The sequence below is a fragment of the Gobio gobio genome (genome assembly GCF_949357685.1).
Source record: "Gobio gobio genome assembly, chromosome: 14".
Classification (NCBI taxonomy): Eukaryota; Metazoa; Chordata; class Actinopteri; order Cypriniformes; family Gobionidae; genus Gobio; species Gobio gobio.
This window is the reverse complement of record NC_137107.1, coordinates 18,330,935-18,619,292: the sequence shown is the minus strand read 5'-3', so window position 1 is coordinate 18,619,292 and position 288,358 is coordinate 18,330,935. Positions and strand designations below refer to the sequence as shown.

General features: G+C 39.1%; 2 protein-coding genes across 4 annotated transcripts in view; both read right to left on the bottom strand.

Annotated features, from left to right (window-relative positions):
• alg13 (ALG13 UDP-N-acetylglucosaminyltransferase subunit) overlaps positions 1 to 16,519 on the bottom strand; it is a gene marked incomplete at both ends in the record, with an annotated part of 19,524 nt that extends 3,005 nt beyond the window's left edge. The window contains 23 exons of the mRNA XM_079834527.1: positions 1,602 to 1,642; positions 1,727 to 1,822; positions 1,928 to 2,111; positions 2,196 to 2,267; positions 2,564 to 2,622; positions 2,727 to 2,762; positions 5,605 to 5,749; positions 6,115 to 6,259; positions 7,375 to 7,488; positions 8,639 to 8,735; positions 8,838 to 8,882; positions 9,706 to 9,821; positions 9,899 to 9,999; positions 10,157 to 10,221; positions 10,791 to 10,899; positions 10,975 to 11,044; positions 12,763 to 12,925; positions 13,069 to 13,150; positions 14,715 to 14,787; positions 15,754 to 15,800; positions 15,956 to 16,006; positions 16,108 to 16,191; positions 16,400 to 16,519. Coding sequence (XP_079690653.1) covers positions 1,602 to 1,642; positions 1,727 to 1,822; positions 1,928 to 2,111; positions 2,196 to 2,267; positions 2,564 to 2,622; positions 2,727 to 2,762; positions 5,605 to 5,749; positions 6,115 to 6,259; positions 7,375 to 7,488; positions 8,639 to 8,735; positions 8,838 to 8,882; positions 9,706 to 9,821; positions 9,899 to 9,999; positions 10,157 to 10,221; positions 10,791 to 10,899; positions 10,975 to 11,044; positions 12,763 to 12,925; positions 13,069 to 13,150; positions 14,715 to 14,787; positions 15,754 to 15,800; positions 15,956 to 16,006; positions 16,108 to 16,191; positions 16,400 to 16,519 — 2,115 coding nt within the window. The remainder of the gene's footprint in view (positions 1 to 1,601; positions 1,643 to 1,726; positions 1,823 to 1,927; positions 2,112 to 2,195; positions 2,268 to 2,563; positions 2,623 to 2,726; positions 2,763 to 5,604; positions 5,750 to 6,114; positions 6,260 to 7,374; positions 7,489 to 8,638; positions 8,736 to 8,837; positions 8,883 to 9,705; positions 9,822 to 9,898; positions 10,000 to 10,156; positions 10,222 to 10,790; positions 10,900 to 10,974; positions 11,045 to 12,762; positions 12,926 to 13,068; positions 13,151 to 14,714; positions 14,788 to 15,753; positions 15,801 to 15,955; positions 16,007 to 16,107; positions 16,192 to 16,399) is intronic.
• A 43,487-nt stretch (positions 16,520 to 60,006) lies between these two features.
• On the bottom strand, positions 60,007 to 267,381 carry dacha (dachshund a). 3 transcript variants are annotated; one of them, XM_079835375.1, is made up of 12 exons: positions 266,737 to 267,381; positions 168,833 to 168,948; positions 126,930 to 127,061; positions 98,606 to 98,755; positions 97,010 to 97,182; positions 95,786 to 95,921; positions 95,453 to 95,527; positions 77,397 to 77,542; positions 76,796 to 76,943; positions 73,442 to 73,588; positions 70,224 to 70,289; positions 60,007 to 60,407 (listed from the first exon to the last, which is right to left on the bottom strand). In XM_079835375.1, the coding sequence occupies exons 1-12, from the start codon at positions 267,225 to 267,227 to the stop codon at positions 60,370 to 60,372; spliced, it is 1,818 nt and encodes a 605-aa protein (XP_079691501.1). In that variant the 5' UTR covers positions 267,228 to 267,381; the 3' UTR covers positions 60,007 to 60,369. The 3 variants fall into 3 exon arrangements, with proteins under 3 accessions (XP_079691501.1, XP_079691500.1, XP_079691502.1); XM_079835374.1 differs by having other exon boundaries at positions 60,230 to 60,407; positions 76,796 to 76,953; positions 77,398 to 77,542; XM_079835376.1 differs by having other exon boundaries at positions 60,230 to 60,407; positions 76,796 to 76,953; positions 77,398 to 77,542; positions 126,969 to 127,061; positions 266,737 to 267,374.
• Positions 267,382 to 288,358: the final 20,977 nt, after the last annotated feature.

Below are 288,358 nucleotides of genomic sequence, written 5' to 3'. Positions count from 1 at the left end.
TGTTGGACGAGAAGGCTCGCAGTCTCCGCTCCAATTCATCCCAGAGGTGTTCTATCGGGTTGAGGTCAGGACTCTGGTGTAGAGGAACTTGACTGGCCTGCACAATCTCGCTCATCCATGTCTTTATGGACCTTGCTTGGAACAGGAAGGGGCCATTACCAAACTGCACGGCATGCTTTACACCACTGGATCCGACACTTTGTGATGTAAAGCTTGGTACATACTCCTCAAGAACAAAGAAATTTGTTCGTTTTCTCAAGGTGGCAAGAACAAAGTTCGTTCTGGCCAGGACATTCCATACTTTACGAGAAATGCCGAACATTTCCGTTTCTCCGCATTAACCCAGCCCACTTTAAGATTCTGACTAATCACACAATAGTTCTCGGAGACCCACAAGAAAAAAGTTCTGCTCAGACGATGTGTCGAGAACAAGCTGCGAGAACTCACAAACCAGGGCTCAGAGAACAAAATGACGTAATTTTGTTCTTGTAGCCCTGGGAGCGAAAACTTTTTTCCCTGTTCTCACGGAGTATGTAGTGGCCTTAAGGCTTGGATGCAGCTGCTCGGCCATGGAAACCCATTCCATGAAGCTATCTACACACTGTTCTTGAGCTAATCTAAAGAGGTCTGTAGCCATTGACTCTGCAGAAAGTTGGCGACTTCTGCACACCGTGTGCCTCAGCATGCGCTGACCCGCTCTGTGATTTTACGTGGCCTACCACTTCGTGGCCGAGTTGCTGTTGTTCCTAATTGCTTCCACTTTGTTATAATACCACTAACAGTTGACTGTAGAATATTTAGTAGTGAGAGTTTTCACGAATGGACTTATTGCACAGGTGGCAACCTATCATGGTACCACGCTTGAATTCACGGAGCTCCTGAGAGCGACCCATTCCTTCACAAATGTTTGTAGAAGCGTCTGCATGCCTCGGTGCTTGATTTTATACACCTGTGGCCATCGAAGTGATTGAAACACCTGAATTCAATGATTTGGAGGGGTGTCCCAATACTTTTGGCAATAAGTGTATGAGCGGTGCGCTTTCCTCTTACGATCACAAAAAAAAACAACAACTTGAAAAGCAGTTAAGAAAGCTTCTGAAAATAGAGCTGTGGATAGGTTTGCATGAGCTATGCAATTTGGCACTCCAGTCAAGTCATGTTTATTTACATAGCACTTTTGCTACATGACTTGACTGGAGTGCAATTTGGCATGTTTATTTATATAGCACTTTATACAATAGATTGCTTTAAAGCATGTAACTTTACAGTTTTAAACATGAAACAAATCTTTCAATTCGAATTTCAACTAAAATTTCAAACTATAAAAAGGAGCTCTCCAGTGTATTCACATTTTCACTTGCATCTGACCTCGATGCACTGAACCAGTTTTCGTTTTTGTGTGAACTTTGCCTTTAAAGCTCATAAGAATTAACTGCATTTAATAGTTACTAAATGGAAGCCTTTCATCCCTAGCCTTTTATCATGCTGCTTTTGTTTTATAATTAAGCATAGCATCCTAAAACCTTGCCTTATTTATAGTGCGGTATATTACATAAGCTATGCATCTCTAGAGGTGACAATGTGGAGATTAAAAACCTTACCTGAACCCCTAGATTGTAGTAGTATTGAAGCACTTTGTAATCTAAGGAGGGAAAAAAGAAAAAGGTAAATACAAAAAAAAAAAATATGCAGGATATAATTACATAAGGAAGTGGTTCCCTCTGACCTCTTGGAAGATCACTACCATTGGGGTCATAAGAGTAGGGTGGAGGAGGTGCCAGGGCGACCGGCTCTCCCAGCTCATTCACAAACCACGGAACTGCTTGGTTGGTCATCATGGAAAAATACAGAGGATGAGTGTATTAATTTATCATCTTTGCTAACTTTATTCCGCTGTTATAAAATAAAGAAAATCCGAACTGTATACCAGGCCTGCCCAGAACATTCTGGGGTGGCGGCTGTCCCGGGGTTAAGATGCTGTTGGGCTGCAGCGGGTTTGGAGGGGTCTGAGAGCTCCCGGTGGATGAAGAGGAAGAGTTTGAAGTGAAGATTGCAGCCGGGGCAGAATTGATTTGTTGAGAAGAGGAAAGGACAGATGACTTCACTACCACCTGAAAAGATTCAGCACATGTCCCATCCGAAGAGGATGAACACAATTGTGTACCAATTTTATGAGAACCATGAACAAAGCATGCCTGTTGTGAGTAACTGTAGGTGGCGACACCCTCTTGTGGTGACCCGGCACGAGAACTTCCTTCTTGAATGGTCTGCAAAATACATTAAAACTCAAAATGAGAGCGTTTTAAATAGAAATTTTATGTTAATCAGTTTAAGTATTATAATAGACTGCATTTTATATTATATTTTTGCACAGAAGCAATCTAATGACCAAGTCCCATTTTGAATATTCTCAAAGGAAGGGGAAAAAAGTTGGATTAGGAGAGATTGTGAAGAGCTGTGAGAGCACATCTACTCCATGTTCTCCCACTGGAACTCATGTCATATACAGTATTAGCATTTTGGTGGACATCTTTGACAAATGAAGAAATCTAGAAGACAGTACCAGGTTGGCGGTAGCCTCTGCCGCTGCTGCATACACAGATGGATTCTGATATCCTGCCTCTGCAATACAGAAACATGTTTTTTTTTTTTATATCAATGCACACAGGATACTGACAAGAGCATAATGCTGAAATTACTAACATTGGAGCAGTTAATGAACTAACCTGCGGCAGAGTAGAGGTACTCCTCAGAGTATTCACCTAGTCAAGAAAAACAGTTAAAATTAACCACCAATTCATCATAACACATATGGGCTATGATAAAGCCTAGTGAGCTGCTAATCAAGACAGCACTTTCGGGATCATATGAATAATTCCAAAGCAAAGGCTGTTTCAAACTGTAGCTAGTAAAACAACTCTTTTGTGCGCGCTTGAGTTTAGATTTCCCATCTATGAGAGTCACCTGAACAATGTGCATGTTTTATTCATGGACTTAAGGTGCAGTGTGTAATTTTTAGCACCATCAGGCAGTGAGGTTGCAAATTGCAACCACCCACCGCTCTTCCCACACTTTCAAAGCAGAGAGATGCTACGGTGGCCGACAGGACAAAGATGTCAGAGTAAAGTCCTTTGCACACTGAGTCCGAAATTTTCGCATGCGTTTTTTCGTATTCGTGATCCGAAAAATTTGGCACGCACAGAGACCTTGCACATTGAGTCTGATGCGTATGAATGAATGCGTTACGAAAAAAAACGCAAAACACAAAATGCCGTCTTCCACCTTATCAAGGAGCTGCGGATTATCCAGACCGATTTAAAGTTGAATGTCAGTGGCTCCGTTTGATGCTTTGCTAGCGATACTGGAGCCACATATTAAAAAGAAGACCACCAATTTCCAATCCTGAACAGAGACTGGCAGTGTCTAGGCGCAAACACACACACACGGTTTACAGAGAGTTAGTGTGCTATAATTATAGCTGTGATATTGTAGTATTTTTGATACAATAATATTTGTATATATATTTGTAGGTATCTGAGGAGCACTGGCGATTCATTCACCACCATTGCCAGCAGTTTTAGGTTGGGCATCAGCACTGTAGATGGCTAAAACGGATGCGAAAAACGCAGAAAATCGAACCTGTTCCAATTTTTTTTTTTGACGGACGAAAGTTTCGGAGGCAGTGTGCAAGCGTGATTGACATAACGTGAGGTCGAATTTATTTTTTGACGTGCGAAAATTTCACATGCGAATTTCGGATGCAGTGTGCAAAGGCCTTAAGCAGAGAGTAGCTAGCACTGTGTAGAGCAGTTTGTCCGTTTAGGGCTACTGTAGAAACATGTCGGCACAAAATGGCGACTTTACTGTAAGGGGACCAGCGGTGTATGTAGATAAAAATGGCTCATTCTAAGGTAATAAAAACATAACGGTACATTATGTAAGGTCTTTATACAACACTGAAAACATAGTTATGTATTTTATATTGCATTTCTGTCAATAGATCCTCATAAATACTACACACTGCAGCTTTAACTGAAGTGGCAAATAGAGAACTAATTCTCAGTACATGTTGTACACTAAAATGGAAGATGACACTGGGTAAAATAACTTCTTTCGGTATTCTTGTCAATGGAACTTACAATTATTAGAGACAGATTTGACAACATGGACAAGTGATGAAAGTCTATTATAGTAATAGTTCCTTCCAGCAACAAATGTATTGTAGCACAAATATTGATGACTAGAAGTGTCGCAATTTGCCAGAAGCGCCGATAGATGATAAATATCATGTTAATACTATACATATGATAATATCGTAAATAATAGGGGTGTGTCGAGATCTCGTGATATTAAAACGTCGAGATGAAAAGCTGCCTTGCAATATCAGCATGACCGAGTTGAGTTTGTGGCAAAGACTTTTACAGTGCTTGCATTATATTGTTCGGTCTTTTACTGCATATGATCATTCATAGTCAGAAAGCTGAACTGATGTGACATTCATAAGATGATTAGTGTAGGGCTGTCATGATTCCTTGATTAAATACCGGGTTAAATTCAATACTGAAGTGGTGCATTACATGGACAAGAATCCATGAACCACATTTATTAGATTGTTTTCTAAGGCTGCACAGTTTAACATACTAAAACAATTTAAAAATCATAAAATAGCATAGTGCTATCATTTACAAACCTACACTAACACGGGACAATACATCAGTATGTTTCTAAACATTCAAACTGTTCATCGTGATTTGAAAATGAACGTTTAAACCGACGCTCTGAGTTTGCATGTTTTCATGTCTACTTTTGATGGGTTTGATGTTCTCGTTTAAGAAATTACAGTGGCTGTAGCATTTATATTGTAAAGAAGTGGCCACATATTAAAGATTAAGTGGACACATGATTTAAATGTTGCTTGGCCAATATTATACAAGGATTTGATCATGCTGTAAAGTGCAACAACATTATATTTTTTTGTGGTAATAAAATAGACCTATTACTCAATTGTCAAAATAATCGACCAATTACTTGATTAACAAAATAATTGTTAGAGACAAACCTAAATTAGTTAAATGATAAGTTAAATGCATTGTTTTGCATTTTGTGACATTTAGTAGAATAATAAACTACTTATCCAGTCATATTTTTCACTCTAGTCATCTTGTGAGCTAAGTGTATCGTCATACCCCTAGTAAATAATCCAGTGACTGTACTGATTGACACTCCAATCTAGTAGGTGGCTGGTTGTCACTCATCATATGAAATAGCAGTGTGTAGCTACTACTGCCACAAAATCTGATGTCAAAGACAAATGAAAGTGAGACCAACACACCCGAAAAAAGTTAACTCCCCAGTGCGTTGGATTTTATAAAAAAAAAGACAGGGTGTTACAAACTCTCACTCTGCCTCCCTACACTCTTATTTTGAATGTACTGCAAGCTCCTAAAATGACATGGTGATGGGAAAAAAAAAGATGGTAGGAAAACCTGACCAGGTTGTCAGCGAGTCAGCTCATTTGGTTTTGACACAGAGCCATGATGAGACATTCAGAAGCAAACAACATGCATATGCAGCGACTCCACACTTGCAAGGTTTTGGCTGTACCTTGGTCCCCAGCAGTACTCCTCTCATCAGGGTCCTCCTCTGATGATGTCATTGGCTGTTTGCCTGAGGGAGGGATTGGACTGGGAACTCTTGGTACCCAGTAAGCAGTGGCCCCTGGAACCATGGGGCTGGAGACTGCTTGACCCTTCAGATAAACAGCGAGATGGACAGAATAGTGATCTTAGCATAAAAGCCTGTTCACACCAAGGACATAAACTATAAAGTTTTAATGATCATTCTAATTCTACAATAGTGAAATCCACACCACAACTATAACGATACATGACACAGGAACTATATCATTGGATTCCTTTTCAGAATGATTCCCCAGCTGATGAATGATAAAAACACAATCACTTGACTTTAAGAAGCTCAAGCATTTAAAGCAGCAGAGTGCACTTCTAGTAAACAGAATGTAACAGTACACTGGTGTGAACGCTAATATATCGTTATAGGTGTGAAAGATCTTAAAACCCCCAAGTGTTAATGAAGTAGAATTGGGTCTCTCACTTGTATTGGTGAGAAGGCACTCTCATCAGTCTCCTCAATCTCATAGAAGGTGATACTTCCCTCCATGTCTTGGGTTTCCTCTCCTGGCTCAGGAACACAACTCAGGCACTCTTTATTCAGAGAGTGCATCTGCCGTCGACTCCTTCTATACATACACAATTTTAACTCGCTTTGCTAGCAGTTTAATTAAAGGATGTTCTCGGAGTAAAAAAAAAAATGCAACTGAAAGATCTTGCGAGATCTTATAAAAATTATTATACTGAGTAAAGTGTACTGAAAAGTAGGGGTGTCGTGATATACTGGTATTGACGATAATCTCGATATTCAAAACATCGATAATAATAACCGTGATATTCAAAACATCGATATCGTGTTAATTAATGGTGTCAAAAATATTAAGGACTCATCTTACACACATTGGAATATATAAATTTGTCCAATAAAACCCTCAGTTCTTCAACGGTCTCTGAAACCTGAAAAATGCTGCCATCACAGGCAGAATCTGAAGGTAGGATGATTACGTCACATCCTCTCCACTGAGATACCTTCATCGAATCAATTTTTGAAGGCAGCATAGCATATCCTTAGCTGCCTATGAATCTCCCACTATCCTGTGCGTGCGGGTCCATGACAGTTGAGCTGAAGAAAAAATATGCTGTCTGAAAGATGCATCTGGCAGTTAGTTTGTGTATAAATGCGTGTTTTGCCAAATTTATTCTTAAAGAATTTAGTATTGGGGTAATTAAATGTTTGCTTGGTTATGACTAATGCCCTTTCCGTTTTGTTTTAGAATGTAGATCATTAGACCGTTATGCTTTAGAAGCAGTACAAAATCAGTTTTGGGGGTCCCTTGGAACACAAATGCTACCTGAGAAGTCATTGGTTTATTGGGTTGCGGGGCCACATTCTTGTGGAGCTAAACTCTGCTGGATATTGGCCCTCCAGAAGATTACACCCCTACATTGCTTTTCCCAGAAATCAATTGATTTGAAAAGGAAGAAGCTGGAAGTAAATAATTTAGAAAATGACTTCATTGCTGTTTTCTATGCAACAAGCTGTCAAATGGAAGGTTGTGAGGCAAACTAAAAAGGCTAATGAAAATTCCCATTTCAACAGGAAATGCATGCACATTATCCTAACTTTCAGAACCATGCAGTTACACAATAGACGAACATTTTATATTGAAGAGAAATTATAGTTTGTCTCATTTATAGCATTATCTATTTTTTTATTTACATGTTAAAGTGAATGCTTTCCTACCGTGACCTGAAAGAGTAGTTATCAAAACTCTGGTAGCAGCGCTTGCTAGGGCTGGGATAATAGGCCATGTCTGGTCCAATAAGATGGTGTCTGTTCAGGAATCGGGCCGGACTTCTGACAAAAACAGATATGTGGCAAAAGAACCACAAAAAAAAAAAAAGATTCATGCAATGAGTAAGGAAAGGACTTATGATAACTACTGTATGACAGTGGGTGCCCAATCCCATTCTTGGAGATCTACCTTCCTGCAAAGTTCAGCTCCAGTCCTGATCAAAAATAACTGAACCAGCCAAATAAGATTTTCAGGAAAACTTAAAGGGGGGGGGGGGGGGGGGGGGGATATGTTCTAATGCCATTTCATGCATTGTGACTTATTTACACTGTTAAAGAGTTGGATTCTCATGCTAAACATGGCCAAAATGTAAAAAAAAACCGAGTTAGACGTATGACAGTATTTCTGTGCCAAATACACTCCTTCAGAATTTAAATACATCTCGGAACGTTTTTTTTCGAGTATGGCCCTGTAGGATATCATAAAGGGCGGAATTCCTAGTATGGGCACTTCTTCCGGATGACCGCGTTCGCACAAACCAGAGCGAGAGCAAGATCATGGCCATCAACGAGTGTCGTTTGGGTTACGGAAGCCGTCGGCAACACTGTCATTTTGATTTTAGACCACAAAATCAACAATGTCACTAAAGAAGTGTGTTTCTGGCTGTGAGGGAAAGATAACCTAGTTCAGCTTCCCAAATAACCCAGCGTTAAGGAAACAGTGGATGCGGTTTGTTTTTCCGAAGCAGCAACGGAGTTCTGCAAGTGCTTGTTCCCGGTCATGAGTCGAAACTGCAACAAATGTCTGTTTTGTTGGTAATCGGCGCGTAAGTGCATATAAATGTAAACAACACGAACATATAGTGAATCGAAAGTTATCCATGGATAATGCCACATGCGTGTGTGCGCGCTCTCGTGCACGCCTCCACAAGCTCGACTGTTTTCAGAAAGAATCTGTACAGTGTATCTGTCTTTTATAAATATGATAAAACTAAAGATTATTCGGAGATCTGAAGGATGCAATACTACTCTATAGGTACTCAAGATTAACATGAGATTGGCAGAAACTGTGCGTGTTATGTACCCATTAATTACAGACAGGTGTGTTTGATCAGGGTTGGATCAGAACCCTGCAGGTAGGTAGATCTCCAGGAACAGGACTGGGTTAGAAGATAAAACAACAAATAATGGACCATAAATAATTGTGTCTAACCTGGGTGGGCCGTACCCACGCGGTGGTCTAGGCGGAGGGTGGGGTCGGTAGTGTTCATAGGCCAGGCCTGCAGGAGGTGGAGCGGGACCGTGCACCCCTGGAGAACGGACAGGATAAATGTTTCCTGGCCCAGGCTGCAGACGGGGAGGTAAGCCAGGCTGAGGACGACTGAAAGACACTGCCATCAACATCTCCTTACCACGTGGCTTCTTGAAGAACCGTCGGCGTCCGCGCATCTCTGGGTCTTTAAAGAGGAAAACTTTCATAACCTGATTGTTGTCATTACAACAAAACCTCAATTCTCAAATCACCAGATAAATTAATAATTAACCAAATATGCAACTAGTATAAGTACATCCAACTTTACACGGGTGCATACAGTACACTTACATTAATCGGTATGTACTGTAGCATCTGCTTGCCCAGCGATATATTAAAAGTTGTAAACACCCAACTTTACATGCATACATACTGTACTCATGCGAAGAATTACACACAATATAGAAAATCTCAGCTGATTTTTTTTGTCTGATTGATCAAAGAAATAATCTGCCAACTATTTAATAATCAAAATAATCGTTAGTTGCAGGCTATTTGTCACAAAATGTATATTAAATCGCACAGCTCTAATCTGCTAAATGAGACTATAAATCATGAAGACATTAAGATATTATAAACATGAACACAATTCAGTAAAGCTGCTTTGAAAATTGTGAAAAGCGCTCTATAAATATATATGACTTAGCTTGCTCTATTCATGCGTCTTACTGATAAGTCAGTAATAGATCTATATAAACCGTGTACCAAGCCAATATTTGGCCATTTTGTCTATTATACTATTTGAAATGACACTTATTTTATTTATAAAGTATTTAATTATTATATGCAGTTCATTAAGATTACACCATCATTGCATATTCACATAAATAATAGGAAAAATCTGTAAATGGACAATTTTATATACATACACATTTAATAAGATCAAATGCTCAAAATAAGAAATCAACTAAATGATAAAACTCAAGGACTGTATATCCCAACACAAATGAAGTTGGAAAGAGTCAGACCTAGTTCTCCACTGTACTGCTCTGGATGGTTGTAGGAGTTTCCCTTTCTGCTCGGTGTGATGTTCCAGGCTGGCACAGGGTTCACTGGCTTCAGATTGCTCAAGGAAACCAGGTGCCTAGAGGAGTTAAAGATGATGTTTAGAGATTCTCAGGGACATTTGCCTGTGAGAAAGCACAGATGGACATAGCTTACTTTTCTGCGAGCTCCTCAATGAACACGGTTACTGCAGTGGTGTGACTTCCTACTTCTTGAATGAAAGCATTGTAGTACTTCCCTTTTGGATCCAAGCGGACCTGGGGGAAGAAAAACACGAGTCTGATGGGGGCTGTGGGGAAATTAATTCTTATTGAAAAATACATAACTGGTTTGTATTATCAAATGAGGTGCGACAATGGCACTCCAATTTGCAATAATGTTAACACTTAAACCTGATGAAAGGTTTTGTCCCACCTGACACTTATCTCCTAAAAAGTACTGTCTGCCAGCAAACACCATGTAATCAGTCTTCTGTAGCTCTATAACACAGGATCATCACAAAGCACATCACAATAATAATATTATGCACATATAAAAAAAAAAGGAAGATCTCTCTGAACATACTGCACGTTAGAGATAGCATCAATTGGCTTAGTAAAACCAACTGGTCTGCTCATAAGTTGCATGTGGTCATATTCTCAAGGATATTTGGGGTAAATCATAAAACATGGATATCCAGGTCATTTAACAAATATAGTTAATTATAAATTTTTATGATGCCTATTCAGCACAATCCACAATCCAATAGTAGCATGCGTTACATTCAGTAAAACATTACTATGATGTTTAAATACTTCACAAGAGTATCAATTTGCATTTATTTATTTTACATCAGCAGCACTTTCTACTGAATGATGGTTCAACATGGGAATCAGTACTAATTTAGTATAACAATAAGTTTCATTTATATAGCGCTTTTCTGGGTCCTCAAGGCATTTTACATTTAGAAGAGGGGAATCTCCTCAACCACCACCAATGTGCAGTACCACCTGAATAGTATAAGAGTCATTAATGCTCTTAAAATGTAACTGAAGTAAAGCAAACCGACCTTTGCGGCTGTCTTGCCACACGTCAAACTCTACGTTGCGGTACAGCTCAGGCTCTAAGGCCTTTAGTACCTTGTACGGCAGAACCAGTTTTCCTGACCCTTCTGTGGCCTGGAGCAGAGAGTGTATGTCAAATGCTGATGAATACAAATACATCTTAATCTTTTAAATTACGGTCTTAGCCACCTTCTGGTCCTCGGCTCCAGCTCTGGTTTTGTCTTCTGAGCGGCAGTGACCACTCGACTCCCATTCTTCTCTGAAACAAGTAATAAAAAGCACAAACGGACATTTTCACACTATAACAATCCCCTTTCTTTCTTTTTCCTTTTTTTTTTGGAACTTTTCCGAAGTAGTTACAAGAAGAGTCAACCGAATTTTCATGTTTTAAAACTCTCATGGATTTCTTGTGTGGAAGACTAAAGAATGTTAAAGAACGTTTTCACATAACTTTTTAATGTTTTAAATGTAATATTTCTGTGATGACAAAGGATTCAGGATTCTTTGCCAAATATAAAGTTTAAAAGAACAAAATAGCTTTTTTGCAATATGCAAACAAGCCTTTGTTAACTGACACTTTTATTCAGGAAATATGCATTAAATTGAAGTATTAAGCCGAAAGTATACTTTTTTTTTTACGTGTGCGCGAGCGTATGTGGACAGTAGAACACACAGCCTTGCAAAGCACAGTTTTGAGCAAGCTCTCGCCACGAGTTACAACCCATTTAAAAATCTTTGTATTCTTTTCATGCTAGACTTGTAAAAAGTAAGGTACTTTCTAACCTCCATTGTCGCTGAACCTTACATGCGTTCCGGTCTGTTCTATGCAGTTTTCTTTGACTACCTTGTGAATCGATGCCCCCACAGTACGGTTGCACGGATAAACTAAATTACAGCAAATAAAATGTAATGCACATGTGCGACATGCGCGTACAAGCATGCACGGTTACAAAAATCCAGCGGGACAGTACGTGCATACTCTTCTGATGATGAAATTAGCGTCATGCACACTACACTGACAAGTACATGTTAAGTTTCCATAAATCAATTCACATGCCTTAGAAATATATGTGTTGTATGGACTATTTCTGTGGTTTTCTTTTTGTGGCATTTTTTGAGCTAGTCATCCCCAGTCTCCGTTCACTTTCATTGTATAGTAAAGAGCAGCTCAGACATTCTACTAAACATCTCCTTTTTGTGTTTCACATGGGTCTGAACATCTTATGGATAAATTACAGAATACAATTGTTTTGGGTGTGCAATTTCTTTACAATATATACTCAAGAAGTGTGAGCAGTAAACTTTTTTTTTTTTCCATGATGAAACACTTATTTAAGAGATAATCAGAAGGAAACTATAGGCTCGAAATCACCCCCTATACCCTCACTTTTCCCTACATTAGTCCATTTGAAGAAGTGAATGAAAATGAGTGAATTAATTCAGACACTGAGTGCACCAGAAGGGCTGCAGCTTTTGCATAGTTTATGCTTGCAGTTTAATAATAATTTGAAAGTTAGCAAACTGGCAGCTCCAGTCAGTAGTAATGAAAAGATTTAGTCATGAAAACTATGCATAATTAAACAATTTAATAATGATTCAAAAAGGAATTTATATCTGTAAGATATTACGCTGTACCTATATTGGACCAGCGGTTTGGAAAACTGATGGATGATTCAGCTGCAGGACCATCTTCTGGTCAGATGCGTGAATTCATTCGGCGCAACTCAGTGCATTATGGGTGTTCTCTATCTGTTGAGTGTACATCGGTTGTACACTTATTGCGGTGCATTATGGAATTGAATGAGTGCACTTGATAATGTCCACTATGTTTTCGGACACCACTAAAAATGGCTGTTCCCTCAAATAGTGCTCTATTTAAGGGTATAGACAGGGGTGATTTCAAAGACAGAGAAAGATGAAGGAAGACAGAGACATCCTTAAAGTGTGCTACGAAAAAGTCAGGCAACAAGAGAAAACCTCTGAGGGCGGTCTTCTGGGGTATCATAGCCAGCGTCCTCACTGCACATAGAGTGGCTGTTTCTGTATCGTCGTCCTCCTCCTTTGAAACCCTCCAGCGCCACCTGCAGTTCTTCTTCCTCAACTCCCAGAACACGAGAGTATAACAGTTCATACAACAAGGCTGAAAAAAATGAAAATGCCACATATACAACATTCCACTACTGTGGTAAAATTACAATCCAATCCAGAACAAAATGTTCACCATTTGCGCTTGTTCATGATGTATTACACATGGGATATTGTCTTGATGAACTGTTAACTCACCCTGACATACTGCAGCATCCATTGGATAGTTCTTGGGGTAAACAACATCATAGTGGCCGTTGTTTGAGCAACACAGCAAAATCTGTGGGGTGGAATTCAAGATGATAAATGTGCTGGGAACCTAAATGAATGCTGCAGAAATTACGCAGTACTTTATCAACAAAACAATGCTTAAAGAAAAAAAGGAAAAAAAAAAAAAAACCTTAAAATGTATCATCTTATTTCTTATCTTATGTCATCTACATTACAAAGGAATACCATCTGGTGGATGGAAGCAGAACAGAAGAATCTGTGTGAATACTGCCATCCAAAATTTGATCTCAGCCTCAAACATCCCACCCTTTGATACATATTCCCCTGGTTTCACAGACAAGGCTTAAATCTAGTCCCAGACTAAAACGCATGTTTGAGCTGTTTTAACTGAAATCAACTTGCACTAGCATCTCTTAAAATACGTCAATGCCATTGTTTTGTCTCATGATGCACAACAGTAATGTTGTTTTTCTAAGGCATGTTTATAAAAGATACTGAAATGCCCTTATTGAACTAAGGCCTAATCCTGGCTTAATCTAAACCTCGTCTGTGAAACCAGGCCGTTATATCCTAAAATAACTTGTACTGATGGATTCCACCAGATCCTCTGTCATTGGAAGGTCACTATGTAACTTCTGGAGTCAGGGGTCCAGCTTCCCAGACGGCTACAATGACAGCTTTAATGGAAGAACTTGTCGCTTAGGTTCATGACATCAAGGCCCTGTTTTACAGACAGGGTTAGTTTAATTAGGACATTTAAGTAGCTTTTATAAACGTGCCTTAGAAAAAAAGAAGAAAAAAAAAAAAAAAAAAAAAACACATTACTGGTGTGCATCTTGAGACAAAACAAAATGGCACTGACATATTTTAAGAGATGCCAGTGTAAGTTGCTTTCCGTTAAAACAGCGCAAACATGCATTTTAGTCTGGGACTAGCTTAAGCCTTGTCTGTGAAACGGGGGGCAAATCTTTCAGAAATATTCAGCTATCAGTAAGCAAGAAAGATATCCCCAAACTTAAAGGGTTAGTTCACCCAAAAATTTAAATTCTGTCATTAATTACTGATGTTGTTCCCAACCTGAAAGACCTTCGTTCATCTTCTGAACACATTAAGATATTTTTGTGAAATCTGAGAGCTCTCTGACCCCCTCCATAGAATTGAACTACCACTTTCAAGGCCCAGAACCTTAATTTTATGAAGCGGCAGAACGGCAGCTGACCATTGGCTAGCTCCTGCGTCTGCATCACACGCATGCAACAACCAATGCCAAGTCGGTGTTCTGATGTAGAAATTGTAAACGCAGCACTATATATTAGATTATATATTAAAAAAACAATTCACACAAAAAATAATTCTTATCACTTCATAACATTAAGGTTGAACCACTGGAGTCACATGGATTATTTTAACAGTGTCTTTACTACCTTTCTGGGCCTTGAAAGTGTTAATTAAATTGCTGTCTATGGAGGGGTCAGAGAGCTCTTGGATTTCATCAAAATATCTTAATTTGTGATCTGAAGATGAACGAAGGTCTTACGGGTTTGGAACAACATGAAAAATGAAATTGAATTAGAACTCTGAATGTGAACAGAGAGAGTTTACACATTCCTCACCTTAGGCAAATTGTCTTCCTCTGCAATCTCAGTTGGCGGCTTACCTGGATACCTGTAAATGACAAAGCACCGCCTGTGCCGAAGACCACTCACATGAGAATTTGGGCCCAAAAAACACACATTTTAAATGAAATTATATTTAAACAGGTATAGTTCAGATGCATTACAAAATATAAAAGGAATAGTTTACCTCATTTTATTCTAGGGCCATTTTATGGGTTTTCTTCCATGGAGCACAAAAAGTGAATTTAAGAACACCCTCTTTTCAATATAAAGAGAGTGTCTGAATGCAAAAATCACCCCCTAAACTCTCGATCACTATTCCCTACGTTAGTCCACTAATACAGAGCACACGGAGTGAATTAAAACGAGTGAGCGAATACGGACAACCGTAGAGTGTACATCAGCTGTATACTCATTATTGCGGTGCAATGTGTGATAGAATGAGTACACTCGATTACGTCCACTATGATTTCGGACACCACTACAATGGGCTGTCCCCTCAAACAATGCCCTATTTGATGGAATAGGGGGGCGATTACAGATTCAGCCAGTGAATGAGGACTAGGACTGTAAGGCTCCAAAATACATCTCTTAAAAGCGGTCCACACAACTTGAGCACTTTATTCCACATTTTCTGAAGTCATATGATAACTGTGTGAGGAACAAACCAAAAACACATAATTCACTAAAAATATTCATTGTAGTGCCACTGACTTGGGTAATGATGCACCTTTAGTCCATTGTAGGTCTTTGGTGGATAGGAAGATTAACAGTTTAACAATTGTGGTCTGTTCATCACACAAAACTATCACATGAATTATGGACTACTTGTGTGTCATTTTGGGGCCTCTTAACATATCGAAGAGTGCCGCTAGATTATCCTTTTATCTTTATGTTCCACAGAAGAAAAAGACTGGGTTTGAAACGACATGAAGGAGTAGATTAATCTTTTTGGGTGAACTATTTAAAAAAACAAACAAACAATCAAAGAGAATAAAGAAAGTAGTGTTTAAGAAAAAGTAGATGCAAAGCATACCTGTACACTAAAGATAGTGCTTTTATTTCCACTTGTCCTGTGGTTTCCTATGAATTTTAGGATATTACAAGACAGTAAATTACATTTATATGGCAGTTATTATTACACAGTAAACAACTGCCCAATCATTAAACTACAACAAATAAACACATAATATGCAAATGTTAATATTTTGTGAAGATGAAAAACCCTAATGGCCAACCGTGGGATCTTCCAAGCGTTCCAAATACTTCTCAAAAGATCCTTGAACGAACTGAAGCACATGGTAAAACAAGACAACAACATGTTATAAATGTTTAAAATTCAATGACTGTTTGTACAAAGGTTTTGTTGATGTAGTCTGAATTCACTCACAGGTTCAAAGTTACATCTGTTTGCCCTCATGAAGTTGACACACTGTTTTCTTATTCTTTGATGGTAATTCTGGGAGTAGTAAAGCTTATAACAAAATAAAAACATCAGTTCAGCAGCATATTGTCAAAAAACCTGGACAGGTGAGGTAAAATCATAAAAATGCCATTCAGCTACTTGTTTTAACTATGCTACAGCATACACGGTTTTCAAGAATTTATACTTTCACAGCTTTTGAATGTGACACAATAATGTACAGTTTGAGCTTATTTTAAGGTATATTTACTCAAATTACCTGCTCAGAAACAGCTCGAAACAGACAGGACGCGTCTCTCGCCATCATTTTTCGGTAGAGCCCGATGCTGGCCAAATACTCGTCCATGTTTACAAAATATTTCTTCAAGGGTTTCTGCATCTTCAAGAAATCATAAATAAAAAACAATACATATACAGAGCTTCACGGCTTTCCGACTAAAAACGAAAAAACAGCGAAGGTCGAAAGTTTCCTTTCGGCTTGAGAATGAAACAGGTGCTGCAAATGAAGCCTGATTGCAGCGCATCACTGTTGTTTGGCGCGAGATTTTAAGAACTTTGATGGTAGCTATATTCAGAAGTAATGGTTTCTATGACAACAGTACCGCTGAGGTTTTAGCTAACGTTAAAGGTTAAAATAGCATTGTTGCACAGGCCAGGGGATGTCTGTTAACCCTCGCTAGGCCCCAAAATAATGATTCATGCAGGATTTCATTTCAGTGGAGTTTGGTGTCACTCCCTCAGCATTCAACAGGTGGGTGCTCGACTCATCATCGGTTTCAATTCAATTCAAAGGGGCGTTGGACTTTACAACACTAAATATAATTCAAACGAATGAAAATGGTTTTATAAACGTAAGCTATTGTATTATGTCTTAACAGAAAATGGTGGTCTTGTTGTGTTTAAAGGTAATGTTACAAGGATACAGTGCATGACAATTGCAAATTATCTGCACTTTGCATTGAAATAGTAGCCTAGCCTATCTTCTCAAAAATAACCGACCCAAATTTTGATTAAACGAGACTTTTCTGCTAACAAGCGTAGCCTAGCGTTACTTTATTCATCAGTATGGAAGCTTTCTGACACCGAATAAAAAATGAAATAGGTAGACAATTCTGAGGGGAAAGGTCAGAAAGTGCGAGTTATATCTCTTAAGTATGACCTGTTTCCTCAGAATTGTGAGATATAAACTTGCAATTGCGAGTTATAAAGTTGCAAGATAAAAAGTTCGAATGACCTGTTTATTTATTTGCCTATCTATGGCGGAAACAAACTTCCATACATTTGCGATGGGGGGGGGGGGGGGAGGGATTATGTTAATACATAATTTTTTATGAAAATACAAATTAACTACATTAAATCACATATTTTTCTATGATTAACCGCCATTAAAAACACTTCATTTTTTAAAAATATATTTTATAATGTAATAATTTGACAGTTATTCTCTAGTTTAATGTAGAAACAACATACAGAAATAATATTTTAAATACTTGTTTAATGTCATCTTTTTATGAATTAAGGCCAGTATCAATGATACTTATATACTGATGTCTCTATGAAATAACATTTCATTGACACTTCAATAAATAAACACATTAACATGTATTAGGCCTCAAAAAAATATAACTGTTTTTAATTCACTTACATTAAAAGTTATCATCACATAAATCCATAATAAATTGCATATGTAGGCTACCTGTGCCCTTCCTACCTCTATAAGTAGGAACTATACAGAAATTGAAAAGTTGACAAACAGTTTGCACTGCATAAATTATAATAAATAAAAAATAATAATAAATAAATATAGATAAATACTTATTAAAGCTACAAAAGTTCTTTAGTCAAGAGCAGTGAGTAATTTATTACTTTTGTTCTTTGCATTAATGTCATCGTAAAGGGTCACTGTCACTTTAAGGCCTTCCGATGTCGCACATGAAGCGGATCTCACGTGCATCTCATTTCCTCACGACTCTTTACGTTCATTTAAACGTTATTTAACTCATTTAAGACTGCTCTTAAGAGGATACTCAACAAAACTGACATGTTGGCATAATTGTGAGTGTTATTGTTAGTTAAAGCGCGAAAGAGAACTTGATACTGGCACATCATGGCACAGACTGCACGTTCTCTTTGCCTTGTCGCTTTTGAAATGGTTTAAAAGCATTTGCATAAATAAGAGCTTGATCATGTAATGTAACACTAGCCAAAGGATGACAGAAAAAAACCTGTGCTGCTTTATTTACCACCTGACTCTTCTCCTCCCATTTCTACCATTGATAGATCCCGCGCCCTGCAGAGATCAACAGCGCTATGGGTGGTTGTAGGTTGACAGGTCGAGGTCAATGGGTTGATATCAGTCTATGGATGTGTTGATCGTATGAGTAGGCGTTTCATACAATATCTGGCAACTGAACAACCTTGGAATAATATATTGATGTGATTATTCATATAATGAGGTTGGGGCCATACAAATTACGGGAGATTTCCGGGAGAAATAAGGAGAGACTCCCGGCAAAAACGGGAGTGTTGACAGGTATGACTAGAGGTGTTACCGGTTACCGGTTAGACGATAAAATCGCTTAATATTTTAATCATCATTAAGACCGTATTTGATTAACGCAATTTAAATAATAATGTAGCCTACTGCCGCAAATTTAGCAAGTTTAGTCTCACTTAGGCGTTTTGTTGTGTGGAAACAAGGAAGAGATGTTTTACAACGGAGTAGCCTGAGGAAATGATCTTAGTAAATGTGTGGACGAATTAATTATATGAATTTATTTTTAAAGAGAACGACTCTTTTTATCCTACGGTCCTAACCTCAGTTTAATGAGGTAAAATAAACTAGCTAATAAACTAGTGTACAGCCGTTGCCAGGGAAACCGCATTTCTGCTTTTCTGCCACTTACTGCCAGAGAGTGGATTTACATTATTTATTTTTTTAATTCAGCCTGTCTACCGCTTTTGTTCAGGCCAGTGAGAAAATCTGACTTTTTTTTATTCATTATTGTAAACTAACCATGTTAATGAAAAATAGGCCTAAGCTTGCATGCTATAAAAATCTAAACAATTTGGATAACAAAGTATCTTGAATTATTCATGGAGCAATTCGACTATACTCTAATAATGTATAATTTTGACTCATCCCCTTTCTTAAAAAGGGTTGAAATGTGAGGTTTATTATTTTATAAAACTTTTGTCAAAAAACTTTGTCATAAAGCCTTTTTCAAGATTTATGTATTTCATTTAGTAAAATTCCATCAAATTGAATTGAATAATCCTTACATAGGCTATTTTTCATATTACGAATAAAAAAAATTACACGAGTAAAATAAAACTAGAGCGTAAAACATTTTAAACATTTTGTCAATCTTAAACTTAAATGTAAATGTTTTCATTTAAACTTTATGAATACAAATCACATAAACTAAACTTTGTTCCATTAAAATTTATACAACATTTTTTCATTGTATGAATAATAAGGATTCTTCGATTCAATTTGATGAAATTTTGCTATTAATTGAAGTAAATCTTGAAAAAAAGGCTTAATTTGAGTGTTGTTATAGATAATGTTATGTCATAAGTCTCAACCAACCAACATTTTCTTTGTTATTTATTTATGTAAAGTCTGGCCATCGTAGTTAGACTAATATTGTCATTTTAATGTTTATGGAAACAAAAAATTGCTCAGTGCTGCTAATTTTATTTGTTGTTTGTTGATTTTCGATATAGCCTAAACTTGGTTAAATAGTTTAGTGTGTGTAATAGTCCAGGCCAGCTTTATAACCGTTAACCGTGATTATTTTCACTAGTGTCACTATAATTATAATAATATAGAGATTAATCATAATAATATGAAATGTTCATGTTTCTAACACAGATCTTGTGACTTAAAGCTACCCTGTAAAAACTGAAAGTAATTTAAACAGAAAAGACGATATTTCAAGGTATTTTACTAGTTAACTTGCCACACTTTAATAAATTCTATTGAATTTTAAAAGATGTCATTTTACTGTAAAACTATTGTAATAGGGTATGTTTTGGAAAAATGTTTTGGTCTATTTATAAGACACTTATTGTACCTTTGTGGTAAAAAAGTACAACCAGCTTTTATTTGTAAACAAATGGCATAAAAAGATGGTTCTTTAAAAGTTTCTTTACACATTTAGAGGCTACGAGATATTATAAGACCTGGCAGAGAGGGGTAAAGAAAACAATATTAATAAATAATTTATACAAATAACATTTATAACACTAACATTCATAATATAACGTTGCTAATATTAATGAAAATAAACCATTATTAAAAAAGGTTGTTTATAACAGCCCTTTAAACGCTTCTACGGACCGAGTTTAGGCTTATATTAAATGGTTTGAGATGAAAGGTGAGTTTAATAGTCTTTTAAAGGGTGTGAGAATGAGCGTGAAATGTTCTCCCACTCCTATGAGGTAAAAGTCTTTTAAAGATTTAATTTAGATACAGGCGTGTAGCCTACTACTTTTTTTCTGGTTCGAACTGAAAGATTAAGTGTACAATAATTAGTCTTCATAGCGGTCCCAATAATGTATTGAATTTCACACGTAGGCTAAATTAACTTTTAAATTGCACGTGGACCTCATTTTAAAGTGCTGGTCTTCAGAGCATCCACACGGTGGCGCCAAAGCTCGCGATGAGAGGCGAGATCTCAGTCACGTAAAAAAAATGTTATCAGTATAATAACGCATGCAGTTTTTGTTAATATTACGTCTTTATGCGTCTCATCTATCTGTAATATAATGCCTCTATACCCAAAAAAAACAGTGATTAAAGGCTTGACAGGATTATTTGTTTAAGTATTTGTCTGAATCACTTAATACTTTGTGGTTACTGTACTGCACCATCCTGTCCAGAGGTATACAAATTAATTATTTTAATTCGTTTTCAAATAAATTATTTGAACTAATAATAACTAATTAATTTAACTATTTAAAAACACAATATAGCTCCTTTTTAAAATGTCTGAAATGGACATGTACACTAAATATATTTGGCCTATAGTTTAAATGGATTTGTCTGTAAATGGATCATTTGATAAACCAAAAATGATGTAAATCATTCTTAAATAGTATATACACAACAGCTCATATAAAGTTACCATTTTTGACAGACGTTTGACGGATTTTATTTTCTCAATTCTGAAGAATAGCCTATGCGATTAAACAAGATTAAAATACTTTCATACAATGTATTAATTAATTTCTCACCATTTATTTATGGTGTAGATTTTCAATTGCGTGAAACGTGTATAAAAACTTGACCTGAACTCCCCAGTCTGGTGACATACTTCAATTACAAAAATGTAAAATAAATTTTTATTTTAATATTTATCATGAAGAATTATAATAATGTTCTTTAGCAGTATTATTGATTTTGATTCTCTTTGCATCTGTAGTCTTCTGTATTCTCTCTCTTCACTGAGGACATGGAGTGAGATGCTGCATATTTGCCTAAAAGGCCTTTGACACCAGAATCATTGTAGTATCTGGTGTCGTCCCTTCCCCCTTCAACTAATGGATGGTCAAACACTCCGGGACTCAATCCTTATAATGAAAATACTGCATTAATTTTATTTTGTGATGTGTCATTGTAATTCAAGAGATGTTTTTAATCTTCAGATTGCTCCGGCACAAGCCATTTCAAAAATATTTGGCAGTGGCCCATCTCGCCCCACACGAGCGTATGCTCCTTTTATTGAATGCCGTTTGTCAGAGGTGGACATTAAAAGCTCCCCTTTATTTGAATAAACTATTCAAGTTTAAAAAAAAAAAAAAGCCACTGTAAAAATATGTAAATTGATCCAGGGAAGAACGCTTGGCTCACACGTAGTCTTTCATATCTCAATGTTGTCCATTACAAAGTGCATCTCCTTTCCACTTTTTCATGTCATTTTGTCTTTATTGGCAGGTTGTGTACTGCTCTCTGATGATGAGATCGTGCCGGCCCATCCTGTGCTTACCAGCTGAGATCCAGAAGAGGATGTGATGGACCACAAAAGGTAAGGCGATTCTTCAAGTGATCAGCATACAACGATGCCATTTTCAGTATTACTGCAATTCTTTAAGCTTTGACGTCAAATACTGCAAATGCATCTGAGCTGAAACCACCATGTGCCACAATATTCAGATCAGAATGGGTTCTTCAATAACAAATAATAAACTTGTACATTTGATTGCGGTCAAAAATACAAATGACCACGACTGTACCTTTTTTTTATTTATTTTTTTAACAAAACGGCTAGTATTTGAAAACTTGTCTGCTGAATCAAAGTCATGTGAAAGAAAAACACAAAACAGGAAATTATATTGATGAATCTGACCTGTCATGGTTTTTATTTCACCTTTTTATGAAAAGGCAAGGTTAGTCAAGGTTGTAAAATGTCATGTGATGTTACTCTCTAAAACCTTTGCTATTAATGAAATAATTATTATTATATTTATAATTGTAAAACTAAAATATTTTTTTAATTTACCTTGAAAAATACAATTAAATATAATAAAATTACAAATATGTACATTTTGAAAAAGATATGTACACTTAGATGTACACAAGGCATAAGGCACACAAACATTTTTATTTTGAGTCATTAAATTGAACATTTTCTTAATGTTTCTGCAGGTTAGAGCTGGGCAATAATATAGTTACATTTTGCAACAATACAAGCAATCAAGCAGTTGAGATTTGCATAGATATCGCTTTATGTGAGCGTATTTTATGTACAGTCAAACCAAAATGTATTCAGACACCTGCAACATTTTCTCACATTATCACAGTTTATTCGCTATAGTTTAGAAAATGGTAATAAAATATGACAAGAACTCAGAGTTAAATTGTGTCTGAACAAATTCATCTTAATGTCAGATGACTTTGATAGAAAGATATGTAATGTATTACAACCAACCAATCAGCTTTCAGCTGTTAAATTTAAGTACACAATTAGATAATGCCAATTTAGGTCAATCAGTTACCAAGCAATGCTTCATTTTGTTCAGTCTGTGGTGTAAAAGGTTGCATTAGCAATTAAAGAAGCAAAACATGGTTAGGTCAAAATGTCAGAATAATTTTGGCACCAATTTTTTTTATCAATTTCATACCCTGTATGAAGAATTTTCGGGTATAATATGTCACAGTTTACTTTATTTTGCTATCCCCACTCACATAAATTAACTATACTGTCCTGCACCCACTAGTAAAAAAATATATCTGGTGTCTGAATAATTTTTGGTTTGACTGTATGCGGATAAAGTTGAATGATGTATATCCAACTTTATATAGAGCAAGTTTATATTACGTTTTTCCAAACCATATGAATTCAACGTAGATATGCTTACACGTCATTGACCCTTCTCTGTAATCTTGTTTGCTTTCTTGCTCTGGAAAAGTGTCATATTCACACAGTAAGTGCAGATATCCTTAACCAAGTTAGTCTTATGTGTTCCATCACAAACTTTTATTGCTTTCAGAAGCAGTGGATTGGACAATGATTGTTTTATTGAGATCAAAATTAGGCCACAGACATTACAGCTTTCCTCCATTATAACCTTGCTTGCTTATAGTTTTATGGTTTAAACCCCTGGTGGTGAGCTATTCTTGTTATTTATTCTGTAAAACATTACAAATTTTCTCTGAGGGAGTTTTAAACGTATTTATCAATGGGTATTTAGTAAAACATGCAGATTTTCTAAAAAGCAGTTAAGCTAGTTTCCCTACGGTACCATTGAGCGTTTGACATTGCTGCACATCTTTGTTTAGTGTTCCTCTTTTATCTAAGTTGCCTCACTTATAACACTCTAATACTGCAATAAAATCCCTACCGAGTGCGCGCTTGGTCACCTTGACATGCTGTTAAATTGCGTTCGTGCTCCAGAAACGACGGATGTATCTTTTCCCCCCATTAGGTGCTCATGGGATTGCTTTTAATGACACTTTGCTGATTTGCTTTCACTGTAATAACAGACAGTCTTTGTGACATCCACTGGCTTCTGCAAACACCATGCTAATCTGACCACAGAACGTGTAGCACAGCACCAGCGTAATTCGATTCGCAGCACATTGTGCTTACACGCTCCAAATCTGCCTTATGCCTGTGATATTGAAACACCTCTGCGTTTGCTGGAGCCTCACCAAATGAGCGCGGGAAAGAGAAAAAAAAGGCAAGAGATGCACTCCTGAACCAGACGATAGCCAGTGGGGGCCAAATGAAAGCTCTCAGAATCACTGTACATACCCATCGGTCAAACAATCCATTTCTGCCCTGACATCACTGCAGTCTGTCCGTCTCTGCATGGCACAGGAGGACGGTGGAATAAGCTGCATAAACAAATATATTTCATATCCTGTGCAAATCTCAACTTCCCCTGAAAGTCTCCAGGTGTCCTACATTTTAAAAAAAAATGCATAAACGATGTATAAACTAAATTGCTTTATTTAGATTTGCACTGTTATAATTATGAGACACATGTAAGAAGTTAACTTTTTTTATTTTATTTAAAGGGGCGATAATTGCCCCCAAAACGAGGACATATTTTCTTTCAATCGTGAATCAGAAAATTAGGTCACATTTTATATACCATCTTACCATTTGATACAATATGCTTATTCAATTGTACATTTATGGTTTGCACGATGACGATGTACTAAAAATGGAAATGTTTTTACTTTGCATTTTTCGCGTACAGACGACAAAAGTTGTCAAAACGATACCGTTCACACGGATCCACTAAAATGCCTAAAAACGCTGTATTCTGCTGCCAGGGGATGTTATTTTGTAAATATTTAACATCTATATAACATCTGATATGAACATATTATGCATATGCATGATGTTACCGTTTTCACAAATTCGTGCAAAATAGTTTACACGGAGACGATAAAGGTATTGTTTTCGATTTTGTTTTACCTGTTTTCAAAAGTTTGCATTTTCAGTCCCCTAAAACGTTATTGTTGTGTAAACGATCGGCCAAAATGCATAACGTTTTCTGAGTTAAAAATGGTGTTGCGTAAACAGCCTATTAAAATATTTGCATTTAATTAACATTTGTTGTTACACACTAACATTTGATCGGCCCAATCATTTTAACCCCTATAGTCCTAGCCATACCTCAAATTCATTTGCAATAAATGCAGGATTTTTCCAGAATAATATGTATACAGTTAATACACAGACTTGTGTAATGTTAGTATATAGTAGTAAAGGCCACCTATAAAGTGTGCCTGAAAATGATGAACAATTATTGCCTATAAAATATAAAAGTATCTGTAAATAATGTACAAGTTAATCTTATCATGTTTACTACTACATTAGATTAATGGCTTCCACATTTATTATTGTCTTATTTTAAGTCTCTTTGGATAAAAGCATTAAATAAATAAATAAATAAATAAATAAATAAATAAATAAATAAATAAATAAATAAATAAATAAATAAATAAATAAATAAATAGATAAATAAGGATTTTATTTTTTGCCCCATACGGCTCGTTTCTGACTCTGGACACAAACTTTCAAAAATCTTTCAAATTTGTTGCATGTGGGATAAATTATATGTTATATTTTCAAATTAGTAATTTTAAAAAATATGATTTGAGATTTTATAAGTTGTTAATTATTCACAGCACACACACTTAGCATTTTAGTAACAGATAGAGGGGCATGTTCTCACTTGGCCTACTTTCCTACTTATTGCCCATTTTGCAAAAATGTTTTCTCATACTCCATTTCTCTCACTCTCACATATATTCACTTCATCCATTTACTGTTTTTCCCCCCTTGCAATATTGCAGTATAAAAAGATGTTTGTCCATTTATGGATGCAGGTCACTTTGCCATTTCTTTTCTGTCACTGTGTAAATAAGTTATTTAAAGCAAATTCATGATTGGCGTTTGGATTCAGTCGGCCCCTCCTCTGAGTGCTGCTCTGACACGTGTTTATACGGCTTTTATCCTGTCCCCAACTCTTTGCTGAACAGACACTTTTGTCGTGCTGGCTGGTGAATTTTTTAACAGATCTCATGGCCACTTTCGCCTTTACGATTGCCAGGTTCACCAATTTACTGTAATGGACTGAAGTAGAGAGACTGTGGGTATTACAAATGATTTTGAGAGTGAAAGGAGAAAGTGAATGGAAAAATAAACAAGCAGATATAAAACTCTTTATTTGGAAGAGACAGAGATTAATATTTCATAAGGACAGAGTATGTATAAAGTCCCTTTTTCACAGGCTGTAAAATAAGTTTTGTGCTGTAGTTTGTGTCATAGGCTATTACTGCAGCATGTAACACATTCAGATCATATTAGTGACTCGTTTTTAGGGATGGGAATCCTAAAGAATTGAATGATTCTGGTTCCATTTCAAAGAACTGGTACTTGATATTAAATGGCAATACTAAACAAACAGAATTTAGTAACATTCATTAATAAAATATAAATGTGTGTCTTTAGCTACACATCATATGAATAATAGCTAAATGTCATATTAACAACCAAGGCAAGTAATGGCAACATAGTTAACAATGAAAGTAACATAGCTGATGCAAGTAATAGTTGACTGGTCTCATTGTTACAACGACAGCCAAGTCATTTATATGTGAAGATCTCAGTCACACAGTAGGATCTTAACAAACTTTTATTCGAGAGTTGGCTCTACAGGGTAATTTAGTTGACCGGTAACATAGTTGACAATTTCACCATTTTGCCTCATAATTTCAATGGCAGGTCCTGTCTGGCCGAACAAAAGTTAATTCCTTGATCAGGTTAACCTCACATTTTATATAACATTGCAAACCATAACAATGTACCCAACATAGTTGATGAGCAATTAATACACTCCTTGACAATAAGTCATGGTGATCAAATATAGAAACAAATTAAGAGGACATTAACGATAATGTGTTCAAAATATCCGCCACAGAAAAAAATGACATCACATGATGCTGTTCATAGGTTTTTGGGATGAAACCTTTTTTTTTTTTCAGGGGGGTGTTTGGGTAGTAACTTTATTTTTTAAATATTTTTTTAAGCTCCTATGATGTGGATTTTTAAAATTATTTTATAATGTTTCCTGAGGTGTACTTGTATTGTTAGTATGATTTTTACATCATAAAATGTCATAATTTCGAAATAAAGGGCATTTTTCTGTCCTGATTTTAGCCCTCTGGCTTGAATGCTCTGTTTGAAGGGGCGTGTCTGCTGTGAGACTTCAGTGAAAACGCCCACTGTTGTGATTGGCTGACATCTTTGCATTGCGTATTACATGTGGAACCCCTCTCGAATACTTTTATTACGTTTTTTTTTTTTTACTTTTACAGCTGTCGAGATTAACGAATCGTGAAAGTGTTGATTATAGCATTATTTTTAGATCTTTTCCCATCACATGAAAGGCTGCAGTGATGAGCATTGAGTAGACAGTCTGTTTATCGCGTGAATGCAGTGATCTAGTCATTGCAATGAGTTTTCTCTCACAAAATGCTTTGACCACAACTAACAGCAAACACAATATGGATATGAATACAGTAATGGCTTCGTTGTGCAGCATAAAAGCATCATTCATTATAACGGGCAGTTTGGGCAAGTGTGCAGATAAACTCGCGATGTGTGATTTGACAGCTCTGAACATTATAAAGAGTGTTCTTTGATCGCGCTCTGTGGTCTAATCACCATTTAAATAACAGATTTGTTTCATGCTACTAAGAGAAACGATGTGAAGTTGATCGTTTAGTCACTGGCTTGATTCACAGATGTATTCAAAGAGTATTAAATGATTTAGAAAGAAAGTCTGCGTGAACTTGAATAATTAGCTACACATCAGAAATCACTGATCACAGATCAGGCATTAATGAATACTGTTACTCACTGTTTGTGGCGGTGCTGTCAAATCCATATCGTAAAAGTCTGTTTGTAAAGCCTGTGCTGACTGCGACTGAATTAAATGTAAAAAATAAACTGAATCCATTTTCTCCAAATTCTCTGGGTGGGCAAAGCAGAGAAAGGGGAGGTAACCTTTCCCTGTATGACGACATATAGGGAAGATTCCAGATCGGCCCTTCTGAGCTTTCATTTTCTCAAAGGTAGAGCAGGATACCCAGGGCTTGGTTTACACCTATCGTCATTTCTAGCCACTGGGGGACCATAGGCAGGCTAGGGGAACTCATATTAATGTTAAAAAACCTCATGTCATGGGACCTTTAAGATTTATTTTTGCCATTTTTGCCTTTTATTATGACGGGACAGTTAGTTGACAGTTAGTTGTCGGCGCTGCCCACGAGGCTATCGGTGCCGACAGTTAGTAATATAGTTAACAGAATGTTTATGGACATGAATAAAATGAAATATTTTCTTATTTGAAAGAAAATTTGATTTAAACTCAATCCATTTCCTAACAGGGTGCATCAAATATTGATGTGAGATTATAGTATCTATGCATTCTCTTAATGAACATGAAATGTACCCTAAATTATATTTTAAAAACAGAGAAAAAAAAGTAAACATATGAGTCTACCGGTTCAGTGTGATGACGTTTAATGATTTTAAGACTTTAAGATTTTAATCGCAAAAGGGTATGTATTTTATGTTGTCGAATAAAATGTGAAAATATCTTGAGCTTATGTTAACCACAATCTTATTTAGGTTTATTATCAGGCATTTAATCAAAAACCCATTTAAAAAAAACTCACTGACTTTGGGACGATGGAACTGGAAGTGATAAAATGCTACAAAAATATGTAATATCTTACAGCCCAGAGTTGACATATCACAGCCCAAAATAGACTTGAAATTTAAAGCAAACGACTATTCCATTTGCTTTTTTGATGGTAGTTTATTTCTCTTAAAATTTGAATTCCATTTCTGTGAACCTCCTACAAAGACGTGACCCCAAATGCAAAGTCAGTTTGCATACATAAACCTTTTTTATGCAGTTTATCATGAGAATTGATTGTGGGACTGTTAGTATCTGTGACATCACAGTTGGCTGTGTATCACTATAAATGAGTGCTTCTGAACGCAAAGGTTGCGCAGACGGCACAAGTTCCCGTTGGATAATTAGCGGCAATGACAAAGGAGCAGGGCGCTGAGCCGTGGTCTAATGCGTCGCTGGTGCCGGGACAGGCATGTGCCCCCAAAGCTCCAGTGCTGCCCCATTATTAATGAATGACCTTTGCTGATGTTAAAGGGTTTGGGAGCAAAATTAACGTCTACGCTCATTTGTTGCTGTCACATTCCTTCTTTAACTTTCTTCATGGTGTGCGAGAGATTGCTTTTTTTGTGGGGGTGGGGAATTGCTATTAACTTATTCACTTAAAAGCACGATGAGTCGAGTTAGATTGATGTAAGGATCTGTGGTGTTTACGTGCCGGTACTTTCCACATGCTGCGATGTGCACTGTTGTATTTGGGGCCATTAAATCTTCTGTTCTGCTTTCCATGGTGACGGTTTGTGATTGTTTTGGTCATTATTGTTACTTTTGTTTACAGCGAGTGAGTATTCAGGAAGTGTAAACATAGGCACACATCCTCTTCTACCCAGAAGCCCCTCTACGGCCAGCCAGCCAGAGCTCACTTCTACCTTACTTCAAAGAAAAAGGAAAAAAGTTAAACTCTGCACAGTTTCCTACCGAGTCTTGTTAAAACTGTGTGTAAAAAAAAAGAGGCACTTCAAAGGGCCGGTGCTGCTGACTGTCTCGAAAGCAAAGAAAGGGTTTTTACTGGCCTGTTCTAGGTTATTAATCTCCACTGCACCTCACTAAATCTTAATTAGTCTGATGATAAAGAAAGTCAACTCAAAAAAACAACATAAGATCTTACGGCTAATCTTAATCTAAAGTTATGATAATTAAGTTGTGATTGTTGCCGTTTGTTTGGTCATATTTGCGAATTAATAGAGAATTAGAGATGAGAAATAAGTCATAAACATGCATATATTCACCAGCAACCCTTGTTGAACGTGTATGAACTGTGAACGTAGTGTCCTGTCTTTCCTTGTAGTCAGAAAGGATTCAAGCTCTCACTTTGTGATGAAGTCATGATTTATTCTGTGTTAATGTCGTCTGGCACAGTATATTGGAAAATACGGTGTGTGGTGTGTATGTATGTTACACTGAAAAGTTAAATAAGAAATAAAATTATACATAAAGTAAGGTTTATTGTTAAAGTAAAGCATCAATTGGTTGAATTTGTTTTTGAGGACAAAGAAAATACTATTATGTAAATATTTCTACTTTAATTCAATGTGAAACAATTTTCCTAATAACAAATTTCACTTATTATAAAGTAGCTATGGAAATAGAAATGTCGCTGTAGAAATGTGAAATTGTTGCGTAGGAAAAAAGCCCCAAAATGTTGATGACTCATCCTGCTCTGCACAGATTATTGGGCAATCGGATGCTCTTTAGAATAAGAATGTCCCGCCCCCCTAATCTTACCTGCCAGTAACTACCAGTAGCTAGCCTGGATGCTAGCCGAACGTAGCCCCGCCCACAACATTTGAGGTCGGGAAGTTCAGTCTGGACTTGATCCGTTGTCGAGCACAGAGCTGTTCAGACCAATCAAATTGTCAGGGCGGGCTTTATACGATGATGGACAGATGATAAACAGTAACGTAACCATCCACGTCACCGAAGAGCGCTTGGGTTGAATTTGTTCTAATCCTAAACGGAGAACTTGTTCGTATATGCATTCACCTTTACTATTTCTCTCAAAAATGATGATCGTGTTGTAGGGCTGTAACGATTTTACCAAAAATAAAAACCTCGATTAATTGAACATTTTACCTCGATTACGATTAATGAACGATTATTTAGTTTTTTTTTTTTTGCTTTCCATTTTTTGCCCTCATAAGGTTTTTGAGTAAGTTCCTGATACGGTTTTACTGTAAATATTTTCTACTATTAAAGGTGGAATTTTTTTTTTATGAAAAAGTGCATTACTTTGTGATTTTAAAATATTTGAAGGAAACAGTTCACTTTCAGCAGTTATTGTCTATGGGGTAGATTTCTGCTTGTTGTACATCAGATACAGATAAATTAACACAGTAGGCCTACATTACGTTTATTTGAATGCATTAATGAGAGAGTGATTGTGTGTGTGAATTACTCATCCCGTCTCTATTCATTATGAAGCTGTGGTTTGTACTTCAAAGGTGACTTTACTTTAGTCACAGGACAGCGTTGACAATGCGTTTCTGAGCTGCTCTCTGCACGCTATCTTCACGTGATGTGCGAGCTTCTGTCTGAGTGTTCGTTTGTCACAATTTCGGTTTCGATTATTTTTCGATTAATCGTACAGCCCTATGATAAGTACTCTGTGTATCCTTAAATTCTTTTGTACAATCCTTGCAAAGATCATTTACACTCATCTTCTTCTTCTACTTCCAGCGTGCGTGCAGTTGAGCTCTCTTGACAACTGCGCGTCGCTCCGTTGCTCTGATTGGTTGCAGGTCTATCCAATTGAGTGCAGAGGCGTTTTCTTTCCTGGTTCGGTTGAAACACGCCTCATAATCACAGCCCAATGGAGCAGTATCAGACTCATATTCTGACTAGAATCTGAGTATGAAGACGTCAGGCTAACCAATAGCAAGCAACCCTTTTATATGTCTTTCCCCAGCTTTCTGTTTCAAAGTCTTTAAAGATAAATTAAATCTAAAAATAACAGATATGTCAATGGAAGAAAGCAAAATTGTATTATTATTGATTATCAACTGATGTGGCCCCATAAACTGTAACTTGCAGTTTGAGTTGATCTAAAAATAAAGTTTTTATGAAAACAAAAAAGCTAATTTTCCCTCCAGTGTGAACGTAGCTGTAGCAGGTAAATTTATCTTGTTTAAATGTGTTCTATTGGAAACAAGACACTGATTAATGTAGGCTTTTTTTGCTCCTGGTTTGCCCCCTCTTTCACCTCAGCAGGGTCATTGTGACATATTAACTGAACTAGGGTTGGCGTGTACTTTCTTCTCTTGCTGTTTTTATTGCGCTCACATATTAATATAAACATTTAGTGACTATCATATTTATATATCTATGCCTGAGATGGCTGCTTATGAGATCATTTCTTTTGCCTTGGGGGAGGAAGTGTTTTTTGTAGTGAATAAAAAGCACTTCCTTCTCCCTCACAGGCCCGGATTTTATGTTTATCCATGTCGTGAGAAAGCTACCACGTTGTAATGCCTTTTCCATAATTAGGCTGATGGCAGGAAACTCAAACTAAATAAATTGGTGTATAAATGGTGGAATGTGGTAAGAAAAAAAGCACAAGACATACTGCAAAAAAAGGAGGTAATTTGCAACGGAAAGCTGTCGTACATTTCCGAAGACCAACTTTTGGCTTAAAAGGACAACGTTAGCATTGTTTGTTTGTTATCTTCATCTATGTTGCTCTGTTACAGTCCTTCATTTTCTGAGCTCAGTTGAAGTTGTAATTGTTTCCGTACCGCAACACTGTTCTCTTTGACTGGCTCGTTTCCCCTGTGTAATCAGGCAGATCTATTGAACACTGATCACTAAGGTTTTGTCAGGATTTAAAGTGCACTTGAGTGGTTCTTCCTTGTCTGGTTCGTGTAAACTGGGCTCTCTAATAATCACAAACTTGCATTGATCAGTGTTGCATGTTTATTTCTTATCTTGTCATCACAGTGATTGATTGACACATTCTGTCTCATATTAATATGTTCCTAAAGAGAAAAATCCTCTCTCATTTGCCCTCATGAATCCACCCAATCCAGACTCATTGGAAAAATGTGTCTGTGCATGGCAACAATTCTACAAAATATTATGTTGCTTCTTGCACATTTTGCGACACTTTCAAAGTGAAATGTCTAGTGAGTGGCACAAAAAGGCTGTTTTGTTTTATCTGGAACAGATGAATGGGAATCTGGCAAAGTTTTATCTTGTACATTGTTAGGAAATGAAACATCCGGTGAGTGTCACTCAAAGCTTAAAGGAACACTCCACTATTTTTGAAAATAGGCTCATTTTCCAACTTCCCTAGAGTTAAACTTTCGAGTTTTAATGTTTTTGAATCCATTCAGCCGATCTCCGGGTCGGGCGGTGGCACTTTTAGCATAGCTTAGTATAGATCATTTAATCTGATTAGACCGCTACAGCCAGACCAGAGATCGGCTGAATGGATTGGAAAATGGTAAAACTCAAATGTTTAACTCTAGGGGAGTTGGAAAATAAGCCTATTTCCAAAAATAGTTGAGTGTTCCTTTAATGCTATTGCGTTTGAAAATAATGTCCCACCTACACTAAACTCTACCCTAAACCTAGCCAACAGCGACAAACAAAAACAACTGTGAGATAAAAATATGTGCATGGAAAAATAATTTATAATAAACATTCCATAAAGAAATAAAAACTGTCCATTTTGATTTCATGGTGACTTTAAATAGGACTTGGCTTACCAAGAGATTCTTTCAGACCAGGACAAACTTTACCTCTCCTATAACCCCTCTGCTGCCAATCAATATTGATAAAAACTAATTTAAGAGGAGAATCGTAAATAAATTCTTCTCATAGCTGTAATCCAGATGACCAGATAAAAGCTACGTATCTGTATTAGAACCACATTTATAAGCATCCCAAGTTGAATGCTAAAAATCCAATATCATATGCGTTTCTGCTATTTACATGCAAGCAACAAGATCTGTGTGATGATCTCTGCCAGGTATCAGTGAAAAAATTCAGTATTGTTTTACAGCCTTTGATTAACCCTGAACCCAGAAATGGGTCAGATGTTGCCTCAAATGTTTGTGCCAAGTTTCATGCTAAATGAAAACTCTACCACTATACACTCGAAAAAATGTTGCTATAAAGAATTAAAAGTGGTTCTTTGGCTCGTAATCATAGGGGAACCACTTTAAGTGCTGTATAGCACCAAATCTTGGTGCTTCAGTGGTTATTCAGCGGTTCTTTGGGATGGATGAGGTGCTATATAGAACAGCTACAGAACCTATTAAGCCCCTGTATGGTTCTTCAGCGGTTTTTCAGTGGTTCTTTGGGGTGGTTAAGGTGCTATATAGCACCACTGCTGTACAAAGAACCTTTTAAGCCCCTTTAAAGGTTCTTTACAAGCCAAAGAACTGTTTAGTAGCTGTTTAGCACCATTTTTGATGAAGAAATAAAATGCGATATGGCACCTCGTATGGGTTCTACATAGCACCATTTGACAAAGGTGCTGTAGTAGAGCACCTTTAAAGATATGGTGCTAAATAGCACCAAAAGTGGTTCCCCTATAATTACGAGCCAAGAACCACTTTTAGTGCCATATAGTACCTTTTTTTTTTTTTTTAGAGTGGCTTAAGGCATTTCATTTTGTTTAATTATTCGGACCTACTTTATATTAGGTGGCCTTAACTACTATGTACTAACATTTAAATGAATCATTTGATACAATGCATTTATTGTGTACAAACATGTTTTTACATCGTATTTACATTTAAAAAAACAAATCCCTGCATGTAATTACATCTATAATTAATTTCTGTAGTTCTCTTACACCTAACCCTACCCTTAAACTTACCCATACCCCCACACCTGTCCCTAACTTTACCCGTATCCCACCTCAATATCAGCAAAAGTGTACAGCAATACAATATGAACACAATAAGTACTTTGTACTTATTTTTTGATGTAAGTACATAGTAGTTCACCCAAAAATGAAAATTACCCCATGCTTTACTCACCCTCAAGTCATCCTAGGTGTATATGACATTCTTCTTTCAGACGAATATAATCAGAGTTATATTAAAAAAGTCCAGGCTAATCCAAGCATTATAATAGCAGTAATAGTTGCTCTGTTTTTGAAGTCCATAAAAAATGCATCTGTCCATCGAATAACAAGCTCCACGCGGCTCTGGGGTGTTAATAAAGGCCTTCTGAAGTGAATCGATGCGTTTGTGTAAGAAAAATATCCATATTTAAAACTTTATCAAGTAAAGTTCCAGCCGATCGCCTTCCTTGGAAAAGTGTTGAATGTTGAAAGTGAAACTCAAGAAGATGCGTACGTGACGTCATGACGAGCCTACCTGGTCGCGTTAGTCTTTCGATCGGCAGAGGACCTTTCAACACTTTTTCCAAAAAAAAAAAATTGAACACAGAAGGTGGTCGGCCGAAACTTTACTTTATAAAGGTTTAAATATGGATATTTTTCTTACACAAAGGCATCGATTTGCTTCAGAAGGCCTTTATTAACATCCCGGAGCAGCGTGGAGCACGTTATTTGACGGACAGATGCATTTTACTGTTTTACATCAACTATTACTGTTATTATAATGCTTGGATTAGCCTGGACTTTTGTAATATTAAGGCCTGTTCACACCGGGACGATTTTCGCACGCGTTTATCGCCGACGTTTAACGCCTCGGGACTAAACAATGGGCGCCAATGTGAGTGTTCACACCGACGCGCAAAACGCCAGGCGTAAAAGCGTCATTTTTTAAAAAAACGCCTCGGGTTCGTTTTTTTATTTTGACGCGGCGCGTAAAAAACTGTCCGACCAATGAGATCGGCACTTTTGTTCACGTGCCTGGAGCTGCTGAAGTGACAGTAAAACACGACTTGGTGGCGCTCAAGCACAAAACGGTATTGCCGAGCACACATTGATACGACGAAGAAGTAGTAAGTAGACAAAGAAGAAGATGAACTGCTAATGCTGCTTGCCAGTTAGCAAAAAGTGTGTGAATGGTTTTGTCCATATACATAATATGTCTATGGTTTTGGCAAGCACGTAAATACTGTCTCTCTTCTCCTTCTGTGTGACAAGCGAGTGTCAGAGGCTTAAAGTGCCGCAGCACCACCTTGTGTACCGCGAGCGCATCGACTGAATGTGCACGTTCACTCGGCGCAGCGCCAGTGAAAATCGCTTGGGTGTGAACACTCAAGACGCGCCGAAAAACGGCACGAAAAACGCTGGTGATAAGCGCGCGCGATATTCGTCCCGGTGTGTACAGGCCTTAACTCTGCCAGTTGCATAAACTAAGCCATTATGTTAAGACAGTGTCTTAAGATCTAGTATGAGCCACTAGCAGTTAGGCAAGTGGCATTCAGTCTTACTTTTCGTATCAAATTAGGCCAGTCTATGTTTTTATGTAACTGAAAAATTATGAACAGTCTTAAAGAAAAAAAATGTATATGTCTAACTTGTAAGACTAGTCTTAACGGTTTATGCAACCGGCCCCAGATTTTATTCGTCTGAAAGTTGAATGTCATATACACCTAGGATGACTTGAGGGTGAGTAAATCATGGGCTAACTTTCATTTTTGGGTGAACTAACCCTTTAAGGCCACCTAATATAAAGTGGGACCAACAATTCTTTATTATATTTTATTTATTATTTAGCATTTGTGTGTATTGTTTTCCATCTTCTGTAAAAATGGGGCTATAATGCTTAGACATTTAGAAAAAACCTAGTGTGGTACCTTGGTTGGTACATGAAAAGCATGGAGTGTACTCCTTTCTTCTAGTATCCCATGTATCTGTGGTCTGTGTGGCCATCAGTAGGTGTGTGGTTTGGGTGTGGCAGTGTCTCTGTGTCCTCTTCCTCTGCAGGGACAGACGGAAGCGACGCACACGTTAACACTGCTCTCAAACGCTTTCTGACAGCTTTGGCATATGCCACCCGCTAATTACAGTGCCAGTCCTCCCCCGCTGCTGTTTACTCACCCTTCACTGCTTTATCTGGATTAGCCTGACGAGCCACTGCACACTTGTTCTCACACTCATACACACATACGCACGCACACGCACACACACACACACACACACACACTTATTCAGCTGATGGTGAAGGGATCGATTCCTCTCATCTTCGGTTCTGAAATCTCTCATTCTTACACATTAAGCAGTATGTCTCCCACAAACAACCACACATGCACATTTCATATGTATGGGAGTGGGACCCACCTTTCATAGTTGTATACTATTGTTCAGATGATGCATGTGTCCATAATAGTTCTCTTCAAGGAGGACAAGCCGACAAACGGTAATGTCGAGCCCTGATAAGTTGTTTAACCTTTTCTTCTTTCTGGTATACTTAAGTATATTGCACAATTAATCGTTTCTTGGGTTTTCAGCTTTAAATGACAGACTTTATATTGGCTTTACACAAACAATCAATTGATTATAACTAGGGCTGCATGATATGATATGTAATAACTCATTAAATAATGCAAAATTTAGGTGTGTAAAATAAATGTTAATTATATTAAAATATATTTAAAAACTGAAAATGATATAACCAACATATTACACATTCTATTTTTTTTAAGAGAAGAAAGCATCCCTATAACTTTTGAAAGTGATCAGCAGGGTTTTACTGTAGCATTACATATGAACTGTCATTTTTACGTCAGTGTAAACCAGGGGGGTTTAGGGTTTCAGGTAGACCTACATTAGGGTTTTTTGAACAACAGGAATTGAAAAAGCAAATGTAAAAATTAAACACTGCTTAGTCTTCACTGTATGAATATAAGATGACATAACGTGAATTTACGTGAATACTCCCCAATGGGCATTTTGCCATATTTTTGTGTGTATTTGGCCATAAAAGCTGCGGAAGAGAACTGAATTCGGGATTACATGCTGTCCGAGAGGCAGCTTTCTGTGCGCGTGAGTACTTCGCTTATTGCATTTAATAACCTTAAGCTTGTCACATGTATGTAACAATCATATGTCCAGTCTACTCTCTGCTGTCTGTGTCAACCTAAAACGTTTTGTAGTCTTTGGAGTATTAAAATCATGCAGTTATCGCAAGCCGCTGCGATTATGCATAACACGGTGTGTAAATTTGCGACATGCATACCGCAGTATGCAGGCTATTTGCAATGTATCATACAGCCCTGGTTATAACTTTGGTTCCCTTTCGAAGTGGAACTCAACACTGCATCTTGGATTTATGATATGGGAAATGTCATCAGCATGACCGGTGTCTGAAGCTTGTATGTAAACACAACAATTTTATTGGACGATGACAGTCCATGATGTCATTACCGGAGTGCCCGTGAATATAAGGGGTCTTCAGGAGTGATTTGCGATGAGGAAACGCAGTTCACGATTGACTTCATTCTCGAGAAGAGAGGGTGTCTGAGAGTGTCTGCACATCGTGGCTCTGGCTCTGCTGTAGCCGAGGCACAGTGGAGGTAGGAGTTGCGAGCATCGCAGGTCGAGCTTGCTGAAGAATTCAAAAAAGTTATGGCTTTTTCATGTTCTTCTGTAACCGGTTTGTGCGATCTGTTGGATCGGGATGTGCTGTCTCTTGAGCCATCTGATACAGCAGATAACATGCTGCTGGCACCATCAGGCCAGAAAGAGGCAGTCACAGTTGAAGAGGGCAAGTATATCGCTTGTATTGAGCCCTCTCAGCCTGCCAGCCCTGCATACAAGGAGTTGTTGGAATTTATGGCCCATGCCACAACTAGATTGGATCTGGGGTAGGGGCGCGATAGACAGGTCACTCGTGGCAAATTAGACGAGCAATTCCTGGCAATCCATAATCGTCCTTCTCCTATGACCCTTCAGTTTCTTCCCGACCTCCACATAGAGGTGGGAAAGTCATGGAGGAAACTTTATTAAGCTCATATCTATCCTTTCCAATATTCTAAGTTATTCGATTGCATGAGGGAAGATATTTGTGGAAGCCTCCTGATAAAGATACGCTTGTGGGCTATATTTCACAGATGATCCGCACCACGGATCTGGCCCTCTGAGCAACCAAATAAAAAGCAGCTGCCTGTGGTCGGTAACGATGGCAGCAATGGGGGTGACAGAGAGGCATTTGTGGTTGAACCTGGCAGATACCAGCAAAAAAGATAAACTTTTTTCCTTGATGCATCGGTCTCACCCCCTGAACTTTATGGTACGTCTGTTAGACTGTGGTTTGGGAATTTTAGAGAGATGAGGGTATTCAGGAAGTACACCCTGCGCAGATCCAAATTTCCGGCAAAAACCTCTGGTGGTTTGGGTCCGTCACAGTAAATATTTAACTATATTACTTTCTTTTCAATTCTGTTGCGTTATTTTCTTGTTACCATTGTGAAACTGCTTTGAAACAATCTGCATCGTAAAAAGCGCTATATAAATAAAGGTGACTTGACTTGACAGTTGTCACAGACACGTCAGGTTCCACCCTCCACCAATCACAGCGCACTCCTTCCCCGGAGTACTGATCACCATCACCTGCACCTCATCACCACACTCATCACCAGCACTACAAGACTCACAACCACACAGCACTCCACGTCCGGTCTCGTTCGCATATACTTCAGGCTATGCTTACCTCAAGGACTCTACTACTGATACTTACCTGTCTCCAGCGTGTCTCCTTCCTTCCGTGTTCCTTGTCTGCTGTGTGGGTGTGTTCCTGTCCGTCCCTCTGTACTCCAGCGATCTACAGTCTCCAACGATCTCCAGTCTCCAGCGACCTCCAGGCTCCAGCGTCCTTCCATCTACAAAACAAAAGACAGTAACTCTCTCTCTCTCTCGTATCACCTTCTAATCTACCAACAACCGGTTTACTCACCTGCTCCTCAACACCTGCTCTACTGTGGTCTAATAAACTACCCTTACCTGTTAACATCTGTGTCTGCCTCCTGTGTACTTGTAACAACAGTATAATCACTGGAGGCAGGGCCAAAGGGAGAGTGTGCACCTCTTCCGCAGAGTGGAGCACAGAGGATGTGAGACACTGGAATAACAAGAGAATAAGTTAATAAAAGCAGTTTTGAATCATAGTAGTAGTATTCCTGCATCATTCCTGAATCGGCGTCGGCGTCAGAGAGAGAGAACTCTGATTGGCTGTTCAGCTTAGCGAACGATTCAGTGCTGGAGAATAAAAGTGAAAGTGATGCAAAGAAGTCAAGATGGTAGAGACATAAAGCTGTTGTAATTTTATGTCATCTTACCTGAGCATTCAGATGCATGAATATTTTCATAATAACATGAGCCAACTGGAATGAATAAAGCAATCAACGTGATTGATATTCAAAATGGTAAGCAAGCGCTGCTTTGTTTACGGTTTGTATATCTGAAGTCCTAGTTTCGGTTTGCATTTTTGAATGATGAAAATAGACTATTGATACCTGCTTATATAGAAGGAAATTTTCTTTCAAGCAGCCACAGAATGCACATGCTAGTTGACAGTCGCCTTTAGTCCGTTTGGTGTGTTCAAGCGCAGTTTTTTGGCAGAGACGCAGCCACAGAGGGGACAACACGGTCAGCTTGCATTGTCACTAGTAGTTCCTTGAAGTTGACTTGGTGTGTCCCGGGCTTTAGAACCTAACAAGTAGCTAGAGGTAATTTGCCTTATAGTATCCCTTCTTGTTATCTAACCTGTTACCTTTTGCAGATGCTGGGAGTCTTGGGATCCTATTTAATTATTCTATATGTCACCTGTATAGATCTGCTATGAGGGTTAAATCATGTATGTTACGTGCAGCAGCAGCAGCATGTCTTGCATGTTCACAGCAATGATTGTGAATGCAATTGACCTATTGGTAAGCCCCTCCCCTCGAATGCAGATGAGCCAATTGCAGCTGAGTATCAGTTGCACGGGGACCGGAACTCGGACATCTTTAGGCTTCAGCGCCATAGAGAAACGTTGGAACATCCGAAGCTCTCATCGGTTTGATGGTGTTTGTGCTACAAAAATGGTAAAACTATGTGTCTGAGGTACTGTAACACTGATTCCAGGTATCCTGAGAGGATTTTCTGGTTGTCATACTCTCATTCAGTTACGATTTAAAGGTCCCTGCTAACATACAAACCGAAATAACTGTTCTCACGTCATGTAACATTTACAGTGTAGATCAAAAACACATAAACAAAGGTCTAAATTTCAGTGCATCTCTCCATATTAAACTGGTTAAATGTAAATGTATTTAATCTTACCCTGCGGTACATGAACAGTGTTGATCCTTGATGTTGTCATCTGCGATCGTGATGACCGCAACGTGAGGCTTCTCCCGTTTGCATTGTGATCTGTAAAACCTAGCTTCCAAATTAATCTCCCACCATATTTATTTTAAAATCTTTTATATATCCCTCCATGGCATATTTAAGTCCCACTTGAATGCTCCCTGACGAGAGGTGGTCCTTCTGTGTCACAGACTTTATTGTGATTTATCTTCTAATTAGTTTTTGTTTACATGTTTGATATTTCTGTGAGTTTAGATATATTTAAGGTCTGCATTATCTGTCTTACTAAGGATGGACTTCTATTTTGATGGGTATTATGGTCTACGGAGCGATACAGGTAACATTAGTGAAAGGGAGCTCGCAGTTTATCTTGTGAGCTTGAGTTGTTTTCAGATACAAAGTTTACAGTTTATTAGCACCCCCGAAAAGGCATAAGGCCTGTATATGTTTGTTTACTCTTAGTGTAAACATGTTCTTCAGTTACCGTATGATTGTTTTTGTGTAATTTGCTGTGAATGTTAATGATAATGCAACAGAGAGAGTTTGTGAATGAGACGTTAATGTGCACTTCTTATGCTGTGTTTGTTCAGCTCTTATGGTGATTTTTTTTAGAGTGAAAAAGGACACAATAAACTTCTTAAACCATCAGTAAAGTTTGGCCATCAATCGGACGGGGTCTGCTACATTCTGTGTCCAAAAACATTTTGGGATAAGGGTTTCAAACTGACAGCTGTCCTTGTAAGACAGTTAGCAACTCTGTTTGTTTGTCTGAGTTAGCAACAGTAACTAAGGGGGGTGGGGCTTACCGATAGGTAAATTGCAGTAGCAAGTCTCGTTACTTGCTCTGCAGCAGCATAGCAGATCTATTCCGCCAAGACCAAATACATTAACATTGCCATATCCATTTCCATGCCAATCTCTATTACCATACCAATCTCCCGAGAGTTGTCATGATTGGGACTACAATGAGCTTCTCGTGGGTTAGTGACATCACTAACCCTAAAAATTACATAAACTCTGCCCCCGTAAACACGCAATAAAGGCCATGTTGAGAAGAGGAGAGTTAGTTGTTTTGTTGCAATAGATGTAATATAAGTTTTAGGTGTCCCCAGAGTGTGTCTGTGAAGTTTCAGATCAAAATTCCTAACAGATCATTTAATATACCATTTTGAAGATGCCAATTTTTGGGTTTGAGAAAAATTAGCTGTTTTGTGTGTCTCTCCTTTAAATGCAAATGAGCTGCTGCTCCCCACCCCAGAGGGCGGAGCCTTCACAGCTCGTGAACACCGTGAATGAAAACTGAAATATGATGCATCTGTTTGGCTTTGATTATCATCTCTATCGCGGACACGCTCGCGTGACATTGCAGTTCTTCCTCATCATGAAATATTATCATCTGTATGCGTTTTAAAGCCGAATCACTCTCAACCTTGCAGTCTATGCTTTCAACTTGAGCACACACAACCGACGCATGCGCACAGAGAGCGGGATGTTGGTGCGTCCGTGAGTAGGCTATTAAACTAATCAAGTTCTCTTTCATGTGTGTATATTAGATCTGTGTACTAAAGTGAAAGCAGTGTAATATATTAAAGCACTGAAACGGCACATACAATCCCTGTCAGCGCCATTCAAACACTGTCCTACACACATCTTCAAACATGTAATACAGCCAAAACATAAAGATGTAATTAAGTAAATTCTGCTGTTTTACTCACACCGTTAATCGCCCAAGACTCCGCCTACACCGCTAACTACATGTCAAGAAAGAGCAGCAGAACTTCTGGGTCATAAGGACGATAACGTCAGTGTGTGTTTAGGCTGCAGGAAACTGAAGTGCGTCCTCTATGGGAAGAAGCGCTTATTACACACACAAGCTGCGTCCGAAATCGAAATAAAAACGAAATAAACTAAAACTAATAAATAAAAACGACGGCCTGGTGTCACAGACAGGGTTTAGATTAAGCCAGGATTAGGCCTTAGTTTAATCAAGGCATTTAAGTAGCTTTTATAAACGTGCCTTGGGGGGAAAAAAAACAATACTGGTGTGAATCTCGAGACAAAACAGACATATTTTAAGCATTCAGTTAAAACAGCTCAAACATGCATTTTAGTAATGTTGTTTGTGTGTCTTATGCTTATGATTTATGGGGATTAAAAAAAGAGTGGGTGGATTTTTACCATTATAGGGTGGTTGTGTACACACAGTGCCAACACACATTTATGTTCAAACACCATGTAAAAGTGAATTTTGATAATAGGTGCCCTTTAATGAATCTTTAAACTGCTCCTGATGAATAGAATGAACATCATACCTGCATGCCTTCCCAGCAGTTACGTGATTTATTGGTACTTTAATTTTATTTCATGACTTACGAATTGACAATGTTACGTTGCACCTAGTTTCTTTTGTGCATTATGAAGTGATATACAGCGTGCGCCGCCACATTTGCGCGTTCAATTGAACTATGTGCACTTCGAGCACAGTATAACGGCTGACATGACAGGAAAGTGGTTTTCTGAGGGTAGAGAGATTTTTTTTTAACAATTTTCTTACAAGCTCAAAAATTACGATGTTGCTGCGACTGCTGGGCATAAGGTGGAGTGAGAGCTGGGGCGGAGCATGTTCGGTTCGACATGAGAGTATCGTGATTCGTACCGTGGGTGGTGTATCACGGTTTTTCGGTTCGGTTTGAATATTGTTACACCACTAGTAAACAAAGGCTCTGGCTCTGCTAGCCAGTTACCCAAATTGCTAATTAAAATGTATCCGACAAACACCTACAAACTTCTTTTTAATCCCACTAGTAAACTTTGAATGTTGGTGTTGGCGTTTAATTGATCAGTGTAAATGCAGGCACGCTAAACATTGTTCTGTGTTTGATATGGCCACTGTAATAAATCCATGATTAGTCTTCTTAATGGTCTCATCGTTCTGGCAACAGATATACTCGTATAAAGACAAAACTAACGGTGCTATACAGTCAGTAGCGATCACTATAGATCCAGTCTGTAATCAAATAATCCCTTCGAGAACTGTAGTATCATTTGTTAGAACGATTATATGAAAAAAAAAAAAGGCTACAAGGCAATCATGTATTCTGCTGTACTAAAGCTTTAATAAGGCTAAAACCGTATATCAAAAGCTAACATAAACAGTATATAACAGCGTATATACAAAGTATGAGACAACTACAAATAAAAAAACATACCGTTTTGAAACGTCCTGTAACAGCTGTTCTTCAGCTCGGTCACAGCTCAATCCTCTTCACTTATTCTCTGGGTCTGATTCAAGCTCAAATTGATGAGGCAATATTGACGTCATTGTTTATTAAAGTACACCTGAGCATATGCAACTAACCATAATGGTAAGGGGCGTGACGTTTCCGGACAACGTGCACTTGCACAAATAGCAATAATTTTTTTTTTAAACAAAGCATGAACCCATGTTCCAGTGCACCCCATAAACACAATCAAGCCTTCGAAAAAAGCTGATCAACCACCCCTTTAAAAATATTAACCCACACCTTTGAACAGTAGCGTATAATCTTAAATTCTTGTGGCTGCACATTCAAAACTGTCTATTTTTATCCCTTTGGATTAGAAGTATTGTCTTTATTATGCAATATCACTGACTTTGGTCAAAGACGTTCTTCAGGCATCATGTGTATTCCTGTGCTGTCCTTTCCTGATAGACACAAGCTGCAAGCATGTAACTGTTCTTTTGCTTGTTTTTACATACGAGTCAAAATCATTTTCTTTGGTAATTGATAGATCTTGTATTGAGCCGACTACATTTATTTATTATCCAGCATGCAGGAGATTTACTTGTGTCAGCATGATTTTAGATGACACGTAAAGGTTTCATCTACATGTAAAGAGAGACAAGAAGCCAGAAAGGTCTGTTTTACGACTCATCCGCAGGACTGAAAAGATGGCTGATGTCAGTTTCAGCTTTGATGGCATATGAAGCACGGGGCAAATGTGCTCATAAACACTCTCTAACTGAGGAAACGGTGTGTATGTGTGTATATGTTTTTGAGAGGTGCATCAATAATAGATGAGCCCTGTATGGACCTGTCTGCCAGACACGCAGCATTAGCAGATGGTCCTGAGAACTGAGCCTCTGTCGCCACGGCGACACGAGCAGATGCCACTCACGCGCACCCACACACAGACTGCAGTCTGTGTACCACGGAAAAACTGATTTACCATGATCACTTTTTTCAATGCATATACTTTACTGATCTACTACTTTTTGAGAGAAATTTACCAGCAGTATTGTAAATAAGTAGGCACATTCCATGAAGAGTTTTGTACATTTTCAACATGCGATATTGGACCTTTTTATGTGGACAGTATTGATGGTGAAGGTGCTATAATTTAAAAAATAACAATGAAATTCAGACACAGAAATTCACTGCTTTTGTGGAAAAGAATATTTACATTTAGCGACAGTTTGACCAAATCCGATAAGGGGTGATTCAAACCTTTTCTAATCCATGCGATATGACATGTAAACACTTGATCATATTGAAAACCGAAACTGGAAAGTTCTGCACATGCTCAATGACGTAAAACTGGCGTGATGACGTATGATGCACAGAGCGAGCTGTTGTTGTTGTTATATATATTGTCCTTCCACTCATAAAATTGTCCTTCCACTCATTGTCTGTGAAATGCTGTGGGGGAATGTCATCCCAGCAGCCCTTGCTTCGGACTTTCCTCCACAGACACCTTGTTTTGCGAAAGTAAATATAAGCAGCATGGCACAAAGCTTCATGTGCCATGATGCTTATATTCTAGGACCTGATTTTGACCTTATTCGCCGGAAGTGATGGCGCGGGGATGGCTGATGCAGAGCCATAGAAAAAAATTGGGTAGGGTTAGGGGTAGGTGTAGGGAGGGCTTTTATTGACCCATTAAGGTGGCATCGATTTAATAATTCTAATAAATATAATCATTTACACTGTTATTTCTGCATCCTGTTAATGTACAACAATACTGAGGTGCGAATAGTATGTATCTGTCAAAATAAAGTATACATTGCATGTAATTACTATTTACACGTATTGCAAAGAACTGCTACTTAGTGCAAATAGCCGCTGCCAATAATCAAAAATGCCGTATTAATATCACTCATTGGTAAGTTTGATTCAGTCAAATGAGTCTGTCTGTTCGAAAGGTTTAGTGTAAGGAATTTTCAATAAACAGATTTACTGATTGGTTTGTATCATCATTCAGTTCTTGAAACATTTGTAGTAAAAGATTAAGATAAATACAACTACACTATTTTTTTTTTCTTTTCACTTACATAAAATGTGTTTTTAGGGTGTTTAATCTGATTATTTATATAATTTAAAAAGATATTGCCTAAGTACTTCATTGTAGTTTTTTTTAGTGCAGCTTACTATTTTTCTTAAAGTATTGCTTGACACGTTGAACTACTAGCGAAGTAGCTTTTCTTAACACTGGACACCACCAAATGTTGTCTGTCCATGTGAGGGGTTTTCTCCATTTAACCACTAGATGTGTTTGTAGAAGTGTGAACTCTCACTCTCTCTGTGTCTGTGTTTTTGTAGCAAAGAACAACATGTTTTCCACCAGTTCTGCTCCACTTACAAGGAAAACTAAAACAATCCATCAGTTGTCAGGATCACTGGACCAACTGTGGGAGAACTAAATGGATCCTGGGTCTGCGAGTCTTCCCTCATGTTTCAGTGTGTCTTCCTGAGTCTGCACTTGTGCTCTCATATATACTTTGAAGTGGAACTCGTGGAAGCGATCCATCTTATATGAAAATGCATCCTGCTTCACAATTCTTCAGTTTTCACTATAGGAAATGATTACATTTCAGTTGTTTATAAACATTACATGGAAGATTTTTCCCCTTCATAAACAGACCCTGATACAATAATCTCATGTCTCTTCTTTAATTTTAGAAGAAATTTAAATGTCCCAAACTGTTCTCAGATTTCCCAGGATGCCAAAGCCTCCAATTAAAAGTGAGAGATTTTAATATACAGTAAACTTGCATCACGTGGCCAAAATAATCTGATGAGAAACGTTTTAGCTATTATTTCAAGTTTATGGCTGTATATTCTTATTGTATGTCAAATTTGTCTAATTTTAAAGAACATTAGGAGTAGCTAACACTTAAATAAAAGACAACTGTTTCCTGAGCTCTGAAAGAGCAATTTTAGGGCATTATGTATGATATTTTGTACTTTTTATATATCTTAATAGTCCACAGTTTACAATAGAAAATACAAGTTCAAAACAATTTAATTACTGCCTTTTTTATTGCAAAACATAAAAGGGGTTCTTTATTCAAGAACCTCTCCTGCTTGAAGACCTTCTGAAACTCGTCTACAAAACACACAACTGCTCGCAGCACTAAATAATGAAACACACATCCAGCGAGAAACGGCAGCAGTGGACAGAACACGGAGAGCTGCTGACCAGCATTATCGCCCGCAGACATCTGAGGCTGCCCTGCTTTAAAACATTCCTATTTACGGCACGGCGGCACAGAAATAAATAAATGTGTTAATATGTTGGGAAGGCTGGTTGGAGGGACCGCTGGTGCTGTTTGGTTTTTCTGTGATGATGCCATTTATCACGCGCTGACAGCCCGTTTGTGAAGTGCTGCGCTACGCGGTCCACTTCAACTCACCGTCCCGCCGTCTCAGCTCTTTGGGAGAATGCATAAACGAGACGTCACGATGCAGAACGACTAGCGTACCTTGCCCGTGGGACTTCCAGGGTGAAAAACACTGGAGATTCTCCACAGTCAGACGTATGCACAAGTTGATGACAGTTTTTTTTATTTAATGTTTTTCTCAAAGAACACGCTATCTGCCTGCTTTCTGTGTTGTCTCGGCGAAACGTGAGAGGGACCTAGGACAGACCCTTGGGGTACTCCATATCATCAGGTGTGAGAAAGGGAAAATGGAGGTTCAAATGCATTATGAGGATGTTCCAGGAGTTTTTCCACGTAGAGGTGAACTATGGAAAGAGGGCACATTCCTGTGACCTTCAATTTTTTTTTACATGGATGTGTGTGTGCAGGTTCAAGCAAATAGTACAGGTGGTGATTTATGATTTTCAGTGCAGCAAGATGCGACTTGACATTTTCCTGCTGTGGCGTAGCCCAGTTCTGGCTCCATGCTTCATTACGTGAGCCTCCCAACGCGATTCCCGACCCAGTAAAAATAAGCCTGCTCACCTCAGCTATGAGTGAATGAGCATGTGTGGATCTGTCTCTGGGGTGGGCGGCTTCATTGTGCTTTGCTATTCTCACCTTCCCCAAAATTTCCATATGGCCATGATGCCACTGCTCCAGTCAACCCTTAAATACACACACACGGCTGACGGCAAAAGTCTTACCTGGTAAGATAAAGGAAGCTGATAAATAAGTAAACAATCACATCTGTGAGCAAAAATGGTTGACATTTGGCATGATGCAGATCATTTCTTATTTATGGGTGTTTTCATGTCCCTCGATCCACTTGCACAGGTCATATGACTAATGCCTAAAATTAGGTGATGCATATCTGTGTTTTTCAATTCTTCATTTTTTTTCTACTACTATTATTAAAAGAAATGGAAGTTAATTTACAGTATTTTCTGCATATTATTGATCTTACTGTGAACCATTCATCTATACATATATTTTAATTTAATAAACTATAACCGAATCTTCCAGTGAAGCAACAGACTTCTGTCCGCTGATATTTGCCGGACTTCTTCAATCATTTAATCCGCTTAAACCCCGCCATTTTCTTACAACCGACTGCAATCTCACATTCAGATCTGCCTCCATCCACAACATTTTTTTATCTTCTTTTTTTGATAATCCGCTACACATCAATATGCGTCACATTATGGGGAAAAAATCTGTTATTTCCATTACATTACTACTTGTTCTTGAGATACCACTTGAATTGATTCACTTGTTGTCAGACCCAACTGTCATATAATAAATTAAATGAATAGCACAGTTAAATTGTGGGGAGAAAGCCGCTCAAACACGTCATGTGGCAAACAATTCATTATCAATGAGTCTGCCACAAACCACCATTTCTTCAACAATGCTTTCATACTTTTAGTTCTAATATTACATGAGTCATGACTAACAACGTTCTGTGCAGAGTTGGTCATATAGTGACTGTAAAGTGTTTTTTTCTGAATTTAAACAGACAGACTATGTAGTCAAAAATGACATGAACATATACTCCTCAATGCCTCAAAGGGAAAAATTTAACGCAATCTTTCTGACAACTTAAAAACGAATTGGTAATTTAACACCGACTGGCAAGTATTCCAAATCATTGGTTGCGGCTGTGATGTAGCAGAATGCTATATTTTAAAAAGTCTCTCTTCCGAAGTTCTTGATTCAGTAGGAAATGAGTGAACACAGGAAAGAAAACTGCACTTGTCAAGTGATATCACCGGCTCTTTAAATTGCCATGAGCCTTATAATTTCGGAAAAGTACAGTAGAGGCATAAGTAGGCAGTCTTTAGCGTACAGTATTACCTTTGCAAAACTACAGTCTCTGCAGAAATTCATTATTCTTAATTAGCGTTTCTGTAAACAGCATTAACCCCCATCATTTGCCATAGAGGAAAATCTCTGCGGTGCATTTCCACTAACAGTCGCAAACGCAGCAATTTGTTGCAGTTGTTTCTAGTTATTACTTCAGTTGTTCAGAGAGAGAGGAGGGGAAAATAGACTAGAACATTCCTAGACACTGTTTTGTCTTCACAAACCCACATCCAGACACCTATTATTCACTATTATCTTTTAACAATGAAATTTACTGCTGTTTGAATTGTGTTTAATGCAGCCTGTAGGTAATATCCCATGATTCCCCAGCAGACAGCCACTTTAGTGAGCTCTTTAACTCCCTTTCAACTGCCTTTACTTATCTATTCATTCATTTTACAATAACATACTCCGACTTTAACAGCCAACACCAACCTGTGTTTGGGTTTTATTTAGTCTGTAGTGCTGGTGTGTTTGTGTGTGTGAGACGATTTTGCTTGTAACATTGTGTATGTACACTCAAGGTGTGGGATGCCAAGTGTTGGCTTCCTTGTAAAAAGAAATCACTATTTTGGATCAAAAGGAAAAGCAACAAACAGGAAGACTATTAGGACATACAATTTCAAGGAATTTGTTTTGCTGTTTCTACTACGGAGATCCTACATACTATTTAACGCATTGTTTTTATAATCGAATTATTATATTGATAAATATTTAGTTTTACTATGATAACTATATAATATGCTTTGTATATTAATAAAAATATACAAATTGAACAGATTTGAAGCAATTTCAACAAACATGAATATTTGTTCTAAAATATTAGCCAAGCAGTTCATATATACAAGTCAAAATCTGCTAAGGGGCAATTAAAGAATTAGTTCACTTCAAAATTAAAACTTCCTGATATTTTACTCACCCCCATCTCATCCAAGATGTTCATGTCTTTCTTTCTTCAGTCGAAAAGAAATTCAGTTTTTTGAGGAAAACATTCCAGGATTTTTCTTCACGTCATAGACTTCAATGGCAACCAAAATGTTGAAGGTTCAAATCAATGCAGTTTCAAAGTGCTTTGTATGGCTCTGTGTGATCCCAGATGAGGAATAGGGTCTTATCTAGCGAACAGTCTGCCATTTAAAAAAAAAATTACAATTAATATACTTTTTAACCTAAATTGCTCACCTTGCGCTGCTCTGCGGCGCGCCAGTGATTACATAATCACTTCGGAAAGGTCACGCTAGACGTAGGCGGAAGTACCGCCCCCGTGTTTACAAAGTGCGAAGACTAATACAAACGTCCTTTAGAAAAAAACAAAGGTGAAACAGCGATGTCGGAAGATTTTGAAGTTGAAGATGGAGTATTTTTTGGTAAAGGCCATTAGTCCTCGCACGCTCGCTTGCGTCTTCCCCTAAATCAAACGTGAGATGTGACCTTTCAGACGTGATTGCGCAATCCGTGGCGAGCCCCAGAGCAGCGCAAGATGAGCAATTTAGGTTAAAATGTATATTCTTCTTTTTTTATTTTTATGACAGATGGTTTCACTAGATAAGACCAAATTCCTCATCTGGGATCGCGCAGAGCCTCTGAAGCCCTTCAAAGCCCTTTGAAACTGCATTGATTTGGACCTTCAACATTTTGGTTGCCATTGAAATCTATGATGGGGAGAAAAATCCTGGAATGTTTTCCACAAAAAACGACATCTTGTTGGATGAGATGGGGGTGAGTAAAATATCAGAATTTTCATTTATTTTGAAGTGAATTAATCCTTTAAATGTAACAAATAATGTAACAACTGATCATGTTTTATTGGGAAATTAGCTAAATTTGATAATTGCCTTAATCTTTGAGAATATTTTTCTTTGAGAAGAATCTTTTAAGATGCATTTTTATAAAAATCACCTGTGTCAAATTTATAATATATATTACAGAAACTTGCGTGTAGAGTCAAATCGGACGACTCAAGATCACTCATTTAACAGTTCATCTATTGACAAAATGAAACGTCAGAATCAGAATTCTAATCCGAATACTAACCCGGCAAAGTTTTTCAGTTGGACTGGCATTTATTCTCTTTAGCATGAAGTGTTAAGTATTAAGCAAATTTATATTCGCAAGCGTTTATTTTTGTAATGTGCGTATTACATACGTTACCATCTCTGACAGACGGCATGTTGAAGCCACTCAGGCCACCATTTTCATGGAAAGCGATGTAGTTCCTGGGTTTTCCACGAAACGAATGACTCGTTGGATCTCTACTGTGTATTGTGCGCGTTACTTTTTGACAGACATCGATGTTGTGGTATTCAAATGATGTGGATTTGAAAACCGATGGATTGTAAGATAATAATTATTTCTTTCTTAGCAGGCAATTATTCAGTGAAGTGATTGATGCCAATGAGTGTGCCGATGATTTTTAGATCTAATGTACCAACCGTCAGGCAGCCTACGTTTTTGATGGACGTGATAACGTGCATAAGTGGTGAACTGTTTGATTTTTGGGTAATTATAAAACGTGCTGGAGACTTTCAAAAATGCTTTTTGCAGAGTTCATTATACTTATTTTACAGAATGAAGTTTATTTTGTGGCATAAATTACATGTTACAGACTGATGCTTGTCAAAAATATTACGTTCAGCTGTCGCAAATTTGTTGACTTTTGAAAAGGAGTGGTTTTGAGGAGTTGTTTTTGTTGTCTCTTACAACAAAGGTCTTTTATTTAAACTAGCGCTGTCAAACTCATGAAAATCACTTTTTAAAACACTTGTTCCGCTATCACCTTAGCAGATTGGGACTCGTATAGTGTGTGTGTGTGTGTATATAGCTGAAGTATATTTCGGCACCTCTCTAAGTGGGAGAGACATCCTGCAGTGTTGCAATGTTTCCATGGCAGTCAATCGTTCATGGCCACGGTGGCATAATCTGTCCAAACAGCTCCATTCCAAAGAGGTTGAGAGTTATCGATCCCAGCCATGTGTCATATTTCAACTCCAAGAACGATGTTTTTAATTGACATGGATCTTCTCTTATGGATTATAGGCTAGAGAAAGAAACTGTGGAGGTGCACACCTGGCTCTGATGTCAAGCTTGTATTCTTCTTCTTGTTAGCCTTAATCATATTCAATGTTTGTAATGGAACATATGCAAATGATTCTGTTTTTATCTTATTTCCACTGATCAAATAGTCCACCGCAGAGATTGTGTTTCAAACACTCACCTCAATCCCACCCCTAAAAACATCACTAATCATAAATGAAGTACTTTGACTGCTTTACATAAAGCCAGTTAGGGAGGAGAGGGGCTAATCAAGAGTAGATCAAACGACTCGTCTTTAATTGAAGTGCAAAAACGGACCCTCTTTCTTTTTTCGTTACCTAGGGCTAATTCAGGCAGCGGCTCTCAGGGCTCAATCGAGAGGCCTGCTTCTCTTCCGACTCCCAGAAGTCCACGCAGCTACGGACAACAGATGAAGTGCAGTGGTCGCTGTGGGAAATGTAGTCTGTTACTCGGCGGCTTGCGGTGCTTGACAGTACGTGACTAATTAGGTCAGTTCCTCTGGCAGCTGCAGGTGAGAGGTGCTTGCTCGTGTTTGCTGCGTGTTGAACACCTCCGGGACGATGAAGCTTCAGTGCCGTAGGTTTTTATGGATTGCTGGGGTGAAATGAGTTTCAGGCTTTTAAAGAGCATGGCCCATGTGTACGTTTAGGAAAACTCCGCTTCAAAGAATAAGTTAAACCCGACGTCAATCAGGGAACAATATCATGAAAGTCATTATTATAAAGAACTAGTCCTAAAGGTCAACTAATGTCCGTACCATTCAAACTACAGGTCGACCGATATGGTTTTGCGATATCTGACAGAGTACAGAGTATTTCTGTGCCAAATACACACTTCAGGATTCAAATACGTTTTGGATAGTTTTTTTCCGAGTGTGGCCCTGTGTGATATCTTAAAAGGCGGAATTCCTTGTATGGGCCATTCTCCCGGATGAGCGCATGTGCACATCAACCAGAGCGAGAGCAAGAGCACGGCCATCAATGAGCTTCGTTCGGTTTACGGGAGCCGTCGGCAACACTGTCATTTTGATTTTAGACCATGAAATCAACAATGTCACCAAAGAAGTGTGTTTCTGGTTGCGAGGGAACCTTGTTCAGCTTCCCAAATAACCCAGCGTTAAAGAAACGGTGGATGCGGTTTGTTTTTTCAGAGCTGCAATGGAGTTCTGCAAGTGTGTTTGTTCCCGGTTATGAGTCGAAACCGCAGGCGGTGAGTGAAACTGCAACAAATGTCTGTGTTTTGTTGGCAATCGGTGCTTAAGTGCACGAACATATAGTGAATCGAAAGTTATCCACGGATAATGCCAAGATGTATTGTGTGTGTGTGTGTGTGTTCTCTTTAGCTCTGCCCACTCCACGCCTTCACGAGTTCAGCTGTTTTCGGAAAGTCGGTACAGCATATCTGTCTCAAGATTAACATGAGATTGGCAGAAACTGTGTGTTATGTACCCTTTAATTATTTAAAATTCAAATAAATGCTGCTCTTTTAAACAGAATCATGGGGAGAAAAATTATCAAGCGTTCCACAAAAAAGATATTATGCTGCACAATAATAAGAAGGACTGTTTCTTGAGCACCAAATCAGCATTTTAGAATGATTTCTGAAGATTCACTTGAAACTGAAGACTGGAGAAATGTAAATATATTCAAATAGAAAAGGTATTTTAATTGTACAAATATTTCACAATATCAAACAAATGCAGCCTTGGTGAGCTTAAGAGATTTCTTTCAGTCTCCCTGTAGTCAATCATTTTATCCCTTAAAACTCATCTTTGATCAACAAAATTACATTTTAAACAGTTTTTGGCCCCACTTTATATTAGGTGGCCTTAACTACTATGTACTTACATAAAAAAATAAGTACAATGTACTGTGTGTTCAAATTGTATTGCAAAACACCTTTGCTGATATTGAGGTGGGATACGGGTAGAGTTAGGGACAGGTGTGGTGGTATGGGTAAGTTTAAGGGTAGGGTTAGGTGTAAGGGAAGTGTCAACTGTGTAATTAACAATGTAACTACAGAAATTAATTACAGATGTAATTACATGGAGGTATTTTTTTGAATGTAAGTACAATGTATAAACATGTATGTACACAATATGTGCATTGTATCAAATGATTAATTAAAATGTTACGAAATAGTTAAGGCCACCTAATATAAAGTGGGCCCCAGTTTTTTTTTCCTGTGAATTTTTTGTATTTATGCCTTAAAATAGCTTGAATGTAAATCTACACCCTTGCTTCATTTATTATATACGGAGCCATGGATATTCAAATGAGCCCCGCCTCCATTCTCTCACACCAGCTCAGAGATCCACTCACTCAACTTTACTCGAGTTACTGTAGTAAAAGCTGCACAATCACTCTTTACAACGTCAGACACATCAATGGTAATTCATGATTTGCCTTTTTGCTTGACGTTATCAAACAGCTAATAGTGTTTTGCTAATGTTACACAAACCATGTTCCCGTTCGCCATCTCAGTTTTCTAAAAAGGCAAAAATGAAAATTAGCCCATTATTTACTCACCCTCAAGTCATCCTAGGTGTATATGACATTCTTCTTTCAGACGAACACAATTGGAGTTATATAAAAAATGTCCTGGCTCTTCCAAGCTGCTTTCTAATGGCAGCCCAAAATTTGAAGCCCAAAAAAGTGCATCCATCCATTATAAAAGTACCCCACACGGCTCCAGGAGGTTAACAATGCATTCTGAAGCACATCGATGGGTTTTTGTAAGAAAAATATCCACATTTAACACGTTATAAAGTAAAATATCTAGCTTCGCCAGACAGATTATAATTAGATGCGATTTGTTTTTTTATATATACAGTGAGGAAAATAAGTATTTGAACACCCTGCTATTTTGCAAGTTCTCCCACTTAGAAATCATGGATCATGGAGGGGTCTGAAATTGTCATCGTAGATGCATGTCCACTGTGAGAGACATAATCTAAAAAAAAAAATATCCAGAAATCACAATGTATGATTTTTTTTAACTATTCAAATAAGTAAGCTGCAAATAAGTATTTGCTAGAATTCTGACCCTCAAAGACCTGTTAGTCTGCCTTTTAAAATGTTCACCTCTACTCCATTTATTATCCTAAATTAGATGCACCTGTTTGAGGTCGTTAGCTGCATAAAGACACCTGTCCACCCCATGCAATCAGTAAGAATCCAACTACTAACATGGCCAAGACCAAAGAGCTGTCCAAAGACACTAGAGACAAAATTGTACACCTCCACAAGGCTGGAAAGGGCTACAGGGAAATTGCCAAGCAGCTTGGTGAAAAAAGGTCCACTGTTGGAGCAATCATTAGAAAAATGGAAGAAGCTAAACATGACTGTCAATCTCCCTCGGACTGGGGCTCCATGCAAGATTTCACCTCGTGGGGTCTCAATGATCCTAAGAAAGGTGAGAAATCAGCCCAGAACTACACAGGAGGAGCTGGTCAATGACCTGAAAAGAGCTGGGACCACCGTTTCCAAGGTTACTGTTGGTAATACACTAAGACGTCATGGTTTGAAATCATGCATGGCACGGAAGGTTCCCCTGCTTAAACCAGCACATGTCCAGGCCCGTCTTAAGTTTGCCAATGACCATTTGGATGATCCAGAGGAGTCATGGGAGAAAGTCATGTGGTCAGATGAGACCAAAATAGAACTTTTTGGTCATAATTCCACTAAACGTGTTTGGAGGAAGAAGAATGATGAGTACCATCCCAAGAACACCATCCCTACTGTGAAGCATGGGGGTGGTAGCATCATGCTTTGGGGGTGTTTTTCTGCACATGGGACAGGGCGACTGCACTGTATTAAGGAGAGGATGACCGGGGCCATGTATTGCGAGATTTTAGGGAACAACCTCCTTCCCTCAGTTAGAGCATTGAAGATGGGTCGAGGCTGGGTCTTCCAACATGACAATGACCCGAAGCACACAGCCAGGAGAACCAAGGAGTGGCTCTGTAAGAAGCATATCAAGGTCCTGGAGTGGCCCAGCCAGTCTCCAGACCTAAACCCAATAGAGAATATTTGGAGGGAGCTAAAACTCCGTGTTCTCAGCGACAGGCCAGAAACCTGACTGATCTAGAGAAGATCTGTGTGGAGGAGTGGGCCAAAATCCCTCCTGCAGTGTGTGCAAACCTGGTGAAAAACTACAGGAAACGTTTGACCTCTGTAAATGCAAACAAAGGCTACTGTACCAAATATTAAAGGTCCCATGGCATGGCATTTTTCTATTATTTTATAATGTTTCCTGAGGTGTACTTATATTGTTAGTATGACTTTTACATCATAAAATATCATAATTTAGAAATAAAAGGCATTTTTTCTATACTGATGTTTGCCCTGTGGCTGAATGCCCTGTTTCAAGGGGCGTGTCTGCTGCGAGACTTCAGTAAAAACGCCCACTGTTGTGACTGGCTGACATCTTTGCATTTTAAATGAGCGGAGGGGGCGTGGTTTAACGAGGTCTACGAGGCACGAGCAGGCACGAGCTGCTGCCAGAGAGACGGATGGACCGGAGTTCACTGCACATCAGTTCTCAGCATGTCTGAACTGTTGTAGTTACAGCATATACTTCAGGTTATTAGTCTATTTCTAGTCGGAGGGACTGTCACTCATGTCAGAAAGTTTGTAACTTTAGTAAATTATGGATCAGCGCTGACTGGAGACGCGAACCGTTTAGAACTATTCAGTCCGATTTGGTGAACTGATTCGGTTCACTAAAAAGAACTGGTTCAAAAGAAAGATCGTTCGCGAACCGGACATCACTAATGTACCAGAGACGGAGCTCAGCGATTGCTAACAAAGTTATTTATAGTAACTACTGAGTTATGAGAGCGCTGTCAGTCAGCGCGAGTTTATTGTGTTTGTATTTGAGAGTTCTGAGTCCCAGTCACACCGAGTCCGTCTTCATCATTATTACCAACTTTGTAACACATGCAAAGTACCATTACAGCTGTCGAGATGAACGAGTTAAAAGTAAGTGTTGATAATAGCATTATTTTTAAAATAAAATAAAAGTGTCAGTGACGCGTGTTGAGTACACAGTGCAAACAAAGACACAACAGCAGTAATCGAATGTAATTCAGTTTATTGTGGGGCTAGGCTGGCTAGCCCGGATATGCTCACGCTTACCCCCCTTCTGCTTAATCTCACGCCGCGTTTGGTGCCTCCGCTGTGGGCCAGATGCAGTACTGGGGGTCGGGGATGTTGAAGGCCAACGGCCAGTGCAGCCCGAGCTTCGGCGTGTGTGAGGCCGATGTTGAGCAGAAACTCATGACTGTATGCACATTTTAGAACCGATAGACGCGACGAGGACGTACAAAAACACTGACTCACAAGATAGAAAACACGAAAACACCGTTCTGTCTGGAGAGAGAGAAGCCGCATTGTGTGCACGAATAATAAATAATTAGCTACACATCAGAAATCACTGATCACAGATCAGAAGGAACTGAAAAAAGACTTCTGTTTTCATTTGTACATCCAAACACTGAGAAACTGCCAGCATTCACTCGTTCACAACCCATGATCTCTCGAGCGTTTGCATGGGCGTGCCAGATTCTCTGGGCGGAGGAAAGGGAGGTAACCGTTCCTGCTTGGACGTCAAACCAGGAGACTTCAGGATTGGCTCGTCTGGCTTGTCATTTTCTCAAAGGCAGAGAAAGACAGCCAGAACTCGAGTTTACACCGATCAACATTTCTATCCACTTGGGGACAATATTCAGGCTAGGGGAACTCATATTAATGTTGAAAAACCTCATAAAATGAAAATTTCATGCCATGGGACCTTTAACTTTGATTTTCTCAGGTGTTCAAATACTTATTTGCAGCTGTATCATACAAATAAATATTTAAAAAATCATAATATTGTGATTTCTGGATTTTTTTTTTAGATTATGTCTCTCACAGTGGACATGCACCTACGACAATTTCAGACCCCTCCATAATTTCTAAGTGGGAGAACTTGCAAAATAGCAGGGTGTTCAAATACTTATTTTCCACTGTATATATCGCCGATTGTATTCATCTGAAAGAAAAATGTCATATACACCTAGGATGGCTTGAGGGTGAGTAAATTATGGGATAATTTTCATTTTTGGGAAAACTATCCCTTTTTTAGCATATTAAAAACCCCACATAGACATATAAACATTAAAAACTTGATTTTCACCACAGGGGGTCTTTAAAAATCTGATTCACGCATGTTGCACAAGAAGTCAAAAACAGCTCTGAAAATAACTGAGGCAAACCAGGCAAATGTTTCCATCTTAATTTTATTACTCAAAGAAAAGAAAAAAAACCTACCAAGATGTCCATAGGGGTGTTTTATTCATTGTGGCATGTGCAAGGCTGTGATAAGTGTCTGTTGCCATTTTAAAACAAGATTCAACATCATTGATAGCTGCCGATTTGTGATTGCGTTACCTATGGAGTCGCTAGAAATGTTTAAAAATAGATTTGAAGAGGCAGCGTTTTATTTTCAATCGATACGTGTCATTTTTCATCGTTGTATTTACAAGCATGCTCGCTCTGGATGTGCATAAGGTACTTCTCATCTCTTTTGTGTCACTAAAAATGTATCCACGTAATAACAACGTCAGGATAGCAAACGCTAAAGCATTTACAAGTCTTTATAAACAGGTAAAAACAGAAGGGGGAGTACTGTAATACTGTGTTTATAGCAACATCAAATGAACACTTTTTTTTTTTTTTACTTTTTAAGTTAAGTTGCAATAGAGAAAACATTGTCGCGGGGCAAAGTAAGACGGCAAAGACATACAAAGAATGTTTCAAGATCACTTAAGCATCCTTTTGAAATGCTGATTAAAATACAATGGAAAACAACAAACCAGATAATAAAATAAACACCAGAATAATAAACTTAAGGCAGGGACACGACAACATGAGGAAAATATTTCTACACTTTCTAAAAAAAATACAGCAAATTAGAAAGAAAAATGTTGATATAGAATCCCTTTCTTGAAAGGCAAAACAACAATTGTAGACAATGTTTATTAAAGAAGCACACGTGTCTTATTTGGAGTCTGTCAGCGTAATATTTGTCTCATTTGTCCCTTCATGTAGAGGTGCTGTGGACAAAGTTCTCTACAGACTCGTCAAGACGGTTGTGCTGTTCAGAATCACTGGTGCACTGAATCATGGGGGATCAGCAGATAACACTCAACAATAATAATAATAATAATAATAATAATAATAATAATAATAATAATAATAATAATCTGGAGATTATCTGGAGGTTTAGGAGGGGGTGATGTTGTGTGCTTCACATAAAGAAGGGTAATTCATCAGGTAATGAAATTTTACTCCAGAAAAAAAACTTTCTTTTTAATCTCAAAAAAGTGTGGGATGTAGAAGTAGTCAAAACAAGAAAGACATTTTTTTTTACAAGTCGGTGTGTGTGTGGTGATGAAAGGTCAGCAACAAGCAGTGCTCCAGAAACACACACGTGTCTCATGAGGATCCAAACGCACTGCACCTCCACACACACACATACATACATACATGTACATACACACTCAAGTCCTGTACACGGGTTTCAGGTGACTGGTCACCCACCCACACCACTTTTCCACTGGGAAAAAGCCCCACGAACCCCTCTCTGCATCGCCCCAGCCATCTCTGGGCGGAGACGTCTGTCGTGGTTGTGGGACTAAAGATGCAAGGCTTCAGTACATGATGGGAGGTTTGGAGTAGGGTCTGTTTTCTGTAACGAAGAAAAAAAAAAAGTGAATTACAGTGATTTTATATATACGTTTCAGTCATGGCAACAACAGAGCGAGTATGGACTTGCTACTGCCATTAGATACACAGACACGCCTCCGTGCGCATGGAAGACATGCTGCTGCATGAATAAACATGCATAAATCACAGCAGATCTAGACAGGTGGAGCTGGGGAGGTGGAAGGTTTCAGAGGAATTCCGATCATTCCTAGTCAGACTATTTTAATGTTGAGCACGCAATCTCATTGGGTGCAGAATCAGCAACGGCCAATCAGCTAGTTCCATGTAGTGGTAGCTTGCAGATAGCATATAAAGGACCTATCATCTATAGTTTTATGACTGATCTATATTACTAGGTCCAATCAGATTTTAGAGCTCTATCTATTATTTTAATAATATGACAATGAGGCATAATAATATAGTTTTGACCTGAAAACCAATAACATAAACACTCAATTTTAGCACAACAGTGTTAAAATTAATATCCCACCACCCCCCAAGAGAATCAAAAGACTTCATAATTCAAGAATCATAATTAAAAAAAGAAGAAAAACAAAGACATTAATGTCTTTCAAAGCAAGATTTAGCAAGTTTTCAGGATGAATCATGTTTGCGGTGGCCGTAAAGCACTAGATCAGAGAGAAACAGCTGGTGGTTGAGGGGCAGGAGTGCTGCAGATGCATGTTAATCGGAGAGCTCGCAGCGCACCGTCACACAGGAAGCAGTTCATTAGGACTCGAGTGCTTTTACATGTTCAACATGCCCGTTTCTGCAAACACCAACAGATGAGCTAATATGTATGCAGGAAGTAAACAAAACGGCACAGTTGTCAAGCTACATGGACGACGAGCAACGTCGGGAAAGGGAGAGCAGGATGTTAACCCCCCCCCCCCCCCCCCACAATCAACAGACCACCCCAAATCTGTCCACTTTATACTAGACATGGAAAAAATATTCACAAAAATTTGTACAGAGGTTATGTGATTGGTGACACTTTACACAAATTGGGGTTTCCACAAGTCTTGACATTCTTGACAGTATTCAACAATTTTGATATAATATGGTATATATTTTGTTGGATTAAAAATTTAATTTATTGAAATGTATTATTCTATTCATTTAATTGCAAACTTTAAATCCCAAAAATGTTTGTATCTCTGTTAGTCAAATTTTGTTAGTGCATGATGTTACTCCATTAGAGATATAAATAAAAAAGTTGCACTCTTTGAATTGGGACACACTGGGTGAGTGACCTCATTTGGGCCCTTTCTACACCTTGACGGGAATTTCACACAAATTATTGCATCCACTGCATTTGTCAAGCTAAAATAGTCAGCACTCTTCCTTACCAGAGTTATTGCAAGTAAATTATCAATAACTTTATCGATAAATCCAGACTAACAATTTGAAATGAAACTAGATATCCTTCACTGAATGTTAGCTTAATTTAGACTCAATTTGTAAACATATTATCAAGTCTTTTTTTACAATAAATAAATTGAATTATACATTTAATCTTTATTTATGTTAATTTTAAACTGTAATGTCCCACATTTTGGTAATGGTTGCAGCCATAAAACAGCTAATGTATCAATGCAGACATTAGCCCTATTCGGACAGTAATTGTTTCTTGTGGGGTCGTAAGGTACTATTTTCATCATTGAGAGGGGCTAGTCTGTGATTTTATTGCTGTCTGAATCCAGAATGTCAGTGTTTTTCTCCCTCCACCCGCGTAAAAATCCCCGGCCGAATTACCTACTGTTTTTAGACAAACACCATGGATGTGTGCTGATTTAATTGCCGTCCGAATCCACATCTCTGAGTTTTCAAAAGAGATTGCTTCAAAATGCACTGTATATCCTTTTTGACCACTGCGGAGCACCGTATTGTTGCGTTTCGCTGTAATTTGGATGCATTTGAAAGATCTAGCCTATACTTGTATTACTGAAATGCTGGAAAGTATTTACAAGAATAATTTTTTTATTACCACTCAAAAGAAAAACACATTAACATTTGAAATGGGCCGTTATTACAGCAGTGATGAACATTTATACGTTAAATTAGCAGCATTATGTTTTCTTCATGTAAATAAGAGTCTGTATTATCTTCTTTCTGCTCATTTCCACATTTTTAAAATTACATCCTATCTTCCTAACTTGCTATTTTTTAAACAGGAGATTTAAAGGGGTGGTAAACCACGATTTCACTATTCTAACTTTAGCTAGCGTGTAATGTTGCTGCTTGAGCATAAACAACATCTGCAAAGTTACAAAGTTTAAAGCAAAGGGAGATATTTGCTTTTAAAGAAATCCATTTCTAAGAACTACAGCAAACGGCCAGTAGGCGACTACAGACATTCCTCCAGGATTGGTGACATCACCAGTCCCAATATTTACATAAACCCCTCCTCCGAGAATATGGCGCGGGGCGGAGGCGCCATTTTGTATCGCGGCGCTGTTGTGGTATAGTTAGGCTGGAGTGTTGTTGCCGCGATGCCGAGGAAACGCTGTTATATTCATCCGGATTGCAGGTCTGGGGTACTTGCTTTGTTCAGCCTTCCTTGGGACAGGGGTGCGTTGCAGAGCGTTTAACATACAACATGTTATATGCACGTGTGTATGAGACCGAAGGGAACAGGCGCGTGCGGGGCTCCCTCCCGTAGCACATTTCACGGAGGAAAACTTCCACAATGTTCGCGAGTTCAATGCAGGATATGCACAACGGCTTGTCCTGAAAGCTGGATTTACAAACAGAAGCTGTTTACGGGCCACAACCTGTAAGTCTGATTTATTTTTCATCGATGTGTTTTCCTGTAATAGGTTGTAGCAAGGAAGTAAACAGATGACAACACTGTTCTGCAAACCAGTCTGTTAAATGCTCATTCATACTTAACGTTATCCGACAAACACCTAACGTTATAAACACTAACGTTAAAATCTCAACAGCGAACTTGGCATTAGTGTAAATGATTCTTTGATTAGAGCTTTTATGTATTATTTATCTACAGGCATGCTAAACATGGTTCTGTGTGTGATTTGGCTAACTTACTAGTAAAGCCAGTGTTTAGTGTTTGTTTTGGGTTAATAGTTCTTGCGACAGATATTTGGCTATAATCGTTCTAAAAATACAAAAGTAACAGTGCCATTCAGTAGCGATCACTATAGATCCGCAGTCTTTACTCTTGAGGAATGAACAGGTTCTGCTAGATCATCTTCACTAAAATGTTCTGGGTCTGATTCGGGCTCAGATTGGTGGGGTTTTATTGACGCCATTGTTTCTAATACTGACCAAAGCACAGTCTACCGGTAAAGGTAAGGGGCGTGACGTTTCCGACAAACGTGCACTGCGGTTAGCGAATCACAACACACTGGGCCAGCTAACCAATCTGAGCCCATTGCGTATTTTTGAGGGACTGGCTTCATAGAACCCGGAAAGCATCAGACCGTTTTACAAGGAGGGACAGAGCAGTGTAGAATAAAGGTCAAATATATGAAAAATAATGATTTTTTTTTTTTAAACGAAGCATGAACACATGTTACAGTGCACCCCACAAACACAATCAAGCCTTCAAAACAATGTGTTTTACCACCCCTTTAAATAATGAAATAATTTCCTTTTATTAAATTAAATATTAATTTATTCGTATTATTCCAAGCCGACATTTTATTTACAGCTGACAATCATTCGACTGACCACGTGAGCAACGCATTCCCAGGTTCGTATAATAAACTCGCTGCTCCACCATGTGAATAAATCGTCGTCGGAATGCATGTCATTTTATCAAAGAGGTTGCTTGAAAATTTATTTTTATGGACTTCCATATGAGAAACAATTACCGTCTGAATAGGGCTTTAGTGACCATTACATTTTTTTTATTTTTTGAACAGACAAACAGTTATTCTCAACATGGCCAACTATCAGTCAATTTGGGGGGAAAAAGTTTCTCAAGTTTAAGCATTGATTTTCACTGATTGTTTGTTGAAAAATTATTCCAGGCCCTGTTTTTCAAGTGTCAAGTGTAAACTGTGAATTGAAGCGCTTTCTCATGTTTGTTTTTAAGCATACATGGAGCATGAATACTAAATGTGCCATATAAACGCATTACATATGACATTCATATTATATATGAACCATTTTGCAATGTATGAATGCCACATTGAGGCCTGCTGGTGCTGAAGGGAGGAAGAGATAAATAGAAGGCGTGTATTTCACTTGCTCTGAAATATGAGTTACGAGTAATATCCTGAAGTGCAATTAATTGAGTCCTATGGCTGACAGCAGACTAAATCTGCCATGATGAAGCTGTACCCAGGAGACACCGGAGCAAATAGTTCATACACTTAATACAGAGACCTGACAAGGCAGGACACTATCTGTTTTGTTAAGCGGGAGGTGGGCCAAAATACCAGTATTCAATGCTTCAAGAATATTTATTTCTCTTTTGTGAATGTTGAGTGCTTTCACTGCGTCACAAGCTAAATTTCATCTAAAAGTATTTTTCCCCACCATTGACAAGTTATCTCGTCTATTATGAGAGTGCTTTCCCGCCAAATACGAGTTTTTACAGCTTTCCGTGTTTTCACTATTATATGGCGCTATTACGCATCTTCTGAAAGAGTACTGAATCTCCTGATCAAAACACAGGTGAAGATGCAGAAACAAGCGATATCATATGTAATCATATTCATATGTAAAACATCAACATGAAACGGCATATAAATCAAAACGGCCTAACGTTCCGAATGAAATGTCGACCCAGGACGAGCTATAGGACTGTGTAAGAATTTGGGGTGTTGATGGAGTCGATCTACTCCATCTGTGAATCTGATCAGGATGTAGTCTTTGACAAAAACATGATTTTTCTCAGCTTTTTGCTCAATGTTGCTTTTTAATGAAACTTTTCCCACATTCAATGATGATTAAAAAAAGAATGCATGAAGCTTTTTTTTTTCTTTTAAAGCAGAGGGTTTGTTCATTCTTCTAATATATTACATGTTCAGATATTCAAACAACAAAATATTCTGGGGCCATGACATTTTTGTGAAAATGATCAAAAATGCTGGTGGGGAAAGAGTTAATCTGCACTTTTTTATTTATTTTTATGACCCCATATAAATTGTAAAAATATTTGTAAATTTTTGTAATGAACTTGAGTGAAAAATGTTGTTTAGTTTAGTTTGTTCAATTCATCTTCTAAAGAAGGCACATTTCATATCCAGCATTGAAAAGATGTGCTCTTCAATTTGCAAACCATTTTGCATTTTCATATTCACATTTTTGTATTTTACTTCATTGATTTTTATATATTAGTTGTTGTAGACCTAACATAAAACATCCACATATTGAAGTTGTATTCAAGGCAGCCGTTTAAACAATACATTCTCCTCCTTATTTCAGTAAATGAGTAACTGTTGCCAGCGATGAGGTCAACCCTATGTATCTTTGACTCTTTTGCCCCACATGTAGAATACTGTAAATAGATGGATGGGGAGGTGAGGGTGGTCCTCCTCTGGGACCTCCTCCTCACCAACACGCTCCATATTTAACACTACTCCCCTCCCTATAGCCACGGTCTCATTTATTCTCGAAATACAAACCACTGCCTCATCCTAGATTATTCACACCTGTTAAATCGCTGCATGATACCAATTAGTGCGTTGAAGAAAATCTACCACTGGATATGATTGGTATATTGAAGTACAGTGTGTTCAGATAGACCCATACGCGCTTTCCACCCTGATTGTTGGAACACGTGCGGGAATTCTCTGAAATGACGCCCATTGTGTTTGACTGCAATGTTTTGAGTTCGGTTTACTCCTTAATCACATTTTCACCTCACCTCCCTTCTCCACTCCCCTTCTCCCTCCACCTCTCCACACTTCTCTTAATCGGCTTGTAAAATGATGTCACCTTCCTTTGTGTTCAGCAGTTTTCTGTTAGCGCCACTTGTCTTGATTAATCAGAAAAGGCACGGGTCATCGTAATGGCCCAACACAGAGGTGGAACCTGAGAAAGCGCAAAAAGCTTTTAGCCCGACGAGTGGGATCTCGGCAAGGACAATCAAACCTAATGAAATCAGCTGTCACTGCTAAGCTTGCAAAACTGTGAAGTCCGACTTGGGAGAGAAGCACGGGCTAATTAGATTTTTGCCGGCTGTAATGGATAAATGTGGTGAGGTTCGGGAGCTCGGGGAGGGGTGGAGCGGACAACAGACTTCATACACAAACTCCCCAGGTGGGGCGGCTGCCAGACTTTGTAAGCTGATTGCACAGACACCTTTCCTCTTTCAGCTTGATGGAACTTCTAGATAAAGAAGTGCAGAGATAAAGTGATGATCTGTGCATCCGAGAGAGTACGGGATCATTATGATCTTTTTTTCTTCCTGGACACAACAAAACATTCCTTAACCAGCTGATCGGATACACTCTTCTATAGTTTGTTGTTAACACTGAATAAGGAATCTACAGCCATTGCATTTTATTGTTAAATATTTCACTTCACATTGCAAAATTAGTAGTTTTAAATAAGAATTTGGATCAATAGTTCAAAGCTCACTCAAAAGAAGCAGTCGTCGTTACTGATATATTATTTTTACAGCCCTAAACTGAATTATATCAACCATATTGATGTTTTTTTCCCTTTAAGGTAAGATATTAAAGTGTAATGCAAGGTTGCTTTTTTGTCGTGGTGTGCTGTTCACTACTCATGAAGTGCAGAACAGCCAAAAAAATGTGTCATAGCGATTACGGCCCCATCGCAGAGAGCCTAATTTGCACCTCGTATTAGCCTCTGCATTATGGGGGAAAGGTCTGATCTTCCCGTTTCCTGGTTCTGCTCATTGCTCTAAAGGTCAGGGGCGTTGTGACGGAGCTCTAACACTAATCCCTGCTGTAACGCTCACATTAGTGACGCCTCAACTCAAGTCACAGGCTGGTAAAGCAGACTATATGGAATTCTCCACACTGCAACTAAAATGGTCGCAAATGCTTATCACGTTTCAGTTCCCATTTGTCTCATTTAAAATGAACTGGGAACTTTTATTTGTTATTAAAGATACATTTCATTAACAGAGTTTTGTTGTGTTAAATGGTATTCAGAAAATGAAAATCAAACATTCCACAAAAATATTATTTGTCATTGTTTAACATGGTGAGATCTGACCACTGATCTATATAAATGAATGGGTTGCTCATGACGTCATAAAAAGTGAAGCCACCATGCTGCCATATTGGTTTTAATGAGAAAACATTACCTAACGAGCCATTTAAATGGTTATTTGTTTAAAGTCAGGAATTTCCCCTGCTTATAAAAGTTCTGTTTATCTTTATTACAGTAGCGAATATCAGATCAGCAGATGGACTAGACACCTCAACATTTATATTACAAATGTCAAAATGGTTCTTCTGAAGTCTGAATACAGATTTATGCTTTGTAAGACATGCGAATAAAATTCGCCATGTACAGTTATTCACTATGATTATGTAATTATATTGTGTTATATACGGCTAATACTGTTTTTATCCATACGGTAACTGTAAATGATTCAACAGTGTTTTTATTAACAGCAACGGGCCCTATCATACACCCGGCACAATGCGACGGCAGTGTTTTTTGCTAGTTTCAGCCCGACGCAGTTTTCATTTTCACGTCCAGTGCCACGTTGTTTAAATAGCAAATGCACTCGCACACATCTGTTCGCCCATTGTCGTGCTGGTCTGAAAACGAGGTGTGTTCAGGCGCATTGTTGGCGCGTTGCTATTTTGAGGAACTGAAAACGACTGCGCCATTGACCAACAAAAACCTGGTCTAAAGTCAATAGCTCAGTATTTTTTGTTATTTAAAGGGCGTTTTAGTAATATGCGCCTAGGTCCACAACGTGCGTACACTCTGCTTATTACACACAGGTACGCACTGCAGCACACAAACATTTTTTACATATTAAAAATAAAAGGATTCCTCTCTGGAGAAGCGTTCCGTCTTTCCGCTTGAAAATTCTGCCATGTAAATAGTGAATTCGCCATGGTGCAAGCGCAACTGGCTTTTAAAAGGAATGGGAGATGAGACTCTGGTTGGTTTAATGCACGTTACGCCCAAAACACACCTCATTAAGAGACTAGATACAACCCTTTTGAAGCAGCAAAGATAACGACTTAAAAGTTGGCTAAAAGAATAATTAACTCAACAATATATACACAAATAACACATATGAAAACTAAACGCAATGAGCAATCCAGTCATTTATACAGATTAGTGGGTCTGACTAAATAAATATACACCAGTATTTCACTGCTTTTTTGTTTTCTCTCAAAAGTTTTGCATTTCCTGAAAAAAGGAATTTTTGCACTCCCTGAGAAGATTTTTTTTTTTTTTTTTCAGGGGAATGCAAACATTTTGTGAGCAAATTCAAAACATGGATATTTTTTTCTCCCATCTTATTTTTTTCATCACCATGTCTATTTAGGGACTCCATAATGTTGAATTCATTGCAAGGAACCCCCCCCCCCCCCCAAAACCACCAGAAATATTCGTACAAAAAATTATATTGGCTCACTTAGTCAATGTTTAGGCCTGAATGAAAGGGTTTGAAAGTGCAGCAAAAAGGATCTCTGAATGATTTCAAGATCAGTGCTTCAATTGGTGGGTCATGGCCCAAAATTGTTTGGGATTGTTACTTTTGTACGCTAAATAAATACGGTTTTGTGTGATCTTAAAACGTAATGGTCGAAAACAACTGATCTAGTTTCAAGCCAACTCAAGAGCACTAAATTTTTCTCCAGTCACGAGTTACTTGATGTCTCACAAGATTTGACAACAGCATGCTCTATTCTGTCTCCAGATGTCGGCCTACAAAATAAGAATTGATGTATTTCTCAGTCTAGTCTAAGGCTGTGTGTGTCTTTGATCTGCAGGTTTTGTAGATCTGACCTGGAGTTGAAAGTTACAGACTTTGAAACATGAGATGGGCCACAGATTTAGGGTGAAGTAGTGTCTGATTCAACCCGAGAAACCTACAATCACCCGGCGATGACCCCTTTACACTGTGAATGAACCCTTGTGCCGCCCCAAAGAAGGAAAAAAAAACAAAAAACGATATCTACTCTGCAAACGCTTCAGCAGTGCTCCGTTACAGCGCCGCTGTCAAAGCCAGAAGAAAAATTGAAGTCTCTTTATTTTCAGACTGTGAAATTGGCTATATAGGGGGAAAACATTTTGCTCATTTTCAGCGGAGCACTTTGCAGCCCATTTCCACTGCATCTTCTGTAAACATATGTATTTATTCACCTTCCCCCAGCCCCACATTTCAATAAGATGTACGGCAGCGGGTCTTTAATTCGCCGTCAGACGTGTTGATAATAGGTCCCATTTATCAAACACAACTTTTGGCCAGATTTGGGAGGCTAGCTTGGAGGGAAAGACAGATGGAACAGGGATAAGAATGAAACTGTATGAGTGTGTGCAGAAAGGCTGTAAAGCGCAAATAGATCTCGGGGAACGGAAGCGTGAAAGGCACATGAAAACATCAGTTTGTAATCTCACTCCTGAAAGAGTTGGACATCTTCAAAGGGACCCAATGAGATGTAAGGCAAGTTCAGGGATTTACTCTGGTAGTTTTGCTGGGATTCGGCCCCAGGAGAGAGGGGGGCCTCTGGACCATATGTACAGCACATGGCTGGTTGCATCTTCTCAACTGTGGCCGTTTTTACTTTTCAGTCAAATACTGAATGACTCGTGTCAGGTCTTTTATTTCGAGTTTTGTAGTTATACATGCAGTTTAAACGCAGTATGTGTAACTTCTTACCTTGTACAGCTGAGTTCTCCTGCTGGTTGCCATTATGTTCAGACTTCACCTCTGGTATCACTGCCTCTAAAACCAAATACATCACATAATTAGAGCTCTCGCTACATGTCATTTATCAGTAAAACATGCTATTGTCTCGAATAACTATATTTACAAAAATTATATAATTTTTGATGGAGTTGCACCATGACTATTTTGAGTGAAACCAGATATTCAGCAAGAACAAAATTGAGGGTGATTTTTATCCATTATGAATTGATTAGATGGTGAGAAAAATTCAGAGGTAGAGAAAGATAAATATTAAAAATGCACTAGTATTCAAGTTCGGGTGACAGAATTTGTATGAATACAAATTAATACTTTTATTCAGCAATGTTGCATTGAATTGATCAAAAGTGACAGTAAAGACATTTTATAATGTCAAAGAATCCTGAAAAAAACCCCCCATTTAATCATGTTTTTACAAAAATACTAAGCAGCACAAATGTTTTCAAAATTGATAATAATAAGAAATATTTCTTGAGCAGCAAATCATCATATTAGAATGATTTCTGAAGGATCATGTGACACTGAAGACTGGAGTAAGATACTGAAAATACAGCTTTACTATCATCACAGGAATAAACTATATTACATTTAAAATAGACTTTTATTATAGATATTACTGTATTTTTGGATCAAATAAATGCAGTCTTGGAGAGCAGAAGAGACTTCTTTCAAAAACTTTAAAAAAATCTTTAATTAATACATATATTAAAGTAAATGTATATTTTTTATTGTCTACCCTAGTTGAACTACATTTTGCATTCTTGGTCTCTACAACAAAGGCAGTGTCGCACGGATAAACAAACGAGGAAGTAGCGTTATCTGAGGAGAGATGTGACGTACAGCAGACGTTCACAATAGGGATCTTTTTCTAGCATTGCCCGCAGATGAAAGGCAAAAACAAAAGGCATTTCTCCTAATGAATTCACGTCTAATCAGCCTTGGCCTAATAATTGCCCCAGCACTCATGAAAATACTTGCAGATGTCTTGAAAATGTTTTTTTTTTCTTCCTCCATTAAAATTGTGCTTCTGTTAAGATATTCACAATTAAACAAGTGTAATCAAAACAACAGCGGGCGATTAGGAAAATGGTTTGGCCTTGATAAGTGTGCGCATTTAAAACGTTTATGATAAACATCAGACTCCATTTCCTCAGCTGAGATTATGACGCTAATGCATCGCTAATAGTTATGACTGAGACGGAAATACCAATATCAGCACCAATTAACAAAATATGAGAAAGAACACAAGGTTGAACGCAATATTGATGGACAAACAGATGAAAGCTCTGAATAGGCAGATCTTTAAAGATAGTGTGAGAGAGTATCCCAGGACAGACTGTAAAGAGAAATCATACGTCTGTGTATGTTGTCCAAACAAGCTGTGACGCAACATGTTTCCAGCATTAAGTCAATATTCTGTTGTCAATGAAAGCAACATAATCACAGCTAATCAAGCTATCAGCTATCTCCTCAAATAACCGTTGTAAGCAGGGTCTACCAATAGCAGGTGACTTGAGAAAATGTATCGGGCATAAATATTTTTTACTGGCCATGAAACAGGCAGAACACCAAAATACCAGTGAGAAAACACAATTCTCTATTCCAATTTCGATACCACAACTAAAACTACTAGCTTAACTGATATAAATTAAAAACATTAAAGACATGTAACGGTAGTTTTCAAGTAGAGACATTGTATAAAGTAATCAAATCACACTTAGTCTTCACTGTATAAATAAACATTGTTTAATCCTTAGTGAAGTTACAAAAGTTATTCAGTCAAGAGCAGTGAGTGATTCTTTTTCTTTGTTTTTTGTTTGATTAACATTAAAAACAGACAGCAGAAGGTTTATTAGGCTACTGTCACTTTAAAGACTAATGCACAGATCCAATATACTGATGCACATGAGTAGTTTTTCTCAACTATTTACATTCACTTAAGCCATAATTGACTGTTTACTAGGATACTCACAAAGACAGGCATTTTTTGACAAATTTGAATTTGTCCATTCAAGCGCAAGACGATGTGCGCAGCTTTCTTGACGCGCTTTAGATGTACACACAGAACTTTCCACACAGGGCGTGAGTAACAAATTTTGCGTCTTCTTGTGCTTGAAAACTGTCTCGAGTGTCATTCACATTTGTTCATGTTCTCACAACATTGCATTTTTAGAATTCATAAAATTGTTACCGGCCAAATGGGGATTGACAACGTTACATGTACTCATCAATGCTCGCATTTGGAGCTTGGCGAGTGTGAATTTTAGGCCCTGGTTATAAGCCTTAAACCAAACCGAAAAGCATATTAGGAAATATGAAAACGAGAAAACCTAAATTCTTATATGTTAGATAGCTACTCAATACATAAAGCATTGAGAACTGAATCACAACAACTGTACAATATAATCCACTGAATTCAAGTTATTTATTAACTCTTTCCCTGCCAGTGTTTTTGTTCATTTTCACAAAAATGTAATGGTCTTCAGAATATTTTGTTATATGAATATATGAACATGCAATATATCAAGAAAGAACAGACCCTCTGCTTTAAAAAAAAAAAAAACTGTTTTATTCTAGCATCATGCATTCTTTTTTATCAACAATGAATGTGTGTAAGTTTCATTAAAAAAAGCAATATTGAGCAAAAAGCTGAGAAAGTTTTTGTCAAAGACTACATCCAGATCGGATTCAAAACCATGACCAAAACACAGATGGAGTAGATTGAGTTCATCAACACCCCTAATGCTTGCACAGTCCTATAGCTTGTCCTGGGTTGACATTCCATTCAGTAACACAACGTTTTGATTTGTATGCTGTTGATGATCATGTTATTTTACACATGCATATGATTACATATGATATCACTCTTTTGGCATAATTCTCATTTCCATGATAACAGTGACTTCTTTCTTTAATTGGTGGACCTTTCTTTCAAGGTTACGTGTAGTAAGTTTTTTTTTTAAGTATTTACCTGAACAAACAAGTATTTTAGCAAATATCATTGATTTACAATCTCTGAGCTCATGGTAGAAAAACTTGAGACTTCAACTTCAGGAATGTTCTCAACCTGTTGATCTCATAACTATATGGAGCAGGTTTTTGGACCAATGAGGTTTCACTGCGGGCGTGTCATTTATTGCGTCAAATCAAATCAAAAAGCAGAAGCCCACCGTTGAGACTCATGCGGAGACTCTCAGGAGATGTGGCCTGTTTGAGAGCCTGTTCCACCTGCTCTCTCCTCTTGGACTCAAACTCCAGAGCCTCCTGCAGTTTCCTCTTTGCCTTCTTTTCCTTCTTCAGACGCTTCTGAATAGTGGCTGAGGGAGACAAGAAAGAGGTTTGAACAAACATTCAAACGTAAAACACTTCGCTCTTTCAGCATGGTGTCTGAAAACACACGCAGACGCCAGCGCAGACTCACGTTCACACATTAGAGACTTGAAAGTGCTCATTAGCACTAGCAAAACAAAAACATATGGTGCGCTACGTGCAACAGCCTTCAGAAAGGATATGTAAAATTGCAAGGTTTTTAGACGTTCAAAGTAATAAACTAATGGAAATATGGCCTAGTTAGTGGTGTTTGCTATAGGGCATCACTATTAGTATTACTCATATTCACTGGCCCTACACTCTTAAATATAAAGGTTTCAAAAGGGGTTTTCATAGCGCTGCAATAGAAGAACCTTTTTTGTCTTGGTGTGAAGAACATTTTAATAATCTGAAGAACTGGTTTTCACTGTAAAAACCTTTTGTGCAATGTTAAAAGTTCTCCATGGAACCATTGATGCCAATAGAGAACCTTTATAAGTACCTTTTAAGTACGAGTAATCTTAATATCAAGTTAAACCTACCAATTCACATTTATGGGACAACACAACAGCTGTACACACACCTTACGCCAACACATTCACACAGCACAATGTTTTCACACAACACAATCTCTGAATATGTGCAAAGACTGCAAACATAATCAACTTTGTGTATATGTGGATTCACAGCAATTAACAGCCTTTTGAAACACTCAGAGTCTGGCAGAAGACCTTAAAACAAGCTCCTGGCGCGTTCGCTCGCTGACAGCGTTAAATGTATGTCCCTTCCTCCTCGCACCTCTAATTACTTGCCTTTGATTGGCCGAATCATCCACCGTATAACAGTGCACATTAAAATAACATGAAATGCTGTAACAGCCATGGCTAATAAATTATTGAGGTGTTTGTACATATTGTCAGAGTTGTTATCCAGCTGAATAATTGGCTTAATTTCTTGGCGCAAACGGCAGGAGTTGAATTGGCAGTAAATCCACTAGTGACACGGTTTGGTTGCGATGTAAGGAGAGAATTGGCGGCACACACTCTGAGTTTTTTTTCTGAGTGTTCGTCATGCGTTAATGTGTTTACCACAAGAAAATGATGATGATGTTCGTAACACCAATGAATTTCCATGACTTTCATTAAATGTATTTTATAAAATCATTTTAAAGATAGCATACACTATTTTTAAATGTGTTATAATGTATTATTATTATTATTATTATTATTATTATAATTACATAAATAATATTATAAATATAAGATATTTATTTTAAAAAAGTCATATAGAAATTAAATTAAATGTTTTATTATTATTATCATTACTATTATTATTGTTATATATATTTTTTTCCTTTAAGATTTCTATGACTGTGGGAACTCTGGGCCTAAAATATAACTATTATATCAAGCATTATGTAAAGGTTTTTAATAGAGGTTGACCAATAGTGGATTTTACCGATACCGATAACAATGTTGGACCGCACTTGCCGATAACCGATTAATCGACCGATAGTTTTAAAAATGGATACTGGATAAAAAAACAAACAAATAAAAAAACATAACACTCTCTAAGTAAAACAGTGCTGAACTTTATTACAAGAAATAAAATAAAAACAGTACTGAACCATGAAAATTTGCCAAATTACATATGTAAATATGAATATATTAAAAGGAGAAGTTCTAATATAATTTTTTTTTACAGAAATCAATTTAAACTAAAATTATATTATAAATAAATGTTTCTTTAGCTTTAACCTAGAAACATGTATGTAAATGTCATAGGTAACAGACTGCACATCCCATTTGTTAACAAGGATGTATTTGCTTATTTAGCTAGCTTACATGAACTAAATGCCTTATGCAATATACATTTTACAGGATGTATTCATATTCAAGCAATACAATTGTACCTTGATCATTCATGTTAGTTTGTAGAGCATTAACTAAGGTTAACAGATAAAACTAGCAATGAATAATACCTCTACAGCATTTATTAACCTTACTTAATGTTATAAATGGAATATTATTGTAAAGTGTTATTACATATAAATCCAAACAGTCTGCTTTTTTAGAACACTTGATGATAATCTAATCAAAATAACAAAATATGTATTGAAATTGCATGCGTTTCTGATTTGTTTATGTTTCTGTCGGCTGCATGACGATACAGTTTGCTTTCTCACATCACTAGTTGTTACATTGTTTTAACTGCTTGAGGTACTGCTAATGTTAGCGTCCTCTCAGTCTCGATGACAAAGTATATACACACTGCTGTTCTTTCACTGCTAATGCAGCATCTAGTCGACAATTAATTACTTTTTAATGATTTGGAAACCAGTACTGTAGTGTTCTGTATTCTTTCGCTGTTTCGCTGTCGTGTTATAAACGCACATCTGATGTGTCAGCGCTCTCCGTGCCGCGCGCAGCCTCACGTGTTAATATAAACAACAAGGCGTCAGTGAGTTTTTATTTGGCCTCTAGAGGCCGCTCTTGTGCTATATAATGCCAGCAGACCTTCTCAACGCTCTCGTACTGTGTAACGACAGCACACCCGTCTCAGCCGCTCCAGCAACGGACGCAATCCAGAAAAACTATCGGTGTGTAGTTTTGTCAATAATCGATTGTTTCACCAATGAATTATTGGTGCCGATTAATCGGCAAAACCGATGAATCGGTCGACCTCTAGTTTTTTATTAAATAAAGATTATTGTAGTGTTATTAAAATAATAATAATAATAATAATAATAATTTGTTACATTTATGTAGCGCTTTTCTAAGTATTCAAAGCGCTTTACATGTAGAAGGGGGGATTCTCCTCAACCACCACCAGTGTGCAGCATCCACCTGGATGATGCGACGGCAGCCATATCGCGCCAGAGCGCCCACCACACATCAGCTATATATATATATATATATGGGGATGATTAGGAGGCCATGATGGACAGGGGCCAATGGGCAAATTTGGCCAGGATGCCGGGGTTACACCCCTACTCTTTATCGAAGAATATCCTGGGATTTTTAATGACTACAGAGAGTCAGGACCTCGGTTTAACGTCTCATCTGAAAATCCTTTCTACTTTAGAATGTTATGTTTAATTCAATGTCTTGCTGTCTTTTTGTAATTAATTGTGAAATGTATTACAAATTTAAAAGAGAAAATGATTTCTACACCAAATTTTTTCAGCGATTGATTATGATAGTTAAATGACGTACCTCGGCTGTGCAGTTCAGAGGTGAGTTGTCTCTCCAGACTCTCTCTCATCTCTCTTTCTCTGTACAGCTCCATCTTTAACTCCTTGCGTTCCTGTTGCACGTGTTTCTCCTGCACACGGGCATTATCCACAGCCACCTTCAGGAGACCCTGAGCCGCCAACAGAACACAAAACATAGTCGATTTTAATACACAGATAAACATCCACAGTTACCTTATGCAACATGAAGACTGTATATACTTTTAAAGCAGTGGTTCTCAACCAAGGGACCGGGACCCTCTAGGGTCCTCCGCAAACAATCATTCAATATGTAAACTGAAATCATATTAATTTTTTTCCCTCAGCATTTTTATTGAAGAAACTTCAATCTACCCATATCGAATAAGATTTTATACGATTTTTTTTTTACAATGAGTTTGTGTGAGGAACACACTGAAATTTAAATCATTTTTCATATTTAAGGCAATCTTGGGTCAGACATGGGTCAGTATGAACTGGTAACAACAGCATATGGGTTTGGAGCATCAGTAGATTAAGACTTTTGATTTTGGACTGAACTATTCCATACAAACATACACAAACAAAACACACACTGATTGTACCTGGATGTTAGTGAGCAATGTCTCCACGGAAGAGAGGCCATCTGCAAACAGGAAGGGGGCGGGGAAGCCTGGAGGAAGAGTCTGAGTTCCCAAAGGAAGCTTCTCGAACCCTGCCTTCTGCATGGGCAAAGATAACTGAGCCTCATCTGGAAAAACAGAACATAATATATGTGGTGAATATTCACACCAGTGATTTTATGACTGTCGACATTAACATGTTAACACATGTACCTAATAAAATGTTATAGTTAATGTGTTTTAATCATTTACAATTTACATTTATTATTCAGTATGGCATCATAACGGTTTTGGTCTGTGTAAAATAGTGGTTAACTGACATTTATTGTAATAATTTCTTTTTTTGATGGCCAGTGCCGAATTCTTAGAGAGCAGGTGAATAAAAGCTGAGATATATGATATCACAGTACTTAATTTGAAGCTAGTAAACAACAAACCCTGCTATTTAAATTAACACTTATTTATTTTACATAATATTTACTAAATTAGAAATAAATTATTTGAAAATTAATCACGGAAAAATAATTGGAACGTGACGGAAAAATAGAAGAAAATAGATTTACTCTTTGAATAGCAACTTATTGATTCTGTAATCTTATTATTTTTCACAAATAAAGGACTTGTTAAAAGTAAAGGAAGTAAACACAGTAACCAACAGTAATCTGGCAAGTCTTTGCGCAATGAGAATAGACCAGTTAAAATGACAAATGTTATAAAACATCTATGTATATCACTTATTTATATACTGATATGTGCACATTTTATTGACATATATCAATTTTTTACTACACTGTAAAATTATTGATTAATTATAAGATTATTGAAGTACGTTTTACAAGAAAATACAATTAAAGTGTTTCTTCAAAATTTCATATTTAATTCAGTGTGTTACTTGCCACATGTCTTTGTAATTGTTTGTGAAGCAATTTCTTAGTGTGAATTACTGAATTACTGAAACTCATACATTTTGAAAGTAAATTGTGTCATTTCTGTCACCAAGCAGAATTAAAACGATTGTATACTAACAGGTTTCTCTTCCCTCTCTACATTCAGTGGCGGAGTCAGAGGGGTGTCCAGGGTAACACTGACATCTGACTGGCCACCCAGCGTGCCACCCCAAAATTTAGATCGCTACTTTCATTTTGCCTCTTATTAAAAAAAGAATTTATTTTGACGTGCGGCGGCGCAGCACATTGTTCACATATTAACGTTGAATATTAAGAGAATTGTAACGTTAGTTGCCAAACAGATGATTACTAATAAAGGGGCTCGATCGCTCATAAGTGCAGAGTTGTTCAAAATCACATCGCGCCATTCACAATGTTTTCCATTAAACAACACAATTTGTCTCAAAACGTTGTTAATGTATAATGACTTCTCCCTAGGCTGGATGAGTGTGTATAGACATTTCTCAGCATTTTTCTTTCTGTGTAAAGTCTGTGCTTATGGAATATAATATAGGTTGCCCTTTCTGTTTCAGTTGTGCTGTTCTTACAGCAAAACACATCAACGCCACTTTTTTCATTCTTGAAATGAACGTTTTTGCCTATAAGGTGATTTAGATGTTTTGCATTGCCTCCTTGAACATGAGAACACGATGCATTTGGTGATCAGCATATGGAGCTTCATCAATAGCGTGAACACAATACGCATAAAGGTATGCCAAAAATAGCAACTATCACAGTAAACACAGTCGGCTATTGGATTCAATATTGTGCATTTGGTCTTAAGTGACCGCAGCCTAGCCTACCTTCTGCTGTCTGTCATTTAAAGTTAATCAAAGAACAAAAATCACCCACTGATCTTGACTGAATAACTTTTGTAGCTAGTTTTAACATGCATTAATCTATATTTAATTTATACAGTGAAGATTATGCAATGTTATTTTACGTTTGATTCAGTTTCTGTACCTGAATTACCTGAAACTTAATTCTTAGCACGGCTCTTACTTTATTGCTGACTGTTCACTTGTATTCAATAATGTTTTAAATTTATATTATCGGGCTTATATAAGTAGTTTTTGCTGTGGAAGATCAGTTGGAATCGAGAATTGTACAATGTCACTGGTATCTACAATTTTGGTAGCTTATTTATTAGAATACAATGTTACACCGGTCAAAACGATGAAAAGAAATAAGTGTTACACATAATATTCCTTCACGGTCAATGGACCCCCGAAAGTAGCCTTGGCCAACCCCCGGCCACCCCACGTATAAAATTCTAGTTCCGCCACTGCTACCATTAGTCAAACAAACAGATAGTCCCACCCCCAAACTCACCCCATTGGTCGAGTTGTTCAAACCAACAGAGCAATCTTTTAATGCTGCCTCAGTTATTAAATCAACCTAACAAATGCCCACTTATAGTCTCTGCATAACAAACAGGGATAGAAGAAAGCATTTTAATCTCCAAAAATGATACTTCACCTTGAAGTGAGTTTCATACAGCCTACAAATTTGTTTCAAAGAGGATCAAAGCGAGACTCGACCGTACACTCAGAAACAGTAAACGCGAATATCACTCAGCGGGGAGAATATAAACCGAGCGAGCACTTCACCGTGTATTTCTGATGAAACAGAAAGCTGCTGTGTCCAAACCTCCATATAGTAGTTAATCTCTTTATTTTCACACACACACAATCCATATTTTATCCACAAGCCCTATAGGCAACCCCTCCCACCCACAGTGCCAGGCCACAAACTATAGCCCCACTGCACCAGCAATAACAGATAGAACTGGGGCTGAATAAGAAAGAGCGCGAGCAGTCATGATTCACCCCGGCTAATCTGGCCAGGGCCTCTCTCAGCGCACGTTGACACGGCCCGTCCAGGGCTCCCTACGCAAGACAAATAGGACGGCTGGGGTGGGAATTGTGATGACAGTGTATCACGGGTCACATCGATTTCCCCGCCGCATGCTCTCCCGCGCCCCACCAGATAACCCTGCACTGCTTTCTGCCCATTGTTCATACCCCACCTGTCCCACCAGCTATAAATTTTCCCCCTTCTTTCCTCGCCACTGCAAAGGGCATTAAAGAAGAGGGGAGCCGAGAGAAAGGGGAAGAATTCGCCCTCCTCCTCCTCTCCTTACAGGTTGACAGTGTGTGATTAAGTTTTTGGTGCCGGCTGAAAGTGGCGAGCAGATGAAGGTCACGCAGATAGAGTGTGAAGAGGAAAGCGCGCGAGAGGAAGAAGGATAGGGTGAGAAAAGGGGTGAGCGGAAGGGGACGCTGGAGAGAGAGGTGTGAGGTGAACTGTGAGATAAAGCTGGAGGTGAAGACCGCAGAAATGTTTAAAAGCGCAAGAGGGTGTGTGTTTATCGGTCCCGGCCGTGCGTCTGTTCCAGTTACAGACCATGTAGGCTTTAAAGTCAACATGAACATTTTGATTGTACGTTTCTTGACTTATTGTGTACGATTCATCACTGCACATTACTCCTAAGAAAAAATATGTCTTCATAATCATTCATTAAAACTGAAATGGCTTTTTGTTTCGAAACTTGTTTCATTACATTGGCTTATTTGTTCCTGAACGAATCTGTAATTTCATACAAGTGAGAAAGGAGCTGGATGAATGATTAATGTGTAAACATGTCTGATATATTAATTATATATCTGATCATTAAAATTACGTTCAGATGTTTTTGAAGCCTGCTTTACCCACTTTGTATACTTTGTTGGATATATAGTACATCCTACTTTAGGCTGAGCGATTGTTTATATCATTGCAAAATGTAAACTGTATTATCGCACAGCTCTATATATTAACTTTATTCACACACATACAGTACACTCACAAAAAGCAATAGATACTATGTAGCAAATCTCAACTGCCAGGTTTATATTTCATCACAAAATAGCTGTTTATATAAATTTGCATTCAAGTAAAGTCCAACTTCATCTTTATGAATACAGTACACTTACGTAGAGCGATTATACACTATTTAGCAAATCTCAACTGCTTGATTACTTGTATCGTTGCAAAATACTAACTATATTAACGCACAGCTTTAATCTGCTAAATGCGAATATATGGCATGAAGATATTAAGATACTATAAACATTAACATCAGGATTTTTCTGTAAAGCTGCTTTAATACAATTACAATTGACTTGGCTTTGCTTTACTTGTCAGTAAAACTTTCAGTAGACAATTTTTTTTTAAACAAATCTGTGCATCTACGTCCTCGCGCAGGTTAAATGAATGATTCAGTGACTCATTCATAATACACAAAAAACAGTGACTTGTCGCCACCTACTGGCGTAATGATGTGACTTGCAAAAAAAGGATCACTGAACGAATCAGGAAACAATTCTTGAATTGATTGAAAAGATTTGTCACTTAAGTTGATCAAAATCTCATCCTACACTCAGGATTTTTTTTACTGAGTAAAATGGGCTTTCATGAATGCGTTAAAAATCAACCTCTTTGTAGTTCTTTTTGGTGAATAGATGACTGAAATTGAAACTTGGGGAGCTGAAAACTACACATCCCAGGTCAATGCGGCAGTAGAAAGGAGGTTAATGGCAGCAGGCTCTTGAAAGCCCTGCCCTCCTGCTGGCCCCTGCACACCTAATTGCAAGTCCCTTTTAAACGACAGATTTATCTTGCTGCGGCTGCTGATAGTGTTCACTTCAATTCATTTTATTCCATCCAGCAAAGAGGGTGGAAGAGCCCTCGGCCCATGACATTTACAAAGTGCCCCCGTTCTGTCTCCCCTCACTGTAATGTGCACGAGTAATGATACTGTGTGTGTGTGCGTGTGTGCGTGTGTGTGTGTTAGGCCGAGCACAATGGGATCTGCTTGTTTGTACATAGTATGTTTGTTGGATAAAAATGTCTCTTTGGCTCCCACAATACTGAATCATTTTTTGCAAATGTAAATATTTTTAAAAGACACAAGTAACTCAAAAAATACCTGTCCCACCGAACAAAACACATCCATCCAGTCAACCCTACGAAACACTGTCAGGCGAGAGTACAAAGTGAACAAACAGATAAATAAATAAACTAACAAAAAGAAGGGAAGTGCTTTTTTCTTTTAACTGACCATTGCAATCAATAATTCATCTATAAGACCTTTTATTTTCTGTCCACTAAAAATAAAGACAATATGAAGTTTCTAGAAAAAGCTTTCTTACCGGTCAAAAACAAAGAAACTCAAGTACCACCATGGCCACCAGAGAGGAAAAGAAAGAAAAGAAACAGAGGGGAAAGCTTTGCTTTGAGATTTACACCAATTGGAAAGCTTGAATTAAATGCTTACAAAGATTTATTTCAAATGTTTTTATATAGGATTATTAGGAACACCTGTTCAATTTCTCATTAATGCAATTATCTAATCAACCAATCACATGGCAGTTGCTTCAATGCATTTAGGGGTGTGGTCCTGGTTAACTCCAAACTGAATGTCAGAATGGGAAAGAAAGGTGATTTAAGCAATTTTGAGCGTGGCATGGTTGTTGGTGCCAGACGGGCCGGTCTGAGTATTTCACAATCTGCTCAGTTACTGGGATTTTCACGCACAACCATTTCTAGGGTTTACAAAGAATGGTGTGAAAAGGGAAAAACATCCAGTATGCGGCAGTCCTGTGGGCGAAAATGCCTTGTTGATGCTAGAGGTCAGAGGAGAATGGGCCGACTGATTCAAGCTGATAGAAGAGCAACTTTGACTGAAATAACCACTCGTTACAACCGAGGTATGCAGCAAAGCATTTGTGAAGCCACAACACGCACAACCTTGATGCGGATGGGCTACAACAGTAGAAGACCCCACCGGGTACCACTCATCTCCACTACAAATAGGAAAAAGAGGCTACAATTTGCACAAGCTCACCAAAATTGGACAGTTGAAGACTGGAAAAATTTTGCCTGGCCTCGATTTCTGTTGAGACATTCAGATGGTAGAGTCAGAATTTGGCGTAAACAGAATGAAAACATGGATCCATCATGCCTTGTTACCACTGTGCAGGCTGGTGGTGGTGGTGTAATGGTGTGGGGCACACCATTTTTTTTTCTTGGCACACTTTAGGCCCCTTAGTGTCAATTGGGCATTGTTTAAATGCCACGGCCTACCTGAGCATTGTTTCTGACCATGTCCATCCCTTTATGACCACCATGTACCCATCCTCTGATGGCTACTTCCAGCAGAATAATGCACCATGTCACACAGCTCGAATCATTTCAAATTGGTTTCTTGAACATGACAATGAGTTCACTGTACTAAAATGGCCCCACAGTCACCAGATCTCAACCCAATAGAGCATCTTTGGGATGTGGTGGAACGGGAACTTCGTGCCCTGGATGTGCATCCCACAAATCTCCATCAACGAATGCTTTCAGCACCTTGTTGAATCAATGCCACGTAGAATTAAGGCAGTTCTGAAGGCGAAAGGGGGTCAAACACAGTATTATGGTAAATGGACTGCATTTATATAGCGCTTTTAACAGACCTACGGCCATCCAAAGCGCTTTACATTTTTGCCTCACATTCACCCATTCATACACCGCCGGCGGTGTCAGCAATGCAAGGCGCCATCCAGCTCGTCGGGAGCAGCTGGGGTTAGGTGTCTTGCTCATGGACACCTCGACACTTGGTCAGGTGGAACCGGGGATTGAACCACCAACCTTCCAGTTTGTAGACAACCTACATGAACCACTGAGCCACTGCCACCCAAGTATTAGTATGGTGTTCCTAATAATCCTTTAGGTTATGTCCAGTAACCCAGTAACCAATCAGAAATAATTGTTATCATTCATTTAATTTGATTATATAATTTATTTTTTTACTATAAATTGTGTGTGTGTGTGTGTGTGTGTGTATATATGTGTGTGTATATATATATATATATATATATATATATATATATATATATATATATATATATATATATATATATATATATATATATATATATATATATATATATATATATATATATATATATATATATATATATATATATATATATATATATATATATATATATATATATATATATATATATATATACACACACATATATACACACACACACACACACACACACACACACAATTTATAGTAAAAAAATAAATTATATAATCAAATTAAATGAATGATAACAATTATTTCTGATTGGTTACTGGGTTACTGGACATTGTTATTCTGTTAACATTTATTTAGTGCGTTGACGAGCCATCATCCATGTAAAGTGTTCTCGAATGTACTAGAACCTCATCAAATCTGAAAACGCTTTCTCCTCATGTCTCTTCCCCGAACTTTACTTCTAAAGATGGTTTTCTCTCAGCGAGTTGCTTGACATAATGTCAGCCTTCCCAGAGACGGTGGATTCTGCCCCCCGTTCCATATGGATGAACAGATGCCGGGGATAGGAACGAGAGAAAGAAGGCTATCTCCCTCAGCGCCTTTAACCCCAATGTGCTTTTCTTGCCCCCATATATTTGTTAGTTTTTATTTTGTACATGTGTCGGAGGGGGACATCTCCTGAATATTCAAAGGGATCCAATTAGGGGGTAATTTAGTGCGCATCTACGGCACAGTGTTTTTGTCAGGTACGTGTACATGATCGCACCCGCGCGCACACACTAATATAGGTTTGTTTACACAAAGATTTACATATGAAGATCAAGGCACACAGCTAATCACCATAATTGCCATAGTAAATGTTAAAAGATGGGCAACAGCTAATTATTTGAGGTTGTTTTGAACTGTGAGGTCCTTTTTAGCACTATATTAATAATGTCAGGAGAGAGGAAATTAGTGACAAGTGTGTATAATGGTGCAGTCTGAGCCAAAAGTTGTAGCTGCTGACTTTACTATTCGTTTTGCCTTGTTTTTAGGATGAGGGCTGGTCAGGTGTCTTATATTTTACCCTACTTCAAAAATAAACAGAAGCCTTTTAGTACCATTTAAGACTGTGTAGTAATGTTACTAAATTATTTTTATTGTAATTTGTCTGGATGTTTTACTATTATTACTATTATTATTATTATGTAAATCCCACTATTCTCAAAGTTGATTCTCATGAGATTAAAATAATTAGGTATACATAAAATATAAAGTTAAAAATAATGTAATTTGTAATACAATGATTTTCTTTTACATTTAAATGAACATAAATACTAATGTGATGTATAAATATTTTAACATTTGAATGTCTATTATTATTATTAATAATATTTGCATTTTAACATTTAATTAACTTTTGTCTTTTTAATTTGGAACCATAGTAATAAAAATTACACTTCGACTTCTTTTTTTTTGCATTACTACGATGTAAGAATATCTTAATGGTCCTAAAATAAGCTTCATTGTCTTTGTTTCTGTTAGTTTTTGGTTTAAATATGACATCTTTGATGACCTGTGAACCGGTTTTGTGTAATTGACTCATTCTCAGTCAGTCTCATTTGTCGATCACGTAAGGTTGAGTGAGCACACAACACTTGTCCTGAACAGTTTGTGCCTCTGGGGAAATGACTGGACGGCAATGGTTAGAGGAGTTTGCCTTAGTGGTTAAGAGAAATCAGGAAGAAAAAGGAAAACGCAGGAGAAGTAAAACAAGACCATGTAAACACTGAGAAGCGAAATATGAGATTTAGAGAATAGGAGAGGAGATCAGACCTTCTTGCCGAAGCTGATGGCACACAGACTCTGATGGAGCGTTAGCCCGCTAGAGAAAAAAGCTTGAGAGAGACAGATCGCCCCTCTGCCAGTTAGACATTTATTCCCAACAAGATGGCAGTGTTTGACAGGAGGCGCCAGGGGAGCCCTAAAGCATGGGGATCCAAACGCCTGGGTGGTATTTATAGCTGTGAGACACAGTCCAATCAGACCCAACTCACAGAGGAGTAACATGACGGAAGAAACTCCTAGATGAACAACCTCACCGATTCACAAACATACAGAGATGTGTGTTACTGGACAGTCCTCGATCTACACGACAACCTGCAACTTACATAAAATAGGTGTGATAGTGTGCAGTAAAGCTCTGGTCACATTTACCATTGTTTGGCAAAATGTGCATGATCGAGAGTTTTGCATGAGGACTTGAAAAAGTTCCCCATGTAGCTTTTGCTAGTTTTCAAGTTGTTCATGCGAATTCACAGTGCTGACCAATAGACAGCTGCTTGGTTTGAAAGTGATTTATGTGTGAGCAGTGCTTCATACATCTCTACACGTGGGCAAAATATGCTCACTGTTCACAAGTAACCACCTACAACCACACAACAATGCATTTAAAACCATTCACAGCAGTCTAGCTTTATGGTGGCCCATTTCCTTCATAAATGCATCTAATTGAACGTACTAATCTGAAAGATCCTCTGGTTTGTTGACTTCAACAATTCAATAATTCAACAAAGCACAGAAACTTCCTACCACCAAACCGCAAGCTATTTTACCGGCACAGTAAATGAAAGTCAATGAAAACGAAACGGTGCACGAGTCACTCCCCATCACCTCTTAATTTCATTCTTCGACTTCAAATAATTCTCAGGGGTTACACTTCCAAAACTTGAGGTCTACAGGGCCCCTGATTCACTAGAGTGCAGAATAACAAGCTACATTAAAACCAGGCCCCCAAAAGGAAATGCACAAAGCACTTAATGAGCTCAAGCAAAGCAAAGGACCAATGTTCGTTAGTTAACCCCCACGATACATACGTATACACAAAAAAAGATGAAAGCAGGACAATAAAAAGCCCTAGCAGTAATAGGTTGAAGGAGGAAGTGAATGAGGGGGTATTAGTGTATATTACATTTTAACAACCATATGAAGGCTGGACCGCAGAACACGTCTGGGCTGTTCTGGAAGATAGAGGATGGTGGGAATGCAAAATTAAAGAATAGTTAAGTCTAAATGGTGCAATGAGAGCTATAAAAGTGGCACTGCATTGACTTACTGTATCAGCATAATAGCTAACTAGAAATCAACAGTTCCGTGAACTAGAAAGCTAAACTAAATCCGCTTTTTCTGTTTTTCTGACATTTTTCCACTTTCAGGTATAAGAGAATGTAGACAGGAAGTTATGTGGGAATGGGATAAGGAAATAAAATTAACTGGACTCAAACCTCTGTTTCTCAAGCAAGCACCAAGGCTCAATGAGTCATGGCTTTTAAGGCTTTTCAATGAGGCCATGGCTTTTAAGGATTTTAGTATCAACAACTATTCAAACTTTCACCAAGTATAAAACTCCTTTTAAAACAACGACATAGACTAAAAACAAACAGAACTAATTTGGGCTACAAGAGACTGCCTGAAAGGGCAATTTAAATGAACAAATACACCTGCAAATAAACAGGAAAGTAAACAAACTAGAAAAGAGGCCAGGCTGCATTTTCCTGACACTCCAGCCCTGTGCCTAATGAATATGTGTACATGAAATGAGCCTTAATGAGCATTTCCTTCTCCCCCAATTAACATGTAAAGAGCAGTAGGTGGAATATTAAATGAGAGGAATACTAGGTCAACAAAGCAGCCCTTAACCTGCGAGCAGGAGGAATGGACCTGCGAGATGAACGCGTCTCAAGGGACACAGAAAAGAACCCGAGACGCTAGCGATAAAGTTTTCCTCATTCCGTGCAATATTCTTTCCTTTTCTTTATTTGGAAAAGTGAACTCTCTTTTTATAGCATATCGTGATTGAAAGATCAGAATACAGTTTGAATTGAGTCTAATCTATATGACAAAACCAACCTTTATACAGATAGACAAATAACATTTAAAGTCTTTAAGTTCTGCCACCCAAAATCTGTTTTCAGGGCGTATACAAATTTGCGTGGTAAAATGTACTCTACAATGAGAACATCCTCTCACTCTGATACCACCTGGGTAGAACTAGCATTAGAAAGAAGAAATATTAACCGGAAGCAAATTGTACTTTTGCCCTGCATCTGAATTTGCAAGAATGTGCATCTGAAGAGTTGTCATTTTCAAATCCTCTATTAAAAACCCATCAAAATGATGTACAAAAGTGACTGAGCTACTGTTTGAAGTTAATTTTGAGAAAAATCAAGTTACATTTTCTGAAGGTTCCAAACAAAAATCCCTTAGCAATCACCTACCTTAAAATCCCTGGTAAAATCACCAAATTTGACACACCAAATCAAAACCAATATATATATATATAATTAATAATTTTTTCCCACAATTTGAGTAACATTAATGAAATGGACAGCCTATATATTAAGACCTACTGTACCGCACGGATCTAATATAATGTAACACATCAGGTGTTTTCTCCCAACAGTTAACCGAACGCTCATTTAAGACAAAACAGATAATGTTTGCGTGAATACTCGCCAAGACAGACATTTTGAAGTACAGTAATTCTGTGTATGTGTGTATTTAATTCTGGTTGGTGTATTGTTTTCTGTTATCGGTGCGAGTATCTCTGCTCGCCTTGGGGCAGCTTTCCTTCAGATGTGATAGTGACACCGCACAGGAGACTGCGCAAGCCTGAGAGACAAAACCTGTTCCAACTCTTCCCTCAGAACCAGAGCAGAACACAAGCACCTGTCCTCACCCTTCTCCTCCTCTCTGCCTTCATCTGTGTGTGTGTGTGTGTGTGTGTGTGTGTGAGAGAGAGAGAGAGAGAGAGAGAGGAGATAGAGCCCACATCATTTATCACTTGTGTTCTCGTCCAAAAATGTCGCTTTTGTGGGGTGACTTTCATCCGTGCTAACCTTGCCCCAAATTGCTAACTGTTTACTTTTTCTTTTCCAACATGTCATTGATTTTCCTCACCAAATATCTGTTCCTCATCGTTAACACAAAGAGAAACACTGTGTGCAGCGAGCAGACCCCCTAACCCTCCAGCCGGAGAGCTCTCGAGGGCCGCTGGGGCCCCGCAAAGGGTCTTGGTTTAATTAAACCATCACAAACGCGCTTAGAACAGCAATCAACCTAATGATCAAAAAGGGTCTTCAAAGCCCATGGATGGTCCCCTTTGCACATATCTGAAGGAGGGGCTTGTGAGTAAACAAACAAAAATGAAGATTAAAAATACAAGGCTCGAAAAGCCAAGCGTTTGCTGTTTGAGGACCGATCCCTGACTTGGAACGAAGTAAAGCGATGGCTTCGGTTTCCTTTTGCGTTTGTTGTGACTTATTTACCAGCACGCTTATCTCAAAGGGCGAAACAATGGCGCACATTTCTATCAGAAATCATTACAGGCCATTTCAAATCATTTCCGCGCAGCTAATTTCATAATAGCGGAGGGAAACATTGATTGTAACCAGATGCTACATATCTACTCTGTGGAAAACTGGACAGAGCAATTACGCAGCACAAGTCTCGGCCTACCCCGTGCTCCCTCTCGCACACACAAATGTACACTAAGTGCTTCTATGGCCAAAGTGCTTCACATCAGCTTAAGCCAAATACATTAGCACATTATCATACAACACATATAGACTCGGGACTAGATTTTAAGTGTACAATGAAGTGATTTCTGAGAAACACAAATCAAAGAAAAACACGGTGGCACCTGCATAGCAGGTTGTCAGGTCTATGTTATGCACGTTGAACACTTGTCAATTGATTTAGTCCAATTTAGATCAAACATCCATGTTAGGGACCTATATTTCATCCTAATCGAGATGTAAATGAATGATCATAGGGCTGTGGCTATGTTTTAAGTCAACGTGAAGTCAAATGAACCTTTATTGGGTCAATCTTGAACTATTTATCCCCTCCACCAACCTGAGATCACTTTTCACTATCCAATCAATTGTTGATGAACAAAGTGAAGTCCTGCCCTGCACTTCTCATTTTTACTTTGAAATATTGGTCTTTCTGGGAAGTTCGTATACGTTTTGGGAAGTCGTAATCACAACATCTGTTGCATTCAAATCACTTTGGATGTAGCAATTAAATTTAACAAATTTAATTCGATACATATGCTACATTCATTGCAACCGCCATCCTTTCCCAATGACACACCTCAAAATCTCGGTGCTCGAAGAATTTCAAAGATTTTCCTACTCGTAATTACAACTTTGTGTGCCGTTCATGGTGTTTGACTCATACATTTGATCTTTTTGACATGACTTGAATGCTCCAGTAGTCACATGAAAATGGGCTGTAAATATGATTGCCTTCTACGTTAGCTTAGCACATTAGCATTAATACCATGGTAATAATACAATTCTGTATAGATCAAACATTTACAGTTTTTTGGTTCTGTCCGCTCCAAATAAAGGTGTAATTTTATGCTCATGTGGCTCTAAATTGTCCTCCTAAACAATATGCCTCTCAGCTCTGGAAAACACCTATACATTTAAGTAAAGTTGGTCGCTTGGTTTTCGCTCATAAATGTTGTTCAATGGTTTGGGATTCAATGAAAAACAATAATAGGCCAAAGTGTTCCGTTTGCTGTTTACCAAGAAGAAATCCTTCTTGCACGTGCAGCATGGCTTCGTTACACTTTTTCTCAAAGGCCTGCAAGAATCAGTGGCCTGATTGTAAGATTAATGTTAGTGTGTGCTAAATGGTTTGCATATGAACCAAAACCACACATAATATCAGAATTTCCTTTTGCTCTTTAATGGAAGAAATGAGAGACCCTGCCTGCAGTGAGAGCAGCTCCTGTTGGCATTCAACCAGCCCTGAGTGAAGGAGAGGAAGAGAGGTAAAGAGAACGAGTGATTTATGGAGAGCTAGAGAGGGGGTTCACTCACTAAAGTCCCATTGAAACACAGTGCTCCTGGCCCCGGGCTTCACCATTCATCACCACGTACCACCACGTCACTTTGTTTATCATCACCGACACACACACACACACACACACACACACACACACACACACACACACACACACACACACACACACACACACACACACACACACACACACACACACACACACACACACACACACACACACACACACACACACACACACACACACACACACACACACACACACACACACACACACACACACACACACACACACAGAGGCCAAACAGTGCTTAAAATTCAATGGCCCTTTCGTGAGGATTCGGGAAAACTGGCCCCGAGTAATCTATAGCCCCGTTTCCACAGCAAGAACTTTCCCCAGGAACTAGAGACTTTGGGGTGATACTTGGTGCGTTTCGACCGCAGGAACGGGGGTCTAAATTAAGTTCCAGGTAAAAATGTCCCCCTCAAAGTGGCCCTGCTTGCGAGGTAGTACTTTTTCAAAGTTCAGGAACTATTGGGGGTGGGACGTGGGCGCTGAACATGCTGATTGGTTGAGTTCATGCAGCATTTTATTTTAATCTAAAAGTCTGTTGCGATGCGTGCAGTGAGAGTTGTTTGCTATTCGAATCAACAATGGAGTTTAAAAAATACGACCGATGGACCAACGACTAGGTTCAGGCTTTATTAAGCTTATATGCGGAGGACGAAATCCAAAGGGAACTGGAAAGTTGTGCGAAGTCCTACGTCACAGGGCTAATCTTCGCCGTACTTTAGACCGCAATGGAAATTCAGACAGCAGCAGGTCTGGGGGAAAAAGAGTTCCAGGGACAAATTTTTTCAGGTAATTTTGGTGGAAACGGGGCTTATGTTTGTGAGACTTTAGATTTGTTGCTTAGAGGTTGAGGTGCAGTGACATTTACCTTTGTTCAGCAAATTTTCATTGGCAAAATCCAGTCATTTCAATAGGAATCATGAATTACGTTTGAGGACGAAAGATTTCCCCTCAAAGATTTTGCAACGGATTCAAGTTGGTCAAGTGAATTTGCCATGTGGACCAACAGAAAACTGCTTGGTTTGAAAATTACTTCTTTGTGAGCTGTGTATCATATATCACTACAATATTATTAAGGGATGTTAAAATAACAATTACATTTTAGGTATTAAACTTCAGCATATATATATATAATTTTATTCCACACCATGTGTGCTACAAATATAAAGTATACCTCAAATTAAGCTGCTTTTTGAGGACATAAGTGATCTTTATGATTTTCACTAAAGACTAAAAAGTCCCATAGACCATGCAGGGGCCAGAATATCACAGAATTAGGCTGCATCCGAAATCGCATATTTCCCTACTATCTAGTACTATACAGATTCCCTACTATACAGATTCCCTACGAAAACAGTATGCGACGAGAGTAGTATGACCGTATACTCATAAAAGAGTAGGCAAAAAGTTCCCCGGATGACCTACTGGCGAGATTCTGAAGTGTGCATACGATGGACACTTTACTATCCCATGAGGCCACAGGAGACGATTTGTGAATTTGTCCAGATTACATTCATACTACATACATTCATACAATATCAAATTTTTTTTTTTTAGCGGCCATTAATTATTTACTACAAATATGTACCTACTCAAGAGAGTATGTGATTTTGGATGCATAGGGAAGGCTTTTTTGAATTAGGCCAATAAGCAACATCCTAGCAGCTGCACAGCAACATCCTGGCAACCATCCAGAACACCCTAGTATTGTGGTGGCGGGTTTTGCACAGGCAAACACGACTCACATTTTCAGCAGAAAATATCTACTCTTCTGATATGAGATTTAAAAATCCGTCGCAGGTCATATAAGTGTTTTTGCATGTTTACTGTTTTATGTATTAGAACCCTAACCCTATTTTTTTACAGTCTATGATTAGAACCAAAGATAAATAGGTTAAAAAGAAAGAGGATATTAAGTAAAGCGGGGTGTGAATTACTGAAGGTCAATAAATAGACACACTAATATGAACAGAAGAGAATTCATAACACCATGTAACACACTTGGACAGCACATCGTAGAAGTAAACTAGAGCAGACATGAGATATAATCATGGCCGATCTTTACTAAGTCAATCCTCTCAGGTGTTCAAGAGGGACTTGCTGCTGTGTGTGTGTGGGGATTGGTAAAATGGTAGTGCAGAAGTCTACTGATACATGTTTGAAGATATAAAGTCTGTGTGACGGTGAGTTTGGAATCTGCTGGAATGATCAGGAGAGAAAAAAAAAGTAGTCATCGGGTGTGAGTATGTGGCCAGTGACCTAAATTTCCTGCATTCTTTTCTCAACCCTGCAGTAAATGCGGCATGCTGCACTTTTAAAAACAAGAGCGGTTTGTGGTATTCACGCATTTGTGTGTGTGAGTGTGTTTGGGGTAGATTCTTTTCCAGACACATTAATAAAATATGGTCGGAGGCCAGGTGCACACTGAATCTCTTTAAGAGAGCCTCAGGGCATCTTTGCATTGTCTCCTCCCAGCAGTCCTGTGTGTGATGTGCGTTAGGGGACGCCACCTGCTGTACCAACACACACTCGCGCGCAAGTTACGCTCCAGAAACGGTGCCCACACACACCACGACATCCGAGATTCTCTCACACACACACCTGCATATCTTTGAGTCATAGAAAAATAAAAAACACTTTCTTATAATGATAAATGATGCACTTAGCTGCTCTAACAGCTCTCTTACACTCATCTACACACACAGGCCATAAATATGAACTTCATACATGTTCAGTTAAGCTTCTAATTAAGTCATTAATTAAAAGAGAAGTGTTGTGACGCTGATATACTGCCAGTCTAAACCAACGGGCGTAAATTTAACTAACGAGCAATGTTGTGCGTGATGTCAATACACTCGGCAGCGTTAAACTGACATCATCTAGGAGTCAGCTGCAATTTACTACATTGTTCCTGAGACGATGTTTAAAATTTGATCTACGTCTCACACGTGAGCGGTATGTTTTCCACTGAGTTTCTCACATGTGAGTGGTATGTTTTTATATTGTTACTACAGTACATTCACTAATAATTGTGTGGATTGTTTGCATTTAAATGCACAGGAATTAGTTCCTAATCTCATTCTAATTATAATCAGACATGTTATAGACCTTATGCGCCAGAGAAACAAGCCATCTTTAGAATTTTGTCTTCGACTTTCCGTTTCTGCGGTAGCTCTGTATATTGTATATATACTGTATATAGAGTAATTAGCTGGCGGATTTACTTATTGTAGTTAAGTAAGAGATAATGTACATCCAAAATATTTTATAAGCTCTTTAAATGCAAAGCTTCCCCAAAGAGAGCAGTTGCTTATGCGGCAAGTTCAAACTGGACATTTAAGGGATACGGTACAGTCATACCACATACCACCGGTATTTCCCCACATAAATAATTATGTGGATATGAGGTATTGATTTATGATGAAGCTCTTTTAAAATTGTACCTGTTTGTTATTTTATAATAAAATACAGTGAGTGTACAAAACAATCTTATCAAAATGGCAGCAGCTGCAGAAGAAAACCTGGATGACATGTATAAATTATTTTACACAAAATATTGATTTGAGTTTTAATATTTTATTAGCTTGCCAAACACAAAACTTCCACGAAGAAAACACAGTTCAGTTACCCCGATGAGCCTGTGTTATCAGTTTTTATAGGTTGTTATCAGGGGATAACAAACTGCTGGATGGTGTGATTGACCAAACGCAATCAAGTATTCCAGAGTCGTGTAATAACCAAAGTTATCGTGAGCATTGTAATGTTTGAAGTGGATGTCATAACAAATGTCAGACTAGGCCGTGAAAATTGTAAAACAAGCGGTTCATTCATAAATCCGTAAGAACTTTCCTTCATTCTGTGGAAATACAAACCGGAAGACAGAAGGAAACGAGCACAGTGCTGAAAATGGGCGGGGCTACATAAGGCAACATGTGTTTTCTTGTAATTTTGTATAAAAAGTATAACATTTCATCTTAACACTTTTATAAGGCCACCCTTATATACCCCTATTTGTGCATATGCACATTCGTGACTTTAAGGAACGGTTATATTTAGAGATGTGTACATTTCAATCTGCGTGATTGGGAATTTCTCCTGACAGAATTAGCATTGGGTTCAAGTTTTTCACACAAATATGTTGCGTGACCAACAGAAAGGTGTTTGGTTTGAAAGCGAGAGACTCCTGTGTAAGTGGTACTTCACGCACTGCTACACTATTAACAATGTGACCGTATTCCCACAGAATTTTGTGTTGTACTTTAACACCATGTGTGCGCTGCAAGCGGGTGTTTTAGTGTGATACCTTTCTCTTTAAGGATTTTCTTCATATTGATGCCGGTGTCTCGTTCTTGCAGTTCTCCATCGGTCTGGTTCAAAACTGCACACATAAAGAGAAAACATGTATGTGTCATCAAGGTTGTCCCCAGGATTGATACAATTCTGACAAAACCTCCCATTGGGAGCATGTGGGAACGTTGTCATTTGTAAAAAAATATTTGCATATGAAATACATTTTTTATTCATTTTTTTTAATTTAATTAAAGTTAGTCTGTAGTCATTATAATTAGCTTTATAGAAAACATTCAGTCTATGGTTTGTCCACATTTAAACTAATTGTATGTGTGTCTGTACTGACCCAGGCGTTCGGGACTCTGTGTGTGTGGGTTTGGTGAGCTGGACACACTACTGCTGGGGTGGGAAGACGGCTGTGATCCGGGACGAGGGGCTTCTTCCAGAGATGGAGCAGGAGACGGACTGTCCTGTACACACTCCTGATAAACACACATACAGATTCAGTTCACATATTCTTTACAAAGGACTCAAACAGGCCTGCCATTTTAACTGAACAAAACTGGGTTTCATAGTATGATCAGGCAACTATAATAGTACATCAGTTATACTGCTATAATAAGTGATTGGTTTTTTCAATCAACAATATCTGATAAAAAAAAAAATCTCTTTAATATCTCAACTGTTTCTTTTAGACAGCAATGAGGTTACACGACTTTTGCTCAAGTCTCCTGCTTGTTGATGTTTCTCCTGAGGAAAAGACCTCAGAAGTGTTTCAGAGATCTCAACAAAATCTCAAAATGTGATCAGATTTGCTAGTCAGATATTTAAAGATATTAACTAAATTGTCACATTCATTTCTATAGCTCTGTACTTATTTGTGTCTCTTATTTTTCCAAAGGAATTTTAGGAAAAACATCTGGGACAAAGTTGATTTTTAAGTGAAACAACTGAGATGTCCATTCCTCCAGAGGAATGAAAAATCAACCAACATTTTCTTTTTTCACAGTAAAATCTTCTGTTGCGGTACCCAGACAGAAGCTATTGCTATTTAGTGTGTGGTAGTGAATATCTATGTAAAAGTGTGCATGCGTGCGTGTGTGTGTGTACTGTACGCCTCGGGCCACTTCTGCATCTCAGAGAAACACACAAGTGTCCTCCTCCAACTGTAAATTGACTCACACACTCTCCTCTCAGGGGGAACATGGCAGTAAGATAACAGATAGTGTTTGTCTTAAAAGCCTGCATCTAATATTCCCTAACACACGCTCCACACGGACCCGACAGAACATTTATCCTGTTATTCCTCCTCCGAGTATTTGGAATCAAACTCTCTCTTGTAGAAATTAAGACGGTTTGGTATACAGCTCTCTCCCAGGTGTTAAATGGCTCATAGAGCGAGACAGGCTCGTATCTAACGTGTCACTGGAGCAAGACACCGATCCGAAGGGATCTGCAGCTGATGTGCTGTGCACGCGGTGAAAATGAGCTGACTCTAGCTGAGAGTCCTAATGAATGACTTTTCTGCGCCTGGCCACTGAAGTCTCAACTTTGTGGCTGCGTGTGTTACCTTGATGACGGACGCTCCTGCTCTGGACAGGGGGCTGTGCATCTGAGCAGCTGCGGCCATGTTGGCGATGGTGTTCAGGTGGTTCATCTGGTTCATCGCCATGGCAACGGAGGCAGGCGGCAGACTGACGGGCAGCAGGGGGTGGGGCATCATCATAAACGGCAGGTCCAGCCCTGAGAGAGGACGACACAGAGAGAGGGGCGGACTGTTTTAACACGAGGCAGCAATCACTTCGGTTGAACTCACGCAACACGCCCAACTGGAGAGCAAAACTAAGACAATGACAGTATACACCTTAGTCTATCCTGATGTAATATGGAAACTCAAAGTTACAGTAGTCTATTTTTAATGCTGAAGGTCTATGAGAGGATGGAAAATGATCATGAGATGTTTTTATTATAACTTTTAAAATTATACATATTTTTTTTAATATTCTTTGATGAATAGAAAGATCAAAAGAACGGCATTTATTTTAAATGGAAATGTGTCGCAAAGAATACACCTTATTGATGCTGTATTTGTATGTATCAAGAAGATTCCCATCGAAAACTATTATAAGAAAATGCTTAATGTGTTTAATGCATTTTCATTTTTTTTTTTATAAAACAGACAAAGATGAACCCAGAATATCAGTTTCATGTAAACATATTCCCGTATAAAACCATTATTTACAAAAACACTAAACGTGCAATTTAGTTCATATCACATCACGCCTGTATATAGTATGCTTCATCATTAAAATGTATATTGAATTTGATCTTTTAATATGACTGTCTTTAGTGCACAAGGTGTCTTTCACATTAAGCATTTTTTATGTCCCATTGTTTTAGTGACTAAAATGCTGTGGCAGGTGCTATATATCTTGTAATTTGTTTGTTTTTCTTCTTTTGAGATAGATGTTTTACCTGCAATACCTGAATCAATACTTTTTTCTTTTTAAAGGTGATGTTAGAATACTCTCTTTGACCGGGGTGACACAGCGACCCTGGCTCAACCAATGGCATATAATCTTGGTGCGGGACTATCAGTTTGTCTGACCAATGTTAGATGGGGGGTATTCAGGAAACGTGTTTGAAAGCACTCATTATTTTACAATTCCACACTTTTAACCACACTTTAATATTCCTGTTCTTACTGGGCATAATTCATCTGCAGATTGATTCGTCAGTGCAGACCGATTAAGCAGTGCAGATTTGTTATGCTAAAGAAATAAATGTAACACTATTTAATTGTTTGAAATGACTTCTCTTTTATGTAACCAAGATTGTGTAAGCCAATAATATCATAGCAATGAATAGAATCAAGCTCAATGTTTCACTCAAAGTACATCCCTTTAATGGAGTACAATGTTCTTCAAATACTGTTCATGTTGTCTTTAAACAAAACAAAAAAAAGTGGTACAAGAAAACATGAAAATGATTTGATAGTCATGAATACAAAACCTTATTTTTAACGTAAGAGCGAACCAAATGAATGAACCACTGAACCAAAGAATGATAACTAACACGACGTGTAGCTCAATCGGACCGAGAGGAATCAATGCACCTGGAGCTGGCGATCAAGTGAATGAGTGGAGGTGATGAATGAATGACTCACGGTTAGCCAGGAGATGACTCTGCTGTAGGGAAGAGAGATGAGACCCTGACAGGCCGTGCTGAGCGGAGAGGCCCACGTGAGCCAGGGCATGCTGGGCTCCGGAGGGGGGGGACTGGAGTTTCTCTTTATCCCAGGACGACTCACTGCCGCCTGGAGACAGCAGAGGGATAGAGAGGGAGGGTTGAGTGAGCGTCTGGATCCCTATATAGAGCCAGATCTCCACATGTAATCACAGAGACAAGACTGGAGAATATGGATACAAACCATTAAAAGCTTTTCCTTGCTCTTTTGATTCGTACTATGCGAAAATACTGTAAGAGCTCAAACACTTTAGTCCATCCAGATATAATATAGAAACTCATTTGCACATGCTCTTTTAAAATTAAAGGTTCCAAAGGGGGGGTTTCACAAAGATGCCAAAGCAGAACCATTTTTGGTTCCACAAAGAACCTTTCAGTGAACATAAAAAAACATTTTTTCTTAGTGTGAAGAACATTTTAATAATCTAAAGAACCTTTTTCAACTATGAAGAATCTTAATTGTTCCATGGACGTTAAAGGTTCTTTATGGAATGACACCAATATAGAACCTTTGAATCTAAAAGTTACAGTAGTCTGTTTAATGCTCAACGTCATTGAGAGGATGGAACATGAGAAAACGCTGAACTTTCAGCATCATTACTGCAGTCTTCAGTGTCACATGATCCTTCAGAAACCATTCTAATATGATGATTTGGTGCCCAATAAACATTTCTTATCATTATCAATTTTGAAAACAGTTTTTGAAATCTTTATGGAAGCTGTGATGCATTTTTTATTCCAAGGTTCTTTGATGAATAGAAAGTTGTTGCAATGTTTTATGTTCAAGTTTAATTTACATTATTCTCAATTGTAATTCTCATTACTGTAATGCAAAATTTTACAACATTACAGAAAAGATGACTTTATTAGAATATGTTTATTACAATCAACAGGATTTAAGGCAGAACAATCACAATACATGTATAAATAACACTTAAAATTAATTTTGTATTTTTTTAAATGCCCAAAATCCTAAAATAGGCTGAAGAGAACATTTGTAAGAGAACACTTATATTGGGGTGTTTTAAAATGATTTTACAGTAAAAGAAGGACAGAAAATGAAAGTGTGGTGGGGATTTGGATGTGATGCAGGCCTGATTCGACCCTGTGTTCTTGTGAGCACCTCATTGGTTCTTGCAGAAGCTCAAACATACTGCGTAACACGAGAATGAACCTCATTGGTTCTTGAGGAAGCTCAAACGTGCTGCGTAACACGAGAATGAACCTCATTGGTTCTTGAGGAAGCTCAAACGTGCTGCGTAACACGAGAATGAACCTCATTTGTTCTTGCGGAAGCTCAAACGTGCTGCGTAACACGAGAATGAACCTCATTGGTTCTTGCGGAAGCTCAAACGTGCTGCATAACACGAGAATGAACCTCATTGGTTCTCGCAGAAGCTCAAACGTGCTGCATAACACGAGAATGAACCTCATTGGTTCTCGCAGAAGCTCAAACGTGCTGCGTAACACGAGAATGAACCTCATTGGTTCTCGCAGAAGCTCAAACGTGCTGCGTAACACGAGAATGAACCTCATTGGTTCTCGCAGAAGCTCAAACGTGCTGCGTAACACGAGAATGAACCTCATTGGTTCTCGCAGAAGCTCAAACGTGCTGCGTAACACGAGAATGAACCTCATTGGTTCTCGCAGAAGCTCAAACGTGTTGCGTAACACGAGAATGAACAACTGATTGCGTAGCTGTCTATGGAGGGGCAGAAAGCTCTCAGATGTAATCAACAAGATCTTTATTCATGTTCCGAAGAGGAATGAAAGTCGTACAGGTTTGGTAAGACATGAGGGTGAGTAATTAATGAAAGAATTTTCATTTTTGGGTGAACTATCCCTTTAAGTCTCGAGTCTGGCCGCCTCCACAACTTCAGACCCAACTACTGCACAAAATCCCATCTCTTCCCAGGCTGTTAAAGAGTTAACCCCTCTGCCAATCACTCTGAGCTCATCCCAGAACAGATGACATCTGGGAATTAATCACTGGAATGAAATGCAGCAGAAAAGCTAGCTGCAAAGTGTCATAAAACAACTTAAGTTGAATTAGTTGAGAGAAGAGGGAGAAAGAATGCAAAGCAGAGGAGAGGAAATCATTGTCTAATTCTGCCTAATAAGCAACGGAGGTCCTACGAGTGATCTAGCAGATGGTGTTTTTGCAACAGATTGCAGTGAGTGATTCTTTTAATAATAATAGGAATTAAAATCTCTCTCTGTAGAACGCGGGGGCGCCGTTCATCAGGGAGCCGTTTGAATGAGCAGGAAAAAACAGCCTGATAAAGTAATGGCTGTGCCCAAACACCTGAGGCCGAAGCGGAGTGTGTGCGTACACGCGTGTTGGTGTGCGAGATGAGTGGGGCGGACGGCTGATGAAACACAAAACGATGAGGGAGGAACCGTGCATTCACGACACTTGATATCAATACACAATCCATAAGCAATACGTGTCCTGTGTAATGAAGCCGTAATAGGATGTAAACTGCGTTAGAATGAATTCTGAAGCCATTTGTGAGGCCCATCAGTGCGTAATGATGCATAGATATCACTGTAATCAGTTTTACTATCCCTTCAACAAGATGTAAATATTGAACGTTACAAAGGAAAACCAAAACGTTGTCCACAATGTATTTTCTTAAATTGCTTTGTAATCTCCTTCTAGAATGGGATTCATGTTTTATAAATATTCTGTAGATTTTCATTGACAGATTTACAAGTTATATTTCGAGAAAATAACACCCAAGGAAAAGAGGTTTTCTGAAGGGGAAAAAAAATGTCATGATGATGAGCAGATGATGACAGAATCTTTATTTTTGAGTGAACTATCCCTTTAAGAGAGACATAGATGAAGAGGGACAGAGAGCAAAAGTGTTTGCATTGCAGATTCCACATGACCTATATTTGCTCTTGTCTAATATAATTAATTTCTGAACATACAAGCAGAGCTCAGAGGTCCCGCAGTATAGGTGCTAAATAGCCAATGGGTGTTTCTTCAACTATGGCCGTTTTTAGCCCTGTGGACTTCAGAAAATCAACTCTTTTAAAACACTTTTTACACTCTTACTAGTTTGTTTGATGTGCCTAACATCCAACAGTATATACACATGTAACATTGGAGAAATGTGTCATTTCCATCACATCTTAAATGACGTGTTTAAAAGGATTCTAAAAATGTTTGGAATGAAATGTCTGACTTTATCTTGCTAAGGTTTTATATCTAGCATTTCATTGTCAGTCATATGCTTTTACGGATAGTACATACAAACATATCATTGATTAATTAAAAATATATATATTAAAATTGTTTGTGGACATCAAATGAGAGAAGTAATACATGTAAAAAAATATTTTTATATACACTGTTATTCAAAAGATGGAGTCAGTAAGTTTTTTAAAAACTTTTATTCAGCAATGACACATTCAATTTATCAAAAGTGACAGTAAATTTACAGTACATTTTACAAAAGATTTATATTTCAAATCAGGGCTGTTCTTTTGAACTTTATAATGATCAAATAATGCTGAAATAAATGATGTTTTCCACAAAACATATCAAGCAGCACAACAGTTTTCAACATTGATAATACAAAATGTTTCTTGAGCAGCAGATCATGTGACACTGAAGACTGGAGTAATGATGCTGAAAATAAAGGAATAAATTACATTTTAAAATGTATTTTTTTCACAATATTAATGTTTTTACTGTATTCTTGATCAAATAACTGCAGCCATGGTGAGCATAAGAGACTTCTTTCAAAAACATGAAAGTCCAATTGATATTTATTTTTGTCTTAATTCATTTGACCACAATTCAATATTTTTATAGTGGATATTATTATTTAAAGTCTCTGTCTGAGAGGGTTAAACGCTAAAATCTGAAAAGTAACAAAAAATAAACAACGAAGGCATGATAAAAAGTTTCAAAGACCATTTTAAAGTCACCCTCATTTTAAGAAAAAAAGTTTGGGTTACAAAATTCAACCCGTGGGACATAAAAGTGCCTTCAGTTAAAGAAACGCATGTGCATGTATGCGTGAGTTTGTCTCACCCTGTTCCCCTACATCATTAAACAGGGCTTCATAATGATCACACAGCGAAAACATGAGCACATCTCCACACTTCTAAAGCGCCATGTCTCTGTTTTATTATATATATCCCATAACTCAGCGCTGTGACCTCTGTAACAGGCTAACTGCAGTCTGTGTGCGTGTGTGTGTGAGACAGAGAGCATGCAGTATATCAGAGCGAGTGTGGAGTTGAACTATCCACAGCTCTGGTGCTGATGGCCCATTTGGGTTCAGTCCAGGAGCTCCTCCAGTGTTGGCTGCTAAAGTAATTAGCCTAAAAGTGATGCCAGCCAGTAGAGATAGAGGAAGAGTAAGCAAGCAAGAGAGATGGAGAGGGTCTATGTTTCGGCATCCCGTCCAGCCGTCATTCATGCTTTGAGGATGTGTCCATCACCGTGATGCTCCTTAACCACACGCTGACAGAGCTGGTTAACTGCATCCCTTTTTAAAAAGTCTGCCGTAATTGCGACACGCATCTATGGGCACGTGCAAAGATACATTATTCCCCAATAGCCGATTTGAGACTCAGCGTATTGAGGTTTCCGTTATTGGTGTCAACCAAAATCAAGCATCTTTGTCATGATGATCAAACTCACTCCGAAAACAATTTTACATTTGACTCGCACTCGCAGTCACACACTCTGCCATTATTTACAGTTCACTCAAGGTATTTGATCACTATGTGTGGAACAGTTATTTTTATTTGCTCGGACGTGCTGTTTTTAACATCATGAGTAGGCAAATGCTCATGAATATTAATTAAGTTGTGCACAAATAATTCAGAATGATTCCTTGCTGTTTTGATAAATAGTCAATGTGGTGTGTTGATCCAGAAATCAGGTCTGCAGTAAAGCATTTGCTCCTTTCCAAGTTACAAATGAACTTATTTTTCAATATTAAAATAGAAACTTTAAATAGAAAGAGTTAATTTAGGCGGTCAAATGAACTTGTGACACACTGTATTTGATCAATTCATTCCTAAATCTGCCACTGTCAGTTCTGGGTTTTTGCAGGTCAGTGGAAAAACACATGAATCAGTAATTGAATCCCAAACCAGTCCAGTGCAGAGTCAGAAATGAATGGGCGCTTAGGGCAAAAATGCCCTCAAAATGCACAAAAATGCCCCTCCAATTCAAAATACGGGGGCAAAAAAAAATGCTCCTAACTAAATCTATCACAGCTGTCGTGATTAAAGTAAAATGTGAAGATGAATTGAAAAGCATCAGATTTCTTTTTACGCATTTTTAAAAAAAAAATCTATTGCATTTCATTCACATTTAATAAGTATAAAAATGCCCTTGCAAAGGTAAAAATGGCCCTGGAAATCAATTCCAGCTAGAAAATATTGCCGTTTGATGGAAAAGTACATTTCTGACCCTGGTCCAGTGGCAACTTTGAGTATGAGGGGTTCAGGTCGGGGTTCTGATTTGTTTCAAACAACATAATTATCTAGTAAACCAAAATTGGAGCTGCGCGTCAGTGGATGTACAGGGAGTGCAGAATTATTAGGCACATTGATTTTCTGATCATATTTTTTTTTCAGGCACATTTGACCAATTCCAAACCACAGTAATCCTAATAACTACTATTGATTTAGTATTTAATAATGTATAAGTTATATATAATTGTTCATGAAGGCTGGAAATGAAAAACACCTTATATTCAGGTGTGCAGAATTATTAGGCATGTTTTCTTTTACAGATAAATTGAGCCAAAAAAGAGATTTAACTCAGACTGAAAAGTCAAAAAGTATTAAATGCCCATGAGAAGGATGCAATACTAATGCAATACTAGACATTGCAGTTAAGGCATGACCATTGGACAGTGAAATGCTCGTTGGGTCAGCAGGATCTGACAAAAACATGTGGTGAAGAAAAGACACCTGTTAACTGCAAAAGAATGAAGAATTAAGGTGAAGAATTAAGGGTGAAACCATCAGGAACCCTTTAGTCTCCAGCGCCACCATTTTCCAGAGCTGCAACCTACCTGGAGTCTCCAGAAGTGCAAGGTGTCAGGATCTCAGAGACTTCAGTTAGGTAAAGAATCCTAAAAAATGACCCCCACTAGATAAGAATCACAAGCTGAAGTGTTGTAAAATACATGAAGCCTGCTTTTTTACAGGCTTTATAGGTTGAGAATGACTCTTGAAGGACCAGCACCACATCCTCTAGTACCACTGTTTGAAGAATTCATCTTCCAGAATCTGGCAGTACGTTTTGGGAGTTCATTTTAGTCCATCCTGAAGTTCGTTTTGCAGAGATGGACTAAAAATGAACTCCCAAAACGTACTGCCAGATTCTGGAAGATGAATTCTTCAAACAGTGGAGCTAGAGGATGTGGTGCTGGTCCTTCTAGAGTCACTCTCAACCTATCTGTCCATAAAGCCTATAAAAAAACCTTCTTCATGTATTTTACAACACTTCAGCTTATGATTCTTATTTAGTGGGGGTCATTTTTTAGGATTCTTTACCTAACTGAAGTCTCTGAGATCCTGACACCTTGCACTTCTGGAGACTCCAGGTAGGTTGCAGCTTTGGAAAATGGTGGCGCTGGAGACTAAAGGGTTCCTGATGGTTTCACCCTTAATTCTTCACCTTAATTCTTAATTCTTTTGCAGTTAACAGGTGTCTTTTCTTCACCACATGTTTTTGTCTGAACCTGCTGACCCAACGAGCATTTCACTGTCCAATGTTCATGCCTTAACTGCAATGTCTAGTATTGCATTAGTATTGCATCCTTCTCATGGGCATTTAATACTTTTTGACTTTTCAGTCTGAGTTAAATCTCTTTTTTGGCTCAATTTATCTGTAAAAGAAAACATGCCTAATAATTCTGCACACCTGAATATAAGGTGATTTTAATTTCCAGCCTTCATGAACAATTATATATCACTTATACATTATTAAATACTAAATCAATAGTAGTTATTAGGATTACTGTGGTTTGGAATTGGTCAAATGTGCCTGGAAAAAAAATATGATCAGAAAATCAACATGCCTAATACTTCTGCACTCCCTGTATATCAGAAGTAGGAACACATTTGTTTGCATTGTGTGGCTTCACTTCCATGGAATGGCGTGCAAGCTGTGAGATTTCCATGACTGTTAAAAAAGCTTTAAATATAGCTAAAAAAAGCTTATAACAACTCTTAAATATAATGCTTCTTAATTAGCATTGATTGTTCCATGAAGAACTTTTAACAGCCATGGAACCTTTTCAATGCACAAAAACTTTTAAACTGTAAATATCTTTATATAAAATAATGTTTGCTGAAAGGTTATTTGGCTAATCATGTGGTAAGTAATTCAATGGCGCTTCTTTGTAATTGTTTGTGATATTTACTAGCAATTTTGTCAGAGTGTTTTTGCCTTTTTTACTACTAATAACAAAAGCTATAATACGCTATAATACTTCTCCACATTTGCTTTCTAAGTTTGCTTTTATGTTTACAATGCTTCACGTTTGTAGCCCCTTTCACACAGAGATGCCGGAAAATACACTGATAATGATAATGTGTGCCAGGATTTGTCCCGGGATCGTTTGATTTTGGTTCATTCACACTGCCAGTGATTTTCTGGAATCGGTGCGTGTTCACACACGTCCCGTAAAGAGATGTGACATCAGGATGTCATCATTTCTTCTTTTCTTCGTTAATGTGCAACGTGAACGCTGATCTGCATTTAAAACCCCCGGTCAAAGTGTTGCAAGATAACTACGTCATCATTACGACACACCCCTTGCGGCATTGGTCCAATGATGCCTTTTGTTCACACAGGGCGCATTTCAGGACTGATCCCAGCAATGTTACTAGGTCCCCATCCCGGGATCGATCCCGGAACGTGTTTGTGTTCACACAGAAGGCACTCTAGCAATTCTACGGCAATTTTCTGGGATCAACGCTCTGTGTGAAAGGGGCTTCTGTCTAATAAATCATTAGACTGAACTGTTAAGTGATGTCAAAACAGTAGTCTCACTTACGACATTTATCATCCAAGTAGGACAGCCAATACCTATTGTAAAAAAAGCCAAATACCAGCCAAAATATCTTGTCTTGGCTATATAACAATCAACCACTAGTCCTAACCCTTTATGTGTGGGAGAAAATGTACATTTCCTCTTCCTTTAAACCACTGAAGTGGAGTGTTTGTTGGCCAGTCAGACTCACCATCTGGCACCTAAGCCTGCCTTCACCTACGGAGTCCCACCGTTCACTGCCTGGAGACTCAAGTACATGCGTGTGTGTGAATAATATAACACCGGGCAGTGCATTAGCACTGAGGTCAAAAGTATGGTGTCTTAAAAGGCTCAAGGCATTAGCAAGCACAAAATATGGTTCAGAAAACGACACAGATCAAAACAAGAGCGAGCAGGCTTTGATCAGAGAAATATACAAATATTCTAGTGTTTTATTGGGCCGGGTCATTACTTTTTTGTGGCCTGTGAATCATCTTCTCGCTCCGAGTTGTTTGGGCCTGTGATGGGTTTAGGGTCTTCAGGCCCCCATTTGAGCGGTCGCATGTGTTGATGTTGCCTCTGTCAGTGTGTGGGACTGTAAACAGTGTGTGTATGTTTATGCCTTTGGTCAGTGAAAAATCAGGAAGTGTGTGCGTGTGTTTAATCCATCCCAAACATCCCGGGATAAACGTCTCACTCAAGTACAGAGAGGATTCTGGTACCTCTGTCACAACGTGACCCAGACAAGTGTGACAATCATTTTGAAAATGCTAAATTATTGACTAGGTCTCTGAAACCCTACCCATATTTGTCACTGCTTGGATACAAAGGACATCCCAGCCCAAACTTCAATTGGCTTGCTATGTAAGCCTGATCGACTCATTTCAACAAATCAGTTGTTTTGAACAATCTTGTTTCAATGTTGTCCAAAACACTGCATCACAATCACACAAGTTTCCATTTAATTGTTACACTTGGTACTGATATGTGTAAGGTCTCATCACAAGTAAAAGGCAATATTAGCGCTGAATGTATCCTGTGTGTATTGCATGTCAGCACACACTGTCAAGAGTCAATGGTAAACATACAAACCACAAACCTCTGAAGTCATACGTGTTCGCCATGTATAGCAGCAAAACTCACAGTGTTGCTTTGGTTCCGCCGTCTATTTAAAGCTAAACATACTGTGCGACACACGCACGCATTCATTAATATCGTTATGCCGGCAAACCTTACAGTCTCGTACACACAAACACACACACAAACTGTCCGGGAGCGCATTAACAGCTTGTAGCGGGTACGGGCAGAGGACGGCACGCTGGCACTCTGTTTGTCATATTTCTTGTGGGCCTCGCCATCTGCCGGGGTGGCATTTTCATGGCTGTTTACCCTGACTCCCGCCAAGGAATCATCTGCCACCGCATAATGCAGCCCGCAAAAAAAGGGGGGATTAAGTTGGTAATGCAACTGAGACTATTGCTAATTTGGTGTAATTGGGAAGAAATGAAGATAAATGAGGGCGAGAGAAGGAGAGGCAATCAGTACGGCAGGCAGTACAGCTGTGCTTTTGGCCAAACTCAAGCCCCCCGCCCTCACCCCTTTCCAAGCATCACCCCCCCACCACCACCACCACGTCACCCCGTGCTCAACAAGGTGCATGCAAATTCAAGCTAATGACAAATATGCTGGGCTGACACCCACAGCACAGTTTTACCGCTCATCTCGCTGGTGTGGTTTTCAGCTTATGGGTGTAAACAGATGACCTTCACACAAGAAAAATGTAAATTCTGTCATTAATTATTCCCCCTCATATTGTTCCAAACCCGTAAGAATTTTGTTCATTTTCGGAACCCAAATGAGGTTCATTTTCGTGTTTTACGCAGCACGTTTGAGCTTCTGCTAGAACCAATGAGGTTCACTCGTGTGTTACGCAGCACATTTGAGCTTCTGCGAGAACCAATGAGGTTAATTCGTGAGTTACGCAGCACATTTGAGCTTCTGCGAGAACCAATGAGGTTCATTCGTGTGTTACGTAGCACGTTTGAGCTTCTGCAAGAACCAATGAGGTTCATTCTCATGTGTTACACAGCACGTTTGAGCTTCCGCAAGAACCGATGAGGTTCATTCTTGTGTGTTACGCAACACGTTTGAGCTTCATTGAGAACAAATAAGGTTCATTCTTGTGTTACGCAGCACATTTGAGCTTCTGCGAGAAAACCATTGAGGTTCATTCTTGTGTTACGCAGCACATTTGAGCTTCTGCGAGAAAACCATTGAGGTTCATTCTTGTGTTACGCAGCACGTTTGAGCTTCTGCGGAGAACCAATGAGCTTCATTCTTGTGTGTTACGCAGCACGTTTGAGCTTCTGCGAGAACCAATAAGGTTCACTCATGTGTTATGCAGCACATTTGAGCTTCTGCGAGAACCAATGAGGTTCACTCGTGTGTTACGCAGCACGTTTGAGCTTCTGCGAGAACCAATAAGGTTCATTCTTGTGTTATGCAGCACGTTTGAGCTTCTGCGAGAACCAATAAGGTTCATTCTTGTGTTATGCAGCACGTTTGAGCTTCTGCAAGAACCAATGAGGTTCATTCTTGTGTTACGCAGCACATTTGAGCTTCTGCGAGAACCAATAAGGTTCATTCTTGTGTTATGCAGCACGTTTGAGCTTCTGCAAGAACCAATGAGGTTCATTCTTGTGTTACGCAGCACATTTGAGCTTCTGCGAGAAAACCATTGAGGTTCATTCTTGTGTTACGCAGCACATTTGAGCTTCTGCGAGAAAACCATTGAGGTTCATTCTTGTGTTACGCAGCACGTTTGAGCTTCTGCGGAGAACCAATGAGCTTCATTCTTGTGTGTTACGCAGCACGTTTGAGCTTCTGCGAGAACCAATAAGGTTCACTCATGTGTTATGCAGCACATTTGAGCTTCTGCGAGAACCAATGAGGTTCACTCGTGTGTTACGCAGCACGTTTGAGCTTCTGCGAGAACCAATAAGGTTCATTCTTGTGTTATGCAGCACGTTTGAGCTTCTGCGAGAACCAATAAGGTTCATTCTTGTGTTAAGCAGCACATTTGAGCTTCTGCGAGAACCATTGAGGTTCATTCTCATGTGTTACGCAGCACATTTGAGCTTCTGCGAGAACCAATGAGGTTAATTCGTGAGTTACGCAGCACATTTGAGCTTCTGCGAGAACCAATGAGGTTCACTCGTGTGTTACGCAGCACATTTGAGCTTCTGCGAGAACCAATGATGTTCACTCGTGTTACGCAGCACGTTTGAGCTTCTGCGAGAACCAATGAGGTTCATTCGTGTGTTACGCAGCACGTTTGAGCTTCTGCAAGAACCAATGAGGTTCATTCTCATGTGTTACGCAGCACGTTTGAGCTTCTGCGAGAACCAATGAGGTTCATTCGTGTGTTACGCAGCACGTTTAAGCTTCCGCAAGAACCGATGAGGTTCATTCTTGTGTGTTACGCAACACGTTTGAGCTTCATTGAGAACAAATAAGGTTCATTCTTGTGTTACGCAGCACATTTGAGCTTCTGCGAGAAAACCATTGAGGTTCATTCTTGTGTGTTACGCAGCACGTTTGAGCTTCTGCGAGAACCAATGCGGTTCACTCGTGTGTTACGCAGCACATTTGAGCTTCTGCAAGAACCAATAAGGTTCATTCTTGTGTGTTACACAGCACGTTTGAGCTTCTGCGAGAACCAATGAGGTTCACTCGTTTGTTATGCAGCACGTTTGAGCTTCTGCGAGAACCAATAAGGTTCATTCTTGTGTGTTACGCAGCACGTTTGAGCTTCTGCGAGAACCAATGAGGTTCACTCGTTTGTTATGCAGCACGTTTGAGCTTCTGCGATAACCAATAAGGTTCATTCTTGTGTGTTGCGCAGCACGTTTGAGCTTCTGCGAGAACCAATGGGGTTCACTCGTTTGTTATGCAGCACGTTTGAGCTTCTGCGAGAACCAATGGGGTTCACTCGTTTGTTATGCAGCACGTTTGAGCTTCTGCAAGAACCAATGAGGTTCATTCTCATTTGTTACGCAGCACGTTTGAGCTTCTACAAGAACCAATGAGGTTCATTCTCATGTGGTATGCAGCACATTTGAGCTTCTGCGAGAACCAATGAGATTCATTCTCGTGTGTTACGCAGCACATTTGAGCTTCTGCGAGAACCAATGAGGTTAATTCGTGTTACGCAGCACGTTTGAGCTTCTGCAAGAACCAATGAGGTTCATTCTTGTGTTACGCAGCACATTTGAGCTTCTGCAAGAACCAATGAGGTTCATTCTCATGTGTTATGCAGCACATTTGAGCTTCTGCGAGAACCAATGAGGTTCATTCTCATGTGTTACGCAGCACGTTTGAGCTTCTGCGAGAACCAATGAGGTTAATTCGTGTTACGCAGCACGTTTGAGCTTCTGCAAGAACCAATGAGGTTCATTCTTGTGTTACGCAGCACATTTGAGCTTCTGCAAGAACCAATGAGGTTCATTCTCATGTGTTACGCAGCACATTTGAGCTTCTGCGAGAACCAATGAGATTCATTCTCGTGTGTTACGCAGCACATTTGAGCTTCTGCGAGAACCAATGAGGTTCATTCTCATGTGTTACGCAGCACATTTGAGCTTCTGCGAGAACCAATGAGGTTCATTCTCATGTGTTACGCAGCATGTTTGAGCTTCTGCAGGAACCATTGAGGTTCATTCTCGTGTTATGCAGCACATTTAAGCTTCTGCGAGAACCAATGAGGTTCATTCTTGTTACGCAGCACGTTTGAGCTTCCTCAAGAACCAATGAGGTTCATTCTCATGTGTTACGCAGCGCGTTTGAGCTTCTGCGAGAACCAATGAGGTTCATTCTCATGTGTTACGCAGCACATTTGAGCTTCTGCGAGAACCAATGAGGTTCATTCTCATGTTACATAGCACGTTTGAGCTTCAGCAAGAACCAATGAGGTTTCGAGATTTATCAGGGTCTGCCAACGTTTTGGTGCATCCCAAAAACTGACAAAAATCAAGATTTAAGATTTAAATAATTTGATAATTGAAATGAATGGCTATTATATAAATGAAATATTTCATTAGAATAAATACATTAAAAAGTTCCTGTTTCATGTTGCACCTGGCTTTAACCCCAGTAGAGATTTTATTTGAAATATTTTGCAGTACATCAGCTGACATAACTGTCCTCTTTGAAGTCTGGAAGGATATCTTGTCTATGTGTAACATCCTGGTTCAGACACGGTTTACAGTGTTAAGAGTGACATCTGTGTCTAGCTTACATGTTTTAAGGTTTGGAGGCTGATGCGTACATGCGATTGAGTGGCAGCATGTTTTCAATGCTTTGTGGGGCCCGCTGAGCTCTCTATATCCATCTACACTGTGCCAGACACCCCTCTGGCTGCCCTCCCCGCAGAATCCACCCTGCTCCGCACAGATGTCCCCACACACACCCTGACACACCTCACACACTACAGCCCCCTGAGGAGGACAACCTTCACTGCTATACATCAGTCTCAGCCGCCATGGTGATGCGACATCTGCATGGATCTCCGTTCAGTCCCACTTGTATGTGAATGATCTGCGCTGTGCGATATGATGCAAGCAGGCAACAACACACATACACAAAACCTGCCCTGGAATAGAGGACACAAGACAGTTGGAGAGAGTGGGGGTAAGCTGTGCCACTTTCAAATCGTCCTCTATGCAAAGACAAATTATGTAAAACTAATATACTTATTTATTTTTCAGGATGTCTCCGACCAACTTTAGCCCATAAAATATGACCTCTTTATAATACGTCCAGTGACACAAGTTGAATAATTGGGGGAAATATGAAAGGAAATTAGTTTTACATTAAAATATGAACATGTGTACAAAAACAATTTACTAATGGACAATTCCATTGCAAGTCTTATTTTGAAGATACTTTTTTCTTACATTGGTTCATAAACCAATAATATTCAGAATATATGAATGTAGGGAAATCATTTTCAATATTTTGTAAGATCGTATTACTATTATTATTTTACTATAACTAATTCACCCTTTGCCGCGAGTTTGATTGACAGGCGATCTGACCAATCATACTGCCAAATCTGCCGTTTTGTCCGACAAAGCAGTCAGGGGAGTTAGTAGATTAACTTCAGTGGACTTGAACGGTGTGTACTGATGTCTTTCCGCGGTTGAAACAACATTTCTTTTAATGTTCATTCATGTTTATTTGATGCTTATCAATGAACTAGAAGGAAGAGATGATCGTTTCAAGAGCAGCTTTAACTGAGACGCTACAGCGATCACAACACATTAAAGAGCCACAAAACAATATTTGTTGTTTAAATTTCTTTTTATTTTTTAATTTAATTGTCAAATTTAATTTTAAAGTTGAGACTTTGTTTCATATTGAAAGTAACTCGCTCTGTCCTGTCTGTTGGCGTGTTCGTGTTGTCAGTGTCGTCTTTGCTCCGTGATGTATTTTCTCTACGTGAGAACGTGTGGTGTGAGTTGCTATGTCCATGGCTTGTCGGACATAGCAACAGTAACTAAAGGGGGCGGGTCTTTGCGAACGGTCAATTAAGCCACTGGCACAGTTTACCCCCAAAATATCTGGCCCCCATAGCTACCAATTTGGGGTAAAGGTTTAACTTAATTCATGGCTAAATTGTAGCCAAATAAGTGACAATTCCCCAACATGTTATATCAACATGATATATTTTGTTAGACCTGGATAAATTTGCTTTGACACAAATTTCGTTTTACCATTCGTGTAGAAAATGTACTTTGATCAGAAGATTTTTGTTCACATTTTTTCCTCAAATTGTAGATAGGTGTATATGATGTATTGTCACATGGCCAAAATAATGCACAGTTTACTAAATTATTGGGACCGGCACATCTTAGCCCACTGAGTACAGTTATGTGAAAATGTTAGGACACCCTATTGAATTCCATGGTTTTCTGTATCAGGAGGACATCATAAAAAAAAATCATCTAGTCTTTGGCAGGTCTTAATTTGGAAAATATAACCTCAGATGAACAACAGCACGTGACATATCACACTGTGTCATTATTTATTTAGCAAAAATAAAGCCAAAATGGTGACAAAGTTAGGACACGCTTACTGTTAACAAAGGAATTAAGAGGGTAAGTAACGGTCTAATTACTTACACTGCTAATCAAATGCCTTCGATTAACTAATCACCAGCAAGTGTGATCACCTCTATAAAAGCAGATTTGGCAGTTTGCTGGTCTGGAGCATTCAGGTGTGTGTTAACACAATGCCAAGGAGGAAAGACATCAGCAATGCCATCAATCAACCCTGTGAAGGGTTACAAGGCTATTTCCAAACCATTTGAAGTCCATCATTCTACAGTGAGGAAGATTATTCACAAGCGGAAGACATTCAAAACAGACACTAATCTTCCCATGAGTGGATGTTCCAGCAAATTCACCCCAAGATCAGACTGTATAATGCTCAGAAAAATTTCAGACAACCCAAGAACTACACTTCACACTCTACATGCCTCAGTTAACATGTTAAATGTTAAAGTTCATGACAGTACAATTAGAAAAAGATGGGTCAAGTATGGCATTTTTGGAAGGGTTGCCATTAGAAAGCCTCTTCTCTCTAAAAAAAATGGCAGCATGGCTTAGGTTTGCAAAGTTGCATCTGAAGAAACCTAGAACAATGTCTTTTGGACAGACAAGACCAAAGTGGAGATGTTTGGCCATAATGCACAGCAATACGTTTGGTGAAAACCAAAAGAGCATATCAGCTTAAACACCTCATACAAAAAGTCAAGCATGCTGGCAGAGGGGTGGTGATTTTGGGCTTGTTTTGTAGCTACAGGACCTGGGCACCTCACAGTCATTGAGTCGACCATGAACTCCTCTGTATACCAAAGTATTCTAGAGTCAAATGTGAGACCATCTGTTCGAAAGCTAAAGGTTTGGTAAAATTGCAACCGAACAATGATCCGAAGATCACCAGCAAATCTACAACAGAATGTAGATTTGGCTGAAAAATAAAAGAATGAAGGTTCTGCAATGGCCCAGTCGAAGCCTAGACCTCATCCTGACTGAAATGCTGTGACAAGAGCTGTGTCTAATCAACAAATGCCCACATACTGAAGCAGTGTTGTAAAGAGTGGACCAAAATTCCTCCAGAATGATGTGAGAGACTGATAAATCATGCAGAAAATTCTTACTTCAAGTCATTGCTGCTAAAAGTGGATCTACAGGCAATTTAATGATAGGGTCACCTAACTTTGTCACCCATGGTTTTTCCATATTGACTTTATATTTGCTAAATAAATAATGACACAGTGTAATATGTCATGTGTTTTATTTTCCAAAGTTTAAGACCTGCCAAGCACTTAATGTTTTTTTATTATTATTATTATGTCCTGATACAGAAAAATATGGAATTCAATAGGGTGTCCTAACATTTTCACATGACTGTATATGACTAACTACTGAGCATTCACTTTCATGCCAACTACCTTGAATTCCATTACGACACATTTCCTATTGTACTCAAGCATACTATGCTGCTAGAAAGCACTTTGACAAGTCAACCCCAAACATGCTCCTGTTTCATGTTGCACCTAATGCAATACGCTGCATCTAATCGTTAACATCCATCCCAGGTCAGTTGGATAGATTCAACATAGAGCAACGGTAAATCTCATTAAGTAGAGCGACTCACTCGCAAACAGCTCTGTAGAAGAGATGTTATGACTTGGAGGACACAAAAGCATGGATGTCTTTACAAGTTTATGAAAACACCTCCGCTCAAAGCCCCATAGGAGGGTATGGTGCTTTGAGTTTGGGGTGCAAAAAATCTATTTGCACGGAATAACAAAGAAGTAATAATGAAGAAGAGCGATCAAGGGGGAAAAACATATAAATTTTAAGTCATTAATTCCCTCCCTGAACAATGAGAGAGCAATCCACAAGAGGCCCAACGTAAAAGTGTTTGAATTGAAAGTGAAAATGATTAAAGAGCTCTTTTAATGAAGTGTTAATTGCTGTGAGAAGGTTGGAGGAGATGCACTGCTTTGACAGGAGCGAAAGATACAGCAAAAGCACAATTCTACACTGATATAAAACTAAACGATGAAAACAGTGAAGTGAATTTGGTAGAAGAGTCTTATTCACTAATAACGGTGAAATTTTTTTATCATGGCTTTATTTGGTTCTAAATCTTAGACTTAATTTAGAATTTGTGTGAGAACATCTGCACTCACGTTTTACAAGAGCCCCGTTCATTTTACTGAACAAGGAAAAGTTAGAGTGGACTAAGGACAGAACCCTGGTGAACACCAAGTGATAAAAAAAAGTTTGAAAATGGGAACAAAGATGCGTCCTAAAAACCCAGGAGAGCTTCTGGATCTCACTGCTTTGGTAAATAAGTTACTATTCTTGCCGAGGACTCTCAACAATGAATGTCATATTTATACCTCCACCTACAGCTGAATATTCAACATCTCATCAGCCTCGCTAACAGAGTCCTATATTGTGTTTCTCACGGGCCTTTTGTGCTGCATAAGATGGCACAGTCTTTCACTTACCCTTATCACAGACACACATTAATGGCCATCAGAGAACTCTGTTCTCTTTGAACGGTTTACGGCGACTATCCTTTGATCATAAGTAGTGCTCGCTTCACAGAAAGCCTGAAAAGATGTCTCTTTGATATCGCCCTGCGTTTACATATCAATGAGCGCCACCGAAGATGGGGGCCCAGGCGACACTCGTGCACCACACTTTTGGGAAATGTGGCTTAGAGGATACGTGTTGACCAGTTAATGCATACATTTGTCAGACAATTTCGTAGATTCGTAGGTTGAGTAGCCACCTTCATCCGGAAGCAAGGACTCATCAAGTGTTTATCCTCGATAGACCGTGGCTCATTTGACTGTTTTGGAGTGGAGAGCCCCACGTCTTTATGGGCTTTCATTAGACGTCATTTTGAGGCTCATTTGAAATCAATCCCCCCTCGGACCTTCACGCCAGCCCCGGTGTCGGCCGGATGAAAAATGAGGCGGGGCATTGGGGCTTCGGGCGGCCCCCCGTCCGTCCTGCTTGGCCCAGTCCGTTAATACAGCATCATCTGGTCGAACGGACGGGCAATTCCCACATCTCATTACCGACAGGAACTGTGGGTCATTACGCGGGATGGATTCCCATTAGCTGAACCGAGGGTTTGAGACTAAATACAGAAGCTTTGGACATAAGCGCGTACTCACAAGCACTTTGTTACATACTCCTCAGCCACTCTCAACTTGTTCACACGCTTCTGGATGAGAGGAAGGTGAGAATTACTTGAGAGAATTTATCTACTTTGAGCACTTCAGATATACTGTAGACAGCAGTATTTTGGACAATTGAAAAAAGCATGCACTTAGAGGAATAGTTCACCGAGAAATGAAGATTGTGTTGTTATTTACTTACCTCATGTCGTTTCAAAGCCGTACTCTGCTATTTTTTTTCTGTGGAATGCAAAAGTAGGAATTTTTTGAAAATAGTCATGCAGCTTGTGCCGTACTTGACGGTTCATAGTGACCAGGGGCTGTGTGAACTATTCATTTAAGTCTGTCCAACTCGATGAAAGCAATTTAGGGGCGCGTTTTCCCCAAATGAAATATATACAACATATCTCTCTTCTCCCTGAAGAGGAGTTCATTCTCGATGACGCATTAATTCAGGATGACTGCACGGTCATCCGGAAATCAAGGTAACGGAGAGGCAGTCAAGAGCAGGTTTAACCTGCAGGAGTGCGAGGAATATGTGGCACGGGCCGGTGAGTGAGGATAATGCAGGTCCTTCATATGGTCCTTTGCTGTATGAGCCATCTGTTTATCTGACAGACTGTGTCCTGATGGACAGGGTGGGTAATCAATGCAGCTCTGCTCCACAGGTTTGTGTATGAACGTATAGTGTTCAGCTGTTCAGCTTCATGCGCGCTTGAGTGTGTGTGGTTGCTAATACTTCCATTTTAAAATGGGGTATACCTGACATGTTATGTATGCGAGTATGCCTCCTCGTATAGTGTAAATGTGTGAGCGGAAATACAGTATGTGTGTCTCCGGCAATGGTCAGCAAGCAGCTCCTGTCCCTGTGGGGATGATGATTTATGGAACATTAATTTTGGATGGCTGGATCCCGGCAAATATTTCTGTCAGAGGACACATATTGGGGGAGATTTCTGATAAGTCAGCACGACAAACTAAAGAGACTAATGTGATAACAGCAGACAATCTCCAATGTGCAGCTCACATAAAAAGCTAATGTATGAATAATTATATTTAATCAATATTTTAAAATAACGCTTAAATACGTTTTGCTACACATTGGGAATTATCTGAACCATTTATTTTCTGCGTTAAACAGTATTGACACCTTCTGTTCCTGATTTTAATATTCTGGCCACATGGGGCAATGTGGACCTCTGACTTCTGAATGTCACCTTGCGTAGAAGATGTTGTACAAGATAATAGTTGATTAATGACCTACTCTGACCTGTCTGAACTTATTACACGGCAAAATGTGTCTACAAGTGAAAAAGGAATATATTTTGATTGATTATTTTTGTGTATCAAAGGTCAAACTATAACTTAGCCTTTAGAATATGCAAAAATAAAGTTTCTCCAAGATTAACAGGACTTTTAGAGCAGACTAAAGTGGCAGAGAAAAAAAAGCTAATTGAAAGACTAAAATAGGTTCTTCACTTAATTAATTACGTACGTGCCCCTTATATTTAAAGCACTACATGTGTTTAGGCAGAAGAGTAGTAAGTAATTTATGTTTTCAAAGTCACCGCACAAAGGTCACCAATTAACACAATTTTCATTTTACATACTATTATTGTGACCATTATAACCAATTTCCAAAAACTTGGTAATAACCAAGCTACATTGAGTTAGAGGAACTTAATTTGTAGCATAAACACAAATTTTTAAATTGATTACTCAAAAAAATTAAGTTGCACTAACTAGTAGCCCTGGAACCAATTAATCGTATCTATTTCAGTTCAAACCAACAGCTATCGTAGCACATGCTAACATAACTTAATTAATATGTATATTTAATGAACAAGTAAGATATTATTTGTCACTGGCATTCGCACAGTCATTACTTATAGAGTCAATGTATTGTTTACCTTCAGCGTAATGGTAACCAGAAACTCTTTTAAATATCAAACATAGCAGCATTAAACACTAACAGGTCTTTCCCTTCACTAAAAACACATAAATTAACACTTCATTTCAACATTATTCTCCTTATCCAGTCCTATGCAAAGCATGCTGGGAACTAGAAATCCACTGCCTAATTTCGGCAGTTATCCAGAAAATGTCATTGTTACTTCAACTTAATTTTATACAAAATGCAGAAATTTTAATTACAGACGATATTACGTTAATGTAATGATCAATAATGTTTGCAACTTAAAAAGTTGAATTAAAACAATTTTTAACTTGCAACTATGCATTTATTTAAGTTGTTGTGACAGGTCCATGAATTACTTTTTAGAGTGCATAGTCAGTTTCTGTTTCCGTTTTGAAAGAGAATGTGAAATCTCATCTATACCCAGGTATCATGCAAACCTCCATTCCCTCCAAATTCTCTCTTTTTTCAAACACATCTCTGACCCTGAACCCAAGTTCATAAGGTGAGCCCAACTCTCACAGAGCTGCTCCGCTGGAGTGATACAGGAAACTGATACTCCCCCACTTTGGCCACAAGATCAACACTGATCCCTCTTGCTCTCGACATGCTCAATATTTTACATAAAACAAAGCAGAGATCAAATGATGCCGTTTATGTGAGCTGAGAGGAGGGAGAAGTGTCTCCGGTTACAATGGGATTATTCTGTAGGTAGGGACAGGGAAGTCTGTCTTAGGGCGAATCTCACATAAAAACTGTCAAGAAATATCAAGGACATATTTCCAATTTCAAATATTACACTTGTTCGGGACATGTCGGAAAGAATAGTGAATTTAGCTAGGGCTACATGAGTACGAGTGAGAAAAAGAGATGAGCGAGTGAGACGGTCCTCAGTGGCAACACTGGGACAATCCAATCTGATTTAATAAGAGTGACAGTTGCTCTCTGATGACAGAAAAGCTCTTGAAAGTGTGATGGCAAAATGAAAGGATAGGTGAGAGACAAAGAAAAGAAGAAATAAAAGTGCTGACCGCTTTGGTAGTTAGGGATTTGCAACATACACAACTCTGAGTCCCGCAATCTCTGCATGCGCTCGCTCACTCACACTCACACTCACTCTCTCTCTCTCTCTCTCTCTCTCTCTCCTTCTCTCTCTCTCTCTCTCTCTCTCTCTCCGAGCACACACCTGGTTTTTGCTAACGCGGCAAATCACATGGCTGACAGATTCCCGAGCCCGTTTAAATAATGCATGGGATTTCTCTTTTAACTTGTCAGTCGCTCCACAAAAAAATATATCAGTTCTTTTCTGATGTCATTTGTGACAGTGATTCACCCTGACAGTTCTCCATTAGACCAATGAGTCCCTTTTTATTCGCCAATTCTTCTACCGCCATTCCGACAAGAAACACATGTTACTCTTTTTCCTTTTTTCCCCCTCTCTCGCCCTCTTTCTTCTTGTTAACAGGGGTTTTCGGAGCTGTATTTATATTTAAAGACACAATTTCACAGGAGCCCCCATTAACTGACTTCACCTTCTAGAGCTGCTGCAACCGTATTAGCGCAAACATCGTTCTCTGCCTAACACACTCTGCAACTGAAACCGCGCGCCGGCTCAGAGTCGCTGAACGAACTCCGGTATGCTTTGTGCTACCGGATAAACTCATTTGGGGGTGAGGCAGACTGTGTTTTTCCATGCCAAATACTTCATCAAATCTCTTTGGCCCCCGTCAAACACGTCGCTGTTGCAAGTCGTTTCGCTTTTTGATTCCGTGCTCTTTTTTCGCGCGGTCTGGCAGCGAGGGTGGGTTAACATTTGAGCGGACAGAGTGAGGAGGGAGATTGAAATCAAGCCTATCTGTACTGACTGCCTGCTGCAGATAGCTCAGGCTTTTTGTGGCACGATGCACACAGTGGAGGAAAAGCACAGATTAGCCGTTTCCCCTTTGAAGTTCTCCTTCAAGAAAAGAAAAAGGCTCACCACCGAGATCGAGAGGGGAGGGGACCAAAAACACATCTTGCGGGAATGTAAAAAACAAAAAAGGAACAGGAAAAAGCGCCATAGGGACTTTGTAGCTGTACCCGAGCAAGCGGTGTCTTGGCGGCGCACAAGAGAGAGTGAGGCGCAGAGAGAGAGGTTAGAGTTGTCGGACGACTTCAGAGGGTGTTTGTTTAACTTCAGGGATTCAAGGAAGCTAGATCTGATTCCAAGACACCCCCCTTCACCACCTCTCAACTCCAAACAATGCACACCAATGACCAATCCAGTGTAACTTGGGTGGTATGGCTTGCTTTTGAAGACTTTAAAAGTCTGGTCCAAAACTCAAATGTCTCTCTGGTTCCGCAAAGTTCCTAAGAGCTCCACAGCTTTGGCTTGGAGAATCCAATTAAAAAATAACGTTAAGCAGCGCCACATGGAATCTGCCCCCTCGTTCGTTCAAACGCCTGTCATCCACAATGTTTTGTGGCTTTTAATTCATCTATGTGAGCTTGGAGGTCACATTTATGCTAGTACTGTATAAAGTTGACAAAATGAACGTTCAGCTGTTGGAATTGGTAGCCTCATAGCATTGGTTACGCTTCAGTCCCGTGCTCGTGGTCCTTTCCAATTCTGTCCCCCGTTTCTCGAACTCATTGCTTCCTTTCCACTCTATAATGTATTTAAATAAAGGTGAAAAATGTCAAAAGTCAAACTAAGCCACCTTTCCATTTTAGGGCTAATCAATATAAATAATTGTGCAATAATTCTAAAAGAACAATTTCAGACATAATTATTCATAACTGCCCAATTTACAGAAATATTGTTTAAAGAATAACGCTTAGTGCAAAAATATTGGTTATTCTTGCGTCACATTCATTTTGATAAATATATATCACATCAGGTCAGGCGATTGCGTGCGGTCAAGCCATGAAAGCTGTGAAAAGTCCACATACGCATATGATCATAACTCCACGCAGCTCACATAAAACTCTCCATTAGAAATGAATGATTTCCAGTCTGTCATGTTGTCTGTTGGAGAAATGGTGACTTTAGATAATGCTAACTGACGGTTAAATAGTCTACTTTTTTTCTTGCCGACTAACTTGTTTCGTTGACATTATGACATTATGAAAATAAAATGGTTGCCAATGGTAATTCACCCTGATTTGAAATTCAAAAAGCCATCAGAAAGAGATAATCTAGCCCTGAAGTGTCAACCTTATCAGATCTGACACCACACAAACAAACGCCTATAGTGCTGGGTCTGTGCTTACTGTGTTTCACGGCCTGGGACTGTTGTTCACTCAGCACGCTGACATCCGCAAACACGAGTGAAATTTGACTCTGTGTGATTCTCAGCTTCCATTGATGCAGTTCTCTCTATCTCTCTCATCATCAACATTAGCTCTATCGGCAGCCAGAGTACATTAGAGGATGTGTGATTGAGTGCGAGACAGACGTGTTCTCTCCACCCCTGGCACTGGTTCTTCCTCCTCTCTCCTGCTCTCTATTCTCGCGCCATCATCTTTCTGTCACTACACACACTCTGCTTCTCTCCACACGCTGCTGTACGCATGGACCGAATTCAAAGGTGATTTGTATTCACAGTCTCAAGTGCTGATCTACAGTAAAAAAAACTGCCTTTTGGTAAGCCATAGTTTAGTCATTGTTTCCGACTGGATGAGCCACATCTGAAGCCAATGTAAAAAAGCCAATGGCGCTAACACTTGTGATTGCACATCATTTGATATTTACATTATTTAAACTACATTAAAACTCTATAAAATATGTTACTGGTTGCTTGCACTGGATAGTCCCGACGCCCACAGTAAATACTAATTGGTCCAAATCTTAACTGCTTATTACAAAGTGTTCTGATTGGCTGTGATTTTTAATGAGGACTGAACGATTACTTAAACTTGAAACTTGATACCACAACCAAAACACAATATAACACATCTGGACAGGAGTGAGAAATGAATATAATCTTTTCAATTTAGGCCCTGTCCACACGAACATGGGTATTTTCAAAACCGCAGCTTTTTCTATGCGGTTTGGCTGTTCGTCCACACGCAAACGCAGTATCCGGTTACTGAAACCGGACTTTTTTGAAAACTCCGGCCAGGGTGAAGTTTTTTAGAAACTCCGGTTACAGCGTTATCGTGTGGATGGTGAAACCGGAGATTTAGGCTTGTTAAGTCAAAATGTGCGCCGTTCTCTCCTTTGTTTGACGTCAGTTTGTGCGCCGTTATCGCTTTTGTTTAACGTTACATGAGTCGAGTCTATGCAATGGCGGACGTAGCTTTTAATAACTCTGCTATTAGCGCTTATCACATGTAGCCTATACAGATACATGCGCAGTTATCTCATTGTATTGCAGAACAGAGGCGCCAGAATGCAATAATACAACATAGTAAGGCAAGTGTGTGAAGCTTCAGTCCACTAGGGCCTGTCCATGTGTACAGTTACCTGTCACTGAGTCCAAAGTAAACTTGTAGAAAGGTTTCACTGAGCCCATAGCATCCCTCCGTGGATGGGACCCATGTGGAAATAAGACAGGCAGCCAATCATAGCGCGGTTTTGCGTTTGTGGACGGAGATTGTTTTTTTAAACAGAGGAGGAAAAACTCCGGTTATAAAAATACCCGTGTACGTGTGGACTAGGCCTTAGTGACTATTATGTACCATAATGTTTCCCTGTCAATGAAAATGTACCGATAAATATTTTTTACCAGCCAGGAAAATGTTTTTGCAAAAACAGGCAGATTTTATTAAAATCAGGCAGAGCTTATTAAAGCTGCTGTCCGTAACTTTTTTGTGTTCAAGATTTACAAAAATTATATAATGAGAATGTACAACATGAATCCATTTTCCAAACCGTGTTTTTGTCTTACCCTGAATCATTATGGTACACTTATAATAAGTGTTTATATTGGGACTATTTCAGACCGGTCTGGTAGGAACCGCTGCAGAGGAGCACAGTCCCTGACTCGCCATAGGCATAAACAGAAGTAGCTCCGGCTGCAATGTTCTTCCGCAAGACGTATGCAGTTCTGTTTATTAACCGCTAGAGCGCAAAAACTTACGTACTGCAGCTTTAAAGTTGAAAAAAAGTGGTTCAGACAAGAGCAGTGACAAGAATGATTTTCTCTCTGTCTTTTGTAGTTTGATTAACATTAATGACAGACAGCAGCAGGATTATTAGGCTGGTGTCACTTTAAGAGCAGCACGGATCCAATATGGGCTACTGATACTCTACACATGTTCTCTTTCTCAACTGTTTATGTTCACTTAAAGGTGCATTGTGTACATTTTAGTGGCATCTAACGGTGAGGTTGCGAATTGCATACTGTACATAGAGAAGCTACGTTGGCCGACAGGACAAAGATGTCATTGTCTGAGACAGCAGAGAGTAGCTAGCGCTCTGTAGAGCAGTTTGCCCGTTTAGGGCTACTGTAGAAACATGGCGCAAAATGGCGACTTCACTGTAAGGGGACCAGCGGTGTATGTAGATAAAAATGGCTCATTCTAAGGTAATAAAAACATAACGGTTCATTATGTAAGGTCTTTATACTCCACTGAAAACATAGTCATGTATATTAAATTGCATTTCTGTTTACTAGGATACTTTGTGTGAATTTGTTCTTTCAAGTGCAAGATGTGAAAGAGAGCTCAATTCAGTATTCACGCACTGTCTGTGACAGATTTCTGGGCACGTGCTTTGGATATTTGTGCGCAGAAAACGTCCCACAAATTTTGAGTTCCCTTACGTGTCTTCTTGCGCTTTAATGTTTAAATAGGCATGGCTTAAACTTTCGTGATGATGCAGCACTGGCCCGTCAACTGTCCTGAGCTTTGTTCACATTTGTGCTCATTCACGTTCTCAAAACGTGTTGTTAGAATTCATAAAAATGTTACCAACCAACTGGCGATTGACACCGTTTCATATACTCGCCAGCGCTGATTTTTACCCGTGTTTGACGCTTGGCGAATGTTAATTTTAGGCCCTTTGTTAAACATCAGAAGAGTTTAAATGTCAAGAATATGTGTAATATTCACACTTATATGTCTGTTTTTTTCTGTTGTTTTCCCCCCTTTGTTTCATGTTTGAACAATTTTAAAACCTTTGCAAACTGATATGATGCTAGTATTCCTCTACATATTTACACACATGCACTGTGTTTCTGTTCACGTGTGTGTGTGTGTGTGTTTGTGTGTGTATATAAGCGTTATTGGTCTTGGCAATAACAACGGCTGGCATTTGTGTCTATGCTCGCAGTTGTTGACTGTGATAATAAAGAATGACATTTTACTCAGTGTGTGTGTGCGCGGTGATGGTAACATCACAATCTAAATGCACAGTCAGGTGGGGAACATTAAAGACGTCATTAGCCTCAATAAAGCTCAGCAGAAAGGAGAGGGCTGCGTGGGCAAGAACCCATTACCTCAGGTCACGTGCCTGTGTGCGCGCGTGTGTGTTGAGGTGATTAGATTGTTGAACGCTTCCTAACAGTGCTCTTTATTTTCATATTGTGAATATCTATGGCCTGCGCTGGTAAGTGATTCAAAGCTAGTGAGTCATAAACTGGTCAAAGCTAATGGCTGTGTAGCCCTGCACATCAGAAATGTGTTCTGCTGTTGCAATGGATTTGATGTGTTTGATTACCAGGCTCAATAGTGATTCTACTGAACTATGGCAGGTGTAATAACTCAAGCGCCTTGCGTTTGTGAGAACACAGCAAATCTAGTGAAATTGAGAAGCTTCAAAGTGTCAAACGCGCATTTGATGACACTATTATTGAAGTTTTGCTTGTTTTGTAATAACATACATGGGCATGGGGAATGGGAATCGTAATGCATTTGACTCCATGATTCAGATTTTTCTTAATGATTCTTGTTCTATAACAATTCCATTAAAGGATTAGTGGAAATGAAAATTTCCTGATATTTTACTCACCCCCATCTCATCCAAGATGTTCATGTCTTTCTTTCTTCGGTCGAAAAGAAATTACGTTTTTTGAGGAAAACATTCCAGGATTTTTCTCCACACAATGGTCTTCAATGGCAACCAAAATGTTGAAGGTCCAAATCAAAGCAGTTTCGAAGTGCTTCGAAGGGCTTCAGAGGCTCTGCACGATCCCAGACGAGGAATAGGGTCTTATCTAGCGAAACGATCTGTCTTTTTTTAAGAAAAAATAACAATGTATATACTTTTTAACCACGAATGCTCGACTTCAGTGTTGTGATTCTTCACGTAATTTTTTTTCTTGAAAATGACAGATCGTTTCACTAGATAAGACCCTATTCCTCAGCTGGGATAGTGCAGAGCCTCTGAAGCCCTTCAAATGGCTTTGAAACTGCATTGATTTGAACCTTCAACCGTTGGTTGCCATTGAAGTCCATTATATGGAGGAAAATCCTGGAATGTTTTCCTCAAACTTAATTTCTTTTCGACTGAAGAAAAAAAAGACACGATCTTGGATGAGATGGGGGTGAGTAAATTATCAGGAAATGTTCATTTTGAAGTGAACTAATAATCCTTTAACAACTCTATCAGTACTTTTTTTTTAAGAAAAAATATTTTATTTCGTTTTTTTTTTTTTTATCCAGTCAAATTAGCAATCATAAATAATTAATAATACATTTCACTTTTGGTTTATATATAATTTTTGTACAAACACTTTTTATGCGTTTGGCTGCATTTGTTTGAAAAAGGTTTCTATTTGAATATATTTTAAAATGTAATTCATTCCTGTGATGCAAAGCTGAATTTTTAGCATCATTACTCCAGTCTTCAGTGTCACATGATCCTTTGCTGCTCAAGAAACATTTCTTTGTTATTATATTTCAATGTTGAAAACAGTTGCGTTGCTTAATGTTTTTTGAGGAAACAGTGACATTTTTTGTTCAGGACTGTTTGATGAATAGAAAGATGGAAAAAAACAAACAGTATTTATTTGAATTAGATACATGTAAATGCATAAATGCCTTTACTGTCACTTTTGATCAATTGAATGTGTCCTTAATGAATAAAAGTTTTATGATTTTGTACACTGACTCTGACCTGCACTGGAGTTGAGCTCCTCGTTCTCAGACTCTGTACCGTTCTGGCTTCCTGCTCCGTGAATGTTGTTCATGGCCATCAGTTTCATTTTCTGGAGTTTCATTGCTTCAGCCATTGCTGCCGCTGTCAATCCTGTTGAGCACACAAAGACACACACACAGAGGTAAGTGTACCTGATAACACACTTTACACCTGGTACTAACATCCGTCTCGGGAGATTCAATCTCAAATCGCTGTTCACCTGGTATTTACATGCGTCTCAAATGCATCTCATGTGATCAGATTTCATCAAAGACTCCATTTACTTCCTCAGTGTGTTAATAAACGTTGATAAAGCACATAAGTTGGGAACCCTTCCATATTGAAAACCCGTCGTTTTGCACATCCCTAATCAGTACTGGCCGTGACTGCCGCCCACAGGCAGAATGTGGCCCTCTGGAAGAGGAGGGAGGGCTCTACTCCCAGAAGGCCTTCTGCTCGTGGTCCTGTGCAAGTGTGAGAGAGTGTGTGTGCGTCCCACGAGGATTTCCCAGTGTTACTCACTGTCTCACACACACTTCCAGAACTCTACCCTCCGCTCATCAAGGGCTCCTCAGCCCTGGAAGCCATCATCACTCAGCCCAATTAGGCCCCTAATTAATTCAATTAAACAACGGAGGGACACATTAAGTAATTCATTAAGTGACGATGTGATGCCTTCTCGCACTCCGCTCTCGAAAATTTCCCCACAAATCAGGTTGGGAGGAAGTGATGGCCCACGTCCTGTGTCTTTTTCCCCAGGTTCAGACAATGGATGTCACCTTGATCTAATTCATTAAAAATTTAGCCTCCAACGGAATACGTGAACTAGCACAGAAAAGAAGGCCGAAGAAAATTCCTTTATCCTCTGTTTCACACGCTCTGCATGGATTTGGAAGCACAGGGCACTTCTGCTCCCCAGAGGGCCGTGTGCTCCCCTGAGGAGCTCTTACGGGTGAAAATGAACAACGCCACGACTGGCTTTGCTTTCTGCGACAGCCGGCAAGCCAAATAAACTGGAAAATTATTCATACTTCGAAAAATACAAGTTGTGGATATGCTGGATGTGAGTGGGGTGTGGGGTGAGATAAATGAGATAAAAAATAGAACACAAGCATCTGAGGATTTTTACGCAGCCAGCCTGTCTATAATAAGGTAAAGCAAAAACAAAAAACATTTTAAAAAATCTGAATGATTGATTCAACTTTTATGAATTCCTTTTTGTTGCCTACTTTAAGTGACAGTTGTGTGGATTTAAACAATTCTGTCAGTTCATTTTTGAAGAAGAAATATGAATTAATTATTATTATAATAATAATATTATATATAGAAAATAGAATCATCTTGCGGGAATGTAAAAAAACAAAAAAGGAACAGGAAAAAACGCCATATGGACTTTGTAGCTGTACCCGAGCAAGCAGTGAAAGATTAGGTTTTTGTGAATTTTTTGAATGATAGATCAAAAGGATAAACAATGCAGATTTATTTTTACAGCCATCTTTGATCATATTTACCAGGGGTGCTAACACTTTTGGCCATGACTGTGTATATATATATATATATATATATATATATATATATATATATATATATATATATATATATATATATATATATATATATATATATATATATATATACAGTGGGGAGAACAAGTATTTGATACACTGCCGATTTTGCAGGTTTGTCCACTTACAAAGCATGTAGAAGTCTGTAATTTTTATCATAGGTACTTTTCAACTGTGAATAAAAATCCAGAAAATCACATTGTATGATTTTTAAGTAATTAATTAGCATTTTATTGCATGACATAAGTATTTGATACATCAGAAAAGCAGAACTTAATATTTGGTACAGAAACCTTTGTTTGCAATTACAGCGATCATACATTTCCTGTAGTTTTTGACCAGGTTTGCACTGCAGCAGGGATTTTGGTCCACTCCTCCATACAGACCTTCTCCAGATCCTTCAGGTTTCGGGGCTGTCGCTGGGCAATACAGACTTTCAGCTCCCTCCAAAGATTTTCAATTGGGGTCAGGTCTGGAGACTGGCTAGGCCACTCCAGGACCTTGAGATGCTTTTTACGGAGCCACTCCTTAGTTGCCCTGGCTGTGTGTTTGGGGTCGTTGTCATGCTGGAAGACCCAGCCACGACCCATCTTCAATGCTCTTACTGAGGGAAGGAGGTTGTTGGCCAAGATCTTGCGATACATGGCCTCATCCATCCTCCCCTCAATACGGTGCAGTCGTCCTGTCCCCTTTGCAGAAAAGCATCCCCAAAGAATGATGTTTCCACCTCCATGCTTCACGGTTGGGATGGTGTTCTTGGGGTTGTACTCATCCTTCTTCTTCCTCCAAACACGGCGAGTGGAGTTTATACCAAAAAGCTCTATTTTTGTCTCATCAGACCACATGACCTTCTCCCATTCCTCCTCTGGATCATCCAGATGGTCATTGGCAAACTTAAGACGGGCCTGGACATGCGCTGGCTTGAGCAGGGGGACCTTGCGTGCGCTGCAGGATTTTAATCCATGATGGCGTAGTGTGTTACTAATGGTTTTCTTTGAGACCAGGTCCTGCCGTGTAGTTCTGGGCTGATCCCTCACCATGATCATTGATGGCCCACGAGGTGAGATATTGCATGGTGCCCCAGACCGAGGGAGATTGACGTCATCTTGAACTTCTTCCATTTTCTAATAATTGCATCAACAGTTGTTGCCTTCTCATCAAGCTGCTTGCCTATTGTCCTGTAGCCCATCCCAGCCTTGTGCAGGTCTACAATTTTATCCCTGATGTCCTTACACAGCTCTCTGGTCTTGACCATTGTGGAGAGGTTGGAGTCTGTTTGATTGAGTGTGTGGACAGGTGTCTTTTATACAGGTAACGAGTTCAAAAAGGTGCAGTTAATACAGGTAATGAGTGGAGAACAGGAGGGCTTCTTAAAGAAAAACTAACAGGTCTTTGAGAGCCGGAATTCTTACTGGTTGGTAGGTGATCAAATACTTATGTCATGCAATAAAATGCTAATTAATTATTTAAAAATAATACAATGTGATTGTTTTAGATTCCGTCTCTCACAGTTGAAGAGTGCCTATGATTAAAATTACAGACTTCTACATACTTTGTAAGTAGGAAAACCTGCAAAATCGGCAGTGTATCAAATACTTGTTCTCCCCACTATATATATATATATATATATATACACACACACACACACACACACACACACACACACACACACACACACACACACACACACACACACACATAGTTCATTTAAACAGTTAAATATTTAACACTTAAATACATTATAATATTATTTATTGTATTTTAATAATATTATGATGATATAATTTATAATATTGCCCTTTTTTAAATTATAATACATTATAAATGATGATATTTTATAATAAAACTATATTATAATTAGTGGTGGGCATAGATACATTTTTTTAATCTAGATTAATCTAGATTAATTCCAAGATTAATCTAGATTAAAATGGCTCATTTGAATTCTGCCGAAGGCATTCAGAATATGTGTGCTCGTAAGTGATCGTTTGTCTTTTTGTAGTTTGAATAATAAATAACTTCTGTCCCTTTAAGACCTGACGCACGAATGGATCCCAAACACTATTCCTGTGAGCTGGTTATGACTGTGTTTACGCTAAAACTCACCAAGATGGGCATTGAGATATTTTTGAGTGTATTTGAGCATTAATAAGATGGAAAAAGGAGCTAATGTTTGCACTTGTATGTCAGAGGCGGCTTTATTACGATATGTGTGTGTGCGCTTCAGATGCGAGCGCGAAATCTGCGGGAATTAGTAGAATTAACGTTATGTGCAACCCCGCGCGAAATTCAGACCGGTCACACCAATACTAACAAAAGTCCAGCAGAACACCCATTCGCCATGTTCAGAGGGTTAACTGGACTGAATGAGAGGAGGCGGGTGCGTGTCAACTCGCTGTCGGAGAGGAGAGGAGAGCGCAGCTGATATCGATACTGAAGAAAATGAGTATTGTATCGTTTCAGATTTTTCAGTATCGATACATAGCGAAATATGGATATTTTTGACAACACTAGTAGGCATACACACAGGTTCGAAGACTCGTTCTCTAGCCCCCTACAGTGCAATTCGGCTAGGTATACATCCGCGCTAAAATATCAAGGTGAAAGTCATCATAGCTTGCGTAGTATAGACCCAGCTCCCAACCCAACTTTGAGAATAGATTAACGGTAATATTTTTTTTATCGCCCGATAAGAGTCTCACGTTAACGCAGCACATTAACGCCGATAACGGCCCACCACTAATTATAATATATAATATTTTAAATTATTATGGGTAACTGTCAGCATAATAAAATTAGCCAAAAAATAATGAATGTGTAGACGTTTTAGAATGACAGTATTCTAAATATCTCATAGCATAGCGCTACATGTAAGGACAGATTAAAGATGAATAGAGCAAACATTTTGTAGAAGGGCCCTTTAGAGTTTTTTTCTGTCCTGAAGTTGTGGAGAGGCATCAGATAATTTCCTGTGAGGTCCAAATAAATTGTACAAACTAAACACGCACGTTTATACAGAATACAAAGAGTAGAAAAATAAAGAAAGGGGGAAAAAGCACTCACAATTGGTGCATTGTCTTAGCACACACACTATAAGGCCGCCTCCCGATACTATGTCAAGGAGAAGCCCCGAGATCAAACGGCGTACGTAACAGTAATTGATGTTTGAGGAAAGTCGCGACCCGCGGAAATGGGAGCCGGTGGATGAAAGGCGAGTGCCGTTTTGCAGGGGTGGACAAACAGATTGCTTATTGTTTGCCTTTCATATGGCCCTTCAGATCTACAAGTCTCTCTGCTTCAAACTCCCGCTTTGAACACTCAAGGTATCACCCCCCCCGCCGCATGAATGGAGGGCGCTCGGGCACGTCCTGAGGAGGGGAGAACACATCTATCCTCCTTTCCTCGCCCAATACTCCCTCGTTCTCAAGATCTGACAGGTCCATCTCGGTCGCTAATGGTTCACCTGGTTTGGAAGTGAGGAGGTGAGCCGATGGGCTGGACGGGGGGCTTTTTGTAGTCTTGAGGGGGGTCAGGTACGGGCCAGTCTGGATTCCTCTGCGATGACGTGCCTGAATTGGCCCTTTTTCATACCTAGACAACAATGTCCCATTTAATTAAAGAGTGGTATGAGAAAAGGTAGATTCCAAAGAGAAGGAAAAATTGATCCAAAGGAGTTTCTTTTGATCTCAGAGTCAGTGAGCGTTACATCAATGGATTCTTTTCAGCGTTGAGAGGCTCTCTGTTTCACTGCGTTTAACTTTCCTGTCTTTACCGCGGTAATGAAACCTTAAAGACCCAGGTAAAAGACATGGAGGCACTAGCACCTGAGATTGCGGCCTAGGATTCTGTTACAGGTCAGCAAGTATCGGGTATGCCAGTGTACCTTGTTTTTGGTTCATTCATAGGCTGAAATGTCTTTAGATGAGAAATATTTTTTTTAAAATTACATTTAGTAAAAATATTGATTTAACGTTTAAAAAAACAGATCCGAAGTTCTGTTATTAAATTCCTTTCTTCTGCTAGACGATATATGTGTCTTTGTAGTAAATGTGTGTTGTGCAGGCTGTGCAATGATATACACAGGTGCTTCATGTCAAGACTGTTTGACCATGTTTGGAACGTTGTGTTGACCAATCAAAAGCCAGGGTTAAAAGTATCCGCATAAACCCTAACACTCAAAATAATTAATTGGTTTGAGTAGGGTTAACTTAAATTAAACTAATTAGCTCACTCACAATATCTTTTTTGAGTATTTAGAACTTTTCTTTTTCTTTTGAGTTCACAAAACTGACACATTAAGTAATCTGAATTGTTTAATTGCTTTGAGTTTTATGAACTTGTTTCTTTTAATTTAGACAAACTTAATTTTAACTGAAACTGGGCAGGGATTTCTATTTCCCAGCATGCTTTGCCATGCCACTCAAAAGGGAGAGTAAATGCTGAAATTAAGTGTTATTTAATGTTTGTGGGTGTGTGTGTGTGTGTGTGTGTGTGTGTGTGTGTGTGTGTGTGTGTGTGTGTGTGTGTGTGTGTGTGTGTGTGTGTGTGTGTGTGTGTGTGTGTGTGTGTGTGTGTGTGTGTGTGTGTGTGTGTGTGTGTGTGTGTGTGTGTGTGTGTGTGTGTGTGTGTGCAAGATTAATGTTACACTGTAAAACAAATTCAGGTCTCCAATTGAAAATTTTCTAGTGACCGATCACATCTAAATTTTTCAGTTGGCCAAATTGAATTTCTGTGAATTGATGCAATTTAAGTCACAGAAATTCAATTTGGCCAACTAAAAAATTTAGATGTGATCAGTCACTAGAACATTTTTCAATTGGAGATTTTTTTTTTTTTTACAGTGTACGTGGGAGATTTAGTAGTGTTTAATGTTTTGCTATGCTAGTTTAGAAGAGTTTCAGTTATGTTGGGTTTCTGGAGGGTTAGCTGTTAGTATGAATTAGCTTACTCATACATTTGAATTGCTCTTAACTTGAAATATTTGAGTACAAAATAAAAATCTGCCAGTTCTGCTTACTTAAATGTTGAATTTCTTAACTTAACTTTTGATCTGACTGATTACCTCAAACTCAAAAGTCAGGAGGCCTTTCTGAGTGAAGAATTTCAGTCGATATGAAGGTGATGTTGATTAAAAAAAATAGTTTAAAAAATATTCTCAAATAGTTTGCTTGTTAAAGGCAGAATTAGTTTCAAATGGCACAATAATAGAATGTGAAACTAAAGCACTTGAGCGAGAGAAATACAATTCAATTAAATTTAACAAACTGCTTGTTAAAGACAGAATTCTTTTCAAATTCACAAAAGATTTGTAAGAAAACTATTGTGCAAATGTACATTTGAGCTACAAAAATTAAATAAATAAATATTATCACAACAAATTTATTCCAGTACTTACTTCCCCAACCAAACATGCTTATACAACCCAATTCCACTTACAATGATCCTCACATACCAAGGGCTCCTGTGATTGTATGTCTGAAAACATACAAAGGGGAATAGAACAAAACAAAGAAAAGAATAAAGCAGGAAGAGATAGAAATAGAGACCAAACAACACAGATTGCCTGTGAGAACAAGCCCAGAGATATCATGTTTTCCACAAAGAGGGTCAGTCAAGCACTCCCCCTGCTCCATTATTGCATATAATGGAGCAGGGACGCATTATTGCATTTTGCATTTCTCCTTTTCAGATGAAACATGGATAAAAAAAAGAAAGGAAGAGTGTCTTTTCTTTGCTTTGACAGAGCGTCTCGGGGAAAAGTATCAGATTTGTGCACAAGATGGGTGGAAAAAAACAGGCAGAGCATCTCTCTTTGATTCACTGAGTAAATATTACTGTCCGATTTCACGTTGAACAGTAAACCGAGAAAGGACAAAAAGGTAGAAGAAGGGAGGGCAGAGCGAGATGGGGGCGGTATACTGTATTTAATTCACCTTTGGAATTTCCGAACGGCGGAACAAGGGATGAGACGAACGCCTGACAAAGGCATATGGCCGTGGGGCGAAACCGGACTCTGGTGCTTTTCAGCGCTCACCGGTGAGAAAGAGAGAGAGAAATGGGGCGCGATGGAAGTTGTAAATAAAAGCCTAAATGAATGCTGAGATTTCCGCCTCATGACCCCACTGTTTGTGTGTAACCCACTGGAGGACTGATACAACTAAATCTAGGTTGTGTGTTAGTTTCCACCAACCAGAGTTTACTCTCAAAGTGGGGCTGTTTTTGTTGGATCCCAATGGCTCAAATGAATCTAAACTGCTGGCAGATTGACAGTTTCTAATCATTTCAAAGGAAAGATTCAAGTCTTAAAAAAAATTATGGTTTGGATTCGAAAGTGCCAGAAGGTGTGTCTAAAACTAGCGTTTGGGAATCTATTTTTAAAAATACCAGACATAAATGACATTATATTCTATTAACGATTCAGGAAAGTCCGAATTTTTTGCACCAATGTGAATGAACACAGTAAGCCTAGCGTTTTTTATGGATACGAACAGCTCAAATGAACCTAAACTATTAATTAATATTGTCAGTTTAGAGTAATTTCAAACAAAAAGCTAAGATTCTGAGAAACAAACGAGCCTTAACAGAATGATGGTCTGGATACAAAAGTATCAGAAGCTGCATCTAAAAAACTAGGGTTTGGGAATCTTTAAAAAAAAATACCAGACATAAATTACTTTAAACATTATATTCTATTAACGATTCGGGAAAGTCATAATTTTCACACCAATGTGAATGAACATAGTAAACCACTAGCGTTTTTGTTGGATACAAGCAGCTCAAATGAACCTAAACTATGAATTAATAGCGTCATTTCAAAGAAAAAGCTACGGTTCTGAGAAACAAACGAGTCTTAACAGAATGAAATATTTTTCCAACCAATGTGAACACAACACAACGTTCACATTATCAGTTTTTGGGATTGACAACAGCATTTACTTACAGGTGTGAGTCTCGATGTCCCGTTCAAACAGCAACTTGCAGTAGCGTCTCGAATACTGTCTGTATGAACGTGCAATGGGAGCTAGGTTATAGAATGCGGTTGTCACTGTAAATAACCGAACTGTGTGTAAACGTAACCGTTTTAAGGACTCAAATACAGGACCGTATTCTGCTGCTGTGTGAATGTTGCCTTAGTACAACACTAGCGCTGGCACTGACTCGACCAGTGTAGTCTGATTTGCAAACAAATGAACCTTGAGGTGATTCTTTAAATGAACAAAGCCCATGATTTAATGATTTGAATTGGTCTCAATCGTTCACAGTATCATTCTGAGCCATTCTTGAGACTGTGGCTGTGTCCGAAATTGCCCCCTATACCCTTAAATAGGGCACTATTTGAAGGGACAGCCATTTGTAGTGCTGTCCGAAACCATAGTGGACATCACATTATCGTGTGCACTCATTCAATGTTCACTCAATCATTTTCCAAACCACTGGTCCAATGTGGCTACAGCGTAATATCATACAGGTATAAATTCCTTTTTAATTGACTGTTAAATTGTTTGGTTATAGTTTATACATAGTTTCCATGACAGAGTTCAAGATAAATCTTTTTATCTTACTACTGGAGCTTTGTTCAAATGATTCTTAAACAGCAAGCATAAACTATACAAAAGCGGCAGCCCTTCTGGCGCACTAGTGTCCGATTTCACTCCTTCAAGTGGACTATATTAGTGGAGTAATGTGGGGAATAGTGAATGAGCCGATTCTGAACACAGCTAGGCGTGGTGTGAAGCGATAAGTAACAAACAAAGTTTATTTTGAGCTTTATAACTTGTGCTCGTTATAAATGTATTGACTTATTTATTGACCAGTGAACAGGACCGCCTGGGGTCGAGAGGTCTCCCTGATCCTGAGTCAGCTCAAGTGGGCCGAAACACTCTCAAGTCTGTGAGTGAGCCCAATAAGAGAAAGACTGTAATTACTTTTAATGAAGGCAGATGCTGATGTGGAGTTCTGCCATTATTGGAGCAGAGAAAAGATGATACACACACACAGCGTGGGAATGAGGGCATTGACGGCCATACCCAAAGGACGGGCAGAGGAGTGTTGCGGACAAAGGAAAGGAAGAACAGAAAGAGAGATTTAATGTAACACCATGGAACCGACCAATGACGCATTACAACAGCTTGAAACTGACTACACTGAAAGCATCAAAAACATTCACCAACACAGACAAATCAGCTGTAAATGTAATTTTAAACTTTACATCACATGAAATTCTTTGGTTTGAAAAGGCACATAATATATAAAGCGAATATGATTTAAATGAGTAGAAGAGAGGCCAGGCAGATTGCTTAAACTTTTTTTATAACACAAGTGCATACACACTCTATCGGTTAAACGTGTGGGGTCAGTAAGTGTTTTTCCTTTGTATACATATTTTTTTTTTAACCATTTTACTTTACTAAGGTTCAAATTACATTTCAACTGCTATGATTTGGGATCCAGATGTGCTTCAGATGTGACATGAAATACAGGACAGAGATGTCTAATTCGGTGTTGGAATCAGCAAAACTCCACAGACATTACGAGGAGACTTAATATGACGACGTGTTTTACATTTTAATTTGACCTCTGGATGCTCAGTGGGATACAGTCCAAGACGCAATGAGACGTTTTTTTGCTGTTTGGCATTTAAGTGCCGACAAAACAGACAAATTGCGCCATAACATTATGCCTCAGCACTCCTCATTTCCTCTACGTTTAAAAACATTAATATAATCCCTCCTCGTAATTTCTAAGGCAATTAAAGGTAAAAGCGGACCAATTTACCACCCGCTATATACCAACCCAGTTTAATGTCTAATAACAGTGCCTTTAATTGTAGTATTGTGTTGTGTTTTTTGGCATTAATAGATGCTGAGGTCCTAGTGGCCACTAGACACAGGTGTTAATTATCCAGTGAGGCAGTGGCAGCTTGCAGTTTTATATTGCATCAAGGTAAAATTACAGCGCATTATTCTCCTATCAAACAGAAATAAGCCGTTAATTAACTCCCTGCTGCAGTAATCGCTTCTTTCTTTCTTTATTTGTTTATATTATTTGTGCAAGGCCCACATCTAGTTGCCAGTTCAAAGTCTCACAATTTGCATACGTATATTATGCGCTAAAAGTTACTTACTAATAGTGGCCTAGAGGTCACATTTTATGCTGATCTGAGATCAGTTTGCAGTGTTTCATATATAAAATACAGCATTGGTGCAGTTGATCACAGATCAGCATTTAGGGATGCTTCTATGTGGCTTTTATGTTAATTGTGGGTACACACATCTAAATCTTACCTTAATCTGACTTAATCTGAAGTGCATTCTTATTTTGCTAAGATGTTTTCCAGATCATTATCTTGTGTTGTTCCTGGAACAATATTTCTAATCAAACAAATCCAGTCTTGACCCAACCCTGAGATCACGAGAATGTAGCACAAGCCTTAAAACATTTGGTTTAAACATCTTAATCATTATTTTCAATAACCGTATTCAAAAGCATTTTTCAGGGTCAGTTTCAAAGCATGTAGAAGTCTGTAATTTTTATCATAGGTACTCTTCAACTGTGAGTGACGGAATCTAAAACAAAAATCCAGAAAATCACATTGTATGATTTTTAAGTCATTGATTTGCATTGTATTGCATTACATAAGCATTTGATACATCAGGAAAGCAGAACTTAATATTTGGTACAGAAACCTTTGTTTGCAATTACAGCGATCATACGTTTCCTGTAGTTTTTGACCAGGTTTGCACTGCAGCAGGGATTTTGGCCCACTCCTCCATACAGACCTTCTCCAGATCCTTAAGTTTTTGATGCTTTCGCTGGGCAATACGGACTTTCAGCTCCCTCCAAAGATTTTCTATTGGGTTCAGGTCTGGAGACTGGCTAGGCCACTCCAGGACCTTGAGATGCTTCTTACAGAGCCACTCCTTAGTTGCCCTGGCTGTGTGTTTGGGGTCGTTGTCATGCTGGAAGACCCAGCCACGACCCATCTTCAATGCTCTTACTGAGGGAAGGAGGTTGTTGGCCAAGATCTCGCGATACATGGCCTCATCCATCCTCCCCTCAATACGGTGCATCGTCCTGTCCCCTTTGCAGAAAAGCATCCCCAAAGAATGATGTTTCCACCTCCATGCTTCACGGTTGGGATGGTGTTCTTGGGGTTGTACTCATCCTTCTTCTTGTCTCAAACACGGTGAGTGGAGTTTAGACCAAAAAGCTCTATTTTTGTCTCATCAGACCACATGACCTTCTCCCATTCCTCCTCTGGATCATCCAGATGGTCATTGGCAAACTTCAGACGGGCCTGGACATGCGCTGGCCTGAGCAGGGGGACCTTGTGTGCGCTGCAGGTTTTTAATCCATGACAGCATAGTGTGTTACTAATGGTTTTCTTTGAGACTGTGGTCCCAGCTCTCTTCAGGTCATTGACCAGGTCCTGCCGTGTAGTTCTGGGCTGATCCCTCACCTTCCTCATGATCATTGATGGCCCACGAGGTGAGATATTGCATGGTGCCCCAGACCGAGGGAGATTGACGTCATCTTGAACATCTTCCATTTTCTAATAATTGCGGCAACAGTTGTTGCCTTCTCACCAAGCTGCTTGCCTATTGTCCTGTAGCCCATCCCAGCCTTGTACAGGTCTACAATTTTATCCCTGATGTCCTTACACAGCTCTCTGGTCTTGGCCATTGTGGAGAGGTTGGAGTCTGTTTGATTGAGTGTGTGGACAGGTGTCTTTTATACAGGTAATGAGTTCAAACAGGTGCAGTTAATACAGGTAATGAGTGGAGAACAGGATGGCTTCTTAAAGAAAAAACTAACAGGTCTGTGAGAGCCGGAATTCTTACTGGTTGGTAGGTGATCAAATACTTATGTCATGCAATAAAATGCAAATGAATTACTTAAAAATCATACAATGTGATTTTCTGGATTTTTGTTTTATATTACGTCTCTCACAGTTGAAGAGTACCTATGATAAAAAATTACAGACCTCTACATGCTTTATAAGTAGGAAAACTTGCAAAATCGGCAGTGTATCAAATACTTGTTCTCCCCATTGTGTATATACATAATAATTATATACACAGTACACACACATATATTGTGTAAACAAACTTTTATTTTGGATGCGATTAATCGGTTGGACAGCACTGCAATTAATATTAACAAAGATTAATAAATGCTGTAGAAGTAGAATTAACTAACTAATTAAACCTTATTGTAAAGAGTTACCAAGATAATAGTGGTATGCCAAACTGCTAAATAACTTTAGTTATTGCTAAATGAGTTAGTTATTTAAATATATTATTATTATTATTATTATTATTATTAATTCAACAAAAATGTTTCCTACATGGTTATGGCCTAGCTGACAGTGGTGCTGAAATGCAAAAGATATTTTAAATATTAAATATATACTTAAAAATACATATTTTCTTTTGTTTTTAACATAAATCCTAACATATGTATAATATATATGTTTTTAAAGGTCCTGTTCTTCGTGATCCCATTTTTCAAACTTTAGTTAGTGTGTAATGTTGCTGTTAGAGCATTTATAATACCTGTAAAATTATAAAGCTCAAAGTTCAATGCCAAGCGAGATATTTTATTTAACAGAAGTTCCCTTTCAAAGCCTACAGCTAATGGCCGGTTAGGACTACATCCTGGTATTTCCTGCTTTAATTACGTCAGTAGAGCAGTATGTCGACTAACCTCCGCCCACAAGAACACGCGAAAAAGGGGGCGTGGTCTTGCTGCTCCCGCGTGGAGAATAGGAAGTGTTGCGTTCGGTTGCGTTCGTATAGTTTGTTTGTCGCCATGTCGTCGAGACGCTGTTATTTTCATCCCGGAGTCAAGTCACCTTTGTTTGGCTTTCCCAGGGACGCTGTACTTAGAGATCATTGAGCGCATGCATCCCCGTTATGGTGAGAGGCGTGACCTTTCCGGTAACGTGCGCTCTGCGTGCGCTAAGCTGCTGTCGAATCACAACACGGGAACCGCTGGCACAATCAGAACTCGTTACGTGTTTCTGAAGGAGGGACTTCATAGAACAGGGAAATCCTCAAGCCGTTTTGAGGACAGTGAAAACAGCGGTACACAGATAAGTAAATTGTGTGAAAAATACTGTGTTTTTTCACATGCGAAACATGAACACATGTTATATTGCACACTGTAAACACAATCAAAGCTTCAAAAAAACACGAAAAACGGGACCTTTAAAATAATAACAATGTAATGAATAATTTTATTTTTATCATGAGCCTGGGACTATAGGTGTTTTGACAAAAAAAAAAAAAATCTTATTTGATACATGTCGATCATACAATATAGTCAATTTTTTTTGTGTGTGTTTTGCCTCGTTTTAAATTGGGAAATTGCCACAAAAACAAACAATACACACCAGCAGTCTGTAAAACAAATGCGTACATGCATCAGTCTTGATCAAATTTTTAAAAAAAGCTGATGTATAAACTACAACTTCTATCTAACAATAAATTCACCTTTAACTTAAACTGCAGGCTCTCTATCTGGTAAGAGATACAACATCTTTCCACCAGGTTGTGTTTGATGTTCTCTAGAGAAGAAACACGTGTGAATGTGGAGTGTGTGTGGAGTGTGTAGAGTGGGCAGTGCCGACTGCAGCAGGATTGTGAAGCGCTGAAGATGAGCTCTGTGATTGGCCCGTGGGCGTCATGATCTGTACGTGTCATCAACAGTCGCCCTGGAGGGGCGCGGGGTGGTGGGTGGCAGAGGCAGCGTAGATTAATAACCTTGTGTCCTGCAGTCAGACTGCCTATGGCGAGAAATGTGTGCGCACAATGATCAGGATGTTAAAACGTCTCACAACCCAATGCAGTGTGTGGATTTATCTGTATGCGCACACCTTTGCTCACCCCTTTACGTATTTCTTCCAATGGTGTATATTAATTTCTGCCCGTAATGTTGGCGTACGCACACATTCACGCAATCGCACACCTATATACACACAAGCTGCAATCAGCAGTGATTTCGAGGCATCCCTTTAACCCCAGGAACTCGTTAATGTTTCATGGAAAGAGCCACTAGAGTCTTCACTGGCCGACTCAGAATCTCACGACTTAGCAGAAATAAATGGGCCAAGTGTTCAAAGAGTAACAAGGCACTGCTCACTGGGCAGAAAGTGAGTGGAGAGCACTTTTCCTACCTCCTCTTTCTCTATCGTGCTGTGTCTTTGGCTCACATACTCCTCTATTTCGGTCTCTACATACATTCTTACTATCATCCATCCCCTCCGTGCAAATGCCTCAAAGCGTTCTCAGAATATGGCTTTTAATCGTCTGAAACATGCATGCAAATAAATTATGTCATCATTTACACACCCTCATGTTGTTCCAAACATGTATGCCTTTCTTTCTTCAATAGAACATAAAAGGAGATGTTTTGCTGAATGTTCAAGCTGCTCTTTTCCATACAATTAAAGTAAATGTGAAACAAGACTGAACATGGCACAAAATGACGCAAAAGCACCATAAAAGTAGTCCATGCGATTCTGTGCAATTTATTGCAAGTCTTCTGATGTCATGTGATAGCTTTGTGTGAGAAACAGTCCAAATTCAAGTCATTATTTGCTAAAATCCTTCCCACCACCACAGCTCTCAAATCTCAATTGCACTTGCACATATTTAAAATTGGTTGACGGAAAAAAACATTAGTTATTTGGATCCTTATGTATATTTATGGCAGGGTTATTATCATCAACTAACACTAAGAATATTAAAACAGTGTATCAATTAAATTAAAGCTGAAATAAAAATAAAACATGAATATAAGATTTTTTAAAAAGTCTAAACGAACAAGAAATGAAATAAGTTTAGGTTGAAGCACTAAAATTAATAAATGAAAATAATAAAATTGTATTTATATTATATATAAATATGAATATTTTATATATAAATATAAGATTTTTGCATACATGCATGTGTGTATTTATATATAATACAATAATATTTTATAATAATTTATACATAATAATTATACACAGTACACATGATTAATTGCAATTAATCGCATCCAAAATAAAAGTTTGTTTGCATAATATGCAAACAAACTTTTATTTTGGATGCGATTAATTGCAATTAATCATTTGACAGCACTAAAAATAAATTAAATATAAACATTAATATTAAAAGAAAAACTAATAAAAATGACAAAAACAAAAAATAATTAAAAAATGTAACACTGGTTCATTTTTATATGCTTTCATTATATGGACATTATGCAAAAAGTTTCTTTTTTCCATGGAAAAAAACATTTGGAGAAAATTATGACAGAATTTGCATCACTTTAAAGTTCAATAATAACAACAACAATAATAATACTAATAATAATAACAATAATTAAAATAGAAGTAGTGATAGTAATAGTAAAAATATATATATAATAATAATAATTCAATCATAGACATAATATTAATAATAATAATAATAAAGTACATAATTTCATTAAAATTGTATTCATCATTTAATTGGATTGTAAAATGTTTTATTAGTTTATTAGTTTTATAGTTGTTTCAGGTGTCATTACATTTAAATGTAAAAAGTATGATCAGCAAAATGCAGGGTTAGTTAACAGGGTCCATTTTTTTTGTCTTGAAATGCATAATTCTCTACCTCAGCATGCAGATGCTAAGTCAATGTAAACATTAATTATAGATATAAAAGTTGCAATTTGTGACTCCATTTGAGCAGTGTCCAACGGCTACACGTTTTTATTGACCTCACATTAACCATGGTTGTGTGATCTGTGCAGAGCATTTGATAAGGATATGATACAACTCCACAGAAAAAAAAATATCAAGGTCCACCTTTCACAACTGACTGCCCAGACTGTTTCTGAGAAACGGCACTTCGCCTTATATTAATATTAATAATGACGATCAAAGTTCACATGAATCGTCCTGCTCCTGTTCAAACAAACCGGTTTAGTGCAGTCTGGAGGTGTGGTAATGTAAACTATGGTTATGTTATTAGTTCATAAAACCTGATAAATTAATTTATTACTTTCACTCTTCAAACGTATACTTTTTCAAGACATGCAGAAAAAATCCCCGCAAGCGCATACAACGGTGCACAGTGTAAAACCTTGTTTAAATGTGTAGAAGGAACCGATAGTGTTGATTAGTGTGAAACTAAGCTGCTGTAAACCCTCGGGCATCATACCTGAAAACATCCTCACAAACATCTTCGGACCCGCCACAATATTAGCGTGTCATTCTCCTCCCAGATACGTGTGTGTGTGTGTGTGTGTGTGTGTGTGTGTGTGTGTGTGTGTGTGTGTGTGTGTGTGTGTGTGTGTGTGTGTGTGTGTGTGTGTGTGTGTGTGTGTGTGTGTGTGTGTGTGTGTGTGTGTGTGTGTGTGTGTGTGTGTGTGTGTGTGTGTGTGTGTGTGTGTGTGTGTGTGTGTGTGCGTGTGCATACATGTGTGTGCAGGCTCTTCAAACTGTTGTTGATCTAGATTAGTTAACATGCAGCCGTAGGCATCAAAGCAAAAAGACAGAAAACAAAATGGGTGTTATAATTTGCTGCATTTGCAGAACCAATTGCTCATAGGTGGACATTTGAGGTGGAATTTCATTAAAGGGGTCATGACATGAGAAATCAAATTTGCCTTGATCTACCTTTGATAAGACGTCTTTGTACCATTAACTCTTTCCCTGCCAGCGTTTAAAAAAAGGTTGCCAGCCACCGCCATCGTTTTTGATAATTTTCACAAAACTGTCATGGCCCATGGTCATATTTTGTTGTATGAATATCTGAACATGCAATATATCAAAAGAAAGAACAGACTCTCTGCTTTAAAAAAAAAAAAAAAAGACAATCCCGTTTTATTCTAGCTTCATGCATGACATGTAGGGTTGGGTACCGTTCGGTACCTTTTTTCGGTACTTTTGGGATGTTTACATAAATAACTGTAAAGAACCTATAAGTAATTTATAAGTGTTATTGACATTATGCCAGAGCTGCCCTGGTCGCTGTCTGCCATTGTCTGTGATGTTTGATTACTGTAATATTTACTAGTTAACAGTAGGCTACTAGCTACTTAATTTAATTCATAAAAACAACCATATTATTATTTTTTCTTTTTAATTTCATTTCTATGAAAAGATTTCCCACAAATTATGTGTTATGTATTTTCTGGTAATCAAATGAAGACATAAGACATTCAATTAATGTATCTTTTAATTGAATTAAACTTTTTTTGTCAAACAAAGTGCTGCACAACTGGGCTTTATATGGTTAAAATTAAAACATGACGAAAAATTGTAATTTATAAAAAAAATTAAACGCTTTGATAATTTATTATTATTACATTAGTGTTAGTATTATTATTACATTGAGACGTATCTAAATTCTACTGTACAACAGTAATTTATTTGTCAAGTTAGCCAAACTTTTATTTTGACGGGTTGCCGTGAATTTGAGTTTCTGTGTGTTTATGATATGACGGTAGTTTTTCTCAAATGAAACGGTAAAATGTTCATGAAGTGACTCAGTGGCTCTGGAGATGATGTTTGTGCGTTCATGTCCTCGTATGAGAGGCAGAGATGGAAACATGCGACCGTCACACGCGATTCTGATTGAGAGTGTGTGTGAGGTAAACCCATAGACTGTAAACCGTGCGTCTATGCATTCAGAGACACGCATGATTTGTATTTAAATGCTCTTTTTGTGGTTTAATATTCACAGACACTCGTCTATATCTCAATATGCGTTCTCAGGTACCGAAATTTGGTACCGATTGATTTAATGTGAACCGGGACTCGGTAGTACCGACGTAATTCGGTCGGTGCCCTTAAAAGTACAGAGTTCGGTACCCAACCCTAATCACATGCATGCGCAAATCATGAATTTGACTAAGGGGCCTATTTTAACAAAGTGCACTTAGGGTGTGTTCGAATCCCCTTTTGCTAGTTTAACAATGGGAAAAATGATGCATGGTCCAAAAGGGTTGCACCTAGTCTCTTCATGAGTCATGGGTGTGTTTTGGGCGTAACGTGCAATAAACCAATCAGAGTCTCATCTCCCATTCCCTTTCAAAGCCAGTTGCACTTGCACCATGGCAGATTCACTATTTGCATGGTCGGAATTTGCAAGCGGAAAGACTGAACGCTTCAAGTAGAGTGTACGCGCCTTGTGCACCCGTTTATAGGCGCATATTACTAACGACCCCTTTAAATAACAAAAAATACAGCGTTTTCAGTTGCCTTAAAATAGCAACATGCCAACAATGCACCTGACCACCTCGGTTTCAGACCAGCACGCCCATGGGCGCGCAAATGCATTTGCTATTTAAGTCTAAGATCAGATTCAGAACGATGATCAAAACACAGATGAAGTAAATCGAGTCCATCAACACCCCTAATGCACAGTCCTATATCTCGTCCTGGGTCTACATTTAATTTGGTAACATTAGGCAATTTTGATTTATATGCTGTTCAATGTTGATGATCGCATTCTTTTATTTATAAATATGATTACATATGATATCGCTTGTTTCTGCATCTTCTGGATGTGTTATGCGTAATAGCGCCGCCTAACGTATAACAGTGAAAACACGGAAAGCCTTAAAAACACATCTTTGGCGGGGAAGTGCTTTTTCATAAAAGACGAGATAATGGCGGGGAAAGAGTTAAACAATCTCCAAAAAATGTTTGTTTGGATATTGTGGGATTTGTGACACAACACGGACAAATACATTTGCATTTGACTTCCTCCAGTGCAAGACATCGACAAATAGTTATACATCATCGCAACATAAGCCCTGCCCACTGCCGTTCAGTAGCTTAACGGCTGACATTTTCCTACACTGGATGTGAGCGCCGTCGCGTTGTGTCGCATCAAAAACAAATAGAACCCATTATTACCACAGATAATGTCTACACTGGGTGGATACAGTATACAGTTGCCCATTCACTTTCTGATGTATCCATGTGCTTGAGTCTGTCGACATCAAGTTACGGAAAAACGAATAATAATTAGCAAAAATAAATAATCGTTTTTGTAATTAATAAGCTCTTTACTGTAGCGGAAAATCTGACCGGTGGCTGTTTAGGGAAATGTCTGTATATGGCGCTTCATGTGCGTGAAGCACACATCGCTAGTCCTAAGCGGCTCACAAAGAATGCATTTGTGGCAATGTAAGGTAATGAGACGCAAGTTGAACCACTTTTAACTTGAGCGCACTGCTTTTAGAATGACGTTTAATGCGCGACGAGAGATGCGGGTGCAACAGCAACTAGCAAGTAGCCTACTACTGCTGTAGGTTGGAGATTTCATGTTTGCATAATATTGACAGGCTGAAAGGTGTTATTATCATTGTTTTTACAAATCATTTACTACTACTAATATTATTATCCATGTAGAGACATTTCCCAACAACGTAGGGAATACCAGGACACACACACACACACACACTGCATATACACTTCATTATTTAATAACACTGGCTTCACAGCAGGCTGTGTTGGATGAAGTCAGATGACTTTAGCTGTATTTTCTACAGTGGTCACACTGTTAGCCTACATTGTAGGCCTACTGCTGAAAAAAATTAAATAGACATGTTTAACAAGATTTCATCTTTAATATGAATGAGTTTGTCTGGAATTTTCATAATTTTTACTTTTATTATTAAGATGTCTGCACTTAAGTGATGTCTGCATAAGTGATGTCTGCACTTGTCTTACTTAAGTGCAATAGCGAGTGGGCATTGATACGGTTTCCTATGCAAATACGTTAGCCAATCATAACAGTGTCCGTTTACTGACAAGCCTTAACAGAGCCGCTCAGCTGCCCCTTAAAAACGCATAATTTCAGACAGAGGGTCAAAATACATATATTGTAAAAAATAGTGCAAAAAAACTTTATTAATATTATAAGTGAACCTCAAGGATAAGTGAACCGAAAAACCCAAGTGTGGAATGTCAGACACTTCATGAGCTCAACTGTCACAGCTTTCCTCACGTAGCAGAGGAGGAGGAACTATCAGACACCAATGTAGAAAGACAAAAAAAACTTTTATACAATTCATACACTATACAGTTGAGCACATAGTGCATAGTATAACTGCATAGTGTATAATTCGTAAATAAGTTCACTTTGAATAGTAATTGCAAACCTTTCTTCCACAAAGCAACATGATTTGAGGTATCGTTCATGTGGAAGTGATGAAATATGTACTGTAGCATACATTTAGTTAGATCTTGTTTTGTTTTTAACCCTCACGCTATATGCTAAAGACAACACATGCTACGCTAAACGCAAAAAGGCTTTCAAAGCAAAATGTATTCATACTAACTTTTAGGCTCATTTAGTGCAGTGTAGACAAATAAATACACAACACCTATGTCTTTACAACAGTGAAGTGCTTGTTTGCTTAACGTACCAAATTTGGTGCTAGCGCTAATGGCTTAGCCTCGTTAACATGGTTAATTGCAGAGGCGCAGAGGTATGACCTCCCTCACATTTCAAAGGAAGACTGAAGCTGGGTCATTAAAGACAGACCACCCAATTCTCTCTTCAGACCCACAGGCGTTTATTTTCCCGTAAGACAGCAAACCTAGAGAGTCCAGGCTTCAACAAACAGCAGTTTACCTTGACTAGCATGTGTTATGTGTTCCACAAAACCCTTAACCTCTTTTTAACTGTTGCCCTGTGGTCAATCACTTCTCCCACTCTCTCTCTCTCTCTCTCTCTCTCTCTCTCTCTCTCTCTCTCTCTCTCTCTCTCTCTCTCTCTCTCTCTCTCTCTCTCTCTCTCTCTCTCTCTGTATTCAAGGCTTTTTGATGTCCTAATCAAGAAAGCTACACTTTTTAATATAAATATGTATTAGCGAAGGGAATTACTTCAAGATTACGACTGAACTCTGAATGTCATTTTGATGCGTTTGCCGTTTGTTGAGCATCTATTGTAGTTCATGGAAATGCATGAGAGGCTGTATTGATTATAATCAATCATTTCCTGTAACACAAGTGTGAGGTTTGGATTAAAAACAAAAGATAAGGCAAACTTCAGTGTTTCCTGGGGTTTTCTGTTTCTGGATCAGAAAATAACAATTACAAAAAAAGCAAGATATTTATAAGAAAAAGCAACTAAGACATTAAATGAAATGTGTAATTTTGTTTTAAGTATAAAGACTGAAATTGTATTTTCTTGTAAAACAAAGTCTTGTTTACAACTTCAAAAAGAAGTTACAGTGTATAGTCTCAATTACATGTTTGGCCAAGACCAGAGAGCTGTGTAAGGACATCAGGGATAAAGTTGTAGACCTGCACAAGGCTGGGATGGGCTATAGGACAATAGGCAGCTTGGTGAGAAGGCAACAACTGTTGGCGCAATTATTAGAAAATGGAAGAAGTTAAAAATTACGTCAATCTCCCTCGGTCTGGGGCACCATGCAAGATCTGACCTCGTGGGGCATCAATGATCATGAGGAAGGTGAGGGATCAGCCCAGAACTACATGGCAGGACCTGGTCAATGACCTGAAGAGAGCTGGGACCACAGTCTCAAAGAAAACCATTAGTAACACACTATGCCGTCATGGATTAAAATCCTGCAGCGCACGCAAGGCCCCCCTGCTCAGGCCAGAGCATGTCCAGGCCCGTCTGAAGTTTGCCAATGAACATCTGGATGATCCAGAGTAGGAATGGGAGAAGGTCATGTGGTCTGATGAGACAAAAATAGAGCTTTTTGGTCTAAACTCCACTCGCCGTGTTTGGAGGAAGAAGAAGGATGAGTACAACCCCAAGAACACCATCCCTACTGTGAAGCATGGAGGTGGAAACATCATTCTTTGGGGATGCATTTCTGCAAAGGGGACAGGACGATGCACCGTATTGAGGGGAGGATGGATGAGGCCATGTATCGCGAGATCTTGGCCAACAACCTCCTTCCCTCAGTAAGAGCATTGAAGATGGGTCGTGGCTGGGTCTTCCAGCATGACAACGACCCCAAACACACAGCCAGGGCAACTAAGGAGTGGCTCCGTAAGAAGAATCTCAAGGTCCTGGAGTGGCCTAGCCAGTCTCCAGACCTGAACCCAATAGAAAATCTTTGGAGGGAGCTGAAAGTCTGTATTGCCCAGCGACAGCCCCAAAACCTGAAGGATCTGGAGAAGGTCTGTATGGAGGAGTGGGCCAAAATCACTGCTGCAGTGCAAACCTGGTCAAAAACTACAGGAAACGTATGATCTCTGTAATTGTAAACAAATGTTTATTTACCAAATATTATTCTGCTTTCCTGATGTATCAAATACTTATGTCATGCAATAAAATGCAAATGAATTACTTAAAAATCATACAATGTGATTTTCTGGATTTTTGTTTTAGATTCCGTCACTCACAGTTGAAGAGTACCTATGACTTCTACATGCTTTGTAAGTGGGCAAACCTGCAAAATCGGCAGTGTATCAAATACTTGTTCTCCCCACTGTACATATATATATATGTATTATATGTTTAGTAGTATACTTCATTAAAAAATATTAAGTTTATTTTTTTCTTTAAATTTATACTTTGCTTATATGTTTATACAAATAACATCAATTTGAGGTAGATATTTTACAAGTAGCACAAATTTTATAACTAAGGAAAAAATATCAAATCCTTTAATTGTAGAGTATGTCATATAAAATGTTTTTTCCAAAATATATATTTCTGCAGAATAGAAAAACACCAAATGAGATCTATTTCAGCTGTTTATCCTAAACATTAATAAGATTTAATGGAGAGAAAATAGAGACTTAGAGCAAAATATGTTCTTATTTTTTTCAGTTTATATTTAGCAACTGTAGTACTTAAATATTTTATTTCAGTTAATTGGTTTATTTTAGTAGTCAATTTTCATTCATTTTTTAGATTACGTTTTATCTAATATTTACATTTTATTACAGATTAATACATTTTTAAGAGATTTGGTTAACAATAACAAAACAGATTTTAACTTCATCATATTTATTTGTATATAGTGTATATAGTGATCTAACATTCAGGCTGCATTCAAAATCACATACTCCCCTATTATATAGTAGGTGGGGAAAACAGTATGTGACAAAAGAAGCATGTCCGAATTTACAGTACTCATAAAACAGTAGGCAACAATGACCCGGATGACCTCCTGGTGAGATTCTGAAGTGTGCATATGATGAACACTTTACTATCCCATGAGGCCACGGGAGAGGATTTGTGAATGGCAGTGAAGCGACACAACTGACACTGGTAAGTCATGTGATAAGGGCAACATGGCAAATGTACGCCCAGATTACATTCATACTACACACACATTCATTCAGGCTGAGACTCCTCAAACATGTTCTACTACATTACTTAAGTGATGAAATATTAAAATTGTAATTAAATTATTACTAGCTTGAACCAACTTCACTAACTCTGATGCGTATATTGAATAAAAGTGTGTAAAGATGTAAGATTCAATTGATAAATTAATTCTCTTAAACCATAAAAGAACAAAGACTGGGTAGTTTCTGCTTGACTACAGTACAAAAAATGAAACAATGGAGCATCTTTAAGAAGTGTGAGGCAGAGAAAGAGAAAGTGGGGGGTTTCGAGTCTGTCCAAACGAGTTTAATATGATTGATGAGATCTCCTTCCCGCTCTTTCTCTCTCCATCTGAGAACGCTCACTTCCGTCATGAGCTGGTACTGGATCAGCCCTCCCACTGAAGGCAAGGTGCATCCAAGAGCCGAAACAATAGTGACAGGCGGGCCGGCCGGGGGTTTGCTCGTAGGATTAGCTCCAATAGCCATAATAAATGAAACAAGAGGACCCAAATGAAAACAGTTGGGCGCTGACTGGCGGAGGGGCTGATGGGAAGTGGCAGCTCTGCCGGCCCCCGGGCGCCGAATTAGTTTTGCCACTCGATAATTTGACTGATCCACTCCAGTGGCCGGAGAAAGCCAGAGAAAAAAAGGGAGCGAGAGGAGACAGAAAGAAAGAAGGATAAGTAGGAAGGTGAAAGGAAAAGGCTGAGGTTTACATGCTGATATAGTAGTTCACTGTACCTGTTGTACCTGTTCACTATCTCTCTCAAACACTTACAAGCATTTTGCGTTTCTTGTACTGCATGATGGGAAGGCTTTCGGAGTCTAGTGGGTCCTTTTCTATGACATGAACCAGTAGAAGGGCTGGACGAGTGGATCTAAAATCTAAAATGGAAATTTCTAAACAGCCATGAAACTGTTTTATTAAATATAAAATTAGACTATAGAACAGATAATATAGTGTAAAGAGAAAATAGTGGAAAATGTTAATGGCTGTTCAAAATAATTAATAACAATAATACAGCTACTAATAATAATAGTAATATATACATAATAATTGTAAAACAACCAAGCGATATCAAATTCAATAAATAATTATAAAAATATATGTTGTCTTTATAATCACACACATTTTAACCAGTGATATTCTAGTATTACTTATACTATTATAGTATTTTAATTTGGTTTATATATATATTATATTTATTATTTTTAAATTTTTAGTTTAAGTAATGTTGTTATGTGCTTTTGTACTGTATTAGTTTTAATTGTTTTTATTAGTGTTTTATGTAGCTTTTATTAGCAGTGTATAAAGGTTTATTTTTTCAGTTTATATTTAGCAACTGTAGTACTTAAATATTTTATTTCAGTTAATTGGTTTATTTTAGTAGTCAATTTTCATTTAGGTTTTTTTTTTAGATTACATTTTATCTAATATTTATATTTTATTACAGATTAATACATTTTTAAGAGATTTGGTTAACAATAACAAAACAGATTTTAACTCCATCATATTTATTTGTATATAGTGATTTTACTTGTGTACAGTAATTAAAAAACATTCTGACAGCAATAGAAATGGCTACTTCCCCGGTAAGTGTACTTATTACTGAACAATGAATAAAAACCCTAGTTGTGGACATAAGCACAGTATAGTGGCTTTCCCTCAGGAGCTGACACATGTAAGGGCAAAACATACTGTAGTTTTGTAAAGCAGCCCACTAAGGGATTTTGGGTGTTTGTCTGCGGCCCTGTTTACAGCTGGTATTAAGATGCGTTTTGGAAAAGTGGACGACGCTAAATACAGGTGTAAATGGGGTCTAAAACTTTTTGAGCTTGTCCCCTTTCGACCACTTCCAGAGGTTGTCGAAAACACATTTGACCGGATTGCTTTAGTAGTGTAAATGCTAATGTGGTCCAATGTGATCAAACAGCCGCAAAAGACCGCCTGCTCTCTGCCGACTGACCTAATGTATAAACATTATGGGAAACGCGCTAGCCAGACAGGATTTAAACTTATATTAATATTTGAATTAATTTGCATTAAAGTATGCACATATGTACTTTTATTTGCCTAAAATGTAAAAAATGTCAAAAATGTATTGTCTCTTCACACTCAGTCAGGAATGACATAAATCACATAAATGCATATTTTCAATTCAAAATGGCAATATTTGAGAAATAAGTTGGGTAAATTGCATCTCTGGATGTTACTGTCGGATGTTTAACATTTCTGTCGCAAAACAGCTCACATGTATTAAATGTTTCGTTTGCCTCACTTTCTTTCAACGTTAAACTGATGCTTCACGCTGGAATTCACGCTCTGCTTCTGTGACAGGTAAACTCCGCCTACTTTGATTTGATTGGCCATCTCAATCATTTTTGACATTGACGAGCGCTGTTAGACCGTTGAGGCAGCTTTTAAACCTTTTTGTCATCCCAACAACAACAACATACAGATCGCAGCATAATAAAGTGCAGCAGTAGTGCAAAAATTTCAATTATTGGGGGGGACAATTCAGCCATTTCTAATTAATGGAGGGGACTTGTCCCCCTCAGTGTCTATGGAGGTTATGGCCCTGAGTAGAGCTGCAAGCCTTTCAACAAACTGTCTAGAATCTCTTGGTCCCAATAAAGACACAAAACAACAACCTCTTTTTAACTACTTTATCTTTAGACTTATGAGGCATTTGTCTATAAGCTACACAACAAAAGCAGAAAATGATGAGCTTACATGTCTCACGAACAAAGCAAGTTCAAGAGACTATGTGAAAGAGAAAACGGTGAGCATCTGTCTCTCCGCGTCTCCCTCGGCATGCTGGTGCCGCACTTGAAGGCTAACCTTTGTGTAACCTTTCTGAACGTTGAAAGCGTGTTTCGCCACTGACTTATTAATTTGGACAAGGTCACCCTTTTATTCATTTTAATACCAGATTAACAAAGTCAGATCTTGAACTTTGATGTTAAATAAAAAAAAAAAATTGCAGATGAGGGCAAAGTCGAGGACAGCATGTAAAAATTAGCGTGACTTTATCGATGTGCTATTGACGTTCTCTCTTTTTTCTTTTCTTTTTTTTAAGCAAGGGGAAGAAGTGTCAGCGTGGCCGATACCTGGCTAACTAGCAGCGTAAGCACTAAAATAGGCATTTACATACTGCACTGTCAAAATTAATAAAGCTCGCTGTGGGATGCTGAGACTCTTTGTTTTTTTTTGTTGGCCCTTTTTTGTTTGAGTGTGTGTGTGTGTGTCTATATTGAAATTCTGTATTAGCTGTCCAGAGAGCAAGTGTGTGTTTGATGATGCCCTTCACATGGAGAACAGTAACTATTTCTGGTAAGCACAAGCTCATTTAGCTGCAGGTGCCCTGATGAGTAATTAACATGGACATATTATTCATACAACCTTCTTGATGCTCGATTCTCTGCTTATTAACACTTTATTAGCATACAAAGAAAGAAAAAAAAGAAAACCGTTGACATACCGTTGACATACATATACATATATATATATATACACACACACACACACACACACACACACACACACACACAAGTCAAGTGTATGTAATATACACACACACAGTGTTGGGAGTAACACATTACAAGTAACGCAAGTTACATAATCAGATAACTTTTTTCAAGTAACGAGTAAAGTAACACATTACTTTTAAATGTACAACAAAATGTCTGAGTGATTTTTTTAAATATTTATAGCCATATTATTGACTGACGGCTCTCCTGCCCCCATGTTGAGAGAAATCGTGCAGAGTCGTTGTGCGCACTGTGTGAATATGATGGTCATTGTAGCTGTAGACTAAATGTGAGCAGGCTTTTACTCCTCACTTGCACAAAATGTTCGATAAACATCTCATTTGTTTATTTTTTAAAATGTATTGCTGAAGAAAGATTGTTGAACTTTCATCTCCTGCGTCCTATTATTCTGTAATAAAGAATGCAAGCACAGCTGAAAGGTTTGTTTGAGCTGCGCCCTCTACTGTACAGATGTGAATTACCTTCAGTCTGAGGAGTATTGTAATGCATTACTTTTATAAGTAACTTTCCCCAACAGTGTGTGTGTGTGTGTGTGTGTGTCTGTGTGTGTGTGTGTATATACTGCTGTTAAAATAACGTGTTAACAAACGTGATTATTTTTTTCAGTTTAACGCATTCAAAATATTTAGCGCAATATTTGCAGCATCCGTTTTCCCTCGTCATCCTTTAGCTAGCGTTACATTATATGATCACGCTATTATTCAAGCAAATGCTTTTAATCCACCTGTGTAACACACACGCGTGCGCACAGAAAGCTGCTTCAGACAGTGCTTGGGCAGACAAAAACACACAAAATTATGCCAAAAAGCTTTTGTCGAGTATACTTGCATGCACAATCTTAAATTAGTTCAATGAAGTCTTAAATGAACGTAAAGAGTTGTGAGGAAATGGGATGCGTGTCAGATTAGCATCATGTGACAGCAGCCTAATAAACCTACTGCTGTCTGTCAATGTTAATCAAAGAAAATGTGTAATACGCAATTGCCCTAGCAATACTGAGCATCCATCCTGAAGCTCCTGAATCTTTCCGTGTGCCTGCAATCTGCATTTGATGTGACTGACGGGGCTGAGTCACGTAGGCTAACTACACACGGTAAAGTATTAACAGAATTAAAAAAATTAAATAACTAACATGGAAAAATTCTGTCGGTTAGAGTTTCTGAATTTCTGAGTTTCGATTACTTTTCGATTAATCGTCCAGCCCTAGTCTGAATGGGCCCATAGAAAAAAAAATAGCCCTGATGTTGAAGGGCATACGTCAATGTGGTATTTATTATAATGGGGATTGTTTTAATCCACTTAAATTAAAAGTTATATTATTTGAAGCCTAATACCTGTTAAAAATAGATAGCTTTTAATTATACTGTGATGCTGAATGCCTATAATTAATGGCTAAAATTGAGAACATCAGTAGCGGTATTGGTATCAGTGATACAGGCCTTCTTTCATAAAGATTAAATGTGAAATTAGTACAATATAAAAAATATATTAAAAACGTTAAATGTTAGGTTTTATTAACGTACATGCAGTTTTTTGAAATATCAAAAACTGTAAATTTGTGAACATTTTTAAATAGAAACAGCAATTCTTTGAAATATTGATATAAATGTGTCTATGAGAGAGAGGGGAGACGACTTCAGGTTTCTCCTTTCATCCTGAGGCATTTGACTGAAATGTGTCACTCCAAGGCTTCGCACAGACGACATCATTTATTTGGGATTAACAAATGTGTATCATTCCCCAGAACTAATCCCAATTTTGTAATCTCTGACACACGCAGATTGACTTGTGCTCACATAAGAGGTTTTGGATTCGAGTGTAGGATTGATCTTAAGGTGGGTCTTAATGTGTCGCCGGCGGCATTAGCACACTCCAACAACACACATACACTTAGACGTTCGTCCTGAACGTGAGTCATTGGCTCCAAACTGTCAATCAAGACCCCTTTGCTAATTAAGTGGCTAATTATAGAGTTAACGCTGCCGAGCGGTGCAGTGATAAGGAGGCCAGCGGCTGACAAACAGACAGATGAGTATCATATCGCTTGAGTTCTGTAGGTGGACGTCTCAATAACTATTAATTCTTCAATAAAGACGGATGAAGTTCGCGGATGAAGTTTAACAGCCCTTACAAAAATCGACCATGATTTCCATCAAAATAGTTGCTGTAGTTCTTGACATTGTAAAGTAATATGTTTATATGTGCGCTCATTCGAACATTTTGTTTAATTTCACTTTTTTGAGCATAGCTTTGACTAATGCTACACTTAAAATGAGTCACATTGATAGATCCACAAACACTAGTTACACTATAGTTCTGGTAGCAAAATTTTCATAAAGGAGGATTTTACTTGTTACTATGATTTTACAATAAATAAAACAGTTGTGTTGTTCCTTTAGTAAAACCATAGTTAATTTCCATGAAAGTTCACCACAGTTAAACTCTAGTTCCTGTAGTAAAATCAAGTTCATTTTAGTTTAAGACTGTGGTTATGTGAGGTTAGCGCAAATACATTTACATTTATTTAGTTATTGCTGAGGTAAACTGAGGTAAACCCACCAACTTTGCTTTTACTACAAATACTACAAAATTCAATACCTTCCTAAGAATGCTATATTTTTCGTAAGGGTTTTATTGTAGTACAACCTTTTAATTTAGTAACTGCTATTTCAGCAGTTTACCATGGGAAAAACATGATCAAGGCAATTACATAGTCTCAAAGTAAATGCAACATTAGAGCTCTATCCAATATTTTATCCTATATTTTGTAATATTCGTTTTCTCAATTATGAGTCAAAATCAGCTAATAATAATAATAATGGAACAATAGTTTTAAAAAGTGATTTTTCACTATTACAATTTACAACAGGATCTGCATTTCCATGGGTTTAAAAAAAAACAACAATAAAAAAAACTTTGTGCATCAAAAACACTGCTATCCTGGTAAAAAAACAAAAAAACAACAATTTGATTTTCAAAAGTCAATGAGTTTCCGACAGCTGAATGTGAGGCTTGAATGCAAACCACAAAATAAACTTCATTTCATTTGCAACTGCGCAAAAATCATTTTTAAAGTCTCCAGTATGTTTTATAATTACCCAAAAATCTAACATAGTTCAACCCTTATGCACGTTATCGCGTCCGTCATTAGAACTAACATTAGATCTAAAATCATCGGCACACTCATGGGTATCAATCACTTCATTGAATACTTGCCTGCTAAAAAAAAAAAAATTATTATCTTACAATCCATCGGTTTTCAAATCCACATAATTTGAATACCGCAACATCGATGTCTGTCAAAAAATAACATGCACAATACACGGTAGAGTTTACGAGAAGCAGAGATCCAACGAGTCATCGCTGAGCGGCTTAAACATGCCGTCTTTCAAAAACGATAACGTGCATAATACATAACACACGTGAGTATAAATTTGTTCTTCACTCGCTGAAATTTAATCGGAATGATCAGGCAACTGAGTGAAATACTTCATACTAAAGAGAATAAGGCATTTTTCACACCTGAAAGTCCACACCAAGGTCTGAACCAAAGTTCATGTTTTGATACATTTTATACATTCGGTTAGTCTTGGTTTGCTTTCACATTGCAATTATACAAGCACACTAAATAACTTTACATGGCGTTTACTTGCGTCCTGTCGTCATCATCTATGTGGGCTGCATCTTGACATTGATTGGTTTGTAAACGGATTTGTAAACGGATTGTAAACGGACAAAACAGTTTGTTGTCAATTCGGCGGGTAACTTTGACAAGAATGAATGAACAGACGCATATCGTTGCCACTATGCTGTTATTATTATGGCATTACTATCTGCAGCACCAACTATACTCGAGGCTCAAATTCGCCAAATGAACGTCCTCGTTGTGCGAACATTTTATAGTCGCCCGTAGGAAAGGAGGAGAAGACTGAGTAGGTGAGTGGAAATTTGTTTCCATACTGGTCGTCTATTTCAAAAGATGAGTTGTCACGGTTGATTTATAATTTCAATGCATTTCTCAGTGCATAGAAATAGAACAACAACATTTAAAATTTTATATTAAATATTCATGACAGCTGTAGGCCTGCAGAATGTCAACATATAGCCTAACAGTTGATTGCAGATTAAATAAATAAGTTGTTTAGGGTACGCAGGAACCACTGGAACTTCCAGTAAATGGTCTGACAGTCCAAATCATACAGAAAATGCTTTTCAGTTTGATCCGGACCGAGACTACCTCTTTTCGTCCAAATTCCATCTGTTTGGTCCGGGGGAGGTTTCACACCTGTAATTTTGATCAAAACTGATAAGTCTGAAAATCCGGACCAAATAAGGTACAGTGAGGAAGATAAGTATTTGAACACCCTGCTATTTTGCAAGTTCTCCCACTTAGAAATCATGGAGGGGACTGAAATTGTCATCGTAGGTGCATGTCCACTGTGAGAGACATAATCTAAAATAAAAAAAATCCAGAAATCACAATGTATGATTTTTTTACTATTTATTTGTATGATACAGCTGCAAATAAGTATTTGAACACCTGAGAAAATCAATGTTAATATTTGGTACAGTAGCCTTTGTTTGCAATTACAGAGGTCAAACGTTTCCTGTAGTTTTTCACCAGGTTTGCACACACTGCAGGAGGGATTTTGGCCCACTCCTCCACACAGATCTTCTCTAGATCAGTCAGGTTTCTGGCCTGTCGCTGAGAAACATGGAGTTTGAGCTTCCTCCAAATATTCTCTATTGGGTTTAGGTCTGGAGACTGGCTAGGCCACGCCAGAACCTTGATATGCTTCTTACAGAGCCACTCCTTGGTTATCCTGGCTGTGCGCTTCGGGTCATTGTCATGTTGGAAGACCCAGCCTCGACCCATCTTCAATGCTCTAACTGAGGGAAGGAGGTTGTTCCCCAAAATCTCGCAATACATGGCCCCGGTCATCCTCTCCTTAATACAGTGCAGTCGCCCTGTCCCATGTGCAGAAAAACACCCCCAAAGCATGATGCTACCACCCCCATGCTTCACAGTAGGGATGGTGTTCTTGGGATGGTCCTCATCATTCTTCTTCTTCCAAACACGTTTAGTGGAATTATGACCAAAAAGTTCTATTTTGGTCTCATCTGACCACATGACTTTCTCCCATGACTCCTCTGGATCATCCAAATGGTCATTGGCAAACTTAAGACGGGCCTGGAGATGTGCTGGTTTAAGCAGGGGAACCTTCCGTGCCATGCATGATTTCAAACCATGACGTCTTAATGTATTACCAACAGTAACCTTGGAAACGGTGGTCCCAGCTCTTTTCAGGTCATTGACCAGCTCCTCCTGTGTAGTTCTGGGCTGATTTCTCACCTTTCTTAGGATCATTGAGACCCCACGAGGTGAAATCTTGCATGGAGCCCCAGTCCGAGGGAGATTGACAGTCATGTTTAGCTTCTTCTATTTTCTAATGATTGCTCCAACAGTGGACCTTTTTTCACCAAGCTGCTTGGCAATTTCCTCGTAGCCCTTTCCAGCCTTGTGGAGGTGTACAATTTTGTCTCTAGTGTCTTTGGACAGCTCTTTGGTCTTGGCCATGTTGGTAGCTGGATTCTTACTGGTTGGGGTGGACAGGTGTCTTTATGCAGCTAACGACCTCAAACAGGTGCATCTAATTTAGGATAATAAATGGAGTGGAGGTGGACATTTCAAAGGCAGACTAACAGGTCTTTGAGGGTCATAATTCTAGCTGATAGACAGGTGTTCAAATACTTATTTGCAGCTGTATCATACAAATAAATAGTTACAAAATCATACATTGTGATTTCTGGATTTTTTTTTTCAGATTATGTCTCTCACAGTGGACATGCACCTACGATGACAATTTCAGACCCTTCCATGATTTCTAAGTGGGAGAACTTGCAAATAGCAGGGTGTTCAAATACTTATTTTCCTCGCTGTAGGTGTGAAAGGGCCCTAAAACTGAAAAACTTAGTTGGCTTAGTGAACATCATTCAACATGATTTGACTGATTTTTTTTTTTATCCACAAACATCACATTGTGATTGACATTCCTGATTTGAATATTTTCAATAAAGTTTCTAATAAAGTATCTCGATGTTTTTTTTTTTCCATAATTTTGTCAAAATAGGTGAACTGTTAAATAAGTGATCTTGAGATGAGTCCGTGTAGAGTGACGACAAACTGTTTAAAGACGAAAAAATGTGAGAAAAGTGCATCCTCCTTTCCCGTCCATTTACTTCAGCTGAGTAGATCAACGAAGGAAGTGATGGAGAAATACTGGGAAGCCCTCAGAGAGCGGCCAGCCTTGTCTTCATAAGAGCAATGGAAATAAACACTTGAAGATCTTCTCTCGCGCGAGCCTCTCTCCGTCCCCGAGCCTGTGCGTGCTCTTGTAATTATGATGTCTTTGTGCTTTTGTTTTTTCCACAGGCTGTGCCTGCAATAATGAAGAGCTATTGAGACATCTCCAGCTAGTGTGTTTGAAGACAGGCAGATCACTCTGTGATCCAAAAAAAAAAAAATCATAGCCTTCATTAAATAGGGATTGAAGACCACCCACCTATGCACCTGGGGGCAGATGGAGGTCTGTGTGTGTGTGTGTGTGTGTGTGTTTACAGGAGGACTACGCACAAATTAGTTCTAAACAGTGTGAATGTGGCGCAATGAACATTACTAATTATTATACTAATAATATGTATAATAATTATATCATTCATGAAAAAAAATCTAAAAATGTAAATGTTAGGTAACACTATTTTTAGGTGACGTATTACATGTTACTACATGTACTTACTATAGTAATAACAGAACATTATGCATAATTACAAGTAACTTAACCTAATCCAAACCCAAACCGTAACTCTATAGTAAGCACAGTTAATTAATATTACTCAGTACTTATCTGAGTAAGTACAATGTAACTACGTCATAGTATACGTCAATAATTATCCGTTGTTCAAGTATATTTCATATGCAGTTATGAACTGTAAGATATACAGTTACCAAAATGTCTTTCGTAATGCCTGAAACATTATCACTATATTACATTGAATTTCTAGCATCTGTCTGGTAAATTTAATAGGATGTCTCTGCATATCAAGCTGTGATATGAAATCAAGGCAGTCTGCGTTTCACTTACAGCTAACAACACTGCGTAAAATATATCAACAACTCCTTCTATACCCTTCAAACTAAACAAAATTTTGGTCACAAATGAAACCTGTGGGATTTATAGATACAGTTCTGACAAGACTGTACAGATGTCTCTGTCAGATATCAAAAAAAGATGTCAAAAAGATCACAGATGTGCTAATGACTTTAAGACTGTAAGAAGTTTTTTTCCGACACACACACATGCACACACAAAACTATTTGCAAATTACTAGCTTAATTTGTGTTCAACTGTGGATTTTTGTTTCAGCTGACTTGTCAATTGACTGCCATATGTTAAATCTGCACGACTGTGCCACTTCAAGATGCGCGTTAACACGTGACTCCTTACAGCATTTTACAACCCTAACAAAAGTACAAAATTAAGTTGGGTGTTGCTGTATGCACTTTTATAAAGTGTGCATATGAATCACAGGTTTAACCAAACATAAACACACAGTGGTGCTTGCTGATATCTATATTCCTGGCAGCACAAAGCTCTCGTCTCACACAGTTTGAAAGGCTTAGCGTTCATTAGGATGCAGGAGATGGGCTGCACTGGCCCATATGTCACTAAACAGATCTCCATGTTTTATTTATCCTAGCTCTTTTCCTACACACACACACACACACACACACACACACACACACACACACACACACACACACACACACACACACACACACAGACAGAGTTAACCCCTGCAGTCAGAGTGCAACACAAGTGACCGGCTCTAAAAAAGACGAGGGAAGAGATTCCCTCAAAGAGGTCACAGAGTAAAACTGCGCGACTGGTTTATGTAGAATTGTTCCTTACTAATGTTTGTTTTGATATTTTGAGTGGCAGTGCATGGATTTGCAGTACACCAAATGTTCATTAGTTAACTAAATTACCTCACCATAAACAGTAAAAAAATATATAGGCAGGAAATAAATGTAATTTGACTGTAAAATACTGTAAAAGTGTATTTTAAAGTGTTAACTACAGTAAAAAAAAAATGTATAAACCACATATTTGAATAAAAAAAAAAAAAGTTAGCTCAGTTGTTAAGTATACATTTAAATTATAGTTATCAACTGTAAGATATACCAAAATATTTTCCATAATGCCTGAAACATTATCATTGTGTTACAATTTTGTCCATTTTGGTAACCAAATTTGTTCAGTTTTCAGCCTCAAATTAATTTCTGATTGATAAAATCAGTCATTTTTCTTTATCTTTTAATAACTTTTAAATTAGAAAGATGCCACATTACAGTAAAATGGGTTGTGAATGGTCACCATCCAATCGACATTTCAAATCAAGTTCTGTCCTATATATTTTTCTAGTAATACCTTTTATCTTAGAATCATGCCACATTACGGAAGTAAATGGGTTGCGAACTGCAAATTCACCTTGACCTTTAGTCCGACCAGTTGACTACACGTTAGATTAGGGTCCAATTCTCATTATTAACTAACTATTAACTATGATTTTTGCCTTAATAAACTCCTAACTACTGCTTATTAAAAGTTATTAGTTATTAATGGGTAGGGATAAGGTAGGTATGTAGAATATGATCATGCAGAACAAGGCATTAATATGTGTGTTATAAGTACTAATAAACAGCCAATATCCTAGTAATACGCATGCTAATAAGCAAGTACACTCTAAAAAAATGGTGCTATATAGTACTAAAAGTGGTTGTTTGGATCGTAATCATAGGGGAACCACTTTAAGTGCTGTATAGCACCAAATCTTGGTGCTTCAGTGGTTCTTCAGCGGTTCTCTCACCGGTTATTTGGGATGACTGAGGTGCTATATAGCACCGCTTCCATACACAGAACCTGTTAAGATATATACTATATAGCACCAAAAGTGGTTCCCCTATGATTACGAGCCAAGAACCACTTTTAGTGCCATATAGCACCATTTTTTTAGAGCGTAGTTAATAGTGAGAATTGGACCCTAAACTAAAGTGTTACCAAACATTTGCGTCTTATTTCTTTTTCTTTTAAAACCTTTTAACATACTTTTTACTGACAAAAGTAAAACGGGTTGCAAATGCCTATTCAGATTCACTTTTAGTCGGTCCAGTCGGCTACTTTTCATCAAAAAACTCCTTGACTAGTCAACAACGTAACAACGTACGACAGCAAGACTCTGGGTGCTCGAAAAAGAAGATGTCTTGTGCGTGCGAGAGTGCTTACAGGTGCATGACGGAGCCAGCGGCAGTCTTAAATACTCCTGCACTGAGTGTGCTGTGTGTTTCTGCACATGTGTGTGAGTGAGTTTAGGGAGGGGGGCAACAGAAGGGGGGATAAACAGATGGAGAAACTGCTCCCCAAAGGGACATGTCATTCATCAAAGTCACCAGCTAGGCCTGCAATTGTTTTCACCCACAGAGAAAGAGAGCGAGTCAGTGTGTGCGTGTGTGTGTGTGTGTGTGTGTGTGTGTCTGTGTATGTGTGTGTGTCTGTAGACAGGTTTGTGTAAGAGACGCTTTCTACAAGTGTGTATGTATGAGATCGAAGGCCGGGGACGTGTGTGTGGGAATGTGTGAGTTTGAGAGAGAGTGTTCAAGTGTCCTTTCGCTGACATTTCGTATCAGTGCCGCCCATCAGTTATCTGTTATCAGCGGTGGGCCCAGACTCGAACCCAAAACAGGCGGTGAGCTGGGAAGTCGGTGAAAGTCAAACTACCCGTGCGTACGGTCAACTATATAAGGATTACTAGATATTTTTGGTAACACTTTACAATAGGGTTTCATTTGTTAACATTAGCTAAGTACACTAGTTAGTAAATATGAATGAACACTAAACAACACTTTTTTTTCTTTTCTTTTTTACTAAACAATACTTTTGTATTATGCTATGCATTTTTATTAACCAACATGAACAAAGATTAATAAATGCTGTAAAAAATATATGGCTCATTTTCAGTTCATGTTAGCTAATGCATTAATGTAAAGGACCTTATTGGTAAGTGTTACAGATTTGTTTAATAGATTTTATGAAAAAATATCAAACTGGTTGTCAGGGAGTTGCTAGGGTGTGGCTTAATGGTCTACTCTAAATGAAAAGGACCTTGTTGTAAAGTGTTACAGATTTTTTTTTGTTATAGATTTTCTGAAACACTTTATATTAGGTGGCCTTAACTACTATGTACTTATTTTTTTATGTAAGTACAATGTACTTATTGTGTTCATATTGTATTGCTGTCCACTTTTGCTGATATTGAGGTGGGATACGGGTAAAGTTAGGGACAGATTTGGATGTATGGGTAAGTTTAAGGGTAAGATGTAAGGTGTAAGGGAAGTGTCAAAATTGTAATTATAAATTACAATTAATTATAGATGTAATTACATGCAGGGAATTTTTAAAATGTAAGTACAATGTAAAAACATGTATGTACACAATAAGTGCATTGTATCAAATTGTTAATTTATAATGATAGTACATAGTAGTATAGGCCACCTAATATAAAGTGGGTCCAAAAAATCTCTAACTGGTTGCCAGGGCGTTGCTAGGGTGTGGCTTATTGGTCCAAATGAAAGTGAAAAGGAATAATTTTTAGTTAAAAAAAAGATAAGTACACTCGACAGCAATTGTTTCATATTGGTAATTACCAAAAAAATATTTTCAGCTTGTCTCTCTTTCAGTGACGCAATCTGTGACTGACCAATCTGTTCAAATTCTCACTATTTCTATTTCTTCTATTTTACTTTTCTGAGTAAACTTATATTCAATTTTATTTCAGCTGCAATTCAACTTTAATCACCCGAATAACTTTACAGCCCAAATAATAGCCTAGAAGAATCAATTTAAATGTTTTTATACATTATAACCTGCACATTTCTGTTTTTAAATAATCAAACATTTGGCCCCATTTTAAGTGCTTCACTGTAATCTCAATTTTTGCTTTAAAAAACAAAAACAAAGGACAAGTTGAAAACTTAACTGGTCTTAACTCTTAAAGCCTGAATAAGTCTCTTAATCTGATATTCCAGAGAATGCAGATATGGCTCGGTCCCTCCTTCATTGCAAGTCTATGGGATTTTCATGTAAATTGATTGCTTGGAAAAGTAATAGCATAATTCTTCTCAATAAGCTGCACAGTTTTAGGCCTCATTCATGTCTGAAGCATTAACACAAGTTATTCTAATGTCTTGTACATACGAGTTTGTTGTATATCAGCTCTCGTTCTCTCTTTTTCCTCTGCTCAAGTGCCACAGGCTTATAATGTTTCTGTCAACAGCAATCCAGGAAACCAAATGCAAAAACAAACCCCACAACAACACCTGGTTTACTAGCACCCCCCTCCTGCCTTCAGACACTTCGTCTTGACTGGAAACACAGCGGAGGGCTTCGAGAGAACAGAAAAACGCTTCATTTCTCCAGAGACGTCTTTTTCTGGCTGTTTTTCTCTCTCTGAGGATGAAGGTGAGCAGTGATATCCTTTGCTGAGTGCCGTATCAGCTGAGCCGCCACTTTGTTCTGCCTAATTATGGCGTTAGTAGGAAATAACAGCACAAATTGCTGCTAATAATTAAATGACAAGTCTGATCAGAATCTGCAGATGTGCTAGTAACACGCTAGAAAGTGACGATGCCACAAATGTATTACTAAAAACTAATGTGATGAACTGATGTATGGTCACACATTCAAAATAGATTAGAAAAAAAAAGTACTAAGAGATATAGACAACTCATAATGAATGAGATAGTATATGATAGCTATTTTATATATATATATGTATATATGTGTATATGTATATATGTATGTACAGTATATATTATTAGAATTATGGCAAACATAGTAATTTAATGTTATGATATAATTAATTCATTATAAATACACACTTGTACAATTACTGACTGTAATAAGGACAACTGTAATTAGAATCCATACTAGATTAATATTACAACCAATACTAATTACATTCATTTTTACTGTAATTTGCTGTGAAAGATCACAAATTTAGTCGTCTTTGATAACGAGGGCCCATTTAACAAGTTAATATTTTCAGCAGTTATATACTTCATCTCAATGTAATGGCGTTACATATTCAAAATAAAACTACTACATAAAAGGTTTATAGGAATTGTAAAATGTTTAAGCAGCTTGACTCACTTTAACTGTGTTTTCTAATGGTATTGGATTATGCACGAGTAAAAGAAGAAATGAAAGTGGAAAGGAGTGATGGTTTGCTGTAAATAATCAGTTCAGCTACTCGAGTTTCACAGTATGTTGATACTATTGTCATGGAGAATAGGAGAAGATATCCTGACATACATGTGCAGGACAGTTCCTGTATGGATTCATGCACGGAACTACATCAGGAAGACCTGAGGGATTTGCTACACAACCGGATGGAGTCCAAAATAAAATCTTCGGTTCATTTAACAGATTTAAAAAGGTAAATGATACCAGTAACTATACCATCTGAGTTACACAACTAGTCGATTGTTTGGATTCATTAAGATTTATTTGATCAAATACAGTAATATTATGAAATATTATCACAATTTAAAATAACTTTTCTATTTTTAATTAAATAAATATATAACATGTAATGTATTCCTGTGATCAAAGCAGAATTTTCAGCACCATTACTCGTCACATGACCCTTCAGAAATCATTCTAATATGCTGATTTGATGCTCAAAAAACATTTCTGATTATTATCAATGATGAAAACAGTTTTGCTGCTTAATATTTTTGTGGAAACTCTTATACTCTACCATTAAAAATATGAACAAAAAAAAAACTTGTTCAGCAAGGATGCCTCAAATTGATCAAATAGTATTATAATGTTACCAAAGATTACCATTTCATATAAATGCTGCTCTTTTAAACTTTTGATTTATCAAAGAATCCTAAAAAAAAATCCATCATGGTTTCTACAAAAATATTGAGCAGCACAACAGTTTTCAACATTGATAATAATAATAAAAAGTTTCTTGAGCAGCAAATCAGCATATTAGTGATTTCTGAAGGATCATGTCGAAATTCAGCTTTGCATCACAGGAATAAATTACTCTTTAAAATATATTAAAACAGAAAACAGTTATTTTAAATTGTAATAATATCTTACAATATTACTGTTTTTACTGTTTTTTTAATCAAATAAATGCAGTCTTGGTGAGCACAAGAGACTTTTTTTATTTATTTAAAACATCTTAATTATTCAAAACTTTTGACCGGTAGTGTTATGATTATTATTCGAATTAGAAATGTGACAGTAAATCCATCTTTGCTTAATTCAGTAACTAAATAAATAAATAAATGAATGAATTATAATAATATCTAGGAATAAGTAATAAATGGACACACACATACTTTGTTTTATGATTTTTCAGGTTGCGCAAGAATGGTTTTATGTATAATTACACAAAAAATGTTGTTCACATATCATGAATGAGGCCCATAATGTGAATGTCCCTATTAACTCACGTCGCTTTCAAATCGCATCATATCCTGCAAAGTCAGATGTTTGTTGGCGTTGGGGACGGCAAGATGAGCAGAGGGATTGAGAGAAATGTGGACGCACATTTTAAAGAGCTCCTTCAACCCCCACCCCCCCCGGAGCGGCCGGCAGAAATAACAACAGAGTCATCTAAAATCAATCAGCGGGGCCGGCTAACGGACTGCTCCGGCTACTCTGCGCTGCACAGATCGATACATGCGCTGGCCATTGTGAGAGCTAAATTGCCACTACCATCAGCAATTTAGAGATCTGAAGCTAAAAGGCAAGGAGAGGAACAACGGAGCACGAGAGCGGACATAACGTTAACCGAGACGCACATGCGGTTTTAGTCGTAAATATAAATACACAAACAAACACGAAGGTGAGGCCCAGTGGTGTGGGATTTGGTCTAAAAGCGATCAAACAATACCTCTGAAACGGATTGTATTCCAAAGGAAGGAAAGATGAAAGAGGGATGACGAGAGAGAAAGCAAATGCGTGCACAGGAAAAAAGCAAAGAGGCTACAGAAATCCAATAGTTTAACCTCTGTTTGAGACGCAGTGGTGGCCAGTGAAGGACAGAGGGGGGAAATCAATACGAGCTGATTTGCAGAAGGTGGAAGAGTGGGTGGAGGAGGAGGAGGAGGAGAGAAAAGGAGAGCCAGAGAGATGGGAAAAGAGACAGACAGCACAGATAAAAATAAAAATGAAATCCAGATTACACAGAAGAAGAAAAAAAAACTTTCCTATACGTAGTGTTTTACACACTGGTGTCCGTCTGAGCGTGTCGTTCATTGACGGGTGAGGGCTGGTATTTTTAGGTCTTCCAGGTGGGTGAGCGAGAGAGGGGGGTCTTACCTGTCGGGGAGAGCAGACCCGGAGAGAGCAGCCCGTGAACGCTGTGAGGAAGCAGACGAGAGCTGTCCTGCATCGCCACGCCGAGAGAACGCTTGGGAGGACGACCAGGCCGAGAACTGGAGAGAGAAAAACAGACAACAGGGGTTTTATTGACATGAAACACACTGTAAAAGAAGATTTTTTTTTGAAGTAGTAAATAAAACAAAAATTACATGAGTATGTTATGCAAGAAAATACTATTTCAGACATTCTACCTCAAAATGTCACATTTAATTCAATGTATTTGCAATTTTTTGTGTAATTTTTCAGTTTTTTTCAGTGTACATTTGCATAAATTTTTGCTTTAACATGTAACAAGGTAACATGACTGTATAATGTGTTTTGAGTGGTGAACACCAAATATAAGCTACTTTGGGGTCAATGACATGGCCCTTTTTTTCTTTCCAAAAATACATTTAAAAAAAGGAATTCATACATAAAATATCTTGAATACATGATAATATATGATACAATCACTCACAAAACATAAGCATGTTTTTAATTAAAGGTCCTGTTCTTCGTGATCCCATTGTTCAAACTTTAGTTAGTGTGTAATGTTGCTGTTAGAGCATATATAATACCTGTAAAATTATAAAGCTCAAAGTTCAATGCCAAGCGAGATATTTTATTTAACAGAAGTTCCCTTTCAAAGCCTACAGCGAATGGCTGGTTGGGACTACAACTCTGTACATCCTGCTTTAATTACGTCAGTAGAGCAGTTTGTCGACTAACCTCCGCCCACAAGAGTACGCGAAAAAGGGGGCGTGGTCTTGTTGCTCCCGCGTGGATAAGAGGAAGTGTTGCGTTCGGTTGCGTTTGTATAGTTTGTTTGTCGCCATGTCGTCGAGACGCTGTTATTTTCATCCCGGAGTCAAGTCACCTTTGTTTGGCTTTCCCAGGGACGCTGTACTTAGAGATCATTGAGCGCACGCATCCCCGTTATGGTAAGAGGCGTGACCTTTCCGGTAACGTGCGCTCTGCGTGCCCTAAGCTGCTGTCGAATCACAACACGGGAACCGCTGGCACAATCAGAACTCGTTACGTGTTTCTGAAGGAGGGACTTCATAGAACAGGGAAATCTTTCAAGCCGTTTTGAGGACAGTGAAAACAGCAGTATACAGATAAGTAAATTGTGTGAAAAATACTGTGTTTTTTTACACGCGAAACATGAACACATGTTATATTGCACACTGTAAACACAATCAAAGCTTCAAAAAAACACAAAAAACGGGACCTTTAATTTTTCATTTTTATTAATTGATATCTTAATGAGGACAAAAGCCTCATTAAAATAAATTAATTATTGATATGAATTGGTATAATTGTTTATTAGTATGGGAAAAAACAACATATAAAATCATTCTTAAAAAAATTGTCTTAGTCGTATTATTTAAAAACAAAAAAGTCATCTAGTACAACTATAGACTGTATAAAACAATGGACATAGTGTCCGTGACGTCACCCATAGGTTTCTGAAGAGCATTTGTGAAGCCCAAAGTTGCCGTTGTCAGCCATCACCATCTTGGCAGCGTGTCACGGCTTTCATAACTGAAAATGGGCAAAGAGGCGGGACGTGGGTGGAGCAGACAAACGGCTAGTAGTGACAGCAGAATCCATCTGTCACTCAAGTGACCAAACATATTTTCTGCTGTAAAATTGTGCATTTTAACATGGGGGCTCTATGGGATTGACTCCGTTTTGGAGACTGTCTCTAGCGGCCAATCGATGAATTGCAGTTTAAGTCACTTCCGTATTGGCTTAAAGGGTTTTTTCAGCGCTGGGAAGATGAATGTGTATTTAAACTGGGTCATTTATGTTGTAGAAATGTGAAATTATTTTTGAATTTGGTGCCTTCTAGACTGAGAAAAGACAGAAAATGTATTTTTGTCTCATGTGGATGAAAGACAACAACTCCCAGAATGCACTTGCTTCGCTGCCCTACGAGGCCACTCCCTCTCTTGAAGTTCACCGTCGTTTTGAACTTCATAATAATACACTAATTTAATTCAGTTAGAGAATAAACACTACAATTAAAAACTGAACGTGTCTTTTCAATAAAGTGTGAGTGAGCCGAACGAAAGTAACGGGACAAACGCAGCAGGAGGTTAATAACGTTATTTTATCGTTCTTTTAATATTTTAATTTGGCAGTGACCAATCATGAATTGAGTAGTACAGCATGTTGACGGATCAAGTGTGAGTGAAATGCCCGCGCAGCAGTCATCTATGAATCTACCGGTAATACAAGTCAATGTAGAGCGCGCATTTTCATGCCTCAAGTACGTTTCTTTCCCCGCTGAGGTCTACAATGAAAGCGCAGGTATTGGAGGACATTCTTTTCGTACGTTTAAATAAGCAGTACGGACTTTAAGCTCAAATAGACTGATTTAGGCTAGTTTATGGATTCCGTTTAAGCCTATCCAAGTAGGTTAGTAGCATCTATCAAACATTTTTCCTATAGTCTTTCAGATTGCCAATACAGGACAGGTCAATGTTTTCTATATAGACGGTTGATGCTTCGTATCAAATGGTATGTTATATTGCATTAAATGATCGAGCTTTATTAGCTGACTGAATTTGATTATGTGATGCAAGGACGTGTTGCGCAGTGTTTGCTTTGAAATTAGCAGTTGACGGTGCATTAAAAGAGCAATGGTTATCCAGTTTATTTATTCTTTATTCATGCAATTTTTAAAACAAGTCGTGTTGAAAAAAAGTTATGTACAAAGAATGTTATCACTCTTCTGAAAAGAATTAGGCATAAGAGGGCCACTTTCGATTGTCTAACGCTCCATTAAAACAGGTCCGCTGTTTATGCTTTGTAATTAATGCATGCATTTCTGTTGTGGTTTTAAAAATGTTATGAAATAAATATTCAAGTCTAATTACCATGCGTATTATTATTATTGAGTGAAAAATAAGTCTATTTATACATATTTGTATAGGCTAAATTAAAATAACGTTATTAACCGGTATTTTTTCAAATCAAACCGTTTTCGGAACAGTAATGTTTATTGAGGAACGCAAAAACGGAAACGCTATAATATAGATTCTGCTCGGAGTGAACCGATTTATATTTTTTTCCGTTTTTAAGCCCTGTGTGGAACTAGCTCCTTCTACTGGCTGTAGTTTTTAGCCTCTGGCCAAAAAATCCTCAGATGACGCAAAATGACGATTTTTTTCCAGAAATAAAATGCATAATTCTCTCGTCTCAGGGGGATATGAGGGGGAAAAGTACCATAATTTGAATATACTACCAGGTTTCTACTGATACAAAGCTTAATGCTAAATTGCTTAAGTAACCCTTTAAAGAGAGAGCTTGGATAGAACATAATAATCTGACTTTATGACATGGTAAAGTTAATTCTGGTTGTAAAATGACATTAACCCTCTGGGGTCTGAGGTGTTTCCTGGGACCTGGAGGTGTTTTGACTAGGGATGCACCGGAATGAAAATTCTTGGCCGAAACCGAAAACCGAAAAAGAGGAAACCAAAACCGAAAACCGAAACATTTTTCTTAGCCTAGAATTTTGTTGCAACAATGTGAAAATTATCCTGCCCACTCGTTCACAAAAAACAATATCTTTACCTGTTCTGACAAAAAACAACTTTTACCCTGAAAAAAAAGCACTGTTTTAAAACATATTTGAAAATAATAATTGAGATCACTCATGTATTCAAGGTGTCGGAGAAATTTGTAATGTTTTTGGGGGGTTTTATTCACTTGATGGTTACACCACATGACATTCTCTAAAGACATTAAATTAAAACTGTTCTTGAAATGTAGTTTTCAAAACTGCATTGAACCAATATGAATACAAAGAGTACATTTCTAAGAAACAGACACATAATCTTGACGTTATCACGTTATCTTTATCGTGGAAACTTTTATATTTCAATGAGCCTTATAATAAAGTGATTTTATGGAAAATTCAGTCTCGTCAGACAAAACAATGAAAAGGTAAGTTCTTTCAGAGCAGAATCAAGTTCCTACATTTTACACACACACACGCACATCAAACCAAAAACATACGGTTATACATCATCCTCTGTCATGATAGATACATGAACAAGCACAGTCTTAGAAACACGTGCCACTAACGTACAACACGCTAGACAAATTATTCAACACAAAACACAAACACACACACACTTATCTCTCACACTTCATTGTGAGAAGGGCTATCAAAGAGACAGGTACATGACAGTTCGAACCCTGCGCAAGGGTGCTGGCAGAGCAAAATAAGCCAGAAAAGCAAAATGCTAATTCAACTGCTGCATATCATTGGATCAGGTCCAAGAACATCAAGCAGCAAGTGTTTTTCACCATTCTATTAATACTGCAGCGCTAACAAACACAAACCAGAGCAGAATCACCACTAAACTGATCAGAGCAAAGCAAAGAGGAAGGACACAGCAATGAGCAACTTGTTCTTAATAGAAGTCATTCGTGGCCGCATACAATGTGTGCACATATACAGACCTCAGCCAAAGTAGACAGAAGATTTAAAGTCGACACAAAACGGCATTTGCCACCAAGTTTGCCATTGATTGTGGAGAACAACTGCTCTACTGAAACATCACAGGCACCAACTTTTAATGACGTTTTTTTGGATCCCAATATTTTCTTTTATTTTTGTACATTAATGTTAGCATTAACATAAAATCGGTTCAATGTCGTACTTCGTTGTAAAACTTCTGTAAAAACAGCTGTAAAACATATTGGCGAAACTAGGGGGTTTTAAACTGTGGGTCTGCGGAAAATTTCAGAGAATAGAAAAAGTATAGACCCTTTTCACATTTCCGGGTTTCTCAGAGCGGAAGTCGTCAGTCGTCATGTTGGGTTAACTTTTATAGCGGTGAATGAGAGAATACTTTAAATATATTTTTTGTGTGCCCATTTGCTCATATAGCAAAAGAAAAACTCCACAATAGTGATTTCACAACTTTCAGAAAGAGGGAAAAAAATAGTGAGATTGATAACGGCAGTGAAAGAAAGAAAGATATTAATTATTACCATCACTCCCATAGACACTGTATTAGAAACACCCTCACAGCAGCGGTAACTTGTTTTTTGTAATTTGATGCAAAAGTAATAAAATACAAAGTATTAGTGTTATAAATGTACATACATTTACAAAAAATGAAAATACAAAACTGCTGGATTTACGATATTGACGACCGTTAAAATGCATTATCACAGTCTGTGAAAAGGGTCTATTGGGGAAGCTGCATTGCACCAATGATTGTTAACATTTTCAAAAGTACTATACAGATACCTTTAAATTATTAATAATTCATTATTTTCCTTTAACAGTAATATTTTTGACATAACGTTATCATTAAAGGCAAAGGGTTCGATTTTCTTTTTTTATGTTAAAATACAATCTCTAGTGTTGTAGTCAAGACCACCTAAACCGAGACCAAGTCGAGACCAAGACCAGTGTGTGCCGAGACCAAGTCAAGACCAGGACAGGGCGAGACTGAGTCAAGACCAAGACCAGACCAGCACTCCTTAAATTCATCTAAAAGATCCATATCTACTCTCTGAGAAATTACTTATATTTAAAAAGACACTGTAACACTGTTACCAATCAAATCACTAACAATAAAATTCATGGCACAGAAGTTGCATCTGAATTGGTACAATTACACCTGCATAAATAATGTTCAGATTAATTTAACATTAAAACATTAACATTATTGAACAGTCACGGAATCCTTTGTTCAACCGATTTGTTCAAAGCAGCTGATTCATTTAATAACAAAACGTTGCAGAATTAGCAAAAACACAGTTTAAAATTTGTCATTTAATATTAACTTCTTGTTTATTGAACATTTGTATAACTACAGCTCTCTTACTCTTGTGATATTGCTTAATTATACTCTATGTTATATAAATAAACTAAATATCAGAATTTTGTGGTCATTTATATTAATTTTGGGCATTTTTGAGACAATGCTGCATTGATTTTGAACCCGGCAGCACAGCAACACAAGAAATCACATTATAAAAAAGATATTGATTGTATTTTAAGCTGTAAGTTTTACATCAAATCACATTAATGATGTTGAATCAGACAATGCACTGGCAATTTAGTGATATCCTTGCAGTTTTGGTCTTGAGATAAATTCCGAGTCCTCTAAGTCCGAGACCAAGACAAGACCGAGGAGAAATGCAGTCGAAATGCAGTCGAAGACCGAGACAAGACCAAGACCATCAAAAAATGGTCTTAAGACCGGTCTCGAGTACTACAACACTAACAATCTCTCAACCCAGTTTATCTTTCATTAATGGCATTCATGGGTTAATTTTCCCCAAAACAAGTCTAAACATTGAGCATCCTAGGCACCATCAAAACAATCTCTTTCCAGCTCAACCAATAGCGTGAGTTTGGGTGTGGCTACTGTACCAGGCGGAGTCAAAGGGTGTTCAGCCGCTGTGGGACCATGACTGACGCGTTACACCAAAGTCCATTTCAAGGAAATTCTATTCACTCAGCGGCCAAATTTGCAACGCCAGCTATTTCGGGCACCCAAGACCAAATTTCTACTTGAATGGGGGATCCTGAAATCTCAAAAACTGCTTTCCCAACACAACTTAATTAACATTTCAAATCAGCAACAAAATCTCACATGAATTGCCCCACAAGTGTTGTTTCTTATGCTCAAATAGTGTTGTTTTTTTTCAGGCTAGACCAGCCAAAGCGCATGTGCAGTACTAAGCAAGAGTCTCACAGCACTGACTGTTTCTATAGACCTTATGTAGTCCCGCCCCTTTTCAGCACTGCGCTCATTGTGTTCAGTCTTCCGGTTTGTGTTTGCACACCATGAAGGTAAGCTCGGAAGTAACGGATTTCTGAATGAACCGCTTGTTTTAAAAATCTTCCCGGTCTACTGACTTTTATGACATCCGCTTCAAACATTACAATGCTCATGATAACTTTTGTTAACTCTACAATAAGTAAATCCAATTCACCAGCTAATTACTCTTCGACAGCGATATAATAGAAATATACAGAGCTACCGCAAAAAAAAAAGAAGTTCAAACACAAAATTCTAAAGATGTCTGTGCGCTTGTTTCTCTGGCACATAAAGACTATAGCAACCAGAGCTTCTAATGGCAGCTGCAGTGATGCGATGACTATCAATCAGCGATTGGCTCTTTCATTTAGAAGGCGGGACTTATTCTAGCATATTGCGCGTTGCACTAGGGATGCGCGGTATACCGGTACTGGAAAAATACCGGTATATATTTTATTTCAAACGGTACGATATCATGATTTTGCTCATTTCGGTATATGCTGCTGTTCCGAAGTACACCGCTAGGTGGCAGCGCGCTACCCAAACTGACGTGAAACCGGCAAATGTGGCAACAGAACAAGATGAATACAGCAGTTGAATCTCACTCAACACGCACAAAACACATTAATAAAGAGAGTAGACGTGAAACTTGGAATTACTTTGCTTATAAAACTGCTGAAGAACCATCAAACCTTGCCAAGCATCGGTCACTTAATTCCTGACTTGTAAGACATTATGAGATCGACAGGTGAGTGCATAATTCTAACGATCTAATTTAGACATTTTTCTTTTAACACTGATTAACGCACATACATAAGATCGTATCGTTTAAATATTATGAAATCTCCAGCGTTCGTTTCAACCAGTGACGTTACTTTAGACCTAATATTTGCACGCATACTTGCACTATTTACATCCGCGACAGACATACCCAACTCTGTTTATGTGACTACTCACTAAAGATTGACATTTTTGACATAATTTTGTGTGTATTTGACTGAGGAAAAACAATTTAATTTGGAATGCGCGAGCTCTTTAGGCTTGTGTGTGTGTGTGTGTGTGTTTGTTGTTGGCATGAGCGCAAAGAAAGCTCTCTCTCAAAGAGCTCTCATCCCATATGTATTACGAAATGCTATAAAATCGCTTGCATGTTCAAATTGGCGAGGTTTAAAAAGACGTGCGCAGTGATTTCCGTCAGCTGTCCCGAAACGGAAGCGAAAGTGTTGAATCTGAGCGTGCAGACTGCTTTTATAGTCCATGCATGATGTCTTTTGAAGCCAGAAGCAATTTGCTCATTTTGATAGAATGGAGACGCGCAGTAATGCTGAAATTACTTACAAAAAAGTTTCCAAATGACTGATTAATGTGATAATCTTTGTTGATTAATTTAATAATAAACATTTGCGGTAATTTCCCGCTTCATAAACCCAAAACTTGCGAGAGTGAGTAAAATTATGCGTAATACCCGCATCAAAATTCAGACCCTGTATGGTATCGATTTAATATCGGTACTTCGGTATTAGATTGTGGTACCGTACCGAAGCCAAAATTGTGGTATCGAGCCATCCCTACGTTGCACCATTCATATGTAATATGGGTAGCACTTTATTTTACAGTCCTGTTTCGCATGTACATACTATGTACTTATAATAGTTATTACAATAACTGGGTAGTAACTAGGTACTAACCATGAACCTACCCCTAAACCTAACCTTAACCCAGGTAGTTACCTTATATTACCCAGTACTTTCTTAGGTAAGTACACGTAAGTGCACATACTGTAAAATAAAGTGCAACCATAATATGAGCACATCGTCTTTTTTATATATATAGTCTAGACTAATAGCTATTGTTATGTGGGAAAAATCAGCTTCGATCACAGAAGTGCAAGCCAAATTTCACTTAATTTAAACAGGTCATGAACACGTCATGCGTATATTCCAGTTCATATTGTTTACTTTGACATGTCAGTGTAGACCACCTCAAACAGCTGTGGCACATCGTGAAAAAAGTGTGCACGGTGCAGGTTTACTGGATGGGTTGATTATTACTCAATTGCTTACTCATGACACAAAGCAGCACGGCTAAGTATACTGGACCTTTTATTGAAAGTAGCCAACTTTTACCTGTTGAAGCATTGCTTTACAAGCATCGGTAAGAGCTGTGTTTGTGATGTTTGAGTTGGGGGAAGTGTTTGCAAAACACCTAATGGTTAGAGAGTCAGACTGGTAACCCGAAGGTTGCGGGTTTGATTCTCAACACCGGCAGGAAATGACTGCGATCCCCTTGAGAAAGGCACCGAACCAACAATTGCTCCCCAGGCACCACCAGGCAAGTTCACTACTCACTGATCCTAATGTGTGTGCACTAACTTGGATGGGTTAAATACAGAGGACAAATTCCAAGTATGGGTTACCTTACTTAGCCTTCACATGTCACTTTCTCTTTTTTTTTGTCATCATATTTGGGGGTTATTTGGCATTAAGTTTTAACCCCTGTCCTAAACTTTACTTCCATCTCTCTCAGATTCTTCTTCAATCTAAAAGACCTTAGTAGTGCACTTAAGCATATTTTCAAGTACTTACATTTCAGACTTGAAGCAATACTGCATTTGAACAAGGCCAATAAACAGCATCTTTACTACAAGTCAAAAGGATCGATGGTAAACTTCAAAGTGACCCCTTCAGTGTCCAGTTTTGTCCATACGTCACCACATGGGCCTTCCTCCCTTTCCTACTCCAAGATATTTCAGTTTGACGCGCTGATCTGTTGACAAGCTTGTCAAGGTCTCTGGCAAATGGGAATCACTTTGGACCATCACATTACTAATCTAATTAAAAACTATGAACAGTGGAGCGTGGTGGAAAAGAGAGGCAATCAACATGAATCACTTTAGCTGTTGTAGTGCCTGTAAGTGGAGAGCAGTCGATGGAGTTAACTGTACTGTAAAAAAAAAAAAAAACATCAGCACAGTTTGCCAGACCACAATCCCTCTCCAGTGCAGATGAAATTAATGGAGTCTTTGATTCTGGGAGAGTTTGACAAACTACTTTTCAGTCTTGTTTTGTTTGACTTTTATCAGTGAAACATCCTTTTTATGCATGTGATTGTATGGACAGAGAAAATTGCGGGGGATCGAAATATGACGCAGGGTGGATTCGAACTGGTGTCTCTCACATGAACACCACGTAATGCTAATCACTAGGCCAAAGGTGAGAGAGAAACCTAATAAAGGTCGCAAATAACATTCACTATTTAAAAATCTCCGCAAAGGCCTGAATTTGTTTTAAAGTTGGTTTTTACATCATTCTGACAAAAGCCACGTTGGAAAACAATCAATTACCTCAGCGTTCCGATAACACGACTCCATTTCCTTTGAGGAAAGCAAATTAGAAAACATCATGGCGGGGCAGCAAATGATTCCGTGAGGTCAATGTGGTGCAGGAAGAAAAATCAGCTAAATGTCAAAAGATCTCGCCTCTGAAGACGCTCAGCTACTAACTTGAAATCGCACATCAGTGAAAAGAAAAGCAGACGTTTCCGGGTCGTGCTTAAAGCGAGGTGGAAAACCATTTCCTTTAAAGCTCTACGTCGACGTGTGTTGAAGAACAAGAAGCGTTCTTTCTTTCCTCATTTGGAGCATCTGACTCACTTGCTCCTTTTGAGCATTCCTAATCGAGGCGTGCCCGAAATACAAGATAAAAAAAAAAAGCCAACATGCTGGAGTCGTTAGAAGTCTGCAGTCAGGCGATTGTGCGTGAACAGGCACTTGACTCCCGCGGGACTCTTAAAGCTATTTTCTTATTTAGCTCCACTTTGACTGGGTATTGTTAGAGGCCGAGCAGTTCTTTCCTCGCTTGTGACAGGTGCTTCCCTTATATAAAACCCATCCTTTCATTTTCAAGAGCACTTTTGGAAAGGTACAGTCGTCATGTACTTGACACAATGTTCCAGATAAAGTACTGGAATTCTAATTGTATGGAAATATGTGACTTGGTATGTTTACTACAAACAAGGATAGAGTACTGACGTAGTGCTGCATCCAACAATTATTTAGGTCATCAAATTTTGGATAAAAAAGTATTGCATGATCTTACACTGATTGTGCCTAGTAGTAACATGATAACGTAAGGTCAAGCAAATGCTTTGAACGGCGCATAAAGATCATAAACTGTTCCCGATCAGCACATTTTTGACCATTTGAGAACCAAAAATTGGGGAATATATATATATATATTTTTTGTTATATATATATTTTTTTTTATATATATTTTTTTATATTTTTTAAATGTATTTATATATACATACACTCACCTAAAGGATTATTAGGAACACCATACTAATACTGTGTTTGACCCCCTTTCACCTTCAGAACTGCCTTAATTCTACGTGGCATTGAGTCAACAAGGTGCTGAAAGCATTCTTTAGAAATGTTGGCCCATATTGATAGGAAAGCATCTTGCAGTTGATGGAGATTTGTGGGATGCACATCCAGGGCACGAAGCTCCCGTTCCACCACATCCCAAAGATGCTCTATTGGGTTGAGATCTGGTGACTGTGGGGGCCATTTTAGTACAGTGAACTCATTGTCATGTTCAAGAAACCAATTTGAAATTATTTGAGCTTTGTGACATGGTGCATTATCCTGCTGGAAGTAGCCATCAGAGGATGGGTACATGGTGGTCATAAAGGGATGGACATGGTCAGAAACAATGCTCAGATAGGCCGTGGCATTTAAACGATGTCCAATTAGCACTAAAGGGCCTAAAGTTTGCCAAGAAAACATCCCCCACACCATTACACCACCACCACCAGCCTGCACAGTGGTAACAAGGCATGTTCTCATTCTGTTTATGCCAAATTCTGACTCTACCATCTGAAAGTCTCAACAGAAATCGAGACTCATCAGACCAGGCAACATTTTTCCAGTCTTCAACTGTCCAATTTTGTTGAGCTCGTGCAAATTGTAGCCTCTTTTTCCTATTTGTAGTGGAGATGAGTGGTACCTGGTGGGGTCTTCTGCTGTTGTAGCCCATCCGCCTCAAGGTTGTGCGTGTTGTGGCTTCACAAATGCTTTGCTGCATACCTCGGTTGTAGCGAGTGGTTATTTCAGTCAAAGTTGCTCTTCTATCAGCTTGAATCAGTCGGCCCATTCTCCTCTGACCTCTAGCATCAACAAGGCATTTTCGCCCACAGGACTGCCGCATACTGGATGTTTTTCCCTTTTCACACCATTCTTTGTAAACCCTTGAAATGGTTGTGTGTGAAAATCCCAGTAACTGAGCAGATTGTGAAATACTCAGACCGGCCTGTCTGGCACCAATAACCATGCCACGCTCAAAATTGCTTAAATCACCTTTCTTTCCCATTCTGACATTCAGTTTGGTGTTCAGGAGATGGTCTTGACCAGGACCACACCCCTAAATTAATTGAAGCAACTGCCATGTGATTGGTTGATTAGATAATTGCATTAATGAGAAATTGAACAGGTGTTCCTAATAATCCTTTTGGTGAGTGTATATATATATATATAATATATATATATATATATATATATATATATATATATATATATATATATATATATATATATATATATATATATATATATCAAATATAATGGCAGTGAATGGGACCCACGAGTTTGAAGCTCAAAAATGCGCACCCATCCATCATAAATGTACACCACACGTATCTATATCTTATCAAGAAAGTGTAACACCTCTCGCAGTTCAAACCGCTTACGTTTAGGATGTCATACGTCGCGCCAGTTACGCTTTTTCCGTAAGTTGAATATGGAAGGAGGTCTGGCTAGATATTTTACTTTATAAAGTTTTAAACATTTTCTTACAAAAACCCATCAATGCGCTTCAGAAGGCCTTTATGACGGCCCTGGAGCCGTGTGGATTACTTTTATAATGGATGGATGAATTTTTTTGAACTTCAAATTCGTTGGCCACGTTCACTGCCATTATAAAGCTTGGAAGCGTCAGAATATTTATTAATATAACTCTGATTGTGTTCATCAGAAAGAAGAATGTCATATACTTCTAGGATGGCTTGAGGGTGAGTAAATCATGGGATAATTTTAATTTTAAAGTGAAGTAATCCTTTAAGCGATTGTAATGCAGGTCTACTGATGGCTGCCTGTCAGTACATCGAGTCGACTCCATGTGAACCGCTCAGTGCTTTAGTCAATCTGACTGTAATGGAGCCTTTCACACCCTGAGAATTCCCTGGTATGGGAATATTTTTCATCTCCCTTTCCCACTTGCAGGCATGATGCCCATGTGTGTTCCCTACAGCCACGACAGACAGTGAAGAGCAGTGAGTATACAATCACACACACGCATACACTCTCCTCTCTTTCACGTATCCCATCGGGCTGGAGGAACAGATGGCAGTGAAAAGTCATTCACACGTTACTGCACGTTCCACACGCCGGAGAAGAAAACCCTGTCAGTGCGCTCGTCGCAACCAATCACTCTGCTCAAATCCCCGGCGACAGCATTGCGCTCTGCTGGGGACCGGCGAAAACTGGGTTACTAAGCACTTTTTATTCTCTCCCAGCTTCGTAAATGTGCCCTTGTCATCTTTTAAGCGGCCTTATTCAATATTCATGAACAGGCGACACCTGCTTGTCTCGCTGAGACAATGTGGCTGAAAAGACGGGGGCGGGCCCACATGGAAGTTCTGAGGTAGGAGAATCAAACCACACCCCTTTCAGCTGAATGGGCGGGGCTTGAGTGTCTAAGAGTTTGTTCGCAGAATCAAACTTTGTTGTCTTTTGACGAGAGCGGATTGTAATAAAGTTTAGCCCAAGAAGGCGCAAAGGCCGAGGGTTGAACCATGGCCGGAGGGGGTGCGGGAGGACACAAAGGGAAAACAAAATCTGATTTCCAAAATTATAATGGAAAACGGTTTAAACAACAACAAAGACGGCAGCTGAGGCAAGAGAAAAATGTACGAGTCAGGGTGCCTTTGAAGATATTTAATTAAAATCTAATCCTGCATTCTTAAAGGCTCACATAAATTAAGCTGTCAGTCAGGAGATTTATGCATTCACATTTGCATATTGCATACAATTCATCAATTACTCATGTTTGAAAGGCTTGAGTATCCCAGGGAGAGGCGCTACCAGTGTGCCAGCTCAGAGAGACAGACAGAGAGAGAGACAGTGCGAGGGAGAGAGACAGCCAGAGAGGATGATGGGGCTCCTGGTACCCGCTGATGCCCAAGAGGAGTCAGTCTCCATATGTCCATGCATTCAACCAATACTACTGAAATCCTTTCTCTTGCAAACGTACACACACAGACACACACACACACACTTTGCATGAAGCTGTCTGGTCTCAGACTGCCACCAACTAAAGCTCTATTCTCACAGTCAGACAACCACAGCTGATTTCATTCCACACTTTGCTCTCAGTGTTGTACGACTAAACTAATTAGTGTACAATAGAGCGGACCAGAAGTATATGTGGCAGACAGAAGCAAAATGATTCACTGATTTACTGAATAATTACTACATTAACACTTCATCTATCTAAGATATGTAAAATAAAGAATGAAACATAAGACATACACACATTTTTGACAGAAAACTCACCAAGCCTGCAATTACTTGATACTTAATATTAAATTAAAAAAATATATATAATATCAAATATATAATAAAAAAAATAATATCTCAAACAATAGAAATATATTTTTTAGTATTTTTGTATTTAACTCTTAACTGCGACGGCCCCATAGCTTTCCATTTGAAGTGCATTTCTGTCAACACGTTTTTACAGAATGAGGTACAAACTGAAGTTTAAATTATTTTCATTCCACAGATGTTGTCAGTAAAGCTTGTATTGCCTTTAAATTGTACTGCATTTCAGTACAGGCAAGGTCACACCTGACATTTTCAGGTATGTATGTTTAGTCATCACTCTCTTCCTTATAAAGCCATCCAATATTTCTCAGATTAAAGGCCAATGCTTTTAATTTGGGAAAGGCTTTGGCCGTGGTAGGGCTGTTCCCCCCCCCCACAGGCTTGTCTCACACTGTGTTCCATTATCTTGATTGCGATTGTCAGACGAAGACTATTGTTAACTATAACTAGCAGTTTCGCTGGAGGGTTGAGGCAAGCCAAGTGCAGGGCGGTGCAACCTAGACGACGCCAAGAAATTAGGACAAATGTCTCCAACCACCTACCGGTTGGCTAGTTGATTTTCAGAATGGATGAAATGTTTAATAATCTGTGGCCAAAGAAAAAAACAAAGATGGAGGGAAAAAACCATTAATGGGATAGTTCACCCAAAAATGAAAATTCGATCATTATTTCCAACCCTGGATGAATTTCTTTCTTTTGCTGAACACAAAAGAAGATATTTTGAAAAATATGGAAGAAAGAGTTGTTTCCCCCTTTGACTTCCATAGTATGGGGAAAAGAATACTATAGAAGTCAATGAGGCTCATCAACTCTTTAGTCTCCGACATTCATCAAAATATAATCTTTTTTGTTCAGCAAAAAAATAAATTAATTCAGGTTTGGAACAACTTGAGGTTGAGTAAATGATTACAGAATTTTCATTTTTGGAAAGACTATCCCTTTAATGGGATATCCCTATCTCTTTATCCCTTTAACCAAGCCTTAATAGACACCTGGGGGGTATTCCATAAAGCAGGTTATTCAACATACTCGGATAAGTTTACAGATAACCTCAACTTATGGCTCCAAAAACTGAGGTGACTTTCAGGGTATGCAAGTAGCCATAGCAACTTAAGGTGTGTTCACACTTGTAGTTCAGTTCACTTGGTTCGTTTGGATCGGACCAGCAAAAAAAAAAAAGTAATCCTGGTCCACTTAGTGTTCACAATTGCCATTTTAACAACGAACCTAGGGCCAGATTTACTAACATTTTGCACCAACAAACCCTCTTTTGGCAATAAAAAAAACTGCTGTCAGGATTTATTAAAGACACAGTGAAAAATGAATGCTGAAAAGGCATGGACACAATTATTTTAGCGCCTGACCTTATTGCATTTGCATTTGTAGAAGTTTTCCTTTCAGGCGCAAAATTTATGGAAGGAGAGTATTTAAAAGAATCATGAGCCAGGGTGATTTACTAAGGTTTGCGCTCGTCAATTTACTGGTGTTTGCGCCATTATTTACTACCCAAAAATAATACATGTCTTATACCAGACGCTAACTGGTAGATTGCGTTGGTTATTATGGAAATGATCCGGCTGCGTCTGTGTTCATTAATTTTGTGCGTCATCAGTAGATCACGCGGAGAACTGTCCACTCCCATCGGTGCTTTTATGGAATTGCGCTCTCACACTAATTTGCACTGTTTAGTAAATCTGGCCCCTTAAAGCATAGAGATATGTTCACAACCTGATTGGTTGCTTTTATTACGTATATTTTGTGACGGAACATACAGAACATCCAAAACAATACTGTGTGCTGGGCTAAATGCGCTCATTGTATGTGCGTAGCCCATATATGAGGGTATTTTGAGCAGCTGAGAACTTGTGAAGAGTTTATCAAATGTGCAAAGGTGTCAAAACAGCGTCAGGAATCCCTCCGTCACACACACAAAGGAAGATCTGCTGCGAGGAGATGCGGTTCTCATGCTTGTTCTGAGCGGTGATGGGCAACATCGCAACTATTTAGAGAAAAAACAGGTACGCTTCAGCATTCTGTCCTTTTTAGGGTCGAATCTTTTGGTTCGTTTACATGTCTTTGGACCGTGTTGCATTCATATTTCATTCAAACTACACCAGAGTTCGTTTGGCAGCGGACCGAGACCAATCTTTTCAGATATCTCGGTCCACTTGTTTGGTGCGCACCAGGGTTCAGATGGCAGCATTCACACGTATTCAAATAAATCGCACTAACAGAGCAATCACACCAGGGTTTGTTTAAATGTTTGAACCAAACATGCCAAGTGTGAACACACTCTTATTCTCTGAACATAACCTACTCCAGAGCTGGTTCCATGGTTAGTTTACTTTAGATTTATTCAGTATTACCGATTTTGCACAATATTATAAACAGGCCCGTCGCAAGGGTGGTGCGAGGCCCCGTGCGAATGTGATGTGCAAGGCCCGGGGGTATATTAACGGGGTCTGCTGTTGCTATAGTGACGAACAATTTGTTGTTTATGTGGATATTTAAGGAAAAAAATGGTATATTCAGTGTAACAGCATTAAGTTCAATAACTGTGTAACTGAACTGCGCAGTGTATGAATGAGTTTGGACTGCTCTCTAGCTGAATCATCTGAAGTGATTTATCAGTCAGTAAAATAAACAGGCAGTATTGAGAGAACTAACGCTGTTTTTCAGTTGTTTTTCTCTGTGAACATGCGCTAAATGGATGTCTGACAATTTTGTTGCTTTTTGCAGTTTTCAGATTTAAAACCGTTCAAAACGTCTAGAGATAGAGTAGGCTTTTCTCGTTCTGTGGTGCCATTGCTCTCACTGATGCTCCGAAAGGTGCGTAATAGTTAGACCATATAAGCTTATTTAACTTTAATAGTGTTAAATAAAAAACCTTTTGTACCGTAAGATGAAATTCAGGCGCCCATGCTTTCTCCGTCCATGCAATAAATGCACATCCTTGAATGAGCGCGGACTTCTAGCGTATTTAGGCTACTTAAACTTCTTAGGTAATATCTATGGCTTGACCAATTTCAGAGACGGCCAAAATCAGAATTTGAATGGACTCTGTGAATAAAGCTCTATGAACTTGACGTGCGATGCCGCGCTGACTGACATGCTTGCGCATGAATCACTGCCACGCACAGAGAAATATTGTAATGCATGATACATTTTTAACAAGCAGAATAATACAGCATCACAATACACATTTTTAGCAATTTCTTTTAACTATTATAGTATTTTGAAGGACAAAAAAATGTACTTTAACTATTGGCTTTACATCATCAAGTCAGCTGTCCCTTTACTTTTGCGCGAGGCCTTGTGCGGTCGCACACTTGGCACAGCCCTTGCAACGGTACTGATTATAAAGCACTAAAATACTATAAAACTAACTAAAGATAAAAAAAAAGGAAGGAAGGAAGGAAGGAAGTCTTCACTGTGAGCATACTCTGGGTTGACTGAATGTCTTTGGGAACCCATAACTGAGTAAGAAAGGTTTAGGAAAGAGTTTACGTGTCGTTAACCCTGCTTTCTGTTATATTTGTAGGACTAAAGTACCCCCCCCCTCCCCCTCAAGTATATTATGGAAAATTAGGAAAATTAGAGGCCTGTCTCTTTACCCAAATTGGATTATTACATTTTTAATAGCTTTTTTTCGAGGAGGGCGCCATAACAGATGACCTAAGATCAGCTAATGACAGTAAACAAAGGTGTGTTTTTCCAAAATGCTGACTCCTGGGACGCCACCAGAGAAAGGTCAAGCGCTCACAGCGACAGAGTCCTGTCTATGTGGCACGGCCTCTTTCGCACGCATACACACGTATACACATGCTGTCCGGCCCTCACAATGTCGCTTTTGTTCTGCATTATTAACTGAGAGAATTCCTCGGCTTCAAGCTTTTATTAAAAAACTCACTGCGGCTGTGCGCAAGCAACCATTTCGGAAAGGGTGAATATGTCTACCCGACCCAGAAAAAAGAAGAGACCGAAGAGAAATCTCCACTCGTGGATTTCTTTAAGTGCTGCCTCCATCTGACACCATGTAGCTTTTAGCTTAAGTAACCGCCGATCATAATTTTTCCCTCCTTCTCTCAGCAGTGCCACTACAGAGCTACTGATGGTATTGAATAAATGTCAGATGTCTTCCCCCCTGCTGTCTGCTCCGAGAGCGAGAGGGAGAGAGGTGTTGCCTTATTCATGGTGGGCGGGCGGGTGGGGGGAGGGAGAGTTTGTTTGTGAGCCATTATCTTCAGCCATCAATCAAACCCGAGAAGCGCACGACATGAGCGCATCATTTGATTGCACATGGGAGCCTGTGTGTATGAATATCCATAACAATATGGACGTCCAGTGAGATGATCTTTATTTCTAAATGACACACAAGGCCTTGACACATGCTGCTAAACAGCAGATCCCCAGGCCCTGCAAGGAAACGCTCTGCAGATTTACACACAATTAGTATGTAGGACATTCAAAAAGTTCTACACGTCCACGGCCCCTTGGTCTGTTCAACACGTTTCACCAGAGTGGATTCCATTCCGCAAATTAAAACAGAAAAAACGTTTCGGTTACTAACGTAACCTCGGTTCCCTAAGATGAGGGAACGAGTATTGCGTTTTGCTAAAACGCTATGGGGGAATTCCTTTCCTCGAGATATTGAAGCAAATTTTTATCCAAAAATACCATGTACACGCAGTGCAGCTGCACAGCTCTCAGCAGGAAGCAGCTGCGTGCTGATTGGCTGTGCCGCTGCAACTGCAGCAACCTATGGCGAGACCGTGGGGCGGGACGGACCAATCAGGTCCTTCCAAATTCCCGCCACAAGGGGCAACAGAATTTGCATAGCCTAGGGTATATAAGACCCACTCTCGCAAGGTTAGTCAGGTTAATCGACTGAAGCGACTCCTGAGCAAGTGAGCAAGCACGGCAAGCAAAACGCAATACTCGTTCCCTCATCTTAGGGAACCGAGGTTACGTTAGTAACCGAAACGTTCCCTTACGAGAGTACTCTCGTATTGCGTTTTGCTAAAACGCTATGGGGGACCAATGCAAAACGCCGTGCTTGCTTAACGGCTCTAACGCCGACGACACCAAACCCAGGCCAACCTAGGTGGGCCCGTAATATGATATCAAGAAGTCCCAAAATGAGCCAGACCTGAGTCAAGCCTTTAATGAGAATGAACACGATATACGTGTAATATAATATATAGACCGGACATAGTCGGGCCAGGAATAATGAATGGCCAGATAATTCGAGCCGTATAAGGAATGTGCTATGACTTAAACAATACTTAACCCAGACCGGACTTTTCGAGCCTTAAGGGGTTAAAACTGTACACAGCAAGAAGCCCAGCCTATAAGGCCGGGACATCCAAATATAATCTGATAAGTGGACGGGGAGGCCCAGCCTGCCGCCACACAGATATCATTTAGAGAAATGCCAATAGACCAAGCCCACGAAGAGGCCATGCCTCTAGTAGAATGGGCTTTAATGCCTAAAGGGCAGCTGAGATCTTTAGACTCATAAGCCAGCGAGATAGCATCTACTATCCATCGTGACAAGGTCTGCTTTGTAACCGCGCACCCTAAGGTGCAGCCGCCAAAGCATACAAAGAGCTGTTCAGTTGCCTAAGCAGCGGAACGCTCCATGTATATCCTCAGCGCTCTGACAGGACAGAGCAAATTAGCATCTTCTTCATCTATCGGTGATGAAAGTGCTGAGAGTGAAATGACCTGTGCTCTGAACGGAGTTGAAAGCACTTAGGTACATATCCATGTCTTGGTTTGAGGACGACTTGAAGTCGTTTGGCCCAATTCCAGACACGAAGGCGCTCACAGAGAGCGCGTGCAGATCACCCACTCGCTTAACTGACGATCGCCAGCAGAAAAGCGGTCTTTAGTGACAGGAGCTTAAGCTCACCGAATGCAGAGGCTCAAGTGCAGAGCTCTTCATGACATCCAAGACACTGGACAAGTCCCATATAAGGACTGAAGAGGGGGCGAGGTGGGTGAAGCCTTCTAGCCCCTTAAAGGAAGCGAACAATGTTAGTCCGTTCACTTGAATGTGATACGCTGCTATAGCAGCCACATAATTTTGAGCGTGGAGGGGGAACGACCCGCGTCCAGAAGCTCTTGTAAAATGTAAGCACTTCTGACACTTCACAATCCTGTGGGGTCAGACTTCGCGCTTTACACCAGTCCGAAAAGACTGACCATTTGTCTGAATAGAGCCGCCTGGTCGCGGGGGCTCTAGCTTCAGTAATGGTATTCAATAATTTTTCAGAGAGGTTCTCATGTACCCGCTGATGGGCCAGACATGAAGCGCCCATCGATCGGGACGGGGATGCCAGATCTGCCGTCCCGCCTGCATGAGGAGGTCTCTCCTCAGCGGGACCGGCCACGAATCTGTATCCGACATCTGATTCAGTAGTGAGAACCAAGGTTGATTTCTCCAAAGCATGGCTATTAAAGCACAGCGCATCTGCTCTCCCTAATCCTCTCTATGACCTGAGGTAACATTGAGATTGGGGAAAAAGCATAAAGAAGAAGGTTGGGCCATTCGTGGGCCAACGCATCCTTGTGCTTGGAGAATTATATTCGGCATTGAGTATAGCCTTGTGAGGCGAAAAGATCCACTTTTGCCTCTCCAAGAACTGCCCCAATTGTCTGAATTGCACCTGGACAGCATGTCCGGACCCAAATTCAGAATGCCTGGCACATGAGTCGCTCTCAGCGTATTGTGCTCTGCCCATATTAGGACTTCTTACGCCATTGTGTGCAGATCGATTATTTTCAGACCGCCTTGGCAATTTATATAGGCTACCACCGACCTGCTGTCCGTTAGGACCAGGGCATGGTGGTGCTTTATGTACGGAAGGAAAGCTCTTAGCGATAGCGTGACCGCTTTCATCTCTAGACAGTTTATATGAAGGCTCTTCTCCGAGTCTGACCAGAGACCGGAGACTGGCCTGCCCTCGTGAAGGGCTCCCCAACCTAGGTTGGATGCATCTGTCGAGATAACTTTCCACTTCGTAACAGTGCCCAAACTCACGCCCGTCTGGTACCAGACGGGATTTTTCCAAGGAGCCAGAGCCAACACACAGCTGTGGTCTACCTTGATTTGCAATCGGCCCGAGAGCCATGCGTGAGCTGGAACGTGGGGATTCAGCCAGTGCTGTAGGGGGCGCATGTGCAACAGACCCAGTCTGAGAACTAGCGCCGCCGAGGCCATAAGACCCAGCATCCTCTGAAAGTGTTTGAGAGGAATGCGTGCACCGGACCTGAGGGAAACCGCTCGGTTCTGAACAGAGAGCGCGCGCTGTGACGTCAGTCGCACGCTCATCTGCAGTGAGTCCAATACTGTTCCCAGAAACGAAACTTCTGTGTGGGAGACAATAAACTCTTGCCACGTTGATTCTGAGTCCCAAGCATTCTAAATGGTTGAGAAGCCCAGATCTGTGGTTTAATAACTGTATCTCTGACGGAGCTATTATAAGCCAGTCGTCGAGATAATTGAGAATTCTCATTCCCCGAAGCCTCAGCGGGGTTAGCGCCGCTTCCATGCACTTTGTGCGGGGAGTCAGAGATAGACCAAAAAGGTAGCACCTTGTATTGGTAAACTTTTCCCCTCGAAGGCGAATTTCAAGAATGGCCTGTAATGAGGGGCTATTTGTATGTGGAAAAAGGCATCCTTTAGATCCACAGTGAAAACCCAATCACCCGGCGGATGTGCGCGAGGATTTGTTTCATTCTCAACATTCTGAACGGGCGCTTCATAAGGGCTTTGTTCAGATGTCTGAAATCTAGAATGGCCTGAGACCACCACCCTTCTTTTGGCACAAGGAAGTAGCGACTGTAAAAGCCTGACTCGCTCTGTGAGGGGTGCACGGTTTCCACCGCTCCCTTTATTTAACAGTTTGATATTTCGGTTCGAAGCACGTGACTCATGTCACTTCTCACCGCTGTCTCTACCACAGTGCGAAAGCACGGTGGTCTGCGAGCGAACTGTAGCGAGTAACCTTGTTATCAAAGCCAAGGGTTGAATTAATTTGTGGGGCGGGTCACTGAGTAACAGGGACCTGGTAGCCCGGATGCATTGTGCTAGTAGCACTGTGAGAGGCGGCGTGCACTGAATGGTGACGCACGCCTTATTGGGTCGCCTTGGAAGTGGCGCTTACCAAGGGGATTGTGTTTGTGTACAGAAGAGCACGTTGCTCACGGGCTCATAATAGTAAATAGGGAAATAGTGTTCCCAGCCGCCTGAGTGCAGGGGGCCGGAGAACGCAGAATAGTGGCGAACGCTTTGTGTCGCCGGGGAAATGTGTACAGGCGAGCGCGTTTGTTTGCGGGCTCGTCGATTGTAGGAATAATGTTTCCAGCCGCCTGAGTGCAGGGAGCTGGGGAACATAGGAAGTGCTTGAGTGTAGGGGTACAACTTTGATGTTGGCACCTGCCTACAGACGAACTCGTAACACTGTGTTTAGATAGTGTTACTGTAAAGTGGACGCATTCTTGCGGATTAGTCCACGTGCACATTAGCGGCAGGGCTAATGGATAGCGCGTGCTCTGCAGGCGCGGGTCTACCTAGCCACTAGAAAGCTCTGATTCATTGTAAATAATGTGTGGTGGCGCGCACTGTATAATGGGCGCCACTACATTAGTGTATTCGCGGCGTACGCCAGCGAGCGAATTCACAGTGGTAAACGCATAACAGCGTTAATGTGCAACTGAGCATGTTTGGCCACAGGCTAGTTATTGCAATGTTACATCTCCAGTCACCTGAACTAAGGGAACTGGGAGAATATCATGTTTATTGAGTGATTTGTGGCACTGAATTAACAGTGCTTATGCAGGAGTGCACACTATGTAGTGGACACATTGCCTACAGTGTTGAACCACTCCAGCCGCCTGAATAGGGGAACTTGGAGAAGTGATATTTGAGGGAAAAAAGGCGCAAGCTTGGCAGCCATTTTATGACCTCGTTATGCTCAGACGGAGAGCGCGTGTTATGACGCGCTCTAGTCAGCGAACGCGCGCTGTGCAGAGAGCGCGCGCTGCCATATAAGGCTGTTTACCTTTGGCAGCAAGCGCGCGCTGCAGCGAGAACGGCTGTGACGTAAGCGCGTTCTCGGTATATCCAGCAGCCTGAGTTCGCATGTCTCTCCTCAAGCATTCTCTGCCCGCGGCATATCAGGGCGGCGGGGCGAGAGAGAAGGAAGAGTGAGGAGAGCTTATGTTGAGTTCACTCGTGTGTAGAAGTGCACATCTTCCATCCGCGTGGCGGCAGTATCACATTCTCTGTCAGCGGCCATTTCAGGGCGGCGGAGTAAGAGAAGGAGCGAGTGAAAAGCCCCGTATGCACGCGGAGCCATTAGCACAGCGGGAATAACATTCTCTGTCCACGGCCATTTAGAGCGGCGGAGGAGAGAGGGAGGCGCGTGGAGAGCTCCATATATCTGCGGCGTCATCAGCGCAGCGAGGATATAACCTTCTCGGTCCGCGGCGCGTTTCAGCGCGACGGAGTGAGAGAAAGGGAGAGCTCTGTATGTCCGCAGCGGGGATATAATGTTCTCTGTCCACGGCCATTTAAAGCGGTGGGGATGAGAGAGGAAGGAGTGAAACTCTGTATGCCCGCGGTGTCATCAGTGCAGCGGGGAAAACCTTCTCCGTCCGCGGCGCTTCTCAGCGCGACGGAACGAGAGAAAGGGAGAGCTCCGTGGGGTATCACATTCTCTGTCCGCGGCGCCTTAGCGCGACGGAACGAGAGAAGAGGAGCGCTCCGTCTGTCCTCGGCTTTATTTGAAGCGGCGGAGGACCAATGTTCTCTGTTCGCGGCGTAAACACGCGGCGGCACGAGAGAAGAGAGGTGGAGAGCTAGAAGCTCTTAGAAGTGGCGTTGGCAGCAACGCACATATCATAAACACACATACATAGTATAAAGGATATTTTAACGCCGGATGGCGCAGCTGGAAGGCAGGCTGAAGGCGGAGAATCCGACATCCTCAGGCTGCGTGTTCCGCTGGGTGCGTGTCGACGGCGGGCTTCGATCCGGAGCTCAACGATTGCAAGTCGCTGAAGAAGAATTAATCTGACTAACCTTGCGAGAGTGGGTCTTATATACCCTAGGCTATGCAAATTCTGTTGCCCCTTGTGGCGGGAATTTGGAAGGACCTGATTGGTCCGTCCCGCCCCACGGTCTCGCCATAGGTTGCTGCAGTTGCAGCGGCACAGCCAATCAGCACGCAGCTGCTTCCTGCTGAGAGCTGTGCAGCTGCACTGCGTGTACATGGTATTTTTGGATAAAAATTTGCTTCAATATCTCGAGGAAAGGAATTCCCCCATAGCGTTTTAGCAAAACGCAATACGAGAGTACTCTCGTAAGGGAACTAAAAGTGCAAGATTCATATGTGAACAAGCTTTTTTTATTCAAACACTAAAACTGCTTTCTATCCCATATTTGGGGTATAAAAGAATACAAATTCAGTTTTAATTCATCATAAAGTAAATACTTTCTAGCATACTTGTGCATACTATTAATTTTAGAGGTTTCTATTTCCTATTTTTTTCACAAAGTAGTATACATAACGTTTCGGTTACTAACGTAACCTCGGTTCCCTAAGATGAGGGAACGAGTATTGCGTTTTGCTAAAACGCTATGGGGGAATTCCTTTCCTCGAGATATTGAAGCAAATTTTTATCCAAAAATACCATGTACACGCAGTGCAGCTGCACAGCTCTCAGCAGGAAGCAGCTGCGTGCTGATTGGCTGTGCCGCTGCAACTGCAGCAACCTATGGCGAGACCGTGGGGCGGGACGGACCAATCAGGTCCTTCCAAATTCCCGCCACAAGGGGCAACAGAATTTGCATAGCCTAGGGTATATAAGACCCACTCTCGCAAGGTTAGTCAGGTTAATCGACTGAAGCGACTCCTGAGCAAGTGAGCAAGCACGGCAAGCAAAACGCAATACTCGTTCCCTCATCTTAGGGAACCGAGGTTACGTTAGTAACCGAAACGTTCCCTTACGAGAGTACTCTCGTATTGCGTTTTGCTAAAACGCTATGGGGGACCAATGCAAAACGCCGTGCTTGCTTAACGGCTCTAACGCCGACGACACCAAACCCAGGCCAACCTAGGTGGGCCCGTAATATGATATCAAGAAGTCCCAAAATGAGCCAGACCTGAGTCAAGCCTTTAATGAGAATGAACACGATATACGTGTAATATAATATATAGACCGGACATAGTCGGGCCAGGAATAATGAATGGCCAGATAATTCGAGCCGTATAAGGAATGTGCTATGACTTAAACAATACTTAACCCAGACCGGACTTTTCGAGCCTTAAGGGGTTAAAACTGTACACAGCAAGAAGCCCAGCCTATAAGGCCGGGACATCCAAATATAATCTGATAAGTGGACGGGGAGGCCCAGCCTGCCGCCACACAGATATCATTTAGAGAAATGCCAATAGACCAAGCCCACGAAGAGGCCATGCCTCTAGTAGAATGGGCTTTAATGCCTAAAGGGCAGCTGAGATCTTTAGACTCATAAGCCAGCGAGATAGCATCTACTATCCATCGTGACAAGGTCTGCTTTGTAACCGCGCACCCTAAGGTGCAGCCGCCAAAGCATACAAAGAGCTGTTCAGTTGCCTAAGCAGCGGAACGCTCCATGTATATCCTCAGCGCTCTGACAGGACAGAGCAAATTAGCATCTTCTTCATCTATCGGTGATGAAAGTGCTGAGAGTGAAATGACCTGTGCTCTGAACGGAGTTGAAAGCACTTAGGTACATATCCATGTCTTGGTTTGAGGACGACTTGAAGTCGTTTGGCCCAATTCCAGACACGAAGGCGCTCACAGAGAGCGCGTGCAGATCACCCACTCGCTTAACTGACGATCGCCAGCAGAAAAGCGGTCTTTAGTGACAGGAGCTTAAGCTCACCGAATGCAGAGGCTCAAGTGCAGAGCTCTTCATGACATCCAAGACACTGGACAAGTCCCATATAAGGACTGAAGAGGGGGCGAGGTGGGTGAAGCCTTCTAGCCCCTTAAAGGAAGCGAACAATGTTAGTCCGTTCACTTGAATGTGATACGCTGCTATAGCAGCCACATAATTTTGAGCGTGGAGGGGGAACGACCCGCGTCCAGAAGCTCTTGTAAAATGTAAGCACTTCTGACACTTCACAATCCTGTGGGGTCAGACTTCGCGCTTTACACCAGTCCGAAAAGACTGACCATTTGTCTGAATAGAGCCGCCTGGTCGCGGGGGCTCTAGCTTCAGTAATGGTATTCAATAATTTTTCAGAGAGGTTCTCATGTACCCGCTGATGGGCCAGACATGAAGCGCCCATCGATCGGGACGGGGATGCCAGATCTGCCGTCCCGCCTGCATGAGGAGGTCTCTCCTCAGCGGGACCGGCCACGAATCTGTATCCGACATCTGATTCAGTAGTGAGAACCAAGGTTGATTTCTCCAAAGCATGGCTATTAAAGCACAGCGCATCTGCTCTCCCTAATCCTCTCTATGACCTGAGGTAACATTGAGATTGGGGAAAAAGCATAAAGAAGAAGGTTGGGCCATTCGTGGGCCAACGCATCCTTGTGCTTGGAGAATTATATTCGGCATTGAGTATAGCCTTGTGAGGCGAAAAGATCCACTTTTGCCTCTCCAAGAACTGCCCCAATTGTCTGAATTGCACCTGGACAGCATGTCCGGACCCAAATTCAGAATGCCTGGCACATGAGTCGCTCTCAGCGTATTGTGCTCTGCCCATATTAGGACTTCTTACGCCATTGTGTGCAGATCGATTATTTTCAGACCGCCTTGGCAATTTATATAGGCTACCACCGACCTGCTGTCCGTTAGGACCAGGGCATGGTGGTGCTTTATGTACGGAAGGAAAGCTCTTAGCGATAGCGTGACCGCTTTCATCTCTAGACAGTTTATATGAAGGCTCTTCTCCGAGTCTGACCAGAGACCGGAGACTGGCCTGCCCTCGTGAAGGGCTCCCCAACCTAGGTTGGATGCATCTGTCGAGATAACTTTCCACTTCGTAACAGTGCCCAAACTCACGCCCGTCTGGTACCAGACGGGATTTTTCCAAGGAGCCAGAGCCAACACACAGCTGTGGTCTACCTTGATTTGCAATCGGCCCGAGAGCCATGCGTGAGCTGGAACGTGGGGATTCAGCCAGTGCTGTAGGGGGCGCATGTGCAACAGACCCAGTCTGAGAACTAGCGCCGCCGAGGCCATAAGACCCAGCATCCTCTGAAAGTGTTTGAGAGGAATGCGTGCACCGGACCTGAGGGAAACCGCTCGGTTCTGAACAGAGAGCGCGCGCTGTGACGTCAGTCGCACGCTCATCTGCAGTGAGTCCAATACTGTTCCCAGAAACGAAACTTCTGTGTGGGAGACAATAAACTCTTGCCACGTTGATTCTGAGTCCCAAGCATTCTAAATGGTTGAGAAGCCCAGATCTGTGGTTTAATAACTGTATCTCTGACGGAGCTATTATAAGCCAGTCGTCGAGATAATTGAGAATTCTCATTCCCCGAAGCCTCAGCGGGGTTAGCGCCGCTTCCATGCACTTTGTGCGGGGAGTCAGAGATAGACCAAAAAGGTAGCACCTTGTATTGGTAAACTTTTCCCCTCGAAGGCGAATTTCAAGAATGGCCTGTAATGAGGGGCTATTTGTATGTGGAAAAAGGCATCCTTTAGATCCACAGTGAAAACCCAATCACCCGGCGGATGTGCGCGAGGATTTGTTTCATTCTCAACATTCTGAACGGGCGCTTCATAAGGGCTTTGTTCAGATGTCTGAAATCTAGAATGGCCTGAGACCACCACCCTTCTTTTGGCACAAGGAAGTAGCGACTGTAAAAGCCTGACTCGCTCTGTGAGGGGTGCACGGTTTCCACCGCTCCCTTTATTTAACAGTTTGATATTTCGGTTCGAAGCACGTGACTCATGTCACTTCTCACCGCTGTCTCTACCACAGTGCGAAAGCACGGTGGTCTGCGAGCGAACTGTAGCGAGTAACCTTGTTATCAAAGCCAAGGGTTGAATTAATTTGTGGGGCGGGTCACTGAGTAACAGGGACCTGGTAGCCCGGATGCATTGTGCTAGTAGCACTGTGAGAGGCGGCGTGCACTGAATGGTGACGCACGCCTTATTGGGTCGCCTTGGAAGTGGCGCTTACCAAGGGGATTGTGTTTGTGTACAGAAGAGCACGTTGCTCACGGGCTCATAATAGTAAATAGGGAAATAGTGTTCCCAGCCGCCTGAGTGCAGGGGGCCGGAGAACGCAGAATAGTGGCGAACGCTTTGTGTCGCCGGGGAAATGTGTACAGGCGAGCGCGTTTGTTTGCGGGCTCGTCGATTGTAGGAATAATGTTTCCAGCCGCCTGAGTGCAGGGAGCTGGGGAACATAGGAAGTGCTTGAGTGTAGGGGTACAACTTTGATGTTGGCACCTGCCTACAGACGAACTCGTAACACTGTGTTTAGATAGTGTTACTGTAAAGTGGACGCATTCTTGCGGATTAGTCCACGTGCACATTAGCGGCAGGGCTAATGGATAGCGCGTGCTCTGCAGGCGCGGGTCTACCTAGCCACTAGAAAGCTCTGATTCATTGTAAATAATGTGTGGTGGCGCGCACTGTATAATGGGCGCCACTACATTAGTGTATTCGCGGCGTACGCCAGCGAGCGAATTCACAGTGGTAAACGCATAACAGCGTTAATGTGCAACTGAGCATGTTTGGCCACAGGCTAGTTATTGCAATGTTACATCTCCAGTCACCTGAACTAAGGGAACTGGGAGAATATCATGTTTATTGAGTGATTTGTGGCACTGAATTAACAGTGCTTATGCAGGAGTGCACACTATGTAGTGGACACATTGCCTACAGTGTTGAACCACTCCAGCCGCCTGAATAGGGGAACTTGGAGAAGTGATATTTGAGGGAAAAAAGGCGCAAGCTTGGCAGCCATTTTATGACCTCGTTATGCTCAGACGGAGAGCGCGTGTTATGACGCGCTCTAGTCAGCGAACGCGCGCTGTGCAGAGAGCGCGCGCTGCCATATAAGGCTGTTTACCTTTGGCAGCAAGCGCGCGCTGCAGCGAGAACGGCTGTGACGTAAGCGCGTTCTCGGTATATCCAGCAGCCTGAGTTCGCATGTCTCTCCTCAAGCATTCTCTGCCCGCGGCATATCAGGGCGGCGGGGCGAGAGAGAAGGAAGAGTGAGGAGAGCTTATGTTGAGTTCACTCGTGTGTAGAAGTGCACATCTTCCATCCGCGTGGCGGCAGTATCACATTCTCTGTCAGCGGCCATTTCAGGGCGGCGGAGTAAGAGAAGGAGCGAGTGAAAAGCCCCGTATGCACGCGGAGCCATTAGCACAGCGGGAATAACATTCTCTGTCCACGGCCATTTAGAGCGGCGGAGGAGAGAGGGAGGCGCGTGGAGAGCTCCATATATCTGCGGCGTCATCAGCGCAGCGAGGATATAACCTTCTCGGTCCGCGGCGCGTTTCAGCGCGACGGAGTGAGAGAAAGGGAGAGCTCTGTATGTCCGCAGCGGGGATATAATGTTCTCTGTCCACGGCCATTTAAAGCGGTGGGGATGAGAGAGGAAGGAGTGAAACTCTGTATGCCCGCGGTGTCATCAGTGCAGCGGGGAAAACCTTCTCCGTCCGCGGCGCTTCTCAGCGCGACGGAACGAGAGAAAGGGAGAGCTCCGTGGGGTATCACATTCTCTGTCCGCGGCGCCTTAGCGCGACGGAACGAGAGAAGAGGAGCGCTCCGTCTGTCCTCGGCTTTATTTGAAGCGGCGGAGGACCAATGTTCTCTGTTCGCGGCGTAAACACGCGGCGGCACGAGAGAAGAGAGGTGGAGAGCTAGAAGCTCTTAGAAGTGGCGTTGGCAGCAACGCACATATCATAAACACACATACATAGTATAAAGGATATTTTAACGCCGGATGGCGCAGCTGGAAGGCAGGCTGAAGGCGGAGAATCCGACATCCTCAGGCTGCGTGTTCCGCTGGGTGCGTGTCGACGGCGGGCTTCGATCCGGAGCTCAACGATTGCAAGTCGCTGAAGAAGAATTAATCTGACTAACCTTGCGAGAGTGGGTCTTATATACCCTAGGCTATGCAAATTCTGTTGCCCCTTGTGGCGGGAATTTGGAAGGACCTGATTGGTCCGTCCCGCCCCACGGTCTCGCCATAGGTTGCTGCAGTTGCAGCGGCACAGCCAATCAGCACGCAGCTGCTTCCTGCTGAGAGCTGTGCAGCTGCACTGCGTGTACATGGTATTTTTGGATAAAAATTTGCTTCAATATCTCGAGGAAAGGAATTCCCCCATAGCGTTTTAGCAAAACGCAATACGAGAGTACTCTCGTAAGGGAAAGATATTTACATGTATCAGTTATCATCAATATAAAAATGTAATTCATATAGAAATGGATTTTATGCATGCATGTATGTATGTAAGTGTGTGTGTATGTGTGTATGGATGGATGGATGGATGGATGTGCTCAAAAAATTATATTATATATTCTTTTCCCTTTCTACTATTAATAAACTGCAGAAAATGAATGAAATCAAGGAGAAAACAAGTTGTTCCATATCTGTATGAATTTCTTTGTGGAACATAAAAGATCGTCTGAATAATGTTTGTAACCAAACACCTGTTGACTTCTTTTATTCCAACTGTCTGTTACCAAAATTAAAAAAAAATATATATATATATTTTGTCCAACAGAAGAAAAAAAATTCCACTTTATATTAAGTGGGCTTAACTACTATGTACTTACATAAAAAAAAATAAGTACAAGGTACTTATTGTGTCCATATTGTATTGCTGTACACTTTTGCTGATATTGAGGTGGGATATGGGTAGAGTTAGGGACAGTTGTGGTGGTATGGGTAAGTTTAAGGGTAGAGTTCGGTGTAAGGGAAGTGTCAACAGTGTAATTATAAATCTAACTACATATGTGAACTGAACTGCATATGTGAATATTATGTAGACTTACTGTTTATATCAAATTCATGCTTTAATATTAGACTAATCATTGCAGATTTCATCTGTCCAGTCTGTGTCTTGCAACATAAACGTCTGCGTTTAGCTTCAAAGGGTGTCTCAACAACGGAATTCTATAAGAATGAAAACTTTGTAAATTCTGACATACAAAGGCACAACAAAACATTTTTCTCTTATTCGGTGGATTTTGCCCATTTTCCTCCACTCGTTACGCTATTTTCCTGAAGTGTAGTTGCTCGAAATGGGCCTATATTGTGGGTCAAAATTTTCATTCAAGTTCATGAATGTTTGGGTGAATCTGATTCACAGCTACACTTCTAAAGTACCCCAGTACAGTGAGCAAGTACATTTAAATGTGTGATAAAGTGTGTTTGTAAGGGGTCAAAGAAGAGGTCATCTATACACTCCAGAGAAACCCTCTTCTCCTAACCTGTGTTTGACCCTTACCATTAGTCCACACACACACACACACACACACACACATATATATGTTGGGTTTCCATGTTTTATGGGGTCTTTCCGTAGACATAATGGTTTTATACTCTACAAACTGTATATTCTATCCCCTAACCCTACCCAGCAGAGAAAACTTTCTGCTTTTTTACATTTTCAAAAAACATCATCCTGTATGATTTATAAGCTGTTTTGGTTCCCCACAAGGACAAGGATTTCGGATATTGCCATCTTTATGGGGACATTTTTCCCCATAATGTAGCGCACACACACACCAACACATTTACAAACATCCACATCATATTAAAATCCTCGATCAGTACGTCCACCTGAATTCTCAGATTAATCCTTCCTCTTTAGACATGCCTACTTCCTTTTTTCTGCCCTGCATCTCTGTGAAGCTGTATTGACTCTTCACTGAACATATGATGAGCCGGTGATTTACCACACCGGGGAATGGACGGACAGAGAGAGAGAGAGAGAGAGAGAGAGAGAGGGATGGGAAAGAGGAGGGAGAGGCTGTCGTCACTTGACAGCTCACTGAGATACGACTCAATGTGCGGCTCTTAAAAATAGCAGCTCTCTGATAAACAGCATAGTCTCCCTTTAACCTGCAGCAGAGATGCGCATTTGAGCTGGCGGACACAATGTGCCCGAGTCGGCGCTTAAGTTAAGATGTGATAGATTCAAAGCATCCCAGCAATGAGACCCACTCTGACAGCCTGTTAACGGTGAGCGGACGCACATGTCGGGCCGCCGGTGTGTGAGAGAAAACAGACAGAGAGATTCCTTATCTTTGTATACTCACACACACACACACACACACACACACACACACACTCACGGTCTGCTTTACCCATGCTGCCTTAATACACACTCGTATCAGTTTAAGTAAGTTTGATATCTTTTTCCATTCCACCTGTTTCTCAGTCTCACTCCATCCATCTCGGTAAGTGTTGCATTTCATTCTGTCAAAGCGAGTCTTGAATGTTTAAAGTCGACATGAAATCAAAACTGACCTTTTTACTTTTCTGTGATATGATTTATCAGCGCACATTATTCTGAAGAAGAAGAAAAAAGTCTGACTTGCTCTGCCTCAAACAACTTTATTCCTGCTGATATAAGTATTTTTCAACCTCAACTTTTAAACATTATTATATTACATTTAAAATATAATGTATTTTAAAATGTAATCTATTTCTGTGATCAAAGCTGTATTTTCAGCATCATTACCCCAGCCTTCACAGTCACATGATCCTTCAGAAAGCATTCTAATATATGCTGATTTGCTGCTTTTTATTATTATCAATGTTGAAAACAGTTGCGCTGCTTAATATTTTTGTGGAAACCGTGATACATTGTTTTTAGGATTCTTTGATGAATAGAAAGTTTAAAAGAACAGCATTTATTTGACATAGAAACCTTCTGTCAATCCACTCAGAAAGTACAGTTACTGCTACAGTATATCAGCTACTACTTGCCTATATTTATAATATCGGCTTTGACAGAGTTATTAGTCAAATCCATTAATATAAAACTGGGAAAATAGCAGTTGATATATTGATATATTAGATTGTTACTAAAATTAAAGAAAAAAAAACTAAGTTTCAAGTCACACAATCCAACCAAATAAAGTGAATTATACACAAGCAAGAGGAAATGTTTCTCATATCTCTGCTCTCTGATTTCAGGACCACTTTATCATAATTGAGGTTTAAAACACACACACACAAAAGTTTAAGTGCAACAAGTGCAATCTCATGATTGTGTTCAGACAAACTGAATGATTGGGAAAAATGTGTCTCACTATCACTTGATTATGGTCTCTTAGCCGAGGACACGACTTTACATTAACGGTCGACTGAAAGCAAACAATCTAGATAGCAAAACCTGTTGAACCTTGACACATACAAACACATACCGTGACCACAAAACACACACACACTTCTCCTATATTCTCTCTGAAGTATCCAGGTTCAGATCCCACTCAATTAAATTAGATCTGCTTCCCGTAATTCTGCCACTCTCAGCGCCAAAGCTGACAGCAATCGGCTTTCTTCCTAGCCGACGCAACTCGTCCTCTCCACCGCGAGTCTTTGTGGACCCGGCGGGCGGGATGATGTGTGTGTATGTGTGTGTGTGAGGGGGGGAGGGAGTTTGCCTTCAGACAATAGCGAGGGTTGGCACTTAGCTGTATGCGGATTAAATTCTCTGACATTATCAACCCGCCCGCTGAATCCATGCAGGGGGCGGGAGGAACAGGGGTCGGCAAGATGCAGAACAAACCTTCTATCCCTGATGCTCGACGTCTCACTACGGATTACTGTCACTCAGCACCAAGAGAGAGAGAGAGGAGTGAGTGAGAGAGAGAGAGAGAGAGAGAAGTGAGTGTGTGTGTGTGTGTGTGTGTGTGTGTGTGTGTGTGTGTGTGTGTGTGTGTGTGTGTGTGTGTGTGTGTGTGTGTGTGTGTGTGTGTGTGTGTGTGTGTGTGTGTGTGTGTGAGTGAGTGTGAGAGAGAGAGAGAGAGAGAGAGAGAGAGAGAGAGAGAGACAGAGAGACAGAGAGACAGAGAGAGAGAGAGAGAGAGAGAGAGAGAGAGAGAGAGAGAGAGAGAGAGAGAGAGAGAGAGAGAGAGAGAGGGGAGGCGAGGGAGGGTTACTTTCATTTATTTAATAACCCGCACCCTAATCTGTTTCAAAACAGGGGAGGGAGGGAAAATGTCATGGGAAGCTGTAAACACAAGGAGCCGGTGGCTCTTGTACCTACAAACAGAGACTTTTCCAAATTTAACAAGTCTATGTGAGGACTAGGGATGAAAGTTGATGGGCTTCTTTCTCCGGCTGTTTTGGGTTAGGCATTTTATTCTGACCTCTGTACTATTTTCCGCACACATGATTAGTACAGATTAAATATCTCTGAAGTTCTCATGAGAAAATACATTAGATAACAGCTATAATTTTCCATAGAAAGGCCTTAGGAAGTGACAAAAACATCCCTCTTAAATGCACCATGAGGTTGTATACAAACTTTAAGGGATAGTTCACCCAAAAATTACCCCATGATTTACTCACCCTCAAGCCATCCTAGGTGTATATAACATTCTTCTTTCAGATGAATACAATCAGAGTTATATATAAAAAAAATTCTGGCTAATCCAAGTAAATAGCTGTTTCTGTTTTGAAGTCCTTAAAAGTGCATCTATCATCATAAAAGTACTCCACACGGCTCCAGGGGGGTTAATAAAGGCCTTCTAATGCGAAACAATTTGTGTAAGAAAAATATCGTTATTTAAACCTTTACAAACGGCAATCTCTAACTTCCGCTAACTGTTGTACACATGTTCACGAGAGGCTGGCGTTCCAGCGTATGACGTAGGAGTAGCATAAGTTCCAGTGACGAATGCGGAAGCGATGAGGATAGAGCAAAACAAAACTTGGTTCTCGCGAGAACTAGCATATTCTCACCGGAGCGTCCTACGTCATTCACATCGCTTTGCTTCAGAAGGCCTTTATAAACCACCCGGAGCCGTGTGGAGCACTTTTATGATGGTAAGATGCACTTTTATGGACTTCAAAACAGGAACAGCCATTCACTGCCATTATAAAGCTTGGAAGAGCCAGGACAGTTTTTTATATAACTCAGATTGTGTTCGTCTGAAAGAAGAATGTCATATTCACCTAGGATGACTTGAGCGTGAGTAAATCATGGACTAATTTTCATTTTTGGGTGAACTATCCCTTTAACAGGAAATGCATTTGGCAAAAACTTTCATCTGAAACAATTGACAGTGCATGTTCCATGGGAATCAAACCCATAACCTTGACATTGCTAACGTCACACTGAACCTGTTGAGTTACAAAAATACTATCACCAACATGGAATATTAAAGTCAACATGAAATGGCATTGACTACCCTTTTTATTTATATAATTCCTCATATTCCCAACTATATTGTTGAGTGGAACATGAATTGATTGGATTGTGAAAACTGACAGGGTGTTGGAGCAAAAGGGTTGAGAAATGGCATGTTGACGCTGGTAAAACAGTTGGCAAAGCAAGTTACACGAAGACATTTTTGATTGGAATAACATGCAGCACAATAAGGTCAGGAACATGTATTGAGAAAGAAAATAGGGTTTATTTTAATGTAATATTGACCAAGTACGGCATAGGGTGGAACACGTTACTCTGAAGCATGACATCATTAGACATGAACCTATCAGGGTGCAGGGCAAAAAATTACTCTAACTTTGATCTGTCAGATGAAACTTTTTATACCTCAGTCCTGCAGGAAACTCATAAGCTGTTAAATTCAGTCATTAATTACTCACCCTCATGTCGTTCCAAACCAACAAGACCTTCGGTTCATCTTCGGAACACAAATTAAGATATTTTTGATGAAATCCGAGAGTTCTCTGACCTACATAGACAGCAATTTAATGACCACTTTTAAGGTCCAGAAAGGTAGTAAAGACGTTGTTAAAATAGTCCATGCGACTCCAGTGGTTCAACCTTAATTTTATGAAGCGACAAGAATACTTTTTGTGCTCAAAAAACAAACAAAAATAACTAGTTTATTCAACAATTTCTTCACGTCTGTGTCAGTCTCCTACGCAGTTGATGTAGTAAATACAGTACAGCGCTTCCGAGTTACGTCAGAGTAACGTAAGAGCTACGCCAAGACGCCGGCTTACCATTGGGCGATGCTGTTCATGTGAGCACCACAACACATGCGTGTGATTCTGACGCAGGAGCTGACCAACGTAAACTGCGTAGGAGACTGACACAGACGTGAAGAAATTGTTGAATAAACTAGAATTCACTATCTTTCTGGGCCTTGAAAGTGGTAATTAAATAGCTGTCTATGGAGGTCAGAGAACTCTCGGATTTCATCAAAAATATCTTAATTTGTTCTCTGAAGAACGACATGAGGCTTAGTAATTAAAGACAGAATTTTCATTTTTGGGTGAACTAACCCTTTAACCTTTTAATTCACCAGCAACTTCTTTACCCATGGAAACAAACCGTTCCAATGGACTTTTAAATAAAAACCAAAAAAGTAGAGGGGACTCTTTTTGAACTCTTGATTTTGGACAATGAATTGTCCATAATGATTTGACCAGATTACAAGACGCATATTCAACGCACTGAAAGCTTCAGAGTGCAGAGGCAGGCCAAAGGTCAGGATTAGGGACTGTTTACAAGGCCTGGGTGAAAGGTCACAGGTCAGGGGCTTAAGACACACAAGTCTAATTGACACAGTAACCTTATTGAGTTTTTCCAGAGGCAGCTGCCAGGCATCCGATACCGCATGGCGCATTGTTTATACCAAAGAGCGCTGCAGCGAATTGATAAATTGCAAAATTAATCCCTTCACACATTTCGGAATTGCAATGCTTTTCGCTCATTCAGGAGGGTCACCCTGACCCTGCTTTTGTTTTAGGCAGATTGTAGCAGCTTGACTTGATTAAATGCATTTGATCCTTTTAGCAGTGTACAGCTCCATTCATATTGTACTGAGGAGATGGAGGTGAAATATTAAATGATCCGCTCTATGCAAAGTCACACACGGAACTGCATGCACAGTGGACAGTTGCATTTAAAGAGGTGTAGAAAAAAGTAAAATGTTTAGCAAAAACTATAAAAAGATACTATTATAAAATTTGCACTCTCTGAAAATATGTGGGTGAAAATGTCAATCAAAACCAGAAATGATATTGATGTTTTTAGTGCATCTATACTAAAAAAGGAATTTGATAGACATTTGGATGAGCTTCGTTCATAGCAGTACTAGCAGTAAAATACACTTTGCACTGCGCTGTCTAGATGCATTTTTAATTCACCCCTATCAAGTTTAAATATGATATGCCACTAATCTTCATGGTCTAAGAAGTCACCATGGCAATGGCCATCTGATCAATTTCCTGTGCTCGCCTGTGTTTCCTGAGTGACCATAAACGTTCATTAGCATTGCTCTGCGATTGCTAATGTTTGGAGAACACATCTAATGCTGGGTACAGACGTAAGGTTGGGAATGAACAATAAATGTTGTACATGTCACATCTCAAGCTGCTCTTTCAGTTGCAATTACATTATATGCTGAATGCAAACACACACAGACACTCACGGGCACCACTCATTCACTTGAAATCCGACTAGCGACAGATCACACAGTGCCTGAATTTACGAGCATTTCACTTTGCTCTCATGAGCAACACCTACCAGATCCGCTCTAATTTAATGTAGGCTGTGACAGACGTGGAAAATCAATAGTGGGCTATGAGAGTGGATTTTTGTCCTATCAAAAGATGCCACTGAGGGCCGTCACTTTGCTAGAAACATTCCTCTTTTGAAGGCTTTTCCAATTAAACTAATGGTTTCTCCTGTTGAATGACTATTTGCTTTGAGCCAAAATGGAGTAGTGAAGAACATATCACTGTTTAATTAGGAAGTAAATGGATTTTGTCCACATTGCAGAACAGTCTTTTACTTAATATAGTTGGCTTGTAATTAAAGAACAACAGATTAAATTGAAATGCATGAGTGTAAAGTACGACTGCTCAAAGTGCATTATTGCATCAAGGCACAATTACACTGTGTGTCTCACACACTCTTTAGTATTTTGGACCCTTCAGTTTGTCTCCTGTCAGCAGGGCTAACCGCTGACCCTGCGTTTGGCCTGCCTGTCAACTTCCTGCTAAGGTTAAACACACCAGGCCAGCATCCTCTTTTTCACTGCATTAACTAACCAAGCATCCATGGCTACCATGGCTACAGTAGATCACTGCACTTCTACCCTTTACAATTATTTTGGCATATTTTCAAACTCAAATAAGCAAGAAAAAAAATATAGTTTTCATGTTTTTAATTTGATGTTCTTCGTCAGATTTAAAGTGGCTGTATTCACTATGTCTTTATAAGTGTAACAGCATTTTTACTCAAATATACAGTAATACTTTATTTTACAGTGTCCTTGATATATTGTTACCATAATAATAACAGTAAATTATGCATAATTTATAACTCAACCAAACACAATTCCTACCCTTACCCTATAGTTAGTACGTACTGTTAATTAATATTACTACTTATACTACACTGTAACAAATGACACCTTAAAAATTCTTTGATCAATAAAAGAACAGCATTTATTTGAAAAAAAATAATATTTTGTAACTTTCCTTAAATGTACTGTAACTTTTGATCAATTTAATGCATTAATTTATTTTAAAAAAATCTTTTGATGTCCTTAACATTAGTTATTATTCATGTCAAATCAAGGAATAACAACTACAATAATTCATTAATAATACTATTTGTGGGGATTTTCATGGAAGTCTTCTTACATTGTGAAATTGACATGCACATTCTATCACTGCCCTATCTATCACATAGTGAAGCATTTATGCAGATTATTAAAAGCAGCTTTTGCATCCTTATTTACGCACCCCGCAGGTATGTGCTCTGTCTGCACTGTAAATACATGTATGTTCTGATTAGTGCTGCCACATGTGAACAGTTAAGCAGGCCGACGTAATGCGGACCAGACGGTATGGATTCCTGTACAGTCTTAAATGGACACATGTTTAAAATGGATCCTTTTGAAGTTGCCAAACAATGTGCAATATCAGGAAACAAGCTGTGTGCATGGGGCTGGAATGTGGAGCGTGGGGGGAAACGGAGCAGAGAGGGGGACACACTTAGCAAGCCTGTGGGTAAAAGTAACACACAATGAAACATGAAAAAGACTCCAGTCCCCATTAAGCCAGAGATCACAAGACAACGTGTGTGTGTGTGTGTGTGTGTGTGTGTGTGTGTGTGTGTGTGTGTGTGTGTGTGTGTGTGTGTGTGTGTGTGTGTGTGTGTGTGTGTGTGTGTGTGTCGGTGTCTGTCTGTCTGTGTGTCTGTGTGTGTGTGTGTGTGTGTGTGTGTGTGTGTGTGTGTGTGTGTGTGTGTGTGTGTGTGTGTGTGTGTGTGTGTGTGTGTGTATACAGTATAAGTCACAGTGTACGCTATATCCTTGTATGTAACCATTCTCAGAAAAACATAACACTCTGGATGGATTTGGTCTTTCAGTCTCACTGACTTTATCTCATGTAGACAAACACTCACACACACACACACACACGGGATGGCCCTCATGGTGAGAGCAGGTCTATTTTTGTGCAGGTAGCAGAGCACTTGGTGTGCTTTAATCAGGAGTGCATTGTTAGCTATGGCCTGATGGGAGGCAGGAGGCCCATGGTTAGAAAAAAGATGAAATAGAGGAACAGAGGAAGCCGACGTGTCCTATACGCACTCCTTAAATCATATTAAAGAAATAGTTCAATGAAATATTTAACTTCTTTCATATCAGTCCAGATCCTTTTGATTTTCTTTCTTTCGTGAAACATAAAATAAATGTTAAATTCAAATAAATATTAAGGCATAAATGTGAGATTTATGTATTTGAATTGCATACAATTTTCATCCACTTGGATAGCACAATTTTAGCACAAACAAATTAATAAACTTAATCTGATGCATATTGGTCAGTCATACATGTTTCAGTCTCTTACATTCTAACTAATTGGATTTGTTCCACAGCTAGCCATATTTTAAGCATGTTCATATGCATGCATTTTGAAAATATGATTATTTAAACAAAAACAAATAGGTGTAAATAGTCAAGTCAAGTCAAGTCTACTTTATTTATATAGCGCTTTTAACAATGCAGATTGTTTCAAAGCAGCTTTACAGTGTTAAACAGGAAAATAATGCAGCATAATTTTATTCAGCCATATAGCCGCTCCGGAAAAAACGGTTATGTCATCAGTTCATTTCAATTATCATACAGTGAGAATGTGGGCTTTAGATCAGTAATTAGATCAGTAATTTAGTTTATATGGTTAATTTAGTTTAATAATTAGATTTATTTCGATATTTAGTTGAAAAATTTAGTGTCCCCAACTGAGCAAACCAAATAGTTTGTGATGAACAGACTGAAATTTAAGTTGTTATTCAGTGCTTCATAGCTTCAGTCCCCATTCACTTATATGGAAAACAACAGCTTGGACATCCTTTTGTGTTCCACAGAAGAAAGTAAAGTTGGGTTCAAACTGTACGATTGTGGCCATGATTTGGTCGTCTGAGACAAATTTTTGAATCCAAAAAAGATTCCGGATCCTAGGCCAAAATCTGAAGTCTTCGATCGCTAGATTGACATGTTCACCGACATCCGATTACTGACAATTGACAAATTTTGGCAGTGTTAGAAGATTTGACGCAAAGTCCTGTAGTGTGGCTTCTCCTACGACAACAGTCAAATCAAAAACCAATAGAAGCGCCGAACCTGATGAGGCAATTAGTTGGACAACCACAAACCACCACTTGCTCCACATCTTCATTTTTTCCAGTTTTCTTTTCAAGAGAAGCCATGGTCACAATTGACCTATCTGTAAGCCCCGCCCCACTTAGTTACAGTTGCTAACTCGGACAAACAAACGGAGTTGCTGTATCTTACAATGACAGCTGTCAGTGTGAAAACCTTATCCCAAGATTTTTTTGGACACAGAATGTAGTGTATATCCCGTCCGAATGATGGCCAAACTTTACTGATGGTTTATCAAGTTTATTATGTCCTTGTTCACTCCAAAAAAATCATTGTAAGAGCGGAACAAACAAAGCATAAGAAGTGCGCATTAACATCTCATTCCCAGACTATCTCTCTGTTGCATTACCATTAACATACACAGCAAATTACACAAAAACACTCATACAACTAACAGTAAACAAACATACACAGACCGTATGCCTTTTCGGGGGTGCAGTTAATAACTGGTAAACTTTGTATCTGCAAAACAACTCCGATAAACTGCGTGCAAGCTCTTCCTTTCACTACGTTACCCGTAGACTATAATACCCATCAAAATAGGAGTCCTCCTTAGTAGGACAGATAATGTAGACCTTAAACATATCTAAAATTAAATTAATGTACATATAACCAGTTTAATATGGAGTGGCACTGAAATGTAGACCTTCGTGTTTTTGACCTACAGTGTTACATGACGTGAGAACAGTTATGGCGCTGACACCTAAAGATGTCAGAGTTCCGGTCCCAGCCCAACTGATACTCAACTGCTATTGGCTCATCTGCGTTCGAGGGGAGGGGCTTACCGATAGGTCAATTAACACTAGAGATTGTTGTGTTTGCTAGCCACCAATTCCATCACGCATGTAAATGCAGCTCACGTCACAGATTGATGATGTAAAACTCAGTTTTTAACATGTCTTGACTGCCGTACAGTCTGACATTAATGACAACTGACATCCCACAGTGTGACATGGCTTACAGCGGGGATCATGTTTGTAATGTCCAACAAGCAACATTCGTAAAGGACTATTATAAATCATGTGTACCTGGCTTGAGTCAAAAATTACATGAGAGTGGGTAAATGAGGGGAAAAGGGTCATTTTTGGGTTAACTTTCCCCTTAAATATGATCTAACCATTGTTGGTATATATAAGAAAACAACAAAAAAATGTGATATAATAAATATATCAAAATATGATATGCAAAATGTTAAGTTCACTGGATATTTGATTTGTTGGTTCAATGGTATTAATGGCATTGACAGAATTTTCCATCATTTATGAGACAACACTTCCCCTCATCGACTGAATTTTCCGGTTTTCCGTGTTTTCACTGCAACTTCTGAAAGAGTACTGAATCTCTGGATCAAAACACATGCAAACAAGCAGCAGAAACATGCGATGAAAGCATTGCGTTTGAACGTTGTAGTCTTCTGAATTTAGTTTTTTTTGCTGATTTTCTAAGCTTTTTGATCAAAATGTGCGTGCGTGTTTAATAAAAAACAACAACATTTAAGTGTTGATAAAAAAAACAAGAATGCATGAAGCTAGAATAAAAAAAAATTCCTGCTCTGTTCTTTCTTTTGATATATTTCATGTTCAGATATTCATACAACAATATTCTGGGGGCCATGAAAGTTTTGTGAAAATTATCAAAAATGCTGACAGTGACTGGCACCTTCTTTTTAAAAACACTGGCGGAGAAAGAGTAAATGAATGTGAATTTTAGTCTTGCAGCAAAATTATTGACACTTGGTGACAGAGGCATGATTAATTGGTTTGTGTTAAAATGTCACTTGTTGGCTTTATTTAAATATATCCGTGGCTCTTTTTTTGTGGCATTTGAACAGTTTAAATGCACACATATTAATAAGACAGCGGCACATCTTTTGAAGGCCCCACCCTTTACACATCAAAATAAATAAAAACACGTCATAAATAACAAAATCGAACCCCAGAAAGCAGCCACAACACCAACACCAACAGTGTCAATGCCAACTTTTAGAAACATAAATAAATCTTTTTCATTAACGTGCATATGACGGATCTTGTAGGACCGTTTCTCCTCCCTCGTCCTGCAGGCGTGGGCACTTGTCTGCCAAGAGTGTTCTTTAATTTAGTGAGTCTGAACTGTCAAGAGGCATTGTGGGATACAGAGCTGAATCTGGGTGCTTGTTGACAGCCCTGTCCTGTTTTCTTTTATCAAGATAAAATGCTGTACTCTGTCCAGAACAAGTATTAAAAATTATAAGTAACCTTGAAAATCCCATATTTTATTCATGGTCTCTTGCATCTGTTTTGAGCTACTGTACCTTTAAGACTTCTGTTTATCAAAGACTGTCTTAATTGGCTAACCTCTATGCATGAAACCCTACTAGCAGTTCATCACTTTCGGTTGTGATGATGATCCTTAGGTTGTCTCAACCAGTGAAGTTTGGGGCAGGGCTATAATCAACCAGTGGCAGATAGATGGAAACAGTCGTTATTTTTGCAATTCTGTTTGGTGACGGAAATAATCGCGGACAATACACTTTTAAATGTGCCAACAAACTAAAAACGTACTAATCAAATTTGAAATATCTCTTATATGATGGTATTTATCTGTCCTTGAGTTCTGCTCATTTGGCTGATCTCTCTTACTCACATTCACACACTGAAAGCGGGTCGTTATGTTGGTATAACGCAGGCGATCGACACATGTGCAATATAAAAGTTTAATCATTGTCCATTGTTTCCGCTATTTCTATCTAGAATTTATAAGCGTTGAAAATTTCTTTAAACTACAGTTGCGTGTTTTTCTTAACCCACGCAATCTCTTAACTTCACACAAGCACTCTTTTTCACACTTTTCAAACTGGTCAGCTCAGTGTTGCCCCTTGTGGACAAACTAATTAATGCAAAAAAATAAACAACTCGCATACTATGTACCCAGGGTACAATGCGTACAATGCACATGACGTAAATTTTATAATCTGCATAGTATGCGAGTTGTTTATTTTTACATTTACGTAAAAATGTAAGTATACTTTGGGATTAAGTGTTAGTTCTTCTGGTTTTTAGGAAAACCCAATATGCATCACTGACATGTAAATGGGGCCAGTCATTTATATTTGTGATCCGTGCTGGCAAAATGAGTCGGAATGCACACAGGCTAAATATAAGCTAAATTAGTGACAAATTTGAGGTTTTCACAAAAAAAAATTTTTTTTAAGCCCTCGTCTAGTGATCCCAATGCTCCAAATAGCAAGTTAACTAAACTTAATCTAAAAGTATCTTTATTTGTACATTTTCTGAGAGGAGTACTATGGAAGCTTGTTTCCACCACAGAATAAAACAATCTAAAAGATAATTGCGACTTTTTATTAGTGTTCGACCGATATATCGGGCCGATATTTGCTGTATTGATACCGGCATTGGTCGATACACGTAATCTGGAATGTTTTCTTCAAGACAACGATAAGTTTTAAACTTTCAAAGCATCTTTTAACTGTTTGACTTAGTTGAAATATTGCCATACCCTTTGAAAGTGGAAACACGTTGCTCTAAATGTGCTTGCAACTATAGCTAAGCAAGCTTGTGCGTCCAAATGGAAAACGCAAATCCTGAATGCCTTGTCTATAAAACTGCTTGCCAAATGTATTTAGGGAGCTGCAAATAGCGAAGTTGTATGCATACGGTAGCTGTTACGAACACTGGTCATAGGATTAAGTAATGCCGACGTACCGTGGTATTTGTGGGAGTTTTATTCAGTGACCACGCGTGTGTGTGTGTGTGTGTGTGTGTGTGTCTCTCCAATGTTTCCCACACATTGACTAAGTCGCGGTGGTGTGCCACAGAATCAACACCGGCCGCCACATATTGCGTTCTTTGGCGGCTGCCAAAGCGAATTTTTATCCCGCTAAAGCCTTATTTGGTCAGTATGCATACCGCGCACACTCTGACCGTCTACAAACTGTCTTACTCTCTTTCCCTCTTTTTTTCTGAATTACCGCTGGTGTTGCTCTACAAAAGATTAAGTTAAGTACACCTAAGCATTAAATGACTAGGTTGTAAAAAGTTTTAAAATTAAGTATAGTACAGTCAGTGTGCACTTTATTATGCTGCTTGCTTGTTGCTACTGTGTGCAATAGTGTAATTATTTTATTAATGCTTAAATATTTATTTTCACCACTGAACTATTTTTTTTTTGTACCTTTACTATTTGTTAAATATAGTTTTTTTTTAGTTAAATTATTATTTTTTTTTTTTTTTATTGAGACTAAATTGTTATCATCATGATCATTGTGTCATTTTTATGATGTAAATTGAAGGTGATTAAAGCTGATTAAAGGGGCTATATGCGTTTTTCTGAAATTTAAACTCGCGACTGACACCTGTGGCCAAAAAACAGAACTGCTCTTATTTTCTGCTCGCTCTCGCAGCGGTGGTGACGTCACATCCGCAGACAGCGCGGGAAAAAACGACCCGCCAGAAAATAGGAAAAATAGGATACAGGCTTATAGGTGCACCCACTGTGAGCGGACAAGGTGTCAGTATGCTCATCAGGAGATGTTTGAGTCATAAATGGTAAAATAAAAAGGCTATTGTTACGTTTATTTGGGGGAAAAAGTTGCATATAGCCCCTTTAAAAAAAAATCGATATCGGCACTAAATACATCCATATCGGTCGATCCCTACTTTTTATCTCACAATTGTGAGTTTACATCTCGAAATTCTGACTTTTTTTCAGAATTGCGAGATATATAAACACGCACTTGCAAGTTATAAAATCAGAATTGCGTGAAAATAGTCAGAATTGCATGATAAAAAGTCGCAATTGCGAGTGTATATCACGCAATTCTAACTTTTTTGCAAGAAAAAACGTCTGAATTTTGAGATAAAAAGTCGCAATTACCTTTTTTATTTGTTTTATTCTGTGGCGGAAACGACCTTCCATAGAGTACCTTTCCCTTGTCCATGAAGATTGCTGTTTTTCTCTGCTCGCTCTTCGACAACTGACGCTTTCCCTCAGCACAAGTTTGATACCATTTTAAAGTGCAGCATTCCAACTTTGTGAATATTCATAGTGGATTTTCGACGGCATGAGTCTGAACCAATTAAATGTGATTTTCGAACTCATGCTGTTGTAAACAAAACAATCTTAATCATGCTGAATGTCACATTCGAAGAGTGCACACAAAGACGCCTCTCACAGCGCGTGATCACGATATACACATAAACACAGAATTACACCTGATGTGTAACATTATATTAGATCCGTGCGGTACAGTTTCATTAATGTTAATCAAACAATTGCGGTATCATGGGGAAAAAGTTGAATATTTTTCCAATAGATTCTTGGTTTTGACTTGGTGTGTGTGCCGAATTTGGTGTTATTACCAGGGATTTTAAGGTATGGTTGCTAGGTGATTTTGTTTTGGAACCTACAGAAAACTTAAACTCGATTTATGAGCGATGAAAATTTATTTAAACTTAAAATTTATTCAAACACAGTTTGAAAATGTATTCAAACACAGCTGTTTGACTCTATCGACTTCAAACAGCTCAGTCATTTTTGCCTGATTCCAAAAAAATGTTCAAGGTTTTTTTAATAGAGAATGTGAAAATAATAACACATTTTTGAAACTTTGCTCATTGTGACTCATTTTACCAGCACGTTTCACATTTAATCATTTAGCAGATGCTTTTATCCAAAGCGACTTACAAATGAGGAGAGCAATAGAAGCTATCAAACTAACAACAGGGCAACAATATGTAAGTGCTGATACTAGTCCCAGTTAGTCTAGCACTAGTAAGTGTTAGTATTAATGGGTCAAGTCTTTACGAAAAAGATGCGTCTTCAGCAGTCATGTTAATTTCCGACATCAGAACGCCAACGTATAACTGGCTTTAAGTCATCTATCCAGATCAGCTCCTTCTCCTCCCTTTCTGCTCTCGTTCCTCTCCACCTAGCTTAGTAAAGTGCATTTTAGCACATGGGATCGATGCTCAGATCTGTAGTTAACCGTGCACTGTAATGCAAATGCAGAGCTGCATTGATCGACAGGATCTCGCCCGCACCGCTGCCGCTGTCCCCGCAAGGGCACTCCCTCGCAATCCGATAAACGTCCCGGCTACAACGACTGCTGTGTGCACTGGGTTTTCAAAGTGCCGCTTCAGCACTACGGCCAGCTGCATGAACGTGGCTGCGGGAGAGAGAGATGTCAGACTTTCAGTGGCGTACGGGGAGGTGAGGAGACGCAGATGAAGGAGGTTGAGTGGGCGAGAGGTGTAAACTGGAGAGGAATATAAAGTAAGTTTGAAGTAATTACAGCTTAGATGGCAAAGTCTAATTTCATAGCAATTAGCGGAATGACTTATCAGCGCAATCTTCACAGTGGATCGCTAAAAAGAAGAAGCGCCCATCTCTTAAAACACAAGGTTTAGAATGGCATCAATCAACGACAGAGATTTTATCACGACGCTGAAAAACAGGGCAGATCTTCTGCGCCTCAAAAGCTTCAGATCTCAAGACGTCAACTTAACACGCTGAGCATAACTAGATAAGAGCGCGAGGAACTTAGTTGACGTTTTAGCTTAAAATACACACAAGGCCGGCGTGAGAGATGTTCGGCCGAGTTCACATATCCAGTCGATTCAATGTAGCATTTACGCTGTCGATTCGGTTTAGAGCTGCTGTTGAGAAAGCAGATGTGCGGGAGAATGAGGGGGCGTACACACAGGGCAGTGAGACAGAGCGCAACATAATGAAACAGACTTCAGCATGTTGTCTTTAAAATGCTGCACTTATGATGCGGAGTGATACGCTGAAAAACAACAAGGCACGATGAAGCGGTGAAGACATCATTATGTCTAAAGTGTTTAAGATAGACCAGCAGCTTAAAAATGTGCTGACAGCCCTCAACTTTGTCATTGACATGAAAACCAGCATTTTGCTTTACTATACGCTGAGTGTTATTTAAGTATCGTTAAAATACTATTATAGCTTTTATTAATAGTGTGAATTAGTTTTCATTTTAGTTAAAGGGTTAGTTCACCCAAAAAGTTTTATTTTGTCATTAATTATTCATGTCATTCCAATTCCCTAAGACCTTTATTCATCTTTTTAATGAAATCTGAGCGCTTTCTGTCCCTCCAGTGCCAGCTACGCAACTACCAGTTTCTAGGCCCAGAAAGGTAGTAAAGACATCATTAAAGTAATCCTGAATTTTATGAAGCGACGAGTGCCTTTTGCCCCAAAAAAAACATAATTTACCACTTTATTTACAAAATATTAATCTCCAATGCTTGTTCACTCAACAACTTCTGCTCTCGCGTCAACACGCATGCATTGTCTTGCTCTTGTGAACACGCGTTGATTAATATTTTTGAAATAAATTGAAAAATTATGTTTCTTTCACAAACAAAGCACTCACGTCACTTCATAAAATTGAGGTTAAACCACTCGCATGGATTACTTTTATGATGACTTTACTACCTTTCTGGGGTTTGAAAGCATCAGTTGAGTAGCTGTCAATGGAGAGCTCTCAGATTTAATCAAAAATATATTTTTTTAAAGGTTTTACGGGGTTGGAACGACATGAGGGTGAGTAATTAAAGACAGAATTTTCATTTTTGGGTGAACTAGCAATTTAAGTTTTAGCAATTTTGTTGCGTTTTCAATTTTTTTGGTATATTTTTTAAAATGTCTATATATCTTCTTTTTTTCAAAATTGCAATATTAATTTCAAGTGCAACTATAACTTCTGCTAAAAATGTATCTATGCTGCTTCATTCCTCTGTAAAAAGTTCTGTTTAAATGTACCTTTTAAACTAAAAAAAATGTAATTACTTAACTTATTTATTTTTAATTAAGTCCCCAGTTGTAAAAACGCCAGAGCAACCTTGGATCATGTGTTCATGAGCTTGAACCTTTCAAATGCCCTTTATTTATTTACATTATAGCTCTTTATTACAAGACTTTTTGGAACACTTCATTACTTATTTCATTTTGTGGTCAAATATTTTTGCATAATGGACACTGAACTGTACATCTGACTGCTGTCCCTGGCAGCCAGTCTTCTACACTGTCTCTCACAGAGCTTTTTCCTCTCACTTAATCAAATAATTTCAGCTCAAATCAATATTTCATGTCAATTTATTTGGTAAGTCGATGTAAAATAAGTGAGATCATGTACAGTCATTATTGCAAACATGACCTGCTGACTGTACATTATTCCTTACATAATTTACAGATACTACTGAAAATGATATATATAATTATACATTTATAATATAATTAAAATTATGACAATTATAATATAACTGAAATTTAATTAATTTCAATTGAAATGTATTAGAAGTTCAATATAAGTTTATCTTAATTTTTCAAATGAAGGTGGGGTCATAATTGTTCAGTGAATTTAAGCAGGTGAAATTCAGTAATTTTAGAACATTTCATTGAGAAATTCATATGGTGAAAAAGATTTCACAACGAATTGAGAGGTCACACAGCAAAAACAAGTCAAATATTTTTTTAGAGAGCGTTTTATTTTTTGTCGTTTGTAACAATTTTTAAGATTTAATTAATTCTCAGCTTTCCATCAATTTACCAAACCCCAATTTAATGCACTTCACGTTGTTGATAAAGAGTGGAATAAGTTTTCTCTTTGCATTTCTATATCAGTATGTTACAAGATTATTCTATTCATATCATTGTGATGAATCAGATTACATTACATAAAATGTGTAATATAATAGATTACGGTACAAATACAAATTTTAATCATGTAATTTGTATTCAGAAATGGATGTGAAATGTGAAAAAGCAAAAGAAATTACTACCAGGCTGACAAAAACTCATGTAAAACCGCAAACAGCGGCAAGCTTTTGTCTCATAAGTGATGACACGTGAGGCCCCATTTTGTCACTTCCTCTAACCCCAGAATTCTTTAATGCATTTAAACATATTTGGTCCAATTCAAAACTATCAATCATTGAGGAAGGGCATAAACTGAAAGCAGAGCAAGACTCTTACACGCACCAGAGTGGTTCCACATGTGGCCAACAACTGGAAAGCTCTGCATCAAGACTGCCCTAAAAAACCTCAGGCTGTTCCTAATTCATCCCCGCTGGTTACTCGCCAGTTAGCAGTGGGATATCCCAGCCTGATCAAGCAATATTATATCAGTGTCGATTTTAAACTTGACCGTAAAGCTTTATCATTGCTGTCCTGGAGGATGAAGCTGAGAATATAACCTGTTCTTTAACTTTACAGTAGAGTTATACAAGCGCTTCCATGCAAACAGCACCGTTAAAACCTTCGGATCAGAGCTCTATGGCCAGTAAAAAGGGCAGCACACATAGTAAAAGCCTTACTAGAGACCAAGTTCAAATGGCTGAGAATGGACTCAAACACATTGTAAAATGACATACAGTGTAATGCAATGTGATATTGTGTCAAACAGACAAATTCATAAAAATCTAAGTGAAGTTTAATCCCACAATCTCAATTTCACTTTATTTCGGTTTATGATACAATATCACATTGAAATACTGCATGTAATTTGTATGTTTGTAAAACATACAATTTAAAAAAACCTGTACACATACACGCACACACAAACCCTGAGATGGTTGAACGTATTGCCACAGAGTCATCTTTGCCCTCACGCTCCTGTCCTCTACCTCGGCTCAATTCAATTACCATTCCCCACACAAACGAGTACACGTTTTCTTCTTTTCATTCTTTCATCCCTCTTTTCTTTTTTAGCATAGACAGGGCTTATGCAAATGAGCTCTTCTCTGCCACTGAGGGTTGCCAAGCCATGTGCCCCAGTGTAATGTCATCCCACTTAAAGACTATGTAAACAGCATTATCGGCACGTTTGCACGACGCTCGCCGCAAGGTCATGGTGGGCAGGCAGGGGTACGGGGGGGGGGGGGGGGGGCAGAAAGAGACGATGGGGGGGCATGCAGAGAGGGACAAGTGCAGTGCATGTTCTGCAACTGAAGACGGATGTTGAGAGTGTGTTCAAGGTGTGCGCTAGACGGCCTCCTGTGACTTCCGTCAAATGTCAAAATGTATTCACAATGTATTTATTGTGTTCATGTTGAATTATTAAACACTTTTTCTGCTTTTGAGATGGGTTACGGGTAAGGTTAGGGACAGGTTTGGTGGTCTGGTTAGAATTAAGGGCGGGTTAAAGGGTAAGTCAAACAGTATAGAAATGCATTACAGATGTAACTGCATGCAAGCATTTTTTTTAAATAAAAGTAAAAACATGTATGTACACAAGTGCAATGTATCAGATGATTAATTAAGCTGTAGTGCACAGTAGTTAAAGACACTTAATATCAAGTGGGTCATTAAAAAATACATAACTACATAGTAGTTAAAGACTACTTGAAAAGTGGGGCTAAAATAAAATAAAATAAAATAAAATATCACTTAATTCTCATAATTTATCAGTAGAGACGATCTGGGGTTGGTTGAATAAGAATGAATATTCTTAGACTAGCCTTATAAGTTGACTGTCTTATTTTTTTTTCTTCAAGACGGATCATAACTTTTTAAAATCAGTTACATAAAAAGGTAGATTGGTCTAATTGGATCCATTTTATTTCTCTCAAGTAGAAACAACTGAGCCAGCTTATGAAACACAACCAAAAAACAAGACTCATGAGCTATGAAAGAGCAATAACTCCCGAGCAATAAAACGTTCCTTTGGGTATCGGCCTGTCGTCCGATTCAATCGTATTTCTCTTTTACCCTCTTCAATTCACAACATATCGCTAATACCACTTCTATCCTTCATTCTTCCCCTCCAGAATAAAAAGGGAAAATGCCTCCCCGTTTCATCCGTGTCCAGGAGCACTTGTGTGACACAATGAAAGTATTTGAGACCCTGGAAGCCCCTACCTCGGCCCCTGACTGCCTGAATGGCTGTTGTGCTCATTAGCTGCCATGGCGACACCCAGGCCGGCGAATAGCATTTGAGCTGCGGACCGGCACAAAAGCACCTCCAATTAAATGTCAATAATTTAACAAATCCTTTGAACTCCTCGCAGCTCCATGTTTACAGGGGCTTACAAGAACACTGGAGCGCCATTGTCTCATTATCTGCACAAGCCACAGGAGAGATAGAGGGAGGGAAAGAGAGATAGATAGAAGGAAAAATGTTAAGAGGGGTGGTTGAAAGGACACACGGGGAGAGGGATGGAGGAGAGCACTCTCTCATGTTTGGGCTGGGGGTATCTGGGAAATGAAGTCCATTCATGTTCTCTCCCTACAATGCGATATCTTGTTGACTCCGTTAACTTCCTTGAGCCTGTGAAGAATCAAACCGTAGTGGTGTGAGGCTGTTAATGAAATCCACAGCTTCGGTCCTGCCGGAGAGAACGAGGCTCTCGACGTGGCTTCTTTCGCAAGTTTTAGCTTGTGAAATTTCATTATAAATAGTACTTGACATCTGCCATAAATAGAAAATCAATTAACATTCATACACCTTTGTTCTAAATTACAGTGACAGCCGCCGAGCATATGAGAGACGTTTCTGAGGTGTCTTTTCAAGTCAACGACCTGGTAATTTGACATGTTCTGCACTGGCACCCTTTCAGGTATTTTTTCGTCAAATAGGACTATAGTAACAACAATATCTACTTTGGAATTAAGTTTGAAGTGTGCCGTTTCTGCGCCACTAGCACCACCAAACGAATTGTAAAATGAATGAATCTTTTCAAACTCACTCTGACTGCCATTGTTCGGACAAACAGATACGTCCGCCTCATATGCCTCTACATGTAAAACTAAAAGTATTTTAACACATTTTCTAAGAACAAAAATCACATACTTCTCCTTTAAAATTGTGGGTAACTAACTGAACTTTTTCTTCTGATCTTGTGCTCTGCTGATGACCTTACAATGAGCATGTGGTTCGATTCACTTTGAAACTCAGCATGTCAAAAACACAAAGATGGTTTTCACTCCAAACACTTCCAAAGGAATGGGACAAATGGATTAGGAAAACAACACCCCTCCTTTTCCTCCATGCCTCCCATCCCTCTGCTAACCCTCGTCCCGCTAGCAAGAAAACTCCAAGAACTCAAAAGCCTTGAGATTTCCTGACTCCCTTTCGTGGCCAAACTTTTACATCTCTGTTTACTGGGATTTTTTTCCTTATTACAAAATGATTTCGGTCTGCAAACATGCATGGATTACTCAGCGAGCACGACCCGAGGTCATCCCTGAACACGAGGCCAAGGAGGAAAAGAAAAACAATGATGCGATATGAAAAGAAAATAGATGTAATGATTGTTGTCCGACTGTATTGCGCTTTTGTTTAAAGCAATTAAGGCTGTAAGCTTTTTGTATTGCATTTATTAAACAAATATTTTAAAAAAGTATTAAGAAAAGAACAACCTGAACATGTAGGAACAGAGCCGAAGAAAAGAAAGATGCAGTGGCTGCACAATCTAAACATTGACCGGCCCATGTTTTTCTAGCAAAGCCTGCTTTCAGAGAGATTTGAATTTAATTGATTCCTTTTTACACAAATACATTGTTGGAATGCCAGTAATGAAAAGGGCCACAGAGGGGTCAGCGGGACACAGCGGTACGGAGAAGAAAGAGACCAGACAGAACAGGACAGGACAGACGGACAAGCAGGCAGGGGATGTTGATATAGATCAACTGTACACCTGCTACATCAATGCCCGAGACTGCATCTCTCTTGTAATTTTGTATCTTTTTTTATATTAAAAATATACATTGTGATAGGGCTTTAAAATTTAGTTTCATGAGATTAATTGTATTTTTTTTTAAAATGCAATCATTGTAATGTCTTTAAAATATCTACATTTGGAGGCTGTGGTAAGCAGGGCGGGGCCGAGAGCCGTGGGAACAGAGCAAGCCTGTATGCCACACCGGTTTCGAGTCTCACGGAGGAGATCAGGGAGGATAAAAGAAGGACTGACTACAGTGCAAGATGAGAGAGGACCAAGCCTTGACCATATGTTGTGTTTTGTTTCGTTTTGTGTTTGTTGGTTTTATGATTAAAGTATTGTGTAAAACGTTCCCACTGCCTTATTCCTTTATCAACGAACCTTACTACATTGGTGCCAAAGACCGGGAGGAAGGAGGAACGTGCTGTCAAAGAGTCCTAGCCGCTCTAGGTAATCTGCGGTGCCATCTAACTAAGCGAAGTCTGCAAACAAAGAGACAGATTTACTAACAGCTTGCATCAGTGATTTTTGGCATTAAAAAACTACTATCAGGATTTAATAAAGACACGCAGTGAAAAATGAGCGCTGAAAAGGCATGGACAGAGTTATTTTCGCGGCTGACCTTATCGTATATGCATTTGTAGTTTCCCTTTCAGACGCAAAATTTATGGAAGGAGAGTATTTAAATGAATCATGCGAGGTGATTTACTAAGGTTTGCGCTCGTCAATTTACCGGTATTTGCGGCAAAATTTACCACCCCCCAAAAAAAGGCATGCTGTCGTCCGCCTTGAGGTGGAGAAGCAAGGAATGGGGGACTCGCTGCCGGCTGCCGAACACGGAGGAGCCGCCTCCATCCACCAGGTGTCGGAGGAACTAGAGTGCCATCAACCAAGGGATATCCAGCGCCACCACCAGGCATCGCGGAGGAGTTTACCCAGCTGGTGGAGGACCGGAACCAGACCAAGATTTTTTTCATCTCTCCTCATCCTTCTGTCTCCTTTTCTCTCGCCTCATCTGTACTCATCCCCAGGTGCTGCAGCCGTCATTACTAGACAAAGCCCCCACCCCCGGAGGCGAGGGGATGATCAGAGCGCAGGCCTGTGAGGGGCAGGGTGGGGCGGAGAGCCGTGAGAACGGAGCGAGACCGGTGGCACAATTGCTAATGAGCGCCACCTGCGCCACACCGGTCTCGAGTCTCACGGAAGGAGATCCGGGAGGATAAAAGTGCAAGACAAGAGAGGACCAGGCCTTGACTTTACATTGTGTTTTGTTTATGTTTGTGCGGCAGTCGTCTGTGAGTGGCTGCAGCTTTACTTTCATTTTGTATTTGTTTATTTTATAATTAAAGTATGTTGATTGTTTACTGCTTCTTCCCTTATTAACGTACCTTGCTACAGGGGTTTTTAAGCAAATTAATCAGCATATCTTATAATTTAACACAATTTGGTAACTCTTTAAAATAAGGTTCCATTAGTTAACATTAGTTCATTCATTAGTTAGCATGAAGCTACAATGAAAAATACTTCTAAAGCATTTAATAATTTAACAAAGCATGTCATAATTAACAATAACAATATTGGCGGGTCTATGAAAAGAGCGACAACAACAGAGCGGATGTTGTCATTATGCACCTGATTTTTTTTTGCCTCATAGGCATTTTCCAATGCTCCAAGTAGCTTGAAAACATCCACCTGTGTGCCTCGTATCAATGACAATTGCCCTGTCCTCTGGGGCACGTCACTGTTTTGTATGTGTCCCACCCTATTATAGCTCAAGGACATCAGCACGGCCCCTCTGTAACTTAACACCTATGTAAAATAATACTACATGTATTATTCATACTAACATGATGGAGCAGTTGAAAACAGCCCAGAAGACAGGCACCTATGAAAATGATGACCAAACACAGAAAGAGTCGTGAATTATTGAGGCGGCCATCAGCTGCGTTTTAGCAGCGCAAAGGGATGCTGAATAAGGCGCTGACTGGAAACTCACAATGCCTTGTGATGTTCTTAAAAGGTTAGGGCCAAACTGTGGGGTATTTGCTTTATCATTGTCGGGAAAGCTACTTTGAAATTGTTTGCTATGCCACAGGCTACTCATAAAGTTAAACAACAGCACAATTATCTTTTTGGAAAAGTAGATAGCTACACGTAAAAGTTACTGCAGTGAATGTAAGAATGATATATCCTTAATTACATAACCAGTAAATGATTTATTATACTGTATTAGTTTCATGCTAAATACAGATAACACAACTAAAACGTTTATTCGTATATAATTAAAAGGAAAACAGTAATAAACGGCAGCAAAATAAATATAAATCAATAAATATTTTTTTTGTCATAAATTTTGAGTGATGACTTCTCTTTGATGAATCTTCTAAAAAGACTATTTTTAAAAATCTATTTTTTTATAATTATTCTTTTGTGGAAACAATTGAGATGAGCCATCTGAACAAGTCTTCAACCTCTTCAAACTCAGCGATGGGCAGTGTCTCAGATACATGCATTTAAAATATGCATACTATTTTGTATTTTAACACCTTTCAAATGTAATCAAATGTAATTTGTATATACATACATTGAAGTTTAGTATTTTTGTATTTTCAAAATACATAAAATACCAGTCAAGCTCTTTATTGGGCTGCTGATTTCCTTTATCAAAGTTCATTCACTCCATCCCCAACTTTCATGCACGCGAGTTGCAGCTATACGACTCCATCTAGCATTGGGTGAGCAAATTTTCTGCATTAATAAGGAATAAGATAACTAGATAAGGTGAGGGTGACATGGTCGATTCTAACTTGTTGATTAAGGTTAAATCAGAACATCATTCAGATTTGCCTTCAGTTACATGAAGAAATATAAAGAGCAGTCAGTCTTGATAGTCAATCAGTTATTGCTTTTATCAACTAGCTAGTTAAATATGTGTAAGCATTATTGTTTTCTAGGAATATGTGATTTAATAATATATATTGTGGTGATAATATAAAGTGTAAATCAATTTAACTTTTTCTATATTGTTTATATATCACGGTATGCAAATATATCAGGAATTATTGACAGATTAGAGTGATAAAGGAACATGGATGAATGCAATATGCTGCAAAAAAATATTCAGTAATTGCACACTGATTCGCACACTAAACATCAAATACACACAAACATGTCAAAATCAGAGTATTCACGTAAACACAGTTGGACTTGAGTAAAAGAAAACAATTAGGAGAAATGGATGTGTATCAATAAATTGGGTCAGTGATTAGCTTTTAAAGTGTGTCATTAATATTAAATCAAAACAAAAGACAAAGAGAAAATAATTTACTGCTCTTGACTGAATAACTTTTGTAGCTTTATTAAAGGAACACTCCACTTTTAAAAAAAAAATAGGCTCATTTTACAAGTCCCCTAGAGTTAAATAGTTGAGTTTTACCGTTTTTGAATCCATTCAGCCGATCTTTGTATCTGGCGGTAGCACTTTTAGCATAGCTTAGCTGACATCATTGATTCTAATCAGTCCATTAGCATCTCATTCAAAAAATGACCAAAGACACTTTCAATATTTTTCCTATTTAAAACTTGACTCTTCTACAGTTACATCGTGTGCTAAGACAAACTGAAAATTAAAAGTTGCTATTTTCTACACCTATATGGCTAGGAACTACTTTCTCATTCCTGCGTAATAGTCGCAGATCTTCACGGCAGTACCATGGCTGCAGCAGCACAATGATATTACAGCGCCTGAAAGTAGCCCCCTGCTAGGTAACTTTCAATGTGACCGGCACAAAGTTTGTGTAGTTGCAGAGAGAGTTTCAGGCTTGCAGCCGACAAATTGTGTTGTGGATTTACCTGTGTGATTAGCCATGGTTCTGTGTGTTGTAAAGGGCTGTGATAGTAAGTCGAAGGTGTATACTACCACCATGTTTCACAGAATATCAACGAATCATTGCGCCGCTGCAGCCATGGTACGGCCGTGAAGATCCGCGCAGGAAGGAGAACGTAGTTCCTAGCCATATGTGTAGAAAATCGCAAATTTTCATTTTCAGTTTGTCTTAGCACACGATGTAACTGTAGAAGAGACACTTTTTAAATAGGAAAAATATTGAAAGTGTCTTTGGTCATTTTTTGAATGAGATGCTAATGGACTGTTTAGAATCAATGATGTAAGCTAAGCTATGCCAAAAGTGCTACCGCCAGATACAAAGATCGGCTGAATGGATTCAAAAACGGTAAAACTCAACTATTTAACTCTAGGGGACTTTTACCTAAATAGTTACTAAATAAATAGCCTAGTATTAGTTGTTGCTGTGGTATCAGAACTGGTATCTAAAATGTTGGTATCGTAACAACCTTAGAAAAAAAAAGACTATATCATGATATATATTGTTATACTGTGAAAATTGCTCATATCATGATAAGCGATTTTGGTCATATCTCCCATCCCTACTCTTTGCTAGATAGCTGGAAAAGTTCCCACTGTTTTACATGTAATTTATTTAGTAGTGTTCACCACAAGTAATAAGGTGCAGTGTAACCTGGACAGAAATACAATAAGTATACAAATGGTGGACAGACAACACCTTAAAGGGATAGTTCACCCAAAAATTTTAATTAGCCCATGATTTACTCACCCTCAAGCCATCCTAGGAGTTATATTAAAAAATGTCCTGGCTCTTCCAAGCTTTATAATGGCAGTGAATGGCAGCCCAAAATTTGAAGGCCAAAAAAGAGTATCCATCCATATTTAACACTTTATAAAGTAAAATATCTAGCTTCCGGCGGACCGCCTTCAGTATTCAACTTACGAAAAAAAAGCTTTTTAAAGTTTTAAATATGGATATTTTTCTTACACAAACCCATCGATTCGCTTCAGAAGGCCTTTATTAACCCCCCGGAGCCATGTGGATTAGTTTTATAATGGATGGATGCACTTTTTTGGTCTTCATATTTTGGGCTGCCATTATAAAGCTAGGAAGATCCAGGACATTTTCAATATAACTCCGATTGTATTTGTCTGAAAGAAGAATGTCATATACACCTAGGATGGCTTGAGAGTAAATCATGGGGTAATTATCATTTTTGGGTGAACTATCCCTTTAAACCCAGTCTTTTTGAAAAGCTTGTGGTAAAAGTAGGTGAAATGAAAAGCAGTTGTACACACCAAGTAGTTTGTCACGCTTCTCAAATAACTTATTGCTGGAAAAGCAACACTATTTTGAAAACAGCTGAGCTACTATGTATAACAAAAAAAGTTAAAAGTGAAGTATATAATTCCTGTGTACACTAGTGTCGACAAAAGGACCTTAATAAATTGTAAAAAGAAGGCAAAAAATTATAATACCCAACAATAATATTGATTTGACTGCACTGACACTATTGGATGAGAACTGAACTGAACTGAGCTGGACAATGACATCGCTGTTTTCTACAGAACTAATTTAATTGATCTTTTCAATGAAACTGAATCAACATTGAACTGACGTCCGCCTCAACAATGACACTATTCTCTTTTAGAGCTGCTGTACAGCCAAAATAACTTTGTTTGTGTCATTGAATCACTGTAAAGCTGGTTTACTAAGCTTTTTTCAGGTCAATCACCCAACATAATACTTAGTTGTCTCTGCACATTAATATAGGATAGGAGAAAGTATTTTAACATTATACAAAATCATACATCACCTACATTTAGCACATTCAACAAAAATAATGTATTCTGTGCAGAAATCTAGTCTGTTCCTAACGCAGTGCAGAAATGGCTCCATAAGATGGGCAAATTCCATTATTTTAATCTAATATCAACAGGGCCAGCCATATAAACATCCTTTTGTAACTATACTGCCACTGCTGGGATAACAGACTTTTTTCCAGCCCATTTCCCCCAGCTCTGAGTGATCCGAACACAAGGGTGGACCTCTGGGTGGAATTTACGGCTCTATGGCTATGGCGAGCACCACAAAAGCTACTGATGTCACTCCTTCCTACGCAACCCCTCAAAAATGACGCCAAAACTAAATGGCTTGTTCACAAACTGAGAGCATTATATGTAATACTAATGGGAATGGAAGTTAGAAAGAATCTTTTTTTGTGTATGCTAATAGACTAGGCAGATGGTCATAGAGCCGAGGATGACTAAACGAATAAATAAACAAATACAAGACTGTATTGTTTTTGCTGAAAGTTTATCCAGCGTGGCCGGAATTAATGCCGTCCACAAAAGAGTCCCGACAGGCAGAGCATGAAATGGGAATGGTGGGGTGTGGGAAAAGAGACGAGCGAAAGAGAGGCTCCCATCTATTGTTTTCATTGTCTGGGATCAGAAGCTGGAATGAGAGCCGAGAATAGGGGGGTAGAGCGAGAGAGAAAGGAGAAACACTCAGAATCCACATAAACGCTCTTGACACAAAGTGCAAAGATGAATTACAGGTATCCATTTAGACTAAACAGCTGGGGTGAAGGTGGGGGAAAGTTAGCAGGAGAGGAGAGACAGAAGGATAAAACATCAGTTCCTTTAATATAACCTCTCATCCCTCTGTATGACGCCTCCCTGCCTTGAACAACTCAGCGAGAATCAGTTTATGGGCCTGGAAAGAGGATCTGAATCCCACTAGCAAACAAACAAGAGCCCATACGCTCAGAAGGAACCATTCAAAGAGACATCAACTATATATCACAAGCCAGATATCCCACTGTCAGATTAGACCATAACTGCTCTGCTTGGTCCCAAGCAACAGGATCAAACAAAAAAAGGCTGTGCAAATCAAACTCACAAATGAAAAGCCTCTGTACACATGCAAGTCAACATACATCCACAAGCCTCGATTATCTAAGGCCATCAATGTCCAGTTTACAACTACTAACAACTAATTTCCCCTGAAGTTCCATTGGTGCAAGTCAGTGATCAAACCTTACTTTGGAAAGGTTCCGGTGCTGGGGTATCACCAGGTAACATTTTTGAAAAACAACAAGGCCTGGTTTCACAGACAGGGCTTAGTTTAGGGTTAGGTCTTAGTTTAATTAGGACATTTACGTAGCTTTAAAACATGCCTTAGAAAAAACATGAAAACAATGGCATTGACGTATTTGTCAGAGATGTCAGTGCAAGTTGCTTTCAGTTAAAACAGCTCAAGCATGCATTTAGTCTGAAACTACTCGACTAGACTTGAGCCTTGTCTGGGAAACTGGGGGCGAGAGTTTGGCTTGGCTTTTGCATTAACATCTGCTTTAAGCAGTAGTTCTTAACTGCACAACAAACCACGGAAACATCCGATAACAAAAGCGGCCAGCAGAGAAAACATTGTGAGAAAACATCTACTTGCGATATGGTCTTCTAAGGAGATCCAAGAGAAGTTAGAAAGCTCGCAAACGGGAGAAAAAAAAAGCCTATCCAGTTTGTAACCTAAAACAGTTTGCATTTCCCATCAATTGGCATTGGTGCAGGTTTAAGACTTGTACCCACAAACTTCTCCGATCAAACCTTACTCGGGATTAACTCCAGACAAGGAGGAAAAAGTGAATTATTAAATTTTACAGCTCATTACTTGGGCAAAGGAGGAATCAACTCTGGAGGGGAAGAGGATTAGTGGTGAAATGAAGCCAGTGATATGTAGTGGGGGCCATTATCTTGCCCAGTTATCTGGATGGCGCGATAAGTAAATAACCATTGCGGGAGTAACCTCCGGGGACGTAGAATCAAAAAGCGCTCTGATTAGCATAATCTCTCTTGTCTTTCACAGAAGTCTCGCTCTCCCCCTCGCACGCGTTCGGGGAAACTATGTTCTTTTGTAGGAAACTCTGTCAGGCAGAGATAGAAGTCGGGGAACTGTTTTTTTTTTGCGAGCTTATGCAAGCAGAACTAACTGATATCTGCAAATATCAAAGGGGTATCTCTCGTATCGCTTTCAATTTGCACCACTTGTGTTTTTAATTAGTGGATTAAGCCGTATCTTCGGCGAAGAGAACTTTGTAGAGTTTGACGATAATGTGGAGTAGCCCTTATGGTTTCTAAAAAGATGACGAGTGGAAAGGGATGATTTGCGTAGGAAGCAACAGGTCGGCCTACAGTAAAATGCACCTTTGCTTCACATAGCTGGAGGTTCTCTGCTAAGGGATCACAAGTGCTGAGGAAAACACAATGACCTCAGACTTTCACAACTGCCTTCGCTCTATATATAAATTTCAAAACGGAGTGCTGGAAAGGAGAAAAGGTTAGACAGGAAAAGGGTGAACACGTTGCGTTTCCTGCACCGGGCCTCAATCAGAGAGAATGGACAGATTAGTGAATTGATTCTGCAGCCGTGTTTACCCAAGAGCGCAGAAATTTCCCTTCCCTCGCACCATGCTCTTATCTATATTATTCCAGTTTGTTTTTAACAAACAGCAGTCTCGTAATAACCGTAGGGTGCCACTGCTTGCTTTACATTTGTGAATAAATGGCCATAAAGCATTTAATTTCAGACTTTTTAACAGTGCGTAATAAATATTTTCAGATAATAACTGAAGGTGAAGTTGGCTTTATGGCACTGTAAATTAGCTCCCAGTTTTATCAGCATATTCGCAAGCTGTTTAACTAGCACACAGATGTCATAATAACGTCCTGAAGAATAACCTTGTTGTTCCAGCGATTGCGCCGTAGTCCTATTACCCAGGGAGCTGTTACGCACACACGCGCTCACCTTCCTCTCGTGAATCTTTAACTGTTTAGTGAGCGGCATGCACAGAGGACAGACGAATTGCCCCAGGCGTGACTGTCACACCAGCCATTATTCTCCCCTTGACTTCCATTCTCTCTCAGGCCTTCAGCTGCAGAGGTTTTCCCTCGTAATTCACCCACATTAGCCCTTCTAACTACAGCCCCCCCTCCCTCGGCTCCTGCGTCCAAATAAAAGAAGAATGAATGCACACCAATGGGGCAGCTATTCGGACAGACAATATTCTCATGCATACCGCCCCGCCGTTTTTTGTGTCGCATACTTGGGTCCAGTCAGTGAGAATGCCAATAGTCCGCCAGCATCGGGGGGGCTTAGTTAAGACTTCACATGTCTATGATTAATGAAAATAAAATGCAATGGGGAGCGAGTCGCCACCCCCATTCGCCCCCAGAAGGCTTAGGTTTGTGTGGAAGCAGCGGCGTGATAATTACTGATAAATCCGAGGTCTCAATGAAGCGCACTTTCCCTAATCTCACTGGAAACATCACAAAAGGTCCGGCTCTCTCGCTCTGACACTTGACAGTGCTGGTCTTTGCTCTAATTTCTGTTGGCCTGCGGCAGGCAGACAGCATCCATTGTCAGAAGCCACTCAGTGGCGAAAAGAATCAGGACGCATTTTTGGCCTGGCTAATTCCTATTGTGTGACTAGCACACGATGACCTATGTCCATCTCCTTTTCAGAATATGTAGTCTAACATTGCCTCTTTTATCTTGAGATGTTGCTGCTTTCAAAACCAGCTAAAAAGCTGCATATGCTTGGTTTTGGATGCTGGGATAGGAAGCTGGTAAGTTGGTGTCCACACCGTTAACTACAATAATCAGCAAGACTACCCTGGTTGACCAGTTTTAAGTTTTGCTGGTGGCGTGCATGGCTAGGGACACATTTTTTTTTATGAATGGTGCTCCAAAATCTTGAAAATTTGGTTGCATCCCTATATATCTTTCTCTTTTTTCCCCTCATGAGATAAAGATACGATGATGACTACAAACACACTATTTTCCCCTCATATAATATAGAGTCCTTCTTTAGGAAAGGTGTGACTGTGAAAAATAGGTGGCATAAATCAGTGGTATTTTTTTAGACCAAGCCTGCTGTTTACACTTGCGCACACACACTGAGACTCTTAAATCCCCAGGTTGTGTATATGCATGGGGAAGGTGGGGAGTGTCGCGCTGGTCAACATTTCTGGAGGATTATTTGATTAATGCTGAGGGCTGCAGTGTGTTTAGACAGGGTCATGACCCCTGGGCATCCATTTAATCAAATCTCTCTTTTTCTCAGCTCACCCAGAGGAGGTCAAAACTAATACAGCCTCCCCAGTCTCCCTTTTTTCTCCCTTTCTCTCCTTCTCTTTAATACGTGCAGCCGGCTTCGAATGAATGAATGAGAGGTGTGCATGCGTCTGCGGGTCTGACGAGAGACCAGGAGCGTAAGGACATTTGTGGTTGAGGGTTTGGAGCGTGCGTATTTGCTTATCTATGCTGTAGGGACAAAACTGACCCCAAAATGTATCTATTTTTGACAAAACCGTCCTCAAAGACAAAAATTATCCATAAATAAAAAACTGCAAAAATAGCTTTGAAAAGTCTACAGTATGTTCTCGTTTATATCCTATATATTACAGTATATATTTATATCCTGATTTTCTTGATCTGTATTTTTCCATCTATATAACATGGCTAAAAACGAGATAAATGTACTTAAGATAAATCTAGCAAGATTAAGTTTATGCTTAAAACAGGGAAAATAGTTGTAAACAAGGTTGTAATAAAAGGGTAAACAAAATACTTCAAGAGAGATAGATCGAGATTTATCTCCCGAAATTGCGCTCTCAAATATATTCATCTTGTTTTGATATTTAAATATTTTATGGGAAAATAACAAGCAAAGAATACTGATCAAGAAAATGACTTTTGCAATGTAGCTAGGGAAATGTTCAGATATATTTGAACAGTGTCGCTGCCAGTGTAAGCGCTGTTTTTTGTGCAAGTACAAAGTTTGTGTGTGTTTGTGTATGAGCCTCTCTTTGTTTATCCAGTGTTAACTAATTATTTTGTGGCACGGCCCGCTACCACACCCCCCCCACTCGTACCCGGCCACCAGGGAGGCCCTGACCTCCGGAGAGAGCAGAAGCCCTTATTCAGCGCGATATTACTTAGTCCTTTATTCCTCCACTCCAATAGTGACACTTCAGCGCAAAACTGCCTTTCTTCCTCCACTCCGCTCACCTCTTTGAATACATTAGCCCCTGAGAAAAAATACACGCTAACAATCCTTTGTTAATGATATGCTTATTTACCTGCTGCTGTCTGAAGTCGACACTCCATCCACTCTCACCTTACCTCGGCTTGCTGCTGAAGTCATCATAATTTTTAAGCAATAGTGCAATATTAACATTTCCCCTGACTTTCTCCTCTATGGGTTCCGCTTTCTTTTTTTCCCCCACTTTGAACAAGCCAATTACCCTGTTGGCCCGAGCCAATTACACAGTATTTGTTCAGGACTTTTCAATAATACTCTCTCTGTCTCTCTCTCTCTCTCAGTGTCTCTCTCACTCGAAAGGTTTTCAAAAGGTTTGAGCTGTAATTGCCAACCATTGATCAGCATAAACTACAGGCTAAATGGAGTGTAGTCGTGTACAGGGGGGGGGGGGGGTCTGACATGACGCGGGTCTCTATGGTAATGGCGTCAGCATAAAACTGAAATAATTGCCTTGTTTGAATTACATGCATCTTGTAGTCTTTGCTTTTTAATTAAATCTTTACACCGACGTTATGAACATAAAGCTGCAATTTTATGGCACCTGCACAATGCTACAAGATTTTTTTTTTTTTTAAATAGCACACATCTCAGCATTTAAGTGCTTATATAAAAACATTTATACAATCATCATCTTAAATTTCGGTTTGGTCGCAAAAGCTATCATATAAATTAAGAACACTTGGAATATAGCACACTATTTACTGGTATTTTATTGTGCTATTTTGTAATTTTTGCAGCTTGACAGCCCCATTCACTTCCATTGTATGGAAAAGAGCAGTGTGAACATTCTTTAAAATTTCTCCTTTTGTGTTCTACGGAAGAGAAACATCCGGGACAGAAACTAAACTAGGGTGAATATATGATAAAAGAGTAATTCCCCCAAAAGTGAAAATTTTTTCAACTATTAACGTGTCCTTTCTGATATAATGGCTGTTATAGTGGGAGGCCAGTAAAAAAAAAATCATCAAATGTGTGTTTGTGTGCGCAACACACACACACACACACAGGGGGAATAAGAGAGATGTCCAGGCTGCTTGACTACATTTATTAAGGGTGCAGGTGCAAGTCTGTCTCACTTTCAATCTCACACACACACACACGGCTCCATTCACACCGACCCGCACAGCCCTGGGGTACGGTGGGTCACGGCTATGAGTGACATGGCTGAGACTGAGGGACGCACACACACACACACATACACACACTTGTGTCTTGACTCCAGATTAAATTCCTTTAAACGTGGGAGGTGGACTATACACATGACCCTTATTTAATTAAAAATCACAGGAGTGGCCCAAAAGAGAGAATCCTTCATTTTGTGCACACAGTACAGCAACAAGAAACAATAGAGAAATTCACCATGAGGGAGCGAGAAAAAAAAAACTCCCTCTCCTATTTGAGAAACAGATTTAAACTTACAAAGAGAAGTTCAATATGAATGGGGAACAGTTAAGCATGTTATTTGTTAAATATTTATTCCTCTTTTACGGTGTCAATGTAATTGACATACCAAAATGATTCAAATCATCCGTAGACAGGTTTGAAACTAAATGAGGGTGAATATATCCTAGTAACATTGAAAACTTTTTTAAGGACATATAATTACATTACAAGTACTGTAAGATATGCAAATATGCAAAACAATTTTTTTCTGGGTATTGGGAAAATGTGTCAGTGTATTTGGTCAATTCAATTTCATAGAAACCCAATTGTGTCCAACAGTGTATGTGAAGTTCAATACATGCGACCAAACAAAAGTTAACACCAAAAAACTTAAATTATCATTGAATTATCATTACTAAATAACTAAATTAATGCAGTGAACAGGCGAATTTAATGACTCAAATTTTATTTTGTTATAAGCCAACTGTCACAGTCACAGCCATAACATATTTATGGATGTAGATGTTTAAATGAACAAGTTGTTGCAACAAGACAATAAGAACAGTATGGCCATTTAGGTTTCACATTAGATTTATGAAACTGATGATGCTAAATGGATATTATATAACAAGCCACAAAAGTCTTATTTTATGATTTAAGGTATAAGGTAATAAAATGATATAAATTAGGCATGGTTTATTTATACAACAGGCAACACTTAAATGAAGGTCTTCACTCGACTTGACTCCGAGATGAATACTTTGAATCTGACTTGCCAAACAAAGACTTTGATTACTTCTTATTTAATTGAATTATTTCCTCCATCGCTGTCGTGCGCCATCACCAAAGCCGCCGCACCAAGAGCTGAACCTCAAATGACAGATAGCTGTTTGTTTTTCATGCTGTTCTGCAGCACTTTAATCACCTTTTCCGAGTCCTGCATTTTGTACCTCCCAAGCAGACAGGATGGGACAATTAATTAACTTTTATAACATTGAAACGAATAACAGGATGTTTTCAAACGCAGCACCGTTGGAGCAAAGAAAGGCTATTGTTTAAGAGCGCGATTGTTCAGCCACCGAACACAGATGACAAGAAAAAGGTATATTTAAGCCAGAAGGAACGAATGCATCTAGCGAGTTCTTCTTTTTCCTGAGATCGATCCGAGACAAAGCTATGGGAAGGAACTGGGCTAATTTAGATCCCTTAAGACAATTAAACTTTTGGCTACATCTCTAATCAATTGTGCTAATGCTACTTTAGAAAGACGAAAAGTGCATTTAAACCTAAAGCAAGGGGCATGATTACTGAAATAAAAAAACATTGAAATGCACAGACAATCAAAAAGGAGAGCTAGAGAGCTTCAAAACAAACCACGTGCCCAGTTAAACGCTTTTTAACCTCTGAACCCACACTTGACAAGCAAAAAGACTCGCTCTCACACCCCATCGACAGTGGGTGATATTTCCACATTCGTACTTCAAACACGATGCATTAATTCCCTAATTGAGTCGCCCTCGCCATCCAACCATCGCCGCTTCTTCTCCACGCTTCACTCTCTCCTTCGTTTTCCTGCTTCGTTTTAATAAACTTCTTGTTGGGGCTGCCACGGCACACACAGATAGACAGTGTGATTTGGTGGCGTTGTTTAATTTGATTTGCTGTAATTAATTTGCCCCGTGCGCCGAGACACTCGGAGGCGTGCGTGTTTGTGGCTGCGCTTATGCGTGCTTGCGCGCGACCCGATAGCGGAGTGCATGAAATAAATCATTTCTGTCAGAGCCTACCACTCACTTTAATTAAAAGCATGCCGCTCTATAGAAGACAATTACGCCGGCGATTGTGACAAAGAGGTGTATTAAGCCGGACCAAATGTCATAGCGTGCATTATCTGCTGCAGGAGGCCTGAGGGAAGAAATGCGATGCAGCACCTGTTTCTAAAAAAAGGAGCGCTGTTTGCGGCCCTCTCAGGAACGAGAGTGTGTGTGAAGTGGACATTTCTCTTAACCCCTATCAATGGCACATTTTTCAGGCTGTGACATCATGACCTTGCCTGCGTCACTTTCAGCATTCCTTACTGCGAGTCGCTCTGGCCGTGTGTTTCTAACACTCTCGAATCAGATCCGATGTCTGTGGGACGTATGATTGTGGTACTGTAGCGATTGTGTCAGGGAGACGGCGTTTGCACTTACCTGACGTGAGGAACCCGGGAACACACAGGGACACGGATCGCCACATGAGAAAAGAGAGAAACGGCGAGATGAGAAAGCATACAATTTTAATGCATTATTATACTGTGTAAAATCAAAGTTGAAATGTTAGCATACTTCACAGCACTGGCATTGACTTCAGTCCCAGAGGAGGGACTGTACACCATTCATGATCAATTGTGGTTTGATAATGTCTGTAATCGGTTTAACATCACACAATTCCACATCAGAAACATGTTATTTTAAATGTACTGCACAAGCAGTCAATTAAATGTTCAACAGTGACATATACACTTTAAAGTCAGCACAAAACACCCATTTAACTTCAGTAATCTGATGGATATTCAGGATATTAAATGAGAAAATGCAATTGATTTTCATTTGCATGTATTTATTCATTCATTTGGCAGATGCTTTTATCCTTTGGATAACTGACTGGATTGTGAGAGTTTTCGGTAACACTTTATTTTAAGGTTTCATTGTTACAGTGCAATTATATATTTAAGTACTAACAATGTACTTGATATAGGTTTAGGGTGTGGTTGAGGGTTAGTTGCATGTAATTATGCTGTTATTACAATGGTAAGTACATGTAACATACATAACGGACACTAATAAAAAAATAAAATCAGTAACACTTTAGAATAATGGTCATTAGTTAACAGTAGTTAATGTATTAACTAACATGAACTAACCATGAGCAGTTCATTTGTTACTGTATTTGTTCATCTTTGTTAACGTTAGTTAATATAAATCCAGCTGTTCATGGTTTGTTCATGTTAGTTCACAGTGCATTAACTAATGTTAATAAGATTTTAATAATGCATTAGTAAACGTTGAAATTAACATTAACAAAGATAAATAAATGCTTTATAAGTGCAGTTATTTATTAGTTCATGTTAACTAATGTAGTTAACTAATGTTAACTAATGACCATTATTCTAAAGTGTTACCATAAAATGTACCGAGTTTTCAAAAAAAAAAAAAAAAAGGCTATTTGGATATTGGATAACATTAAGTGATCAGTTGAAAAATCACTTCAGCGGGAGAGAAAGTTGTATTATATTTTCATAATTCAATTTTTTTCTTTGGAATTATGAATTATGAGCACCCAAAAGACAGGAGCATGCATTAATAGGGCTCATTTGGATTTTGACATGAAAATGATGCTGAAAACCAAAAGTAAACCTTAAGACATGAGAGAACTGAGAATAATTAATGAATAATTATATAAAAAAGGGCCCTGCATACACTATCGCTCATAACCTCAGAATCAAACACCTTAGGAGTTTGAGGGATTTTGCTCAGGCAAGCACCAATCATTTTTCCTTTGGAAAATGTAAAAATCTAGTTTTTTATTGCGGTTATTATTAATGAATGCAATTAATTACTGGTGCACTTTATCTTACTGTCACTTTAACCATGGTAAAAATCTACATCCTTTCATGGCTTACTGATTTAAATTGTACTTAAGTTTATGCCTTTTTACAGTGTGAAGCTGGACTGGTAATTACATTTTAAGCTTGTGACAATGTACTGACTTTATAATGACATCATTTCACTTTAATATTTAAACGTGGCATTGTGGTAAACATTCTTGAAACCTTATAATAATCAAATTGCCGAGCGCAAACTGTAATCTGCTTGGCAACTGCCCTCACCGAGCGACTTTATTTGAAAGCCGAATCTTTCTGAACTCGTCTCGAGGTGACGTGAAAACTTTCTGCGTGCCCCTAAAATAATTCATGAGCACTTTGTGAGTGACAAGCTCACAATGCTCTATAGGAAATTAATCTCATAACTTGTTCAGCGTTTTGACAACGCTGTTGCCTAACAGCTCAGATTAAGGGAGACACCATCCAATTATGTGTCAGTGTTAGCAGGCAAATAATAGCACTCATCATTTTGAGAACTATTGTTGAGGAAGAAATGCCGAACAATGCTAAGGACTACATTTTGGACGGAAACGGCACTGAAGCGAGAGGCTCTTGACAGGAGAGGCGTGAAACTGCTACATCTGTGACAGGAATTTTGCCGAAGTTCTTTTAACGGTAGCGTTCGCATTTTGCTTCGTCGAGAACAATTGTTGCCCACGGACCGTAGAGGTACGGTAATCAAACAGTACCGACTTTCTCTTTTTCTTCCCAGTCTCGGAACGGCGGGCGGAGCGACTACCTGCCAGTCAGTCGACGGAGAATGCGTATCGCGGCCTGACGTTATAATTAAACTATCCTGTAAGACATTCACAGACCTGCTGACAAGCACGTTCGCATTTTGACAAAGTGGTCAGATGTTTGAGACTTATTCGTAAAGCTGCTATTAGGGAGGACCTGACAAGTCGAGTGAGGAACACACACGCACACACACACAAAAGCACTTTGTGGGCGTACTGGGCGGCATGAGCTTGCTGTGGCAGGAAATATTTCAATGCGGTGTTAAAAAGTTGAAAACAAGCTTCACATTTTTTGACTGTTATTGTCTGTTAAATATGTTCAAATTACAGGGACTGCATTGGTTTAAAATTGTCATTTTAATAGACATAAAAATGAAGAACGAGTTTTTTGACTCGTCGTGTGCAGTTGCATTCTGTTAAATTCTCATTATTAACTCTTACGATCCATCATCCTATGTCCAACTTTATCATCCATCAAAAGCTACATTTGCATTTCAGTACTCTGGGCCCCTGGCTACAGAGTCCATCTCTTATACACTGTCCCCCTGAGGGCCCCTCGGGCCTCTCCGGCCTGGCGACAGCAGAAGGAATGAGGGAAAAGAAGATTCTATTACAGATGACAAAAGAGCAAAGAGCCGACCTCCGGTGAGCTCTATTATTTAACATACATTATAACCAAGATCCTGATTTGTCAAAAAAGACGGATATTTGCAACTGCTTGGAGCGATGACCTGAAAAATATACATATGGACATGCTGAAAACTTTTGCCATTTACTCACTTTGAGTTCTGCCACAAAAAGTTGAGCCTGGAAAAAAATACAGCTCAAGTTCTACACTATGATACATAGAAACAAATGGGTTGACAAATTAAAATAACATGATTAAAATAGCTTTGACAGCTCGACATGCCAACTGCAATGGTTGCATTCTGCTTTCTATTTACAAAAAAGAAGCATGAAATGGTCAATTTCCTGCATGTGCCCTCTATTTATGGTCTAAATTGGTATGAGGTCATTAAAACTACAATGCGTGATGATAATTATAAACAATTAGCAAATACTGTTTAAAAAGTGTTGCATGTCTTAATGCAGGTCACATGCCTATTACAGAAATGCATGTTGAACTTATCTTCTAGACTAGAGAGCGCAAAGCGTCTCACAAAACATAACAGCAACTTTCAAATAACCGTTCAAGACCACACACCGCACATGCATGCCATGCGCAGACACAGTCACATTCTGCTTTAAAAAAGGAAGCATTAAATGGTCCATTTCCTGTACATGTGCTCCATGGGCCCTATCATACACCCGGCGCAATGCAGCGCCAGGCGCGGCGCAAGTGTTTTTTGCTAGTTTCAGCCAGACACAGTTTTCATTTTCACGTCCTGCGCCACGTTGTTTAAATAGCAAATGCATTTGCGCCCATCTGTTTGCCCATGGCCGTGCTTGTCTGAAAACGAGGTGTGTTCAGGCGCATTGTTGGCACGTTGTTTTAACTGAAAACGACCGCGTCATTGACCAACAAAAATCTAGTCTATCGAGTCAATGACTCAATATTTTATTGTTATTTAAAGGGCGCATTAGTAATATGTGCCTATAGGTGGATCCACAACGCCACGTACACTCTGCTTATTACACACACAGGGACGCGCAGCGGCACACAAACATTTTTAAATATTAAAAATAAAAGGAATCCTTTCTAAAGAAGCTTTCAGTCTTTCCGCTTGCAAATTTCAATAGTGCATCCGCCATGGTGAAAGCACAACTGGCTTTTAAAGGGAATGGAAGATGAGACTCTGATTGGTTTATTGCATGTTACGCCCAAAACACACCCATGGCTCATTAAGAGATTATACATTATTAGTAGGGATGCACAATATATCGGCTACCATCAGTATCAGCCAATATATGTTCATTTTTTTATTGTTATCGTTATCGGCCCGATAAGAAAATTTGACCGATATCTTAAAGCAGATAAATAATGGATTATTTCCTTCAGCTGAGACACTTCATTGCTTGAAAGATGATTGGAATCACTTCAAAAAAGGAAAATACAGTTAAGTGCAGCGCAAGTCTATCATATAGGCTACATACAATTATAATGAGAACATCATAATTGTGTGCTTGGGACATGGCTTTAAATGAAAAGACTTTTTGTAATCAGGCTCTCAAAAATTATATACAAATTTGGATTTAGATTTATCTGCCAATATATCGGTATCGGCCGGTGCATCCCTAATTATTAGCACAATGCTATATTAAAACTGCTTTAGGTAGAGTATTTTATGGTCACACTGCAGGTTGTCTTCAACTGTGCAAATGCAGTTTGAACTCTACTTTTCATTTCAACCAGATGATCCAATGGTAGCTGCACGGATCTCAGACTGCCTGGTGGACAGTTCGGCATGGATGAAAGAACATCAGCTACAGCTCAACCTAGCAAAGACAGAGCTTCTCGTCTTCCGTGCCACTCAGACTGTCCAGCACGATTTCCATCCAGATTCATCCCATCAGAAATCTTGAGGTAATCTTTGATGACCAGCTGACCTTCAAAGACCACATTGCAAGGACGGTACTATTATTCAGGTTTAAACTGCACAACATCAGGAAAATTAGGCCCTTCCTAATAGAGCATGCATCACAAATTCTCGTCCAGACCCTTGTCATATCTAGGCTGGGACTATTGCAATGCTCTTCTGCCTGGACTTCCATCATGTGCCATCAAACCTCTAGAACGCAGCAGCACAACTGGTTTTCAATGAGCCCAAGTCAACCCTCCGTTTATCTCTCTGCACTGGCTACCAGTTACGGCTCGCATCAAGTCCAAGACATTGGATTTTGCATATAGAGAACAGCCACGAGCTCTGCACCCTCCAACCCGCTCTTACGAGTCCACATCCCCTCCAGAAACCTGAAACGCCTTGAGGTACCTTCACAGAAAGGCACAAAATCCTTTTTCCAGAATATTTTCCTTCTCTGTTCCTGGATGGTGGAAAGATCTTCCCAACCCTATTTTTGAATGTTGCCAAATGACAACATTCAAGAAACAGCTGAAAACCCATTCTCTTCCATCAATTGCATCCTGAAAAAAATGAATAGCATTGCTTGTTGTATTCCTCATTTGTAATTCGCTTTGGATACAAGCAACAGCAAAAAAAGAAAACTCACAAAAGCTACTAAGTAACTTTCAAATAACAGTTCAAGACCACACACACCACACATGCATTCCATGTGCGGGCACAGTCGCATTCTGCTTTTGGTTTTACAAAAAGGAAGCATTAAATGGTCAATTTCCTGTACGTGACCGTCTCCCCTTCTACCTTCACATATCTGACCACTCCCTGAACTGTGACCATAGGGCAGAGAGGAAAAGAGAAAGGAGATAGATAGCACACCAGCGAGAAAGAGAGAGAGTTACTGCAGCTCTTTCAAAGGTGAACTCTATCTGCGCTGCTGCTATAGTGAGCAGAGGCGGGTAATAAAGAATGCCGGGCCTGACAAGGAAGGTCTGGGCGCAGGTGTTAAATCAGGCAGTGCGGAGGGCAGCCGTATGCGCAGGCTGATTTATGGGCCCTTCCAACCCGTGTGTTTTAAACGTGACCTTGCGTATACACTAACCCTGACCCGCTTCTTCACCGGCCCATTTTACCATGCGCTTCTGCTCAAATACACACGCTTTCATTCCCGTACATAGGGATGTGTCAGCGCGTGATACCACGTATGTATATGTTTATGATTCTGGTGTCCTTCAAATGCTGAGCATGTGTGTGCTGGAGTTGGTCGAGAAGGTGTGAGTTGAATAGAATGTGCATGCATTTATATGCCCTATATGTATTAGTTACGAAGATTGATTCATATATTGCTTGATGCATCTCAGGGTGTTTGCGAACAACATGTATGTGCAAGACATTTGAAACTGATTCACATGGCTTTATGCATCACTGGATCTTTGTGACATGCAGTAAAAAAATGTGTGTGTATGCATGCAAGAGATTTCAGATGAGTCACATTACTTGATGCATCTCAATGTATCATCATTCAATGTACTGAAAAACTTGTGTCTATGATAAAGATATTTCGATTCACTGTACTTGACGAATGAGTGAGTGTCTGTGACATGCTGATAAATGCATTGGTGGAAAACATTTCAGACCGTTTCACGTTACTTTAAGCATCACTGAATGTTTGCTATGCAGTAAAATATGTGTGTGGATGGATGCAAGAGATTTCAGACCATTCACATTGTTTGTTGCATTTCAAAGTGTTTGTCATGTACTGAAAATCTTACTTGATGCATTGTGTGTATCACCTTGGGTGATTGTGAAAACGGGACAATTCAGAGCCATTAATGTTACTTGATGCATATCTGGGTGTTTGCGATATGCTGAAAGATATGAGTGTATCTGTAAGACATTTCAGGCAGATTTAACATTAGTTGAGGCATCTCTGGCCGCTTGTGACGTGCTGACAAATGTGTGTTTGTCTAAGATATTTCAAAGCGATTCACATTAGTTGATGCTTTTTTTGGTGTTGGTGACATGCTGAAATATGCTGGTATGCCTTTGACATTTCAGACCAATTCATTAGTGAATACCTCTCTGGCTTAAAAAAAAATGCAGATGCATCTCTGAAAGTTTGTGACGCAGTGAAAATGCATGAATGTAGGAGAGTGTTTATGCAGCAAGCTTGAGCAGTCTAGTGTCTCCCACATTGCTGACTAGGACAGTGAGATAAACGAGTGTACGCCAGATCAGATAAAGTTAACACCAGATAACACCACTTCATATGTTTCGCTGTTCAGCTGTACCAGACACATCAGTCCTCTTTCAGAGTTATTCAACTCTGAGCTATGTCTATTCAGAGAGCTCTCCTCATCCAAACGGCTCGACACACACTGAATATCAAAGAGGCACCGTGCACCCTGCGCAGGGGCGACTGAAGGAAACTTTGAGGGGAAAATTAATGAGCTGAAATGGTTACGAGAGATATTAGCACGTTCGCGTGAGCATCCCCGGGATGCACATTTGCCAAAAATGCATGCACTTGCACGCACACACTTACACTTTCCCATGTGTAGCCGGTGTGCGTTATGAGCTTCGCGAGGCTCGTAAAAGGTGGGTCGTGTCTGCGGTTGGGTTTTTGGGCTGGGTTTTACGGCAGGTGAGGGTGTCCAAACAGCTCTCTTCTGACTCACAGTCTGCGCCCATGTCAGCATGCCTGGTGCCAGTCTGGCAAATCACTGGTGTTGAGGGTACTTCTTTCTGCAGAGTGGTCAATTTACAAAACATACACTCACAGCATGCACTCATATATTGTAATCCACAAACAAAATCCAAATATGCGGATTTCAAATCACTGCACATAATTCCAAGGGTCTTCAGACTCTTTCACCAAAATAAAATAACTTGCTTCACTTCTGAAATGACATTCCTTTTCCACCAAGTCACTTCAAACAATGTTCAATGAACAGCCGATTAGCTATTCAGATATTGTTTTAGCAAATTTACAAGTATCCCGTTTGACCCTGAAATGCATCAAGTACAAGGGTCTGTTCCATGTTGAAAGTAAAATGTGCATCACAAGCGTATGTTTATTACCTGCCCCCAATAGACCCATGGTTCCCATCACAAACTCCTGCCATTGGTTGAACCAGAAGTTCACACTCATGTCATCAAGTCACAAACAGAGGAGTGTTTTAAAAGGGCTGCAGAGTTTATAATTTTAGGGAAGTCAACCTAAATTTGACCTCAATAATTAGCTACAGTTATGACTCAAAATAATGTTTTTGTTGCTCCTGTGTTTTTATGAATTCTTATCTGAAGAAAAACATTTCACATTGATACTGCATAGTGACAGCAGCGAGTTTTGCGTAATGTATGAAATGTATTGCGCAATGAATTTGCTGATACTGGCTTTGCAAAGGTTAACTACGAAGTGGCAGACAAAGCAAATAAAGTTATTTATTATAAACAGAGCTTTACCTTTTAAGTGATCAGACCTGATTATCACAGAGGAGGTGAGCATCCACCAATATCACCCTAGCAACGCCCTAGAAACTAGAGATGTGCCAGTCGACCAGCCATAAATCGGAACTGGCCTTTTTTGTCTTTTTTCTTTTGTTTTATTTTAGCCGATCTCTATTCCGGACTTGCTCAGTAATTTCCCAAAATATGATTTGTGTGGAACTATTACAAATTCAGTCTGTCTGCTGCTTTTTTTTTTTGCAGGTGTGTCTTATGTATCATAATTTAACAACTCTAAAGTCAGACTAGGGCTGCGCAATATATCGAAATTATCGAAATATCGCAAATGTACATATCGCAATATGCATTTCGGAAGGGTGCGCAATATCTGAATGATTTTAATAGGCTACTTCAACATTGTGAAAAGTGTACGTTTTAGGTCGACGCATATAGCATAGAATAGACAGGGCACACGACTGTTACTTATGTGACTTGCTTGACGTCAAAAAGAGTTATTTAACACAATAACTTGCAAAAAACAACTCCTTGCAGTCTCGGGCTGTCTGCTGTCTGAGACACACACCGAAACGTGCGCACAAGCGGTTTCTTTTTTTCATGTCTTGTTACACACTCGAACTGTCAAATACTCAAACAGTTATGTCAAAATGGCTGTCTTGATGAGTGTTCATGTAAACGCAGTCGGTTATGCTTTAAGTGAAAGATATCAGTTGGGGAAAGAAATAGATTTTACACACTTAAAGCAATATCGTATCGCATATCAAATATCGCATTTTTAACAAGGATATCGCATTTTTCTTCAATACCGCACAGCCCAGTCAGACCATTCAGTTTTTGCTTTAAATCTTGAAATTGTACAATCTTTAAATAACTCTTTGTTTGGATCGATACAAAAATATTATTATTATTATTATAATTATTCGCCAACGGGTATCAGAATCGGCCAATTTGCTTTTAAAAAAATGAAATCGCAATGAAAAATTATCGGTGCATCCCTACTAGAAAGTTAAACCATCCACAACACCCTAGCATCATGGCAGCAACATTTACATTGGGCAAACACTGGTCAAATGTAAAAAAAAATTTAAAAATAAATAATAATCAGGGTTTGACATTAACTTTTTTGCTCACCAGCCATTGTGGCTAGTGGTTTTCTAAAGTTACCTGCCACTCAGTATTTTCACTGGCCACAATTTTGTCAGCGATACCATGGGGAAAAACTGCCATATTGATATTTTTAATATCTTCTCATAATTTGGCAGCAGGTATATTAGGCTGCTGTCACTTTAAGGCCCTGACGCACAGATCGTTATACTGTTACACATGCATGTTTGCGTTCACTTAAAACATAACTGACTGTGTTTATGTGAATACTCGCCAGGACTGACATTTTATCATTATTTTGTGTGTATTTGACTGTTTAAGCACAATAAGCAGCGAAATAGAAATCAATTTAGTACAAGGAGGCTTTATGTACGCGCACTTTGTGTGTGAGCACAAAATCAGCAGGAATGAGTAAAATTATGCGCAATATGTGCAATCTCATGCTGAAATTCAAGCCCTGTAACACCAACAATATTAATATGGAGCAAATGAAACAAGTGAGTGAGGGGAGGCGGGTTTGTGTGCAACTCACTGTTGGACAGATCAAAGAGCAGCTGGCATCTTTTCTGCGGAAAATGAGTATTGGAAGTGTTATTTCAATATCGATAAAATCTATATTTTTGACAACACTACATTGCACATAGTTTATAGTTTCAGCTGTCTTTTTAAAAGACTACATTTGAAAAATGTATAGCCAATATTATATATAAAATTCAACCCGCCAAAGTGGCTAGTAGGAGTGACCGCGTTACAAACCACTGCTGAAATCCACTCGCATTTGGTGAGTTGACGTGCGTTAATGTCAAGCCCTTATAATAATAATAATACATTTAAGTTAATCAAAAAGGGGCTGATTGCAGTTACATAAAACTTAAAGATCCAGTGATAAAAAAAGTAGGACTGATTACCACTAACTAACAGCAAGTTGGTCACACAAGTTATTAAGACAGTAATGGCTATGTTTATGCAACTAGCCCCAGATGATGGCATACTTCCAAAATCAAGTTAAAGCAAGCGAAATGCATGCAATAGATTTTGGCCTATCCCATGATGTCACAACTGAATACGTCCATTTCCAGCGTTTTTGTTCAGGGTAAATGAGGAGAGATGGTGTGTCATAAACACTAATGATGATGCAATTCAATCATGAGTCATTTATTGATTGAACTGATGGATTTATATGTGGCTGATGGCCGTCCAATCAATGGACCTGGGGCTCTTCTTAAATGGATGGAGGTTAACACAGCCCTATTACCTGCCGCTTGATTCCAGTGTGTTTTTATTACATGCAAAGCCATCATTCACACACATACGCATATAGAGATACATTCCCTCGATGCTCTCTCTCTCTCTCTCCCTCACACACACACACACACACACACACACACACACAAACACCATTATCACCTTTAACATTCCTAACCACACGTCACACCAGCTGCGTCGTCCCAATGACAGTATCAGCCCGAGCTTTCAACAGCTCCGCCAGCAAATAATTAAAGACCATTATTTACCTTCCTCGAGATGAACAGCTATCTCGCGCCTTTCCGTATTCCACCTTTCCTCCCCCACTCGTTCTCTTTCTCTCTTATTCCGGTCTCCCCCCGTAGTGACACATCCATGTCAGCTCCAATAAATCATCCCAATTTGTCCCTTCTCAGCCAACATGAGCTTTAATCTTCATTTACGACTCAGGAAAAAAGGTCTGTTTGTCTGAATCCTCTGATAAAACACTTAAGTAACATGTTTTTTTCCCCCTAGTGATTGTCATTTGGATGTACAGCACATATTTTTCAGCCAAATGTAGCATATGATAAGAGAATAACGTGTGAACGGTATGCAGGGGAAAACATGGGACAAATGGTGTTATTGTAACACAGTCTAGTATGATGACTTCAAAATGCTTAAAAGTATGTCTAAAGAATATACAGGCCATCAACAGCTAGATTTGAACTGAAAAGTGTACGCTTCTGGTCGACTACAGAATTCTATATCGGTTGGCGATTCTAAGACAACTTTTATTGGTACCCAGTGCCTGACATGCATATCACATATTACCGAAGCTGAAGCCTTTGTGATTTCTTATCCTATTAGTTTAGCATATGGCTAACTGGTTAAAAAGCTCTTTTGATTAGCTAGAACATATCACGATAACATGCTAGCTACATACATGTAGAATCCAAGATCATAAAAAGTAGCTTTTCCACAAGCTGAGGTAAATATTATTTATAAAGAAGGTGCACCATCATGTTAACACTAAAATAACGCAATACACATTAAGTTAACAACATAACTTAATGTAAATAACTGATAACAAAATAATAATATGAAACATAATTATTAAAAAGAAAAACATCAAATGTGAGTTGGGAACGTCAAGTTATGTTTTCTCACAGTGAATTATAAAATATTTGTTCTTTTTCACTTCCAAAAACTGAACTGTAAATTTTACAGTAAAATTTCCCGTTAGATTTATTACAGTTTTTCACCATTCAGCTTATAGTAAGGGAATGTACCCTTAACCAATTAACAGGTTTTTACCACAGCATTTTTACCATTAAACATTTTTTTACAGTGCACGACATGTGACCGAATGTTAGGATAACAGGCTAATTGTTTAGTATGATAACTAGTGAAACATTTAGCTATATCGTTTGTTTTTCGGTTGTATCATGTGATATGTCATATATAATATAAATTACACTTTCATGGGTAAGACAACATAAATTATTAAATGTTATTAAATGATATAGTTGAGATTTCCAATCAGGCACAGATTAGAACACCCAAAACAACTTCTTTCAGCCAATGGAAGTGGACTGATGTCTAAAGGGGACTGGATTCTGCAGAGGGATTGAACTTTACATGACACTTACACCTATAGTGACTTTAGTACAATAATACGATGTACAAGCCCACCCTCAATGAGGTAAAATGAGCACTACAATTTGAATTGAACAAATTGGCTATTGCTAGATTTGGGAAATTACCAAATATCATACAGGCAATTGGTGTGGGCGATCTGTCAGTCACCAGTGATCACAGAGCCAGAGGCAAAATGTCAAGTGAACTGGTGCTCATTCGGGCGACATAAATTTGAATCTGCCTAACAAAATTTCTCATTCCCTCCACATCCTTTACGGAACTCTGTTAACTATTATGATATTATAATTTTGTTTAGATTTTTTTTAAATGACAAAAAAGATAAAAGTTAAATTCAACTTTGGAAAATTTGATTATAGTATAAAACATCTACAGGGAAAAAAGCAATGTTTCCATCCTATGTGTTTAAGAGCACACCATCATCACATTCTGGGAAATTGGCACAAAATATCTGTAATAAAAATTAGGGATGCGCAATATATCGGCCACCATATCGGTATCGGCTGATATATGCTTTCTTTTTTAATGTTATCGTTATCAGCATGATAAGAACATATGGCCGATACTCACTGCTGGTTTTGAATTGCTTGAAATATGATTGAAATCACTTCAAAAAGGAAAATACAGTTAAGTACAGCGCAAGCCTGTCCTATAGGCTACATAAAATTATAATAAAAACATTATAATTGTGTACTTGGGACATGGCTTTTAATGGTGAGATTTTGTAATCAGGCTCAGTCTCAACAATGATATAACATTTTTTATTTATATTTATCAGCCAATATATCGGTTATCGGCTTTCAATCATAAAGAATTATCGGTTATCGTATCGGCCAAAATTTTCATATCGGTGCATCCCAAATAAAAATGGAAGTTGCTGCAAACAGGGAAGCCACTGCGGCTGTTCTTTCATACATCATAAATGACTTTAACGTTTTACGTTTGGAGATGGATGCCTGGTGTTTGGGAACGCAATCGTGTGAGACACACGTCCGTGTGGCTCAGGCATTTCAGAATGACCAAACAAACATTTAAGATGCTGTGCAATGGAATTGGTCCATTGGTTAGTCCAGTTATCCAATCACATTCTCGTGAGGTTATTTTTGCACATCGGTTGATTCATTCGGTAAATGTGTTTCAACCATAGTTTATGTCTTCTTATCGTAAATGTATCTGCCTCAATTAAGTACATTCGTTTTTATCCACATTTCTAGAATTTATGAGCATTTTGGCATTTCCATCCAGCATTTTTATGTTATACTACCCCAGAATTCACATATAAATAGGTGGATGGAAACATAGCTAATGTCAAAAAAAGCCTATAGTGGTTTATCCGAAACCACTTCACCATCCTACTTGCAAACTTGCTTCAAAGTTTTGTATACATACTGTATTTAAGTAGAATTGTCTGAAACTTTAGCCTTGCTTGGTGCCTTTAGCGTTCAGCTCTCCAGCATTCCCACTGGTCCCACGGTAGTGTGCGGCAGAGGGGAGCGTATGTGTCTCAATCATGGCTCAATTACAGCCTTCTTGCCTCAGTATGAGAGATCTGTTATGAATACACAACCGCCGCCACCAATCACCATAACCACTGCTCTCATTACCATCCCTTTAACCGGAGCGATTATTACCCTTTTATTAATGGAGAGAGAGAGAGAGAGAGCTCGCAGAGAGACAGAGACGGTGAAAGAGAGAGAGAAAGGAGATACAGCGGCGCGCAGTAAACGAGTGTCAGGTTCGGTGCACGCACTGAAAAATTAAACCAATTAGGAGTGCCGTTTGGAGCCCCTCCGTTCGCATTCCTCTCCGAGCCACTGAACAGCTCAGAGGAAAGAGAGACAGAGGGAGAGAGAGATAGAGGGAGGAAAAGAAAGAGCTCGGCACTCTATTCTGTCATGCTCGGCGAAGAGCGGAGAAGAGCGGGAGCGAGAGAGCAAGCGTTGCCGCTGAGAGGCGGATTAAAAGCAATCTATATCCACATAAATCATTGATTAAATGAATCATGAAATTAATATGTAAATTGTGTGTTTAACCTCTATTTATATACCACTGTCTGTCATCGTAGCGTAAATCTAAAACTAATTGCGATTTCTCGGAGAGCCTGGGAAACTGCAAGAGAGAGACAAGGAGTGGAAGGAGGGAGGGAGAGAGAGGTAAAAGTCTGACATATTTATTAACTAAACGTTCAACTACATCAACTTACTCATTAACAGAGATATTAAGGGAGAGTGGTGAGAAAACCAAACCGTTTGTGCTGCATCAGCACTCGAAGCATAACAAACCTAAGAGATTCTTTCAGCACAGAAAGATGAGGAGAAAAAAAGCTCTGACAAGTACAAGAGCCAGTTATATCAGTGCTGTAAAAGTCATATCATTTGTATATCCTTAATAAAGGCTGCACCTAACAACTGTTTTGATAATCAGGTTAAGCTGATTTTTGTTCGATTAATCGATTTTATATCTGGTCCAGTGTCATCCTTAAAACATTATGGATCTAGTCCTGCAATTAAAAACGTTAATTAACTTTAATAATCACTCAACGTCCTGTTAACTTGTTTGAATAATCGATTAAAAAGCATAATTTCATAAATTGAATAAAAGGAATGTATTTTTCTACATCTGGTCCAATGTTTTTTTTTAACAAGTGCTACAACTAAAAACTCTGATTATTGATTAAGCTGTCGATTATTTGTAATCTGCTGATTCTTTACCGTTCTAAAAAAAAACATAAAAAACATTTTATATTCTTCACTATTAGAAAAAGAATATTGCTATTTGAAAGAGATGCATTTAATATAACTTTTATAATCTTGAATTTACATTAATGTAATTGATCAATTAACCCTTAAACGCATACCTCGGGTCTTTAGTGACCCGGGACGTCATTCACTACCCTCCTCCGCATTTAAGTTAGACTTCAAATTTCTTAGTATTCATCAATCAATTCATTATAAACAATATAACTAGAAGAAAATAATACATTTATAAAAGAATGCCTGTTTTCCCATTCATTGTTTGTAAAAATTGTAGAGGGTCGCTAATGACCCGAGGTGTGTAACAGTGTAAGTATATTTTTTTCTGCACAACAATAATTGAATCTTTGATGACTGAATAAGTCCTTTAACCTTTAATCCACAAGGTGGCGATGTCTGGTACACAATGATGAAGTGACGTTTCACTCATAGTTACCGCAGGCAGAAAACAAAACAATAGGAAGTATCATCAGCAAAACTTGAAATGGCTCAGCGATTTATAGCAGGGCAAGTACTGAACGCAATCAAATATTACTGTCAATAGCTTCCATCCACCTATTTTTATGCGCATTTTGGGATATCGCATCAAAAAAAGCTGAATGGAAACGGCAAGATGCGCATAAAGAAAACGTATGTGCTCATTTGAGTCGGATACATTTTCTATCCGATTCGAAAACATGCGCATTAACTACGATGGAAATGCATTTACCGAATAAATTCCTCGATGCACATAAAAAAAAATCATGTGACTTTCACGATGTAACACCATAACTGTTCTAACCAGCGGAAAAATCTTGTTTGCAAGGCATCTGAAATGCTGTTTTGGTCATTCAGAAGTCTGTTGTCAAAGATGCTCTGTATATTTCCCTCCTGGAACTGTCTTACATGACTGCGTTCCCAAACAGTAGCATCTGCCTCTGAAAGCAAGACAACAAGTTTATTGAGACGCACAAGTTTCTCTGAGATGCAAATCATTTATTATATACGAAAATGATTATATATGGTGGCTTCTCCTATGTTTCTTAGTGATTTTTTAGCGGTAGTTTATCAGGAAGTGACGATTATGTTCTCTTCGACTCGCTGGATGGAAACTGTGCTTTATTCGCAAATGTTTTATGCGATATTGCAATTTTGCGCATAAGTTACATTCGCAACTTTGGATGGAAACATAGCTACTGTCACTTGAAGGTGGATCTGGTGAAGAAGCTGTCAGCGATCAAAATATTGATTTTGAAGATGTTGAAAATGATAGTTTTGAGAATATGTTTGAGATTCTGCATAGTGATGATGGTATAAAACTGAACCCTTCAAGCTCCAAAAGCTAATATGCTTTATTTTATTCTTCTTTAATTGTTACTCTAATATCAGGAGAGTTTTATATTATCGTGACAGGTAGAGATCCATCCGTGTTAGATATAGATCCGGGTCGCTAAAGACCCCAATATGTAATAATGATAGGCGAAACATTCATGCATTTAAGTGTTAATATGAATTGCTGAATATGTTTTAATGAATCCATTACTCGAATTAAAAATCCAAACATTTAGTTGTTCTTTAAATAATCTTAATTGAGTGCAACAAATTTTGTTGGATTAAAAAAATATTTTTGTATTTAAACAAGTCTTGTTCTCTGTCAAAGAACAAGTGCAAGTTGAAGACTATAAAACAAAAAAGTATGTATAAAGTGTGTGCGAAATCAGGTTCAACATATAAAGACCACAGACCCAACTAATCAATAACATTCTTGTCCTCTATTATTTTCATCATCGATTTCTATTGATCTGATTGATTGGCTGTTGCAGTTTGATGTACATCTGTATATCTATGAACAGTCAGTATCCTAAACATACAAATCAGCTGCCAAAACAATACCAAAGCTGAAAACTCAAAAATACTGTAAACATGCTACCTTGATATATTGTATATCAGGCAAGCATCAAAGCCGACTGATCCATGCATATGCGTGTATGTCTGACAGACATTGTTTAGGGGTCCCACTGGCTGTTCAAGAGGCGGTGAGGTTGTTTGTGTGTGTGTGTGTGTGTGTGTGTGTGTGTGGGTCTGTGGGTGATATAGGTGAGGAGGAGTGATGGGATCGGAGGCCCTTCCTGCCCCGGCTGACATAAACCACACTCTGGACAGTCCAGCCGGCCACAGAGGACCCTGATTTATAGTCAGGCGAAAGCCAGGACAGCCGTGGTGATCTTTCAATAAAACATCAAAAAAAGCTCTGACCCATCCATTACCCATAAGCCCCTGTGGAACAGACGGGTCAGGTGTGCCTGCCATCCCTCACACTGCAATCTCACACTGAGGCACCATGGGAAAAGCCAGGAAGAGTGTGTGTACTGTTGAAGTACAGCACAGTGAAAAAGATAAGAAAGAAAAAAAGGTGTGAACTACTAGATTCTGCTCAATTACAGTTAATCTGATCGCAAGCTCAAAATCAAAACATTAGCACCATGTTAACTCTACTTGATAAAACTGTTAAAACTGCTAATAAACTTCAAAGCAAATGTTGTTACAAGTTGGGTCTGTGCTTATATATTGTAAAGTTACATTTCCTACAATTTTTCTTCACACATTGGACATAGCAGAATAAATTATATATTAATTATATTAATTACATTTTGTCCCATTAGATTAAATGCAAATTAAATGCAAAAATTGCAAGCATTTTTAAAGCGATAACTCAAATATAACAAAAAATATTGACAGATGAATCGATTATTAAAATTGCATGAAACTGTTCATTAAAAGTATTAATATAAGATTCACACTTAGTTATATAATAAAACATATTTCCATTGTTGACTTCCATTTATTATAATATTAATTAATTAAACCAGGAGGTTTTAAAATGGGGTCCCTCAGGGAGCTCGGGAAAAAAACATGAAAATTACAAAATGTATTTTGTAAATTATTTAAAAAAAAAATAATTCAGCCATTGTTTTCTCAGTAGTTCAGTACAGTGACAAAATAGCAGCAGATTATGTAATGTTATATAAAATTAAGAACAACCACTTCTCACAAAGTTTAAGCTGCCTTTATATTTTAGGAAGGAGGTCCCTTTTTAGGGGTCCTTGGCATCAAACTGTTTGAAAACCCCTCAACACATGACAAATGTCTAGCATCTAATTTTTCAAATATGGGCCAAAAGTCAGAAAGAACTGAAAATGAGTTTAACACACACCTGTGTCCAGAGACACAGAGACAGGAAGGTGAAAGGCAATGTATCCTTCACTTGACAAGAATGCAGCACAAGAAAAGCACCATACTTTACCTTTACACACACACACACACACACACACACACTCTCTCTCTCAGAGCTAGTTTTTGATATGTTATCTGATACATGCACTAAACTGAAGGCAGATCATTGTCAGTGTGTCTTCAAAAGAAAGCAATAAAGCGTTGTGCATGCTCTCCCCCTTGTTTCCCTAATTCACTTCATTTCATTTTAACTATCCGTAACAATCTGGCGAGACATTACCCTGTAATGAAACCACACAGGGCCTGATTGTTTTCATCAGAGAACACCCCCCCCCCCCAATCTACACATACTCACACACACAAATGACACCCATTGCTACTGACAAACACAATATTTACACTGTTTCAGACATACACAGATGCACAACATAAACCCACCCATCCATACATACAAACACACAGACTGACCGCATTGCTTTGTGGGAGAAGAACCATCCGGGTTAATGCAAGCTACTTATGAAATACAAAAAAGTATGTAACTTAAATCAATCTGTTTTGCGTGCTACAATTGTAAAAAAAGGTTGCAACATACATGGTTTTACTAATCTACAGGATTGTAAAAGTTGTTATTATTAGGGTGGGGGTGGGCGTGGTCTTTAGCCATCTCTCTGATTGGATAAGGCATCTCCGTGAGTCATTTTTAAGACACGGACATCATAACAGTGAATAAACAAGCACACAACCTGCATCGTAGTGTGGTTCCAATTTACAGTCTGTACACATGCTTAACATGTTTCCAATCAGGCCCAGGGCCGCTATTAACAGAAACTATCTTCATACTTATGAGGGCACGGGAGAAAAAAACATGAGAATGGAAAACACATAAACGCAACTGTTATTGAGCATGTCCATGATTCTCATTCAGGGCCGTTTGAATCTCTTTCAAATTAAGAGACAAATGAAGTGCAATGCAACCCGAAGCAGACGGAATATTTTCTGCCGTCTTTGACGAGGTGACGGTTGCTCATCTGCTTTAGCTCAAGATAAATTGTGAATATTAAACATATTTTCCAAATCTCAATTCTGATTGGATGAGTCACACTCGATCCAAGCCATATATACAGACCTGGTGGTATGACTGAAATCTTACATTACATTGAAGAGTAATTTTATATTGCGATAATATATCACCATAGATATTTTTGCTGTAAATTTGCTGTTATTTTTGTAAATAAAAATATTGCATAATTACATTGTAAACAATTATATGATCAATTAGTTATGACGACATATGTTTTTACATTGCTTTAACGCGTCAAAATAAGTTACATTTTCAACTTTATTTTATAAGTTATACAGGATTCAACTCATTTTTTAAGTCAGTTTAATGTAATTTAAGTTGAAATGACTTAAACATCCAACTTGATTGTACTTAAAAACTGCAGCAACGGCAAAACTTTTTTTAAAAAGTGTATGTACTAATGTTTTTTTCCTGATAATCGAGTGACTGAAATATGAAAAATAATAATAATCATTTTTATTTGTTATTTGTATTAAAATATATATTATAATAATTGAATATATAAATAATAAATGTATATATACGTTCCAGACATGTTTGAACTTAATCATCTAAATAAGTCAATATTTCATCATAAACACACACATATATATTTATATTATATACATTTAAGATGATTTATGATTATGATTTATTTGACAAATACAGTATATTTACAGTAGGCCAAAGGAAAATCATGGACCGGTTAAAGCACAGTGCAGAGAATCATGTTGCATGTTACAGGTGGAGGTCACATGATACTTATAAAACATTTGGCAACTACCTTCCATCATAAGTTACCCATATCCCCTGCTTTTGTCTAAAATAATTGAATTTTTTTTGGTAATATGATCTACATTTCTATGTGTATGATGTGAAGAGAGCATCGCTCCTGGTGGATTTTAAAAGTTTTATAGGCTTATTCTGCAGACTTCCGGATGGTGGTACACAGAAGGGTGTGTGGGGGGTGGTAATTGGAGCTGGGCCGCCCGGGGCAGATAGAGACAGAATGAATCCCTTACAGATCTGACGAGAGCACCAAACCGGCCATGATGTCACCACATACCCAGGGCTTTTCTTGATTTAACCCAGACACAGAAAGAGACTCTTTCGCATACACACAAACAATCACCCACACCCACACCCTCCCTGAGCCGATCTCTCTTTGCATTCCACCTTGCTTTCATCTTTATTTCTTCTTTTAATAATCCAGAGCAAACAGATGTTTCTATGTTTGACTGCCGCTTGACATTAGTATGCCTTCGGTCTGTCAAAGCCTCTTCGCATCGTGAAATCATTGGTGATTTACTGATATCAGCATTGACAGAGACCACCATTTAGTGTTTACAATTCATACTTTAATAATTATATGCATGGCCTCTTGTGTGTTTTTATACCCCAATAAATCAATCAACATCAATAAAATTATTATTTTTATAATTTTTTCAAACAACATTTTAAATGTATTATTTATATTAAATATTTAATAATTACATTATTTATATAATTATAATTATATTACATTTATATTCCATAAGATTTCCACAAAATACAAATGTCTGGCCTCTTGTGTGTTCTATTACCACAATAAATAAATAAACAAATAAGTACATAAGTATAACTATTATTTTATACATTTAGCATCACATTTTAATTTATTATTTTATATATTAAATATTTAATAATTATATTCATTACATGATTATATTCATTATCATTATGTTACATTTATATTCCACAAAATTCATTTGCCTGGCCTCTTGAGTATATGTATCCACAATAAATAAACATAAATAAATATGAATGAATGAATGAATGAATGAATGAATGAATGAACGAATTAATACATTTAAACCACAAACCCAGTCATAAGTCACACGGGTATATTACAGCAATACATTGTATGAGTCAAAATCATTGGGATATTAAGTAAAAATCATGTTCCATGAAGAATTTTGTAAATTTCCTACCGTAAATGTATCAAAACTGTATTATTAGTAGTAATATGCATTGCTAATGACTTAATTTGGACAACTTTAAAGACGATTTTCTCAATATTTCGCTTTTTTTGGCACCCTCAGATTCCAAATTTTCAGCTTTCAGATGATGTATAAATTTCAGAAAATGAACCCTTATGACTGGTTTTGTGGTCCAGGGTCACAAATATACTAATATACTAATATTTTTCACATTGTTGAGTTTTCACAACAGAAAAATATAATTTCATGTATAATTATATATTAAATATGCTATATATAATTAAATATTCAATATTTGTCATATAATGTTGAGTTTTCTTCACATACATTTTTGTTCAAAAATATTTTTCAGCAATGTAGTTACATTGGTTTTTCCATTTAAAACAATGGAAAATACAACTATGAATTAATAGACACTTTTGTTGATGAATGGTGGCGTGCGGTGCAAAACCGGTGCAGACTTGTTTGATGCTTCACTGTCATTGTCGCAATTTCGACCAAAACATTTTAAACTATGCAAGCAAGTTAGACAGTGGTACCCGTTTAAATCACTCGAATTCAACAACATCAATATTCAATTCAGTCACACTAAACCTAATGTTAAAGTTTGCAAGGCACGCAAGCACATAAAACACTGCACTGGGTCCTTGGGCTGCTATTCATTTCATTTCAAATCAAGGGTCATTTTAAGACTGAGCTGTTCATTTCCAAGCAAGACACCCTTGAGGTAACTAACACGGTGTTGTGCTCTTCAGGTGAACCCATCTGCCCAAGCTAGATAGAAGGGGGGTTAACGCGGCGAATTATGGCCTCCAGATGTGGGAGACAACTGTAAACACTCTTCTAAGCAAGGAAAAGCACGACTTTGTCATTTCCTCAGATCTCCACATCTTTCAAGTCCTCCGAAACAAGATTCCAAGAGTCAGAGCGCAGAGTGTCAAATGCTCACTTGAGCTCGCCTGTCATTACCATAACCTCTCTGTTCTGGCGCGCAAAACGCTTTGTGCAAACGGATCAACAGCTGCTAGCTCGCAGGAACGGGGAGGTGCAGCAGAACATGTCATGAAATATTAATCGGCATAATTGGGATGCTAGTTAGCGCTTCTTTGACCAGCTTTAGTCCCCTCCAGCGCAGCTCGGCGCGGCTCCCGCCCTCCACACAAGCTAGCGCTTAGTGTCAAACTAAACTATTAAAGTGGCAGAAAAAATGATGAACTCTTGAAAATGGATTAGATGGGGCTTATGTTTAAAATACTTATTAAAACCGCTCTAATCGTCTTCTCACCGCCACGTCAGACAATAGAGGGGCGGCGGGGGGGGAGAAAACACCAGCTCTTCCGGTACAAACTACTTTGCCGATTTCAGTGTCACATTCAATTTTCTGCTTCCTGCTTCTCCCCGGATCCCCATCCAAAAACAAGCATTTAAAACATCAGTCCTAATTAGATGATTAGTGCTTGGAAGGGCAGGAGATAAGTCATTTGCATAATTCAATCATAAGAGTTAGAGATACATATTTCGATGTTCGTTTGTACAATTATCTCCGCTGTCCTGGGGGCTGTGATACTAATGTGATTAAACAATACTCTTGCACGGGGCCTAGTGTCCTCCATTAAAGCACTGCTAGAGGCAAAGCAAAAATTTATTTTAGGAGACAATCAATTTTATTCTACATGACTGTAATAAATATAGCCCGGCTGCAGATGTGTCATTAAGCTCAGGAGGAGACTTTCCCAAAGTCAAAATGACACTATTCTCTTTCTCTCCTCCTGCCGTAACTGCGGGTCTGCGGACGGTGAGCGGAAAGTGTCATTTTTCCTCTTGTGAGATTCTTGACAGGCCATATCCATCTGTCTGTTTTAACCTCTTATATCTCTCTCCCACGTCGCTGCACATCAGTGAACACCTGCTATTCCTCATCCCTATCGAGACTGTATATTAAGAGCTAACTTCGTAATTGCGGCTTCTAAATGCTCCTCAAACATTGTTTAATGAATGTGGATGTAAATATGTAATTTGTGCGGATTCACATACGTAGCAGCCTTCTTAATTTGTTTTCGTGATTTCAGCGCCCAAAAGATTCTAGTAGCGCCTTTCCATCACTAATTGACCACATGTGTCTTTGCTTTGCCTCTAATTCATTGGTTACGCATGGGACTAGTTATTAAAGCGCTGTGGCTTGGAACAGGCACCCGCCAACATTAATGAGAACTCACATGGCCACAAGTTGTTTTATAAGAGCCCGTCAGCAGTTAAGCGCTCTCACGTCTCAAACATGCTCGCAATAAGACATAGACGGACAGAAGAGTCAGTCTGGAAGACCAGCTGCCTGCTTGTCTTTACAAAATATGTTCAGCTACCTATATATAAAACTAGATCTATCCACCCATCTTACATGGTGGCCCCAAAACTATTTGGACTCTTAATTCACAAAAAGAAATGAATAAATGAATAAATAAGAATGTAGCAGTCCACAAGTTATTACTAAGTGGTATTTATTTTAAATATATATATATATATATATATATATATATATATATATATATATATATATATATATATAAAATAAAGAAATATAATTTTATGTGTGTATATACATGTATGTGTATAAAGTATTAGTACTGTCAAATCGATTAATCGCGATTAATCGCATCTAAGCAAAAGTTTTTTTATACATTATATTTTTTATATATATTGTTTATATAAAATATATAATTTTATATATTGTCTGTGTGTGTATAGAGTGCTGTCAAATCGATTAATCGCGATTAATCACATCTAAACAAAAGTTTTTTATACATTATATATTTAAAATATATTGTTTATTTACAATATATAATTTAATATATTGTCTGTGTGTGTGTACACAGTATTAGTGCTGTCAAATAGATTAATCGTGATTAATCACATAAAACATAAAAGTTATATATATATATATATATATATATATAAAAAATCAATTATATGTATGAACATATTCATAAACACATACACATATATATATATAAACATATAATCGCTACCAATCGATTTGACAGCACTAATTATATATATATATATATATATATATATATATATATATATATATATATATATATATATATATATATATGTATGTGTATGTGTATGTGTTTATGAATATGTTCATACATATAATTGATTTTATATATATATATATATATATATATATATATATATATATATAAATTGTTATATACAGTGCTATTTGCTTGTTTTTATCTTTGTTTGTAGATGTTATGTTGGTTTGTTTCATTTAAAAATCAATAAAAACCAAGAGAAGGCTGCTAGGTTTCAAATCATGACATGTTGTTTAAAAACTGTATATGAGATATGACAGCCGTTCACATAGGGCAGGCTACCAGGATAAAGCCTTGCTGTTTCAAAGTGTCTTAATTCATAATTTACTGTGCAGAAAAGGGTAAAGGAAAGAGTGAATCTGCAACAACAACCCCCAAAAAGGTGGATGTATAATTAATGGCTGACATTAAGGTGTGCCGAAGGAAGAGCGACAATCTGAGGAGATATGATGAGACAGCGGGGTGTCTCGGGTGCCCGGGCCGAGCTGAGCATCGCAGCCTCGGGCGAAGCCACAGGCGCTGAGCTGCCGTCCATATGGACCGGGCGCGCACACGTGCGCGCGCTACGAAACTGGAGGCTCGCGGTCATGCACTGGAGCGCGCACTCCTGACAGGGGATGTGAAGGTAATTGTGTGTATTAGCAGCAGTACGTGTGTCAGCCACTGTCTTTGTTTGAAACTTTCCAGATTTATTTAGTGTTCAAACTTTATACGCGATTCAGAATCAGACCAAATCAATCAAAAGATTCGATAAGATACTAATTCAAATTAATCTACAGAACATGCTGCTTAAAAGGTGTCAAATTGTGCATTTTAGGGAATCTTTGAAACGCGGCACTTTGACGCGCAGTGTGATGGTAGCTCGCGCCTGGGGCAAAGATGGGAATTAGACACATTTTAAATTAATGACTAAAAAAAGCAAATCGCTTCAAGAGACGAAAAAAAAACATGACAGGCTTTCGAACAAGTAATGCGTTTTATGATTTAACCTGACAATTCCTGCAACTCCTGCTAAAGTGCGATTGGCATGAATGCAAGCAGAGATGTTTCTCTCCTTTTTATGATGTTATTCGCATGAAGAAACTCTCTGGTCAGCGGTGCAATAAATATTAGTGGACAAGAGCTTTCTACACCTTTTTTTATTTTGGGATGTTCTTGCACTCGATGGAGAGAGAGAAAAAAAACAGTTAAACTAATCTAATCCACCTTTGGAGAGCAAGCACAGATGTTCATCTCTAATGTAATTCCCATTCAATTTCCTAAGTGCAGTCCCCAAGTGCAAACTAGTTTAGTGTTATGTTTAGCTTGCAAATTTCGTTTTAATAAATAATGAATGCATTAAAAACCTGGAGATCAATTGCGAGCTGAGAACTCATAAAAAGCGGGCCGTAAGTGCCGCGTGCGTTTGCTGATTTGGACACTTTCTGTGTTTCCGTCCAGTTTTACAGATCCCGTTGCATATTTTTAGGCTCTATCCGAAAACCTAGTGAGCTCCCTACCTAGACAGCACATTGAGCTGGTGACTTGCTGGACGTGCATGCATACAGAACGCGTTCTTGGGTTCCGGTACCTCAGAACCGACTCATTTTCAAAACCGGCTCGCTTTTTTTTAATAGGCTACGAAATGATTTGTATGACTTTGTGTTCCCTTAAAATGTGGACGAAACAAGCATTATAGGTCTCTGACAGTGTAGTCCGATTCCTGATCAATTGATTCTGATGAGCCGGTTCTTTTTAGTGAATCAAGAGCGCAATCAGCGTTCCCTCCTGAACAAATGACTCTATGAATCGGTTCTTTATAGTATGGCTTTAAAAAGGCTATTAAGTGACACTTATGAGTCAGTCCCAGCAGAAAGAACTGATAGATTAAAGTTACTTAAATTAAGTCAAAATTAAATTACTTAAAGATAGACAATCTATGCGTTCTGTTGTAATCAGGGATTTTTAATTTATTTAAAAAAATCAATAATAAGGATTCGTTTTTGTTTGTTAATACTTTTACTTAAAAGATGCTTCAGCTATTCAAAACATCTACTTTCTCACATTTATGTCACCTTTAAAAAGTCTGAAGACTTTTTAAAATTGTCTTTGTAAACACATTTTGCAATAAATAATCTCAAATGTATTATCTGTTCTGTTGAGCTGTGATATGATCTCATTATTTGTCTGCTGAATGCAATAAGAGTTAGATTGCTTTACTAAAAGAATCGTGGACTAATTGAACTGTTAAGGAATCATTAAGATGAAACAGAATCAGTATCGTACAATTCCTTGAGATTCCTATTCATAACCGTTTTGTTGGTCTATTTCCACATGCATGAGAAGAATGCCTTTGGCCACTGCGTCGCATCTTGTGCTATAAGTGTTTGTCCTGTGACCCGTTTAATTTCGTTGCACTCCGTCTGGCTGTTTTGAATGCTAAAATGCGTCCTGTCTGAACACCCCTCTAAATAGGAAGCCCACTGGTTTTGAGACACAGCCGTCCCCTGGCTGGTGATCATCCTCGCTTGTTTTGCCGTGGCTGTCCCGTACAAACGGATGCAAAAGACACCCATTTGTCCCAGCTTAGCCCTTCTCCCAGATGAGCCTGTGCTGAAGGAGGAGAGGAGAGAGAGAGAGAGAGAGAGAGAGAGGGGAGGCGAGGGGCCAGCACGCACATTAGTTTCAGCCATCTGGTAGCGGGACGGTGGATGATGTTTAAATCTGACTATAAAAGCGACGCTTGCGAAGGTGAACTGTAAAGCAACGATGCCGAGGAGCAAATTCAATTTCAGGGGGGCCCATTGCTCGGGCAATTTCATTATCCGACCGTATGCTGCAATCTGACAAGCAGAGTGAAAAGCGCAGCGTTCCGCACCTCGTTCTCTTATTGTCCATTTTGCCCGGACTCAAAATTAAACAAAATAATGTTGTAAAACGGTCTCTCCCCCGCTCACTTTCTCCTCGCTCTCATTTCTAATTAGATGTGCACGGCAGATTGATTCAGAACTGCGCAAAGCCCAATAAAGTGACGGGGGATTCTTCTGGAGGTTGTGCTGGGGATGTTAAAAGGTTAATTACCGAACCTTGCCCAGAATGGCCATCTGGATGTGCGCTCTCTCTCTCTCTTTCCCTCTCCCTTAAACACACATGTGCATCTCCACACACACACATTCACTGTGCAAAAGTGCAATTTAAGACCACGTTCCTGTAACTACTCCCTCCAACCAATTTTCAATACCTGACCTTTTACCTGTGAGGAAGTAAGAAATGGAAATAGAAAATTGAAAATACTAGAGCCGATGCGAAGCACTTGATGGAGAAGAATGCATATAGTTACTGAAGTTGCAGATAAGCCTTACTAGGTTGTGAACTTTAAGACTTGAATTTATATTACACAATATTAAATATAATGTAATTATCATTGTATTATATTAAATCAAATTAAGGCAAGTGTATTTCTAAACAGTTGTGACTGAAGATGCTGCACTTTTCATACTAACATATAATTAGAGACGTTCTCCTTTGGACACGCTCATGGGAAAAAAAAAAAAAAAAGGTACAAAAGCTGTCACTTAGGGGGGTGCACTTTCAAAAGGTACCTACAGAGTGCATATTAATACCTCAAAGTTATATATTGGTACCAAAAGTGTACATATTAGCACCTAAATGGTACATATTAGAAGGTTTTTAAAGGGTACCGTCCCAGTGACAGCTTTTGTACCATTTTTTCTGAGAGCGGATGATAAAGGTGTACTGCTCCCTTGAGTCCCACCACACCAATCACACACACACACACACACACAGCTGATATTGCTAGAGGAGCCTGCGAACACTAATGCATCTGTCATGATAACAAGCTAAGAATAACATCTCCACACCAAACAGAGCCACAGATCCAGGAGAGGTGATTCATTGATTTATGCAACATAGCACCTTATCCCAAATGGGACGTGGGACATCATCCAGACAAATGGGAGTATCAAACAAGAATTCCAGATATGGCCCTGGATGTGACATTGGTCAAAAGCGCATTAAATGATATTGACGTCTACGTGAGCCTGGCTCTGCGGAGCAAATAACAGAAGAAAGTGAAGTGTAACCCGAAGTATGACCCCTAGTCCAAAGAGCTGTCATTGTATAAGGGAGAATAAAAGACAAAAACGTTTAAAATTGAGTTAAAACTTGTTAAAATCAAGTTTTAACAAAATGTCCCAATGAAGACTAAATCCAGCAGCTCCAGGAAAAGTTAACTTATAAATATTATTAAGACAAAAAGTAAAAATGCATGCTGTTTTTTTGTATTAATCTTTGCCTAACTTAAATCCTTGCAAGTTCAATTAGTGTAATAATTTATTAAAATGTGCCTCCAACCAAAAGCAGATGAAAAATTATTAACTATTAAAATGTGTTATTCATTTATATAGGCCTATATACTTGCAAGTTCATATAAGAATCATGTTATCGTTTTATTGTATTTAAATTATTTTTAGGTAACAAAATTGCATGTTTGTATAAGAGAGCGGATCGAGTGGTCAGCGAGGAAAATGAATCAAAAAGATTTGAGAGAAAGATTCTTGCTCGATTCTGAAAGCTGATCATTTTACGATTGTATCATTACTGTATTCTCCTCAGGACAGTTATTTGTTTTGAAACGAACAAGAGGTCAAAACTGCAGGTGGTTTGGCAGAAAGAAAAACTGGAACCAATTTTAGACGTAGGCTCAGTTTGATTTAGATTGTTTTTTTTAAATGCGTTTGAAAAGTACCTACACAAGTAGCACTTTGTAATAACTTTTAAATATTATTAATTGATATTAAATGTACATCAAATGTATTAACGTAGCCTATTGACAATAAAAATGTCATAAACGTAATTGATGCATTTCCACATGTAGCTATTCAAATTGAAATGTGCATGAAATCATTTTTGTTAATAATGAAAGTTATCATAAGTGTTACCAACTTTGCAAAGTACGACAACTCCGCACGCGCCGAATGAACTTGAAAAGAGCATCAGATTCCACAGCTCAGTGTAAATGTGAGATGTATGTGTGATATAAGTCTTGCCTGGCATTGGTGCAGTCGTTATAAAGCGCCTCGAAGTCTTTTCGGGTGATGAGTTTGCACCGGTTCACGCCCGGCTGAATGGCCCCGAGTCCGCGCAGGATCCGCACCTGCTCCACCGTGCACACCACCGGGCATATATCCAGCCGCTTCAGCTTGGTGTAGACGGTGTGCAGTCCGCCGACCAGGTGCTTCAGGAACAGGTCGAACACCTGCGGGAGACAGATGAGCTCCTGACCGTCCACGGTGAACGAGGCCACTTTCACCCCGTGCACCTCCACCATCTTACACTCGTTATTGTGGACACCGCCGGGTCCGTTCCCGTTAGTGCTGCCGCCGCCACCGGTGCCGGTGATGAAAGAGTTGATCATGCTGCTGGTCAGTCGCGGGGACTCGGCCGGGCTGGAGTACAGAGAGTCGGGACGGAACAGGCTGCTCGCGCCCCCGGGAGTGGAGGTCGGTGAAAGCACCGGAGGAGTTGCTGATACGGCCATAGTTTATGCGAAGTTTCCTCCTTTCCGTACTTTTGAGTCAAGCACACCTTTGCTGGCTCCTCGCACTGTTTCGCGGCTTTCACTCGGTGTTTCTCATGCGTCTCCGGTAGCCACTGCTGATAGTCGGTAATGTGCAACTACCTTCCTCGCGAGTGAGATGGATAGAAGTGTATCGCGCTCAGCGATTCAATTAGCCAGCCCACTACAGGCCGGAGTGACAGCTCTCTCAGCCAATAAGGAGCGCGATGTCACACGCCTTCTAATATCATTGGCCATCTGCCAGTTATGGGCGGGGCCTTGTATTCTCACCTAAAAGCGAATACAACTTTTTAGTTTGCTGTCAGACAGATGGTAGGCTTATATATTTCATCTGAGTCTTTAGCTTTCAATGATAAAGTAATGTAAATGTACATCCGTTACACTTTATTAAATGTTTCTTAATAATGACTTTATAGAAGTTATTGAAAGTTACCTTAAAACACTTCCATTATTAAGGCATTATAGGCCTGAATATCAACAATGTACTTACACCTTCATAATATTAGACGGTTGCTCTTTATTTTAATGTAACATAATGCACTTCATACTACATGTACTTACTATAGGGTTAGGATTAAGTTTTGGTTTGGTTTAGTTGCATGTAATTATGCATAATTCATAGTCTAGTTATTGCTATAGTAACTACATGTAACATATGCAACAATGACACTGTAAAATAAATTGTTAGGCCTACCCATTAGACTTATTCGACTAATTTATTCAACTGTTATTAACAAATGTTAAATATGACAGCTGTCTGTGGTTTGTCCTTGTGGCTACCCATTCCTTTTAATTGGACTCTCCATTTCAGTTCTAAAATTACAGTAGGCCTACATAAGGTAAACTAAAGTGAAATAACTTTACTGCCTATAAGCTTTGAATAAGCACTTCTGCGGTTATATAACATTGCTTTTTAGGGAACTTATAAAAGATAGAGTTATGCATTTTAAACATTTGGCCTAATTTGAAGCGACACGGCTTGCTTAGAAATTCAGGTAGGTTATTATGGTGCTAGTATAATTGATATTTATTATCATTTGAGTTCTTGAATATGTTAAAAATCTACGTTCTGCATTAAATTCTCTATATTAAAAAATCTACAACGTGGTAAAACTGTCAGTCTCTCTAATACAATTTTTTAAAAATTGTAACACATCTGATTCAAACAACACATTTGATTCACATTTGTTTTTCTTTCAATACTTTATCTTTGCTCTCGTTATGAACCACTTATTGAAGCAAATGAGGACCTTTGTTAATGAGAATCTTTATACAGGTCAAAAAAAGTCGTTGTAAAATTAATGTAGGAATCATGCTTAACCTTTGAGCCCTTGCAACTTTTGTGGGAAGATTAATATTGTAATGAGTGCCTAAATGCCATGCAAATTTCTGGCAAGTACCTGCTGAAATTAAAAAGCTAGGTGGCAATCTAGAAAATTAGATACATATTTTACCTAGCTTTCAATCGCACCTCAACCCTTCGTCTTATATTTAATCTTAATGAATACCTGATTAACATACCTGGCCCTGCAGGCACACACACATGCACCGCCCCCTTCACCCACCCCTCCAGCACCGCCCCAATGCTCAGTATGCATATTCAACATTTATACACACATGTTATACATGTGTAATACATCTCTATATATATAAACACATATGCTAGACTATGCAGTATTCGATTTAAACTTTATCATCGGAGAAATCCACATTTTAACAAAATATATAATATCTCATAGGAATAATTAGCTAAGTAATTAATAGTATAAAATAATACAAATACTTACTAAAAGAGCTGACATCTGTCAATATAAATGTCAAGCAATCTTTCTAAGTACCAGTAATATTATCAATAAAATGAAGAGAAGAGAAGAGGCAAGACAAGAGTGAACAAAAGAGCATAGAAAAGATGAGGCAAGAAGAAACAAGCTGAGCGCAGAAGAGACAAGAAGAGACAATTTGAGCATTGATAAGAGGCGATGAAATGATGACACGAGACATGAATTACATAACAAGTAGCAATGAGACAAAGTGAGAGGGAAAGAGTCATACAATAAGAGAAGATATACATTTGACAAAATAAGAGGAGACAAGCAAAGAAGAGGAGAAACGAGACAAAACAAGTTGAGCATAGAAGAGACAAGACGCAAGATAAGGACAGGTGAGGCAAATCGAGAGGAGAGGAGACAAAAAGAGACAAGTTGAGCATAGAAGACACAAGAAGAGACAAGAAGAGACAAGTTGAGCATAGAAGAGAGGAGACACAATAATGACAAGACATGTGAAGCGATAATGGATAGTAATGAGACAAAGTGAGAGGGAAGGAGTCATACAATAAGAGAACATATACTTGAAGAGAAGAGACGAAACAATCAGAGACGAGAAGAGAGAAGTTGAGCATAGAAGACATGAGAAGAGGCAAGATAAGGGCAGGTGAGACAAATCGAGAAGAGAGGAGACAAGAAGAGACAAGTTGAGCATAAAAGAGATGAGGAGACAAGTTGAGCATAGAAGACACAAGTTGAGCATAGAAGACACGAGAATAGACAAGAAGAGGACAGATAAGGACACGTGAGATATATTGAGATGAGAGGAGACAAGAAGTGACAAGTTGAGCATAGAAGACACGAGAAGAGACAAGTTGAGGACAGATAAAGACATGTGAGACAAATCGAGACGAGAGGAGACAAGAAATTACAAGTTAAGCATAGAAGACATAAGATAAGAGACAAGAAGAGGACAGATAAGGACACGTGAGACAAATCGAGACGAGAGGAGACAAGAAGAGACAAGTTGAGCATAGAAGACACAAGTTAAGCATAGAAGACATAAGATAAGAGACAAGAAGAGGACAGATAAGGACACGTGAGACAAATCGAGACGAGAGGAGACAAGAAGAGACAAGTTGAGCATAGAAGACACAAGTTGAGCATAGAAGAGACAAGAAGAGGACAGATAAGGACACGTGAGACAAATCGAGACGAGAGGAAACAAGAAGTGACAAGTTGAGCATAGAAGACATAAGAAGAGACAAGAAGAGGACAGGTAAGGACACGTGAGACAAATTGAGACGAGAGGAGACAAGAAGTGACAAGTTGAGCATAAAATAGATGAGAAGAGACAAGTTGAGCATAGAAGACACGAGAAGTGACAAGTTGAGCATAAAATAGATGAGAAGAGACAAGTTGAGCATAGAAGACACGAGAAGTGACAAGTTGAGCATAGAAGACACGAGAAGTGACAAGTTGAGCATAGAAGACAATAAAGAGACAAGTTGAGCATAGACGACATAAGAAGAGGACAGATAAGGACACGTGAGACAAATTGAGATGAGGAGACAAGAAGTGACAAGTTGAGCATAGACGAGATGAGAAGAAAAGTTGAGCATAGAAGACACAAAAGAGACAAGTTGAGCATAGAAGACACTAAAGAGACAAGTTGAACATAGAAGACATAAGAAGAGACAAGAAGAGGACAGATAAGGACACGTGAGACAAATCGAGACGAGAGGAGACAAGAAGTGACAAGTTGAGCATAAAAGAGATGAAAAGAGACAAGTTGAGCATAGAAGACATAAGAAGAGACAAGAAGAGGACAGATAAGGACACGTGAGACAAATTGAGATGAGAGGAGACAAGAAGAGATAAATTGAGCATAGACGAGATGAGAAGAGACAAGTTGAGCATAAAATACACTAAATAGACAAGTTGAGCATAGATGACATGAGAAGAGATAAGTTGAGCATAGACGAGATGAGAAGAGACAAGTTGAGCATAGAAGACACAAGATGAGACAAGTTGAGCATAGAAGACACGAGAAGAGAAAAGAGGAGGACAGATAAAGACACGTGAGACAAATCGAGATGAGAGGAGACAAGAAGTGACGAGTTGAGCATAGACGAGATGAAAAGAGACAAGTTGAGCATAGAAGACACAGGAAGAGACAAGTTGCGCATAGACGAGATGCGAAGAGACAAGTTGAGCATAGAAGACACTAAAGAGACAAGTTGAGCATAGACGACATAAGAAGAGGACAGATAAGGACACGTGAGACAAATTGAGATGAGAGGAGACAAGAAGTGACAAGTTGAGCATAGAAGACACTAAAGAGACAAGTTGAGCATAGAAGACATAAGAAGAGACAAGAAGAGGACAGATAAGGACACATGAGACAAATCGAGACGAGAGGAGACAAGAAGTGACAAGTTGAGCATAAAAGAGATGAAAAGAGACAAGTTGAGCATAGAAGACATAAGAAGAGACAAGAAGAGGACAGATAAGGACACGTGAGACAAATTGAGATGAGAGGAGACAAGAAGTGACGAGTTGAACATAGACGAGATGAGAAGAGACAAGTTGAGTATAAAAGACACTAAATAGACAAGTTGAGCATAGAAGACATGAGAAGAGATAAATTGAGCATAGACGAGATGAGAAGAGACAAGTTGAGCATAGAAGACATGAGAAGAGATAAATTGAGCATAAAAGACACTAAATAGACAAGTTGAGCATAGAAGACATGAGAAGAGATAAATTGAGCATAGACGAGATGAGAAGAGACAAGTTGAGCATAAAAGACACTAAATAGACAAGTTGAGCATAGAAGACATGAGAAGAGATAAATTGAGCATAGACGAGATGAGAAGAGACAAGTTGAGCATAAAAGACACTAAATAGACAAGTTGAGCATAGAAGACATGAGAAGAGATAAATTGAGCATAGACGAGATGAGAAGAGACAAGTTGAGCATAAAAGACACTAAATAGACAAGTTGAGCATAGAAGACATGAGAAGAGATAAGTTGAGCATAGACGAGATGAGAAGAGACAAGTTGAGCATAGAAGACACTAAATAGACAAGTTGAGCATAGAAGACATGAGAAGAGATAAGTTGAGCATAGAAGACACTAAATAGACAAGTTGAGCATAGACGAGATGAGAAGAGACAAGTTGAGCATAGAAGACACTAAATAGACAAGTTGAGCATAGACGAGATGAGAAGAGACAAGTTGAGCATAGAAGACAGGAGAAGAGACAAGAAGAGGACAGATAAGGACACGTGAGACAAATTGAGATGAGAGGAGACAAGAAGCGACAAGTTGAGCATAGAAGACACAAGAAGAGACAAGAAGAGGACAGATAAGGGCAGGTGAGACAAAACGAGAAGAAAGGAGACAAGAAGTGAAAAGTTGTACATAGACGAGACGAGAAGAGAAAAGTTGAGCATCGAAAACATGAGAAGAGACAAGTTGAGCATAGAAGAGAGGAGACACAATAATGACATAAGAAATGTGAAGCAATAACAATGGATAGCAATGAGACAAAGTGAGGGGGAAGGAGTCATACAATAAGAGAACATATACTTGAAGAGAAGAGATGGAACTTGAGACAAGAAGAGGCAAGATAAGGACACGTGAGACAAATCGAGACAAGAGGAGACAAGAAGTGACAAGTTGAGCATAGAAGACACAAGAAGAGACAAGTTTAGATTAAAGACATGAGAAGAGACAAGTTGAGCATAGAAGAGAGGAGACCCAATAATGATACTGTATAGCGATGAGACAAAGTGAGAGGGAAGAAGTCATACAATGAGAGATACGGTCATACACTTGAAGAGAAGAGACGAAACAAGAAGAGAAGAGAAAAGACAAGATGAGACAAGACAAGAAGATACAAGCTTATATTGAAGAGACAGGTCGAAAATATTTGAGACAAGATGAGAATAGAAGAGACAAATTTGAGCATAGAAGAGAAGAGGCAAAATGATGAGACAAGAGATGCGAAGCGATAACAATGGATAGCGATGAGACAAAGTGAGAGGGAAGGAGTCATACGATGAGAGAAGGTACTTGAATAAAAGAGACGAACGAACCATGGAGAGTGGTAAAGAGAATAGATGAGACAAGACAAGAAAAGCTAGAAGAGACAACATGAGGCAAGATGGAATGAGGCCGGTGAGACAAATTGAGAAGAAATGAGAAAAGAAGAGACAAGATGAGCATATAGACAAGAGGAGACAAGAAAAGAGAAGTCCAGCATAAAAGAGATTAGATGAGGACAAGATGAGACAACACAAGAAGAGATGGGACAACGGTGAGCTTAGAAGAGGTGAGTCAAGTCCAGAAGAGACAAATTGATCAAAAAAAGAGAAAAGAATGGAAAAATTGGACATTTGGAGAGATAAAGATGAGACAAAGTGGATAATACAATGAGATACAATAAAAGAAGGAGATATAGAAGAGAAAAGATTAAACAAACGACAAGCAGAGAAGACGACAGACTAGGTAATAATAGATTAATGGATGAGACGAAGGAATGGATGAGACAAAGTGAGACAGAGCGGAAGAGAGTTCATGTTTCAGACAGAGGCTGTGTTTTAATAGCATCAGTCTTTCTCTCTCATGTAAAATATTACACTGAGGCCAAAAGCAGTTCAGCAGCCCCTCTCGGTGTAATGAAATGTTTCTGCATTCATTTCCACCTTACGCAAATCAATAACAACAATAAATTACAACTGATTTTAATTGAATGTTGTTTCTAATTTTACTGTCACTCGTGATAAATATTTATGTCTATTACAGCATTTTAAATTCATTACACTCCCACATCTTTTTCACTCAACGGATTGCTACATACATCAGCAGTTCAGTAATCCATTTGGGCGGTGACACGTGCCAAAAAGTTGCCTGACTCTTAATTTAGGGTAAAATATCACCCTTTAATACTACTTAAGAATAGACAAGCTGTCACTTGAGTATGCTCGACGTACTTAATTTCTCAGAGAAAGCCACCACAGATGATTTAAGGACACTCTTCTCACACTTGCTGCCAAATCACGGGTGACTGGACCTTTTTGTGAGAGCCTCGTGTTTTCGAAGACACACCGCCTGTGTGTACGGCACTGTCCATCAACAAAAATTACTCTGGGAGAAAAGTGGCCAAAGGAGGTTAACTGTTTCGGTCACGTCAGACTGAAATGTGTTATTTCATTTTTCAACTCTAGGCTAGTGCTGCCTTCAGCGCTTTGAATGAGTGATGTGGACTTACGATAATGGGGAACGTTACGTAGAAGGGTCCTGGTGTCCAGTAAAGTGCCTGTTGGAATCTCAAGGTGACCTGATTCATTTAATAAAATGCTTATTGTATGTTTTACATCAACAACAACAATTTTTTTTTTTTTAAATAAAATAAAATAAAAAAATCTGCATAAAGAGAGTAAAGGATATTTTTTATTCAATTTTATATATATATATAATTTATAATAATTGTATTTATTTATTTTAAATATGCCGTGATGATTTTCATTAGATTCTAATTACATTCATACAGTTTTGGTTACTGTTGACTTCCACTGTTACTGCTCCGGGTGTGTGTCACTTTCACTTTCACTTTCACTTTCATTGTATGGGGCGGGGGGCACAAAAAAAAACATAGAAATTGCTCAAAATATGTATTTTATGTTCCATAGAAGAAAGTCATACAGCTTTGGAAAGACACAAGGGTGAATAAATGTCACAGTAATGTTCAGTTTGTCTTAGTTATCATGGACTTTTAGTTTGTTTTCATTCATTCTCATGTGTTCCTTTGTTTGATTGTTACCCTCCACTCCATTGTTACTCCAGTGTTCTATTAATCATCTTGTTTGAGCTCCTATTTAAAGCTACACTGTGTAACTTTTTTAGTTAATACTTAGCTAAAAACATTTAGTTCTTTCAAAAATATATGTGCTCATTAATGTATATTTACTTCTTTCAAGTAATAAAGTATTCTCGTAAGTTTATAATATGCCATTGAAAATACATACGGTAATGGGTTCGAATGCCGGTCGCCATGTTGCCCCTCCATCTTGAAAGTACATTAGCCAAAGAGGGACATACCCGTAAATTCAAGCTTCGCCTTTCGCGTTTTAACACTCGATGGCACCGTGTCGAATGTGGACGAGGTCGAACTGGAAGCCATATTAATCTTGGACTAAATCGGCCACCGTAGGAGTTAAAACGAAATCGGAATTGAGAGGAAGAGAAACTGATATTCACTGGATGGTCATATACCTTTTCACCGCTAGATGGGGGAAAATATCACACAGTGTAGCTTTAAAGGTCCCGTTTTTCCTGTTTTTTGAAGCTTTGATTGTGTTTACAGTGTGCAATATAACATGTGTTCTATTTCGCGTGTAAAAAAACACAGTATTTTTCACACAATTTACTTATCTGTATACCGCTGTTTCCACTGTCCTAAAAACGTCTTCAGGATTTCCTTGTTCTATGAAGTCCCTCCTTCAGAAATACGTAACGAGTTCTGATTGTGCCAGCGGTTCCCGTGTTGTGATTCGACAGCAGCTTAGCGCACGTTGCCCGGAAAGGTCACGCCTCTCACCATAACAGGGAGATGCATGCGCTCAATGTTATTGTAAACATGTCTATATTATAAAATAACAGCGTCTCGACGACATGGCGACAAACACACTCTACAAACGCAACACTTCCTCTTCTCCACGTGGGAGAGCAACAAGACCACGCCCCCTTTTTTGCATATTCTTGTGGGCGGAGGTTAGTCAACAAACTGTTCTACTGACGTCATTAAAGCAGGATGTACAGGGATGTAGTGCAAACCGGCCGTTCGCTGTAGGCTTTGAAAGGGAACTTCTGTTAAATAAAATATCTCGCTTGGCATTGAACTTTGTGCTTTATAATTTTACAGGTATTATTTATGCTCTAACGGCAACATTACACACTAACTAAAGTTTGAAAAATGGGATCACGAAGAACAGGACCTTTAAGTTGTACCCTCACATTCATTCTCTGTCCGGTCACGTTAACTTTACAGTGTGTTTGTCTTCTTTGTATGGATTGCTACCTATTGGATTGTTATAAGTAAAGTTACCTGTTTGAATCTTCATATTCTGTGTCTACGTCTTCCTACCTGCACGCACCTGTTACAGATGACCGGACCTCCAATAATGCCCCCCCACAGACGTTGAGGGACCATCCACCACGACAAGTGAGCCAGAGCCTGAGGACCAAAGGACAGAGTTCACCATTGGGCTGGAAGTGGAGCCCTCGAGCGAGCCCATGGGGTGTGAGCCTATGACATCAGTGGACGAGGGAACGGGAACCTACCCCACCCGGTATTTGAACCTTCATCACTGTTTAAAGACAGCAAAATGGACTGTGATGCATCAGAGAAGACCGTGTTGTCGCTATGTCAAAGAGATGCTGTTTTTCCGAACACATATCCAAAACTCATTTGTTTGACCTTCCTAAGGTTTAAATTTACTGTTCCTGATTATTCTAACCCCAATGAGAACAGCTTCCAGAAACTAATGGCGAGTTCACATTGCACGATTTTACCCCCGATTTTCACTCGCCGACAGATTTTCGCGAAATCGGAGGCAAATCGGAGTTTGACAATCACGCCATCTGAGAGAATGTGAAATCTGAAAATGACATCGCCGATGACCTACAACCAATGAGATGTAACCCCTCCTGTTCGAACCGGGTCCACCGGCATGAGAGTCGGACGCTCTAACAAGGAGGCTAAAGGCTGCGACCTCTAGTGTCAGTCCCTAGAGAATCCCTTGAGATCAGAGGAGTGAGGTTTACTCGCACAACAACTACTAGCTGACCTCCGTTACAGAGAGAGCAAGATACAGAGCAGTGGGAAGTTTGGGGAGGAGTTATAGACCGGAATATCAGCAAGCTCGGGTTTAGTTCCGAAAAAGCCTCCTTCTCTATTTGGACCCAAGAAATGGAGGAAGGTTTACTTGAACTTTAGCAGCTTATTGCGGGCTACCATTTTTAATGACAATTCCGATCTCAAACGTGATCTTCACGTTATTTCCCTATCACTTCTCGCATGTGTTTAGTTTTGAAACATATGCTGTGTTCGAAATCACGCTATACCCGATATACGATTCCCTACATTACTCCACTAATATAGTCTACTTGAGCTAGTGAATGAAAACGAGTGAGTGAATTATGACACTGAGTAAACAGGAAGGGTTGCCGCTTTTGCATACCCATTAAGAATGGGACGTTCTCGCGACCTTTCGCGACGTTCCCTTCTCTAAAGGTGACAAAAATCCTGAACCTTTATAGAACGTTAGGGACGTTCCTAAAACTTCCTCTTTTGGTTATGAAAGTGCAGCAGTTCAAGGTTCCTGATATGACTTCAGGGGGATGTCCCATATTGGTTATTCTATGGTCACAGAGCAACGTTACAAGGAGGACATTTGGGACATTAACAGAACATTCCCACATGGTCCTCTGTTGTTCATATAATAACATTCCCAATATTACTTTAGGTGGACGTCCCATATTGGTTATTCTGTGGTCACACGGCAACGTTACAAAGAGGATATTTGGGACATGAACAGAACATTCCCACATGGTCCTCTCTTGGTCATATAATAACGTTCCCAATATGACTTTAGGTAGACGTCCCATATTGGTTATTCTATGGTCACACAGCAACGTTACAAACAGAACATTCACACATGGTCCTCTGTTGTTCATATAATAACGTTCCCAATATGACTTTAAAAAGACGTCCCATATTGGTTATTCTATGGTCACACAGCAACGTTACAAAGAGGACATTTGGGACATTAACAGAATGTTCCCACGTGGTCCTCTGTTGTTCATATAATAACGTTCCCAATATAACTTTAGGTGGACGTCCCATATTGGCTATTCTATGGTCACACGGCAACGTTACAAAAAGGATATTTGGGACATTAACAGAATGTTCCCACGTGGTCCTCTGTTGTTCATATAATAACATTCCCAATATTACTTTAGGTGGACGTCCCATATTGGTTATTCTGTGGTCACACGGCAACGTTACAAAGAGGATATTTGGGACATGAACAGAACATTCCCACATGGTCCTCTCTTGGTCATATAATAACGTTCCCAATATGACTTTAGGTAGACGTCCCATATTGGTTATTCTATGGTCACACAGCAACGTTACAAACAGAACATTCCCACATGGTCCTCTGTTGTTCATATAATAACGTTCCCAATATGACTTTAAAAAGACGTCCCATATTGGTTATTCTATGGTCACACGGCAACGTTACAAAGAGGACATTTGGGACATTAACAGAATGTTCCCACGTGGTCCTCTGTTGGTCATATAATAACGTTCCCAATATAACTTTAGGTGGACGTCCCATATTGGTTATTCTGTGGTCACACGGCAACGTTACAAAGAGGATATTTGGGACATGAACAGAACATTCCCACATGGTCCTCTCTTGGTCATATAATAACGTTCCCAATATGACTTTAGGTAGACGTCCCATATTGGTTATTCTATGGTCACACAGCAACGTTACAAACAGAACATTCCCACATGGTCCTCTGTTGTTCATATAATAACGTTCCCAATATGACTTTAAAAAGACGTCCCATATTGGTTATTCTATGGTCACACGGCAACGTTACAAAGAGGACATTTGGGACATTAACAGAATGTTCCCACGTGGTCCTCTGTTGGTCATATAATAACGTTCCCAATATAACTTTAGGTGGACGTCCCATATTGGTTATTCTATGGTCACACGGCAACGTTACAAAAAGGACATTTGGGACATTAACAGAATGTTCCCACGTGGTCCTCTGTTGGTCATATAATAACATTCCCAATATGACTTTAGGTGGACGTCCCAAATTGGTTATTCTATGGTCACACGGCAACGTTACAAAAAGGACATTTGGGACATTAACAGAATGTTCCCACGTGGTCCTCTGTTGGTCATATTATAACATTCCCAATATGACTTTAGGTGGACGTCCCAAATTGGTTATTCTATGGTCACACGGCAACGTTACAAAAAGGACATTTGGGACATTAACAGAATGTTCCCACATGGTCCTCTGTTGTTCATATAATAACGTTCCCAATATGACTTTAGGGGGACATCCCACATTGGTTATTCTATGGTCACAGAGCAACGTTACAAGGAGGACATTTGGGACATTAACAGAACATTCCCACATGGTCCTCTGTTGTTCATATAATAACATTCCCAATATTACTTTAGGTGGACGTCCCATATTGGTTATTCTGTGGTCACACGGCAACGTTACAAAGAGGATATTTGGGACATGAACAGAACATTCCCACATGGTCCTCTCTTGGTCATATAATAACGTTCCCAATATGACTTTAGGTAGACGTCCCATATTGGTTATTCTATGGTCACACAGCAACGTTACAAACAGAACATTCCCACATGGTCCTCTGTTGTTCATATAATAACGTTCCCAATATGACTTTAAAAAGACGTCCCATATTGGTTATTCTATGGTCACACGGCAACGTTACAAAGAGGACATTTGGGACATTAACAGAATGTTCCCACGTGGTCCTCTGTTGGTCATATAATAACGTTCCCAATATAACTTTAGGTGGACGTCCCATATTGGTTATTCTATGGTCACACGGCAACGTTACAAAAAGGACATTTGGGACATTAACAGAATGTTCCCACGTGGTCCTCTGTTGGTCATATAATAACATTCCCAATATGACTTTAGGTGGACGTCCCAAATTGGTTATTCTATGGTCACACGGCAACGTTACAAAAAGGACATTTGGGACATTAACAGAATGTTCCCACGTGGTCCTCTGTTGGTCATATTATAACATTCCCAATATGACTTTAGGTGGACGTCCCAAATTGGTTATTCTATGGTCACATGGCAACGTTACAAAAAGGACATTTGGGACATTAACAGAATGTTCCCACATGGTCCTCTGTTGTTCATATAATAACGTTCCCAATATGACTTTAGGGGGACATCCCACATTGGTTATTCTATGGTCACACGGCAACGTTACAAAAAAGAAACATTTGGGACATTAACAGAATGTTCCCACATGGTCCTCTGTTGTTCATATAATAACGTTCCCAATATGACTTTAGGGGGACATCCCACATTGGTTATTCTATGGTCACACGGCAACGTTACAAAAAGGACATTTGGGACATTAACAGAATGTTCCCACATGGTCCTCTGTTGTTCATATAATAACGTTCCCAATATGACTTTAGGGGGACATCCCATATTGGTTATTCTATGGTCACACGGCAACGTTACAAAAAGGACATTAACAGAATGTTCCCACATGGTCCTCTGTTGTTCATATAATAACGTTCCCAATATAACTTTAGGTGGACGTCCCATATTGGTTATTCTATGGTCACACGGCAACGTTACAAAAAGGACATTTGGGACATTAACAGAATGTTCCCACGTGGTCCTCTGTTGGTCATATTATAACATTCCCAATATGACTTTAGGTGGACGTCCCAAATTGTTTATTCTATGGTCACACGGCAACGTTACAAAAAGGACATTTGGGACATTAACAGAATGTTCCCACATGGTCCTCTGTTGTTCATATAATAACGTTCCCAATATGACTTTAGGGGGACATCCCACATTGGTTATTCTATGGTCACACGGCAACGTTACAAAAAGGACATTTGGGACATTAACAGAATGTTCCCACGTGGTCCTCTGTTGGTCATATAATAACATTCCCAATATGACTTTAGGGGGACGTCCCATATTGGTTATTCTATGGTCACATAAGAACGTTACAAAGAGGATGTTTAGGATGTTCACAGAATGTTCCCACATGGTCCTCTGGTCATATTATAACATTCCTGACATGACTTTCGGGGGACGTTCCATTTTTGGTTATTCTATGATCACAGAGCAACGTTACAAAGAGGATATTTGAGATGTTAACCGAACATTCCCCCATGGTCCTCTGTTGGTCATACTCTAATGTTCCTGATATGACTTTAGGGAGATGTTCCATTTTGGTTATTCTATGGTCACAGAGCAATGTTACAAAGAGGATATTTGGGACGTTAAAAGGACATTCTCGTACGGTTCCCTGTAAGTCAAATGGGGATGTTTAATTCGGGACTGCGCTGCAACATATCTTGTTAAGTGCACTGGTCTCTAGTCTACACTGCATTCCCATAACGTTTGCAGGACCTTGAGGGGACCAACCTAGAGTTTTATTTGTTGGTCCTATTTAGGTCCTTCCATCACATTTACTGAATGTTTTCAGAACTTGTTTGTGTGAATCATTGTACACTGGGCTGCTTTGCAAATGAGGGTCAGTAAAACACAGTATTTGGAAGTTGCTTCGCAAAGATGAATCAATACCAACTGTTTGTCCAATTTCATAATCAGAACATGTAAGTACTGCAAGTTATATTTTGTGAATGTATGCAAATCGCCTTTGTGAATGTGCTTGTTAGCACACAGCTTGTCAGCTGACGGCTAATGTGGCTAAAGTTACCATTGCCTCTGACTGTATTCACAGAGATCAGAGCTATGTCATAAGTTTTATTTTTAAGAAGCAATAAATGTGTGCTTCTGAATTGTACAGGCGGTGAGCATTTTTTGGGCTAAAAATAAGCTCAGGTGTCTGTGAACACGGTACGTTAAGAGACAATGGTAACTTTAGCCACATTAGCACATTCAGAAAAGCAATTTGCAAACATACACATTATGGATCACAAAGGGTTGGTATTGAATTGATCCATCTTTTGAGAAGCAACTTTTGTGCAAAACCTGTGTTTTACTGACCCTCATTTGCAAAGCAGCCCAGTGAACATTGATTCACACAAATATGTTCAGAAAACATTCAGTAAACGTAATGGAAGGACCTAAATAGGACCAAAAAAAAACATTCTAGGTTGGTCCCCTAAAGGTCCTGCAAACATATGAAAATGTAGTGTAGAGGGAACGTCCTATAGTAATGGTTCCCTAAATATTCCCAGAACATCCTGAATGTTCCCTGAAGGTCCGCCAAATAACGTCCCCCAACCCTTTAAAGAACTCCACATCATGACCGTCTCAGAACATTCTAGGAACGTTACCAGGCGACTTCCTTGACACCAGCGGGACTTTCTGAGAATGTTCTGGGAACATCAAATTTCCAAATAAAATATCATCCCCTAAACATGCTGTGAACGTCCTGAATGTTCCATGAAGGTCCTCCAAATAACTTCCCCGAACCCTTTAAAGAACTCTACCAGGAACTTTACCAGGCGACGTCCTTGACACCAGTGGAGACGTTCTGAGAATGTTCTGGGAACATAAAATGTCCAAATAAAATATGGTCTCCTAAACATTCTGAGAACGTTCTAGGAACGAACGTAACATTTTTAGCGGGGTAGTTTCTGCTTGATATTTAGTAATAATTTGAAACTTAGCAAACTGGCAACTCCAGTAAATGAAAATATTTATCTTTAACTCTGCCATGTAAACTAGCAAGTATAAACCGTAATTAAACAATTTAATAATCAATTACAAAGGAATTTGTATGATATTATGCTGGACCAGCTCGGTTTGGAAAATGGATGGATGATTGATTCAGCTGTGGGCGCCATCTTCTGGCGAGACACGGGAATTCATTCAGCGCGCAACTCCACACATGGCTGTCCCCTCAAATAGTGCCATATTTAAAGGTGAACTATGTAGGATTTTTGCAGTAAAATATCCAAAAACCACTAGGCCAGTGTTATATGTTTTGTTCAGTTGAGTACTTTGAATATCCCAAATGTTTCCAACTATTTGTAAATTGTGAGAAATTGCTATTTTAACCAAGGAACTGGGACGTGTGAGCTATCCGTTTGAGGGAGTCGCCTGTCGATTGATGGAGTCGCCAGCCGCCGAGCGAACGTCATAACTTCCTTTTCAACACACTCAGATATATCTAATACGATAAACAGAGTTGCGTTACCTCATACTCATGACTTGAAAAGAGGAAGTGGCGCCGGCGACCGTGTCATAATAAAAGTCCCGCCGGCAACTATGCCATAATAACAGTCCCGCTCTTCAATCGCTCCTGCGGCCTTGCTCGGCTCCACAACACTGGGTCCTGCTCTGCTTCAGACTACAGTAATGTTAATAATCGCATCCATGAACATGATTTCTGCCCGAGTCCTATCCTGATTCTTTCCCACCGGCTGTGAGGTGAAGACCACATGTCCCAAGATTCTGGGCTCAAACGTGGTGTCATCAAACTACGCCTTTGTTTTGAACAGGCGACCTCTAGCGGACGGAAAAGTTACATAGTGTAGCTTTAAGGGTATAGGGGGCGATTTCGGACAGAGTTGTGATGATTCTTCCACTTGTACAGTCATGCGTGTGACAGTCGTCAATGATTTGTTTTTCCTATTCCGTACTGGGGTGGCGCTGTGGAGCGTATATGCAGGGAACCAGGTAGGAAGTTAAAGGGTTAGTTCACCCAAAAATGAAAATTCTGTCATTAATTACTCACCCTCATGTCGTTGGACACCCGTAAGACCTCCGTTCATATTCGGAACACAAATGAAGATATTTTAGTTGAAAGCTGATGCTGAGAAAGGCTTCACACAGGCCTCCATTGGCATTCAGTACATTGACACTTCCAAGATCCATGAAAGGCACTTAAAACATCGTTACAAAGTCTATCTCACCACAGTGGCTCTACAATAATCATACAATGCGACGACAATAGTTTTTGTGCGCAAAAAAAAAATCAAAATAACACCTTTATCCAACTTGTTCTCGACTTCCGTGTGTGCCTCCACGACGCATGCGCGAGAATATGACGTAGCGCCGGTGTTCGGGAATCCATGAAATACATACTTAAGCCCCATTTTGAGCACTACGCCGAGACCTAAAGCACGATCAATGTAGAATCCAACAGCTTAGACACGCGCGTCTTCCTCTGCTCGTAAACAAATCGCTTCTGGGTCATATGTCCGAACGCCGGATCTGCGTCATATTCTCGCGCATGCGTCGTGGAGGCATACACGGAAGTCGAGAACAAGTTGGATAAAGGTGTTATTTTGATTTTTTTTTGCGCACAAAAACTATTGTCGTCGCATCGTAAGATTATTGTAGAGCCACTGTGGTGAGATAGACTTTGTAACGACGTTTTAAGTGCCTTTCATGGATCTTGGAAGTGTCAATGTACTGAATGCCAATGGAGGCCTGATTGAAGCCTCTCTCAGCATCAGCTTTCAACTAAAATATATCCATTTGTGTTCCGAATATGAACGGAGAACTTACGGGTGTCCAACGACATGAGGGTGAGTAATTAATGACAGAATTTTCATTTTTGGGTGAACTAACCCTTTAAGGAAGTGTAATGGCGTCATTTCGTGCTGCGTCCTATACTTATACTACGTCCTAAAAGTATGTACTCTTTTTGTGAAGAAAAAGTACATACTTTTGAGTGTGTAGCAGAAGAGTATGCAAGCTTTGGGACATACTACTTCGTCATCTTTAACGGACTCTGTTACCTGCGTCCCATCACCGTTTAAACTGCCCTGTCAATCATCGTAACAGTTCAAATCCTCCACATTCAATTTAATGTCCTACCGTATCGGAGAGAAGCGTAGTCGCACGTTGATCTGCCATTCGTGGGTCTTTAATGCAGAGACTCCTCTCATGTGTTTGCAAAGTTAATGGCCGTACCAAACGTATCATTACAAAAGTTCACAATGCTGCTGCAGGTGAAATATAATGTGGCTAACATTGAATAAATATATTTTTGTCAGGTTAAATACTGATAACTACTCAAACCCCTTTATCTAATGCCGCGTTCCAGGCAACCCGTAACCCGTGATTTTCCAACCTTCTACCCGTGAAAGTGCACTGGAACGGCAGTCAAACCCGTGACTTCCCACCCGTGAACTCGTACTAGATCGATGTAACGTTACTCCCAGTTACGAGTTTTGACGTCACATAGCCCGCGAAGCAACAATGGCAGCCTCCTACGAATGCGGTGTTTATGAAACAAATATACAAATAACGTAAAATAAAAGGTATAACAGCTTTTCTTGCCGTCTGAGCTGCTTTTCTCCTCCGTTTCCCTCAAATAAGCAAGGAGTAAGCACCTTTGGCGCTAGAAATGATTGTAAATGAGCATACGGTCCGACATGCTTTGTTTACATCAAACTACCACACAATTCCTTGCGCTCAGGCAGTTTGGCGTGACTTTGCCTGGAACACTACAAAGTCGTGAGTCGTGGTTTGAAGTTGTAATTTACGGGCTCAAAAACCTGCCTGGAACGCAGCTAATGCTGCCTTCACGTGCTATCGGAATTATCGTAAATACGAGTTTCCTAGGTAAAAATTGCACATGAACGCCCTGTGATGTCGTGTTTACCACTGGGAAGTTCGGAAATAATTTTGATACCCCAACTCCCGAGATGGGCGTGTCATAAGCTTTAAACATGGTGGCGGGGAGAACTACTGGTGTGTTTTTTTTTTTTTTTTTAGGTCGTCTTGTCTTGACATTAATGTAGTACATATTTACATTTAAGAATACTCATATGAAGCCTGTTGTATGTTTGGTACTCAGCGAAAATAGCCTGCATTTGACTGAAATTACAGAATCAGCAGAAAGCGGACTATCTGCAATGTTTATATGGTTGGTTTATAGCCTATGGTTGTCGGTGCATGGGAGACTACATATGATGTTGGTTTTAATAAGATTTCCCCAATAAATAGGCAAGAATAACCATGATTCCTGTTCACTCCGACAACAAAGCACTTGAATGCAACAAGCTCGTAATCACGACTTCTAAAGTGGGAATTAGGAAATTTCCGATAGCACGTGAAGGCAGCAATAATCCTCTCCACTTAACCGTCAGACTCGCGTAACCGTCATGTTTGTAGTTTTTAACAATTTTTTATCCGCGTTTGTAGTTCTAATCGAATCCTCGGCCATCTCGCAATGGGTTGTGGGTAATATCAGCCGTGCTGAGTTCACACCGTTCACACCAAACGCGAATAGAGCGTCTGGCGCGAGTGATTTCAATGTTTGGTGTGAACGCAGCATTAGGAAAATGAACCATGGTTTTGTGATCGATTACTGTTTGTATTGCCATAGTTTTCAGTATCAGTATCATGATTAACTTGAGTATAACATCGTATCTAAAATGTATAAGAAAAACATACCACTCTGAAACGTCCTGTGAAATCCGTGCTTGCGAAGTCTGTGCATTAAATCTGTTTTGGACAATCCTCTTGTTTGTTAACTAGCCTGAATCAGGCTTGAATTGGTTTGAAATCGAGCCATCCATAATATTTAAATCTGAGTAGAACTCGCTGTTATGGTAAGGGCGTGTCTATTCTAAGTGGTGCCAATCCAATCATCCCCCCAATACACTGGGCCAATCAGAGCACATTTAGTATTTCAGAAGGAGGGGCTTCATCAAAACGGGAACTGAACGATGAATTCGGGCCAGACTCTGGAGAGAGGTGCTGTAATGATGTAAAATATGTTAAAAATAATGAACAATCAAGCATGAAAGCATATTCTAGTACACCCTAAAAACAAAATCAAGACTTTGTAAAAGGGCATAATAGGACCGTGATGTAATACTTTACAATAGTTATACTTTATGTAATATAAGTAATACTTACTTTATGAATCAATATATGTTTTGTTCTGAAGTCACAATGCAATGCATTTATTTCTCCTAACAGAGTTTCAATTAAAAAAGGTTTAAAAGATAAAATGATACCTTGTGGCATGGCAGTATTTACAGTGCATGTCTTTATCAGCGCTAATATGTATTCAACAGGCCATTTCTGCATCACCCGTGCATTCAGGGACTGACACACACTGATAACGGATCTCTAATTTAATTTATATTTATGGTGAGATTTATAATGCAATAATGTTCTCGTGGATGTTTCATTTGGAGAGTTTACGAGGGGCCTGACAGATGGTGTCATTGTACGTTGCTTTGCCACTGCTCACCTCTCTCTATACTCAAGATGGCCACCCTCAAAAAGAGCTGAGGGAGAAATCAAATCAACTGTGAAGTCTCCTTGAATTCCACTTCAAAGTTGCAGTTAAGTATGAAAAACTTTGCCACAGTTTTTAGAAATCCCAGACTGAACGAATGCCAGATCTTTGAACAAACACTGGCGGCAAAGGCTGCAACTTTTATAGTTATCGTTGCGGATGAATTGTGTACTCTTTCCTTGTCTGAATCCTAATCTTAATCCTTCTTAATCAACATTTACTCTCCGAAGTGCTTGTGTGAAACAGTCAAGCAAGGAGATGGTAGGACCCCTCCTTGGGGACATCTTTACCCGGACTGAAAGTATTAACAGGCATCAACAAAAAAAAGTAGACGCACTCTCCAAACACAGAAGCCTGTGAATGAGGACTTCATCTCCACCGGCTCTTAGAAGCGAGCATCAAAGCCTGTGGAACTCACAGAAGACTATGACTAAAGGTGCGGGCTCTCGCAAGATAAAGAGCGCTTGATTCTTGCGGAAAGCATTGTAGCGCTCGTCGCCTTGAATTTGCTTTCAAAACCAGCCAGAACTAAATGCCTCTGAACATACGGGGTGATGGCACATGATGAAACCCAACACGAAATGATTTCAATCCACACAGGTTTTGCTTTTCATTTCTCCCTCAGATTAAAAAAAAAGAGCCGTATCCCCCAGAGAACAAGCCGTTGACATGAAGACACACCTCCATCACAAACACTGCGACAAACTCTCTTGTTAAAAGCATCCCTGGTGCGTCAGATATGAGAGAGAGGGAGAGCGAGCAAGAGAAGAAAAAAGGGTTCTCCTGTTGTAAGCCATCTGTCTTGTTTTCCGCTGTTGTTTTAAGCACGGACAAGACATGCTTAAAAAAGCAGAATAAGGAAGATCAAGTGTCACCAATCTGTCTTATTTGAAGCTATAAACACCTGTCCCCATTCCGGCCTAGGATATAAGTATCAGTGACAAAGACTGTGATGTTAAAGTCAAGAAAGCTGCGGAAAAGAAAGGTCTTCAGGGTTATCGGTGCTGCCTCTTTCTGTTTCGGGAGATATGGTCATCTCTCTTTGTTTACCAATGAACTACACCACATACACCAAAAAAAAAAAAAATTCTAGTATGCAGAAAATAGAAAGCAAGTTCTTCACAGCATGCTTATACAAGATGATTTTTCAAAACCCTTGACTGGCGATGAAGAAAGCCACAGAAACATCTGGAACATGCAGATAGGAATATTCAGAGAATAGACAAAGCTGCTCTGAAATATATTC

Excerpts from the sequence above, each read along its gene's own strand:
- dacha (XM_079835374.1), bottom strand. The coding sequence starts at position 267,227 with ATGGCCGTATCAGCAACTCCTCCGGTGCTTTCACCGACCTCCACTCCC. Across the intron at positions 97,183-98,605 it reads GAGTCATCTCCTGGCTAACC|GGCTGGACCTGCCGTTTATG; the intron begins GTGAGTCATTCA and ends GTCCTCTCTCAG. Across the intron at positions 70,290-73,441 it reads TCTCCGCATGAGTCTCAACG|AGGCAGTGATACCAGAGGTG; the intron begins GTGGGCTTCTGC and ends ATTTGGTTTTAG.